At 49.1% G+C, this 279,946-nt stretch overlaps 10 protein-coding genes, 4 long non-coding RNA genes and 6 other non-coding genes across 30 annotated transcripts; 12 read left to right on the top strand and 8 right to left on the bottom strand.

The window, feature by feature from the left end:
• Positions 1 to 11,514: 11,514 nt before the first annotated feature.
• Positions 11,515 to 14,290, bottom strand: LOC109247493 (uncharacterized). The gene is made up of 3 exons (XR_002071758.2): positions 13,990 to 14,290; positions 13,023 to 13,184; positions 11,515 to 12,326 (listed from the first exon to the last, which is right to left on the bottom strand). It is a non-coding gene; the product is annotated as an uncharacterized LOC109247493 (long non-coding RNA).
• A 22,924-nt stretch (positions 14,291 to 37,214) lies between these two features.
• On the top strand, positions 37,215 to 63,354 carry FBXO47 (F-box protein 47). 2 transcript variants are annotated; one of them, XM_053892758.1, is made up of 11 exons: positions 37,215 to 37,398; positions 40,276 to 40,485; positions 40,840 to 41,010; positions 43,903 to 43,979; positions 45,512 to 45,589; positions 48,213 to 48,321; positions 53,346 to 53,522; positions 54,470 to 54,616; positions 55,283 to 55,425; positions 58,212 to 58,371; positions 59,025 to 63,354. In XM_053892758.1, exons 2-11 carry the CDS (start codon positions 40,302 to 40,304, stop codon positions 59,135 to 59,137), a joined length of 1,359 nt encoding a protein of 452 aa, XP_053748733.1. In that variant the 5' UTR covers positions 37,215 to 37,398; positions 40,276 to 40,301; the 3' UTR covers positions 59,138 to 63,354. The 2 variants fall into 2 exon arrangements, with proteins under 2 accessions (XP_053748733.1, XP_019271532.1); XM_019415987.2 differs by lacking the exon at positions 37,215 to 37,398 and having other exon boundaries at positions 39,472 to 40,485.
• LOC109247403 (uncharacterized) lies at positions 61,139 to 68,088 on the bottom strand. Its single transcript, XR_002071723.2, has 3 exons — positions 67,719 to 68,088; positions 61,784 to 67,130; positions 61,139 to 61,236 (listed from the first exon to the last, which is right to left on the bottom strand). It is a non-coding gene; the product is annotated as an uncharacterized LOC109247403 (long non-coding RNA).
• A 2,455-nt stretch (positions 68,089 to 70,543) lies between these two features.
• LASP1 (LIM and SH3 protein 1) lies at positions 70,544 to 109,600 on the bottom strand. The gene is made up of 7 exons (XM_053893466.1): positions 109,371 to 109,600; positions 102,581 to 102,675; positions 92,642 to 92,726; positions 85,239 to 85,346; positions 77,405 to 77,555; positions 76,912 to 77,023; positions 70,544 to 73,574 (listed from the first exon to the last, which is right to left on the bottom strand). Exons 1-7 carry the CDS (start codon positions 109,437 to 109,439, stop codon positions 73,409 to 73,411), a joined length of 786 nt encoding a protein of 261 aa, XP_053749441.1. The 5' UTR covers positions 109,440 to 109,600; the 3' UTR covers positions 70,544 to 73,408.
• A 713-nt stretch (positions 109,601 to 110,313) lies between these two features.
• Positions 110,314 to 110,385, top strand: TRNAC-GCA (transfer RNA cysteine (anticodon GCA)). The gene has a single exon. It is a non-coding gene; the product is annotated as a tRNA-Cys (tRNA).
• Positions 110,386 to 110,998: 613 nt separating this feature from the next.
• Positions 110,999 to 121,340, bottom strand: LOC109247404 (uncharacterized). The gene is made up of 3 exons (XR_002071724.2): positions 121,258 to 121,340; positions 115,021 to 115,149; positions 110,999 to 111,116 (listed from the first exon to the last, which is right to left on the bottom strand). It is a non-coding gene; the product is annotated as an uncharacterized LOC109247404 (long non-coding RNA).
• On the bottom strand, positions 111,991 to 112,062 carry TRNAC-GCA (transfer RNA cysteine (anticodon GCA)). The gene has a single exon. It is a non-coding gene; the product is annotated as a tRNA-Cys (tRNA).
• TRNAC-GCA (transfer RNA cysteine (anticodon GCA)) lies at positions 114,637 to 114,708 on the top strand. The gene has a single exon. It is a non-coding gene; the product is annotated as a tRNA-Cys (tRNA).
• Positions 121,341 to 121,437: 97 nt separating the features above from the next.
• On the top strand, positions 121,438 to 127,353 carry RPL23 (ribosomal protein L23). The gene is made up of 5 exons (XM_019415985.2): positions 121,438 to 121,549; positions 122,131 to 122,214; positions 122,551 to 122,679; positions 127,007 to 127,120; positions 127,221 to 127,353. Exons 1-5 carry the CDS (start codon positions 121,537 to 121,539, stop codon positions 127,301 to 127,303), a joined length of 423 nt encoding a protein of 140 aa, XP_019271530.1. The 5' UTR covers positions 121,438 to 121,536; the 3' UTR covers positions 127,304 to 127,353.
• Positions 122,250 to 122,384, top strand: LOC128774365 (small nucleolar RNA SNORA21). The gene has a single exon (XR_008418943.1). It is a non-coding gene; the product is annotated as a small nucleolar RNA SNORA21 (small nucleolar RNA).
• Positions 127,354 to 129,832: 2,479 nt separating the features above from the next.
• Positions 129,833 to 133,600, top strand: CUNH17orf98 (chromosome unknown C17orf98 homolog). The gene is made up of 3 exons (XM_019415984.2): positions 129,833 to 130,436; positions 132,349 to 132,448; positions 133,344 to 133,600. The coding sequence occupies exons 1-3, from the start codon at positions 130,230 to 130,232 to the stop codon at positions 133,499 to 133,501; spliced, it is 465 nt and encodes a 154-aa protein (XP_019271529.1). The 5' UTR covers positions 129,833 to 130,229; the 3' UTR covers positions 133,502 to 133,600.
• Positions 133,601 to 134,331: 731 nt separating this feature from the next.
• TRNAC-GCA (transfer RNA cysteine (anticodon GCA)) lies at positions 134,332 to 134,403 on the top strand. The gene has a single exon. It is a non-coding gene; the product is annotated as a tRNA-Cys (tRNA).
• An 8,607-nt stretch (positions 134,404 to 143,010) lies between these two features.
• CWC25 (CWC25 spliceosome associated protein homolog) lies at positions 143,011 to 165,202 on the top strand. The gene is made up of 10 exons (XM_019415979.2): positions 143,011 to 143,200; positions 145,566 to 145,738; positions 150,489 to 150,725; positions 153,518 to 153,587; positions 154,314 to 154,441; positions 155,102 to 155,165; positions 155,805 to 156,016; positions 156,384 to 156,482; positions 163,179 to 163,340; positions 164,057 to 165,202. The coding sequence occupies exons 1-10, from the start codon at positions 143,183 to 143,185 to the stop codon at positions 164,169 to 164,171; spliced, it is 1,278 nt and encodes a 425-aa protein (XP_019271524.1). The 5' UTR covers positions 143,011 to 143,182; the 3' UTR covers positions 164,172 to 165,202.
• A 1,268-nt stretch (positions 165,203 to 166,470) lies between these two features.
• Positions 166,471 to 188,633, top strand: PIP4K2B (phosphatidylinositol-5-phosphate 4-kinase type 2 beta). Of its 3 annotated transcripts, XM_019415982.2 has the most exons (11): positions 166,651 to 166,765; positions 167,314 to 167,413; positions 177,037 to 177,134; positions 179,943 to 180,039; positions 182,289 to 182,441; positions 183,339 to 183,485; positions 184,467 to 184,505; positions 185,019 to 185,132; positions 187,432 to 187,690; positions 187,787 to 187,890; positions 188,473 to 188,633. In XM_019415982.2, the coding sequence occupies exons 3-11, from the start codon at positions 177,070 to 177,072 to the stop codon at positions 188,551 to 188,553; spliced, it is 1,059 nt and encodes a 352-aa protein (XP_019271527.1). In that variant the 5' UTR covers positions 166,651 to 166,765; positions 167,314 to 167,413; positions 177,037 to 177,069; the 3' UTR covers positions 188,554 to 188,633. The 3 variants fall into 3 exon arrangements, with proteins under 3 accessions (XP_019271525.1, XP_019271527.1, XP_019271526.1); XM_019415980.2 differs by lacking the exon at positions 167,314 to 167,413 and having other exon boundaries at positions 166,471 to 166,765; XM_019415981.2 differs by lacking the exons at positions 166,651 to 166,765; positions 167,314 to 167,413 and adding an exon at positions 167,449 to 169,555.
• A 5,651-nt stretch (positions 188,634 to 194,284) lies between these two features.
• PSMB3 (proteasome 20S subunit beta 3) lies at positions 194,285 to 203,294 on the bottom strand. The gene is made up of 6 exons (XM_053893331.1): positions 203,151 to 203,294; positions 202,658 to 202,842; positions 200,792 to 200,899; positions 196,829 to 197,006; positions 195,290 to 195,384; positions 194,285 to 194,374 (listed from the first exon to the last, which is right to left on the bottom strand). The coding sequence occupies exons 1-6, from the start codon at positions 203,277 to 203,279 to the stop codon at positions 194,326 to 194,328; spliced, it is 744 nt and encodes a 247-aa protein (XP_053749306.1). The 5' UTR covers positions 203,280 to 203,294; the 3' UTR covers positions 194,285 to 194,325.
• Positions 203,295 to 204,106: 812 nt separating this feature from the next.
• Positions 204,107 to 204,180, top strand: TRNAN-GUU (transfer RNA asparagine (anticodon GUU)). Its single transcript has one exon. It is a non-coding gene; the product is annotated as a tRNA-Asn (tRNA).
• Positions 204,181 to 208,515: 4,335 nt separating this feature from the next.
• PCGF2 (polycomb group ring finger 2) lies at positions 208,516 to 219,496 on the top strand. Of its 3 annotated transcripts, XM_019415975.2 has the most exons (10): positions 208,516 to 213,950; positions 214,562 to 214,658; positions 214,978 to 215,033; positions 215,116 to 215,166; positions 215,355 to 215,463; positions 215,637 to 215,691; positions 215,781 to 215,879; positions 217,157 to 217,237; positions 217,781 to 217,889; positions 218,110 to 219,496. In XM_019415975.2, exons 1-10 carry the CDS (start codon positions 213,218 to 213,220, stop codon positions 218,121 to 218,123), a joined length of 1,404 nt encoding a protein of 467 aa, XP_019271520.2. In that variant the 5' UTR covers positions 208,516 to 213,217; the 3' UTR covers positions 218,124 to 219,496. The 3 variants fall into 3 exon arrangements, with proteins under 3 accessions (XP_019271520.2, XP_019271518.2, XP_019271519.2); XM_019415973.2 differs by having other exon boundaries at positions 212,746 to 213,950; positions 217,781 to 219,496; XM_019415974.2 differs by having other exon boundaries at positions 212,747 to 213,950; positions 215,784 to 215,879; positions 217,781 to 219,496.
• Positions 219,497 to 219,718: 222 nt separating this feature from the next.
• On the bottom strand, positions 219,719 to 246,298 carry MLLT6 (MLLT6, PHD finger containing). Of its 6 annotated transcripts, none has more exons than XM_053893290.1 (22): positions 245,754 to 246,294; positions 244,459 to 244,538; positions 243,937 to 243,991; positions 243,597 to 243,706; positions 242,508 to 242,611; positions 242,185 to 242,278; positions 239,712 to 239,867; positions 238,946 to 239,044; positions 236,283 to 236,508; positions 235,154 to 235,768; positions 234,523 to 234,710; positions 234,201 to 234,309; positions 232,933 to 232,999; positions 232,588 to 232,733; positions 231,872 to 232,069; positions 231,680 to 231,768; positions 230,215 to 230,564; positions 229,687 to 229,777; positions 228,322 to 228,672; positions 222,717 to 222,773; positions 222,032 to 222,151; positions 219,719 to 220,110 (listed from the first exon to the last, which is right to left on the bottom strand). In XM_053893290.1, the coding sequence occupies exons 1-22, from the start codon at positions 245,860 to 245,862 to the stop codon at positions 219,931 to 219,933; spliced, it is 3,594 nt and encodes a 1,197-aa protein (XP_053749265.1). In that variant the 5' UTR covers positions 245,863 to 246,294; the 3' UTR covers positions 219,719 to 219,930. The 6 variants fall into 6 exon arrangements, 5 of the variants coding, with proteins under 5 accessions (XP_053749265.1, XP_053749266.1, XP_053749264.1 ...); XM_053893291.1 differs by having other exon boundaries at positions 236,370 to 236,508; positions 239,712 to 239,870; positions 245,754 to 246,293; XM_053893289.1 differs by having other exon boundaries at positions 239,712 to 239,870; positions 245,754 to 246,292.
• Positions 246,299 to 255,898: 9,600 nt separating this feature from the next.
• On the bottom strand, positions 255,899 to 272,580 carry LOC109247391 (uncharacterized). Its single transcript, XR_002071719.2, has 3 exons — positions 272,292 to 272,580; positions 263,929 to 264,032; positions 255,899 to 258,040 (listed from the first exon to the last, which is right to left on the bottom strand). It is a non-coding gene; the product is annotated as an uncharacterized LOC109247391 (long non-coding RNA).
• EPOP (elongin BC and polycomb repressive complex 2 associated protein) lies at positions 267,083 to 269,586 on the top strand. Its single transcript, XM_019415963.2, is given in 2 exon segments — positions 267,083 to 268,409; positions 268,411 to 269,586. Coding segments are annotated over 2 exon segments (1,233 nt in total). The 5' UTR covers positions 267,083 to 267,431; the 3' UTR covers positions 268,666 to 269,586.
• Positions 272,581 to 279,946: the final 7,366 nt, after the last annotated feature.

Here is a 279,946-nt window from a genome sequence, read left to right on the forward strand (position 1 = left end):
CCAGCTTCAGTGTTTCCTTTTCAATTCAGAAATTGACTGTCACCACCATGGGATCAGATGGAGGGTCCAGAAGGTATAATCTAAGGCTCACCAGGTCCAGCTGAGGAAAGTCTGAAAATCCTCAAGAAATAACAAATCCCATCTCTCTCCCAAGGACCCACAGGTCTCAAGAAACTCAGATGTGGTGAATCAAGTGCCTAATGGTGAGCCTTTTGCCCGGACTCCTCTCTCCCAAGGAACAGTAACTGATTCAAAGAGCCTCTCCTCAAGGCCAAGAGGGCAGCCGGTCCCAGGGCCCACCCTGTCCCCTCTCTAGAGGGTCCACACTCCTCTCTGTTCCTTGGGACTCTTCTCCCCCAAGACCTCTATGGACTGAGCAAAATCTTCCCAGCTGCCTTTGCTCTTTCTTCTGCCTCCAGAGACAAGCACCCAGCCCTCTTCCTTGCAAGGGAGGAACCAAAACAAACAAAATTGGGCATTGGCAAAACTTACTTACAAAAGCCCTGATCCCATTTACTTTTGTCCTCTGAGATGATGGGGGCGGGTGGCAGACAGCTCACATTTACTAAGCGCTGACTATATTCCAGGCAATGTGGTATGAGATTTATTTGTATTATCACCTAGGAGGCAGGTGTTATTGTTAGCTCTACCTTACAAGGAGGCCACTGAGGTGCAAAGCACAGGAGGAAATTTGCTCCAGATCACCAGCTAGGTCGCTCAGGCAAAGTAACTAAACCTTGGCAAAGGTAACTAGAAGTCAGTTGGCCTATTGTTCGATGTCTCTGCTTTGGTTCCTGGGGTCAGGCCTGCCCTCCGTCAAAGGCCCTGTGAACTCTGTCCTCCATGGAAGCCAGGGAATGGAATTAGATCGAAAGAGGCAACATCGCCTCAGGTTTTAAATCTCTCAGGCCGCCCAGATGGGGCGCCCAGTTCACTAGGTGTTAAGCTCTCTAGAAATGAACCCCCTTGTGGTGCTCCTCCTATCCTTTGGGTCATACATCTTAAAGACTGTTACCTGATGTTTTTTTGTCCATAAGAGCCCAGATTACAAGAATGGCTTTGTCCAGTTCCCCAACCCCTTAGTTTTACAGAGGGAAAGCCCCGTGAAGGCCAAGAATGACTCTCCCACAGCCACAGAGAAAGCAGGAGGGCCCAGGCTTGCTGGTTCTCAGAGCTAGCATGTGCGGTGGGTAAAGCACAGGGGCTCTGGTGCCCCTGGGCCTCGGTTGAATGCTGGCGATGCCACATGCCCCCTCTGTCACCTCACACAATTGCTCCATATCCCTGCTCACTTACAGCATCAGCTAAACGGAAGCGATGAAAATAGGAGCACCTGCCTCATCAGGCTGTGTAAGGATTAAATATTCTAGCATTTGCAGAGCACTCAGAAAGTGCTCTCCAGGTCTCCATTTCTCCTTCTCCTCCTCCTCCTCCTTCTTTTTAACGTTTATTTATTTTGGAGAGACAGAGACAGAGCACAAGCAGGGGAGGGGCAGAGAGAGAGCGAGACACAGAATCCGAAGCAGGCTCCAGGCTCTGAGCTGTCAGCACAGAGCCCGAGGCGGGGCTTGAACCCACGAACCGTTGAGACCATGACCCGAGCCGAAGCTGGACGCTCAACCGACTGAGCCACCCAAGGGCCCCTCTTTGCCTCTTTTTCACTTGTTAATTACTAACTGCAGCATGATGTATTATCACTGGGGGCGAATGGATTTTCTAGCACCTTCTACTGCCTGTATGTTTGGGTGTCGTTTCCACCAGAAGATGGTGCTCTGCTGGGCGACCTGTTCAGCAGGCAGCATCTCTCTCTCAGAAAGCCTCCCACTTACCCCAGGGTGGGGACAGATGTCGTCGACAGACATCCTTGCAAAGGGGTGGCTCTTGTGACTCTAAAGGAAACAGGCACTGAAATGTCTCCTCACTCTTCACTCTTAGCTTTCTATATTTATCTTCAAAACACTAAGTTAGTTTCGTGTTCTTTAGAGGGAAAAAAAGAGGAATATGAGAAAGGGATATTGCAGAATTTCCGCAGAAATCAACCCCTGAAAACTGCTCTCAGCGATTAATTTTGAAGGAGGGTCTCAGTACCCAAGGCTGACTGTTTTGTAAGTAGTCTAGATGAGGCACTGGGTTTTCTTTTCTAGTTCCTTTTAAACCTAAATTAAGAACAGATTGAACTAAACAAAACTGGATGCATCACAATCCCAGATATCAAGATCTACTACAAGGCTGTAGTAATGAAAACAGTATGGCACTGGCACAAAAATAGAGACACAGATCAATGGGACAGAATAGAGAAGTCCAGAAATAAACCCACGATGATATGGTCAATTAATCTTTGACAAAGGAGGCAGGAATACGTAATGGGGAAAAGACAGTTTTTTCAACAAATGGTGCTGGGAAAACTGGACAGCCGCATGCAAAAGAATGAAACTGGACCACATTCTTACACCATACACAAAAATAAACTCAAAATGGATTAAAGACCTAAATGTGAGGCTTGAAACCATAAAAATCCTTGAAGAGGGCACAGGCAGTAATACCTCTGACATTGGCCAGAGCAACATTTTTCTAGATGGCTCCTAAGGCAAGAGAAACAAAAGCAAAAATAAACTGTTGGGACAACACCAAAATAAAAATCTTCTGCATAGCAAAGGAAACAACAAAACAAAAGACAACCTACTTAATGAGAGAAGATATTTACAAATGACATATCTGATAAAGGGGTTACTCTCCAAAATATAAACAGAACTTATGCAACTCATCACCAAAAAAACAAATAATCCAATTTCAAAATGGGCAGATGGGGCACCTGGGTGGCTCAGTCAGTTAAGCATCCGACTCGACTCTTGGTTTCAGCTCAGGTCCTTGATCTCACAGTTGGTGAATTTAAGGCCCGCTTAGGGCTCTGTGCTGACAGCTCAGAGCCTGCTTGGGATTCTCTCTCTCTCTCTCTCTCTCTCTGTCTCTCTCCTTCTCTCTCTGCCTCTCCCCTGTTTGTGCTCTCTCTCTCTCTCTCTCTCAAAAAATAAATAAATAAACTTTTTAAAAAATGGGCAGAAGACATGAAGAGACATTTCTCCAAAGAAGATATACAGAGAGCAAACAGACACACGAAAAAATGCTCAACATCACTCAGCATCCGAGAAATGCAAATCAAAATCACAATGAAGTATCCACTTCACACCCGTCAGAATGGCTAAAATCAGGGGCGCCTGGGTGGCGCAGTCGGTTAAGCGTCCGACTTCAGCCAGGTCACGATCTCGCGGTCCGTGAGTTCGAGCCCCGCGTCAGGCTCTGGGCTGATGGCTCGGAGCCTGGAGCCTGTTTCCGATTCTGTGTCTCCCTCTCTCTCTGCCCCTCCCCCGTTCATGCTCTGTCTCTCTCTGTCCCAAAAATAAATAAAAAACGTTGAAAAAAAAAAATTTAAAAAAAAAAAAAAGAATGGCTAAAATCAAAAACAAGAAACAACAAGTGTTGGCGAGGATGTAGAGGAAAAGGAACCCTCATGCACTGTTGGTGGGAGTGCAAACTGGTGCAGTCAGTATAGAAAACAGTATGGAGGTTCCCCCCAAAATTAAAAATAGAACTACCCTACGACCCAGCAATTGCACTACTGGCTATTTGCCTAAAGAGTATGAAAACACTAATCTGAAAAGATATATGTACCCCTATGTTTATTGCAGCATTATTTACAATAGCCCAAATATGGAAGCAGTCTAAGTATCCATCTATATACGAATGGATAAAGAAGATAGGATACACACACACACACACACACACACACACACAGTAGAATATTACTCAGCCATGAAAGAATGAAATCTGGGAGGGGCGCCTGGGTGGCTCAGTTGATTAAGCGTCTGACTTGATTTTGGCTCAGGTCATGATCTCATGGTCTGGGCATGGAGCCTGCTTAAGATTCTCTCTCTCCCTCTCCCTGTTTTTCCCCTGCTTGTGCACACATGCACACCGCACACTCTTTCAAAAAAAAAAAAAAAGATGAATGCAATCTTGCCATTTGCAATGACATGGATGGATCTAGAGGGTATAATGCTAAGTGAAATAAGTCAGAGAAAGACAAATACCGTGATTTCACTCACGTGTGGAATTTGAGAAACAAAATAAATGAATAAAGAAAAAAAGAGACAAACCAAAAAACAGACTCTTAACTATAGAGAACAAACTGATGGTTATTGGAAGGGAAATGGGTGAAATGAGTGCTGGGGATTAGAGTATGATGAGAAGCCATAAGGAAGCTGAGGGCCAAGCACCAGCTAGCACAACGCCCCCCCCCCCTCCCCCCACCAGGTGGGGTATGTGTGACATTACTCAGGCACTCCAGGCTGCCCAAGAACAAAGGGAAGGACAGAAAACAAATGGTTAAAGTGATAGAGTCTCCATCAGTTTACAAATATCTCATCAAAGGCCTAATCTCCAGGAACTCCCTACTATCTTAATAATGCTTCCCTAGAGGGAAAAACAACCTTAGCTTGGCAATACCTATGCCTCCAGTAATCTGTAAACCCTCTTTAGCATATGGAAATCCCTTTAAAAAACTTCCTCTTGACTTTACCTTCCCCAGCTCTACAGTAGATAAGCAGTCACTCTGCAGAGCCCCAGTGCAGCTCTTCCTGCCCACGGTCCTGTCTCTGTGCTTTAATAAAATCACCTTTTCACACCAAAGACGACTTCAAGAATTGTTTCTTAGCTGTCAGCTCAGAACCTCCACCAATACCCCCAAAACCCCATCAGAGTATACTTATCATGAGGAGTGCTGAGTAATGTATAGAATTGTGGAATCACTATATTGTATGCCTGAGACCAATATAACACTGTTAACTATATTGGAATGGAAAAAAAAAAACAGATTAAACTAATAAAGCACCTATAGGGTGCCTGGGTGGCTCAGTTGGTTAAGCGTCTGACTTTGGCTCAGGTCACGATGTCACGGTTTGTGAGTTTGAGCCCCGCGGTGGGCTCTGTTCTGACAGTTCAGAACAGAACCTCCCCTGCTCGCTCTCTCTCTCTCTCTTTCTCTCTCTCTCAAAAATAAACATTAAAAAAAGAAAGAAAGGTGAAAAGCCTTCATTTTCTTTCAAAGGCACATAAGGCCAAGACAAGTCCAGATGTGGCTCTCTTATAGGGTATGTGTTCAGGTGGGCTGCAGGCTCACAGGCCCCAGGGAGAGCAGGAGGAGGGGACCTCTAATCCCTAGGCCCACAGGATAACCAGAAAACCCAAATTTAGAACCCTCAATTCTCCCTTTGGAGGCTTCCCCTCCTTCAGGAGAGAAGGTCGCTGTCCCAACAGCTTCCAGAAACAGCACAGGCTGGGTCTGCTGGTTTCTGGTTATTTGGCAAAAAAGCATAAATTAACTCAGTCCTCAGCACCCAAATAGATGACTCATAGTCAGCCCTGCTGCATAAAGAAAGGACACAAAATGAAGAAATGCAGAGCAAGCTGCCAGAGGCACCGGGTGCCTTTCTGGAGCATTTCTGGAACGAATTCCTTCCTGGCCTGGTATTCGCAATTCAGATTCTCAGTTTCTGGGGAAAATCACTTACTGCTATATAAACACCCTGGGAGAGTGGGTGGTGTGGGATCATGGCCCAGGGCGGGTTAGAATCAAGCACCAAAAGGCTACAAAGGAATTTCTCTTTTCCTTTGTTAGTGAAGATTTACCAAAAAGGCCCTTTGAGGAAGTAACTGCCTTTGAGATCTCAGAGACGCAGAACAGACCCCACAGGGTCTCCTCCAGGCTTTCTCTCTGTTCCTTGACTTGGATCTGATGGTTAAAGAAATAATTCACCGCTGTGGCGGTTTCTGTTACTTCCGTCTGAGTTCCTTCCTTTCAGGCAACTGTACAGATTTGACAACTAGCAATTATAGGAGCCTAAATGAGCTCGAGTCTCCCGCACCACCTGTATTTCCTACACTCCGGAAAACAAAGCGCCTCAGCAGTTTGGCATATACAGGGCTCCTCTCCCACCTCCACACTCACTCAGAATAAAAGCATCCCTCCTAGGGGGCTTTACAGCTTTCAAAACACGTTCACACACTCAGGTCTCAAAGGCAGGGCAAGCAGAGCTCACACCATCCAGCCTTGGGGACACTCGACTGCCTGTCCCTTCTCCAGCCCCAGCCCCAGCCGAGCACGATGTCGAGTTCAGTATAAGCATAACTATACGTCTTAGCGATTAATCTTCTTAGTGGTCAAGAACATTTTCTCAATATCTCGGTTATGGTCTGAGCTCCCTAGTTCTTCCAGGTTGGCAGGGTAGAAACTAGATCTCATTGTAAGGATAAAGGAAACTGAAGCTCAGAGCATGAATGGTTTTCCCAGGCCCCACTACCTCGGACCGGAACACCGCATGGGAACTTCACCTTAGCCCACCACCAATAATATGGCAAGGACAGCTAAGGTTATGGAGTGTCTTTTGTGGTCCTGCAGTGCTAAGCATTTCGGTGGCATTTCAACAGAAGATAAGAAGGGAGGCCATGACCTTTACTCATGGGGGATTCCCACTGATGTCAATGAAAACATGCCTCTTGGGCACCTGACCTTGGACCCTGCAAAGCAAGAGATGTGGGCATATAGAAAAGAGGAGCTAGTCGCATAGTCACAGTTACGGTACTTAGGTAGAGTCTGCGAGAAAGATGAGGTCGCATGGAACAGAGAACCATAGAACCGAATCCACATTTATGGCCTAAACTGGTAACTCTCAGACGGAGGTACGGTAGCCCCAAGGAAAACCAAGATGGAAGATCTCCAGCCGCTCCTTTCAGTAGAGGAGCCACTAGCTACACATGACTACTTAGCACTTAAAAGACATGAGCTGCTGGGGTGGCTCGGTCAGTTAAGTGCCTGACTTCAGCTCAGGTCATGATCTTACAGTTTGTGGGTTCGAGCCCCGTGTCCTGGAGCCTGCTTCGGATTCTGTGTCTCCCTCTCTCTCTGCCCCTCCCCCACTTGTGTCCTGTCTCTCTGAGAAATAAGTAAACGTTAAAAAAAACTTCTTAATTAACAAACAAAAAAAGAAACACAGCTGGTCCCAGTTGAGATGTGCCATAAGTGTAACATACACTCTGGATTTAAAAAATTTAATACCAGAGAAAAGATTGTAAACATATGTCTTTAATAATTTTGATATTGATTACCTATTGAAATTATGTTTTGGCTATGTTGAGTTATATAAGTTATTAAAATTAATTTCACTTCCTTAATGTGTGATTAAAAAACTAAATAAAATTAAAATTTTGATTAAATCAAAATTTGATTAAAAAATAAAATAAGGGGGTAAATTAAAACTATGTGTATTGTGATGGAATCCATCTAAATTGTTTTTTTTTTTTTAATGTTCATTAATTTATCTTGAGAGAGAGGGAGAAAGAGAGGAAAAGAGAAAGAGGGAGAGAGAAAATCCCAAGCAGGCTCTGTGCTGTGCTGTGCTGTTCAGTGCAGGGCTTGAACTCATGAACCATGAGATCACGACCTGAGCCAAAATCAAGAGTTGAATACTTAACTGACTGAGCCACTCAGGTTTTTTAACCATTAAATTGGTTTTTTAACCATGATCATCCTTTATCAGAAAAATAAACTATGTGTAATTTACTTTAAATAAAGACATTAAGTGACTTGCCCGTATCCATTCAACAAGTGCAGAGCCAGGACTCGAACCTGGATCTATGACAACTCTTCATTCATGTTCTCATCCCCATGAGAAACTACAGAGGTAAGAAGGCTTTGGAGGTGTTAAAATCAAGGAGAGGGAGAGAGAGAGACCGGCCTTGAAAGGTTCCCTGAGGAGACAGAACCAGTTTAGTCATGCAGGCAAAGCTTAATTTAGCTTATTTTGCAAGGCTAACCTGACCTGGATTATTTCTTGCTTGTGCCTCTGCAAACGATAAGCAAAACTTGAACTGTTTCCCAGCTTGCTAGGAGGGAACCACTGAAAATTGTCACGTTGTAACCAATCACTGTGAAGAATAAACAATCACTGCTTTCTCATTATCTAAGCTGCTTGACAGCAATATACTCCTGAGCCTCATTCCATGTTCTGGTCTGAGTGCTCCCAGTTTGCAAACTGCCTTTTTGGTGTGTGCACAATAAATTTCTCCTATTTACTGCTTCAGTGATTCATTGGCTTTGCTTTGGCTATTTGGAACCTTTGACAGAGGGCAGAGGAGCTGAACTCCCACCCAAGTCAGGTCATCTCTCTGCAGCATTCCTGGAAGACAGACGGCTAGCATCTGCTTGAATACCTATGGTAATGGGGAGGTCATTACCTTTCCTGGCAGCATGCCCTATTGTTGGCCACCTGCTTATTAGATTTTCCTCCACTAAATGAGGAGACATCATCCTAAGTTCTGTCCTTGAGTTTCGTATACTCAGAGAGGAGGCAGCCAACTTGAGCTTAGGCCGAAAGGACAGGCTGGCTTGCACTGGCCTCTAAGGAGAGGTCTCAGATACAGGTCCGGCAGTTTCATCACTGCTTTGTGGGGAAGGGTGCCCTAATTTGCCCTACACCCGACTCGGGCCACCTCCCTGCCCAGCACGTCCTACAGACTTGACCTAGGTAAATCTCACTTGCTTCATGTGCACAGACGGCCTCCCTGATTGGCTGTGGGGCCACAGCTGCAGCAAACATCTGAATTTCCATTCATGCTAAGGCTTCCCAGCACTGAAAGGATAATTATCTGCCCGCTGTGCTGACAGGTTCCCATCTGGTGAGGGCTGAATGCTGTGTCTTTAGAAAAGGCAAGCTTCTGGCCTGGCTTTGACAGGTTCCCTCAGCTACTCTAAGGGGAAAAAAAGACATTGCTGGGGGTAGGGACTGGGACTCAGGGTTGGGAGAGGCATAGAGAGGAGAAGAGGAAGGATCTGGGATGCTAATGAATTCCTTGTGATCTCACTCTCCTTCCAGCACACCCTCCTCTGCAAAACTCAACAGGGCTGCTTGGCCAGCCGGAGCTTGCAATGTGCCCAGGTAGATGGAACCCCGAGTCCCAGCGCAGCCTGTGAATTGTTGGCTGCTTGCTAACGGATGAAAGTCGAGGACATGGGGTGCCTGGGTGGCTCAGTCGGTTGAGCATCTGACTCTTGATTTTGGCTCAGGTCATGATCCTAGGGTCCTGGGATCGAGCCCTGTGTTGGACTCTGAGCTAAGTGTAGACCCTGCTTAAGATTCTTTGCCCCGGGATGCCTGGGTGGGTCAGTCGGTTGAGCGTCCGACTTCGGCTTGGGTCATGATCCTGCAGTTCATGAGTTCAAGCCCTGCATCGGGCTCTGTGCTGACAGCTCAGAGCCTGGAGCCTGCTTCCGATTCTGTGTCTCCCTCTCTCTCTGCCCCTCCCCTGCTCATGTTCTGTCTCTCTCTGTCTCTGTCTCTCTCCCCAACATTAAAAAAAAAAAAAAAAAGATTCTTTGCCACCTCCCTCTCTCTTTCCAATTAAATAAATAAGTAAAGTCGAGGACAGAATACAAGAGGAGGGATCTGCAAAAGGGATTCCCCCCCACCCAGCTCCCGTGACATTATACTCCAGGGGTCTGCTTTCCTGGTCTGTCCCCCTCACAGTGACAACAGAGCTGTGAACCCAGAACACTCACAGCCATGAGAATTGGCATCACTAAACCTTACCACTGCCTCTTCCCTCCTTTCCCTGCCACTTTCTTTCTAAAAAATTTTTTTAACGTTTATTTATTTTTGAGACAGAGAGAGACAGAGCATGAATGGGGGAGGGTCAGAGAGAGAGAGGGAGACACAGAATCGGAAGCAGGCTCCAGGCTCTGAGCTGTCAGCCCAGAGCCCGACGCGGGGCTCGAACTCACGGACCGCGAGATCGTGACCTGAGCCGAAGTCGGACGCTCAACCGACTGAGCCACCCAGGCGCCCCTCCCTGCCACTTTCAAAATAAAAAATAATAATAATAAAAGAAATGCTCTTTACGGGTTTTAGTAAAGGGTCTGAAGCCTATAATTTGATCCCCAGTTGCAATTCATCTAGAGAAGCCGTGGCAGGCCCCGTGTGGTCAAGACCTCGGGTCTACCGTCTGCCAGCAGCCACGGTTTGTGGTTCTAACCACGACTGTTTCTAAGAGTTGGTGTAACTAGCATAGTTAGGCTCACGTAAACCCCCAGTAGCATTACTGATTCCAGCCATGTGCTTTGCCCTAAGTCTCTATCTACATAGTTGCCACAAATGTGTGAGCCAGGAATTATTCTTATTAACATTTTGGAAATGTGGAAACCGGACTCGGAAGAATTAAATGACAAGATCAACCAGACAAAAAGTAGCAGAGAAGGGATTTGAAGCCAGCTCTGCCAACGCTCTAAAATCTGTGCTTTAAAAAACAAAATAAGGGGCACCAGGGTGGCTCGGTCAATTAAGTGTCTCTCAGTTTTGGCTCAGGTCATGATCTCACGGTTCGTGAGTTTGAGCCCTGTGTTGAGCCCTGTGCTGACAGTGCGGAGCCTGCTTGGGATTCTCTCTCTCCCTCCTCTGCCCCTCCCCTGCTCATGCACACATACTCTCTTTCTCTCTCTCTCTCTCTCTAAAAAATAAACAAACTTAAAAAAAAATAAAGAGGTCTTTATAAAAAGTTTTTTAAATTTTATTATGGGAAATTTCTAACATACAGAAAAGCACCACAAATAGCCATATACCCAACACCAAGTTATAACAATCATCAACACAGAGCCTTTGTTGCCATTCTATGCTTGCCCATTCTTTTTTTAGGTTACTTCGAAGTAAACATTAGACATCATGCCATTTTATCCATTAACAATTCAGTTTGTATCTCTAAAAGAGAAAGATCCTCTAAATCTGTGCTCTTGACTCCCTCAAAATAATGACCCCGGGTGAGAGATTGCCACAGAATGTCCAGAAAAAGTGTAAGATTTACATCACCCCCAGGGGGGAATGAAGCATTCCCTGGCCACCTGTGGCATTTCAGCATAATGTGGGGAAGCTACAGTCATGATCTGCTAAGTCCAAAAATGCCCCTCTGGCAGCCCAACCCCATGAAGACCCGCCCACCTGGCCATATGGACAAACCTTCCTGCCTGTTACCCCCAGTAGCATCTCTCTAAAGAAAAAACATAGGGCAGCTCAGCCGGTTGAGCGTCCCACTTCAGCTCAGGTCATGATCTCATGGCTTGTGGGTTCAAGCCCCACGTGGGGCTCTGTGCCGACAGCTCAGAGCCTGGAGCCTGCTTCGGATTCTGTGTCTCCCCCTTTCTCTGCCCCTCCCCTGCTCATGCTCTGTCTCTCTCCGTCAAAAATAAATAAACATTAAAAAAATAAATAGGAAAGAAAATGTAAAAAAATAAAAATAAAAAAATAAAGAAAATGTTACCGAACCAGTTTCTTCCAGCTGTGCTATCTCAGGACACATTACTGAGTTGGCTGTCCAGTGCTCACGGAATAACATTAACATTTATTCAGCACATCCATACGTCAGACGCTGACCTAGGAATTTTTATGTGGCAGGAACCCAATGCTTGGGTTTTTTTAAACATTTAGATTTGATTTTTGTGGTTCGCATTTCCGTTTGGTTTGGGATTTCATCATAATGTTTCAACTGAAACACTATGGAAGGGACCCTTCAAGGGCTGGATCCATCAATCAAGCAGTATTTCTCGAGAACACGTGTGTGTGAGTCACCCTGGAAACACCAAGAATAGAATATAGCTCCTGCTTTATACTGCAGTGGAAGAAGTTTCTCTGTATTGAAATCCGCAAATACTTTGCGAGTCCCCGTCTCTCATGCCACGGGGCTCGTGGTCCCCATCCTAGGGAGCTTACGAGTCTAGCAGGGGGGATAAGACAAAGTACACAAATAAGCAGGACTCCAAGGCAGAACATCCCAACTGTCGCGGTTGCAACTGGGTAACTGGTGTAAAAAACAGCACGTCATGGGAGTTGAAAGGTGATAGCAGTAAAGCGTGACCTGGAGAACTCAGGAAAGCGTTGGTGGCACCTGAGCTGTAGCATGTCCCCCAGGACTCTGTGACATGCTCTACACCCCGTGTAAAACAGACTCAAGAGACCACCCGCTGGGTCTACTCTCAGCATCGCCTCACCATGACAGCGGTGCGGGGGCTCACCGAGTGTCGCTGGCTCTGGTCCCATCTGCGTTCTTCCTCCATGAGCCCGAGGTGCCCCCTAACAGCTCTGGGCTGTCTACACTTACTGTGGAAGCCTGGCTGCTGCTGGTGATGGCTCTCGGGGGGTTGCTTGCTGACCCCAGACAGTTGGGTGATGCTGCAGCTCTCTGTGTCTCCAGCAGCGGGTTTGCTCACCGAATCAGTGGTTTCCTGCACACTGGAGGGATGATGAAATGGTCTGAAGCACCAACGGAGGAAAGAGTTATACCTCCCGGAATCAGGGCTGGAAATAGACCCGTGGTTGGGATTTTTACAGGCAGGGGTGACGGGGGGATGGAACTATTAGCAGAAGGCACAGATGCATGGGGCACCTGGGTGGCTCAGTCTGTTAAGTGTCCGACTTGATTTCGGCTCAGGTCATGATCTCACTTGAACCCCACGTCTGTACTAACATCGCAGAGCCTGCTTAGGATTCTCTTTCTCCCTCTCTGTCTCTACACGACCCCCCCCCCCCACATCAAAATAAATAAACATTTACACACACACCAAAAAAAGGCACAGAAGCCGGAACAGAGCATGTTCAGGGAACCCCATCTAGAGGGTGGGCCATGGGGGAAGACAGAGAGGGAAAACCATGGAGGTGCATCTGAACAAGCAGGCTGGGCACTTGATGAAAACCCATTAAAATATGCTAAGGACATGGGGCGCCTGGGTGGCTCAGTTGGTTGAGCATCCGACTTCTGCTCAGGTCATGATCTTGTGGTTCGTGAGTTTGAGTCCGGTCCTGCACTGCATTAATTCGTTGTTTCCCCAGAGCTTGGCACATAGTAGGTGCTCATTAAATACTTATTGAAAGAAAGAAATAGAAAGGGAAGAAAGGTGGGAGGGAAGGAAGGAAAAAAAAAAGCCAAACCTGTGGTATGCTATGAAGATGGTTTGGGGAGAGGCACCAGAGACCTTTCTGCAGTGACGGAGGAGTTAGAAATGGTCAGGTGGGCGATCCACAGTACTTCAGTAAGAGCATCTCTGGCATGGCCAGTGGGGGAGGAAAGCAAAAACAAGGATCCTAGGATGGCTGGGAAAATGATGGGGCCATTAATAGAAATAAGACAACCAGGAGGAGAAGCACGTAGGTGGGGGAAGGCAGTCAAAGGATGATTTTCATTTTGGACACTTTGAGTTTCAGGTCGTGCCCAAAGTCAGCTAGCCAAGAGGCAATGCAGCGGGAGCTCTGGAGCCGGGGGGCATCCGCAGAGAGGTTCCAGTGGCAATCTTGGGAGCGGGTGAGGTCACGGGGCAGAGGAGAGAGAAGACCCAAGCCTCGAGCCTCGGAGGCAGAGCCTTGAGGAATGCCCACACCAAGGGAAGAGAATAAGCAGCAGCTGGAGAGACAAAAGGGAAACCAGGAAAGCGCAGCACGGCATCGCGGAGGGGGCTGGTTTCGAGGGGGAGGTGATCAGCAGGACCAGATGCTTCAGAGGTCCAGTGGGACGAGGTCTGAAAAAGCCCGCAGGATTTGGCAACAGGAGGTCACCAGAGCCCACAGAGGGCGCAGTGACTGTGACGCTGCTGAGGGATCCAGATGGTGTCTGGTAGGGAAGGAGCGGGCAGTGAAAGCCTGGGGGCGGCCAGCTAAAGCGCTCTTTGAAGGGCCCTGGCAGCCATGGGGAGAAGAAAGGAAGGACCAGGGCGGTGTGGTGGGAGGTAGGGTTGGAGGAAGATGGGATTTCTGGAATGGGTGAGATGATAACAGATTTGTAGGCAGACGAGAAAGAAGCAGAGAGGTGGAAAGGAAGGGGACAGAGGCCATTTGGGGGAGCAGAGCAAATCCCAGAGAAGGAAGGGAAAACCGAGACAGCATGTATTTTGAAAAAGCCTACCAATCAGAGCAGCACATAGTGATAACAATAAGTCCTTGTATCTGAAAAGCAATGATGGGGCCCCTGGGTGTCTCAGTCGATTGAGCATCTGACTTCGGCTCAGGTCATGATCTCACATTCACGGGCGTCGGGCTCTGTGCTGACCGCTCAGAGCCTGGAGACTGCTTCTGATTCTGTGTGTGCGTGTCTCTCTCTTGCCCCTCCCCTGCTTGTGCTCTGTCTCTCTCTGTCTCTCAAAAAATAAAATAAAAAACGTTGAAGAGCAGTGAAATGCAATCTACAGAGCACTTTAATGTGCTTTATCTCATTTGATCCTTGTGAGGGTCGTATTATTATCTCTACTAAAACATAAGGAGGTTAAATGATTCACCCAAGATCACACACCTAATAAACAGAAGAACTCAGGATCAAAAAGTCCCTCATGAGACGCTTATTGACCAAATGCCTGCTGTGCCAGCACTGTGTTAGGTGCCAAAGGTCCCAAAGAGAACAGAAATGGCTCCCGCGCTCAAGGAGCTCACAACCCCGGAGACTGACCTCCACGCTACTGACCAATCTGCTCCAAGACATAATTGTGCTCGGACCGAGGAAGGGAGAGCGTTAGGATCCAAGGGAGGCTTTCCAGAATTGGTGATATTGAGCTGAATCTGGAAGGATAAACAAGAATGAGCTGGCGACAAGCAGGCTGACAAGGGGAAAGGCATTTCCAGCAAAGGAGAGTGGTGCAAGAGCCTGGAGCCTTTGGAAGCCAAGAGCAATTCACTCTGCTGGAACAGAGGGTAGGTGTGGCAAGGTCCAGGAGAGGCATGTGCCAAGTCCGGGTGGGGGGGCGTGGCATGCGTCCCTGAGGACCTCTAATCAGGTCCTTAAGGTGAGAGCACCAGCAAAGGGTTTTAAGCGAGGGAAAGATATCAGATTTGCGTTCTGGAAAAATCACTCTGGACGACCCCTGGAGGAAGCATGGAGGATGGGTGAGAGCAAGATATTATGGGAAGCGGGGAGACCAGTTAAGATGCAAATTCAGTGGCCTAGGCAAGAAAGGATGAAGCCAGCCTTGATGGGACAGTGGCATTTGTAATGGAATAGAGAACAAATATTTACATGTAGGAAAAAACTGGCCAGCCTTAGAGGAAAAAGAAGAGGAGGAAATAAGGAAATGGAAGGGTCTAGGATGACTCCCAGCTTCTGGCTGGAAGCAGGAAGAGAGGCAGCTATTGGTAGAGGTGGGGCATTAGGTAGAAAAATGAGTTCAGAACATATTGGGTTGAGAAGCCCATGGACGTCCAGTTGGAGGTGCTCAGTGGGTAGTTAGATATGGGATCTGGGGCTCCTGGGGAAACTGACCTGAAGATATATCTTTGTGAGTCACAACATAAGGCAGTGGATGGAGCCTCAGATGGGGGTGCGTATTTGGCTGGGGAAGAGAAAATAGTCTCTCGCACAGCCTTACGGAGCACTGGCATTTAAGGAGTAGGTGGATGAGAAGGGGGTCTTGAGAAGGCGGTCAGGAGGAGAGGCCAGAGAGGTAAGAGAGGAAAAAAAAGGAGAAAAGGATGTTCCAGAAGACACTGAGATGTAGTGGGTCACCTGGGGAGACGGTACTGAGAACAAGAGTACCTTCCTCATTCCCTTTCAGGAGGAGAGGACTTCCCCCAGGCTGGTCAGAGAAGGTTTTAGAAAATAGAAGGAAAGTGAGAAAAAGAAAAGAGTTTCCCAGCTGAGAACAGGAAGGAGAGGGGGTTAAGTGCATCTCGTCTCGTCTTTGCCGTGTTTTCTTGACTCTGGCTGCAATAATCAGTGCATTCATAGAAAATAACGCATGTTATTTAATGAAATGAGGAGAATCAGATGTTCAAAATGTTTCAATGACGTGCTTCAAAACCAGACACGCTAAAAATGGAGACCATCCAATGTGATCATGCTGTCCTTAAAAATATTCCTTTGATAAACATCAAACTGTTCTGTTTACCAGAAATGTTAACAAGGAAAATAAACAATAGGGCTATTTAGGAGTATTTCAAAATTGAAGTTTAAACCATAAAAGAAAACAAGAGGCAAACAAAAAAAAAAATCCAAAACTGCATGAACACTGCAGACTTCAGCTGCCCTTGAAATCTTTTTCTCTGCCTAACATTACATAATTCTTCATTGGCCCAAGCTATCAGGTTCACATGCTAAAAATTTGGTCAGTATGTGTCATACTTAAAAGACAAGGTACTGAGAGAGAAGAATGGGATAAAGAGAAGGGAAAAGGCTTGACACATAAAAGCCTGAGGATTTTCTAGAGGAACTTTAAGAATATTAGTGAGGGGCGCCTGGGTGGCTCAGTAGGTTAAGTGGCCGACTTCGGCTCAGGTCATGATCTCTCGGTCCGTGAGTTTGAGCCCCGCGTCGGGCTCTGTGCTGACAGCTCAGAGCCTGGAGCCTGTTTCAGATTCTGTGTCTCCCTCTCTCTGACCCTCCCCTGTTCATGCTCTGTCTCTCCCTGTCTCAAAAATAAATAAAACGTTAAAAAAAATTCTAAAAAAAAGAATATTAATGAAAAGTGATGCAGTCTTCAATTTCACATGACATAATGAACCCAGGCACCCTGACTGTCCTGCTGTAAACAATTTAAAGTTCTAGGGGTGCCTGGGTGGCTTAGTCGGTTAAGCGGCCGACTTACGCTCAAGTCATGATCTCCCGGTCCCTGAGTTCGACCCTCGATCAGGCTCTGTGCTGACAGCTCGGAGCCTGGAGCCTGCTTCTGATTCTGTGTCTCTGTCTCTCTCTGCCCCTCCCCCACTTGCACACTCTCTCTCAAAAATAAATAAACACTAAAAAAAATTCTTTTAAGTTCTAGATAAAATACTAAAAGTATCTTCTTCTAATACATGAATAAAAGTAAGACATATTCAGCCCAAACCACGGGATGATAGGAGCCCAGAGGGATCACGGGAGCAATTGCCAAACCAGTTAACTCTCAGTCTTCAACACCTTAAGGAGCTCCAGGGTCAGAAGACAGAGCCTCAGGTCTGCCTGAAGTGGAGATTCAGATTGGATGCCCTCTCCTACAGGTGAGGCCTTACAGACTATATCTTCACTGTTAGACTAAGCTAGATAAACAGATGGTCCCCAACTTGCTATGGTTTGACTTACAATTTTTCGACTTTATGATGGTGCAAAAGTGATACATGTACAATAAAAACCATACTTCGAATTTTGAATTTTGGTCTTTTCTCCAGCCAGCAATATGCTGTCAGATACTTTCCCATGATGCTGGACAGGGCAATCATGCAGGTAAACAATCAATACACTTACAAGCACTCTGCACCCAGAAAACCAGTCTGTTTCACACTTTCAGTACAGTTTTCAGTAAATTACATGAGCTATTCAACACTTTATTATAAAACATAGGCCTTGTGTTTTGCCCAATTGCAGGCCCATGTAAGTGTTCCGAGTACATTTAAGGTAGGCTAGGCTAAGCTATGATGTTCCATAGGTTAGATGTATTAAATGCATTTTTGCCTTAAGATATTTCCAATTTACCATGGCTTTATCGAAGGTAACCCCACTGTAAATCAAGGAAGATCTGTAAATCTCATCTTTCCACCTGGAGGGTCTGCAACCAAAGTGGGCTATCTCCGTTCTTGGTACCGCATGAAAGTGAAACAAATTCCCAAGAATGTATACCCAGAGCTAGCTTGCACACATCCACGTTAGTGGTTTGGTCTGAAAAGCCTTCACCAGAGAATTCAATGCAAAGTGGTCCTAAGTGCCTGCAGTGCTAGAAGAAACAAGTGCAAATCGTCTCTAGATGAACCCACCTTTATCTCAGGGTCCCCCCAAATTCCCACAAAGTTTTTAAAATTTTTTTTAACATCTATTCATTTTTGAGAGAGACAGAGACAGAGCATGAGTGGGGGAGGGGCAGAGAGAGAGGGAGACACAGAATCCGAAGCAGGCTCCAGGCTCTGAGATGTCAGCACACAGCCCGACGCGGGGTTCGAACCAGTGAGATCATGACCTGAGCTGAAGTCGGACACTTAACCAACTGAACCACCCAGGCGCCCCTCCCACAGATAAAGTTTTAAGAAATGTAAGCCCGTAGTCAAAAATCATAAAACCCAAGGAAACGAGGCACCATGAACAAGAGAAGCTGAAACACAGACAGCAGAACCAGATTTACAGACTTTAGATAAAGGAATTATCAGAGACATGGCATAAAATAACTATTTTAGAGCTTTTAAGAAATAAAAAAGGCATTAATATGCTTTTTGTGTATTACTAATATAATACGAGTAAATAATAAGACTACAAAAATGATCAAGCAGTTTGTAAAAAGTAAATAAGATACTGGAAATGAAAAGTGTAATAAATAAAATGTAAAACTCAGTGGACAGATTTAATAGCAGACAGACACAGCAAAGAAAGAATTCATGAGCTAGAAGACATGTAAGGAAATGATTCATCTGAGCACAGCGGGACAAAAAATGGGAAACAAAAGCATACTCAGATTCAAGAATCCCAATGAATTCCTACTAGAGATAAAAGGAAATTTGCATTCCAACATATCATAATAAAATTGCAGAACACCAAAGACAGAATCTAGATCATAAAAGCAGAAAGAAAGGTCAGATAACATCAAAGCTGCAGCAATTAGACTGGTAGCTGATTTCTCAAGAACAACAGCAAAAGTAAAAAGATAATGGAATTCCCTGTGCTAAGAAGAAATTACAATCAACCTAGAATTCAATACCTACTGATATTTATGAAAAGCAAAGGTCAAGGGCACCTGGCTGGCTCACTAAGTAGAGTGTGGTACTTTTGATTTCAGAGTCATGAGTTCAAGCTCCACGTTGGGTATAGAGCCTACTTTATTTTTTTTGCAAGTTTTTATTTAAATTCCAGTTATCCAAATACAACATAATATTAGTTTCAGGTGTAGAACTTAGTGATTCGAACCTACTTTAAAAAAAGAAGAAGTACAGGGGCGCCTAGGTGGCTCAGTTGGTTAAGCATCCGACTTCGGCTCAGGTCATGATCTTGCAATTCGTGAGTTCAAGCCCCGCATCGGGCTCCGTGCTGATGGCTCAGGGCCTGGAACCTGCTTCAGATTCTGTGTCTCTCTCTGCCCCTCCCCACTCATTCTCTGTCTCTCTCTCGAAAATGGAGAAACACTAAAAAACTAAAAAAATATATTAAAAAAAAGAACAAAGGTGAAAAGAAGGAATGGCACACAAATAAACACTAAATGCATTTGCCACCAAAGGTCAACACCTGAGCAAATTTCAAAGTATATATTTCAAGCAGAAGAAATCTCAGATGGAAGGAATGAGATGGAGGAGTGAAGAGAGATAAAAGTGGTAAAATAATGAATCAAACATAAACAACCTATTTTACTGGCCTACTACTGACTATATAAAACTATGATAATGTCCTATAGCATTGAAAAACTAACAAGAGGCTATCTGCTGTCACCTAGCCCCCAGGGATGCAGTATAGGTCCAGACATGGTTCTGTACTGTCTCACAGCCATGGATCTCAACAAGGGGCCAAGGTAACCAAGAACATGAGCAGGCCAAGACATAGCTGTAGCCTTAGGTTCCTCATCAAGCACACCACGTTTCTGTGGAACATAATCCAAGAGGTATGCAATTGTGCTCTAAATGGTACATGAACTGCACCCCATGGAACTGCTCAAGGTCTCCAAGGGCAAGTAGGCCCTCAAGTTCATCAAGAAAACAGTTGAGACAGGGCACCTGGATGGGTCAGGTGGTTACATGTCTGACTTCGGTTCAGGTCATGATCTCACAGTTCGTGGGTTCGAGCCCCACTTTGGGCTCTGTGCTGACAGCTTAGAGCCTGGAGCCTGCTTTGGATTCTGTGTCTCCCTCTCTCTCTGCCCCTCTCCGGCTTGCACTCTGTCTCTGTCTGTCTGTCTGTCTGTCTCTCTCTCAAAAATAAATAAACATTTTAAAAATTAAAAGAAAAGAAAAGAAAACATTAGAGACACATATCTGCACCAAGAAGAAATAAGAGAACTGAGCGGCATCCTGGCCACCATGAGGAAAGCAGCTGCCAAGTGGCCCGAGCCCCCTCCCCCTTCTGTGCATAAGAAAAGCTTTACAGAAAAAAAATAAATAAACTGGCAAGAAAAAACTAAATACACACAACCCAGGGGCACTTGGGTGGCTCAGTTGGTTAAGCGTCAGACTTTGGCTCATGATCTTGAGGTTTGTGGGTTTGACCCCTGTATCAGGCTCTGTGCTGACAGTTTAGAGCCTGGAGCCTGCTTCAGATTCTGTGTCTCCCTCTCTCTCTGCCCCTCCCCTGCTTACACTTGGTCTCTTTCTCAAAATTAAATAAAAACATTAAATAAATAAATAACATAACATAACATAACATAACATAACATAACATAACATAACACACAACCCAGTAATACATAAGTCAGAAGATGGGTGATTGGAATTGTAGTGTTTTAAGGTCCTTACAGTGTTTGGAAAAAGGCAAAAGAATAACGGTTTACTTTAGACTTTAATGAGTTAAATCTACAAAATAAATTTTTAGATCAACTACTGGAAGTCTAAGAATAGAATATTTAGCTTCCACAGTAATAGAGGAGGAAAATTGAAGTGATAAAAAGTTAGAAAAGAAAAAATAAGCATAAAAAGGGAGAACCGGGGGCGACTGGGTGGCTCAGTTGGTTGAGCTGATTTCAACTCAGGTCATGATCCCAGGGTCGTGAAATCATCCCTTGCACTGGGCTCCATGCTGAATATGGAGCCTGCTTAAGATTCTCTCTCTCTCTCTCTCTCTCTCTCTCTCTCTCTCTCTCTCTCTCTCTCTCTTTACCCCTCTCTCTCACTCACTCACTCTCTCTCTCTCTCTCTCTCAAAAAAAAAAAAAGGGGGGGGGTGGGGGAGACCCAATACAGTTCACTCTTGAACAAAACGAAGCTTAGGGGCACTGACACCCACATAATAAAAAATCTACATATAATGTTTGATTCCCCCCAAAACTCAACTACTATTAGCCTACTGTTGACGGAAAGCCTTACCAATGATATAAACAGTCAATTAACACATATTTTGTATATTACATGTATTATATACTGTATTCTTATAATAAAGTAAACTAGAGAAAACAAAGGATTATCAAGAAAATAATAAGCAAGAGAAAATACATTTATAGGACTCTACTGTAAAAAAAAAAATGCCTACAAGTAGAATCACACAGTTCAAATCCATGTTCTTCAACGGTTAACCAAAGACAACAACAGTTTAAAAAAGAAAAATAAGGGCATGTGGCTGGCTCAGTCAGAAGAGCATGCAAGCCTTGTTGTTGGGGTTGTGAGTTCGAGCCCCACGTCGGGTGTAGAGATTAAATAAATAAATAAATAAATAAATAAATAAATAAATAAACTTTTCAAAATGATAAAATAAGAAAAAATAAAAATAATACATCAGCAATTGCAATGTGTAATGCAATAAATGCTGTAGTTAAGAGATTGTCAGAGTAGAGGAAAAACCCAGCTCTATACAGTTTATTAAAAAACCCACCTAGAACATAAAGATACAGAAAGATTGAAATCAAAAGAATGTAAAAGACACACTAGGCAAATGTTAAGTAAAAGAAAGCTGATATAACTCTGAAAGTATCAGACCAAATGTACTTGAAAGCAAAAAGATATATATTATTTGATAAGAGATCACTATATGTATAATGATAAAAAAATTGCAAAAACTGACAGACTCAAAGTGGAGACTGAAAATCTATCATGATAATGGGAGACACTAATACCACCCTCCAGTGATCAATAAACTAAACAGGCAAAAAAAATCAGTAAGGATTTATGAAATTTGAATAGCATAATTACCTAGATTAATTTAATGGACACACATAGAACAAAGCCAAAGTAACATTCTAAGTAACATCATACAAGGACAATATAGGGAAAGAATACTGTTTACCAAGTTCACTCATGAATATAGATGCAAATATCATGAGTAAACTATTGACAAACTGAATTCAGCAATGTTTAAAAAGATAATAGATTATTACCAAGTTGGATTTTCCCCAAGAATGCCTAATAGATTTATTATTAATAAATCAATTAACTATTTTTTTTTTAGGTGTGATGATATATTGTGTTTTGGGAGGAAAAATGTCCTTATACTTAGGATCTGCATGCTGAAGTATTTTATGGGTGCTGTGTAATGATATCTGCAGGTTAACTTCAAATGGTTAAGAAAAAATATATATATATATGATGTATACATGTTGTCTATATAGAGAGCTATATAAGCTACATAGATAAAGCAAAAATAATAAAATGTTAACAATGCTTGTACCTAAGCCATAGGTACATGTGTATTCATTGTACTGTTCTTTCAACTTTTACGTACACTGGAAATTTTTCATAATGAAAAATGATGAAAAAAATAAACCAGGTAATGAAATTTACCACATTAACTGAGTAAGGGAAAAGTCTTTGACAAAATTGAACATCCATTCATGATTTTAAAAGAAGAAAAACTATTAACAAACATAATGGTAGTATGTAAAAATTATTTTCTTAGGACTGAAAACAAGACAAAAATGACTGATTTTCTATATTGTACCAGAGACTACACAGAGCAAGTATAAAAATTGGAATGAAAGAAACAAAATTGTTCTAGGTAATAGGGTTACTTACTTGAAAATCTCAAAGAATCTACAGACATATTACAAGAATTAATAAGAAAATTTAGCAAGCGTGTTAGATACATTTAGCAAGCAAGTATTAGATAAATGAAAATCAAGTGCATTTCTATAACCATCTAATAGAAATTGTACTTTTAGAAGAGATATTATTTATAATAAAATAAATAATATGAAATTCCTAGGAATAAATCTAACAAAAGATGGGCCACACCTCTACGGAGGAATATTATAAAACTTTATTAAGAGATATTAAAGAATACTAAAATAAATACAGGGCTATACTATGTTCAGAGACTGCAAGACTCTCATGAATAAAAATATCACCTCTTCAAATTGATCTATAAATCCAATGCAATCCCACTCAACAGATTAATTATTAAGTCTTTAAAAGGAGGGGTGCCTAGGTGGCTCAGTTGGTTAAGCATTCCACTCTTGATTTCGGCTTAGGTCATGATCTCATGGTTGTGAGATGGAGCCCCGCTTGAGTTCTGCGCTGAGTGTGGAGCCTGTTTAAGATTCCCTCTCTCTCTCTCACTCTCTCTCTGCCCTCCCTCGCTCACACGCACTCTCTATCTCTCTCATACATACGTACATACATAAATACATGGAAAGAAGTTCTGACACATACATGGATGAACCTTGAAGACTTTCGAGATGAAAATGAAGACGAAACTTGAATGCTAAATTAAGTCAGTCGGTCACAAAAGGACAAATACCGTATGATTCCACTTACATGGGGAACCTACAGTAGTCAAATTCCTAGAGAAAGAATGATGGTTCCCAGGAGCTGAGGGGAGAGGGGACTGGGGAATGGATTTGTGTTTAATGGGTGCAGAGTTTCACCGGGAAGATGGAAAGTTCCGCAGATGGATGATGGTCAGTGATGGCTGCACAACAGTGTGAATGTACCTAATGCAACTGAAGTGTACACTTACAAATGGCCAAAATGGTAAGTGTTCTGTAGATTTTACCCCAATAAAACATGGTTAACACAAAATTCCAGAGAATACTCATCTCTGGGATGAAAATAGGAGATGCAATTGGAGAGGTACACACATGAGTCTTCTGGGACATGATAATGTGCTTCCTCAGCCTGGTAATAGATTCACAAGTGTTGATTTTATTGTTGTTGTTGTCTTTAAATTTTTTTTTTAATGTTTATTTCTGAGAGAGAGAGAGGGAGTGCAAGGGGCAGGAACAGAAAGAGAGGGAGACACAGAATCCGAAGCAGGTTCCAGGCTCCGAGCTGTCAGCACAGAGCCCAACATGGGACTCAAACTCACGAACAGCGAGATTATGACCTGAGCCGAACTTAGACACTCAACCGACTGAACCACCCAGGTGCCCCTTATTTTTTTTTAAGTAAACATAGATTTTCATGCATGATTTTGTATGCATGCCATATTTCTCTTAAAATTTTAAACACATATTGGGGCGCCTGAGTGGCTCAGTCGGTTAAGCATCTGACTTCGCCTCAGGTCATGATCTCGTGATTCGTGAGTTCGAGCCCCGTGTCAGGCTCTGGGCTGACAGCTCAGAGCCTGGAACTGCTTCAGATTCTGTGTCTCCCTCTCTCTGCCCCTCCGCTGCTTGCACTCTGTCTCTCGCATTGTCTCAAAAGTAAATAAAATTAAAAAAAGAAATTTAAACACCTATAAACACAGGTAGCAAAACAATAATGAAAAGCAAGGGAAGTTATAGACACAAATGCAGGATAATGGTTACCTCTGGGGGGAGAGGGAAGGAAGGCGATCTGGAAGGGGACCCCAGGGAACTTCAGAGGTCATGTTGATTTTTGTTTTCTACAACTGGGTAGTGGGATACACATGGGTGTCCCTCACATCATGATTATTTAGTCCTTACATATATTTTGCAAATATTCATTTTTATTTATTCAAATAGTTAATAAGTGTAATTTGTAAAGAAAACCCTAATACATGTGTATATTTTTTTAACTTGTGGCTTTATTTGTAAATCTGGCTTGTGTCAAACACTGAGGCCAGCTACTTGATCGAACTACTTGTCCCAGCTGCTTCTTTCCTAATACCTTAGCGGTGCCCCGGGATGACCACAGTGGTCTGAAAAAGTGCTTGTGATGTAATAAACAGACAACCTCAGTACATAATAAACTATCACTCTCCTGTATGCTGGTGGTTAAAAGGAGAGCGTGCCCTCCTTTGGGGCATATTAAAGGCTTACTGAAGATCCTCCAGTCCCTTACAGGGTAGAAATTGGGCCACCATGTCCCTTGGCTGCATTCAGCCCATTAGCTCTCCCTGCCTTTTTCCCCAACATCAACAACAACAAAAAAACAACACATAAAATACAACCACGTAAAAGATCTTGTCACAGTTGACAAAGGAAACAATTTTCTAGGATGAAGTACCAACAATCTCTATTATATCAGAAAGTGAGTAGGGTTGGGGTGCCTGGGTGGCTCAGTCAGTTGGGTGTCCGACTTCGGCTCAGGTCATGATCTCAAGGTTTGTGAGTTCGAGCCCCACGTCGGGCTCTGTGCTGACAGCTCAGAGCCTGGAGCCTGCTTCAGATTCTGTGTCTCCTCTCTCTGCCCCTCCCCTGCTCATGCTCTTTCCCTCTCTCTCTCTCTCTCTCTCTCTCTCTCTCGCTCAAAAATAAATATCAAAAATAAATAAGCATTAAAAAATTAAAAAAAAAAGTGAGTAGGGCTTATGGTTGGGGGGGGCGGGGCAGAGGGCCATCTTGGGCCCTCACAGTCACAAAAGACCTCAAACTTAGATCTTTGACCTCATCTATAATGAGATTGCAATACAATCACAAAGACACACACACACACACACACAAACTGAGGGTTGATGGAGTAAGGTGGGTGGGAGATGGGTTAGATGGGTGATGGGAATCAAGGAGGGCACTTGTGATGAGCACTGGGTGTTGTATGTAAGCGATGAGCCACTAAATTCTGCTCCTGAAACCAATATTGCTCTGTATGTCAACTAACTAGAATTTAAATTAAAAAATTTTTAAAAGACACACAAAAAAGATGAAAACATTTGTTATGCAGTTTTAAGTATATGTCTCAATAGCAGACCACACTTCCCTAAGAGTGAATGGTTGTTGTAAGTCTTATTGTTATCTTGTGGCCAGCAGTTATATTGCACGGGAGTTTGGGTGGTTTTTTTTTTTAATTTTTTTTAACATTTATTCCTTTTTTGAGACACAGAGAGAGACAGTGTGAGCGGGGGAAAGACAGAGAGAGAGGGAGACACAGAATCCAAAGCAGGCTCCAGGTTCTGAGCTGTCAGCACAGAGCACAACACGGGGCTTGAACTCACGAACTGTGAGATCATGACCTGAACCAAAGTCGGACGCTTAACCGACTGAGCCACCCAGGCGTCCCCTGCACTGTAGTTTTTGTTTGGAATTCTAATTTATTAAATGTAAATATTTAAAAATTTTAGCATAAATTTTATAACACTGCTTAGGCATTTCTTCATTTTGTAATAAACTAGCAGCCTTTAAAACTTAGGGTCGCCAAACTAAAAGGCAATCAACGGAACGGGAGAAGATATTTGCAAATGACATATCAGATAAAGGGTTAGTATCCAACATCTATAAAGAACTTATCAAACTCAACACCCAAAAAACAATCCAGTGAAGAAATGGGCAAAATACATAAATAGACATTTCTCTAAAGAAGACATCCAGATGTCCAACCAATACATGAAAAAATGCTCAACATCACTCATCATCAGGGAAATACAAATCAAAACCACAATGAGATATCACCTCACACCTGTCAAAATGGCTAATATTAACAACTCAGGCAACAACAGATGTTGGCAAGGATGTGGAGAAAGAGGATCTCTTTTGCACTGCTGCTGGGAATGCAAACTGGTGCAACCACTCTGAAAAACAGTATGGAGGTTCCTCAAAAAATTAAAAACTGGGTAAGGGGCACTAAGGAATCTACTCCTGAAATCATCGTTGCACTATATGCTAACTAACTTGGATGTAAATTTAAAAATAAATACATTATTAAAACAAATAAACAAAAGCCACCTTAGGGTTGCCAGATTTAGCAAGGAAAAATACAGAACACCCAGCTAAATTTTAACTTCAGATAAATAACAAGTAATTTTTTAGTATGTAGCATGCAAAATCAGGGACATATTTACACTAAAAGAGTGTTTATTATTTATCTGAAATTGAAATGTTACTGGGCGCCCTGTATTTTATCTGGCAGCTCTGGGAATGAAGCGCCCAGGCTTTCCATCTCTGTGTACCCTGGAGTGGATGGGAAAAGGAAGTAACATTCATTCATTGAGTGTCAGCTATGTATAAGCCAAGTGCATTATAAGTGTGATCTCATTTAAACCTTGCCACAGTCTATGGGGGTACATTTTACTCCATTTTACAAGTAAACACAGAGCTTGAGTAATTTTTTCCAGGTGAGACAGCAGACATGAGATGGGTGAAGAATGAAATTCAGGTTTGCTTCTCCAGTCTGTACCTTTTCCCTCTCGGTGCACTTTCTACCAGAAAGCTTTTAGCTGTCTTGCTGGCTCTGTCGGTTAAGCGTCCGACTCTTGATTTCCACTCAGATCATGATCTCACAGTTGGTGAATTTCAGCCCCACATCAGGCTCTGTACTGACAGTGTGGAACCTGCTTGGGATTCTCTCTCTCTCTCTCTCTCTCTCTCTCTCTCTCTGTCTCAAAAATAAATAAATAAACTTAAAAAAAGAGAGAGAGTTCTCTGGCCATTTGTAATGATATGGATGGAGCTAGACAATATAAGGCTAAATAAAGTAAGTCAGACAGAGAAAGACAAATACCATATGCTTTCACTCATATGTGGAATTTAAGAAACAAAACAAACAAGCAAAGGAACGAAATGAGAGAGTCAAAGCAAGAAACAGACTTTTAATTATAGAGAACAATCTAATGGTTACCAGAGGAGAAGTGGGTGATGGAAATTAAGCAGTGCACTTGTGATGAGCACAGGGTGATGTATGGAACTGTTGAATTACTATATTATACACCCAAAACTAAAATAACACTGTAGGTTAGCTGACTGCGATTAAAATAAAAACTAAAATAAAAACTAAAACACACACACACGAAAGAGAGAGAGAGAGAGAGTTCTGGAAATACCCCCAAAGCTTTTTAAATTATAACTTAAATTTCATGTGAAATATAATATTTTGCCATATCTAATTAAATTTGTTTGCATGGGCTGGAGTATAATTATAAATGAAATCTGCACAGCCTGACATGTTTCAAGGAAGTATAATGCAGAGTTTTGCCTTCAGAAGGTCAAATAATCTCTCTGGAGCTCAGTTTCCTCGTCTGTGAGAAGAAGGTGTTTTGTGACTAAAGTGTTTTCCAGTCCTCTACCTTTGGGATTTCCAGGCCTCGTTCCAGAAAACATATTAAAATCTTATACAGCTCTCTGCTGCCACCTGCCGGAAAAATTACAGCATCCATTTCGGCTTGAAATGAACTGTCTAGTATCCAGCCAGTACCCTTGATACTGAGGCTTGTTTACTTAGTAATTTCAGTCAATTAATGAGAATTATGGTTTTCTGAGTTTTCCCGGTTTCAGTGTTTTTAATTTGTAAAACATTCCAAATGAGTCAAGCCTGAACTTTGACCATCTGGAAATTAATTTTTTAGCAGGTTTTCCCACAGGAACGTTTTTTTTTTTTATACTTGTCCAGTGTTTTGCAATGACTGCCCTGCCAAATCTACTCATGGAATTTTTTTCTAATAATTGCTGTTAGTTACAAAAAAAATAGTGCCATTAGTCTTGCACTCATGAGGTCTGATAACAAGTATTTAATAGAACGGAAAAACTATTTTTCTTAAAATATCTTTTAATGATTTTTGAAAGATTTAAGAAGACAAAGATACAGTGTTCATCTACTTTCCCATAAGCACACACAGCCTGGAATACTGTACATATTTTTAAAAATCTGACTGCTTAACATCTATAGTCTAGTTTTTCTTTTAATTTTTTTTAATGGTTATTTATTTTTGAGAGAGAGAGAAAGAGAGACAGCACAAGTGGGGAAGGGGCAAAGAGAATCTGAAGCAGGCTCCAGGCTCCGAGCTGTCAGCACAGAGCCCGACATGGGGCTTGAACCCATGAACCATGAGATCATGACCTGAGCCGAAGTCAGATGTTTAACTGGCTGAGCCACCCAGGCGCCCCATATAGTCTAGTTTTTTTAACTAGAAAAAATTTTTCTAAATTAAAGGCTAAGTTGTATGTTAACTATCCTGGAATTAAAATTTAAAAACTTTAAAAAAAAATAAAGGTTCAGTGCCATCCTTAAAATCTTTTTACATATAGACGTGATTTTTTTAGAGCAGTTTAGGGTTCCCAGCAAAACTGAGAGAAGTTACAGAAGTTTTCCATATGGCCGTGCACACCCCCGACAACACATACAGCCTCCCCCCACATCAACATCCTGTACCAGAGTGGTACATTTGTTAAAACTGATGAAGCTGTATAGATATATCATTGTCACCCAAAGTCCACAGTTTACCTGAGGGTTTACTCTTGTTGTACATTCCATAGGTTTTAACAAATGCATAATGATATGTATCTACCATTATGGTATCATACGTACAAAATATTTTCAGTACCCTAAAAATCCTCCACATTATGGCTATTCAGTCCTCCCTCCTCTCCAGCCCCTGGCAATCCCTGGTCTTTTTACTGACTCCATAGTTTTGCCTTTTCCACATGTCATGTATTTGGAATCATACGCTATGCTGCTTTTCCAGACCAGCTTCTTTTATTTAGTAATATGCATTTAAGGTTCCTCCGTGTCTTTTCGTGGTTTGATAGCTCATTTCTTTTTAGCACTGAATAATATTCCATTGACTGGATGTACCACAGTTTGTTTTTCTGCTCACCTACTAAAAGACATCTGGATTGCTTGCAAGTTTTGGCAGCTATGAACAAAGCTGCTATAAACGTCCGTGTGCAGGTTTTTGTGTGACATAAGCTTTCAGCTCCTTTGGGTAAATACCAAGGAGCATGATTCCTGGATCATATGGTAAGAATATGTTCAGTTTTGTAAGAAATCACCAAACTGCTTTCCAAAGTGGCTATACCATTTTGCATTCCTACCAGCAATAAATCACAGTTCCCGTGGCTCCACGTACTCACCAGAGTTGGTGAGAATCTTGGTGTTGTCAGAATTTTGGATTTTGGCCATTCTAATAGGTGTGGACTGGGATTGTTGTTTAAATTTGCAATTCCTTGATGACAATATGATGATGTCGAGCTTCTTTTCATATGCTTATTTGTGACTTGTCTATCTTCTTTGGTGAGATATCTGTTCGGGTCTTTTGCCCATTGTTTAATTGGGTTGCTAATTTTCTTTTTTTTTTTTTTAATGTTTATTTATTTTTGAGACAGAGAGAGACAGAGCATGAACGGGGGAGGGGCAGAGAAACAGACACAGAATCTGAAACAGGCTCCAGGCTCCAGGCTCAGCTCAGAGCCCGACGTGGGGCTCGAACTCACGGACCACGAGATCATGACCGACTGAGCCACCCAGGCGCCCCGGGTTGCTAATTTTCTTACAATTGAGTTTTAAGACTTCTTTGTATATTTTGGATGATGGCCCTTTATAAGCTATGTCTTTCACGCCCAGTCTGTGGCTCATCGGGCTTCATTTTTAAGACAGTTAAAATCACTTTCCAGAGTTCCCATCATAACGCTACAAGTGCAATCCAAATAATTCAATCATAAAATATAAAATATAGGACTAAATTTATTGCCAGATGGGGTTGAGTCAGCTTCAGAGGGTGGGAGCCAACAGCCAGTCCCTTCATATCTGAATCCACATTATCACAGGATTTTGTTGTATAGCTGCCAGGAGCTTGATGTAATCTGAAGGGCAATAAAATCAGAGTCCCACTCCTTTCTAAAAACTAACCTTGGGGTAGGGCTTCTTTTGAAAGGAGAACAGGAAGAGATTTTGGGAAAAAGAGGTAATGCCCACTCACTTCTGCTTCCTGACAGAACTATCGACAGGCCTAGATATTTGAATACATTTATTTATCACCCATCTTTCACCTTGTGATGATACTCATTAAAACACATCCAAAATTACTTTCCAACCCACCTCCACCTCTTTTCATTTATGATACAGTAATATACAACAGTGTATCCTATTACTATTTTTTCTAATAATACAAATAATACAGGCTCGATACAGAAAGCTTGGAAAACCCAGAAATGCACAAAAGAAACAGAAGTTACTTAAATCTTCCTTAATATTGCCACGCAAACATAACTACTGCCAACATGTTAATGGTGCCATTCCTTCCAATATTTTATATACGTATATATATATATTTCCCTTCAAAACTACTATAACACTGTGTGTATTACTTCATAGTTGATTTGGTAACATACACTTTTCCAGGCAAAATGTGACATGGCCCAAATGTGATTACTCAAACTGGGTTCATGCCAGGATGCTGGAGTTGAAAACCTTGGGAAAGACGCTTACTTCCTTGGACCTTGGAGTCCTTGTCTGAAAAGTGAAGAATTTCTTGCCATTCGCCTGCCAAAGCCTATTTGGGGATGAAATTTTATCACTGTGCTACATCCTGAGGACTCTATGTAACAGCCCCTACTTCCACAAACCCTTAGTTTATACAGAGTTTTATTTTTTGTTAGTATATATTTTTAACTGCCTTATGCAAATCGTTTGAATCTGTCTTATTATTTCTGCTGGCAATTTTTGTGAGCCGGCTGACTAGTCTTTAAAGATAAAGAGTAAAAATAAAGTACCCATCTTTTTAATAAAAAAAGGAGAACAAAAGAGAAGCTAAAAAAAAATCCATCATTGGGCTTTACTCTTAGTATGTAAAGAAATAAATGCACAAAAGTACAGGATGAACATCACTATATTTCAATTCGATGCAATTCAGACAATTATGACTTAGTAAGAAAAAAAAGTAAGAAACTTAGGAACCAAAATAAAGGAACATCAGTAGAATGCAACAACTATCTCAGAAGGATGGAATAGGGTTTTGGAAACTCTAAGGAAATCCAACTAGAAAGGAAATTACTTTGTCTAAAGAAGGGAAGTTAGAGGTGGCTTTAATTACATTCAATTTCATAAAAGACATAAGCCAATTGTGTGTCTTCTTTATCAAGAACCAACAGGAAATTGGTTTAAGCTGTTGGTAGATTAATTAACACATTAAAAACTGTCGATAAAGGGCTGGAAAAGACGGTAAAATGTACCAAAAATGGAAAACGTGCTAACCTTTTGTACAGAGACTGCTGTTTACAACCTGATATCTATCCTTCCCTTCTTATATATTTTATTTTTCAGTGGGGCACAAGGCCCTATGAAATATTTTCTAGTTAAGAGTGACCATGTTACTAACTTCTGGTCAAATCCATGTCAAGGAAAGTGTCTTTAAAGGGCCAGAGAGAAGTCTCTTCTTCCTCCTCCTTTCTCCCTGCAGGCTGAAATGTGAATATGATGCTTTGAGTTCAAGCCACTATCTTGGGCCATGAGATGGAATCCACAGGGTGAGCATGTAAAGCAAGAAGATAGAAGGAGCCTGGATTCCAGATGATGGTGAAGCTGCCACATCAGCCCTGATTGCTTATCTCTAGACTTTATTTATGTGAGAAAAACAAATTCCTATCTTGTTTAAGCTGCAATGGTTGAGAGTTCTCTATCAGTTGCAGCCTCTCCTAATTTTAAGTGATACACTTTTTTTTTTTTTTAACTTTACTGTTAAGTAATCTCTAGTTGCACGCTCTACTGACTGAGCCAGCCAGGCACCCCTTAAATGATCTACTCTTAAAAGTAGAAGTTAACTTTAAAAAGTTTATCCTAAGATGAATATACAAAGTGCTCCTTGCAGCATTCAGTAGCAAAAAATTGAAAACAATTTAGTGACTCTAATTAAACAAATTTATACGATATATATCTTTATAGTGAAATACTATGTAACTAGTAAGAAGAAGAATATAGATTTATATTTTTGACCAGGAAAGATCCCATCAGGAAGGAAATGTACTGAAGTGTTATCAGTAGTAATCATCAAGTAGAAAGATGAGGTTGATTTTGGAGTGGGGGATGGGGTGGGGGAAGAGGTGGAACTTGTGTACATTTTTACATTTTTTTGCAGTGATCATTGATTTCTTGTAGGAATTTTGAGTTATTATTTCGTTTAGAGAGAGGGAGCGCAAGCAGGGTAGAGGGGCAGAGGGAGTGAGAATCTTTAGCATGGTCCACGCTCAGCATGGAGCCGGACACGGGGCTCGATCCCATGACCTTGGGATTGTGACCGGGGCCGAAATCAAGAGTTGGACACTAAACTGACTGAGCCACCCAGGCGCCCTGAATTCATATTTTTAAGAAGAAAACCTGTGTATTGCTTCAGCTTAAAATATCTGTGGAATTTCCTTCCCTAAAGTTTTTACAGAATGTTACAGATAACCAGCTTTTTTGGAATAATTTAGGCCAGCTCTCTCTCCTCTTACTCTGAAAGTCAGGAATGAAGATAGAATTTTATCACACGGCATCCCATAAAGGGAATGGGAGTGCCTGGGTGGCTCACTCTGTTGAGCGTCCGGCTTCGGCTCAGGTCATGATCTCAAGGTTGGTGAACTCGAGCCTCACATCAGGCTGTGTGCTATCAACACAGACCCCGCTTCAGATCCTCTGTCCCCTTTTCTCTCTGCCGATCCCCTGCTCATGCTCTCTCTCAAAAATGAAAGAAAAAAAAAACACTAAAAACGGTAAAGGGAATGATATTCAAGACTTTCATGACATACAATAACGGTTAGGTGCTCATTTTCTTAAATAAAAATAATTGCAATAGATCTCCCTGCCCACACGTGGCATATCTGGGAGTCAATGTATATTTGGATCCTTGCAAAATTCTGAGTATCGAGTAAAACAACACCAGCATCACCTAGGTTTGGGTGGGTGTATGTGTGTGTATGGGGATGTAGCAGGAGCACAGAGAGAAATACCACGGGAAGTGACTCATCTCTAAGTTGAGACCATTGTTAATGCTTTCAAAGAGCTCAAAGAATAACAGGATAACTTAGACCAATACATAATTAATTACGATTCAAGGCAGAATGAAGTGCCCATAGAACAGTACCAGAATGAAGAAGGTTCAAAAGAGGAAAAACATTTCTCATTATAGGGATTTTTAAAGGTTTAAGACTCTTAGAGGAAACAGCCTGTGAAATGGGCTAAGTCAGTATATGTTGAACTCGACTATGGATTTTGTTAAAATGCAGATTCTGATTCAGTAGGCTGGATGCAGGGTCTGAGATTCTGCATTTCTAACAAACTCCCAGGTCATGCATACTGTTGGTCCTGGGACTCCTCTTCCAGAAGCAATGGTCTAAAGTCTATCTTAGGATGTCCAAAGATAGAGCTGGAAGAGAGAGATTTCCAAGCAGAGAAATCAGCATGAACGACACTACCAGGGTGACAGCAATGGGGTCGGTGGTGGGGAGTTTGGGAAGTTTTCTGGAGACATAAAATTCAGCCACATTGAGGCAGGTCTTGAAGGCTAGCTTGAGAAGCTTGGACTGAATTAGAGGCAATAAGGATCCATTGAAGGCTTTGGGGCAAGGGAATGATATAATCAGTAATTAAAATACTCATATATATCCCAGTGAATAAAACAAGCTTAATAAATCTATAAATATTTGAAGTTAGTCAATTTGGAGTCCATGAGCAAACATGCATTCATGTTCCCCTGCTCTTTATGAATACAAAATTAAGTGCAGGACCTTGGAAGGAGTCTATGCAAGTAGGAAGTCCTGAAGTTTAAATTTCACTTGGCTCATGGTGGATCCATTTCTATATCTGTTGTTCTTCCATATGTGAAGGAAGAGGTATAAGGCATCTCAAAGAGTTTACAGTGTCATTTAGGAGGGAAAGCATACCTATTGAAGAAACAAGCTTCATGCAAGGAGGAAGATTTTTTTAAAGTTTGTTTCTTTATAAATAATTTCTACACCCAACATGGGGCTGAAACTCACAACACCTGAGATCAAAAGTTGCATGCTACCGACTGAGCCAGCGAGACACCCAGGGAAATCATTTTTGATGGACGTTTCAACACAAAAAATCTGCTGAAGGAGACACTTCCCCCATCCATTCTTCCCTCCCCCCTCATCCCCACAGGAGTAGCAGGTTTGTCTTCTTGGGAAGGAACAGAATACATGCTAGTCCAGGTCAGGTGCTTGTGACCTTGAGCCATGGAAGGCAGAAACTATACTTCCCTTGCAGTTAACATGGGGCTTGGCAGAAAAGTAGGCATGGATCAAATGTAACAAATGAACGAACAAGTTGAGGGAAATAGATTATAGAGGACACTGAAGAAATGGCAGAGATTTGAGTTTGATGTGGCTGGCAAGGCAAAGTCACTGTACATTCTTGAGATGGGAAATGACAAACGGACCCAAAGTTCTTCGACCTCAACTGGATTGCCAATCTAATGGACACTGGTAGTACTCATCTAACAGACACCCTGCAGCACTCAGCACTACTGACCGCTCCTCACTCTTGAAGCACTCTATTTCAAGCCTCCAAGACTCCATTCTCTCTCCTGGTTTTCTTCAGCTAACTCTACTGGATGCTCCTTCTCAAATTCCTCTAAGAACTTGTCCTACTTTCCCCAATCTCTGAATGTCCATCAACGTGTATCTCCAGCCCAGAGTTTTTCTTCCAACCTCCAGATTTGCAAATTCAACTACTTTCTTGATATCTCGACTTGGATGTCTCCTAGACACATCAAATTTACCATCTGCAAAATTAAACTCTTAATTTTCTGCTTGGAACGCTCCTCCTCACTTGCAGATCTCAGCAACTGGGATTAACATCCACCCACTCATTAAACACCAGAGGCCTGGGAATCATTCTGTATTGTCTTCCTTTCTCTCCCACCAATTTCTAATCCGTCAGCAAATTCAGTTACTTCTACCCCCAAAATATATCTCTAACCTATCTCTCCAGGCCACCCCTCTAGTCAGGCATCAACATCCCAACAGATCTCCTCTCTTCTGCTTCTACCAGCCTCATTCATTTTCCACAGAAAAGCCAGAGCAATTTTTCAATGATGTAAAGCAGATTATATCACTTTCTGCTTAAAACTCCTCCGTGACTTCCCATGACACTTTGAATAAAAGGTAAACTGCTATCACTCAGGATCTTTGTATCCATTAGACACTACTGGCCAACTGCCTAAGGGCTGAGATCTTCATGGACCTATAAAAACTGTTTGGGGGGTTGGAGGGGGGTGGTTAGCGGGGAAGAACTAACTCCAAAAAACTACAGTCAAAATTAATAAATGTTCGTGACTTCATAATATAACAATATGCCAACTAATGCTAAATATAAAGTCAATCTTTATGTAGTCATTTATGTATTTTATTTCAATGAAGGATGTGGGCTATAAGAGGAGTAGGTCCCCTACAGGGCTTCTAAAATAAGCTTCTTTTAAGGCCTTCATATAAGGTTCTACACACCCCCATCTGTGCTTACCTCTCCATGGTCTCCATGATGCTACTCTCCTATTTGCTCACTAAACTCAGCCAGGCAGCATGACAAATTCCTACAATGTACCAAAATCTTTCTTGCTTTTCCCTTTGCCCCCCATCCCTTTGCCTGACTGGCTCCCTCTCCTCCACTAGTTCTCAAAGTATAACCTCCTCAAAGGGACCTTCCTGACCAATCCATCTAAAGTAGGCAGCCCCCCCCCCCATACCACCTTGCCTTATTTCCTCCATAACACTGTTTATGTGATCTTTCCCATTAAACTAGTAAGTTCCAGTAAGGCAGGAAAACGTATGTGTCTTGTTCTCTGTTGTATCCCTACGGCCTACTCCAGTAACTGGCCCAGAGCAGGCTTTAATAAATAGCTATTGAATGAATGAATAAATGAATGTAAACTTCATTTTCAAGGGAAGAGGGGCAAGCTAGTAAGATCTGTCTTGTACTCCATCTTGGGAGGCTGGAGGCACAAATCCTCCTTTGATTCTAGGCACCCAGATAGATTTAAAAAGGAATGTTTGGAGGTTTCTTCCAACAGAAGTTTTGATCAAAGCTCTTGTAACTTACCCTACTGGGGTGGGGGCAATGGGAACAAAAATGGGCTCAGAACTAGGCTGAAGGGAAAGGAAGTGGTTTGGAGGAGATGCGTGGCGGGCCAGGTTGGGGCTCTTCGTTTGCACCCTCCCCTCCCCCAGATTCTAACGGCTCCACCCCTTCCTGTCTTCAGCTTGGAGCAAAGGGTGCCTTTGGCCTCCTTTCGGGCTCCGTGGACTACATCCTCGTCAATTATTCATGGCGTGGGAGGGCACTATGCCTGCCGGGGCTTTTACTATTCATGAGGAGGCGGAGTCTCCTTCCCGCGGGGGCTCCTGAGAGGGTTCTAAAATATTCATGAGGGAGGAGGGGCTTCTTGCTATTCGTGAGGGGGCGGGGCTTCCTTCCCGCTGGGGCTCCTGGGAGGATTCTAAAATATTCTTGAGGCGACAGGGGCGGCTGGGAGGCGGGAACGCAACTCCGGAGCCGACCGGAGCTGAACCCGCCGTCTACCCGGCGGGAAAATCTTGAGGAGATACTTTCTTTTTTAAACATTAAGAAATTTGAGGATGGTGGGGCAGACCAACTAAATCCCATTTGCCTGTGATTCCTTAGCCGGAAAACTGTCAAAATCTGTGGTAAAAAGAGATTTTTTTCCCCCCAGTACTTACTTGGGATGGTTTCATCTTCTCGTGGACTGAAGGGGGTAAAAAATGCATCGCCATGTGGTTTGACTCTTCTGTCGGCCAGTTTCTCCCTTATGGCCTCCCTGGTTTACCTCTCTGAGGTGTTTGGAGCCAATGCCCCTGCAGATGTGGCGGGTCTCTTCTAGGGTTTGTTAGGTTAAAACAAAACAGAAATCGCGGCGAATTGCTGTGGGACGGTTTTCTCCGAAAGCGGGGGGGAAAATTCAGCCAAGAAGGCGCTCAAAGCCTCTCGCAGTCCAAAACGAGCGGGCTGGAACAGAGGCGTCGAAACATTTTATTACTATTATTTCGGGCAGTGATTCTCATTCTCTTGAGGGATACGGGGGGTGGGGTTGGGGGGGGGAAACCGGAAGTAGTTTGGATTACACCTTTAGGATTTTCTGGAAAGCCCGCTTCCCCGCCCTCCCCCTGCCCCAGAAGCCTCCAGGTCTGAGTGAGGAGAAGCAAGGAATTGTAAGGGGAGACTTCGGTTTTGAAAGAATGGGCCCACTGCGTTTTAATCCTCAGAGGTTTAAGTACACACGCTCGGTGGTTGACGCAGAGTCAACCACTGGGTCTCAGGTGTTCGGCGAGGCCCTGAAGAGCCCGCGGGCCCCACCCAAGTCCCACTTGACACGTTCCTCAGGGGCAGGACAAGCCCTAGGCCAGGTTTAGAATTTTAGAAATCGCATACTGTGAAAAGTGAAAAACAGCCTCGCGGATTAAATAAATGAAGATTCTTCCATTTGGTGGATTTGCATGCAGCCTTTAAAATATCTATACTTGTAGAAGTATCTGTTGGTATGGAAGGAAATTAGTTTCACTTACAATTGCAACTGAAAAAAAAACCCAGATTACAAAATAATATGAACGGTGATCCCTGTTTTGTTAGGAACATACATATATATATATAATATGTATATATATATGTATGTATATATATAATATATATGTGTGTATATATATGTATATATATTATATATGTGTATATGTAATATATATGTGTGTATATATATGTATATATATTATATATATGTATTATATATGTGTGTATATTATATGTGTATATGTATTATATATGTATATATTATATATGTGTATATATAACACATATACATAATATATATAATGTATGTGTTATATGTGATACATATGTTATTAAATATATAATTCTGGGATGATATGAATTCTAGTTTATAAGTGAATTTAATGGTCTTTTTGTTTTGCTGTATCTTGTAAACTTTTGACAATACAGTATGTTACTTCTGTAATTTTAACGAGTATTTTGAAATCTCTTCTAATTTCAATGCTCGTGGAATGCTAAAGCAAGGTGCTATGATATGTTTTTAAAGGAGGGCCTCAGTATGCTTTTCACTAAGAACTACACTTATTGGCCATGTTTTCAAATGTAACTGATTTTAAGTTGCTATAAGTAACCTCTTAGAGGAATACGTAACAATGTGATTTTGGCAATTTTGTGACAAAAGGAGGAAATGCATTTGGTCAGATGTATTTGTAACTCTGATGAAATGTCTCAGTCGTTACTTCGGAGACAGAGAGCCTTAGATTGGAGTTGTAGTTATGCATCTGTACATATACCTGTGTGTGTATATACAAAAGACTGTGTTTTCTGAATGGGAGCAGTAGTGACACAAAGTCACTGCATGTTATGAATATTTTTTTTTTAAATAATGTTCTCGGTGTAAGTAAATTATAGAAGAAATGCTCATTTTTGAAATCAAGTTGTATAGGCCCTTCCTAAACCTTATAAGTAATTAATATTAACCAAAAGTGGAATTAAGAGGAAAATCATTGCTCATTTATTTTTTCTAGTCTTATTAATTTTACAAGACTTTAATTTTACTGCTTATTTGTGTTAAACAGTACCTAATTGGTAATAGTAATGCAATCTTCTTAATCTGTTAGAGCTGGTAACTTTTAAAAGCTCTAAACTTAGACTTTCTTTTTTTTTTTTTTAAGTTTATTTATTTTCAGAGAGAGAGAGCGAGTGGGGGGAGAGGTGGTGGGGGGGGGGAGAGAGACAGAATCCCAAGCAGACCCCACACTGTTAGCGTAGAGCCCAATGCAGGGCTTGAACTCACGAAGTGAGAGATTATAACCTGAGCTGAAACCAAGACTTCGTTGGACATTTAACCAACTAAGCCCCAGGTGCCCCTAAAATTTCTATTTCTTCTCTCTTTATTTTTACTATTTCCAACAAAAGAAAATGTTAGTACTCAGTTTTAAAAACATTGAAAGACTTTACTACAAAATTTTAAAGCTACATTGATATTTTGATTCTTTTTAGAATGTAAAGATTGTGAAAGCAACATACTAACGGACAGATATTGAATGTTTTGAATTTGTTATATTGGTTTTTTGTGTCAGATCTTTTACTTTTTCAAATTTTTGCATATTTCTTTTCTTAGACTATATCTTACCCAAATACGTGTTTCTTATTCTACTAAAATTCTTTATCTAGAATATTTGGCTAAGGGGGAAAAGATTTTTAAACATTTCATATCGTGTGAAATGAATAAATAGACTCTACCGGGGGGAACTCCATAAATTGGATATTATATTAAAACGTTTGTAAATAGAGGGGCGCCTGGCTGACTCACTTGGTAGAGCATGTAACTCTTGATCTCGTGGTCATGAGTTCAAGCCCCACAATGGGAGTAGAGATCACTTAAGGAAAAAAAAAAAAAGATTTGTAAATAAACAGACAGCTATTGCCCATCAAAGTGTCAAATTCATTTTAAAAGAACAGCTCTTCATTGCTATAATCTCCTTTCTTCTTTGTCTCTTATATTTTATTTTTCTAACCAGGATCAATTCATGAGATAAGAAAGAGGATGGCATCTAGAATAAATACCAGTTTCACTTTGATTCCCAACCAGAAATACAGACGTAGTAATCGTCGATCCAACAGCTATTTTTCCGATACCCTTGGCTCAGAATCTCAGCCCTTATCAACGCTTGGAAATTTTAAAGCCTTGCCATTGGAAATATTCCAAATAATCTTAAGATATTTGTCAGGTGAGGTCTGGGGACTATGAGTAGGTTATATAGACACTTGAATATTTTTTCCCAAGAACTAGTTTATCATCTTAGGCCCTGCTAGAATATTAATGGTATTTACATTATGTTTATTTTCTAAATTTTCATCATTGTTAGGCAAGGGGTACAATGAAGAAAGTACGACACTCAAACTCTTTAAAGCATGCCTCTAAGTATAATAACATGGTAACTTGACGGTTACATCCCTAAATATTTCCAATTCATTGAGCGGTAGATTTCAAACAATTTAAAGATTATAAGTTAAGATTGTATAATAGTGCTATCCTTATAATTAAGCCATTTATATGTATGTATATATATTTCTTTTGGTAGTGAAGGATATCAGCATGCTAAGCATGGTGTCCAAAACAGTCAGCCAGCACATTATTAATTATATCTCAACCTCATCAGGAAGCAAAAGACTTTTACTACAGGATTTTCATAACCTTGAGCTGCCTAGCAAGAGACAAGACTCTGCCATACTGGAACATTACAGATCTCTAGGTAATTTATGTAATGAGAATTGTAACAAGTAAAGAACTACACTTAATTAAGGGGATTTTATTAAACAATTCTGTAAGGCCTGTGGGAAATGGGGTATTTCTTAAGATGTGCCTATTGCTATGATGCTTTTACCCTTCAGTGTGAGGACTTTCCCATAATAGTCTCTTATACTTATCTTTGAAGATGAGAGAATGCACTTTAATGTAAAGTATCAGTCCTTGTGATTTCATGTCCATACAATGTCACCTTTGTGACTTATCAGTCACTGATAAGTGATAAGTAAACTGATAAGGTGGCTTATCAGTTTAGGAAACTGATGTATTTTCTATGCTTTACTTCCTGTGTATCTAATGAGTTTTATCTCGAAACCTCTTTTCTCTTTTAACCATAATCTATAGTCCTTAAAACAGAAATGTTGTGGAAGATCACTTATTCTCTTATCAGAAACAATGTGTTTTTTAAGGTACTCTACACATTTACTAATAAATCATTATGCTATAATAAATTAACCTTATCAAAGGAAATTATAATTTCTTCCCTTGATTTATAGTTGTTTATGTCTTTCATCCCATTCATCGATTTTATTCTCCCTCAGAGTGCTGAAATAAAATTCTAATTTTGACTTGACTAGTGACACCAGTTTAATTATGAAACTACCTTGTAATTAACCAAAGTATGGCAATAAAACCAAAAATTAATGAGATACCTGGATGGCTCAATTGGTTAAGTGTCCCACTTTGGCTCAGGTCATGATCTCATAGTTTGTGAGTTCGAGCCCCATGTCAGGCTCTGTGCTGACAGCTCAGAGCCTGGAGCCTGCTTTGGATTCTGTGTCTCCCTCTCTCTCTGTTCCTCTCCCATTCACACTCTGTCTCTCTTTCTTTTTCTAAAAAGTAAACATTAAAAAAATAAAAAAAAATTAAGATGATGTTTCAGGTTTTAAATTAAGGTATAATAGTTCAGTGATTATTATCTTTTAGTAGCCCAAGGATGCCTAGCTTTAAGATTATACACCTGTGTAAATACATAAAAGTGTATTTGATAAGTGTATTTAATAAGATTAAATGAAAGGTATGTAATCTGATTGCAGTGTTACTGGTTTCGGTATTTATGATTAGACTTAGTAAAGCCTGTAACAGAATATAGCAATGGCTTTTTGCTACTTGTCATTGTAAATATCCTTTTCCAAACATCCTTAGTTACAGAACAAGTGGTGTGGTGAAAGAGCTTATTTTTTTGGTTTTGATCTGAAAGAATTTTTTTCTCCATGACCAAGACTTAGTCACTCAAATAAGCAAAACGGCCTTAAGATAATTATATGGATAATTCAGTGGAAAAATACAAATATGTATTGATCTTAATAGCCAGCTTTTAAAAACAGTTTTATTCACGTAATGATTTCAACCTTCCATTTAATTTTGGTGCAGACACCTGGCTTATGACTTATTCTTTAGGTAAATTTGATGTACCTACCATTTTCTCATGTTGCCATTCCTATCTGATCTGTTCTTGTTTTCAGACATCAAAATAACATTTTCAGAATTCTGTGCTCTGAAAATCATAAATTTTAATTTGCTTCTTCATACAAAACAGAGCAGATGGCCAGTGTGAAAAGAACATTACATCTGATTCTACTTTAGTGGGAAGAAATTTTAAAAGTTGGCCTCTAAAGGGTATAGCAGAGCACCTGTGTTAAAAAAAAAAATAAATAAGCCAGCCAGTACTGGTTTTTATGGTAAATTGCAATCCTTAAAAATAGGAGTTTTACATTAGAAAAAGCAACCAACATACAATTATAGCTTACAATTCCCCAGCTATGCTATGCCATGGAACTGGATGCCAAAACATGAAAAGAAAAAGAACTCAGCTTAAAAACCAAGCACTGAAAATGTCTTTTTATGTACAAAAATAAGAAGGGTTTATATTTCAAACTCAATTCTGGTCATGTGTTATCCAAACATAGCAACTTCTAAAAATAAATTGGATTCCCATAGATTCTACAGAATTATATAAAGCAGTTATTACATGTGTTAAAAAGTAAATGCAGAGGAGATAAAAATGGAGAAATTCATGATATTCAGATATATATTTTCCTACCATGTATCTTATTTTTAGTGTAAGGACAACATTGCCCTTATAGGAATGTTAACAGTGTATTGCCATTTTAGGAAAACAGAACACATAAAGTTACAGAAAACAAATCATACACTGTCACTGTAGTTCAAGTTACATATCTCACTGGGAAATTGAAGAGGTTTTTTTTCTTTTTTAAAATATCTCAATACAAAATTCTATACATTCTTAACATATAAGCCCCATAAAAGGATATCTTTGAAGGAAGAAATGGATATTTCATCCAAACTGGATACTTTCTGTGAGGGAAAATAACTTCTAACCTCTGAAATTTTAAGTACTTAATGCTTTAAAAAATTTTTTATCTGGAGAAAGGAATACAAAATCCCTTTTTTCATTCTTTCCGTGTTTTACGTTAACGACTCTTAAAACATTTCCCTTCGTGAACATGATGTTAATTTCAAGAACTATTGGAATCTGTTCTTGAGAATAAAGATAATATAAAGTTCCACTAGTGTATCTTTGTGTCTGTTATTGTATCTTTTTAAGTCTAAATAGTTTCCGTATCTGTCTTATAATATAAATTTCATAATGTTTTGTAAGATTTTATGCCACTTAGTAGACATCAGAGTTACTTGGTAAATACCATATACTCTTGCTCCCAAACTTCCTCTTCAGAACCATGTCAGCTCACAGTCTACTGTGATATACCATACTTGACTTTCAGGAAATGTTATGCTGTGCTTTATAGGTACTCTTAAATTAATTGCATTGTTATCTTTTTTTTTTTTTTTTTCATGTGTCTCTTTACTTTCTCAGGTCTGCTGTTTAAAAGATGTACATTGCTGCTACCCACAAGGGAAAGACTAAAGTACATTCACAGGATACTGGCAGAAGTAAGATCACACTTCTTAATTAGTTCATAATCTTGGTTTCCAGTAAAGATATTTTAATGAATGTCTTACACTCATTTTAGATCCATCTTCAATTAGTAGAATTTCATAAGTTAGTACTAAAAACTGATTGATGATGATCTAATACCAAGTATCCAGAGATTATAAACCACCAAAATGCAGTAGTCTTTTATTTATCATATAAAAATGTTTTAAATATTTGTTTGTTTGTTTGTTTGTTTGTTTGTTTGTTTCGAGAGGGAGAGAGAGAGAATGAGCAGGGGAGAGAGGCAGAGGGAGAGAGAGGTCCCAAGCAGGCTCTGTACTGTCAGCGCAAAGCCTGATGTGGGGCTCAGTCCCACGAACCATGAGATCATGACCTGAGGCAAAATCAAGACTCAGATGCTTAATCAACTGAGCTACCCAGGCACCCCATAAAATAATATTTTTACATAACTAAGAACATCATTCAAGTTTGTTAAGCTTATCATAGTATAAAAGTATTTTTACCCTACATGAGAATCCTGAGGATGTTTTAAAGTGGTGATTTACGTATTTTATTAAAATGAAATCATTTCTTACTGTTTAAATTTTCAAAAAATAAGAAAGTGTTTTTAATATTAAAATAATAAAACTTTTATGATAATTTATGACTTGGAAATATGTATCAATGTGTTTAGGCATAATCTCTGTATAAGCTTTTGAATTTCACTATACAAACTCAAATATACATCCAATGCTGCGGTTCAGTTCTACACTCAATAGTATGCAAACTATTTCTGATGCATCAGCTTTTTTCATGTTGGCATTTGCATGAAGTTCAGATCTATATTATTGCAGCAGCTTCTCAGATGATCTTTCTGCCATCTATTTCTTCACTTCCTAGGACATTCTGTATGTTGAATCAAGATATTCTTCCTAAAGTATCCCTTTCATCAAGTTAATTTTCTTGCTTAAAAATCTTTTGGTGGTTACTCAATTTCAGCAAGATAAAGTCCAAAGCCCATATTTAGGGTTTTCCCTGACGATGCAACCTTACTTCTACTACATTGAGCCCAATTAAGCATGTCATATCTTTATTTCCATATAAACCTTTTTATCCTACCTCTATAAAATTTTGTCTTTATCATTTCCCTCACCTATCTTTTCCATTCATTATATTTGCATCTTACTCTAAGACAGTGCTTTTTTCACATCCTTCAGAAGCTGTTTTGATCAAATTTATCTTGTTTCTGCTTTCAAAATATCTGATACAGTGTTTATTTGGTCATTTTAACATTTATATGTATTCTAACCTGAATTATCAAAATAATTTCATGTGCATGTATTTTATTCTAAATAAATTATGAACTTGAAGATGGACTCTGTTTATACTTCTTTTGAGATCCCACCTATATAACACAATGCTAATTAGTTATTTAGTGTTTTAATTATTTTCAATACTGAAAAATTCCTGCATATTTCCATTAAATTTGAATGTCCAATCATTGTACAGTTCCATTGAAAAAGAGGAATTAATAGTTGTTTCTTTACAGGTTTCCTGTTTTAAATTCAATGGCTGTGCAGCCCCTATCCAATGTTTAGGATTACCATGTTATGGCATGTTTTTGCAGGTACATTTTTAAAATTTATTTTTTATAGGTACATTTCATGAAAGAAGAAGAAAAGGAATGCTTTTCGAAATGTTAACAAGTAGAGCATGTAATCTAGCTTTCTGTAGGTTAATAAAAATAATCTAGAAGAGAACAAAATATAAAGATCTGAGGATGTGTTAATCTAATAGTGTGCCACCTCAGATTTTTTTCTTGAATTTCTCAATGGTAAGAACATTTAATATTTATTTGCTCCATACCAATATCCTTGACATTTCCAGCCAATTGTAAAGACTAGTAATCTTGTGGGGTGGAGTGTGCGTGCGTGTGTGTGTGTGTATGTGTGTGTAATGAAGTTTTAGTCTTGAGCTAATTATTTAAAATGTGATTTTAGGGGTGCCTGGGTGGCTCAGTCGGTTAAGTGTCAGACTTCGGTTCAGATGATCTCGCAGTTCATGAATTTGAGCCCTGCATCAGCTCTGTGCTGACAGCTCAGAGCCTGGAGCCTGCTTTGGATTCTGTGTTTTCTTCTCTCTCTGCCCCTCCCCCACTTGCACTCTGTCTCTCTCTCTCTCTCTCTCTCAAAAATAAATAAACATTTTTAAAAATGTGATTTTAGAAGTGAAAAAAATTGTAACTTTGGGAGATGACAGATGTGTTAATTATTGTAATTATTTTGCAATATATACATATATAAAATCACTACACGGTACACCTTTGACCTACACAATGTTAATGTCAATTATATCTCAATTAAGTTGATAAAAAAAAGAAATAAAACTACATGATTTTAAAAGTTTTTGACAGGGGCGCCTGGGTGGCTCAGTCGGTTAAGCGGCCGACTTCGGCTCAGGTCATGATCTCGCGGTCCGTGAGTTTGAGCCCCGCGTAGGGCTCTGTGCTGACAGCTCAGAGCCTGGAGCCTGTTTCAGATTCTGTGTCTCCCTCTCTCTGACCCTCCCCCGTTCATGCTCTGTCTCTCCCTGTCTCAAAAATAAATAAAACGTTAAAAAAATTTAAAAAAAAAATAAAAGTTTTTGACTAATCTTTTATTATAAACAAAGAAGATAACAATACTATTATTTAACGTTATTCAATATTAATGATATATTATTAATCTATTACATCGTTTTAAGTAGTTTAAATGTACAGTTTACCCTTGAACAACACAGGTTTGAACTGTCCAGGTCTACTTATAGACAGATGTTTTTCAATAAATCAGTATAGTACATAAATGTATTACCTCTTTCTTATTTTCTTTTTCTTTTGAGAGAGAGAGAGAGAGAGATCAGAGGAGGGGCAGAGAGAGAGGGAAACAGGATCTGAAGCAGGCCTTGCACTGTCAGCAGAGAGCCTGTGTGGGGCTCAAACTCATGAACCCTGAGATCGTGACCTGAGCCAAAGTTGGATGCTTAACCGACTGAGCCACCCAGGCACCCCTTTATGATTTTCTGAATAACGTTTTTTTTCTCACTTTATTGTAAAAATACAGTATACAATACATATAACATACAAAATACATGTCAATTGACTATGTTATTGGTAAGGCTTGTGATCAACAGTAGACTATTAGTAGTTAAGTTTTGGGAGAACCAAAATCTATATGTGGATTTTCGACTGTGAGGGGGTGTCAGTGCCCCAACCCCTGCCTTGTTCAAGGATCAGCTGTAATAACTTATTTAAAACTTAAACGACCTTACAATGTTTATAACAATCTTGCTCTATATCCCAGCCTCCCAGCCACCATCTGCCTGCCCAGATTCCAGGGGCCTAGTTCCTCTTACTATCCCTCTTTTAAGATAGACTTTTGCTTTGGGAGAGGGGGTGGGGATAGGTAATATAAACACATATATGCATATAAAATTCAAAAGGTACAAAATTGTATAAAGTGAAAAGTAAATCTCCCAACAAGGCCTGTCCCTTATCTACCAAGTTCCCTTCAACAGAAGTAACTGTTGTTAGCAGTTTCTTCTATGTCCTTCCAGAGAAAATTAGATTAATTTTTAAACTACTAAAATCCAGTTCAACTATTTTAAGAAAAATTTGTATGAGTAGTCAACCTTTTGAGAATCTAACTGTAGTGGTATACCGTTTGAATTTCCTTTTCATATATGTATAACTTTACATTATGGTTTGTTCAATGATAATTATTGAACTCTGTCCTAATAAAAATGTTTGCTTGTTCACATCAAAATGTCATTAATAAATATTCATAACTGTCATATTAAAATGAAATCATTATCACTTGTATGTAATATCATAAATGATAACTAGAGGAGATTGAAGGGATTCTGTTGAAGTCTAAAACTAAACTACATACAGTATGTTGTGAGTCAGATAGCTAATGCTGTGTTCTAGGGTTTTGGCTTTGTTATTTTACTCATACTGTCAGAGTTCAGGATTCAGTACCATTTGAAAGTTCTCTGAAAGGATACTCCCTTTACAACTAAAAAGAAACTGGGTTTTGGAGCATTTCTAGGATTTGTTTATATAAATTTTCTTATTAAATATTCCATAGTGGATAAAAATTGCACATCACCTCAATCATGTGATACAGCTATTATGTTCATAAGGCAGTAGTGACTTACATTTTGATTTGATGGTCTGAACATCTACAATATTTCCTTTATTTTATTATTCTCAGACCTTAACAGCAGGTTGGGATGAACTCGAGTGCCATCGTGTGTATAACTTCTTATGTGAGCTGACTGATCTCTCCCGGAAGATGCAGACCGTTGTCTGCAGCAAACCAGGTAAAAAAACTACAATTAATTAGTATTATTACAGATATTAAAATAGGGGGAAAAAAGGAGGGCACCTTGCCTGAGAGGCTCAGTCAGCCTAGCGTCCAACATCGGCTCAGGTCATGATCTCATGGATCATGAGTTCAATCTCATGGATCATGTGCTGACAGCTCAGAGCCTGGAGCCAGATTCAGATTCTGTGTCTCCCTGCCCCTCCATGCCCCTCCACCGACCTCCCCCCACCCACTCGTGCCCTGTCTCTCAAAAATGAATAAACGTTAAATTTTTTTTTTAAATAGGAAAAAAAAAAGAGCAGAGTTCAAAAATGTATTTAAAAGTAAATCATGACAGGGGCACCTGGTTGGCTCAGTCGGTTAAGCCTCCAACTCTTGACTTCAGCTCAGGTCATGCTCTCAGGGTTCATGAGTTTGAGCCCCGTATCAGAGCAAAGCCTGACAGAGCAAAGCCTGTTTGGGATATTGTCTCCCTCTCTGCCCCTCCCCTACTTGCTCGCTATCTCTCTCTCCAAATAAATAAAAATAAACTTAAAAAAGTAAATCATGACATCCATATGTAGTAAAAGGACAAAGAAATGTAAGGGAATGATAAACACTGAATTAAACTGTGAAGCAAATATGGCATGTGATTAGAGAAAGAAGTACTCAGGGCTTAATTGTATTGATATTTTATTCCTTAGGTCTGGATGGAGGATACAAAGGTGTTTGTTATAGCATTACTTAAACCTTTGTGTATATATATGAAATATTTCATATTTTTAAAATTATGGAATCCTACAATCTAGCAATATCACTGGGAGACACTCCCACAGTGTGCATAAGGAGACATGTATAAGAATGAACATTCTTATACAGTATGGAACCATGAAAAACTGCAAACAATCTAAATGCCCATTGTCAGGTGAATGGATAAATAAAGTATTCATACAATGAAATCCATTAGTAGTTAAAATGTATTAATGAGTAGTTAAAATGTATGGATAAACCTTAAAATATAATTTGAGAAAAAGGTAACCAAAGGATATTTTCAATATAATACTATTTATACACAAATTAAAAACATGTAAAATAATTCTATATATTCTTTATGGTAACATACATGTATTAAAAAGTGTAAGAACAGGAGTGCCTGGTGGCTCAGTCAGTTAGGCCTCTGACTTTGGCTCAGGTCTTGATCTCACGGTTTGTGGGTTCAAGCCCCGTGTCAGGCTCTGTGCTAACAGCTCAGAGCCTGGATCCTGCTTCAGATTCTGTGTCTCCTTCTCTCTGTGCTCCTCCCCCATTCGCACTCTATCTCTGTCTCTCTCCCCCTCAAAAATAAATAAACGTTAAAAAAAAATTTTTTTTTTAAGTATAAGAACAGGGGCGCCTGGGTGGCTCAGTCAGTTAAGCATCCAACTTCAGCTTAGTTCATGATCTCACAGTTCGTGAGTTCGAGCCCGGCATCGGGCTCTGTGCTAACAGCTCAGAGCCTGGAGCCTGCTTCAGATTCTGTGTCTGCCTCTCTCTCTGCCTCTCCCCTGCTTTCATTCTGTCTCTCTATCAAAAATAAATAAACTTTTAAAAAATGTAAAAAAAGAAAAGTATAAGAACATAGTTGGGAAATGTGATAATTAAGTTTGAGTGCCCACGTGGCTAGGCCACAGTACCCAGATATTTGGTCAAACATTATTCTAGACATTTCTCTGAAATTATTTCTTAGATGAAATTAACATTTAAGCAGTAGACTTTGAATAAACAGATTACCCTCATCAATCACTTGAAGGCCTTAGTAGAAAAAGACTGACCTTCCCAAGCAAGATAAAATTCTGCCAGCAGACTGCCTTTGGACTTGAACTGCAACTATTCTCTGTTCTCTAGTCTGCCAGCATATCCTGCCGATTTTGGATTGCCAAACCTCAACAATCTCATGAGCCAGTTTCTCAGAATAAATTCTTCTCTGTGTATATATACACACCCTGTTTGTTTTATTTTTCCGGAGAATGTTGACTAGGTATGAGAGGGTCAAAACCCAAATTCAAGATGGTGATCACCTCTGAGGATAAAGGGCAAGGGGATTGGGAGTGATATACAAGGAGCTGTAACTGTACCTATAATGTTTTATTTATTTTAAAAATCTGAAGCAAATATAGCAAAAAGTAAAGCTTTAACAAAGCTACGTGATTGGTACACAGTATTTTTGTAGTATCTCTGCTTTTTCTGACAGTTTGAGATATTTCATTATGACACAAATTATGGATCAAAAAAGCAGATTAGAAGCCCAATGAAACAATAACAAAATTAATTTATCATGTCCCTTCCTTGATCAAAAACTTTCACTGGCTCCCTAATGTCTTCAAAATAAAGTCCAAACTTTTTATACTGGCCTTTACATTCTAATCCCACCCCACTTTTGCAAACTTATTCCCCACTATTCTCTGTATTTGTTTGACATAGAGTAGGCTTCTCACTCTACTCACTGTGTCTCACACATCTCTTAAACATTTCCACTTCATATCTTTTATTCATTCTCTATTTTTTTTTTCTGAAATACCATCTCTCCTCCTTTTTTTAAATGTTTTTATTTCTGAGACAGAGAGACAGAGCATGAGTGGAGGAGGGGCAGAGAAAGAGGGAGACACAGGATCTGAAGCAGACTCCAGGCTCTGAGCTGTCAGCACAGAGCCCAACGTGGGGCTCGAACCCATGGACTGTGAGATCATGACCTGAGCTGAAGTCAGACGCTCAGCCAACTGAGCCACCCAGGCGCCCCTCTCCTCATTTTTTAAGACCCAACTTACCTGACTTTCCTCTGTAAAGCCTTTCCTGATCCCCAGGCCTTCAGTGATCTCTGACACCTACACATCTATATTACATGGCTTAACACATTAGGAAGTACATACTTCATACAGCCTTAGATCGTTGGTAGACTTTCCACTTATACTTGTCTTATCTATAAGTAAATAGATCATAAATTGTATAAAAATGTAAAATGGTGCCACCACTATGGAAGACAAGCTTGACCATTCCTCAAAAAGCTAAACATAGATTTATCATATGACCAAGCAATTCCACTCCTAGGTATTGAAAGCTGGGACTTGGAAAGATACATGTATGCCAATGTTCACCACAGCATTATTCACAATATCCAAAAAGTGGGAACAACCCAAGTGTTGAACAGATGAATGGATAAACAAAATGTGGTATATTCATACAATGGAATATTTTTCAGCCATAAGAGGAAATGAAGTCTTGATCCATGCTAAAATGGATGAACTTAGAAAGCATGCTAAGTGAAATAAGTCAGACACAAAAGGACAGATTTTGTGATTCCACTTAAATGAGGTACCTTAAACAGGCAAATTCATAAAAACAGAAAGCAGATTAGAGGTTATTAGGAACTGGGGGCAGAGGGAAATTGGAGCTATTGCTTAAATGGTTATAGAGTTTGTTTGAGGTGATAAAGAGTTCTGGAAATAAACAGTTATGATGGTGGAACAATATTGTGAATGTAATTGAGGCCATTGTATTATACACTTTAAAATGGTTAAGATGGCAAACACTATGTTATATATATTTATATACATATAAATAAATATATATATTTACCACAATTTTTAAAAATTAATAACATAATAGATTTTTAAAGTTTATTTAAGTAACCTCTACACTCAACATAGGTTACAAACCCATGACCCCAAGATCAAGAGTCTCATGCTCTTCCGACTAGCCAGGCACCCCAATAATATGATAGATTATAAACTATTGAATTATATACTTTAAATGGATGAATTATATGGTATGTAAATTATATATATTTCAATAAGTCTGTTTAAAAAACAAACAGAAGATTCCACTTCATACCCACCAGAATGGCTAGAATCAAAAAGTCAAATAATAACAAATGTTGGCGAGAATGTGGAAAAATTGGAACCTCATACATTGCTGTTTGGGATGTAACATGGTACAGCCATTTTGGAAAAAGCAGTCTGGCAGTTCCTCAAATGATTAAACGTAGCGTTTCTAGATGACCCAGAAATTCCACTCCTAGGTATTTCCCAAGAGAAATGAAAACATATGTCCACACAGAAACTGGTACACAAATGTTATAATAGCCGAAAGGTAGAAACAACCCAAATGTCCATCAATGGGTGAATGGATAAACAAAATGAGGTATATCTATGCAATGGAATATTATTTGGCAAAAAAAAAAAAAAAAAAAAAAAAAAAATGAAGGAAGTACTGATAGATGCCATAACATGGATGAACCTTAAACACATGCCAGGTGTTGTAGTTATGAACACTTAAAGTTACTTGCTTTATATATTGCTGTAATAAAAATGTGCTTTTAAAAAAAAAACATGCTAAGTGAAAGAAGCCAGTTACAAAGACTATATGATTTCATTCATATGAAAGTCCAGAAAGAGGAAGGCTTTAGAGACAGAGGGTTGATTATTGTTGCTTAAGGCTAGGGGTGGTAAATAATGGGGGGAGGGGGGTGATAGCTAAAAGAACAGGATTTCTTTTTGAGGTGATGAAAGATTCTAAAATTGGCTTGGTGCTGGCTGTACATATCTGTGAATATCCTAAAAGCCACTCAATTGTATGGTGTGTAAAGTATATCTCAATAAAATTGTTTAAAAAATAGTCCCTTGGGGCACCTGGGTGGCTCATTCTGTTAGGCGTCCGACTTCAGCTCAGGTCATGATCTCACGGTCGATGAGTTCGAGCCCCGCGTCGGGCTCTGTGCCGACAGCTCGGAGCCTGGAGCCTGCTTCGGATTCTGTGTCTCCCTCTCTCTCTGCCCCTCCCGTGCTCATGCTCTGTCTCTTTCTGTCTCAAAAATAAATAAAAACATTAAAAAAATTTTTTAATAAATAAATAAATAATAGTCCCTTGATAATCTAAAATTTTTACAGAGGAAAATGAAATAGCACTTTCAGTACAAAGCATGTTACAAATGTCTATCACTGACCTGTCCAATATGCACATCAGCCTTTCTAGGAAGAATGGTTTACAATTCTTTTGTCTTCATAGGAAGTGCTCGAAAACTAGAGTTAAGGATCAGACTGTTCTGTAGGAGCGTCCTGCTTGATCACTGGATACATCAAAGTGATTCTGCTTTTTGGTTGACGCGTATATTAAAACCATGGCCAATGGTGAATCAGGCAAGATTATTATATATCATCTTTGGACCAATATCTCCTCAAGATGGTGAGCATCCATTTTTCAGGAATGTATGTTACAAAACTGGTTAATTACTTTTACTTTAGGAAGCATATCTTTTTGTACCTGCTCAGTTTCATCATTCCTATTGACTATACTGTGTTTCATGATTTCATAGATGTACACTACATTGGCTTATGCATAACTTAAGACTGCAGGCCATTACCAAATATATTCCAATCATCTTTGGTATACCTAAAAATCACTACTTTTTATTTCTAAACATTACCTTAACTCAAGATTATGTTTGCTGCTGGAGGGGACTCATAATGCCTGTAAAGCACAGTAGTCGTTGAAATTGATGTTTTGGGTGCATAATATGATTATTTGAAATTTTGCCTTTCTAGTTAAGTTTTGCTTAGGTTAACGTTAATATTAGCGTGCAGTTCTTTGTCTCACATTGTCTCTGTCAGGAAGTAACTAGTTTAAAGTACACTGAATAGGAACAGGAAGCCAATCTGGGATAAAATTTTGTTCTGTGTAATTCACAAAGCAAATTGGTCATAGATAAATAATCAAAAACTGACTGGATTACTGTGTTTTGGTATAAATGTTTGAAAGATACTCAGATACAGCATGCTCTCCTTTCAGAAGGACATCAATAGATTTGACATGATTTTACTAAGATTACATCATTTACTACAATTTCTGTTACAGGAATAGCATTATCTTTGAACTAGAAGCACTATTCTGCTTGGCGAAACTACCTTTACTTCATTTAGCTATTGTTCCTATGCTTCATCACGTCATCCAGAGACATTCAAACTTAGACTGTTATCAAAATTGACTTTCATTATGAAAGTTAAAATGAAAGTAGCATATATAAGCAATGGGATTCCATTATGCAATCCAATTTCCTTTCTAAACAATCCATGAAGTCTTTATCATAAATCCAACTATTCTGTCATAGCCTAGTTTTTGTTTCAATTATCTAGGACAGGTGGTTTGGCAGAAAATGATAGAAGAACCTACAGATGAATCCAGTCTGAAAGGTTTGGCTGATGCCATTAAATTACTATATGACACAGGCACGAAAGAATGGACAGCAGATGATGTTATCAGTCTTGTAGATGAACTATCAGGTAAAAATACATATTTACCACATAGAATAATAGAAATGTATTCTCAGAATATGGTTATAAAATTGTAAGGATAATTCTGTGGGTAATAAATGAATTACCTATTCGAGATCACTAAATGTTCTAAAATATTTAAAGAGTTTGACATTATGTTTGAAGAGAACGCATATCATCAATGTACTTTCCTCCACTTGCCAATACATATATACTTATTACCATTACTGTTTGAAAGTTTCACGAATTTAATTATAGCTCAATCATTCCCATTTTGTAAATTCTCACAAACACCCTCCTAGGCCGTGTAAGAAGAAAGCCCTCTCCTATTGGCAAGGAAAAGGAAAACAATTTTTCCCATTCTTGCAGAATTCTTCGGATTCTAAAGTTTATAAGATTTCTTTCCTTACACAGAATTAGACTATCATGCCTTTTGATCTATATGTAGGAGAAATGCTTTGACCATATTACTAGAACATTTGTAAAAGTCACCATAACTTGGCAATAATCTCTGTCTCTAGTTGAGTGCTATACAACTAAAGCATTTTTTCTGAGCTTTTCCCTTGCACTAGTTGTATTTCCAACAAGGTGATATAATATTGCATGTTCTTAATGGTGTTTACTAGAGCTATTATATAATTTTTCACTAAATAACTGTTCTCCCTCTAATAAAAGTGGTTCCCCGTGAATGGCTTCTAGAGAATAATGCACGTCTCCTAATCCTAAGTGGGAACAACATCTGTTTCACTTTCATGGCTAGTAAAGCTGTGAATGGACGGGCCATTGAATTGGCAAAGCTGATAGTCTTTTTGGCTTTGGTAAGTAAACAAGTTTTTCTCTAGCAAGTTAACATTACAGTTTACTTACTAGGGAGCTGGCCTGAAGGAACTGAAATATGTTCAAAACATTTTGAAAGAATAAGTATTTAAGCATATATTTTTATGATACTTAAAAAAATTTTAATAGAGTAATATAATATCATATTTGGAAACATTCCTTATAGTCACCTCTCCCCACTTCATGTCTATATTGTTATTATACAACTCTGCCAAATTATATTCTTTTTTTAAAGTCCCATTTTCAAAAAGCGCTTTTTATTTCTTTTTTTAAATTTTTACTGTTATTTATTTACTTTTGAGAGAGAGAGAGAGAGAGAGAGAGAGAGCATGATCAGGGGAGGGGCAGAGAGAAAGAGAGATACAGAATCCAAAGCAGGCTCCAGGCTCTGAGCTGTCAGCACAGAGCCCGATGCAGGGATTGAACTCGTGAACCGCGAGATCATGACCTGAGCTGAAGCTAGTCGCTCAACCGCCCGAGCCACTCAGGCACCCCTAAAAAAGCACTTTTTATGATTTGCTTCAAAATAATCAGTGGGCAGCAGGGAGAGGATGTAAAAGTAAATGATAGTAGAGAGGAGACAAGATTGGTGATTGTTGAAGCGAGGGAATGTATATTGGGGGTTCATTATACTATTATTTACACTTTGTATAGTTAAAATGTTTTTCAAAATAAAACATTAAAAAATATATTTAATATGCATTCATTTAACACAAATTGAGTGTTTTACTATGGGCCATACACTGTGTAATATTCTAAGACTGTGGAAATTGGGGAGCCTGGGTGGCTTAGTCAGTTGGGCATCTGACCCTTGGTTTCAGCTCAGGTCATGATCCTGTGGTTCCTGGGATCAAAACCTGTGTCAGGCTCCACGCTGGGATTTTCTCTCTCTCTTCTCTCTCTGCCCCTCCCCTGCTTGTGTGTGCTCTCTCTGTCTCTGTCTTTATCTCTCTCTCTGGAAATAAATAAACATTAAAAAAAATACCTATTAAAAACTATGGAGATTAACAGAACAAATCTCTGACAAAAAGCGGCTTAAGGTCTTTTAAGAGGTATCAGTTTATTTATTTATAAATAAATTCAGTGTGATAAGTACAAAAATAATGTACAAATAGAAACAGAGGTAACAGAGAGGAGCCAATATTGGGTGAATATAGAGCACAGGCAAGGCTTCCCCAATCCCAGTAGAAATATGTTTTTAAAAATGAATAGAAGTTTGCCAGAAGATTGAAGGGGGGGCGTTGCAAATTATTCAATCATGTACCTGCACGTATTACATAAAAATCTCATTGATTTAGCTACCATCACAGATGCCACCCCACCAGTGCTTCAAAAGCAGCAAGAATAGTCTTCCAGTTGACTATTATGAGGAGTAATTGAATGTAATCCATTTCTTATGAAATGGAGACCAGGATCTTTACCAACTCAACTGCTTAAAACATGAATGAAACCTCTGTGGCTCTTCTTAAAATGTGAAACTGTGAAGAAAGCTATAAATTAACTGAATTCGCAATGCAAATATTTATTTTAATAATTAAGCAGATTCCCTCAAAAGGAGAAAGAAATGGAACTGCCTGGCTATATTCAAAGGACTGTAAGCAGTTCAGTATTACTATTTCTGGAGTAAAATGTTCAGAGGAAGAGGAGGTGAGGTTAGATAGGAAGGGAGAGGCTAGGTAAGGAAGGGCTTTGTCAACCATCCTGTGGAGGTTGAACACATCCTCTAATAAGGAGCTGCTGAAAAGTTTTAGGAAGGTGAGTGACATGATCAGCTTTAAGTCTTTGGAAGTTTACTTTGGCAGCACTGTAGCAAGTGGAATGAAGAGGGAGTCACTAAGGATGACTTCCCTGCAAAACCTCTGATAAACATCTTAATTCTGATCCTTAATTTTCTCTAAATGGCGTCATATTTGTCTTCTCTTTCTCTTCATTTGCTAATAGTGGTCATAAGCCATTGCATGTGTGGGGTAAGTCATCTCCCAGAATTGATCGCAAGCTCTTTGACATCCAGGACTATGTTGCTTATTAATTTCATAGTGCCTGGAACAGTGCCTATTACACAGTGCACAGTCCACAAATCTTTCCTGTCAGATTTACATTATAACTAAATGTTACACTACTATATGGTTTATTTTCATGTTGTGTGTTATTTGACTATGTGATTTAAGTTGGCCATTTAGAATGTTAGTAAATAAACCTTTGTCCTTTCAGCTACTCTTAACTATTAACATGTAATCTTTACTTTAAATGTTTTATCTTTTAAATAATAGAGAGGTAAATACTCCCTACAACTCTTATGGTAGAGAGTTGATAATACCATAGTTCTCTTGCCTATTAAAATTTCCTGTTTGTCACCCTTATTGGATTCCCGGAAAATAGAAGCCCTGTCTTAATGGCTTAACCGTTGTGTCTCCAGCTCTTAGCATCTGCTCAGTAAATATTTGCTGATTGAATGAATGAGCATAAGTCTTATTTTTGATATGCTTAATAATTATTTGCAATGTTAGTTCTTACATTAATAAATAATACCCTATGATAATCTTGAGCAAAACTTTTATTTACCTCACACTTTTTTCCCACTAAAATTGTACCATTTGAAAGCAAAGGAGAATTAAATGTAAGAGCATTTCTCACTTATAAACTCAATATGATGTTATGTGGAATAAAATCATGTGAAGTCATAAACCATTATTATTAGTACCATTTTAAAATTCTACAGTTTCCTTTACATGAAGATTTACCATAATTCTTTTTATATCTAAATCAGGTGTGTGAGAAAGAACTATACTGCATGGATTGGGCGGTTAAAATGATGCAAAAAGTCTGTAAAGTCTTTAGCACTCCGGTGGAAAGAAATAACTTCCTGCAGAGTGTGGCAAATGCATTTGCTTGTGTTATAATGGAAATGCTGCAGTCAATTATGTCTGGTGAGTGTACATGTAGATGGTACACAGGTGTGAATAAAATGCATTCTAATCTCCACTTGAAACAGATAATTCTGTGTAGACTTTTACTTCTAAACTAAGAATAGAAGGAGCAGACATTTTTGGTTTGTTTTTCCATGAGATATATTTAGTCCCTGGTTTTGCTGCTTTTTAACTCTGGTATGGATTTTAATGGAAAACATCAGGTTGAAGAGTCTGCTCCAGAAGGAACTCGTTTCAATTTTGCACAGTAAAATGTTAACTTGCCAACTATCATAATCATCATAATAATATCCCATATTTTTTAGTTTCAACACATATTATTGTATAGTTTAATTAGCTAGTCAATATGATAATCAACCCTATTTTGCAGTTGAGAAAACTAAGTCTTAGCGAAATTACTTGACTTGCCCAAAGTCATATAGTTAGAGGCAGTAAAGCATGAACCAGCACCCTTTTCTTCTACTTCTTAGTCAGTACTCATATATAACTCCCTGATTTCAGTGGTTAGTGTATGACTTAGTAAAGATAACTAACTAGTCTTCTGTTACATATTATTAGGGAAAATTGGAACATCTTGTTCTGAATAAATCATATATTTAAAAATTTAACTGTGATTTTCTTTTCCCTGCTGTCCATTCCTGTGTGGCATACAGGAGACCGTGATGAAGATGACAGAAGCTTTTTGAATCTGTTCCATCTTGTGCATGCTCAGGCTAACTTCCATAAGGAGGTCTTGTATTTGACCATGAATACTCTTTCTACCTAACTACTCAAAAGCCTTGCATTTAGAGAATACCTCACTGAACTAACAATTAGAAGAGTGCTACTTTTCCACACTCAGAGAACAGCATCCACGGGACTTTTTATCACCTAAGTAACCTAAGAACTCAAAAACCATAGAATTTTAGAGGCAACTACTTACACCATTATTAATATAAAAATTACAGACAACCCCAAGAATGTATTGAGATTTCTCTGGAAAACAAGCTGTGCCTCCAATTTTGATAAACCTAACACCCAACTAAATAGAGCATTAGTATCCAAGAATCTGGGGCCAACCTGTATGTGTGGATGTTTGAAGCAAGGGAAAATTCTGTTTTATAGGTAGAGATGACTCAGATTCACTAAATGGCTTGTATCTGTTCACTTTGCTTAGACTGTGTAGACATAACCTAAAATGTTTTGTGAAGATTTGTAATATGATATTTTGGAATGTATAGATATAAATCACATGTTTTACTACCTTTTGGCATATGATTACAAAGAACATATATTTTGTTCATGTTTTGCATGAGCTAACAGATCAAAAACCAAAGGAAGTGTGTGTATACATACACATGCATATATATATGTATGTCTGTATATATATATATATATATATATATATATATATATATATATACTTCCTTCTTTAAGACAAAAATCTATAAATAGAGGAAAGTCTATAGTCTTTTTTTGAATAATTATTTATTTTTGAGAGAGAGACAGAGCACAAGTGGGGGAGGGGCAGAGAGAGAGGGAGACACAGAATCTGATTCAGACCTCAGGCTCTGAGCTGTCAGCACAGAGCCCAACATGGGGCTCCCATGAACCATGAGATCATGGCCTAAGTGGAAGTCAGACACTCAACCGACTGAGCCACCCAGGCACCCCAATTAAATCATCTTTTATTCCTTCCTAGAGATTAGAGTAAAATGTTGCAAGTAAGGGAGAATATAAAATGAAAGAAAGTATTTATTCTACTGCCAGAACAATCTTCACAAGTAATTTGCACTTCTTCCTAAAGCTTTCCTCCCAAAGAGTGGGACTTGAAGGAAAGTGCAAGCACACATGGGTAGAGCAACCCTGGAGAGAGTGAGGTTTTCGTTCAAGTAAATGGTTTCCAAGAGGCTCCAGGACTATTTCACTCTAACTGGCATCTACCACCACTCTTACTATTAAAATAGAAACTAATAGTGTCTCACGGGGCTGAAATCATGCTGGAGCCTTCCCGGACCTCCCATTTTCTTCTCTTTGGGTTTGATCATTTTATTTCTGCTAAAGATACACCCCGTCCCCCTGGAAAGGATGCTGGCTTAGTTTCTCTAAGCTCTTGACTTAACTCACCTCTGCAGCTGATGAAGGAAAGGAACACTAGAAAATATAGAAATTACCCATATAAGTGGGATGTAAATTGTGAGAAATTCTCAAGTGTTTGGCAAGAGGGACTCAGAGATTTAAAGGATTGAGGAAGAGTGAAATTTTTGGAGAAAGCGTAAATTGTGATAACAAGATTTTACTATAGTTCAGTAGCAAAAGCACTTTCCTTCATTTCTGGAATGTCAGAAATTAACTATCTTTCTCTGATGGATGGTCCAACTATACTTCCGTTGGTGGCCGGAATTTTTTCTCCAGAGTTTAGCATTTGCATATTCATGCAGAAACAAAGTTCTTGCTTTTATCCTGGTTTCAATTTCTTCCTCTCATTTTAAGAATTCACCCAGGGGCACCTGGGTGGCTCACTCATTTGAGTGTCTGACTTCAGATCAGGTCATGATCTCGCATTTCGTGGGTCTGAGCCCCACATCAGGTTCTCTGCTGTCAGTGCTGAGCATGCTTCGGATCCTCTGTCCCCATCACTCTCTGCCTCTCCCTCGCTCTCTCTCTCTCTCTCTCTCTTTCAAAAATAAATAAACATTAAATTAAAAACAGAATTCACCCACAATTAAATTAGAAAGATTAAAAGTTGGCAGATACCAGAGTACAAAATAATACCTTGATTTTAGCCTTTTCTTCTCCCTCTCTCACTCTTTTTCCTATACAAGCTTTGGAAAACCTAATCCATTTATTTGTGAAAACACTGGTGATTCCAAGTTGCCAATATACCTATTAGATTATTTGGGGAGAAAAAAGGAAAATGGGGGGAAAGTAAAATTTTAAAATAAACAGTGAATATCTTTAGTATTTTACTAAATAGATGTTAAGTTTCATTCTCTTACAGAAAGAAATTTGGCATTGTGAAGTTTTCTTGAATTCCTTGAATTATCCCAGTCTCCACACCAGTTATTTTCAGCACGTTTACCAAAGAAGCATGGTTTAACTTAAAACATTTTTAAAAATCTATTTAAGTATGCTCCACACCTAATGTGGGGCTTGAACTCACAACCCTGAGATCAAGAACCGCAGGCTCTACCGACTGAGCAGGTCAGGTGCCCCTTAACTTAAAACATTTTTGGAGCCAATTTTCAATCTCGTTATACACTTGAACGGACTTGACTGTTGCTATACAATGTTTTAAAAACATCATTGTATTATCCCGGATAATTGTGAGACTATTATCTCATCCACCCCCAAAATTTGGAACATAAAGAAGTCTGATTCATTCTTTAGGTACAGTAGATAAATGAAAAGAAAGTGAAAAGAAAACGCTTACCAATAAAAAGTAAACTGACAAGTTCTTCATTCAGTTATTAATAGACAAGAATAACATTGAAACTAAACTTGCAATTTCCTCAATTCAGCAGCCCAGTTTTTTGCCAAATACATCTGTCATCAGGAATGAAGTGTGATATCAGATGTTAAGGTGGGAGATTAACTTGCAAAAGCACATATTATTATCACTGGTATTGATGTTTAAGTGACGATGCAGACATTCATAGTGCTACCGAAAAAGGAGCATTTGCAAAATGAATGGCCTAACCATAACCAGGAGACTGGCCACCGCTAACTTGAGAACAGTTATAACAACGTGAGCTGCTAACAGGTCAGATCATTTATCCCACATCTTTTTCTAAATTAGAAGATTGACCTGGTCTTCTAACTCTTTTTTACCTTTTAATAGTAATTCCCTCAGTCTCCTTTGACTTTCATTTGATGCTGAGTTTTACTTCTACTAGAAGGCAAACCCAATGACACATCATTATATTTATCTTTACCATTGTTTCTAAACACACACACAACCCCATACTGACAAACTAAGGACACTTCTTTTCCTGGAAACTCATTCAAAGCTTTTATCTTGTGAGATAAATACACTGTACCTTAAGAGATCAGGGAACATCTATCTAACCTTAGCACTTTTTTTTTTTTTTTTAATAATTGTGTCTCATGCTCTTTGGACCCCTTAACTTCTTTATCATATTCACAAAGCAGGCAGTAAATTACTAAATTTGGGCAGCAGTTCAATCATTCAAGAAGTTCAGGTGGTTGCCTATCAAGCTGTTCTCCATAGCATGAACAATAGACACCTTATTTCACACTTTTCCCATCTTCTGACGACTTAGTTCTTGCTTCCAGTTCTTCTGTTATCACAAAGATTTTTATTGCCAGGATAATCATTCACCTCAAATGGAGATCAGAGCAAGCATGAGGTTTACAGGAAAAGATGCAACTGGAAGAACCATCTTATGTCAATAAAAAACAAACCTTAACCTCTTTGTGTGTTTGTCGCTCAAGAGTTAGCCTCTTTAAGTGAATAGTATCCAATTATACGATTACAGATTTCTTTGTCAGTAAGTATTGTGAAGGGTAAAAACATAAAACTGTTATGCTCTTTGGTTGCTGGACACCTTACTAGAGATGTCACTTCTTTCAATTCCACTAGCAGGTGGCAGTGAAACCTGTAAGAAATCAGGTTATGGACATATGTTTCTTCGTTGATTGAAACGTCGCTAAGATAGGAAAAATGACCTGAAAAACTATTGGATAGTCTTCTCTAGGTTAAAAAAAAAAAAAGTGCCGAAGTACTAAGGACACATTTGATTTTCATCAAGAAAGCAAATATAATTTCAGAAACTTCCTTAAGTAACCAGAGATGTAAAAAAAGGCTTAGTGTAGCCCTTGAAAGGCTTTCTTATAAATGTGTACAAAGCTGAAAAATATCAGTGTTATTTTTAAAGTATTATATTTATGATAAAATGTCTTTGATACCTAAATATTTAATATTTGCTAAATTTTATTTAATTTGTTATTTATTCATATTAATAAAATTAAAATTAAAAACATTCTAACTTGTTCAGAGTTTTGTCATTATGTAAGTCATTGAATGTAATTCCTTTAATTTTTTTTTAACATTTACTTATTATTGAGAGACAGAGAGAGACAGAGCATGAGCATGGGTGGGGCAGAGAGAGGGGGAGACACAGAATCCGAAGCAGGCTCCAGGCTCTGAGCTGTCAGCACAGAGCCCGATGCAGGGCTCGAACTCACAAACCACGAGATTATGGCCTGAGTTGAAGTCGGGCGCTTAACTGACTGAGCCACCCAGGCACCCCAAATGTAATTCCTTTAAATTATTTCTTGTGGAGGAACTGATTTTTATTTAAGCTGTTAATTATAGCTCTACCATGATCAAAACAAAACATCTTAGTATAATGTTGCAATAAGCTATATATCTATGTATACTTATGCTTAATACTATAGTATATAAATTAATTGGTTAAATACTTTCATTTGCTACCAAAAACTCATAAATTGAACAATAGCCTATAAGTAGATCAGTATTCTACACTATTCTGCTATTTAATTCAGAGACCAAATTCCAAGCAATTGATATTCCAAATACTACAAGTATAGTTTAACATCAGTTTCAAAAAACAAAATATGTAATTAAGTATTGTGGATTGATTACTTGCAGTTTCCCATGACAACAAGATCTGTTTTTCTAAGAACAAAAAAGTTCTTAAGTATTTCTAGATGTATCTGCATGTTTGAGTTTATAATGGAAGTCGTGTCAATGGCTTTTTCTGTTTCCTCTTTTATATATGACTGGTCTTATTTTTGTTTAAAATAGATGGGAGCAAAACTAACTTAGAAGAGGCCATTCTAGGCTTAGCAAATATTTGGAGTGTGATAAGCTAAAGCATGTAATTCAAAGACAATTTTCCACTTCAGCTATGCTTAAGTACTTTTTATTAAGGGAAAATCCCTTTTTTTGAGTAATTTAACATTAAAATGGTACTTTTAAGGGATCTGAAGTCTGAATAATGCTAATTTTATTAATTTTTTGGATAATGCTAATTTTAAGCCTCTTAAAAGCAAACAAATTTTCTGAAGTTTAGTAAATTATGTCATGCCAAGTTTCAAATTCAAAGTTTGGACATGATTCTGTACACCCAGAATAATGAGTCTTAGGTGGCTTAAAACTTAGTAATATTTATTATTATTTTCCATTATTTAACTGTTTCCCAAAATATATCCTCTTTCTCCTGAAATAAAATACATCACTTTCCCATACAAATTTCTATTTTTTATCAAGAAAGCAGGAATTAGTGTAATGCCACATTAACTATTTTCTAAGTAATCTACATTTAGATTTATTACTGCATTGATGTGGACCAAGTGTAATACCCACTTTATAGGACAGGATTGCCTATGACAGATTTATAAAATGTATACAAAACTTTATATTATACGGGCGCCTGGGTGGCTCAGTTAAACGTCTGACTCTTGATTTTGGCTCAGGTCATGATCTCACGGTTCATGGGTTTGAGCCCTGCATCGGGCGCTAGCACTGACAGCATGGAGCCTGCTTGGGATTCTCTCTCACCCTCTCTCTCTGTTCCTTCCCTGTGTATGCATGGGTGCTCTCTCTCTCAAAAATAAATAAACATTTTTTAAAAACCTTTATATTACAGAAGTAACTCTTTTCAGTGTTTTATTATGTATTAGGAGGCCAATATACAAATAGTTTAAATATGAAATTTAAAAAAGGTATTGAAATGATGCACCCAGTAAAATTCTATTATAAGCTGGCATTTTCTAGCATGGATAGAGGCACAAAGTCCTAAAATTTCTTCCAAAATATAATTACTTATTTTTTGAAACCTTAATATTTCACAAGCAATATGGACACTCTTTCTGTGCTTACACTGCACCCAATATCGGTGATATGTATCAGTGGGCTAGGACTGAAACTGGCTGATTGTTTTCACTGAGTTGTTTAGCCATTTCGACTATGCGTGAATACAGGCTAAAGAGCCTTGGCCTCATAAAAGACTTCAGAGTGAACCTGGCTAGAGACTAAAACTTGAAGATTCATACCACTATAATTAACTGTGTAACTTGGACCCCCTCCAAAATACTGACGCTTGCCTTACAGTAGAAAAAATTTTAGTGTGAGACACGAAGTTATGCCAAAGAGTCAGAGGAGTGTTTCAGTGGGAAATGTCATGTCACGGCCTCCCCGGATAAGTGAAGATCAGCCTCATCCCTGTATGTATGCTTCCTACACTAGCTTATCTGTCAGATCACCTCCTTGTGTCACATACCACCATAGAGTATATTGCACCTGTTAGCATTCCCTAAACAGCTTAGGCGAATTATCACTGATACAAGTTTGGAGTGAATAAATATCGTCATTCTCTTCTCACAATGTAGCTGGTAGTGCCCAAAAAAGAAAAAAGAGAGAGGGTTTTCCAGTTGGCTTTCATTAGCAAATGTCATTTAGAGAGAGCAGGAAAGCAAACTGCTGGTGAACTATTAAGAGTTTGTTCCATAGGAATTCTGCTCTCAAAGGTGTGGTTTCCAAAGCTAATGCATCCCAGGATTGAAGAAGTTTAAAACGGAAAGGGAAGATTTTAAATGAAAATTTAATAATAAAATAAAAAATAAATTTGAAATAAAAAATTTACCATTAACAATTTTCTAGTCTAACCCTTTCATTTGTCAGAATAAACAAAAGCCCTGAGCGTTAAATGACTTCTCGAAGGTCACATAATTTGTTGCCAAGACAATGCTCCTGGAGTAGTGTATTTTTCTTGGCCAGAATCTTAAAATGCAAGTTTTCCCTTTTTATTGGATCATATATTGTATTGCCTCAATTTTACTGCTTTTTTAAAACACGGAAATTGAACACAATATTATAAATAAAAACTATTAAGTTAATCTTTCTCCTTGTTTATTTTTAAGCCAGAAAGGAAAATCCAGTGTAGAACCATCATGATGGACTTTTCAAAGGAATGGGTACCGCAGATTTGGGGCCCAAGTCTACTCTGGGTTCCAAAATATATAGTTTCTTCAACCCTAACTGGACAAAGAAATATGTTGAAAGTCTTTTTTCCAGAAAAGGGACATTTGACAATATAAAAAAAAAAAAAACAACAAACATTTATTTTGGAGCAAGAGAGAGATTTTCCCCACATAACAAGTAAGATGAGTTATAGCTACCCTATTTCAATAATTTATAATTCAGACAGTCTCAAAGAATAATGACTATATAACCATTTCTCTCTTTAAATGAGAAGCTGGGGCTCACGTGGTATGGAGTGGAAAAAATATCATAAATCTTAAAAATTCAAATGACGAGTTCCTTCTGGCTAAAGAGTGAGACAAGGGATACTACACCACCTCAGGCTGTGCAGTCTGCAAAGACAGTGATAAACTGAATACTTCAGACATGAGGGTAGACAATGTGCTCTTGAACTATCCCCCCAGTGTGTGAGAGGGAAAGGGAAGAACATACTTTAGCATAATACGCAGTTGCATTTACACCTAGAGAGAGGCTATCAAAATGGATATGTGCGCAGTTCTCCGTGGTAACTTTCATGAGTCTGCATTTCAGCTCTGTGTCCTCAACACCTTCTATCCACAGCTCAAACGCACACAGCATCTGCCAGCCTTGCCCACGAATTCCTGACGTCCCGGCTGAGTGCCCCTCTGCCTCTGGGCTCAAAAAGCCCCTTGCTCCACAGTGGTTAGCCATATCCGGAAGGTTCTGGAAGAGGTCTGCTGGGCAGCAGGACTGCTGCTAAGAGGTCTCTGGTTGGAGTGGAGACCAGGAGCTGTGGGAAACCCAGAAACAAGGCTGAGATGGGAACAGCAAAGATACCAGCAGCCCAGTACTGGCTACGGACTAAGAAACAAATTAGGAATTCCTCCCTCCTGGCCACCAAACGCCAGAGTTGGAAAAGAATGGACATCTCCCCCAGACCCCGCTCCCAAGTACATTTCATTAGCTGCTTCACCTTCCAGGGAAAACGAGTCACTAATTAATTAATGCAATTGTGGAAGCATAATTGCAAACCGCTCTGCTGACATATAAAGATGTGTTTTACCTTTAATTACCAGGAGAAGAAAGGCAACTTGGACTAGGAACACCGAACTTGAAGAAAAAAACTAGGAAAATAATAGTCCCTCCCCCGCCAAGCACACCACTCCCAACCCATTCTATCTAAAAATCCTTTGTACTGCGGGGTTTATTTTTCATTTTAAAAATCGTTCGAATTAGGTCTCAGAGAAAGAAGTTGGCATTTCTTATTCTTTTCAGGGTGGTCTGAGAAATGCTCTATCAGTGCGTCTGAGGCAAAAAAAAAAAAAAAAAAAAAAAAAGGCTAACAAGATCTCTTTCAATTTGGTTTTTGAATCAATACCCGAAATAACGACCAGAAGCAAAAATCCACCGGTGCGTCAGCAAAGCAGGATGCTCGGCCAGTCAGCTCCATCCTTCCCCCCCGAGCTGTTCTGAGGGTTCCCCGCCGCAGCTAGAGCAGATAGATAATGTAGGACAGAATGACCAGGCCTATGATGGCAAAGAACATCAGGATGAAAATATCCAGCATGATGGAGTCCTCGGCCGAGGAGGCCTCTGGATTCCGGGCAAATGTGAGCTGTGAGCACGGAGGTCGCAGCCAGTGGAGAGAAATGGCTCCCTCTTCCCTCCGCTGCTCGGTCTTTTCCCTTCCCCCTCCCGGGGCCCCAGCCGAAGGGATGCGGCAGCTCCATCAGCAGCCTACTGCCCCCCTCCCCCCCACCCCCTCTCCCCCCACAGCCAACCAATCACAAAGCCCGGGAGCGGGTAACCAAGGCACTGCTCGATTTAGACCCAGCAGAAGCGAAGAGGCTCAATTTCTCCCCAGGAACCCAATCCCACCCCTTCATATCTAAATGGAGGCTGCGTGATATGGACGGAGGAGGAGATCTGATCTCTCTCCAGACGCCCTAGGAATGAATCCTCCTGACTGCCTCCCTTCTTCCTTTTTCCTCTAACACATCTGTGGCCAGTTACCTCAGAAAAATAATGGTGGGGAGCTGGGTGGGCCATGGGCAGGTGGTAAGGGTCACGTCGTGGAGGGACACGGACAGAGGGCTCGGGTGAGTCTCGGTTGGCATCTCTGGGGTTGGAGCTAACGCTTGGGGGATTCCCGAACTCTGCCAGATACTGCACACGCGCTGTAGGTCATTTCAACCTCCCCACAAGCCTTTTATAGATGAGGCTCAGAGATGGTCAGGAACTGGCCTGATGTCTCATTGGAAATGGGGGAGACCAAGATTTAAAACTAGGCTTGCACACTCGGGAGTCCGTGTTCTTCCCCCCCCCCCCCCCCCACCTGACGGGCCCACCCTGTTCATCTGAAATGCCCCTCAGCCCTACCTGCACGGCTCAGATCACTCCATGGACAGTGTGAGCGCCAGAGATCTCTCCTCCAGCGACTCCTTGTCTCTTCGTGGTCATTACCCGCATTCTTGTTCTCTTCAGAGAGCTCAGGGCAGTGTTTCATCAAAGAGCGTCCTGGGGCGCCTGGGTGACTCCATCAGTTAAGGGTCTGACTCTTGGTTTTGGCTCAGGTCGTGATCTCATGGTTCGTGGGTTCAAGCCCCACATCAGGCTTGGCACTGATGGCGTGGAGCCTGCTTGGAATTCTCTGTCTCCCTCTCTCTTTGCCCCTCCTCTGCTCACTCTCTCTCTCTCTCTCTCAAAATAAATAAATAAACTTAAAAAAAAAAAAAAAAGAGCACACTAATGAATTCCCAGGCCCCTCCCTGCAATGAGAGGGTCTAGATATACAAATTTAAGCGATGCCTTCTGAGGGGAAAGGAGAATTAATGATTTATCTTTTAAGCGGGGTGGCGGGTACTCAGTTACGTCTTGTGTTGTTTTTATTCCTTTTTATGTCTTAATGATTTCCTATTACATTAAAAAAAAAATTCCCTGTGACATCTCTGAGGCCTAGTGTCCTTGGCCCTACCCTACATAGTTCTTTTGAAGGCCCCAGGGGTGAGGGCATTAGTAACCCCCTTCCACATGTTAGGCCGCGGGAACTGAGGCCACTTCTAGAAGGGGGTCTGGAAACTGTGCCCATCGGCTCGTGCCCAAGAGGAAGAGCCCGGGGTCTCTGTGAGCGGGGAGCCTCTAGAGACGGCGGATTCCCTCCCAAGCCCACTGCCCCCTTGAATGAAGGTGAATGAAGCCTCCTGGGAGAGAGGGCAGCAGCTCTGCAGACAAGAGGGGGGAGGCCAACAGGAGGCGAGATCTGCCAACTCATTCCCTTCCGCCGGAAAACACATTAGGCGGCAGCTCCTTCCCAGAGGGAGCGGGTGGCGGTACTGTCTTTAATTATCCCGCCCAGCGCCTCCGACGCTCCCTGCACCCTCCAGCCCTGCCTCTCTCTTACTCTCCATCCCCAAGGCTCGGGGAGAGCCCTCTCCATCTCCGCTGCTGCTAACCTGAAGCCAGAGAATGCCTTTGTTCTGGGCCCCAAGCGGGAAAGGCCCCTTTCCACAAGGCAGCTGGCAAGGCGGCATGGCGTGAGGCTGCGAGGGTCACACGGTGGGTTCTGAGACCTCTGGCCCTGAGACCTCTGGCCCTGCCACTAGCTGTGCAACTTCTGCCAAACCACGGCCTCCCTGGGTTCCAGTGAACCCCCATCGGTGAGGTAGACATTGTCGTGGTGATTTGGCTTGTGAATACTGCTTTGGGTTGCCAGACCACCTGATCAGATGGCTTCATCCCCTGTCGTATCCCGCGGGCAGACCGCCCCTCTGCCAATCCCTCAAACAAGCGCCCAGCTCCTCCCATGTCCCAAAGCTGCCCCCGAGCTGAGCTCATGCATTAATGCAACAGGTTTATTTGTTGAACAGCTATGTGCCTGGCCCCGGGCAGGCCCTGGGGATTTAGAGAACTTAAGTCCTGCCCTCTGAGTGCACTGGCTGGTGAGGAGACAGGTGCATAACTAAGGAAGTCAGACAGGAAGAGGGAAATACAGGAGCTCAGGGAAGTTTCTGGAAATGTCACCAGGCTGGGCAGAGGAACTGGTCACTCTGTCCCTGAAGGGCAGCAGCGCTCTCAGGAGGGTGCCAGGCTAATGCCCCCAAACAGGACACAGACACACACGCACACACACGCGCACACACACACACACACACACACACACACACTCAGCAGCAGTACCTCAGAGCCAGAGAGAAAACCAAGTCCGCAGGTAAAAATTATACTTTTATTATTTGAGTCACCAGGAGAAAGATTCACTTGTGGTCCAAGTCAAACGTTGAGAATCGTAACAGGCCAGAAAGAGTTGATCCCAAGCACAAGCCCACAAGGGAGGGGACCAAAACAGACCAAGAAAAGACAACCACCCCATATAAAAAGATGAACGGACGGCTTCACACACACACACACGGATGAAATGTTTGGACAGAGGCAAATTTCACATGGTCATTTGTATCTTTTTAAATACAGGTTTGTGGGGTGGTATTTTTTTTTTTCCAGCTATTAAAAAAAAAAAAAAGGCCCAAAAGTGCATATGTGAGAGGAAAAAGGCAGAAATTAAGCAATAAAGTAGTTTTCCCTGGAGGGACATGAGGAAGAAAATAGGAAGCAGTGTTGACAGAATTCACTTTTCTCACCATTGGGCTTCTTACACTTTCTTATTGGTCCACTAAAGTTATATTCACATTCTAGCTTTAATGCATCTTCTTTCCTGGGATTAGATTGGCCAAAGACCTTTGTGAACTGTAAGAAAAGACCAGGGACTTGGCCCAGCCCTCGGTTCTGTGCTCTTTTAGGGATGGATGGTTCTGGAAAGGAGCAAGGACTCCCAGCAGCCCCTGGGTCCCTCAGCACCAGTGTGACAGTCCCTCTCCTCTCTGGGGGTGTGGAAAAGGTCCCCTATTTTTAGGACGGGAGGAGCAGAGGGGCCAGCAACAAGATTCCAGTGGCTGGCCTGCCTCGCTTTGGAAGGAAAATTAGGCTGAGGGAAAACAGGCCGCCTCCTGCTCCTCCAGGCCTTCCTCCTGCCTCTCACCACGCTGCCAGCCACAGGTGCCCCAACAGGATGCACCTCTGACCTTTGGTCCCAGAATCCGCGTTGTGCTTTGAGATCACGAAGAAAGGCAACAGAGCTCCCCCATAGCGCCCTCAGCTTCCACATGGTCCGACGTAAAGACCCTCCACCCGCCTTCACCTCGGCTGGGGCCAGAGGAAAAGAGACGAGTCAAGCAGGGCTCTCCCCCAACACCAATGGTCATTTCTTTTCCACCTTCTGATTTGGGGAAAATATTCCCACGTCCACCCCGCAAGCGGTGAGGACCGGATTGCTGAATTCGCCTGCAGGGTCCTCCTTCCCGAAGGAGGCAAAGATGTCAGCTGGGGAGCCTGAGTGGACTCAGGGCGAAGGCAGGAGGGGGAGGCCCAGAGGGGTGTTGAGAGAGCCCAGAGAGGAGTGAAGCCAAGCGAGGGTGGTCACAGCCACCGACAAGCGAGAGAAGGGACTTGGAAATAGCACCATTTTTCCCCTCCTCACCCCGGGGTCTGCGCTTCCAGTTTTGTAGCCCTGGGACTTTTTCCTTCTGCTTCCAGGGGGCCTTAGGTAAGCGAGGGAGAGGTCTGGTGGTGCGGGGGATGAGCCCCCAGAGCGAGACACCCACAGTGTGGGGGACATAGGGTCGTCTGATGTTCTACTCTGCAGCCAAGGACATGGACGTGAGGGGAGAGAATATGCCTGGAGCCATGAAACCTTGCCCCCCACCCTCACCCCAGCAAGCTGCAAGCCCCAACATCAGCCCCACCGACTCCATGACCACCCCCTTACCTCTGCCCAGCACGCTGAAAAGGAGGTGGGTGGGCTTGCGCCATTTGGGGATACAAGGAAAGGAGGGGCCTTCACTCCAGAGAAGACACGGGGAACTTCTCTCTCCCACGGCCCTCCCTTCTCACCGTGGGGTCTGAGGAAACTATTAGGCGGAGACGGCCCCACGCACCCTCGCGTAAGCCCAGAGACTCCCACCGGCCAGGACCCTGGCTGCTTCGGTCACACGAGCCTGTCATGGATATAGACGCGCTCCTTCCCCCACATGCTGAGTCCTGGAGACACAGAAGGTCCTGTGGCTGTGTGCAGCTCCAGCGTGCTTGGGGTTGGACCAAGGAGGGGAGGCCGTGGGAGGCCTGAGACATCCTCCCGTGGGGAGTAGGGAGGAATGGCCCACCTAACCCAGAGCCCGGGGGCCCGGCGTGGCAGGCCAAGAGGCCCGAGGCTTCCTTGCCTCATGGTTCAGGAGCTACCAGGGTGTCTGCAGACGAGGGGTGGGAGGAGGAAAAAGGGCTGTGGGAGAGAACACCCTGTTCCCTTCCCTCCTGCAACTGTCCCTAAAAGTAAGAAAGGCGAGCACTTGACCCAAGCCATGCTTCCTGGGGAGCTCCTTGCCCGCACCAGGGCTGCGTGGGCAGGAGAGCAAAATCACAGTGTGAGAAGGAACACGTGTGGGGAGGGATGAATGAATCCCAAAGCAGGAACTCGACCCTCCTTCGTGGTCCTTGAGAGTGGGAGAGGGTGCTGGGGGGCCCCTCCGAGGGCCAGTCGCCCCGTCTCGGAGAAGCAGAGGCTAAGCCCATCCCAGGGGCAAGGGGGTATGGAGCCCCGTCCCCTGGGAGTCCTGGAAAGTTTGGGTGTGTGCGGAGGAGGGCAGGAAGGTCTGAGGGGGCAGAAAAGAGTGAAGGCAGAGGCCTGGGAGCCAACGGGTCTCTCATTCCAGACCAGCTCCCCGGGCCTCGGCCTCCCCCCAAGAGGTCCACGCCTGTTCCATCCAGAGAGAAAACCAAGAAGTTGGTCAAGGGGAAAACCCGCCAGAGGAAGGAGCCCGCGAAAGTGGCAGAACAAGCTTCGGTTGGCAAAAGTAGCTGGAGGAGGGTGGGAATAAAACAAGCTGTCGCAGATTTAGAAAAAAAAAAAAAAAAACAAAACAAAACAGAGACACTGAAGGGTGGGCAGGTCACGCCCAGGACAGACGCGATGCCATGGAACGCACTGAAGACGGGTGGGGGCGGGGCAGCACCCAGGGGAGGGGCTCAGATGGCCTCCACATAGTTGGCCGGCAGCATCCCCGTGTCGCCGGTGCGCTCCACGGTCCCATACATCCAGCCATCGTCGATCTGCTGCACGTTGATGATGGTGTCCCCGTCCTGGAAGGAGACTTCGTCCTCGTCGGCGGCGCTGTAGTCATACACAGCGCTGGTACCGCTTCTGCGGGGGTGGGGACACAGTCAGGCCAGGGCCTGGCTCCCTTCTTTGTAAACCCTACAGGACCCAGCACAGAGTCCAGCCCAGCAGCGAACCAGGGGCTGGGAGACAGGGGAGGCCTGGGCTCTGCTACGCATTTTCTCACCCCTGTGTTTCCCTGTCTGAGACCCATCACCCTTCTCACAATCATCTGGCATCTACCAAGGGCTGGGTGCAGGAGAGGGACTGAAGTTGCCACAGCTCTACCCCACCTCTTGGAACAGGAATGCAATAGGTCCAATGAATACGATGCTCGGTAGAGTTTCAAAGACGTATTCTGGGGAAAAAAATCTGCACTTGACACAAGAATTTCCACCCTCCAACCTCAGCCAAAATGCTGTGCTTAAGCCCCTGAAAAATGCCCAGTGAATCTGCAATCCAACCACCGTGTGGGAAGCAGGCGAGACTCTAACGTCCTCTGATCCTCACTGCCCTTTACATCGACTGGTCTCCGGGGGTCACCTCAGCCTTCGTGGTCCCCCAGGCCAGGCCCTGGGATCCGTGGGCCGACCGGTCCGGGATGGAGGAGCCCCCTCAACCTCCCACATCTGCCCCCACGGGTCCACTCCACTAGGACCACGGCTCAGGCTTTCTATTTCTGGCCTCCAATCTGCCCCCTCCAATTGTTCACCCACTGTGATCTCAGGGGGAACTTTCCAAAGCGCAAACCTGATCATGTCATTCTCTGGCTTAAAATCCTTCAGAGGTGTCCCACTTTCTCTTTTTTCTTTTTAATGTTTATTTATTTTTGAGAGAGAGAGAGAGACAGAGTGCAAGCAGGGGAGGGGCAGAGAGAGGGAGACACAGAATCTGAAGCAGGCTCCAGGCTCCGGAGCTGTCAGCACAGAGCCCAACGTAGGGCTCGGGAACTCACAGACCGCAAGATCGTCACCTGAGCCAAAGTCGGATGTTTAACCGACTGAGCCACCCAGGTGCCCCTGTGTCCTACTTTCTTTAGACGAAATTTCTTTTTTTCTTTTTCTTTCTCTTTCTTTCTTTTTCTTTCTTTCTTTCTTTCTTTCTTTCTTTCTTTCTTTCTTTCTTTCTTTCTTTCTTTCTTTCTTTCTAATTTTAGAGACGGCGTGTGCTCACAATGGGGGGTGGGAGAGGGGCAGAAAGAGAGGGAGGGAAAGAATCCTAAGCAGGCTCCACGCTCAGCACAGAGCCTGACACGGGGCTCGATCTCATGACCCTGGGATGATGACCTGAGCCAAAATCAAGAGTTGTATGCTCAACTGACTGAGCTACCCAGGTGCCCCTCTCTTTGTTGTGTTTTTTTTTTTTTTTAAAGATTTTATTTTTAAGTAATCTCTACATCTAACGTGGGACTCGAACTTACAACCCCGAGATCAAGAGTTGCATGCTCTACCAACCGAGCCAGCCGGGTACCCCTAGCACCAAAGTTCAAACCGTCTTTCAAGCCACAGAAACCAGCTCCATCAGCCCCAAAGGCTGTGAGATAAGTGGTCACACCCCCCCCCCACCCCCAGAAGTGACCTTGGTCTCTTATCACCAAGTCTGTCTCTATCTCTTGGGTTGATGCCAGCTATGCCTGCTTCCCACAACAGCCTCCTCACCCACCTCCCTGCCTCCACCCTCAACCTCTTACTGCCTCTTCTCACACAGCTGCCGGAGCGATCCTTTAACAACATAAACCAAGGGGCGCCTGGGTGGCTCTGTCGGTTGAGCACCCGACTTCGGCTTAGGCCATGATCTCGCAGTTTGTGAGTTCGAGCCCCTCGCTGGGCTCTGTGATGACAGCTCAGAGCCTGGAGCCTGCTTCCGATTCTGTGTTTCCCCCTCTCTCTGGCCCTCCCCTGCTCATGCTCTGTCCTCTCTCTGTCTCTTGATAATAAACGTGAAAGAAAAAAAAAATTAAAAACATAAACCAAAACCTGTCACTCTGCGTAGCTCACTAATTGCAAAGGCCTTCCTGTGGCCTACAAGTCCCTGCATGATCTGACCTTATCTCCTACCCTCTTCTCCTCTAATCGCCTTGGCCTTCTTGCTGGCCCCGGGGCCTTTGCAGTGGCTAGTCTCCCTGAATCATTCACCCTTTCATCATCCTGAGGACTTTGCTGCTTTCCTTCCCATCACCCTGCTGTCTTTTTCTTCACAACATGTGCCACCATCCGACCTTATATATATACCCTCTTATTTTACTGCCTCGTTTGCCTTCCTGACTGGAATGTAAGCACCAAGACTGCAGGAACGTGGTCTTTTAGTCAGGGCCAAATCCCTCATGTCCAAGATAGGTTTCGCAAGTATTTGAAGGACCGGCTGGTCTATCTGGAATCTAATCCCACAGACGGCTTCTCGGTCCTGCCCAGTACCCTACGCAGCACGGACACTCCCTTGTTTACTTCCTCGTACCCAGGGCATAAGGCTCCAGGAGGACATGTATCTCAGGGCTATTTTACCTCTCTAGGTATTGTCTCTCTTGCTCCAACATGAGCAGCTTCGAGCTCCCAGGAACCCAGCACAGAGGGGCTGGGCTCAGCCAGGAGCTCAGTGGTATGAGTGGCTCAGCAGCCCCCTCGATGGGATAAGGATCAGGACTTACAGACGGGCCACTTCGACTCGAAGGACTGGGAAGCCTGATCCTGCCCTACTTCCTACTCTTTACTCGTCGTTTACTTGGCAGTATCGATGAGGGCCCGCTCTGTGCCTGGCTCACGGTAGCTGAACCCAAGGAACACTGCCCTGCCCCCACAGAACTTCACATTCAGCAGGGGAGGCACACAGAAGTTAACACACAGAACGGTTCTGAGTTGGGAAAAGTGTTCTGAAGGGCACCGGGGGGAGTGATAGAGATGTCAGGGGAGATCCAGCTGACATGGGGGGCTGGGGAGGGCCCCTCAGAGGCAGGGGCAAGCTGAGATCCGAAGGACATGGGGGTGGGTCATCCTCATGAAGGGTGGGGAGCATGGCCTAGGTCTGGAAGGCTCCAAACAGAAAGGTACTTTGTGTGCTCCTGGGCAGCCGGAGTTAGGAAACCAGGCAGGGAGAGGTAACTTGCGCAAGGTACACCCAGAGCTCGAACGCAGGGCCCCAATCCCAGCCCAGGGCTGAGTCCGCTAAGCACACTTCCTTGATCAGAGGCTGAGGTCCCTATCGCCTGCAGATGACGACAGGAGCTGGGATCAAAGGTCAGGGAAAGCCAGGCCTCCTGGGTGGGGTTTCTAAGGAGAATCGCTGAGCAATGTCCACCTGCCCATCCACCTCTGGCCTCCTCAGGCTTCCCGGGCCCCATCCAACCCCCCAGCTCCAGGACCTCTCCCTCTGGCCAGAGCTACTCACCCCGCCCCCGCCTGGGGCACAGCGCGGTACGGACACCGGGGCTGCAGGCTCCTTGTAGCCACCATAAGACTGTCCCACCTGCTGCTGCTGGGGCTGCTGGTAAACTGGAAGATGGGGGGGGGGGGGGGGTGGAGACGGGGCTCAGAAACTGTCTTGCCAAACGCAGTCCCTCCCGGATTCCCCTGCCTTCCCCCACAAAGCCCCTATCGTGCATTTCCACTCCCCCCCCCCAACCTGGCCCCCACTCCTCAAAGGCTTGTGTGTCAGTGTTGCATATTCTAGAGCAGGGGCTGTGTCTCTACCAACATGCTGGGGAGCCGGCATAGACCCTGACCCCGGTGCTCGATGCCCCTGGTGGGATGGATCTGAGGGTGTGCGTGAACAGGTGCCTGTGTGTGCACGGAGACCAGGCTTCTCTCCGACCTCCTCCCCATCCCACAGCCGGCCCGGTCACAGGTCCTCTGCCCCACAGGCCTCAGGCTCACCCGGGGCGCTGGTGGGGATGTGGTGGGGCGGCTGCTGCTGCTCCTGGGGCCGCCGGTAGCTGCTGTCCTGGGAATCTCGGCGCTCAGGCTCCAGGCCCTCGCCCCCGCTGGGGCCCATGCGGCTCTTCTCAAACTCCTCATGGTATTTTATCTGCAGCGGGAGAAAGTGCCGGGTGAAGGACTCACAGCAAACCAACCAAAGCTCCCTGCCACTTCAGATCTCCCAGGTGAGGAGAGACTCCCCGAGGGCTACAGGCAGAGAGAGTCAGGTCCTTGCGGGAGGCACGCCAGCTGTGTGCCCTTGGATAAGCTGCTTAACCTTGCTGGGCCTCAGGTTCCACCTCTGTAAGAGAGGGCATCGTTGTCTACCTCCGGTGTTGCTGCAGGGTGACAACTCCTGTTCCCTGACTACCTGCCGGGCGCCAGGCTCTGTGCTACGGGTGATGCACCATGGGCTCGTTTTAACTTGTCAGCACCTACGAGGGGGGATGTGACGGTCCCCAGTTAACGCACAAGAAGGAAACCAAGGCACTGACGAGCTGAGTGAGTTGTCCAAGATCACGCAGACTCCAGGGCCTATGCTCTTCAGCGTTAGGTAATTCTGCCTCTGTGGGTGTGACCTCACCGGGCTCTGTTGAGGATCCCAGGCTGCAGGACAAGAAATGCAGGGTCCTCCCTCCTCATCAAGGAAGGGAGGAGAGCAAAGCCTGCCCTGTTATCTGGGGCAGAAGGAACTAGTGATTCTGTGCCCCAAGGCCTGATAGGAGCTGTCCCAGCCCGGGGCAGTCCCTTCTGGCCGTCCTCTGGAAAGGCAGCAGGGCCTCACTTAGGGGTTTGGGTCAGGACCAGCCCTGCCCCTTCCCGTCATGCCCCGGGGGGGGGGGGGGGGGGGACTCACACCCAAATGGCAAAATGGGCTGAGCCCATTCCTCAGGGGGAGGCAGCCAGTCTTGGCCGGACTGAAAACCCCTGGGTTCCCTCAACTCCCACCCAGAAGGGCACCCAGGGGTGAAGTTCTCAGACACAGGGCCAGCGCCCTGCTCTTGGATTCCTAAGACAAGAGCAAAAGGCAAGTGTCCCCGAGCCCCACTCCCTCAGTGACCCCTGTCCACTGGTGGGGAGGGGGATAAGGAGAGGGGCCAGCCCTCCTGAGGCCTTTAGGCGCGCAAGGCAACTGCCCTTCCGACTTTTGTCCTGGGGGGTTAGAAAGGTCAGCTTCCTGTGTTTACTTTCTGTGAAGGAAAAGACGCCTGACCCCAGGAGCCAGTGACCAGGGAAGGGGAAGTGCATGTGTGGAAGAGGACAGAGGCCTGTGTTGGGGGCGTGTTTCCACAAGTAGCTGGTAGAATCGACCTTGCCCCTGACACAGCCACTACAGGAGTCAATACTGATAACATGAGGGCCAGCTGCCCCAGGTGGATGGAGGCGTGGCGAGCCCGAACACAAAGGAACCCTCCCCAGCACCCATGCACATATCACCTGCTACTGTTAATATTAATAACCTTCGCATCTGCTCAGCGATTCACACTGAGTGCATAAAGCCTCTCTGCACATGATCTCCCTTGGCCCTGGGGATAGTCCCCCTGAAAAAAGAAGCTGGGCAGGTACACTTTAATTCCCATTTTACAGAAGAGGAAAATGTGCTCAGAAGTTAAATGCCTTCCCAAGACAGAGCTTTCATTACTCAATAAGGGACAAAGGGACACAGGGACAAAGTCACAGCTACACGGGTCCTTTCCTGAGGGCAGGCATGGAGCAGGGTGACCACAGGCCCAAGTCTGCCCTTCTTCCCAGGCCATGTCTTCTTGTTCTGGAATAACTATGAGTAAGCCCGCCTTTCCCTTGCGACAGGGATGACGAGCATAAGGTCCCCCTAACTTTGAGGGAAGGAGAGGCAGCATGGCAGGGATAAGTGGCCTGAGAAAAGCAGGGTACAGTCCCTCTGTCTGGGCCACCTGGGCCACTACTCCCCACTTCCTCTCCCTCCGTTCCCCCAGCAAGTGAGAAACTTCTGTCATTGCTCTGCCAACCCACCGAATGATGGGAGAAGCAAATTGGCAGGTTAAAGGGTGTTCGCACATCCGAAAGGGAAAGAAACATTTTCCAGACTCTGGGGGTCTGGCTGGTCCCTGCTCCACATGCGGCAAAGTTCTGACCTTCTAAAAGCCCCGAAGGAAGGGCCACCACAAGCCCAGAGCTGTCAGCAGATCCCCGGCTTAAGAACTGTTGTGGGCCACCGTGGAAGGACACCCTGTTCTGTGCCCAGAAGATCCAAGTGCACGTGGGTTGAGGGGCCCAGGCCCCTGCTAGCCAGGACTCTGGGGTGACCAGCTGGGGGTCCCTTCCAAAGCTACAGAAACCCATTTTCTCTGCTAGCTGACGTTCTGTGTTCTGAGCCCCTGCTCTCCTCACGCTGGTGGAAAACCAAGGTCTGACTCCCCACGATGCTGCCACATGATTCTACGTCATGGTCAACAGGGGAACATAGGCTCTGAATGGAATCAGCAACTCAGCAGCCAGGGTGCATTTTTTATAACGTCTCCCACTTGCTGAGGGCCTGTTTTGTGCCCTTACATGGATTACTCATTTCCTTTTCTCAGCCAGCCCTACAACTATGTAGCACCCTCACCCCCATTTTATAGGTGGGGAAGCTGATGCTCCGAGGTGGGTAACTGGTGGGTTATCGGAATCCAGCTCTAACATCACACCCTTGCTTCTCAACTACCGTGCAATATTGTTGCCGATTACAGACTAATAACATTTTGTTTTTAAAACAAACGTAAATCTTTGGGATGCCTGGGTGGCTCAGTTGGTTGAGCGTCTGATTCTTGATTTCAGCTCAGGTCCTGATCCCAGGGTTGTGGGATCGAGCCCCGCATCGGGCTCTGTACTGAGCATAGAGCCTGCTTGAGATTCTCTCTCTCTCCCTCTCCCCAGCCTGTGCTCTCTCTCTCTGTCTCTCTCTAAGATAAGATAAGACAAGATAAGATAAGATAAGATAAAATAAAATAAAATAGGGGCACCTGGGTGGCTCAGTCAGTTAAGCATCTGACTTTGGCTCAGGTCATGACCCCATGGTTCATGGGTTCAAGCCCCACGTTGGGCTCTGCACTCACAGCTCAGAGCCTGGAGCCTGCTTCAGATTCTGTGTCCCCCCCTCTCTCTGCCCTTCCCTTGCTCGTGCTGTCTCTGTCTCTCAAAAATACATAGACATTAAAAAAAATTTTTTTAAATAAATAAGTAAAACAAATGTAAATCTGTTTACCTTCATTAGTTATCAGAGAAAGGCAAGTTAAAATCGCAGTGAAATACCATGATATACGATCAAAATGGCTAAAATAAGTCTAAGGACATAGAGCTGTGGAGACTCTCTCATCACTGCTGGCGGGAGGGCAAGTCAGTACAGCTACTTGAAAAATAGACGAGCATTACTTGGTAAGGTGAAGGGTCGTAAACTCTAAGACCCAGCAATTCCACTCCACACAAACACCAGCATCAATCAAATGCTGGTATAAGCATTAAACGGAACACTACCCAGCGATGAAAAAGAGTGAACTATAGCTACACGCAAATACGTAGCTGAATTTTTTTTTTTTTTTTAGTGTTTTGTTTATTTTTGAGAGACAGCGAGCAAGTGTGCACAAGTGGGAGAGGGGCAGAGAGAGGGAGACAGAGGATCTGAAGCAGGCTCCGCGCTGATAGCAGAGGGCCCGATGCGGGGCTCAAACTCACGAACCATGAGATCGTGACCTGAGCCAAAGTCAGACGCTCAACCGACTGAGCCACCCAGGCGCCCCGTGCCTGAATCTTTGAAATTTCGGGTCCTGTCGACCAATGGAAGAAAGACACAAAAAGAATACCTACTAGATGCTCAAAGTCAGGAAAACCAAAACTATAGTGTTTAGAAATGCATGGTTCCATATTAAACTTATAAAGAAAAGAACAGCACATGTTTTCAAAAATTACCCCAGAGGGTTGTCCCACAAGCCTGCCTCCAGGTCATTTGACCCTGGGGATGGAATTTTTGTTTGACTTCATCATTTACTACTGATTATACCCAGATTCTAAAGACTGAAGCTAACTTACAGAATACGCACTGCCAGCTATTATTTTTTTTAATGTTTATTTATTTTGAGAGAAAGAGCGAGCAGAGAAGGGGCAGAGAGAGAGGGAGAGAGAACCGCAAGCAGGCTCTCCCCACTGTCAGCTCAGAGCCCGACGTGGGGCTCGACCCCACAAACTGTGAGATCCTGACCTGAGCCGAAACCAAGAGCTGGATGCTTAACTGAGTGAGCCACCCAGGTGCCCAGCCCTGCTGATTATTTTTAACTAATAGAAAGGCAAAGCATTTCTGCCCCTGGCAAAGATATTCCCAGAGTTTATGGTTTTATGGTCCTGTAGAACATTAACCAGTTCTACAGATACTGGCAGGGCATGGACCAGCTCTGTATCTAACTGTATCCAGCACTTTCTTTCACCGAGGAGGCATCACCTCTGCCTTCCTGCCCTCCAGCATAATTAACTGAAATATATGATAGGTGCTCACTGCAGGAGAATTATGTTTTTAACACTTTGAAAACTTGTAAGAGGAGTTCAGTAATATTGTTTCTTGACTGATCAGTACACACAGAGGTTTGCTGCATGTGTTACCGGGTGTTACATTTCACAGAAAAAAGAAAAGAATTGTATACAGAAAATCAATATGTAAGTAGAGACATAGGCAAATACAAGCAGAGCTTCTCTACTAGGCAGGGGCTCCCAGAAAAAGGGTGTCCACGACGAAAATTCCCCAGTCCCTTACAGCCGTTAGAGCTCATGACCAAAGGCCAGGATTCCAGAAGGATACACTGCGTCCCAGAGGCCATCCCTGGCCTCTCAACGCTTTTGATGCCTTTCATGAAGACACAATCACCCCAGAAGTATAACTTACAAGCACTTTGCCTCAAAAGTTTTCACACATTCTCAGTACCCACAACGGCCCAATTTTTCAGCCAAGCTTTCCTCTTTGCCTCTTCTTTAGCCACAAGGTGGAAAGGAGCAGGTCTGCCTTTACAGAAATGAGAATAACATTGACAACACTGATCTGATGGATGACAGACCACACACGTCCAAAGTGTTGAAACACCACCGGGGGAGACCAGCCACTTTTTCAAAATGCTCTTGCTTGTAAATCCTCTAATCTGGAGCATATTCCTCCAGGGAGGCAAATCTCATCTCTTTGCAAGATGCTCTGACCTCCCTGGAAACAGCTAACCTGGGAAGTGAGTGACAAACTATACACAGGATGCTATTTTGGATACAAAACAAAAGGTGTGGCTCTAAACACTGTCTTTTCCCAAAACTCTTCTGGAGGTTGGGACAATTGAGCAATGGCTCTAAGCATAGCTTCAAGTTCCCTTAGAGTTCGGGAGGCGGCCAGGCCTGACACCCTCTGACGAGGGCTTGGTGAAGTTTTTTCAGTGTTTTTGTTTTTATGTTTATTCTTTAAGGGGAGAGAGACAGAATGCAAGCAGGGGCGGTGCAGAGACAGAGGGAGACAGAGGACCTGAAGCGGGATCTGCACTGACAGCAGAGAGCCCGATGCGGGGCTTGAACTCACCAACTGTGAGATCATGACCCGAGCCGAAGTCGGACACTTAACCGACTGGGCTACCCAGGCGCCCCGAGTCTGCATTTTTAATAAACCTTTCCACGTGATTGTAGCATAGGTGTTTGGAGGCCCACATTTGACAGACTCTAACTGCATTCACCAAAACCAAGCGTCTTCCAGGTTCGTGGTCACACCTCAGAGGTCCCAGCTAAAGCTGCAAAAGCAGAATCGGGTCAGGTTCAAGTCACCTCCCCCAACTCAGAGCAGAGGACAATTAGCTAATTGCAGCCCTGTGGTTAACGAAAAGATAGTTATCTCCTTAGGTGTAGGTGTCCTGGCCACAGTGAGTTCTGTTACCAGGGCTCCTCAGATATTAACACCTCCAATAACTGGGTAGGGAATACTCTGGAAGCCTTCCAGAGAGGGAGGCAGAGATGACTGGGCTTGCTCGTCTTCTGCCCTCTAAAAGCCACAGGCTGGAAGCAATGAGGGGATGTGCTGGGGAGCTGGGGTTGTGGAGGACAGCACGTGTCCTCGCAGTGGAAAGCCACAGAAGCTGGGGAGTCAGGATGCCAGCTTTGTGAGCCATTCCAGGTTTTCCCCATTGCCCAAGGCTTTGCCCCCTCCCTCCCACTTGCCATGTGGAGATGGAAGGCATAGACCTTCTTTAACCCTCTTTACCCTCCAGACGGTCTGGGCAGCACCAGCAGGGAAGCTCTAGGGTGTGCGGCCAGGCCCTGGCTTATAAAGAAGCAACTGAAACAGGCTTTATTTATGTGTGTATTCCAGGGGAGGGGTGGCGGCGGTGGTGGTGTGGATTAGAGCCCTCCCAGCCCAAAGGAAGCGCTCCATTTCCTCAAACCACAAATTTCAAACTGCAGGGCAACAGCCTCGTGGCAAAACCCGCTCTGTTACCCGTTCGTTTAAGTCTGCAACGAGCATCTTTACAAAATAAAATAAAACAGAAGATATCTGAACGCTCTCCAAGTAGTAAGGATTCTTTCACGTAAGTCTTGACTTGCTTTTCTCTCTAAATAAACAAGCGTGCCCGTTTGGGGCGTCGCTATGTGAAATGTATTTCGTAGCGTAGGTTGCAAAGTTTGAAAGCCATGGGCTTGGGCGTGATGGGTGCTCCCGGGGTAGGTTCTGGCTCTGAAATCCACCGGAGCCGCTGTGGAGCCCTTTCCCAGCACAGCCCCATCAAGAAGGCCGGGGGGAGGAAGGGGGAGGCCTGTGGAGGCCAGGGATGAGCGCCAGGTGGACCACCTGGCACCCAGGCCCTCAGCCCAGAGGGACACTGGACAACCTGTTGACCCCTCCCTGTTCTAGACATAAAGACAACTGTTTGCCGAGGCGTCCATTCGTAGGACCTCCCAGACGAGGCTGGCCCACACTGCAACTCTGTGCCCCAGGACCCTGTGCACGGGTCCGCAGCCCATGTTCTGTGCTTGTGGCTCAAAGCAGCGCTCCGCCCCCACATACCCAAAACCCCCCAGGCAGCCTCCCCACAAAGGCAGAGCTGCACTGGCTGCTGGCCGCTGGCTCTACCAAGCAGGAAACCAATGCCTATCCCCTGGCCACAGGTGTCATGGGCCCATCGATCTACCACCCACTCTCTATACCCAGTCCTGCCCTAGCCACACACGGCTGACCATCCCCAGCCCAGGAGGGCCAGGCCAGGGGGTACGGGGCCAGCCAGCAAAGCCAGCTGGGGTTTTTACACAGGAAGGAAGAGCAGGCCGAGGTGGGGGAGGAGGCCGAGGGAGGGCGGAAATGACTGCAATGTCAGCACCCAGAGACAGACGAGGGGGAGGCTGGCCCCTCCCCACCCCTGCCACCCAGTTATGACCTCTGTGCTTAGACAAAACAGTCAGTCTGGACCCTGACACCCACCATAGCCAGGAGGGGAAATGAAACAAAGGAAAAACTTCAGAGAGGGTGGGGAGTGATGTAGCACATAGGCCCATCCTGTCCACGTACCCCCAGAAGTATGGTGCTTTCAAGGCAGACATGCTCTGTGGGCAGAGGGCAGAACAGGGGAATACGGGTGCACAGAAAAAAAGGCCTCTGGGAACCTCACACCCCTTCTTCCCTCTGCTCAAGCGCCTGCCACCCAGGCACACCCAGAAGGGCCGGGGAACAGCGGCGAACTGGCCTCGTTCATGCCTGCCAGACCGGCAGGGAGGGGAGGAGCAGGGAGGGCAGCAGGTCAGTGCAGGTTCCACGGCGGGCAGGGGAGCATACGTTACTGATCTGGTCCTGGGTCTTCTTGATTCTCTGGAGTTCCGGTGTATCTGCCACCACACTGAAGCCTTTGCCCTTGTTCTTCTCAAACTCCTCCTTGTAGCGCACCTGGAGGACCAAGGAGGGGAAAGGGATTCGAGTGAAGGCAGGGGCAGCAGAGAGGGCCCCAGCCTGTGGCCACCTTTGAGGTGGCAACCGGCCAGGAGAGAGATCCCGACCAGAAATCCCCCTGCAGCGACATCTATCACCCACCCCCAAACGCAAAGCAGAAGCCTTAGCCAAGAAGTGTTAGGCCGCTAACAATAACCCGTTAACACGTATTCAGTGCATTCCGAGCACCAAGTGCTTTACGTGAATTCTCTCATGTGAGTCTTACCGTGTTCTATTATTGGCTCCATCTTACAGATAAAGAAACTGAGCCAGAGCTAGGCAAAGTCCCCTGCCAAGGTCACACAACTTGGCAATAAATGTCCAGAGCCACCATGGTGCAAACTCTCATCTGCCGGACTCCTGACCCTTCACCGCTAGCCTATCCCGCCTGCAAGCTATAGGAAGAAGGTTCTTTCCAGAGCTCCAAAGACAGCCCCAGCCAGGATGTGGCCCTACCCGCTGAGAGCCCGGAGGAGTGTTTAAGCGACCAGCTGAATGAAGGCTGTGCCAAGGGACAGAGTTAGCACCCAGAGAGAAGGGCAGTGAGACAGCCACTCGAAGACTCCATCAATGCGTCTTTGACAGGCCTGGCGGCTTCCTGGAGACTGCCAGGCCCGCTTCTAAGGTCAATGCCACATGAGGGGATGAAATTGGCGGGGGACAGACAGGACTTCACAACAGGCTTCCTACCACCCCACCACTGCCTTCTTCTTCTGAGAAATCCACAGAAATTCAAGTATAGAGGGGCTCAAGTCGGACGTACGAAAGGACTTCCTGAACACTAATAGAATTGAAATATGAAAAATATCTTGTTTTCTCCTGGGGGGTTTGAAGCACAGAATGGAGGCTGGGAATGCCCATGGGACAGAGAACCGTTCGGCTTCCAGAGGCTTCACTGTCCCCCTCAGAAGGCAGCTGTTCCAACCCCACCAGCTGCCTGGATTTCCTCCATGGGGGCTGCTCCACTGTCCTAGAAGCAGGTCAGCCCAGGACACGAGGCCCAGGACCTCGGGAGTTTCCAGGATGGGACGTCCGGGCAGCTCCCAGGCATGGAGACATCTGGCCACAGGGTTGAGCTGCACCCTGACCCGACCGACGACACACACGTATAAATCTGTGGCCACACCTGTCAGTTCCTCTGCACACCCCCCAGGGGTCAGAGGTCCTTGTCCACTGTCTGGAGCCCAGCTTACCCAGCCATGGGGTTCTTCATCCTAAAAAGGTTTCAGAAGCTCCTTCGTTCTGATGCAGACTGAAATCAAAGGCCTGGATGTGCTAGTTCCCATCAGACTGGAAGTTAATGCAGTAAATACAAGTACTGACCCACCCCAAGGGCCCAGAACTGCCTCCAGCATCACCTCTTCCAGGAAGACCTGGAGCAGCAGGGCAAGTTTTTGTGTTGGAGGTAGAGGGACCCTTTGGGAAAGGGGCATTAGGGAGGGGAAAGCATTAGAGCCAGAAAATTACAGCTCCAGATGCAGAAGCCCCAAATCCAAGGTCTCTGGCCTCGGTTTCCTCATCTGTGAAAGGGCTGTCACAGGAATCAGTTAAAATATGGAGAGGGGGGCTTCCCGTCACCGAGCATGGGCAAAGAGCCAGAGGGAGCTGGTTCTAACACGGGCGCAGTCTCCCACTTGCTAAGCGATCTCGGGCAAATGACTTAACCTCTTGAGCCTCCGTTTCCAATCTGTAAAATGGGGATAGTACCACTCATTCCAATCAATGGTACAGACTACAGACAGTGGCCCTCACACAGCAACTGCATCCTGAAGCATCCTGAAGCAAGGCAGGGCTCAATACCCACTGAGAGGGCAAGCGTGGAAGTGCTCTGTCAACGTTAAAAGTGCTGAACAAGTGCCAGACCTCCATTCTCTCCTCCACTTCCTGGCCTTGTAAGGGTCAGGCCCCTAATCCAGGGGAATAATTGCCATGGCGACACTACAATGACATCAGCTAGTTCCCAAGCTCAGGAACTGCCTCTCCCTCCCTGCCGGGGAAGGAGAATTCATTTCACTCCTGGCACAGGCAGCCAGATAGGGCGGGGCTGGGGTGGAATGGGGGCTGAGAAAGGATGGAGGGAGGTCTGGGCTCGGCACCTCTTTGCTGTATGTCACTAGGTAAGTCAGTCTCCCTCTCTGGAATCCCCTAAGCCGGGGGCCGGCCAGCTGATCTCTAAGAGCCCACCCAGCTTTGGAGTTTGTGACCGTTTTTATGTACCTGCAGGCCTTAATTATGAAGAATCAAGGTGAGAAACATTCTCTGAGAGGCCTTTTGGTGTGGAGTGGGTGCACAGGGAAAAGGTCGAGAGCCAGGAATTCGGGGAGGGCCCCGCTGCCTAGAGCCCCTCTGTCCGGGTTTCCTTGTCACCCAAGCAGGAGTGTTTGCCCTCATCTGGGATGGCTCGCCAGGACATGATGGGGGTCTCAGAGGGAAGGGACCTGCCCAAGGTCATTCAGCCTAGTTGTTGGTAGGGTCAGGGTACAACTCAGCACTGTGGGCGGATGACTCCATGCCTAGGAACTGCCTGGGCCTCCCATCCTGGAAATTCCCAAGGCGGGGCCAGATCTGATGCCCGAGCAAAGGAGGTACAAATATAAGTGTTTGTCACATGAGTGGTGAGTGAACTGAACAAACACAAAATCTCCCAACAGCATAATTTAGAACTTAACTGCGTTGCTGACGTAACATAAAAGATCGTGACTTAAAAAAAAAAAAATTGTTTTCTGGAAAAAAAAAATACAATACCGACAATTTCCACCGACTATGTGCCTACTATGTGCTGGGCGCCCATACGATGTAACCCACCCCCTTCTAACAGAAAAGAAATCAGTTTTAAAATTAGACAGACACAGATGGGGAGGAGAACTAATGGAAAAGTCAGTGCTGGAAGCAATCATGAAAAGGTCATTGTGTCTACTCCCCAGCTTCATTGTGCCCAGGCTCCATTTCCTCTCCTTTCCAGGAGAATAGTTAATAGTGAACATTTATTGAGTGCTGACTCTATGCCAGGAACTGTTCTAAATGCCTAATATATACTAATATCCTCACAATAACCTTTGGAGAAAGGTAAGCCCCATTTTACAGATGAAGACACTGAGGCTCAGGAAGGTGAAATAACTTGCCCAGGGTCACACAGCTAGTGGTGGCAGACCCAGGATCTGACCTTCAGCTGGTTTAGGTAAGAGTGACAGAAGTGGGGCGCCCGGGTGGCTCAGTCGGTTAAGCGTCCGACTTTGGCTCAGGTCACGATCTCAAGGTTTGTGAGTTCGAGCCCCACATCAGGCTCTGTGCTTCCAGCTTGGAATCTGGAGCCTGCTTCAGATTCTGTGTCTTTCTCTCTCTCTCTCTCTTTCTCTCTCTGCCCCCACTTGTGCTTGCTCTCTCTCTCTCTCTCTCTCAAAAATAAATCTCTAAACATTAGAGTGACACCAGTATGCTGCCTCCTGTGCTGGTCACAGACCACACTCTCCTGTGCCTCAGGGCATTTCTCACTCTGTGCTGGGACTGCCCAGCACCACGGGGGTGTGAGATGGGGGAAAAAATGAAAGAGGCATTCTCTTTGCACTTCTGCAGGGCCTCAGAGGGCCACACAGACACCCCCAGCTCAGCCCCACCCCAAAGATGTCGCCTCTCTGCTCAGCCTGGGGGCTGGAGGTGGGAGAGCTACCTCGGGTAGGGGATACAGCTGGGCCCCAGTCTCCCGTTCCCTGCTTCAGCCAGGCCCGGGCAGGACCACCCAGAAGGTCATTTCTGGTCAGTTCTGTGGTTACCTCCTCCGCAAGGGAGGCTCCAGGTGTCCCAGACACCCAAAGTACCACTTTGGGAACCAAACTAGAGACAGGAAAACAAATAAAGTTGAAATAGCACCAGCAGCTTCCAGAGGAGAGGGCTGAGACACACGCACCCAGACCAGGAAGGGGCCCTGGAAAGACACCAACTGACACCCTGGTGGGGTGGGGCAGGGTAGGCAGAGGAGGCTCCCACTTCCCTTCCTGCCAGCCACAGACTGCTCTAGCAGGCCCTGCCCCCATAGCAGCCACAGGAGCCAGAACCTGTCACCACCCCCAGTCAGGCCCACTCATCCCTTCCAAACCCAGTGCATCGGCCAGCCCCGGACCTCCAGGCGACTGGGCTTTGCTGTCCCCATTTTACCAGGGAGGGGAAAAAAAGCTATGAGAGAAAAGCGGCCAGGCTCAGACCACAGAGCTGGGGGCGAGGTAGAAGGAAGACAGAACCAGGCTTGCAAAGAAGGCAGGGGCCCTACCCCCACCCGCCACCTACCCCAGTCCAGAGCCCCGACTCTGTGACTCACACCCCACACGGCAGAAGCAAGGGGAGAGCTGGGGTCAGTTCCACCCACTCCCTGCCTGCCCCCAAGCCCAGCTCTAAGGCTCTGAGTATGTCCAAAAGGCTCACGAGAATCACCAGGGCAGTCAAAATGCAGATTCCTGGGCCCTGCCCAGAACTACCAACCAGAAACCTCTTGGGTAGGGCCTAGGAATCTGTATTCCAGTACGCACATGCGCGCACGTGTCTGTGTGTGTGTGTGCATGTGTGTCCACACACTGTCTCTCTCTCTCTCTCTCTCTCTCTCTCTCTCTCTCTCTCTCTCTCCCTCTGTCCCCCACCACTGGTAACGGCATCCTGTGGGTCAAGAGTACCAGGCTGGGCACCACGTCAGACTACAGAATTGCTAAGAGCAAAGGGTTTGAAATCTGCTTCTGTCACTGGGCTCTGGGCAAGGGGCCTAGCCTCTCTAAACCTGTGTCCCCATCTGTAGAATGGGGACAAAACAATCTCTCTTTCATCAGGTGGTCATAAGGATTAAATGAGGTCAGGGCCTGGCCCTCAGCGAGGACCGCATGGAGAATGACCGCCATTCTCACAAGGTCCTCAGCCTGCCCGAGAGACAGGAGGAGCCCGGGAGCCCAGGAGGTGAGCAGCAGGCCAGGCCCCTGGGGAGCAGGGAGCAAAGGCAGAGGAACCTTTGGAGCCTGAGCACCGGGCGCTTCCTCCTACAGACCCCCCCCCTCAGGGATCTGGTTCCAGGGGCAAAAAGAGCTACAGCCGTGCTTTTGTGGGACTGACAAAGGCTGAGAGAATTAATAGGGTTTGAATTTCTCCTCCTGAGAGTAGGGGTGTGTGTGTGTGTGTGTGTGTGTGTGTGTGTGTGTGTCTGCTGCCCTGGCCTCTGCCTGAGCGTGTGCACATACTCTCACACCTCTGGACCCACACCTTTCCAAAGACCTAATGTCCCCTCCCCATACCTCTTCTTCCAGGTTCCTCTGATGGGGCCCCCACCAATGGGGGATCTGACCGTCCCTCTCAAGCTGTGGGGGGAGTCCGGGTCTCCCTGGATGCTGTGGCCTACCCACCCCCCGAAGCCCCCTCCACCTCTGGCCCCAGGGGGCCTTCTACTGGATTGGGAGGCCAGGGAGGTAGCACACGGCTGACCAAGGAGGGTCTGGCCAAAAATCTTCCCTGTGTAGACTAGGCCCAGGCCCCAGAGCTGCCTCAGCCCCTCTCCCTGCCAGCTGGACCACCCTGACCTCCTCAGCTGGCCGGGGTCTGGTATCCATACCGGCTCTCCCTTAACTACAGGTTTCACACCAAGCAGGGTCCGCCTCTGGGCTGGCAGATGTCAGCTGCTGCTGAGGGAAAAACGAGCTTCCCCTACTTGCTCCCAGCTGCTGTGGGAAACAGGGGAGGCCTGAGCCTCAGGCCTCACCAGGGCTGTACATGGTCAAGGTCACTGTACTTGGGAGTGGAAAAACCAGAGGCCAGATCCTGCAACTTCATTTACTGGGCGTGTCAACAGGCAAAGCCTCAGTTCCCTCATCTGATATCCCCCAGAGTGGGGTCAAGGATCCATGAGGCAAAGTAACTAAAAGCACTTGCTGAACTATAAATGTTCCCAGCAGCACGAGGAACTATCGTGTTTAGTATCAAAGTGGAGACAGTGTTCCTTAGGGAGCTGGGTGGAAAACGGGAAAGAGCACAAGTCTCAGAATTAGATATACCGGCCTTCAAAGTCAGCAGCATCCCTTCCCTCTTCCCTAAAGTAGAAGTGACCTTAGAAGAGACCTTGCCAGACGCACAGGCTGAGAACTAAGGGAGCTTCGATGCCCAGGGCATCAGAGGCTCAACAAGTTAGTGGTTCACAGTGTTATTACCCCTACTACCACTGTCTGATCTTAGCAAGCCCCCTAATATCTCTGGGGCTCTGTTTCCTCATCTTGCACCACGGGAAAAACACAGCACCTTCCTCACAGCTGCCGGGAGGAGCCGGGGAGAGAGTGCGCCCACAGCCCCAGGCAGCACAGGGCTGGTCCTCCTTCACGCGACCTACTAGGAGATAGGGCCCCAGAGAGGTCATGTTAACATCAGACAGCAGGAGCCCCACTCCGGAGGGATCAGGAGAGATCCCCCTCTGTGGCTCAGGGGGACCTCCCAACATGTTCCTGGCCTTGGGCACCCTGCCCACTTGGCTAAGTCCCTCAGGGGGTCTCTGTAGAAGCCCCGCCCTGCCCTGCCCCCCCTTCACAGTCCAGCCCAGGCTTGTCCTAGGAGCCCTCCCAGACCACTAGGGAGAGTGACCTGTTCAGGTCTCAGGGCTCTGGATCCTTTGCTTATTCCTCAGTGTCCCCTAAAGACCGAGTTCTCCCTGGGGCACCAATCCATCTCCCCCCTTCCCCCCCCCCCCCACCAATGGCACGCACCACTCCCCACAAAGCAAGTGCTCAAGAAAATCAGGCCCAAGGAGACAAAGGTAGGACAGGCCCCCAGGGCAAGGTCCCTTTCCCAGCGGCCCTCTGAGGGGTGGAGGAGGTTCGGAGACATGGCCATAAAGAGCCGACTGACCTCAGGCTGGCACCAGCCTGGAGAAGTGAGTCCCTTCCTTTGGGGGGGGGGGGGTTGAGTGGAGAGGAGGGAGAAGGAAACAGCTTCCTGGAGGAAGTGGGCTTTAGAGACCACACCATAGTTCCTGGAGCAGAAAGAATCAGATACCGATACCTCCCCAGCCCACTTTAGGTAGAAAGAGGAGGGGGCATGCCTTCCTCCACTCCTTTGATAAAGGCAGGAAATAAGAAGCAACTGGTGCCCGGGTGGGGGCAGGGAGACAAGGCAAGTACCAGGATTTCAGCACCCTGGCCTTGCTTCGTAACCACAGGGGGAAGGAGCCCTTGCCAAATCCAAGGGTTACAACAGCCCTCCCTCCCTGTCAGGCCGCAGGGCCAGCCCCGCCCCCTCACCTGACTCTGGAGCTCGCTCTGTTGCTTGAGGCGGAGGTTTTCCGGGGTGTCAGCCACCATGGTGAAGGACTGCTTGGGGTAGTGTCTGCAGGACAGAGAGAAAACAGAGTAGAGGTCACTCTGGAGAAGGGGCAGGAGCCTCCTGGCTTCTCAGAGACATGACTCTCCTGGGAACTTCCTCTTCTCCGCCAGCAGCCCCTGTCCCTGCCCCAGCAGCACGAGCACGATGTGCATCACCCTTGGCTGAGGGGAGGCAAGCGCTTCTCAGATTTAGCCGGGGCGGAACTGGGAAGACAACATCAGGCCCGAGTGGCCGGCTGGCCATGGAGAACTGTCCTGAGCCAAAGGGAGGCCCTAGGGACAGTGTCTGAGGGTTTCGGATGACCCTTACTTGGGGATAATCCATGCCTTAGAATCTCGTGTGCAGGGAGGTTGAGTGGCCTGGGCCACCCAGGACGACCCAACTAGACTGGGGAGACAATAGAGCAGAGGTCAGGACAAAGCTTTCAGCTAAAACCAGAAATGGGGACCAAGCAGAGGAAGGGCAGGAGGGGTATGGAGACAGAAGTAAAAGGGAATGGAAACAAAACAAACGAGGAAAGAAGGAAAAGAGAGAGACAGAGAGAGAGAGAGAAACCAAGAAACAGACTCTTAACTATAGAGAATACTGATGGTTACCAGAGGGGAGGTGGGTGGGGGGATGGGTAAAATAGGTGATGGGGACCAAGGAGTGCACCTGTGATGAACACCAGATGATTAAAATAAGAACTTAAGAAAAAAAAAAGAAGAAGTAAAGGAGAATGGGACATACATATGGGGGGGAGGTGGTGAAAGAAAGAAAATGCACACATCCAGAGTGGTGTTTCAAAGGGCCAACAAGGGCTAACTTAACTGGAGATGAGAAATCAGCTGGACTCAGAAAGTCAGCTTGAGGCCCTCAAGCGCCAGATAACACCGTAACAAAGGCTGATGTTTTCCTCGTGCCTTACTTAGTTCACCAAATCCTCACAAATGCCCTATTTTCCCACTTTGACAGAAGGGAGAACTGAGGCTCAGAGAGGTCGAACGATGTGGCCAAGGCACACAGCCAGTAAGTGGTAGCATCTAAATTTGCACCCAGTCTCCCCAGGGCCCAGCATCCTGAGCCAAACCCTCCAACTGGCAGACACGGGACAGACCGGGAGCCTGTTCCCCAGAAAGAGGGCTGGCTTGGAGGTAGCTGGAACCCGGGCAGCCCTCAAAGCCAAGCCTGTAGTGACCTCCAGGATCATGCAGTCATACCTCCTCATATCCCAGAGGAGGAAATAGCGTGCTGGGACCACGCACTTAATACTTATCCGTTATCATAATTAACTTCTTTATCACATCGGTTTATTGTCCTCTCTCTACTTCTCCAGGAAACGAGGGGTTTTTGGTCTCTTTTGTCCACTGATTAACCTCAAACTCCTTAGAACAGTACCTGGTATTCAACGAACATTTGTTGGATACATGAAAGTCACACCAGGCACTGAAGCTGGACGAAGACTAGAACTTGGATCTCCTACATCCCACTGGGTCATCACGAAGTCCCCCAGCAAACCAGCTAGAGGAGACGTAGCGCTGAATCACTGTGGCTTGTGGGTATGTGCCGGTATGTGAAATGTCTAGGGGGCCACATGGGTCCCAACTATTTCAGGGACTAGTGAGTGGCTTCTCTGAAAAGGAGCTGAGGTCCGCTATTTTGCAGCCCTGGGTGACCACACCTCACCACGACTGTGACCACCTGCAGATCTCCGATTCACACGCTGTCCTCAGGTAAGAGACAGATTGCTTCCTTCCAGGCATGTTTCATCCCAGTGGGCTGACATGCGCCCTAGAGCCGGAAATGAGCGCCCCCCCCCCCACTCCTGTGTGCTCCCCAGAGCTGGGAGGTTCTTGCTGGCACCACCCTGAGCCAGTGCTACCTGTAAACACATAACTTCCCTGTGAGCCACCACTTGTGAAGGGTAGGACTTTGGATTTGTACAACTAAACCAAGGTGAGGAGGAGTGTGTGACCAGAATGGACACAGTGCTGGACTCTGGTCCTGCCACTGACTCTCTGGGTGACTTTGGCAAATCCTTTTTGCTTCTGGGCTGGTTTCACTGTCCTGGACCTAGGTGATTCCAGCTCTGTCCCCCCACCCCCATCCCAGCCTCCACTGCCACACCTGGGTCCTGGCTCCCAGGTCACTTCAGGCCCTCAGCTCCCCCCGCGGAGGGAGGGAGGGATGAGACTGAAAAGCAAACACAGGTGCCTGCAGCTGGCAACAGAAATGGCCCGTGGATGACTATGGGGCTAAGGCTACGGCCCGGTCCCCAGGCCTGGCCCAGCTGCAGGAAGCTAGGGCCACCCACAGCTGAGGAGCTCCATTCAAAATTGCTTAGCAGTTCCAGAAAAGGGGAGGATCAACCAGGAGTCTGTTCCTAGAGACTAGAAAGATAACAGCAGGAGGGATCCAAGTAAGATCTCCAGCGGAACTGGCTAACCCTGAGGTCCTGGCAAGGAAGGCTTCAGAGATGACCCTCCCACCAGATTAGAGCCCTTCTGAAGGTGTCACGGGGTGCGGGGTATGGTGAGGAGAGCATCTGCAGGTAGAGAATCCTGTGGCAGAGAGAGGTGAGGTCTTGAAGCAAGGGCACCACGAGGAAGACATCCCAGCAGCTGTGGCCCGGAACTTGAAAGGTCAATTCTGAGATAGCACTGCTTAGCATCTGGGGGGGAAGGCTGGCAGGCTCAGCAAACACATGTGCTCTGGAGCGAATCTGCAAACCTGGGGTTTCTAATTTGCCTACATGTACAAGGTTAATTTTAAAAAAAATTTTTTTTAAGTTTATTGATTTATTTTGAGACAGAGCAAGCGCCAGTGGGGGGAGGGAGAGAGAATCAGAAGCAGGTGCACTGTCAGCATGGAGCCCGACGTGGGGCTCAATCTCACAAACCACAAGATCGTGACCTGAACTGAAATCAAGAGTCCGCCGCTTGGGGCGCTGTGTGGGTGGCTCAGGTGGTTAAGCGTCTGACTTCAACTCAGATCAAGACCTCACAGTTCACGGGTTCAAGCCCCGCATCGGGCTCTATGCTGACCGCTCAGAGCCTGGAGCCTGCTTCAGATTCTGTGTCTGTCTCTCTCTGCCCCTCCCTCACTCATGCTGCATCTCTCTCTGTCTCTTAAACAATAATAAACGTTAAAAAAAAATTAAAAAGTGTCTCTCTCTGTCTCTTAAACAATAATAAACATTTAAAAAATTAAAAAAAAAAAAGCTGCTTAAGGGACAGAGCCACTCAGGCACCCCCTGAATGTACAAGGTTAAAATGGAGCTCCTGTTCCAGTGGCCCAAGGACAGCCAGACACGTGCACCTGACATGCACCGCCCACCCCCCCCACTGCAGTTCTGAGGCTCCTACAGCATACACGCTGTGTTGTTCCTCACACACGATGAATACATAGATGGGCCCCCTGCAGTGACGCACGTCCCGTAGCCACTGGAGCCAGAAGATCCACGCATAACAGCCCACATTCCAGGCCACATTCACACATCTCCAACAGGCCACCAGAAGGGCATCAGGAGACCCTCCCAACAGGCAGCGAGTGCCTCTGGAAGGGATTGTCGGGTATTCATCACCCTCTCTTTGGAGACATCATGACCCCCAGGTTTTAGCCCCCGACAGCCAGAGCACCAATCGCATCAGAAGGGAGGGGAGACCAGCCTAGATGTTCATGCAGCTTAATCTGGCAGGAAGGGGGGACGTGGGGGAGACTTTAATCCTGCATTAGATTAACTAGATTAAAGAGGAGCTCCAGAACCTCCAATCTCTTACCCTGCCCCCCGGAGCCCCAACCCTAAGCCAGAAGAAGGCAGGCAGACATCTATTCCTCCTACTGGGTCAACCCTGTCCCCTCCCCACAGCCCCCAGCCCTGGCGAGACAACCCTCTCTTTCCCTTCCCCTGCTCACTGCGCTTCAGGTTCCCATGGCAACCCCATCCTCAGCTCCAGGCAGGAGAGCGGCAGAGCAGGAAGACAGAGAGAGTCTGTGGGGGTGGGGGAAGAGGCGCAGACAGCAAGGGTGTCCTCAGCTGCGGAGTAGCTCATGAGGGCCAAAACCAGGAGGCCGTGAATGCAGGATCCTTATAGACAATGTCGGTGAGGAAGACAGGTGCCACGGGTGCGTTTCAGAAGGAAGGACGCACAAACATCGGTGCTGTGCCCTTCCCCCACCAATATGACTGCCTTCCAAGAGGGCTGCAACTGATTTGACCTCCTTCCAGAAACAATTGCTGGGAATTCTACCTTTTCCCTCCCTCTCTGTTCTCAGGTTGAAGCTACCCCCCCACCCCCACCCCGCCACCACCACCCGCTACCCTCAGATCCCAGTTGGGATGAATGGAGGTGTGTGTGTGCCAGTGTGGGTGCTGAGGCAGACAAGGGGCTACCACCCCAGCTAGTGACCCTGACGGAACCCCAGCCTCACCAACAGACTGCATCACGGTTGAGGGAATGAGGGAAGAGCTGGGTGTCCCAACCCTACCTGGAGCTTGGTGCAGAGCACAGCTGCTCTTTGTCCCGTCTGTGGGCCAGCCTGCACCCAGCCCCTTGTTAACTATTCCAGGCAGTGGGCCCTCTGCCGATGCCCGTCCCCACCCTTGACAGCAGCATCAGCTGCTCTGGGGAAGAGAGAGGCATGGACACAGTCCAAGTTCACTAGGACGGGAAGCCGGGGATGGGGGGGGGGGGTGGGTAGGCGCAGGGAAAGGGACCTAGCATCCATGAGGGCAAGAACAGGGACCAGGAGGGTAATCAGGCAGCAGTGGGCAGCAGCCTAGACCTCCGGGAGAACTTACAGGCATACCGAGTGACTTCTTGATAGACTGTATCCTGTGCACATCATCTCTTGAGATTTGCCACAAGGCTTTGGGTTAGAAAAGGCAGGCATTATCATTGTGCCCATTTTACAGAAAAAGAAACTGCTGCTCAGCGTCTAGGACAAAGACCTTGCCCAGTGCACTCCCCTCCACCACAGCTGCCCGGCTATCTAGGGGGAGGCTGCCCTGGGGAAATGAAAGATGTGCTTAGCGGGGTGGGTGAAGAACAAAGTACTTTATCTTTCAAACCCAACCAGTTGCCAAGTTGGGGCGTCAAGAGAGACCCTGTGGGGTCTCAGTCAGAAGCCACCTCCTCCTTTAATTAAAACTTTCCCAAAGCAGGTGTCTCAAGAGTGCAGACAGTGATGCGCAGGGATGCAGGAGAAGGGTCCTCTGACTAAGGACCCCTGAGTTACCTTCCTGCTCAGGACTCTGAGGACAGGGAGGATATCGAGGCTCCTGCTACTGGTGACAGGGACAGCATATAAGGCACAGCCCCACTCCTGCTCCTGCCATTAGCTGCATTCCAGAGGCTGAGCCAGAATAGACCAGAGATCCCGAAAGTTCAGCACCCCCTTTCTATAAGCAACCTTGCCCCTTCCAGCCTTGGACCCCTTCAAAAACCACAGCTTTTTGTTCAAGGAGGAACAAAAATACATCAACAAAAGCAACAAGGAGCCTTTGGTTTTACCAAAGGAAAAAAAAATAGCCCCTACATCCTGCCTCTGGAAGGAGCTGCTGATTCTCCCGCTGGGAACACTGCCCGTGGGCAGGCGGGGAGGGCTCCTTTCTAACCCAGTTTCTTACCAGTCCCCCAGGCCTGAGGGGCTGAAATGGTGGGGATAGGAAGCAACAAGGAAGCATTGTTTGACCAGAGGAAAAACACAAGCAGCCAGAAGGATCGAGGCCAGACTTGAAGAGGGACTTACCAGCCCTCAGGCTGCAAGATGCAAAATCAAAGCTGGTACCAGTCCCTGATGGCAATACATAAAGAGAAATAATTCTGCCAAGTTGGGTAAGGCATGGAAACACTGGGCCTCAGTTTCCTCATCTATAAAACGGGTTCGTTCAGAAACAAAGTGATCTCTGAGGTTCCTTGAGGCCCTGACATCTCTGGATTTAAGGCTTTGGGAATGAGTCGGGGTGGGGGCGGGGGAAGAGACTGCATTTGGCCACTGTGGCTGCCCCTTTGAACCTGCTGCCCCATCCCAAACACACATCACATACCCGCCTCTCACTCCCACTCCGGGTGCTACACCTACTTCCTGACACATCTGATCCCGTTTTTCCCAATCAGAGGCAGGAAAGAGGGAAGTGGGAAAGCCCCAGACCCCAGTCCTAGATTTGCCCACCAATACCCCATCCCCAAGAGCAGCTGGGATTCGACACAGTCTGGCAGAATCCAGAGACGTTTTGAGCACCCAGACCCCACACTCTGAGACCTGAGGGAAGGAGCAGGACCACAGTCAAGTTGTTCTCCAGTGCCGGGGCCATCTCCAGCCTCCTCAGCCCCGCATCACACAACTCAAGGAAACTGTGAAGGATGGACCCCGAAACCTGTAGTCAGTGAAGAGGGGGAGGGGGCATCTGAGCGCCTCCCCCTTTCTTCCCTGACCCATGTCCACCTCCACACTTGATATCCCCAAACCTGGTTCCCCTGGTCTGCAACTCTGCCTCGGGTGTGCAGCCTGCACTGATTCGTGGCCCCCAAGGAGGAGGGCGCAGGCACATTTCTTCCCACCCCCACCCCACCTCTGACCTCCACACTCCCACACTATTTGCATGGAGGAAAGGGGGCAGGTTCGTGCATGCGGACAGATGAGCCCCACTTTCGGAAAATGTGGTTTACAAAACAAATAATCGAGGGTGTAAATATTCCTCTAACCCAAGGGAGCAGGCTCACTCCACCCACCTAGACGTTTCACGAAAGAATCTGAGGAACAGTGGTTCTGGTACCACAAGCCATTGTGCAAAAGCGGAAAGGCGCACCTCCCCCTTGCCATGGCAATGCCTGGGCGGCTGTGCCTGGAAGTATGACACAGATGCAACCTATTCAGTCTGACTCCCTGGCATCTCTCCCCGGCCCCACACCAGGAGAAAGCGTATGTGTCTGGATCCGCAGCAGGCACGTGTTTAAGGGTACGTTTGCGGGGGGTCCATCACGGCCCAGCAGGCTGGCTGTGATCTAGCGTGGGTTCTCTCTGCTGCCTAACCCCAAAACAAGCCTAGTGCAATGAGAGAAACAGAAGAGGCCCTTTGGCTGCTTACAGTCCCTTTCCGGAACATTTTAAAATCTTGGTCTTGAGAAGCCAACCGGGGAATGACTGACAGCCCTCTGCTCTCTCTTGACCACCCCCTGCAAGATCCTGACTCAGGGACTGGCCAGAAAGAGGCAGAACACAGAAGCCTCCCTGCACAACAAACTCATACACTCTCGCTCACTGAGGCGGGGAGGGGTCCAACTCCCTGGCAAAGGGCGGGGAGAGATCACCTGCCCCCGTGGGTCTTGAGCAGACGCGACTTCTGAGAAGGAGGGAAGCCAGGCCTGAGGTCCACAAAGCAAGGCCAAGATGGGGGTGGGGGCAAAGCTACACCCTGGCAAACCCCAAGATTCAGGAACCTGAATGTCACTGGAGGATGGGACCAGAGGCAGAAAGCAAACAGGAAGGAATGAGAGGGGACGCGGGCACAGTGCCTGGCACGTGGCAGGTGCTCAGTACTCTTTGGTCTAGGGGCCCAGCATCCCTGGGTGGGAATGTGTAACCATGGAGAAACTGAAGCTCAGACAGGCCCTGAGGGTGCTCCCTGCAGGCCGAGCCTACTACATCTGGCTTATCCTGGAATTACCTCGTCAGGCTTGCTGGGTCCGGACCAACTGCTAGCAGACGCTGGCTGAGGGAGTGTGAGCGCCTCGGGCAGGGTGTTACTCTGCCCACTCCCAGCAGAGGTGAGACACAGCCTGAGACACAGCCGGGCCACACATCCCCCCAGAGCTTCAGCTCTCATTCAGAGTCCTCTGAGTCCTCCGAGGTAACATCCCAGCTGGGCCAAAGGTCAACTGGGCAGGGCAGAGGCTGGGGCGGTAAAGCCTGGGGAAACAGAGAGAGGCCAGTCTGCTTCTCTGGCTGGGGGCCAGGGCAGAGACAGGAGCCTCTGCCTGGGCACTGTGGAAGCAGCATCCGGGGAGAGGTGCTTCATCTTCTACCGCCCCCAGAGACCCCAACACCTCCAGGAGTCCCCACCCCCACTTACCGCAGCCTCCCCAGAAGAGGGTGAGAACAGTTAGCCTAGGACTCGGGCATCAGGCTGAGAAAACGCCGAGAAACAAGGACAAGGCTGGCTGCTGTCACCAACTCCCAATGCTCACTGAATGCTAGGCTACTAGAGTCTTAGGAAGAGACGTGGCTCAGCCAGACTTCTGCCGGGTGGGGCCGAGGCTCAGAAACTGCCCCCAAAGGAGTCTCAGGGCCCAGAATCCAGCTCCAAGTGGTCCAGCCATGAAGGGGTTACACTGCCCGGGCCTCTGGCTTTATTGAACCCCACCCCGCTCCCCAACAGAGGGAGGAAGTGGCAGAGAATCAGGGCTTGTGTGAGCCTGTAAGAATTCTAAGAATGTCCCATTTCCCTTGGGGGGTGGGAGGGGTTGGTAGGGGGGGAGAGGACCAGTGGAAGCTAATAGAAGAGAGGAGGCAGCTGAAGCAAAAGCCAGGAGAGAGCTGGGATCTTCCTTCTACCCCAGGCAGCCTTCCCAGTGCCCAATCCCTCCCAGAAAGGACAATATCCAGGTTGCTTCTTGGGCTTGAGATTTTTGTCATTTAGAAATCTCTTTTCCCAGGGGCCCCTGGGTGGCTCAGTCGGTTGAGCATCCGACTTCGGCTCAGGTCGTGATCTTGTGGTTCGTGAGTCTGAGCCCCACACTGGGCTCTGTGCTGACAGCTCAGAGCCTGGAGCCTGAATCAGATTCTGTGTCTCCGTCTCTCTATGCAGCCCCCCTCCAACTCACGCTCTCTCTCAAAAATGAATAAACATTAGAAAAAAAATTTTTTTAAGAAATCTCCTTTCCCAGTCCCTGACACAGGTTGGCATATAGCAGTTGGCAGGCACCCGTGCCTGATGAATGTTCAAACCCCCAGGGATGATGAGGTTGGGGTATCAGGAGGGGACTGGGGGTGCTGTGAGGGAGAGGCAGCCTTTCAAGGGTGTTTAAGCCCCCCACCCCTTTCGACAAGTCCCAGTGTTCCCCTCCTCAGCGATTCTGCCGCGAAGAGCCTCCTGACCAAAGAAATTCCTAGACGCAAGTCAGATCCTGAATTTCTTTGAATATGGATTTTGCCGTGACTCAGTGACTTGACCTTCTGAAGCCCTCACTAGCAGGGTGGCTGGGAGGTCCTGCATATACCGTGGACCCGCACTGAGTTTACACTTGCTACATATGACGTCAAGTTGAAGGTAGAAGGCGGTGCACTGTCCAGAACTGCAAGGGATGGGAGAGGGGTGTCCTTCTGGATGGAGGACCCCACCTCTACCCACCTCCCCGCATCAGGACAGGCTGCGGGTCCCAGTGTGAAAGGAACAGAGCCCCAGCCAACTCCACTGGAAAAGACATGAAGGTCTCCACGGCCTCCCTCACCGGCAGGGAGAGGCCTGCCCCAGGCCCAGCCACCCCTTCACGTTGCCCTCAGTTCTCAAGAGATGAACGCCAGGAAGGGCTGCTGCCAGAAGCCCCCCCAAGCCCCTCCGGCGGGGGGTAAGTAAGAGAGAGCACTGTTTCCTGAAGGAGCGCGTTGGGCCCTCTCTCGCAGCAGGATGCACTGGGAAGAACACGCTTGCCTGGCTGGGTTTCAACCAGCCTCTCGCTAGCCGTGTGATCTGGGGGAAGAATATTCCTTTCCCGAGCCTCAGTTTCCCTCCCTGTAAAATGGGCACACCAGCAGCCCTTACTTCATCCAGCCGGGGTGAGGACTAAACGCGCTGAACGCTTCTCAGGTAGAGCGTGCAAGTGCTGGGCAACATCGTGAGAACACAAGGAAGAGCTAGGGAGGGAGGCAGGACTCACGCGTTGCAGTAGGGCGTCTTCTCGTAGCCCTTGTAGTTCTTCATGTTGAGTGTCATCTTGCAGGTCTCACAGTGGAAGCATGCTTTATGCCAGAACTGGGGACAGAGGCACAGAGGGGGGGACAGCCATCAGACACCAGGACTTCGGGAAGGGGCACTCGGGCCCTAGGAAGGAGCCCTCCCTCCCAGGGACTGGAACACAGAATCACCCCGGGGGTGAGCCGGGGACATCTCAAGTCACAGGCTCTGGCAGCCGTTGACATTCTCCTCCCTTCCGCACTCCCCACCCGTCAGCCATTTGAGCTGTCAGGAGCAGGAGAAGGGTGAGCGTGGAAGGGGCCGGTTCTAACAGTGGCAAGCTGTCCCCAGAAGGATGGCCCCACCTCCCCGACCACTCCTGCTGCCCCCCCCCCCGCCCCCACCACCACCACCACCAGAAGCCTCATTGCTTATGCAAAGCTGCCCCAGGGTTGCTAAGAAGCCACAGCTGCTGAACTCAGAGGGGCAGCCCCGCAGCCTGACAGGGTCTGGAGAAGGGGAGGAGGGCCGGCCACCAGGCCCCTGGGCCGAAACCCTGGCACTCCTCACTCTCGCTCCAGGACCGCCACACATGGGCCCCTGGCGCTGCTCCAGCTCTCATACCTCCCACTTCGAAGGACCCGTGACCAGGTGGGGGGTGGATGCCCCAAGCTCTAGCCACCACACTCATACCCTTTCTCCTTCCCTTCCCCTTCTCCCAGCCCCAGTCAGATAACTGGGACGAGAGGACCCCCACAGCCGCTCTCCCTCTGAGGCATTACAGAGCTCTGCTTGGAGGTACATCCCCCACAGTGGGCATCAAAGCTCCACCCTGACTAGCTGTGTGAACTTGGTCAGGGCGTATGCCTCCCAGCCATCTTCATGTCTGAAAAGAGTATCAGCAATAATGAGGAGCAAATGAGAAACCACCTGTAAGACACTCAGCACAGCGCTTGCCCCCTCTAAGTACTCGAATGTTAGGTGCTGGGCCCCATGACAGGTACAAACCCAGCAGAGGGGGCTCAGCAGCTCCGGGTGGAGGCTTGTGTGTGCTGGGAAGCAGGTGGGGCTTCCCTGTGCCCAACCACAGCTACAATGCGGGTAAGACTCCAGCAAAACCCAGGGACCAATCCAGGGGGGCCGGTCAAGGGGAACAGAGCCAAAGACCAGGAGGGAAGGGGGACCGATGCAACAGAAATGCTCCCATCCTGAGAAATGCTGATTCTCGGGCAAACCCACACAAAGGATATAGAAATCGCCCCCCACCCCCCCCCCCCCCCCGGCAGCCCAGGATCAACACCAACCTGGAGTCCAGCTTCCAGGACCCCAGAATCCGGGCTGTCTGGTGACCTGGCTGGCCCGTCTCAGCCCCATTTCCCAGCAGTCAGAGGAAGACACTCCTGACCCCTCAAAGAAGGAGGCCGGAAGCCAGGGAAGAGCCCAGGGAGACTTGCGAAGGTGCCCAGCACAGGGCTGGTTCGTAGCCATCTGTTAAGGAATCCCTCCAAGACAGGGCTTTTCAAAATGTGTTGCCCAGCCAAGGGATGTTTCTGGGACACTTTGGAAGAGGGGACAGAAAAAAGGAAGCTGAGAAGCTGGGATACCACCTCCTCGACCCTGGCCCACTTCAACCAGGGACCAGGGGATAACTTGGGGGTAATCACCTTCTAACAGGGTACTTTCCCTATCGAGGAGACTCTCCAAAGCTGGAATAGTAAATGAAGTGATAGGAGAACCACTTTTTTGGGAAGATGGCCAGCTGGAAGTCTGGAAGCAAAGGCACGGCTGGCGTAAGCTTGGCCCTCACCCCAACCTGGGCCCATCCCAGAGCCCAGCCCAGACTCCTCTCCATACAAAAACCCAGCACATGCAACCTGGCTGGCAGACCAGAACAGGGTAGTCCCGGCCCCCACCAGCCCCCAAAGTCACAGCCCCTCTCTCTCCCCCAATGCCTGGGAGGTGCTGGCAGAGTGCCCCAGCCCTGTCACCACCCAGTCTGCTGGCCGCTGCCTGCCTAGCTGCACAGGCCCCTGCCTGGGCCTCCGCCTCCCCCCCACCCCCTCAGGGGCCTGCCAGGAAAAACATTCTCTGGAATCCGGACCATGACCCACTTTCACACACACATATGCAGGAATATGCACTGTCCTAGGACTGGGGACCTCCAACGCTGCCTCCTGATCGACTTGGGGGAGACACAGGGAAAGAAAGAGACAGCCCTACCCTAGCAGATGGCCAGGTCCCCACCCTGGAGCTGAGCCCCTGGGGAAGGGGGGCAGAGCAGACTGGCCAGGCTGGGGGTGCAGGAGGTTCCACAAGAAACCTCCTAGCTGCCTTTTGGAGGAAGGGGGCCCCCATGAGGGGATGGGGCCCATTTCCATCATTAGCTCTTCCCCCCTCACCCCAAGACCCCTTGCTCTCAGCTAACACATTAAAGGCTGGGGCAGTAGTCACCTGTTCCCTTACATGGGGCTCAGGAGCAGAATAATGAAAACAAGAGGGGACCGAGTGCCTTCAGGGTCACTACTGAACTCAGTCTCTGAGTCTGGAAAGTGGTCTCACAGAGGGGCGGGGTGGGGGTGGTGGGAGGAATGAGATGACCCAGTTCCAGGCTCCAAGCCCAGCACTGATAGCGGCTTCCTGTCACTTCCCTCCTCTCTCTAGAGGAGGGCTCCAAGGTTAAAGAAAATCCGGCAGCTCCCGCTACTGTGTCCTCTTTGGAGCGGGGCGAGGGAGGAGTGGAAGGGGGAACAGAAGATGACAAGTCACCCAACAGTCCCTGTGGGCCAAGCCTGGGCTGGGGACCCCAAGGGGACCCCAAGAGGAAAGAAACCCCCTCCCTGTTTCAGTCGGGTCCAGTGAATGACACAGGGAAATAAGTCAGTACGGCCCCACCAGGACCTGTCTGCCTCCCTCCCTTGCCCCACTGGCCTTGTCCCAGAGCAAGAGCACCCCCTTTTCCCGAAGGCCCCAGATAAGAAGTTTTCAGAGATGCATTCCTGAGCCTGTAGTCTCGGGGTGGCGGGGGGCAAAGTACACCTTTGGGCGTGCAACTCTAATCCTTCCTGTTGCCCTGGGAGTCCACGGTTTCCCTAGTCACAAAACCCAGATGTCCAGTGCCAATAAGAACCCTCTCAGCCCATCTCCAGGCACCGGCAGTGCCCTCCACGCTCTCACCCACAGCTCCAAAACTACAACCCGTTCCACTGAAACCCCACTCCACAGAAAGGCAAATGGAGGCTGATGGGGGCAGAAGCAAGGTCCTCCATACTTGGTCGAGGCTTGGGCCAGCCACTCTCCCTCTGGAATCACGGTGCAGGTAGGGGAAGCGGCTGCTCACAGCTCTGGGTGAGCGGGGAGTGAGCCGCATGACCTATCTGAGCCTCCGTTTAGGGGGTTCATAATTCAGAGGAGCAATCGCATCGGTTTTGTGAAGACTGAAGCTGACACGTCGCAATAAGGAGTAGCTCCTGTGAACGGATGATCACAAAGTGATCGTGGGGTTCAGCTGGGAAAATGGGGCACCACGGCTTCATGGACCTGCCTCCTCTTCTGTGTCTAGCCCAGCCGCCTTCTGCCTTGCTGCCCCCTGGGGATGTGGAGGGGTGGCTCAGACCGCCAGAGGAGGAGAGCCCTCCCAAAGAAGCAGTCCAGGAAAAAAAAAAAAAAAAAAAAAAAAAGCATTCCAGGGGAACTAGCAGCCTACCAGTCCTCTAGCCTTCCTGAATATCTCCACCTGTTTTCAGGAGCCTGGGAAAGCAAGCCAGGGGAGATTCTAGACAGTGCACAGGTCCCCGGATACAAATGCTTCCCAACAGGGTTGGGGACAAAACTCCACCCTTCTCAAAATGTAGAGGACGTGTCAAGACACAGACTCTCTTCCTCCCCAAACGTTCCTGCAGCAGTCATTCAGAGAGCCTGGCACAAAGCAGGTGCTCAATAAATATTTGTCGAATGAATGAGTGAATGAGGTCACCCCATTTCTCCCCCCAACTCTAAGCCCAGAAGTCCTCTGGGGAAGCACATTTCGACCTCCTTCCTCAAACATCGTCATCAGCAATACATATTTATTCAGCGTGCACAGCATACTGGGTACTGCAGGTTGGGGGCAGGGTGGCCATCAGAGGTGACATGGCCTTTACCCACTTAAGCCTTCGGGAGATAAGGCTCAGGGAGGAGAAAAGACTAACACCAAGGACGTGGCCTGTGCTCTGGGTCACATCGTGAGCTATGTGCCATAGGGAAATCATAGTGAAATGAGTCTAATTTGACTCTCTCCTATAAAATGGCAGGCCTTGGGAAGTTGGTTAGCAACCACACCTATGGGACTGAATGTTCCCCCCTCCCAGGTCTCGGTCCTCTGGGCACCAGGTCCCTAGTCCAAGTGTCTGTCCTTACTGCCTGAGGAGGGTTACATGGAACAGGTCTGATACCTAAATATTCTAGGCCTCCTGCTCAGTGCAGGGGGTGAGGTCTCCCCAGGGCCACCTCCTGTAAGGAGAGCTCAAAAAAAGAGGAGGAAGGGCACCTGGGTGGCTCAGACAGTCAAGCGTCAGACTCTTGATCTCAGCTCAGGTCTTTACCCTAGAATCGTGAGTTTGAGCCCCTCACGGGGCTTTTTAAAAAAACCTCCTTCCCAGGGCAACCCCACCTGCCCCCACCTGCCTGAATGTCCTCTTCCAGCTAGGACAAGAGAACCCCCAGGGGAAGGCACTTTGTGGGATCACTACCCTCTCCCCTCTGGCACACAGCACTCTCAAAGACTTTACGAGGGAGCTGAATGTGGGGCTGGACCGACTATCCCAGAAAGATAGGGAGGGCACAGCCTATACCACATCCCCTTCTGGGCACTTTAGTACATTGTCCCACCTCCAAGGAAATGACATCATTCATACCCATCTGACAGATGGTGAATACTGAGGCCTAGAGCCATTCATAAAGCTGGTGGGAGCAGACCTGGAACTAGGATCAAGTCTCCCAACTCCTGGCCCAATAATCCCTCCACCATACGTTGCTTCTGCCTTATACAGGTGAAAGAGCCCACAGCCTCTTCCCAGTCCATGACTATGGAGAATAAGAGAGGCACATGAAATGCAGAGGCCAAAATCCCTCCCCACCAGGGGAAGGTAAAAATCCCAGATGCAAGGACAGTCTGTTCTTTAGCTAGTGCCTCCTAGCTCAAGTCCTGCCCTCCGGAGGCTGGCATGGTCTTTGGGAAGGTCAGCACCCACATCGCTTGTGTTCATGATATAAGCCCTCCTCTCCTCCTGCCCAGCCAAGACCAGGAGAGACAGAGAAACAGCAGCAGCCCTATATACTCGATTCCCCCAAGAGCAAGTTCAAATGTATTTCAGGACCTGGGAACACAATCCCATCTCCCTGATTCAGAGGCTAAAGATCACTGAGAAAGGGTCAATCCCAAAGGGGAGGGAAGAGACCAAAAGTATCCAATGAACTATCCTTTCCCAAATAAACCCTGGCTCCAGGTGTGCAATGAAGAAGTTGGCCCCAGACTTCTGTACCCCTCTTCCATCCCATGCCCCCCAACCCCTGCCAGTTCAGACAGTTAGGAGGGAACATTTGGACTTGGAGCCAGCTTTGGGAGGTGGGCAAAAGGCATGATGAGGAGGGAGACAAAACCACAGAGGCTTCTCCTCCAGAGTGGGGAGAAGATGCAGAGGGGAGGCATCGCCTTAGTATCTTAGGGAGCTTAAAAGACCGGAACCTACCCCAAACTGCTGGAAACACCCAGTTCTACTCTCCGCCCCCCTCCAAAAGTGTAATAGCAACCAGATGAACAAGTCCAGCATGGATGGGGGAGACGACGCATAAGGGCCCCCAGGGGACCGTGAATTTCCAGAAGGCCACCTTCCCCTCTTCCTAACACCTCCCCCTTTTCTTGGCTTCCCCTGAACTCAGCCAACCTCACCCTCCGTTGGGGAAACCTGCTTTGAAAAGTTAGCTCTTTGTTCTACAAGCCAGTCTCAGGCTCTGAGCACAATTTCAGGAGATCTCTGCAAAGCACCCCCACCCACCCTACTCCAGCACCCGACCCCGCCCCGCTCTGGCTGGGCAGCCCAGCCCCGGGAGTTGGCTTCTAATTTGAGGTGGGGGCTGGGAAGCTACAGAGGAGGTCTGCTGCTAGTCCATTAAGCGTTGAACCACCGAGGGGGGTGCAGGTCGTCCAAAAAAAGGGGTCTCACAGAGGGGCTCGGATCCTTATCCGAAGCCCAGTTCACCAGATGCAACATTCGCCGGCTGATAGCCCCCGCCCCCCAGTCTCCAGGCCATGAAGTCCGGCCATTTGCGGCCAGAGCTGAAGGTTTCACTGGGCCCCCCAGCCTCTGCCCCGCCCCCCCCCCGCCGCCCCCTCCCTCCCCCCCCTCCCCCAGCGCCCCGCGCTTCCGCCTACTTGGCGCTCAGCGCGCCGGGGAGAGGGAGCGGCCGTCTCCTCTCACTCTCCCGGCCCTAGGGGGCGGGACTGCACCCCTAACCTTCCCCCACCCCGGGGCCTGGCCTCCCTACTCCTCTTCCGTCCTCCCAGCCCCAGGGCACAGAGCCCACTCTTCTCCGGTAGTGGCCCTCCGCCACGCGCGGACTCCTCGCCTTGCCGCAGATCTCCCGGTTTCCAGACCGGGGTCTGTCCCCATACCCTGTGACACCGCCCTCCTTCCCTCCTCCCGGGATCGCTGGGATGACCCGGCCCTTCTCTCCTCCCCTAATCTGGAGCATTGCTCGGGGATCGCAACGACGCGTCTCCGGATCTCGGGGCTCACCTTATCCAGACAGTTCACCTTCTCCGTGGGGTACACAATCTTGCCGCACCGGGCGCAGTTGGGATTCATGGCTCCGGGAAGGGCTGGGGCGGGGACGCCCGAGCTCGCGCGCGTTCTCTTTTCCCCGGAGCGAGCTGGCGGGAGGCGGCCGCGGCTGCAACTACACAAGCAGCGACGACGGCGGCTGGAGCTAGGGAACTGGCCTCCGCCTCCGCCCTCCTTCCCCTAATAAACACAGCGGGGAGGAGGGGCTGCACCGGGGCGGGGACGCGCCGCGGGCGCGGACAGGGGCGCGCGCGGGCGGCGCGCTCCCCGGGCGACGTGGGGCTGCGCGGGGGCGGATTCCGGGGAGGGCTGCGGGGCCGGGGGCGCGCGTCTAGGTGCGTCGGGAGGGTCCCGCGTGCCCGGGCGCTCTCCAGCAAAAGGTGCCCGGGAGAGGCGCGCCCCGAGGCCAGGGGCCCTTTGGCACTGGAGACGGCGCGGAGCCGGTCTGGCTGCACATCTGGGGAGCCCGGGCAGAGAGAGGCGCGCAAATCCCTCGCACCCGTCTAGGGTGGGGCTGGAACGCTCCGGAACGCCCGACTGGATTCACCAGATTCGGGGACTTTCCTTTGTGCCCGTAGGTACCTGGTGTGAACCTGCGGACGGAACGGGAAGCCCCTGCCCCGCCCCTCAGCCTCCCTTCCCCCCACATCCTTTTCCACATTCGTAGGGCGGAACCCGTCCCTACCGCCGGGACACTGCGCCTCGCAGCCCGAGCTAGTTCTACCCTTCCCGCGCTCTGCCCTGCAGCTTTCCCGGGGTTCTCCGGGTCCGGACACCTCTGCTTTCCCCTTTGGCCCCCTTTCTTCCTTCATTCCTTTCCCCTTACTCTTTCTCCCTACCCTCAGTGTAGCAGTGTCTTAGCATCCAAAAGAGCCATCTCCAAGCGCAGCAGCGGCGCGGGGGTATAGCTCAGTGGTAGAGCATTTGACTGCAGATCAAGAGGTCCCTGGTTCAAATCCGGGTGCCCCCTTCGTGGCTTTTCCTTCACTCTGTGGTAAAGTAGTTAACAAACTACTGGATCTACTCTTAACATTGGATCCTAGAGTAAAAGAAAACAGAAAGTCGAGTTTTGTAAAATGCCTTCCTCATTTTCCAACCGTTAGCAGAAAGCTTTCGCTTTTGCTTTGTACCCAGCAGAAGGAGGAGTGGATGTTCGCACAAATCAAGTACAAGAAGCTGCGCCTAAAGTGTCGGGATTTCTGGGGCGGCCGCCAGCCAGCCGCCTCACATGTGTCAGGAAGTTGGAGGCGCCAGGGTCAGGGGACAAGATTACTCCCCGATTTTGGCTTTCCGTTTCCAATGGGGGAGTTGGTCAAGAGAGGGAAACCCACAAATTAAGCCTTTCTCCAGCTTTCTTTATTAACGGTGTCATAGACCTGTTGTGTTTGCCCTTCCCAAAAGCGCTTCAAATATGTCAAAATGGCGAAGGCACACCCATAGGCTCATTTTAATTTACAAAAATAAAGTTACAACCGGATGCAAACTGATATACTATTGCAGTGACTCTCAGACTTGAGTGTGCATCAGAATTACCAGAAGAGCTTGTTAAGACACCTCCAGTTTCTGATTCTGTAGGCCTGGGGTGGGACCTCAAGAATTTGCATTTGTAACCAGTTCCTGGGTGATGATGCTGCTGGTGGTGGGGGGACTACATTTTGAGAACCACTGAACTAGTAATAGGAGGCCATCGAGTTTCACAACCTGAAGGCGGGACAGATATCTGTTATCAGATCACTGTTGGGCCACAGGGAAATAATAAGAATTAAAGCAGCAATGGCATCCCCCTTGACTAGATTTTGCCCAAAAAAAGGAAAAATAAAGGAGAAAGGGAGAGGCATGCTGCCTGGGTCAGGGGGCAGCTGTGATATTTTAAACCCGGAATCTGGTTGTGTCATCCTTTGGAGCCCCGGGGGAATGCTGGAGTGCATTTTTCCTAATGGCTCCCATAACTGAGAAGCGTCAAGAGCCTGGACATGGAGACTGTTGTCCTGGTGCAAAGCCCAGTCCCAAGAAATACCCAGCTTTTCACCCTTTTCCTGGACACCGGGCCTCAAACTTACCACCTGTACATTGATCAGACCAAAGCTCTGCCTTTGAGCTAATGTAAAGAAAGAGAACGCCGTCTACTTTTGACCTATCTTCTCTATGCCCTGGGTCTTAAACTTCGTGACCACATAGATAAACCTTCCAAACTTGGACTCTCTTCCCCTAGTCCTCTCAATTCAGAGTATGAACTAAGCAAAATAATATTGCCCTGGCCGGGCACTCCATTGTTACCCAAAAAGAAACTATAACATTAAACCAATAGATCTTGAACAGAACAGTCTCAGGAAAGTAGTTCTGCGTCTTCTTTCTACCCACAGGGATTCCACGAGTTTGGGGTATGTAGTAAGGCTTGGCAAAGTAATCCCTATTCAACTTCCGGGGTGTTGCTCTTTGTTTCTCAGGTACAAGGGACAAGTACTTGCTGGGGGAAATCAGCCAAGTAGAAGAGACAAGGATTCCAGAGTTTCAGATTCAGAGAACCCTTAGATGTCTGGGTTATACCTGACTGTGAAAAACTTAAAGGTAGCCAAGGGGGCACCCGGATTTGAACCGGGGACCTCTTGATCTGCAGTCAAATGCTCTACCACTGAGCTATACCCCCTCTGCTGGTAAGAGCTTGGTAAATTCTTTTTACTGCAATCCTAAAATTTTCATCCTGAATATTATTTGTTCAAAGTTGGTTTCTTCTTACTAGATAATACTGAAATTTTTAAGAAGGAGGAGCAAAACTAAAACACCAATAGAAGACACGGCATTTTGAAAGGACGTGAACTCAGGTACCATTCTGCCTTTTCAAAATAGGCTCAATTCTGTATCCACAATCCCACCCATCTCTTTACCCAAAGAAGTCAGAAAACAACCTTTTGCAAAACCAGATAGGGAATCCTTTTCCCTGGTCTCTCTAAAAAGAATACAAACATCAGCTACCAAGACACCACTGAGAAACCTTCGCTGGCTGCACTCTCTAGTGGTCCCTCCCTCTTTTAGTGGACCCAACTACCCCACTTTAGGTGCAGAACACGCTGTCTGTTCTCACGCCGAGTTTATAATTTAATGAAGGCAAACTGGACACTAGAAAGTTAAGATCTGGAAGAGGTGAAAGAGACATTTGGGCACCTGACAGTTGGCGGGCATTCTAGGCAGTGGGAATGATTACCGCAAAGGCGCCAGGACCAGAGAGGTTGGAGAGGTGGACAAGGAGAGAGCAATTCAACATAGCTGGACAGTTAGCCAGGGCCATAGAGGGCCTTATAGTCCAAGGTAAGGAGTCTGGATTTTATCCCAAATGGATGAAAAGCCAGCCTTTGGCCACTTTTTAGCGGGGATTTGAAATCATCACCCACACTGCTGTGGGGAAGATGTCTAGGGACTCAAGAACTGCATAGAGAATACGTACAATGGGATATTATTCAGCCTTTAAAAAAGAAGAAAATTTTGCAATATTTTACAACATGGGATATCATGCTAAGTGAAATAAGCCTATCATAGAAGGACAAACACTGAGTTATATGAGGTACCTAAAACAGTCAAACTCATGGAAGCAGAGAGTGGGATGGTGGTTGCCAGGGATGAGGAAAGAGACACGGGGAGTTGCTAACCAATGGGTGTTAAAGTTTCAATTACACAAAATGGGTAAGTTCTAGAGACCTGCTATACAACATTGTGCCTATAGTTAACAATATTGTCTTGCACACTTAAAAATCTGTGAAGAGGGTAGATCTCATGTTAAGTGTTCTTACCACAATAAAGGAAAGGAAAAAGATGGACACAGAGAGACAGGTTAGGATTCTATTTCAGTAGTGCAGGTGAGAGATGGTGGAAGTATCTTAGATTACAACAGTGTATTTGTTTCCTATTGCTGCCATAAACAAATCACCACAAACTTATTTCCTTAAAACAACACAAATCTACTATCTTATACTTCAGGAGGTCAGAATTCCAAAATCAAATTCACAGGGCTAACCTCAGGTTGACATGCCTGTATTCTTTTGGGAGGCTTTAGGAGAGAATCCGTTTCCTTGGCTTCGGTTGCTTCCAGAGGCCACCTGCATTTCTTGGCTCATGGCCCCTCCCTCCATCTTCAAAGCCAAGGTAGAACCTCTCACCCTCTGATCTCTGCTTCCATCCTTACTTCATGTTGGTAGCTTGAAATGGGCAGGTGGGAGTATTTGCGCCATGGGAATTGGCAAATGCTGTAAATCGGGTCCTTTGAAGCCAGTTGTCAGCCATTTACCAGCACAGCACTACTTCTGATTCTGATTTTCTCGAAGAAGGAAGAGGCCAGCTCTTCAGCTAAAAGGGTGAGGAGAGAGACGATATGGAAGGTCTGAGACAGGAGAAAGTGTGTGAAATAGTCACTTTGGTGAGAAAGTGAACCTAGTCAGCCAGTAGTGTAGGAATACCAGAGAGGGTATTTTGAGATTGATGAGTTGACACAGGACTCGTGAGCTCTCCTCCAACAAAATTCAGCTGCTTGGGTGCCAGTTTGGTGTAATCAATGTGAGAGTTGAGTTTAATTAGGATTGTGGTTTGGCTGGCAACTACAAACTAGGCTTACAGTGAACCAGGCGCTGTGCCAACTACTGTGGGGGAATACAAGGACGAATGTAAAGTGATCCCTGCCCTCGAGGAACTTACAGTCTAGTTGGAGAAACAAGATCCGTACTCCAAGGGGAAAACATTACTGGCAGTCGAGAAAGCAGATGCAGAGTAGCGGAACTGCAGACACAGGTGCTGGATAAAGAAATGAAGTCCCCGACTCTCTGGTAGTGAGAAAGAAGAAATGGACGGGCAATCACAGCTAAAGGAAGAGCTTTCCAACCTAGGGGAAACCTGTTGATGTTTGAAGAAGCAGGGGGAGAGGAAATGACTGAAGATGCTGAGAACTGAGACAATAGAAGCTCATCTGGTACAGGAGCAGAGAGGGTCAAAAAGGGCAAGGGAAGCACTTCCTCTCCTGCACACAGCACTGGACTGGGGGATTCAGTGCAGCTCAGGTTGCACGCAGGGAGGATGGCACTGCTAGGAAGAATCTTCCCTTGGTTCTTTGTATCACCCTGGGAAACTTGAAATCATCGGTTTAGTCAATCATAGGTACTAAACCGCTATTAATCACCAGAGAAGTCTGGTCAGTGAACACTACAATTAAGGTATAATCCCTTCATCTTTGGCAGAGGGGGGTATAGCTCAGGGGTAGAGCATTTGACTGCAGATCAAGAGGTCCCCGGTTCAAATCCGGGTGCCCCCTGCCATGTTTACTTTTAAGCCTTACTACCATCAAAATAGTAGGAAAAGGACAATGACTAACCACACAGGTATCTTGTCCATTCTGCAGAATGTCCTGGGAATACAGCAAATATAAACTACAGTGGATTTCAGGTTCTATGATACCTGAGTCAACATGCAGACAAAGGAATTATCATACAAGCTGGTACTGTCTGCAACCGTTCCAGGATCAGTGGATAGCAAATGGTGGCCTGGGGACTTTTTTGGGGAGTGGGGGGAGTCTCTGAGGCCCTTTCTAGCAAGAGAAAAGGTAATCGTATAATACGTTATTTACCTGTTTCTTGTTCTTTCATGAGGTTACAGTAGAGTTTTCCAGAAGTTACATGATGTGCTATCATAACAGAATAAGTGCGGGAACATAAAAATCCAAGCTGCCTTTCATTAAGCCAGGCATTAAAGGGATCTCCAGAAGAAGGTAAAGCAAAGTCACTCTTACTGTTTGGAAAAAAGTAGCTATTTTTCATTTTAAGACGTTAAGTATTTTTAAAAGGCAATGGACTTATTATTATCATAAGTGCATTAAAAAATACATACATTTCACAGTTTAAATGTCTGGTAAATATCGATAGATATAACCTATATAAACAAAAACTCTTTGGGCCCTCAATAACTTAAGAATGTTAACGGGTCTTCAGATGAAAATTTGAGAACCACTGCTCTGAGTAAAGAGGTGGCTCAGGGGCGAGCGTGCTGGGGTTTTGAGATGGCACAGGGAAGAGATGACATTTGAGCACAATTTTGAAGAATACGAGGATAAGGCAAGAATCCCGAAATCCTAAGCCATATGGTGTTGCTGGAGAGTGAAGTCTAAAAGGCAAGGTGATAGGAAATGAGCCCAGAGAGGAGGAAAGCCATTTCAGGAAAAGACTCCAATACTGTGCTTAAGGAGCTTGGACTTTATTGTATAAGCACTAGTGGGCCAGCAGAGGGTTTTAAGCAATGGAATCTTATGGTCAGACACTGGTGGTAGCACCTATTTAGAAGGCTAACACAGGGGAGCCTGGCTGGCTTCGTTGGTAGAGCATGTGACTCTTGATCTTGGGGTTGTGAGTTTGAGCCCCATGTTGGATGTAGACTTTACTTAAAAAAATAAAAAGGAAAGAAAACTAATACAGGCAGAAGAGCAGATTTCCTGGGGAAATGATGGTTTCTGTTTTGGACCTGGCAGGTTTGAAGAGCCTGTGGGGTAAAAGTATCCCAATCACCAATTCCATATATTGGCTAGAGCTAAGCAGAAATGTCTGGGCTGGAGATATAGATGGGGGAAGTGATCAGCATAGAGATGACAATTGAAGCTCTCAGGATGGGCGTGATCACCCAGGGAAGTACAGGAGGAGAGAGCATAGTGACTTTGAGCCTGTGCTTTGGAATCAGCCAGGTTTGGGGTGGTATTTCAGCTCTGCTTTTCACAAGCTATGTGGTCTCGGACACATGGCTTAACCTTTTTATTTCTCAGTTTTCTCATCTGTAAAGTGAGAATAATAATACGAGGGTTATTGGGAGGATCCAAGAAGTCACATTCTAGTAAAATGCTTAACTCAATGACTAGTACTCAGTAACATTCCATAAATAGTAACTTCTATTGTTAGTAGCATCATGGAAACCATGGGTGAAGAGTGTTAAGAAGGTGGGAATGGTCACAATGTGAAATGCTGTGGAGGTCAAGTAGGATAAAGACTGAGGAGTGTCCTTGGATTTTGAAAACAAGTAGGTCATGGTGACATTTCTAGTATAATTTTTCAACATATATAATTTCTAGTATAATTTTAGTCATGTAGTGAGGACATAAGCTAGATTACAGGAGTTCAAGGAATGAGTGCATGCAAGAAATAAGGAAGTAGAGATTAATCATTCCCAGGCCTTTGGTTTTCATGGACCATTGAAATTACACACACACACACACACACACACACACACACACACACACACAAAACAGTGGCATTGGGAGGGTGGAAAGCTGATATAGGGTTGTAAGAAATATTTTTAACACCAAAAAAGATGAAAAGAAGATAATTCCAGAATAATAGGCAGTCCTTTAAATTGAGTAAATGTAACTTTATAAGAAACACTATATATTCCAAATATTTCTAATTTTGCCGTAAGTGAATGAAAGCTCCTTTATGCAAGGATGCTGACATATGGAGATGATTGAGATCAACTTCTTCATTTGTTCAGCAACCAATCAACGTGTATTTACTGAGTGAGGCCCTATCCTAAGTGCTCAGGATGTACTGTTGAACAAAAAAAGAACATGAACCCAGGCTTTGTGCAACTTATAGACTAGTTATAGACTAGTTGGGAGGAGGGGCCATTCAACAAAAAATCTTCAAATGTATATTTATGAATTGTAATAAATAGTATAAAAGACATTTTAAAAATTAAAAAAAAGAGGGGGATGCCTGGGTGGCTCAGTTGGTTAAGCATCTGACTTCAGCTCAGATCGTGATCTCACGGTTTGTGAGTTTGAGCCCCACATCCAGCTCTGTGCTGACAACTCAGAGCCTGGAGCCTGCTTCGGATTCTGTGTCTCCCTCTCTCTCTCTCTCTGCCCCTCCCCCATTCACACAGTCTCTCTCTCTTAAAAATTAACATTAAAAAAAATAAAAATAGGGGCGCCTGGGGGGCTCAGTCGGTTAAGCATCCGACTTCGGCCTCAGGTCAGGTCACGATCTCATGGTTCGTGGGTGTGAGGCCTGCATCGGGCTCTGTGCTGACAGCTCAGAGCCTGGAGCCTGTTTCAGATTCTGTGTCTCCCTCGCTCTCTGCCCCTCCCCGACTTGCGCTCTATCTCAAAAATAAACATTAAAAAAATTAAATAATAAAAAAATAGTATGAAAGAAAAAGGCAGCATGTCAAAATAGCTTACAACAGGGGGACCTGACCTAGGATGGGGGTCAGGGCAGATTTCCCTAAGAGACATTTAAACTGAAATCTGAACTTTAGTAGACATGATGTACATGATGAGGGTAGGCAGGGTAGAGTGTTCCAAGCATGTGTGAGACTTGTGGGTATTCAGGAGCATGGACAGTATCTGGGACTAAAATGTCAACTCTTTGGAACAAAAGCAAGCATGGTGCAAGATAAGGTTGACAAGGTAGGATGAGGCCAGGTCAGGGCCTAGTAGACCACCATATGGATTTTAACTTTGATCTAAGAGCACTAGAAACCACTGGAGGATTTTCAGGAGAGTGACATTGTAATATTTGTATTTCTGAAAAATGATTCTTGGCCATGAGTGAGTGGGTGGAAGAGGGAGAAATAGAGGTCAGGAGGTATGCTAGGAGGCTTCAAAAGTAGTTTAAGTAAGAGATGGACCGTAGCAGGACTAGAGGAGATGGAAAGACGTGGATAGACATGACAGACACTGTTTTTTAAATGTTTATTTATTTTTGAGAGAGACAGAACGCGAGTGGTGGAGGAGCAGGGAGACACAGAATCCGAAGTAGGCTCCAGGCTCTGAGCTGTCAGCACAGAGCCCGAAGCAGGAATCGAACCCACGAACCTCGAGATCATGACCTGAGCCAAAGTCAGAGGCTTAACTGACTGACTGAGCCACCCAGGCACCCCAACAGACACTTTTTTTAAAAAAAATTTATTTATTTTGAGAGAGAAGAAGAGCATGAACCTGGGAAGGGAAGAGAGAGAATCCTAAGCAAGCTCCACGGAACCCGATGGGGGGCTCAAACCCACAACTCTGAAATCAAGACCTGAGCTGAGCTCAAGACTTGGACGCTTAACCGACTGAGCCACCCAGGTGCCCCTCAGAGGCACCTGGATGCCTGGTGGACACCTGGATGGACACCTGGATGGATGGTGGTTCCATTTATCAAGAGAGACACATTTGCTAAGGAAATCATATATTCAGAAACCCATGGAATTTGGTTGAGAAGTGAAAGAGAGTGAAAAATTGGTAGCTAGAGAAGTTGGTGGAATCAACTGAAGGCATTTTAAGAGTGATAAGAGAGATTTATAAATGTACAGATTTATAGACTTCTTAATGTTGAAGTGCCCCAGAGCTTAGCTCATGGTCTTTATTTATCCTTACTTTTTTTTTTTTTTAGATTTTTAAATTTATTTATTTTGAGAGCAAGATTGTGTATGTGAGTAGGGGAGGGGCAGAGAGAGAGAGAGAGAGAGAGAGAGAGAGAGAGAGAGAGAGAGAAAATCCCAAGTAGGCTCCACACTATCAGCACAGAGCCTGATGCAGGGCTTGAACTCACGAACCATGAGATCATGACCTGAGCTGAAATCAAGAGTCAGATGCTTAACCGACTGAGCCACCAAGGCACCCCTAGATTTTTTTTATTTTGAATTAATCTCTACATCCAACATGGGGCTCGAACCTGCAACCCCAAGATCAAGAGTCGTTTGCTCCAGGTACCCCTATCCTTACTTCTTTATGATCTCATCCACTGTCATGGCTTTAGACACGGTTGACCCTTCAACAACATGGGTTTGAACTGCACTGGTCCACTTATATACGCATTTTAAAATATATATATATTGTAGTATTGTAAATGTATTTTTTCTTCCCTATGATTTTCTTAAATTATTATTTTTTAAGTTTATTTATTTGAGGGGGAGGGGCAGAGAGAGTGGGAGAGAGAGTGAATCCCAAGCAGGCTTCACAACAGCAGCACAGAGCACAAGGTGGGGCTCGAACTCACAAACCCATGAGATCATGACCTGAACCAAAACCAAGAGTCGGCTGCTTAACTGACTGAGCCACCCAGGCACCCCTATTCCTTACTATTTCCTTAATAACATTTTATTTTCTGTCTTATATTCTAAGAACCCAGTATTCTGAATCCAGTACATACAACATACAAAATATGTGATCAATTGTTTATGCTATTGGTAAGGCTTCTGGTCAAGTAGGCTAGTAGTAGTTAAGTTTTAGGGGAGTCAAAAGTTAAACATGAATTTTTGAGTGCATGGAGGGGTCAGAGCCTCTAATCCCTGAATTGTTCAAGGGTCAACTGTATACCTATATGCTAACAACTCCCGAATTTATAGATCTTTCTCTCCAGAACTCCAGGCTAATGTGTCCAACTTGTTATTTGAATTTTGTTTGGTCGTTTAATAGGCATCTAACTTAACATGTCCAAAATTGAAGTCCAGTTCTTAACCCCCAAATCTGTTCCCCCATAGTTTTCCCCAAGCCAGTTAATGGCAAGGCCATTTTCAGCTTGCTCAGACGTTGAAGGCCTTGGAGACATTTTGATTCCTTCCTTTCTTTCATGCCCCACATTTTGTTGGCTGTACCTCCAAAACACATCCAGGACCTGACCACATTACATTACCTCTACTGCTACCACTCTAGTCCAAATCACCATCATTCTTTCCTGAGTATTGCAAGAGCTTCCTAGCACATCTCCTTACTTGTAACTTTGTGTCCTTTCCCACAGTCTAGCTTCAATTAGAGTGATCTCAGGCACACTCATGCCTTAGGAAGCCTTCACTGGCTCATGACTATCTGTACTGCCCTTCCCTGCGAACTCCCTCACCTAAAATCTAATATCAAATAATCTTATTTGCTTTAATATCAGCTTCTCCCATGGAGCCCACACTGACCACATTGTTTCAAATTACAGGGGCGCCTGGGTGGCGCAGTCGGTTAAGCGTCCGACTTCAGCCAGGTCACGATCTCGCGGTCCGTGAGTTCGAGCCCCGCGTCAGGCTCTGGGCTGATGGCTTGGAGCCTGTTTCTGATTCTGTCTCCCTCTCTCTCTGCCCCTCCCCTGTTCATGCTCTGTCTCTCTCTGTCCCAAAAATAAATAAAAAACGTTGAAAAAAAAATTCAAATTACAATTTGCCCCTCCACCCACTTCCTGATCCCTCTTACCTTGCTCTTTTACTTTTCCATGGTATGCACCATCTAACACACTATACACTGCAGTTATTGTATCTATTGTTTACTAATACCCACTGTCATTGCCACCCTAGCAGAATCGTTTATCTGTTTTTCCCCCTGATGTAGTCTAATGTATGCCCATGACAGTACCTGGCATAAAGTAGGTGCTCAATTAATATTTGAATATATCAACAGAAGGAAAGAGGCCAGAATGGGGAGGTTGAAGCTATAAAAGGGGTAACTGACATACCAGGATCCCTAAAATACAAATGGGTATGGAACCAAACACACACACACACACACACACACACACACACACACACACACACACACACACACACACACACACACCCGCACACGGGATTATCTGCAGCGCTAGAATGGCTCTTCCCAATACCACATCCTTTTGGGGGAGGGGGGAGGGAACTTTCACATTTGTTTATTTTTACTCGCCATCTCTTTTTCAGCAGTTTTTTTTCAATACCACATCCTAAGGGTACCGTTTAGAGCTTTCTCGCTCGGTCCCCCACGCCCTGTGTTCTTCGGGGGCCCCTACACAGCACAGAACCTTTTAATCAATCATTTCTGAACTTCTAAGGTCCAGCGAAGCTCCCGACGCATATTACGTGCTCAAAAGAGGTTGTTGGGTAAATTTACCAATGTTTCTGTGCTCCCGACTACATTAGACTTCTTAAAAAGGAGACTCCGGACGTCACTCGCGCCAGCAGCCCTCAGCGCCGACACCGCCCACTTCGCCGCGAGAACTTAACCCTACGTCCAGCATTTATTACGTAATAAAACTGCGCCCTGAAGCGGTGGAGGGAAGAGGCGGATTGAGCAGGCTCCGGGACACGTGACGGGATTGGGCGGGGCATCAAAGTTCATCTCCCAGCGTCCTTTGCACTCACTCCTTTTCCGACTCCTTGTTGAGCAAAGATGTCGAAGCGAGGTGAGTATCTGGGAGATCCTTCGCCATCTGTCGCGAGGTGGCTGCTGGTCGCGCCCGGAGCGGTGCCCACGGGCAGCTGTGGCGCTTTGCGCTCCTCCCGGGCGGAGAGGGAGAGGAGGGCCGCGAGAGAGCGCTGGAAGGGCTGCCGAAAGCGGCTGGGGGGGCCTGGCGGGTTGAGTTGGCCGGATCCGGACGGGACCCCAGACCGAACCTCGCGGGGTCGCTCTGCGCCTAGAGCTCCAGTAATGGAATTGAAGTGGGGCTGGCTTAGGCCCCATGCTGGGCGACTTGTGCGGGCTCCCGCCTTGCGAGAAGAGCTACGTGGTGCAAAAGCTGGAGCGAAGGTTGGGTGGTTCAGGCCCCTTACTCTCCACGTAAAGGCGGTAATAGTGTGGAATTGGCTGTTCGCCATGAGAACGGGGTGGCACATGGGGAGGGGTAGGTGGAATCCCAGAGAGAGGGAATTTAGTCTGCCGTTTCCCAAAGCACGTGCGAATGAATTTATACCTTACGAGTGTGAGGGCAACTCCGAACCATGACTTAGACAGCGACCCCATTCCTGTGTTCCTTCCTACCCGCAGGACGTGGTGGGTCCTCCGGTGCGAAATTCCGGATTTCCCTGGGTCTTCCGGTCGGAGCCGTGATCAACTGTGCTGACAACACGGGTGAGACCTTCAGCTGCACCCTGCCAACCCCCCCCCCCCTTTTAAAAGCACTCGTTGGGCCTTGACTAATGACCCACTGAGCCGTCAAGAAAGGGCAGAGGAAAAACACTGCTTTTGGGTGAAGCAGCAGCATGCTGTGTTGTTTTGCTTCAATCGGTGGTGTGACAAGGTATTCCACCTTGGTCAGGTGGGGGGGGGGGGCGACTAACTCTTTGGGAGTAAGAGGGGAGGGAGAGGCTCTGGAAGTGGTGGGGTGGGGTGGGGGGAAATGTTACACTGGGAGAACTGCTTAATAAGCTCTCCAAAAAAGTCAGGTTTGTTTACATTCTTTTATAGGAGCCAAAAATCTGTATATCATCTCTGTGAAGGGGATCAAAGGAAGATTGAATAGACTTCCTGCTGCTGGCGTGGGTGACATGGTGATGGCCACAGTGAAGAAAGGCAAACCAGAGCTCAGAAAGAAGGGTGAGTGGAGGTCCTGAATCCTGCTGTTGCTTGGTGGACAGGTGCCCTTTACTAGAAAATGGAACAGTTACTCTGCCATTTTCAAGGCTTCTTAAAAGCTTGATTTTTTTTGAGAGGAAGTCTGAGCTATTTATCTGCAATTGAAGGTCTTCTCTTGGCTGTGTTAGAGACTATTCTCTTCCCTATCTGGTTTTGTTGTATCTGTTGCTTTTTTTTTTTTTTTAATTGTTTTAAATAATCTCTGCCCAGCCTGGGGCTTGAAGTCATTACCCTGAGATCAAGAGTGACATGCGCTAGTTGACTGAGCCAGCCGTGCACCCCATTGTTACATTTGTCCTTGTCCCCTTACGCCCTAAGTGTATTTGCCACACTGAAGTCAGGGCCCATCTTTTAAAAATGTAAGTCTGGGGTGCCTGGGTGGCTCAGTCAGTTAAGTGGCAGACTTCAGCTCAGGTCATGATCTCACGGTCTCTGGGTTGAGCCCAGCGTCGGGCTCTGTGTTGAGAGCCTGGAGCCTGCTTCAGATTTTGTGTCTCCCTCTCTCTCTGCCGCTCCCCTGCTTTCTCTCTCCCTGCCAGGAACTGCATAAATATTTGAAAAAACAAAAAAAGATTAAAGTGTAAGTCTTGGGGCACCTGGCTGGCTTAAATGTAAACCTTGGCTTGTCATTTCCCTACTTAAGTTCTTTCTTGGTTCCCAATACAAGCTGCGAGGAAGTACATACTTACCCTGCCATTTCCCCGCGTTCAGTGGATAGTTATAAACCACATCAGGTACCTATACCTGTAGAAACAAAAGCACTGTCCTTGTAGAACTTATTCCTTCTTCATGGTGCCTTCTCCAGCTCTATTGCTTTCAGGTCTTGATTTCTCCCTCCACCTTCCTTGGTGCTTCAGATCCTTTGTACTTTGTGCCTCCTGCCTGGAATACTCAAATGCAGTCATCTTTAGCTCACTTCCTTGTTAACACATCTCCCCATCCACCCCCCATCCTCCAGTAACCTAAATCCAAGTGGTATTTTTTGTGTAGCATTAGAGTTGTTTCTTCTACTTAAGTTCAGAAGAGCAGGCAACTGTCTGGTTCATTGCTGGTTTCTCAGCTGCAAATGAATATGGTGGTGTTTATATATGTGTGTGTGTGTGTGTGTGTGTGTATAATTTAAAAACTTTCTTTTAGTATTTATTTATTTTGGGGAGACACAGTGCAAGCAGGGGAGGGAGGGGCAGAGAGAGAGACAGAATCTGAAGCAGGCTCCAGGCTCTGAGCTGTCAGCACAGAGCCCAACGCGGGGCTCGAACCCACGAAGTAGGGGATCATGACTTGGGCTGAAGTCAGACGCTTAACTGACTGAGCCACCTAGGCGCCCCAGTTTTTAAGTAATCTCTGCACCCAGCATGGGGCTTGAAGTCAGGATCCCAAGATCAAGAGTCACATGCCCTACCAACTGAGCCAGCCAGATGCCCCAGTAAATGTGGGCGTTGTTTGTTTTTTTGTTTTTTGATAGGCATTTAGAGTTGACCAGGTGTCAGGCAAGTTTCCTTTCCTGGAACTACTGATTTGAAAGGGAAGAATGAAAACTTGCATAAAGTGGTTGTGAGATTCAGGTAAAGCGTGTAGAGCATTTGGCCTGGGACACCTAGCACTTTGTAAGTACAGAATAACATAGTCTTCGTGTTTTAAGGCAGGTTCTTTTTATAGAGGAGATTAACTCGGCATTGTGACTTGTCAAAAGTTTGTCATGGTTGCTTCTAAATCTCTTCTGGTAGACACTAAAACGGGGAGCTGGTCATTGCTTAATCCCCACTAGGTGTAGGAGTTGGTCGAGGGGAGAAGGTTTTGGAGCATTTCTGACTTGTAATGTCTTGTCTGGTTTTATAGCTTCTGATACTCAGTGAACTTCAGCTCTTGGAACTTTCCTCCTGTACCTGTTGAGTCTGTCTGCCCTGGAATGTTTTCCTCTTCCTGAGGAGTCTGAGCTATCACTTGAATATACAGTACAAATATGATGGGTCTTGGCCACATACTGCAGTTACTCCTGGTAAACCTGCATAAACACACATCTCTACCGCTTGGTTTTTTTAGCCTCTGGGTAAAAAATCTTGATTCTCCTTTAATACCACTTGAGGGTTTGGTAGGCAAGGAGTACCAAGCATTGTGGTTAAACATCGATTAATCAGTGTGTAAACTGAGATCTACATGTGACTGGACAGGCTTTCCTCTTAGAACACTTGCTGGGTCTGATCTGTGGCCTGGAAAGCTGTCAGAGAAGGGCAGAGCAACCCGCTTGTCACCGTTGGTGAGATGGCAGCAGTACATGTTGTTGGTCTCCATCTGATTATTGTGGGACAGACCAGAGAACGCTTCATGGTTTTAAAAACAGTTGTGAAAAAAAAAAAAAAAAACAAAAAATTAAAAAAAAAAAAAAGAAAAAACAGTTGTGAATTTCCAACTCTATCAATGTCTTACTTTGTTCTGGTTTCTGCTAAATGAATACATCCCCTCACGTTAGGCTTCCATATAGCAGAAACTTGAAATGCAGGCAGTGGAAAGGGGCAGTTTTGGAAGTCCAAAGTCTTGGATTTGTGTGGCCTTGTTCATCTGCTAGATTGGTCATTTGTGAGAATTTAAATGGTTATGAGTAGGGGTGCCTGACTGGCTCTGGGTAGAGCATACAACTCTTGATCTTGGGGTCATGAGTTCAAGCCCCATGTTGGGCATAGAGTTTACTTTTAAAAAAATGGTTTTGAGTAGATAAGGGCTCAGCAGGAGGCTCTTAGTAAATACTAGTTAACCCTCAACGTGTATTTCATTGTTAAAAACTTGGTCAGAGTCTATGTATAGAGAGAGTATTTGCCTCAAGGATAGCCAGGATCCCTGTCCTATAAAAAATCCTGTATTTGCAGTGTCTGACCTTGAATATGGCAATGTAACTCTTATCTCTATTTTCCAAGAGGAAAACTTGAACGTCAGATTATTAAGTAACTTGTTCAGTGACTGTCAAGGTTTGCATGCAGGTTGTGTCTGACTTTAGTTCTTTCAAGTGCAGTAGATGAAGATCTGGGAAAGTGTTCACTTTATGTGCAGGTAAGTTTTTAGAAGTTACTTAAGACCCTGGAAAACAGTTCCTCAAAAAGTTAGACCCAGTTAATTACATAGGCAATAGAAGTTAAATTAAAATTGCCCAACTTTAGACTTCCAAGAGATGATCACTGTTAATATTTTGCCGTATATCCTTTTTTCTTGACTTCCGTGCAAAAAATTTCTTGTTTAAATGGGACCATGACCTTCCCATTAACCCATTCTTCTTGCTTCACAGATGATTGTACTACATATGAAAAATTACAGATAGACCTAATCATTTTTAAATGATTGTGTTTTTGCCATGAGATAGATGGGTTAATTCCAAGTTTTTGCTCTATTAACATACGTATGTGCCCAGCAGTTAGGCATTTGAGATAAAGTAGAGTGTGTGGTCACGATCCGGACGTACTCAGGGAGTTCAAGGAGTGTGTGTACACGTATGCACGCTAGAAGTTGCAGGGATTCTTTGGCTAAATTCATGTGTAAATGAACTGATATTTACATAATCTAACATGGTACATATTCAGTTCCAACATAATCTTGGGGGGCAGTAATTTTTACATCTAGGTGTGTATTTTCTTAGAAGTTTTGATCTATACTGGGGTGGAACATTGCCTAATGAGTTAATAGCTTGGCCTCTCTACTTTTTCAGGGTTTTTTTTGTTTGTTTTTTAACATTTATTCATTTTTGAGAGACAGAGCATGAGCAGGGAAGGGGCAGAGAGAGAGGGAGATACAGAATCTGAAGCAGGTTCCAGGCTCTGAGCTGTCAGCACAGAGCCCGACGCGGGGCTCGAACTCACGAACTGCGAGATCATGCCTGATTCGAAGTCGGGCACTCAACCGACTGAGCCACCCAGGCACCCCTCTACTTTTTCAGTTCTAAAGGGGGTCCCATTTTGTGATACTAGGATCTTAACAGTCCCCACCTGTTGGGTGAAAGCATAGAAGGTGCTTAGCAAGTTTCCTGCTGGTATGTTGCTAATTGTTCTCCTGAAAGAAGGTCCAAATTTACACTTGAAGGAAATGTAGGCAGTTTTGACTTGGAGTAAGGTCTTTCCGTAAGGGGCGATTGGTGTTTGATAAGGGGTTTGTCTCTCAGACTTGCTTTTAGGGAATGAAAAGCTAATGGCGAGTATGCATTCTGTCCAAATGGAAATGTTGGAGAACTGGGTGGGATGTAAACTGCTTTCTTGTGGTGGCACTGGGACAGGTTAAATGACTGCTACCCTTTTTTCCCTTTTAGTACATCCAGCAGTGGTAATTCGACAACGAAAGTCATACCGGAGAAAAGATGGAGTGTTCCTCTATTTTGAAGATAATGCGGGGGTCATAGTAAATAATAAAGGTGAAATGAAAGGTAAGAAAGTATCCACGTTGTTCCCTAGGTCTTTGAGATGGGATGATTTAACCTTGGGTCTGTCTAATCTTACCTGTCACCACATTCTTTTTTTATGCAGGTTCTGCTATCACTGGACCTGTTGCAAAGGAGTGTGCAGACTTGTGGCCCAGGATTGCATCCAATGCTGGCAGCATCGCATGATTATTTGCTTTATCTGTTTTAAAAAAGAAGTAAAAGTTATGTGCTCCCAGTGTTTGCCTTCTTGTTCTCTTGTACCACGTTACTCTTCTTGACACCATCTAGCCCTTGCCTCCTTTTGTAAAATGAAATTACTTAGTGCAAACTTTCTGGGGATGTGTGTGAAACAAAGATAAACAGTGCTTGCACTTTTCAACTCTATAGACACTTACGGACTTTCCAATTTCTTCTGTAAAAACTTAGTTATTTGGGTTTGGAGTCCTTGAATCGCAGATAGTAGGTACTGTTTGATAGGAGGTTACCCCAGGTAACTGCCTTGCAATTCATTTGAGATAATGTAGAGTGAATGGTCAGATCCTAGACACACATGGAGGTCCAGGAGCGACGTGAGGAAGGACCAGATACAGGTGTATAGATGCATATTTGTGCAGTTCTGGGTTTTGGGTAAACTGGCACATAAATGACTTTATTTGTAAAATCTAACATGTATGTAACTGCCATTGGGTTTGCTTTTATGAACGGTGATTAAATCATTTTAAATTACCAGGTTTTTTGCTATCAAAACATTTTGACAGGATGGCTGTATAATGTACCTGCTAAACCTTAGTTCGAGGATAAAAGGTGATGGGGGCACCTGGGTGGCACAGCCAGGTCACAAGCTCACACAGTGCCTGAGTTGGAGGCCCAGATTGCAGAGCCTGCTTGGGATTCTCTCTGTCCCTTCCCCACTCTAAACTTAAAAAAAAAAAACTTCAAAACCTTAAAAGAAAAAATAAAGGTGATGGGATGATACCAGCATAGTGGGTGTAAACCTTGGCAAATTCTACTTGAAGGAACTGGACATTGGCTTTTGTTTTTGTTTTTAAGAGAGAATCTAAAGCAGGCTCCACGTTGAGTGTGGAGCCCTACACTGGACTCAATCTCACAACCATGGCATCATGACCTGAGCTAAAACAGAGTTGGATATTCAACCAACTGAGCCACCCATGTGCCCCTGTAAGTTTTCTTTCTAAACCATGAGAAGATTTATGTGATGTTTCAAGGACTGAGGAAAAATGACCTTTTGGCAGGTTTGGGTCAATAGTGTGGCCTAAAGATGTTGGAATAGGCTTTTTAGATTGAGCTTTGTGTTCATGCATCTTCAGATTAACAGTATTCTGGAAATACCCAGCCTTAAGTGTTCTCTTGTAAGGCTAGAGATGAGAGGATGTAAGGACCCCAGCACATACTCAGTAAGATTACCCTTTTGTCCTTCAAGATTCTGCATGGAATGTATTAAAGTAGTGGTCCTCAACCTGAGGAGTTAAAAAGACATGTACAGGCAATATCACAGGCCAGTTAAGTCAGATTATGGAGGTAGGACCCAGACCTCAGTACCTTTTAAAGATTCCCCAGGAGATTCCAAGGTGCAGTAGCCAAGATTGAGATCTGGTGCTGTCTAGACTGAGCCTATCTTGTTTGAGAAATATGTTCAGAAGTCTAAAACAGACCTGTCTTCCTCCTGCCCCCTATCCTCCAGCCTGGTGAGATTGAAGTCTTTGATGTGACATGAGATGTAAAATTAATCCTTTTCATCCTGTTGTGTGAACTCTACATGTGAAATTTCTCACCTTCAAATAGGAGTGAGGCCTGGGTCTCTTCCCTTCCTTGTCTTAGGTCTTACATGTTCTGCCTGGGTCCATTTCAAGTTGTAACAGAGTAGACTCAAACTATAGACCTTAACCTATAGTTTCAGGTTTCTAGGAACTTGCCTTTCATGGTATAGAAACCTTAGGTATGCTGAGTATTGCCAGAATTAGTGGTTTTCTGCGTATAGATAACAAGCAACCTTTTCTAATACACATGCCTTCATATAGTGACTATAAAAGACTTCTGATCCTGTTGTCTCGTGTAGGATAATAGCATCTCAGAGTTGGGTGTGAGGAGTAGTTTGATGGTTAAACCATCTGTGCAAGGGCTTCTTCAAGGGGAATAGTTGAAGAAGGAAGTAAAAATCACCTGTAGTCACAACAACTAGAGGAAATCATTGTTTATGGTTTGCTATATCCTGTCACATATACAAAAAAAATTAGCCAGGGGATAATGTGTCAACCTGCTGGTTTCTTGTGGTTTTGTTTGTTTGTTTGTTTTGTTTTGTTTTGTTTAAGCTGGAGGAGGAATACTAGCTGATGGAAATAATTGGGTTGGGTGGGGAGAAGTGCTTTAAGAGGACTTCCTGGAAGTCAGGAGACTTGAATTCTGGCTCTGGATCCACCACTAAGTGGGTTTAGGGAATATCCCAATGTTTCTTTTTTTTTTTCTTTTTTTTTTTTTCTTTTTTTTTATTTAACGTTTATTTATTTTTGAGACAGAGAGACAGAGCATGAATGGGGGAGGGTCAGAGAGAGGGAGACACAGAATCTGAAACAGGCTCCGGGCTCTGAGCTGTCAGCACAGGGGCCCGATGCGGGGCTCGAACTCACGGACCGCGAGATCGTGACCTGAGCCGAAGTCGGCGCTCAACCGACTGAGCCACCCAGGCGCCCCTATCCCAATGTTTCTTGAGCTTCAATTCCCACTTGTGTAAAATGAGAGTCGGAAGTAGATGCTATCTGGACTTTCTGATCATTCTGGGTACAAACAAGTTTCCCAAGGAGACGGAGTTTGGGAAATGTATATAGGGGGGCAGGGCCCAGTTGCGTTCACACTGCCCACGTTCTGTAATCCCCCTCTTCAATCTCCAACTCCTCTTGCGTGGTCTCCTGTTGGTCATCCTGCACCTCACGGCCACGCAAGCAACTTCCCTCACAGCCCTAGGAGCCTACCCTATTAGATGGGGCCATAGGGTTTGTGTCGCAGGAGTCTTTGACACGTCACAATGCGCAGGGGAGCCCCTACCTAGGGCCCTCGATTCCCACCAGAAAGGCCCTCGGAGGCTGTAGTGGTTGGGATGTCGCGCGTGTGCGAGTGTCCTCTGCGGCTGGAAAAGGGCTTCATCTTGGATGGTGTGGCCGTGAGCACCATGGCCCGCACCTATGAGCGCCTGAGGCCCAAGGTCTGGTCGGCGATTCCGCCCTACAACGCTCAGCAGGACTACCACGCCCGCCGATACTTCCGGAGCCGCGTGGTTCCGCCAGTGCTGCGCCGGACTGAACAGGTTATTTATAAGAGTGCCCCGGACGATCCCACTGTCTGCCCCCACAGAGCTCGACCCTGTGGCGGGGCGTTTTACCCCTCGGGCGGGCCCTCCCACCCCCTCGGTTTTCTTACTGAACCCCCGGAACTGGCGCAGGCGAATGACAGGTATTGAGTTCACTGGGCTCACAAAATCACTTTCCATCCCTGAATTTGAGAATGTTCCCATTTTGGGTTTCTGCAAGCCTTAGCGAACGGGCCTGGAACCTGGCCTCTCCCAAACAGATGGGTGTCATTGTCCCTTTTGACGTCATGGACCCGACCTTGGGGTGATCTCGCACCACAGATTCTCTAAGCGCGCGAAAATCCTTGTGACCTCAGCGAACACCTGCCAGGCGGGGCGCCTTCCATCGGTGACGTCATAGTTGCCGAGGAGCCCCCTCGATGGGACTTTCTGTGAGCAGGCAGGAAGGAAGCTTCCCGAACCTCTGCTACCTCACTCTCCCCAGCCCTTTCCCCTCGTGGATGTTGCCCCTTCTCAGCAGAGTCCTACCCGGGATCAAAGATCCTGACGCTATTTGCTGATGGCTTCAACACCTTTGCCTCCAATATTTCTGTCTCCATATTTCACAGTGGTATGGGTAGGGGAGAGGAGGGCTTAGCGGGGGTTATTCTGGGAACAAATCTTGGGTTTTTTGTGTGTGATCTCAGTGTTTGTGTCTGCGTGTATATCGCATGCATATGGACACATCTGTATGTGGCATGCTTGAGGGTGTACGTGTAATTACTCATGTAATTTTTATGACAGAACCAGAGTCTAGGAGGAAAAAGGAGAAAAACTTGAGTATTTAAAAGCTTGAAAATAATATGGTGTGCACACTTTTTAAATTTTCCATTTGTAAGTATTTAACCATCACAACTATTTGTAGTAGGTATTACTTCATTTGCATAGAGATAATGGGGGTTTGGGGCTCCTGGGTGGCTCAGTGGGTTAAGCCTCTGACTTTGGCTCAGGCTCAGGTCATGATCTCACAGTTCGTGGGTTCAAGCCCCACTTTGGGCTTTGTGCTGACAGCTTAGAGCCTGGAGCCTGCTTCAGATTCTGTTTACCTCTCTCTCTGCCCCTCCCCTGCTCGCATGTGCTCTCTCTCTCCCTCTCCCTCTCTCTCAGAAATAAACATTTAAAAAAAAAGATAATGGGGATTTTTGTTTATTTTTTTGTTTTGTTTTTAAGTAAACCCTGCCCCCAATGTGGGGCTTGAACTTACACACCCAACATCAAGAATGGCATGCTCTACAGACTGAGCCAGCCAGGCTTCCCCAAATAATGTATGTTTGTTTGTTTGTTTGTTTATATTTTGAGAGAGAAGTGTGCAAGTGAGCGAGGGGCAGAGAGAGAGAGGGAGTGGGGCTCACAGAAGTGGGGCTCACCCGAAGCAGAGCTCGAGCTCACCCAATGTGGGACTTGAACTCACAAACCGTGAGATCATGACCTGAGCCAAAATCAGATGCTTAATGACTAAGCCACCAAGTTGCCCCAATAATGCATATTTTTAAAGTAAATTAAGTAACTTTTACTATGCCAGGCCCTTTGTTGGAACTATCTCACTTAAATCTCTCAGCAACCCTCCTTAAAGCCAAGAGGAAATTGAAGTCCAGAAAAGCTGTGTCATTGGCCCAGGGTCACACAGCTTGTTAGTGGCAGAGCTGGACTGGAACCAGTCTGTCTGGCAACAGACAGCCCTTAACTGCCCAGCTATGCTGCCTCTCCCTGAGAGATAATAGGTCAATACGTATATTTATATTTAATCTGTCTGGCCCAGTTACCCCTGGCTGTGACCTCTTCTCTCTCCCCGAAATAAGCCCAAAGGGAGTTTGCGTGTGCACCTCTCAGCATGGTGGCTGACAGTCTTTGTTTTCTCCCTCACTTTCAGGATCTCGGGGGCACAGGCAGGGATGGCTGGATAGTGGATTATTTCCACATCTTCGGGCAAGGACAGAGATACCTGAACCGGAGAAACTGGGCAGGGGCAGGCAAGTGCCACCTGGCTTTCCAGCCTCACCATGGACCCACTTGGAAGAGTGATGTGCATTCCCCCAGTTCAGAGAGAGAAACCGGGCCACAGAGAGCCCTGTTTTCAGGGGAAGAGGCCCAAGGACTGCATCCTCCGGCTTTTCTTCTCATGCATGAGCAGATGGTGTCACTGTGCTCCTTATATTTAGTGATTGAGTGCCTACTGTATGTCAGATGCTTTCTGCCCTCACGCTATCCCTGTGCTACAGCCGGGGAAACGGAAGTTTAGGGTGGTAAAGTGATTGGCCAAGAAGGGCTTAGCTGGGATCAGAGTTCCACTCTTTCCAACTCTAAAACCCATGTTCCCCTCACTGCTCCCGGCCTGAGCAGGCTGTGTCCTGCTCCTTTTCCGAGCCCAACTTAGCAACAAGAAAGGAAGGGTTGAGAGCTGTTTTTCTGACAGTGTGAACCCTCCTCCCACCCAACCCCATCGCCCTTTCACCACACTCTAGTCACATGATCCTATGCACCATTTGGCCAAAGTGAGCTCATCCATTTTCTCCAGATGGGTCAGAAGCAAGGGTGAAATGTTTTCAGTCTTCCTGGGAGCAAGGCAAGTTCAGCCAAGCCCAGAATCTTCTGGCCCCTCCTGTGCTAGCACATACCATTCACGCTCCTCCTGTATACTACTCGTGGTATGTGGTTTGGTTTCTAGAAAGCTGTCTCCTTGACTTCATCAACCCTTGGCTTTTAATCAAGACCCTTGAGACACTCCAGGATTGAGGTTTTAGCTGGGACATGGGGAGCATGTTCTATACCAGCCTTGGGACGGCGGGGGCGGGGGGGGAAGCAAGCGGGGGGGTGGGGGCGGGGGATGGCTGAATGCAGGCTCAGGCTTCTCTCTGTGCCCCCAAGGGCATTCCCTCCAGCAGGTGACAGGGCATGATAACTACAATGCTGATCTGAAAATGATCAACGGGTTCAATGGTCGGTATGGCTATCGCAGGAACACCCCAGACCTCCGCCAGCGCCCATCGGTCTTTGGAGAGGTCACCCGATTCCCTCTCTTCTGACAGCATCTCTTCCCTTCCCACCCCTTGACCTGAATAGAAGACAGATGTTTAGACGATCTCTCAATTCTATTTTTATATAAACAGTGATGTTATTGTGCCTCCAAGTGTGCTGTTTCTTTCCCAAGTTTGGGACCGGGGCCAGCTAGTTTCTTCACCTTCTGCTTCTCTAGCCTTTGGAGAGGAAGTGGGAGGAGAGAGGCCATCCTCAGGCCTGTGCCCTTACGCTCCATGCCCACGAGTGCCAGGCTTGAAAGGAGGCCTCAGTTCTCCCCCGCCCATGTAAGAAGAAACTGCACTGCTCACCGAGCCCTCCACAAAGCTCTGCCCCAGGCAGCAGCAGGGCCCTGGGTTAGACACTGGCTACCGATTTTCCATCAAGAACTGAGCCAAAAGGGATTCGGCCAAAGGGATTGTCATTGGTTGCCCTGAGAAGGGTTTCCTGATTTTCCTGAGAGTCATCCCATCCAAAATAACTGACATCTTCCTTCTCCTTTCTACCCTCAGTCCATCAAGAGTCAGGGCATGAACAAGGGGATATCTGGGGGTGTTTTTTAGCCTCTGGATTCTGATCTAGTAATTCTGACACAGTGCTTGTGGGCACTTTCTCTGCTGGTGCTCTATCAGTTTCCTTTTCAGCTAGTTTCCAGGATGTCATTTTTCAAGTGTCCCCACCCAGTTTACTGGTGACCAAGAGAAAAGCCACAGCAGATGATGGATACAAAAGAAGGTGGAGCTTTAGAACACAAAGCCTGCCAGAGCTCTGGTGTGGGTGGAACCTGGTGGTATTGAGTCACCTTAAGTGGACAAGGAAGAGAAGAATAATAGGTCATGGGGGTATAGCTCAGGGGTAGAGCATTTGACTGCAGATCAAGAGGTCCCCGGTTCAAATCCGGGTGCCCCCTTCCTCCTCCCTTTTGTAATTCCATTAAATGGAAGTCAGTAAGGGCACCATACCTCTTAACTCCCAGCCAGAGTGTCTAGAGAGGACAAAGAATTGTCAATGCATTCTTTAATTGGAACACTACTAATCTCCCCAGATTCCAAAGGATACTTAGCTGAGACCCCTGGATGACCTTGTTGGGCTTCAATTAAGACAAAGTCCCCTGGGGCGCCTGGGTGGCTCAGTCGGTTAAGCGTCCACCTTCAGCTCAGGTCATGATCTCACACTCTGTGAGTTCGAGCCCTGCGTCAGGCTCTGAGCTGAGCCTGGAGCCTGCTTTGGCTCTCTATCCCTCCCCTGCTCATGCTCTCTCTCTATCTCAAAAGTAAATAAAAACATTAAAAAATAAAATAAAGACAAAGTCCCCTGAGGAAACTCTGAACCTAAAATTAGGTATGAGAGCTGTGAACACAAATGTAGCAATCTGAGGGATGAGAGTACAGGTAAAGAGGATCATACAACATGTGTTTTTGAGAGCTTAAGCCAGTGCATGTAAGGCAGCTGTGAATTAAAAGATGAAACAGGGCCCCTGCCATCAGGGAGTTTTATGTCTGCTGGAAGTTGACATATTTATACACAGCTGTCAGAGGAAGACATCAGGTTGTATCTCAAGGAAGAAACATCTTTTAAAAATACCTACCCACCTTTTCTAGACATAACTTCCAAGTGAAGCTTTCCTACAATTTGAGGGGATATTTCTGCCTAATCCGAAGAGTTTATTATGGACATGTTTCTGACACCACAATCCCTTCTAGATAGTTCAGGGCACCTTCCTCTTAGTAGTTTATTGTGCCAGTCAGAGTTCTTGGCATGGAATAGATACCCACTCTGGTCACTGAAAGGAGAAAAGGAGTCTACTAGAGGCAGGGGGGACTCATGGTGTTGATGGAAGTTTGGAGAACCTAACTCACAAAGCATTAACTATGAAGGGCAGCAGAGGAGGGAAATCCAGCTCTGGTCTCCTCTCTCAGGAAGTGTCCACTGCTGATGTCACCAATTCAGGGCACTTATCACCAAGTCATGGTATGGTTCCAGCTGGACCTGCATCTCCAGGAAACTTCCTCAAGCTTCAAGATGCCAAGTGCAGGGCGCCTGGGTGGCTCAGTCGGTTAGTCATCTGACTTTGGCTCAGGTCATGGTCCCAAGGTTTGTGGGTTTGAGCCCCGCGTCGGGCTCTGTGCTGACAGCTCAGAGCCTGGAGCCTGTTACGGATTCTGTGTCTCCCTCTCTCTCTTTCTGCCCCTCCCCTACTCACACTCTATCTATCAAAAGATTTGATTGGTTGAGTCATGTCTGACATGTGTGCAGTTTTCTGCCAGGAAGGGAAGGAGGTAGTGTTGCCTCATCAAGTTTGACAGTGCGAGATAGTCCCCCTGAATTGGAGCGGTGTTTGGTGCAAAAATGGATGTATCGCCACTTTCCCTTCCTTGAAGAAACAATTGTAAGGAAAGAGCGTGAAAATTCACTGGTTTATAGTTCTAGTGGTCAAGAATTTGCTCTCTCACACCCCTTGATTTCCCATTTGCTAAAGTTAGGTCAAAAACATTTTTTTTAATGTTTATTTTGAGAGAGAGAGCAAGAGCAGGGAGGGGGAGAGAGAGAGGGAGAGAGAAAATCCCAAGCAGGCTCTGCACTGTTAGTGATCTCAAGAACCGTGAAATCATGACCTGAGCTGAAATCAAGAGTCAGATGCTTATCCAACTGAGCCACTCAGGCGCCCCTGAAGAGGCATTTCATAAAGGAAGAGATGCAAATGGTGGATAAACCCATGAAAACGTATGCAACATCACGAGTCATCAGATAAATGCAAATCAAAATCATATTGTGACACCATACATGCATCAGAATGACTAAAATGAAAAAGGCTGGTAACATCAGACGCCAACTCTTACTTGGTGGGAATGTCAAATAGTATGCCATTTTGGGGAAAGATCTGGCAGTTGGTACAAAACTGAAATGTACTGACCTTCTGGCCCAGCAATTCCATTCCTAGAATTTTACTCGGGATAAATGAAAACACACTTACAAAAAGACCTATATAGGAATGTTCATAGAGACATTTTTCATAATAGGCAGAACTAAAAACAGACTAGGGTCCACCAATAGGAAGGTGATTTTTTTTAAATCTGTGGTTTATTCATACAAGGAAATACTACTCAACCATAACAAGGAATGAATTACTGATTCAAGATGGATGAATCTCACCAACATAATGCTGATAAAAAACCTTACAGAAAAGATTGTATGTTGTATTATTCCAGTTATATGAAATTCTAGAACAGACACAACTAATCTATGGTGAAAACAAATCAAAAGAGTGGTTGCCTCTTGGGTGGGGGTGGGAAAGAGATTAGCCAGGAAGGGGAATGAGGGGAATTTTACGGGGATGATGTTAATGTTCCATTTGTTTCTTTCTTTCTTTTTTTAAGTACACTCCATTCCCATCATGGGGCTTGAACTCATGACCCTGAGATTCTGAGTCACATGTTCTACCAAATGAGCCAGCCAGGCACCCCACTGTTCCATTTCTTGATTGGGGTTTGGGTTACACTGGTGTATGTACCTGTCAGACTTAGTGAATGGACACTTAAGATTTATACATTTCATTTTATGTCACTTTAACATGAAATGAAAAACACTGTAAACAAATATGAACTCTAGTTAATTATATGCATGCTGAAGTATTTAGGAGGAAGTGTATTTTCTGCAATTTATTTTGATTTTTTAATTATTTTGATATATATAAGTATATAAGTTATGTATATGTAATAATTAAATTAATATAATTATATTTTTATATTATTTGTATCTATAGGTTATGTATGTTTATATCATATATATAATTTTTGTATATAATATATTTATCATATATAATTATATATTTATATATTTTATTTAAATTTATATTTATACATTTATATTTTATTTAATATATCTTTATATAATATATTTATATATTTATATTTTATATTTTTAGTTTTTACACATTATATTTATACATTTATATTTTATTTAATATATTTTTATATAATATATATTTATATATTTATTTATATATTTATATTTTGTATTTTTATTTTTTACATATTAATTTATATTTATACATTTATATTTTATTTAATATATTTTTATATAATATATATTTATATATTTATTTATATATTTATATTTTTATTTTTTACACATTAATTCTAATTTATATTAACTATATAAATCAACACAATAAATTATATATATTAAAATATAAATATGTATTATATAGAGAGAGAAAGAAATGTGATCAATCCAGTATAGTAATATAGTAAAGTGTTCACTGTGTTCACTGTAGAACGTAGGTGGTGAGTTTATAGATGTTCCGTGTAAAAGTCGTTCACCTGTGTTGAATGTTTGAAATTTTTCATAATGAAATGTTGGGGACTGTTTTTAAAAAGGTGAACCAATATAAGTAAAAGTATTAAATAAATGTCATTGTTATATGAACATGACAAAAATCATGACCGTGGTACTTTTGAATGACTGAAGTAGGTGAGCAGAGCATTACTTCATTTAATACACACAGCAACCTTATGAGGTAGGTTAGGTACTAATAAAATCATTGTTTTGGTTATGGGGAAACTGAGGCTCAGAAAAGTTTCCCGACTTGCAATGTGGCATGCCAGCATCCCAGCCCAAGTGTGTTTTGACTCCAGAGCTCATTATGTTTTGCTGCTTGTGCAAAAATTTATTTCTCTGTGTTAATACATTACTTTGTACATTTCTCAATTGTAGCCTTTGTTATACTATAGTGATGTCAGGTGTTTCGATGTCTGTCACCTCCTCCACACCATGAGCCCCTTCAGGGCAGAAACAGTTTCCATCTTTGTAGCTTCCATACAAAAGTATAGTGCTAACTAGCCTATCATCATCTCTCCCTTAAGGTGCTGATGGATGAAGGAAGGAAGAAAAGAAAGAAATGCTTCCTAACTTCGATGATGTTTTGGCTAACTTACCCCCAAAGTTCCCTCTCCCACCACTTTCTGCAAAGATCTATGCTTAACCAGACCACTTGATCAGAGCCTATCTGTGTTCACCTTGGTCAACAGCTGTGGGGCTATTTATGATTACTTGACAGGGCTGGTTGCCACAAGCCCCAAAGAAGCAAAAGTTGGAGCATCTGTCTCTGGAATAGCTGAGGAGTAGCAAAGACCTGACTTTACCTCAGGAAGAGAATTTGTCAGTTTGCAGACTATGGCTATAATACAATTTGTCCAGTGTCTGACATCTATTGAATGGAGGGATGGATGGAAGGATGGATGGATGGATGGATGGATGGATGAATGATGAGTAGCTGGATGAAAAGGCAACACAAGTCAGCCACGGTGATTAATTTCTTGATCAGTGATGTCTTGCCTTTCCTTATTGGGGAAGCATCTCTGTATCACGATGTTTGTAAACAACCTTCACATTTCCTGGTTTCAGACAAGACTATATTTTTCCTTGAAAACTAACTTTATTCTAAAAACATTTTCAAATTTTAGTGTGCATCTGAATCACACGAAGAACCTGTTAGAATCCGGGGATTCGACCCTTTGGGAAGTCTGATTCAGTGATTCAGGGGTAGGGCCCAGGGTTCTGTAGGGTTGAATAAGACCTTCAGGGCAATCCATTATGGGTAGTCCCCAGGTCACAATTTGGAAAACACTGGTGAAAAGAAATTATTTCCTGCAATTTCAGTTCTCTCTCCCTCAGATATAGGGAGTCTTGTATTAAAATATTCTCCACCACAAAACTATGGCACCATTGGCTTTTAGAAGCATCCTTGTCCTAATCTCTCATGTCAATCAGATAGAGTCCTTGAAAAGAAGTTCTACAGATGTTAGTAACATGGTAGAATTGTTATCATCCACTGAGCATCTGCTATCTGCCAGACACTTTGTGAAATGCTTTACAAATGCTGTTTCATGTAATACAACAACTTTCACGGTAGGTGGTAGTATATTTATTATACAGATGGGGAAAAACCCTCAGAGAGGTTATATAACTTGTCCAAAGTCACAGTAACCTACATGGCATACAAAGTCATTGCTTTTTCAAATATACAGCCCCTTTTATTAGTGTGTAATTATTTAATTTCTTAATGTTCATTTATTCTTGAGGGAGAGAGAGCCAGAGTGAGAATGGGGTAGAGAGAGGGGGAGGGCAGAGAGAGAGGGAGACACAGAATTCGAAACAGGTTCCAGGCTCTGAGCTGTCAGCACAGAGCCCGACGCGGGGCTCAAACTCAGGAGCCATGAGATCATGACCTGAGCTGAAGTCAGACGCTTAACCGACTGAGCCACCCAGGCGCCCCTATTATTGTGTAATTATTAATAACATTAATGATTACTGTTATTTCTATGAGATCATACCCTAAAAAAATACGTTGGTCAACTTTGACTCCAGACATGAGCCTTTAAGGATTCAGCAATCCATTCACTCATTCATTTAACGACACTTAATTGAGCAACTATTGTGTGCCAGAATCTGTCCCAGGCATAAAGCACACAAAGATGACCTAAAGTCTCTAGTATTATGGAACTCACATGGATACAGACAAGTATACAGGCAATTTATAAAACAGTGTGATAAGTGCTATAATTCTAATTAATCTAAACATTGATATATCCTTCAATAAAAACAAAACAGCACTGTTTCTGGAACTGGACAAGCTGACTTTAAAAGTTCACTTGGAAGAATAAAAGTGTAAGAAGAGCCAGGACATTCCAGAGAAAGAGTATTGAGGGAGAAGTAGGCATACCAGTCATTAAAAAAAAGTTACAATAATGAGGACAGTTTGGTAATAGTATATGAATGGAGGGATTAACGAAATGGAATAGAGAATCCAGAAACAAACTCAGATACAAATGGGAATACACTATATAATAAAGGGATATTTCACACCAGTGGGGAAAATACAAGATTATTCTGTAAAGCGTTGAGGCAAATGTGTAGCCAACTGGAAAGACAATACACAAAAATAAATTCCAAAGGGATCCGAGACATAAATATTTAATATAAAATTATAAAGTTACTTGGAGGAGGGGCGCTTGGGTGGCTCAGCTGATTAAGCGTTGAACTCTTGATTTCAGCTCAGTTCATGATCTCACAGTTCATGATTTTTTTTTTAATTTTTTTTTTAACGTTTATTTATTTTGGGGACAGAGAGAGACAGAGCACGAACAGGGGAGGGGCAGAGAGAGAGGGAGACACAGAATCAGAAGCAGGCTCCAGGCTCTGAGCCATCAGCCCAGAGCCCAATGCGGGGCTCGAACTCACGAACCGCGAGATGGTGACCTGAGCTGAAGTTGGACGCTTAACCAACTGAGCCACCCAGGTGCCCCTCACAGTTCATGATTTTGAGCTCCACGTTGGGCTCTGCGCTGACAGTGAGCAACCTGCTTAGGATTCTCTCTCTGCCCCTCTCCTGCTTGCTCCTCTCTCTCTCAAAATAAATAAACTTAAAAAAGAAGGTACTTGAAGGAAACATGAGATAAAATAACTCTGATCGAGGAGGGTATAAGGATGGTGGGTGACTTTTTTATTGTATTGCCTTTTGCATCTTTTAAAATGTATTTATAATGCATTAGCTATTTAAAATATGTTAAGAGTGTTTGGCCAGAGAGATAAAAGTTTTCCTGCCAGAAAACAGTGAATAAGGGGTAGGAAGTCTTATGAGGCTGGAGAGGTTAAGAAGGGACAGATCATGAAGGGCCTAGATATGTTAAAAACATGGACTTTAGGGGCACCTGGAGGTCTCAGTCGGTTGAGTGTTCTGACTCTTGATTTCTGCTCAGGTCATGATCCCAGGGTCATGGAATTGAGCCCTGGCTGGACTCCACACTGAATGTGGAAACTGCTTAAGATTCTCTCTCCCTCTCTCTCTTCCATTTGCTTTCTCCCTCTAAAAACAAACAAACAAATATATGGACATTATAGTATGAAAAATGCCGAATTATAAAAGTTTTTTTTTTAATTTTTTTTTTAAATTTTTTTTTTCAACGTTTTTATTTATTTTTGGGACAGAGAGAGACAGAGCATGAACGGGGGAGGGGCAGAGAGAGAGGGAGACACAGAATCGGAAACAGGCTCCAGGCTCCGAGCCATCAGCCCAGAGCCTGACGCGGGGCTCGAACTCACGGACCGCGAGATCGTGACCTGGCTGAAGTCGGACGCTTAACCGACTGCGCCACCCAGGTGCCCCTAAAAGGTTTTAAAGCACGGGGATTGATACAGCGTTTTGCATTTTAGAGAGATCACTCAGTATAAAGTCATGCGTAGATCCGTAAGGGATAAAACTGAAAGAAGGGACATAAGAATTCTCCCAGAGGAAGGATGATGGTAGTCTGAACCAAGCTGGCGGTGAATGGTGATAGAGAGGTGGATAGATGTGAGAGATGTTTAGCAGTGAGGATCTTGTTGACTGATTGGATGCTGGAGGGGAGGGAGAGGTCTTGAATGATGCCAAGATAGAAGTGGTAATAATAAGTAATAATAAGGTAATAATAAGGGATAAAAGAGGTGGGTTGGGGAAATACGGATAGGTTAGATAATAAGTTCAGTTTATGTGCCTCCCAGATGTCCAACTGGAAATATCTAATAGCCAGGCTTAAAAACCTGGAGCTTGAAAGATAAATATGACTGGAGGTAATGAATTTGGGATCCATCAGTTTATAGATGGTAACTGAAGCCCTGTGAGTAGATGAGATAGATCACCCAGTGAGAGCATTTAGTGTGAAAAGACCCAAGACAGAACCTAAGAGGCAAGATGAAGTAGGAACAAAATGCTCCCTGAGAAGGGATTACAGAAGAAAACAACACTCTAGAGAGTGGTGCGGAGAAGTCAAGTGAAAAGTATTTTGATGAGAGTGTGATGAACCGCCCCGCCTTAGGAACGACGCCCCTTCCAACGTAAACCAAGGGAAAGGAAATGGGGAAGCTGGCATTTTAAAGGTTTGATGCAGGGAGGGGCGCCTGGCTGTCTCAGTGGGTAGAGCACGAAGCTTTTGATCTCTCAGAGTCGTGAGTTCGAGCCCAGGTTGGGGGTAAAGATTATTTGATAAACAAAAAATATATTTTTTTTAATAAAGGTTTGGTGCAGGGAAGCCGATGGAAGTTCGGTTCGATGCTTTCTCCTTCTTTCAGTAAACTCGGCCTGGAGTAAGGGAGTTGACCCTGCGTGGAGGTTGGAGGGGAGTGCGGGCTATTTTTTTGGAAAAGGCCGCTGCGGGGAGGTGTGCCCGGGCGAGGAGACAGACGTAGGCTGGGCGGCGCTGGGGCCCTGCGGGCAGAAGCCCGGTGCGGCCTGCGGTAGAGCCGGGAGGAGAGTCGTGGCGCGCTGCCATGGCAACAGGACCGCGGGGCGCAGCCCGCGGCCGACTGGTAACTGGACCGAGCGGCGGCGTTTCAACACAGCGCTCGCGAAACCGGGTGAGGTGCCAACCAAAACGCCCAAAACGCGACCGCAGGCGCCGCCAATCTGGGCGTCACTGGCCGTGACGCTCGCGCTGCTGCGCGTCAGAGTGCGCAACGTCATCATCCCGAGACGCCGACGCTGTAATAGGACGCCCTCCCGGAAGTGGGCTCTAGATCTGGCAGTCGAAGTGGCAGCCGGTGGCCTCCGAGACCAGATCCGGGGAGGTCGCAGCTGAACTGTTTGTCTGCGTTTCCTCCGGATCCCTCCTGAATCCTCCAGGTCCGCGCAGAGAGGAAACTTCTCCGTCGTCATGGGGGGAGGAGATCTGGTAAGTGGGGGAAGCCTGGGCGGGAGAGGACTGAGCGGGAGACCGACCGGGTCTGGGGACGGAAATTGGAGGGTGTGGGAGTGGGTGACCATGGCTACACAGCCGTGCTTTCGCGAGAAGGGAGCCGTAGCCTTGGAGAGGGGACCGATCTCTGGGGCCACGGAGGGACAGGGCGGAGACTTGGAAAGGTGTGCGAAGCGTGTCGCCAACGGTGGCGGCAGGTGTTTGTGTTGTTTGTTGGCGGGGACTCTCCCGACTGGAAATTCTGGGAGGGGGTGGTGGTGGTGGTGGTGGTGGTGGTGGTGGTGGTGGAGGTGGAGGAGGAGGAGGAGGAGGAGGAGGAGGAGGAGGAGGAGGAGGAGGAGGAGGAGGAGGAACCATGCTTACGAAAGGAGGCAGATATCGAGTCACGCAAGCTTTACTTTGTATGTCTTGTCTTGGGACACTTCTCTCTTCCTCAGCTGGGAGTTCAGTCATATTTTGGACTATAGTAGGAGTGGTTTGTGCCCCATTCTCTTTGCCCTTGAGCCGTATCCAGGGGTCTGTTTTAAACCTGAAGAGATCTTCTTCATATCCACCTTTCTGACTTCCACTCCTCGTCAGTGCTTCATTCTGATCTGTAGTGACAGAACTTTCTTCTGGATTTATGGCACTTAAATATAAGTGATGTGGCAATTTCTCTTGAACTGCATAGTTCATTTGTAGGGTGCTGAAGCCCCCGACGGGGCAAAAGACCCACAACGGCATGGTGCAAGGTCAGAAAGATGCTAATCTCTTTAAAGTGTAGCTGATTGAATCAGCAAATAGATCAATTCTACCTATCCAGTATCTGCATTAGAGTTTGTTAGGTGTCACTGATTAGAATGACACCTAATTCTAACGCTGAGTGTGGCTCGATCCCATGACCCTGGGATCATGACCTGAGCTGAAATCAAGAGTCATATGCTCAAGTGACTGAGCCACCCAGGCACCACTTTTTGTTTTGCTTGTGTGTGTGTGTGTGTGTGTGTGTGTGTGTGTCGGGGGTGGGGGGGTGATAGCCCTATGCATTGTAGGATGTTTAGCAGCATTCTTGGTCCCTAGCCACTGGATACCAGTAGCACTCTTCTCTGGATGGGACGACCAAAAATGTGTCTGGACATTGCCAAATGTGGAGTGCATGGGGGGGGGGGCAAGATCACCCATGTTAAAGGAGAGAGAGGAAGACCAGTAGGATAAGGCCAGGGATGGGGAGGGGACAGGGGATTGAGTGACCTGATGAAGGGAAAGGAAGGACAAGGAGGAAGAGAGAAAAGAAAAAAAAGAGAGCCCTCATTGACTGAATACCTTCTCCATGCCAGATACCTTGTGTTGGTTTTCTCATTTAGGCCTCTTAACTGGTCTCCTGGTCTCCAGTCTCTGCCCTCTCCAATCCATTCTTCACATGATAGCTAGTCATGCCTGCACTGTTTAGTGTTTCCTACAAGCCCACTCCATTAACATGGTTTATAAGGCCCTTATTCTATTGCTTTCTTAGTTGGTTTTGTTGATTTCATCTTGGACCCCCCCGCCCCTGCCCCTCGGCCCCGTCCCCCTTCATCAGCTTGCATGCCACCTTTAGCCACACGAAATCATCTGTGCTGTGTTCTTGGTTGCCGCTGGGCCTGCGGTTGTGTGTGCTGTTCCCTCTGGAAATCTGCCCCCACTCTACCCTGCTTCCTACATCACTGGGCTAAATTATAGTTGTCCTTAGATGATCACTGCTTCCAGGAAACCTTCCCTGGTTGGGAAGCTGAACCAAAGTAGTGGTTTATGGGGAAGCGGGAGAGGAGAAGCATTCTTGAAGTCCGTCCAGGTGTAGTGCGAAGGGGAGCTCAGAACCAAGGGGAGAGTCCCAGGAAGGAAGGGTGAAAGAGGTACTCGGTGGGGTTGTAAACCACGAAAGGTTGGGGTTGTAAACCAAGGTGAAGGCAGGTTAAGTGGACTCGAGAGAAGGAAGATTGTGTTCGTGAAAATGAAAGGTCCCCTGCCAAAGGCACTTGAGTTCTGTTGCCTTTTAGAGTTTACCTTCCCACCTCTCTGCCCATTCCTCCTTTACTGTCATCACTAACCCTTAGTTCAGGAATGGCCCGTGGAAGTCCAAGTCGTGTGCATTCCGAGTGAAAAGTGTTCAAAGGGAACCCGGACAAGGCCTGACGCCTTACATACTTGAACAGAACCCCTGGATGTGTGGGAGATTGGTGGGGGCCAACCTCGCCGTTGTGAACGATGCCTTGCCCCTAGATGTCTGCCCTGGCACGAACAGGGAGCAGAGGGGTCGGTGGTGGTGGGGCCCACGCACCCACCGGCTCCCCTCATCGTCTTCTCCCTCCTTTCGCCACCACAGAATCTGAAGAAGAGCTGGCACCCCCAGACCCTCCGCAATGTGGAGAAGGTGTGGAAGGCCGAGCAGAAGCATGAGGCTGAGCGGAAGAAGATCGAAGAGCTGCAGCGGGAGCTGCGGGAGGAGCGGGCCCGGGAAGAGATGCAGCGCTATGCCGAGGACGTCGGGGCCGTCAAGTGAGGGGGCAGCCGGGGCTGCGGGGAGGCGGCGGGGCTGTGGGTGTCCCAGGGTTCAGGACCGGCCCCCAGCGGCATCATCCTCTGGCTGCAGACCTGCTGGTTAAGAGCATGGGTTTGGGAGTCGGCCCGGCCTGAGCGCTGAGGCTGGCTTGGGGTGTCCTGACCTCACTGTGGCACCGAGAGCAAGTTCGGGGCCTCGGTGACCTCGGTAGGACCAAGGAAGGGAGAGTGTCCAGTTCCCAAGGTTTGTGGGGGATCAAATGAGATGACACCCAAAGGGCCTAGCGCAGGCCTGGCTTGTGGCAGGCGATCGACCAATAACCAGGCCTGAGGATGATTGCCCCCCACCCCGCCCCTCGGGACGTGTCCAGGTCTCAGACCTGCTTTTGTTTGTTTACGTACCGTGGACTCATTTCAGGGGCGCAGTGAGGCCTCGTGGAGGGAGGCAGATGGTGCGTCTGTCAGTAAAAGCTACGTGAGCGTGGACAGTCCCACCACTCGGTTTTACCTTATTTCAGTTTCCTCTTGTATAATATGGGATAGGAATAGCAGATAATTATCAGGCTACCCATCTCATAAACTGAGGTGGGAGGACATGTGTTCTGAGAAAAATGCAAAGCATAAAGCGTACAGCGCATTCTTGAGTTTTGCGAGAACAACACAGAGCCAGAAATGGGGTAATCGGCCCCGTCTCCTTGTTCATTCTCCTCGTACGTTTGCCTTGCTCGCGTCCTTGTGGGCAAGTCCCCGGGGTGCCCTGTGGCATACTCTCCCCACTGGGTATCTAGGGCTCTTCCTTAATACTTCATGACAGGGTCTGTGACATTCAGGGTTGTGTGTGTACGTGAAACTTAGTTTCACTTCATGGAAATGGCATGAGGGACATGGTGCCCTGGGGACGTTCAGGATAATGGATTGGGGAGAAGGCCCTTCTGACTCAAGTATGAAACTTGGAATGTTTTAAAATAAATAAGAGTTTTTAGGGGCACCTGGGTGGCTCAGTCCCTCGAGCACCCAACTCTTGGTATCGGCTCAGGTCATGATCTCACGGCTTTGTGGGTTCGAGCCCTGCCTTGGGCCCTGCACTGACAGTGCGGAGCCTGCTTGAGATTCTCTCTCTCCCTCGCTCTCTGCCCCTCCCCCACTTGCGCTGTCTCTGTCTCTTTCAAAATAGATTTTTTAAAATTTGGAAAAAAAAAAAGAATTTTAGAATTTTTAAATACAACAAAATATGACATTAATATATCCAGTGAGATAAGGGAATGAAGTTTTATGGTTTTTGGTACTGTAGACACGCCTTAAATTATTTTACTTTATAGGCTTTATGTAAATTAAAGCCTATAAAGCAAAAAAAAAAATTTACTCTTTTTTTTTATAGAGTGAGCGAGAGTGTGTGGGGGAGGGAGCCGAGGGAGGGAGAGAGCGAGAATCTTAAGCAGGCTCCACCCTCCGCACGGAGCCCAAAGTGGAGCTAGATCCCACAACCCCAGGATCATGACACTGAACTGACTAAGCCACCCAGGTGCCCCTAAATTTTTTTTTTTTTTAGGTAAATTCTGCCCCCCATGTGGGGGCTCAGACTCACAGCTCTGAGATCAAGAGTTGCATGCTCTACTGACTGAGCCAACCAGACACCTACGTTATAATTTAATGCAAATAGGGGCACCTGGATGGCTCAGTTGGTTAAGCAGCCAACTCAGCTCAGGTCATGATCTCGTGGTTCATGAGTTCAAACCTCGCGTTGGGCTCGTTGCTGTCAGCGCAGAGCCTGTTTTGGACTCTCTGTCCCCCCCTCTCTTTCTGCCCCGCTGACTCTTGCATGCTCCATCTCTCTCTCAAAAATAAGTAAAAATTTAAAAAAATGTTTAATAAAAACGAATAATTGAATGTAAATAAATTTCACACATTCAAATTAATTCCTGGGCAGCTTACAAAGTGAACACACATTGTTCTATGTGAAATTTTAGACTTTGTGAACCTTTGATTTTCGAACAGATACCAATTTTAGATTCAATACTCACTAGTCATAAGAGTTTGCTTTCCCACTAACCAAAAGTAAAAAAAAAAAAAAAATTGTGAAATTCTCTCTCTCTCTCTCTTTTTTTTTTTTATTTTAAAGTAATCTCTACACCCAGCATGGGGCTCAAACTCACAATCCCAAGATCAAGCATTGCATGCTCTTATGACAGAGCCAGCCAGGTGCCCCTTGAAATTTTTATTCAGCAAAGCATTACACATCATATGCCTGATGTGTCTTATTTAATCCCCAACAAACCTGTGAGGTAGGTACAGTTTTATCCTCATTTTACAGGTGAGGACACCAGGGCTCGGAGAAGGTGCGTGGCTTTAGACCTGGGGTTCAAATCCCTGTTGCCTGACTCCAGAGCTAGTGCTCTTAACTATCATGTTGATTATACGGCCTTTCAGGAAAGTGAGCTTCCTAGAATGTTCTAGGCAACACTGATCTTCCTACTCAGACTTCCTTAAGATCTGAAGTGGTCTGCCTTTCACAATCAATTCTTTTTTTCTTTTTTTTTTTTCCGCCCCAGGCACAGAAGTCCCAAAGGAAATGGTGGCCATGTTTCACGGTTATTTGCCCTTTGTCCTTGACCTTCTAAGCACTTATTATATATTTTATTTTAATGCTATTGGACATTTACTATAGTCACAAATACAGTCCAAGGGTGGATAAAGAAATGTATTCTCTTTTTACACACCTCATCCCCTCCCCCCCCCCCCCCCCCCCCCCCCCCCCGCCGTGTGCTAAATGTCTCTTCATAGCCTGTTTGGCCATAGTTATCCTATGGTTTAAAAACAGACTGTACCTTGGTCTTCCCAAATCCTTCTTGAACTGCAACTTATTCTGTTAAAGAAGTCCTGGGAAAGAAGTCCTATTGGCATTGTCCATATAGTCTCCAATGGGGAGAGTGGTCACTGGGTTGAAGGCAACTGGGAGGAGTCTTCAACAAACTAAGGACCATTGAGAAACCACACAAAAGCGAAATAAGTCAGAGAAAGACAGATATATCCTATGTTTTCACTCATATGTGGATCTTGAGAAACTTAACAGAAGACCATGGGGGAAGGGAAAGGGGGGAAAAGTTACAAACAGAGAGGGAGGGAGGCAAACCATAAGAAACTCTTAAATACAGAGAACAAACTGAGGGTTGATGGGGGATGGGGGAGAGGGGAACGTGGGTGATGGGCATTGAGGAGGGCACTTGTTGGGATGAGCACTGGGTGTTGTATGGAAGCCAATTTGACAATAAATCATATTAAAAAAAAAAGAAACTGCACAAAAGCAAATCTTGTCAACCAGATGCCAGCTCGTCCAGTTAATCCTTGGATCACCCATCACAGCTGACCCAACAACCATGGCCACTGGTCCATTTCTTGCTGCCAGTGTGGCTCCTATCAAGGCAGCACACGTGATGGAGTTTCAGAGGCCTTCGTTCCCTCTATCTTGAACCACACAACAATCGATCGTGGAAAACAGACCTCTCCAAACTACAAAGCTACCTCCCAACTGCGGAGGCCTGATTTTAATAGCTGTCAAAGTCTCCTGTAGCCGCTGGTTTATTCCAGCTGGAGAATGGCAAGAACCTTTAATTGCTTGAAAGACTCCACTACCTGCGGTACTCATTGTAAAGGCCCCACCACAGTCTCCCACAGTTCGCCAGGGCGCGGCCCTGTCTATACTCCTCCTTCTTGACTCCAGTGGGGTGAGTGAGGCTGGGCAAGCTGGGTGGAGCCCGACCCCAGTGGCCCACAATCAGTTTTTAATTATAGACTAGAGGGTTTCTCAAACCGCTCCTTTTAATGGGGAAAAAAACAAAAACAAATCTAAAACGAAAGCATTATGACCCTCCATTATTAGGTTAAAATATTCTTATTAAAAATATCCAAAGACTTAACTAAGAAGACTTTCCTTATGCTCATAGTTGTTACATAATCGTAAACAAAAATAGATACGCCAGTTTTGAAAAGCCATATTCAAAAACATTGAATTTAATGTTACAGGTAATACTGCTTTTGATGAAGCTACTTAGCCGCTCGCAGTGTAAACGTGCTATCGGCTGCTGCGGCGCATGCACTTAATTTGGCGTGCCTTTGCCGTCTGTTGTGGGAAGGTTCAGTTTTCCCACCATTTTTTCCCCCTCAGAAGCACAGGGCAATGTTTGTTTGGCAAATATCAGACATGACTGACATTACTGATATTGATAACTCTCTTTTGGCTTGAAAGCATAATTTCCTTCTTCACTTATCTCTGGTCTTTTCTCATCATCTTGAGTTATCTCACATGTGGAATTCCTGCTTGTGTCCATGCTCCAAAAGACACCTCGAACAACCGCACACGTGCTCCCTGAAACTGTTCTCGGTCATGAGGTGATGCAGAATCTCTTTATTGTTTCAGATCATCCTCAAAATGAAAGCATAACATAAGGACTTTGTAAAGGAGGCTTGAGAAGCCCTGAACAAACGTCCATGTCTGGGAGGATACTTTCTTCACAGAAATTGCTTTAAGTGTGGAGGAACGATCTCTCCACGGAATGGCGAGCTCCATGCCGGCAAGCACCATTTCTTCTCATGTGCCACGAGGAGCACAGCGTTTAGTCCCTACTAGGTGCTTGGAGAATGAGTCGTGCTCTTGCCAGCTGCCATCTCTCCCTCGTGTTGGGGTTGTGTGTGTAGGTCTGCAAGAGCCCTACGCTTCCTTTGATTGTATTTTTTTTTGGTCTTGACCTAGGAAAAAAGAAGAAAAATTGGACTGGATGTATCAGGGTCCTGGTGGGATGGTGAACCGTGATGAGTACTTGCTGGGGCGCCCCATTGACAAGTACGTTTTTGAGAAGATGGAGGAGAAGGAGGCAGGCTGTTCTTCGGAGACAGGACTGCTCCCAGGTTCCATTTTTGCCCCATCCGGTGCCAATTCCCTCCTCGACATGGCCAGCAAAATCCGGGAGGACCCGCTCTTCATCATCAGGTACTGGCGACGGGCCGGGGAGGGTTTTTTCATAGCTGCTCAGCTTTCCAGTCGGTTTCCTCTTGACTTTGGTCTGCTCTGTAAAAGGATTTGTCTCCATTTGGGCTCCCTGATGTTGGGAAGGAGGCTCCATCTAGTGTGTCTTATCTAGGCCACGTGATAAGAGATGGCAAGTAGACCAGGGCAGACCAGATTTATTCATTTACCTTTGGCCCTTGAACAAAAAATGGGATAGAAGCAAGGTAAGGGGTACGTGGGTAGCTCAGTTGGTTAGGGGTGGTTTCGGCTCAAGTCATGATCTCGTGGTTCGTGAGATTGAGCCCCACACCAGGCTCTGTGCCGATAGTGCGGAGCTTGCTTGGGATTCGCACTCTCTCTCTCTCTGTCTCTCAAAAAATTAAAAAAAAAAAAAAAAAAAAAGATGAGAAAGCCTGGCAGCTTCTTGGAAATTTGGGGATATGTATATCGTGGGATAGGTGGGTGAACAGGCCTTCTACCTACCCCCCGGCCCTCCTTTTTTGTGCAGCCAAACCCTTTAAAAAGAATCTGCCTCGAAACCCTAATGTGTAATGTATCAAAGTGGAGTTGCATTTTGCCATATGTATAAATTTGTTTGGTTTAATTTGCAGGATTTTATTTCAAGTGGATAGGTTGAACATTGAAAAACCTTTGTCATTTATATTTCTTCTTTTGAAAACATTTTAAAGTTATTTACATATTGGGGCACCTGGATGGCACAGTCGGTTGAGTGTCCAACTTCAGCTCAGGTCATGATCTCACGGTTCGTGGGTTCGAGCCCCGCGTCAGGCTCTTGCTGACAGCTCGGAGCCTGGAACCTGCTTCAGATTCTGTGCCTGTCTCTCTCTCTGCCCCTCCCCAACTCACACTCTGTCTCTCTCTCTCAAAAATAAATAAACATTAGGGGCGCCTGGGTGGCGCAGTCGGTTAAGCGTCCGACTTCAGCCAGGTCACGATCTCGCGGTCCGTGAGTTCGAGCCCCGCGTCAGGCTCTGGGCTGATGGCTCGGAGCCTGGAGCCTGTTTCCGATTCTGTGTCTCCCTCTCTCTCTGCCCCTCCCCCGTTCATGCTCTGTCTCTCTCTGTCCCAAAAATAAATAAAAAACGTTGAAAAAAAAATTAAAAAAAAAAAAATAAATAAAAAATAAACATTAAAAAATTTTTTTTAAATAAAAAAATAAAGTTATTTACATGTTAAAGGTATTGCATAGATATATATATAAAGGTATTGTATAAAAATTTATTTATTTTGAGAGAGAGAGAGTGTGAGCAGGAGAGGTGCAGAGAGAGAGAGAGAGAGAGAGAAAGAGAGAGAGAGAGAGAGAGAATCCCAAGCAGGTTCCGTGCTAACAGCTCAGAGCCCGACTTGGGGGCTTGCACTCAAGAACTGCGAGATCACGACCTGAGCTGAAATCAAGAGTCAGACGCTTAACTGACTGAGCCACCCAGGCGCCCCACCATTTTGTTAGCCTCATAATTAATTAAATTGTGGTAATTGTGTTAGCTGTGCTGACAGGTTCAGAGCCTGGATCCTGCTTCTGATTCTGTGTGTCCCTCTCTCTCCGTTGCTTCTCCACTCGCACTCTCTCTCTCCCAAAATAAATATGTTAAAAAAAAAAAAAAAAAAAGGTTTTCACCTTACAAAGCTGAAACTCTTTACTCATGAAACAAGAACTCCACATTTCCCCTTGCCCCAGCCCCTGCAAACCACCATTCTCTTTTCTTTGAGTTCTACTATAAGCATATAGGTGAAATCATACAGTAGTTATCTTTTTGTGGGATTGGGTTATTTCGCTCAGTATAATGTCTTCCAGGTTCGTCCATGTTATACCATGTATAACATGTCCTTCCTTTTTAAGGCCGAATAATATTCCGTTGTATACATTTTGTTTGTCTCTTCGTCTGTCGATGGACATTTGGGTTATTTCCACTTTTTGGCTATTGTGAATAATGCTACTGTGAACATTGATGTACAGATATTGTGCCCATTATTTTATAAGCTTTTTTTCACCTAATTATATATAGCAAGCATCTTTCTACGTCCCTATGTTTCTGTAATACCATTTTTTATGTCGATATTGTGTGGTATACCATAATTTTTTAATACTCTCTTATTAGGTCCGTAACCTGTTTCTGAATTTTCATTGTTATAATATGGACGACTCTGTAGGGACCTCTTGATTATATCCATACAGTAACAAATTCTTGGGAAAGAATTGGTTAAAGAGTGTGCAGGCAGTGATAAGTATTGCCAAATTGTCTTCCATGAAGGCTGACCAGTTTACCCTCATGAATAATGAGAGTAAGACTCCTTTTTGTTTTTTTAATTTTTTTTTAATGTTTATTTATTTTTGAGAGAGAGAGAGCAAGTGGGGGAGGAGCAGAGAGAGAGGGAGACACGGAATCCGAAGCAGGCTCCAGGCTCTGAGTTGTCAGCACAGAGCCTGACGCGGGCTTGAACTCACAAGCTATGAGATCATGACTTGAGCCCAAGTCAGATACTCAACTGACTGAGCCACTCAGGCATTCCCCATACTCATTCTTGTACAACAGGGAGCCAGTGTGGACTTGCCCCACACCATTCAGTCCCTTCTGCAGATTTGAGGAAGAGTCCTGACTTCCACACCATCATGTAGCTTTTAACACAGGGCCTGTCTGCGTGTATTTGGAAAAACGATTGCTGTATAGATGGTCTTGTGGAGAGTACAATGAATGACTTAATCCCCTTCCCCAAAGAGATAGTCATGATTTTTATAATGTTCTCTTTCTCTTTAGGAAGAAGGAGGAAGAGAAAAAAAGAGAGGTGTTGAATAATCCCGTGAAAATGAAGAAAATCAAAGAATTGGTAAGCAGTGCATCAAATTAGGCACCAAGAGTGCCTTTTAGCTACTTTTCGTGAGAACTACTCACCATTCACTCTTACCTTGTGAGAGGGCAGACAGAATGGCTTTTACATTCTCGCTTTTAGAGACCTTCCCTTGGTGATTTTATGCAGTCTTCATTATCAAGCTCAATTAAGCTTATCTTCTCTTTTATTTTTTTGATTGGAAGAGCACCATGTGATGTCTTTTTTGTTTTGTTTTGTTTAGAAAAAGGGGAGTATGGGATAGGCCTGTGCAAGTCCTCATCACACAGTGTGTTCAGGGGATCAGGTGATATCAAGCCTCGAGGGCCCATTTGTCATTCACGTGACATATTCCGCGATTGTGTTTTGGATTAGTTGGCAAGGAGAATGGAAAGCTGGATCCTGCGGTCCCCGATTGCTTTCGGTGTTGCTGGGAGTTCCTCTGACAGATTGGAAATTCCCAGGCACCGGTTCTGGGGATGGTTTAAAAATACAGATTCCTAGCCCCACTCGCCCGAGATTCTGTTCAGTAGTCTAGGGGCTGTTTATGCACCCCTCAAGGTAAGACTTGCCCCCTCTTGTTGATGGGGAAACTCCGCTGGTGTCTTGGGCCTCTGTAGTCCCAGAGGACGAAGTCAGGTAGTTTTCGGGCGTGAACCAGGCCCCTCGGAGGGACCGACAGGGGCCTTCGTGATCTTGCATGGTTATGTTCTGGGTGTTTTGTAGTTGCAAATGAGTCTGGAAAAAAAGGAGAAGAAGAAAAAGAAGGAGAAGAAAAAGAAGCACAAGAAACATAAGCACAGAAGCTCAAGTAGCGATGGCGGCAGCAGCCAGGATGAGCGCAGCCGGGGGAGGTGAGCACGTGGGGGCGGGCCTCCCTCATTGACTCATTCACTCATTCATTCCCCACGTAGTCACGGCTGCTCTAGGCTGGGAACTGCCAGGCACTGGGGTTTCAGTGGTGAACGCTCGTACGTGGGCCCCGTGCCCACAGAACTTTGCCATCTAGCACCAGAGTTCCTTGGAGGTCTTGGCATGGCCCCTAAAGGGCTGCCCGTAGCCTTGTAGGTCTTAGCTCAGACATCCTGGCTGTGACTTTCGTCTCAGCTTATGACTCCTCCAAGACCGAAGTGGGTTTTATGTAGGCCTTTTTTTTTTTTTTAAATGCATTAATGGGCCCATCTGGGCGCATTCTGTGTGCCTTCTCTGTGGGAACAGTGAGCACTGTCACCGCTGACTCACTCTTAGTCGCTGGAATAGCAAGCAGCACGAGGTGAGAGGAGAATGTGTTCAGGCGGTGGGGCTGAAGAGCCAGGCCCACGTGTTTTCACAGGAAAAACATGACTGTGCTGATGCATCTTCCAAAGACAGTCCAAAGCGAGAGCCACGCTCCCAAGTAATAGAAGTGGGGAAGGTCACGTCTGAAGCAGGAGGAGGCATGTTTTAGCACGAGACATTTAAACTGGACCTTCATACATTTTCTTTTTCAATGAATGTGTGTTTTAATCTCTTAGAGCTCAAAAGAAGACGGCAGATTCTTCCCCTGTTTTGTCCAAAGCCCCTGGATATGGCTTACAGGTAAGGGTGTGGGCGTCTCAGAGGGAGTGACCGTGGACCAGGGAATGTGTTAACTTGAGAGCCTTTTTGGACAGAGAGCATTTCGAGCAGCCAGTCAGACATCACATGGGAAAAAGGGAGTTTGGGCAGCCAAAGCGGGCACCGCTGGGGAACTGGCCCATTCCTTGTCCTTGAGCCTCCGACCGGGGCTGGGGGCCCTCTGAGTGGAGAGTCTAAACCACCAGTGGGGCCTGCAGGCGTTCTGCCCGTCTCTCTGCAGATAACTTACGTGAAATGCAGGCATTTTAAGCTTCAAGGTTGATGACTTTTGACAGATGGACATCCCTCTGGATCCCTTTTTCCCATAGTAGGTTTAACCTTAGGGCCTGTTCTCCATGCTCTGTCTCTTGCTCCTGCTCAGGCTTTGGTGAAGCGCCAAGCCAGTGGAGGTGACTGGGTGGGTACATTCTCTTAGGGGACTCTGCAGATAACTTTGCTAAGTTTGAGTGGTTCTCTGAGGCAACTGTGCGATGGGATCGGTACGCCCACTTAGGTTCGTACAGACCCTCGTTGCTCATTCATTTCCTTGTTTCACTGCATTTCCTCCTGAGCTGCACATTTTCCTCTGAATACCTTTTCTTCCTTTCCTTGGTGCTACAGATCAGGGACTCCTACCACAGCCAGGGACTGCAGAGTCCTCTGACAGCCAAGCAAAAGGGAATGCACGGGTTGAAGAATTATTCCAGGTCCAGAAGCTCCTCCCACTCACCTCCCAGACATGCCAGCAAGAAGAGCACCAGAGAAGCAGGGTCCCGGGACAGGAGTTCTCGATCCCCAGGCAGAAGGTCACGGTCCCCAAGGCCAAGCAAACCGTGAGTGTAGGAATTCACTGGGAAATGGCCTGTAAGGGTGGGGGTTGCTCACCGCAGGTGTTTCTGTTCATTCATTTTTCCAAACGCCTTTGGTTTATTTCCTTTACATCATTTTCCCCCACCGCTATGTAAAGCTCAGTCCCCCAGAACTACATATTTATATATGTAGGCTCTTTGGAGTGAGTTTAGTACCAAATCTTCTGTTTCTTTAGGTATTTGCTTTTCTTCCACCTCTGCCCTCTGTTCCCTTCAATTTGGATTGTAATTCTAAGACTGTTAGCTTTTCTCCCATCATTTGAGGGACACGATAAAAGCCCCTACCTTGAAAAGGCTTTTCTCCTTTCTGCCCTCTGTGTGTCTGTCCCAGGCACAACTCTAAGGTCAACAGGAGAGAGAGAGGCCGCACTAAGAGCCCATCGCCTAAAAAAGAGGTCTATCAAAGGCGCCATGCTCCTGGATACACCAGGTGAGTCAAGAGCCTCGTAGGTGAACTTCAGACTCTGCGGGCCTGAGTCTCAGAGTGGCTCAAACCAGGGCAGGTGGATAATCTAAATCACCTTTTCTCTTTCTTTTTTTAATTAAAAAAATTTTTTTAATTAAAAAAATTTTAACCCAAACCTCTCTCTTTGAGAGAGAACGAGACAGTGCGTGAGCAGAGGAGGGGCAGAGAGAGAGGGAGACACAGAATCCAAAGCAGGCTCCAGGTTCCCAGGTGTCAGCATAGAGCCCGACGCGGGGCTTGATCTCACAAGCCATCAGTCAGATCATGACCCGAGCCAAAGTTGGACGCTTAACCGACTAAGCCACCCAGGCACCCCTACATCACCTTTTTGCCAAACCTGCTTTTATTCTTCATGTCAGCTTTTTTTTTTAATATTTTATTTTTTTATTTTTGAGAGAGAGAGAGAGAGAGAGAGAGAGAGCGTGAGCAAGGGAGGGGCAGAGAGAGAGAGGAAGACACAGAACTTGAAGCAGGCTTCAGGCTCTGCACTGTCAGTACAGGGCCCAACGTGGGGCTTGAACTCACAAACTGTGAGATCCTGACCTCATGAGCTGAAGTCAGATGCCATCCAGGGGCCCCTCTTCCTGTCAGCTTTTAACAGTCTGTCCCGCCTCCCTACACTGCGCACACTGAAAGGACAAAGTAAGAGTTTTAACTTGATGAACAATCGATTAAGCGACTGTCTCTGGACATCTAAGCATGTTAATTCTCTCAAGAGATTTCCACCGAGAAGCTTTTCTTGAGAGAGTGCTCCTTTCTTGAGCCACCAGCTGAAGGAGAAGCAGGGTGCTCTCCTTGAGGGCCGACACCCTAAGATGGACTCTGTGTTCACGTTGGGTGTGTAGTGGGTCAGACAGAACAGGGACATAAAGCCCTGGGACCTGAGGGGAGTTGGTTGTGCCCATGAAAGGCTGTCCCTAGGGGTCCGTCTTGCTCTTAGAATTTAGAGGAGCCAGGCAACTCTTGCGAACTTCCTTTTACTGCCCAAATTGGCTGCACGTTCGAATCACCTGGGAAGCATAAAAAAGAAAAAATCCCGTTACCCAGCTACACCCCAGCCCTACTACATCAAAACCTCTGGGGGTGGGCAGCCAACGTTGAGAACCGCCGAGAGTCTATACCCACCTCTTTTATTCACTGTGTTAAAACAGAGGCAGACCCTACATGTCCCTTGCAACTCTTAATTGCCTGACTCCCTGAGTCTCCAAGGAACAGAAACTTTTTTTTTAAATTTATTTATTTATTTTTAACATTTTATTTATTTTTGAGACAGGGAGAGACAGAACATGAACAGGGGAGGGTCAGAGAGAGGGAGACACAGAATCCGAAACAGGCTCCAGGCTCTGAGCTGTCAGCACAGAGCCCGACGCGGGGCTCGAACTCACGGACCGTGAGATCGTGACCTGAGCCAAAGTCAGCCGCTTAACCGACTGAGCCACCCAGGCACCCCGAAACAGAAACTTTTAAAAGGTTTAGTCTTGACTGACAACCTTTAAAAGTACGTTATATACTTCCCTGCCTTCCCAGACAGAGTATGTTACATAGAATTTGACCTATTATTAGTTGGCAGTTTTTCAGCTGTGCTGTAATTCATGCTGCTCTTAGGGTAGATGCTCGTGAGTGTAAGTATTTGTTTCTGTGTTTTAAGGCTTGTGGGCAGCAGGCTTTTTTCAGATCCTGCTTTGTTTTTCTCTCTTTTGCCATCTACCATCACTTTAAGTTTATGTATTTATTTTGAGAGAGAGACAGCATGAGCAGGGGAGAGGTAGAGAGAGAGGGAGAGAGAGAATCCCAAGCAGACTCCACACTGTCAGCACAGAGCCTGATGCGGGGCTTGAACTCAGGAACCGTGAGATCATGACTTGAGCCAAAACCAAGAGTTGGATACTTAACCGACTGAGCCACCCAGGTGCCCCTCACTTTAGTTTGTTTTATTTTATCAGCCTTCCTTACCTCCCTTTCAATTTGTGTTGAATTTTGTGACATAAATGGTTTAGAGCCCTCAAGACCTCTCTTCCCCAGGAGTAAAAGCACAGAAACTTTAACGCATAGACTTTATGATTTCATTGTCTGTTTTGGTTTGGTGTTCCAAGTGGTCAAGGTTGTTTTATTTTATGTACTTAAGATGATGCTGAATTAAGAAAAAGAAAAATTAGGGCCATAATTGAGAATTCTGTGAGAACTCTTTCTTTTGTGTATTTTAGCTGGTGATCTAAAATGACTTTCTTAATGGCTGAAAAGATGAAGGTTCTCTTTTATAGTGAGATGCTTAATTTAAAGTGATTTTTAGGGGCGCCTGGGTGGCTCAGTCGGTTAAGCGTCCGACTTCAGCTCAGGTCACGATTTCGCGGTCCGTGAGTTCGAGCCCCGCGTCGGGCTCTGGGCTGACAGCTCAGAGCCTGGAGCCTGTTTCCGATTCTGTGTCTCCCTCTCTCTCTGCCCCTCCCCCGTTCATGCTCTGTCTCTCTCTGTCTCAAAAATAAATAAACGTTAAAAAAATTATAAAATAAAGTAATTTTTATGGGCCAAGACTGTATTTTTTCTTGTAAAAAATTTTTGGGGTCTTTTGGGATTCCCATTTAATTAATATTAGTTTTGATTGCTTTTGAAATTTCTTACAGGCAACACAGCCCTTTTATAAGTTAAAAATATATGTGCTCAAGACAGACCAAAAAACCACTACCGTGATGTCACACCCCAGAAATGCCTAAAATTCCTTCTATTGGGCTTATAAATTGCCCAGAGTAAAAGTGGCTGCAGGCAATAAAAAATAAAGCTATTACTCTTATATTAATTACTATTATTTTAGAGGCACAATTACTGTTATTATCGAGGCTTAAATTATTTTGATCAGATAATACCCCTTAGAGATACATTTTATTTTATTTTATTTTATTTTATTTTATTTTATTTTATTTTATTTTATTTTATTTTATTTTATTTTATTCTATTTTATTCTATTTTATTTTATTTATTTTTTTTAACATTTTATTTATTTTTAAAGAGAGAGTGAGCACAACCGGGAAAGGGGCAGAGAGAGATGGGGACACAGGATCCGAAGCGGGTTCTGCGCTCTCAGCACAAGCCTGATGCGGGGCTCAAACTCACATACCGTGAGATCATGACCTGAGCTGAAGTTGGACACTCAACTGACTGTGCCACCCAGGCTCCTAATTGTTATTATTTTTTTTTATTTTCGAGAGAGAGACTGCAAGTGGGGGAGAGGGGCAGAGGGAGAGGGAGATCGAGAGAGAATCCCAAGCAGGGGTTTGAACTCACAAACTGTGAGATGATGACCTGGGCTAAAATGAAGAGTCAGAGGCTTAACCGACTGAGTCACCCAGGCACCCCCAATAATACACATTTTTAAAAGTTAAAAACGATTAAAAATCTCCTCACAAGAGGTGCCTTGTGAGACCCAGAGCCTGCTTCAGATTGTGTCTCCCTTGCTCTCTCTGCCCCTCCCCCCTCACACTCTGTCTTTCTCTCAAAAATAAAATAAACATGAAAAAAAAAAATCTTACAGAAACTACCAGTTCCTTGCTCTGCCTGACCTCACTTCCAGTCATGCTGCCTAGTGGCAAACACTTTCAGCTTTTTGAGCGGTTTCTTTTGGCAGCTACCTGTCTCTAAAAATATGCACATGTTGCTGTCTCTTAAGTCATGAATTTTATGTATGTATGTATGTATGTATGATTTATTTATTTATTTTAAGATTTGATTTTTTAAAGTAATCTCTACCCCTAATATGGGGCTTGAACTCACAATCCCAAGATCAAGAGTCTCATGTTCTACCAACTGAGCCAGCCAGGCACCCCTTAAGTCATCATCATTTATTTATTTATTTATTTATTCATTCATTCATTCATTCATTTATATTTACTTATCTATTTATTCCTATTTATCTATTTATTTTTAAGTTTACTTATTTTGAGAGAAAAAGAGCACAAGCAGGGGAGGGGAAGAAAGAAGGGGAGAGAGAGAGAGAGAGAGAGAGAGAGAGAGAGAGAGAGAGAGAGAAAGAGAAAGAAACCCAAGCAGGCTCTGCACTGTTAGCACAGTGCCCGACACAGGACTCGAACCCACAAACCGTGAGATCATGACCTGAGCCAGAGTCCAGAGCTGGGCGCTTAACCGATTGAGCCACCCAGCTGCCCCTTAAGTCATCAATTTTAGACATTAGGTATTTTCTTACTATTGGAATAAATGAGCTCATATACACTCCCAGTCCCATATTTCTTCTCCCTCCATTTATTCCATTAGGTAAATATCACAGTTTTTGGTTTTGTCAATAAGTGAATTCATGTTCTTCCATTATGTAAATATTGTTCATTGATACTTTTCATTGCCAAGCAGAATATTGAGGTTATATCTCTTGTATGAGTTTCATATTTTTTCTAGGGTCAATATTTGCCTCTTTCAGTTTTGACTTAACGGATTTTATTTCTGGGAAATGTTCTTGTATCATTTCTTTGATAACTTCTTTGTTCTCTCTGATTTTTCAGAGCTCTTGTATGTTCTGATTGTTCCTTCTTAAAAGCCTTTCTCGGGGTGCCTGGGTGGCTCAGTCTCTTGAGCATCCAACTCTTGGTTTCGACTTTGGTCATGATCCCAGGGTTGTGGGATTGAGCCCTGCGTTGGGCTCCGAGCTGAGCCCGGAGCCTGCTTAGAAGTCTCTCTCTCTCTCTGCTGCCCCTTTCCCCTGCTTGCAGTCTCTCTCTCTCTCAAATAAAAAATTAAAAGAAAGTAAAACAAATAAAAGCCTTTCCCATTTCAATGATGTAATATCTTTGATTTATCATCTCTGAGTGAGATTTTTTTTTAATTTTTTCTTTAACGTTTATTTATTTTTGAGACAGAGAGAGACAGAGCATGAACGGGGGAGGGTCAGAGAGAGGGAGACACAGAATCTGAAACAGGCTCCAGGCTCTGAGCTGTCAGCACAGAGCCCAACGCGGGGCTCGAACTCACAAACCACGAGATCATGACCTGAGCCGAAGTCGGCCGCTTAACCAACTGAGCCACCCAGGCGCCCCTCTGAGTGAGATTTTTAATTGTTCACTTTTTGTTGCCAATTTTAAATAGTTTTATTTAAGATGAATTGTACATTTTTTAAAAGTTTCGTGGTTTATCTTTGTTAAGTTCTCTTTTCCTTTTCCTTTGGTTGCTTTCATGTGAGAGGCTTTCCTGAAATGTTTGGTGATATTTCACTGTGTCTTCCTAGGCATTAAAAAGCTGAGATCTGGGGCGCCTGGGTGGCTTAGTCGGTTGAGCGTCCGACTTTGGCTCAGGTCATGATCTCAAGGTCTGTGAGTTCGAGCCCCATGTCGGGCTCTGTGCTGACAGCTCAGAGCCTGGAGCTTGCTTCAGATTCGGTGTCTCTCTCTCTTTCGCTGTCCCTCCCCCGCTCATTCTCTCTCCCTCTCTCTCTCTCTGTCAAAAATAAATAAACATTTAAAAAAAAAAAAAAAAGCTGAGATCACTGTATTGTGTATGGGCAGGGCTTGTCTACTGGTGGAGATTGGTTTTTTGTACTGGTTTTTAGCTGGGGACATTCTTATACCCTCTGGTTACCTTTGGTTCTCCTGTCAGGAACCATTAAATTTTTGTAGGAGGAAAAAAAAAAACCAACCCTCTGGTTGCCTGACCAATGGCTCTAACTCTGGCTGCTGGCATTTTGGGATGTTATTTCCACTCATGACCCTGAGATCAAGAGTCACATGCTCTTCCGACTATGCCAGCCAGGCACCCCTTATTTTTTCTTTTAAAGGGGGATCTTTCATGGGGTACCTGTCTGGCTCAATCTGAAGAGCTGCGACTCATGATCTTGGGGTTGTTAAGTTTGAGCCCCACGTTGGGTGTAGAGATTACTACAAAAAAATAAATTTAGAGAGGGATCTTTTTTTTTTTTTCTCTAAAGACTTTAAGTAATCTCTACACCCAACATGGGGCTTAAACTTACAACCCCAAGATCAGGAGTCGCATGCTCTACCAACTGAGTTAGCCAGGCACCTCTAAAGGGGAATCTTCCAAATGGGTACATCACACCCATTTGAGAAGCAATGGATTCGGGTTTCTCATATTGTTAAATAGTGATTGAGCTCCTTCATCACCTCCTCTTCTTGCTCTGACTTCATTTTCAATGAGTGCCAGGAAAGACTTACCCATTACTTTCTGAGGTTAAGTTGAATTGACTTGAATTCTTCAGGCATCTGGCTTCTGGCTTAGTCCCAAAGTGGTATACTCATGGGCTGCGTCCATGAATTTCTAAGCATTTCCAGTGGGTAAATGGTAGATGTGAACAGTCACATGGCTAACTTAGTCCCCCATACTCCAATAAGTTGTTGAGCAAACAGTGGAATATTTTGTTTTTTGGGGGGGAATATTTTGTTTTTAATGTTTCAGAATAATCACTCCAGGGATTATTGAGAGAGTATGGAATCCTTCATTACAAGTCTTTGAAATTTGGATGAAACCACCTGACCCAAGATGTTAGGAAGGAAGGAAACTCATGCTGAGTTTGGCCCTGGGTTGGGCATTTCCATGGAGAGAGCGGTGCGATGGAGAACCTGGGGTCCTACCTGATATCTGTTCTCCCTGAAGTGTTTGGGTTTTTTTTGCTGGGAGAGAAGTAGACCTGATGGTTTTTGTGTTCAACAGAAAGCTCTCATCAGAGGAACTAGAGCGAAAACGGCAAGAGATGATGGAAAATGCCAAGTGGCGGGAGGAAGAGAGGCTAAACATCCTCAAGAGGCACGCTAAGGATGACGAACGGGAGCAGAAGCTGGAGAAGCTGGGCTCCCGAGATGGAAGGTTTATCCAGTGAGTGCATCTTCCTGCTGCCTAAAGGCTTTCATGGCTATGGTTCCAAGGAGGCAGTTGGGCAGCTGACTCACTCATCGTGTTCCTGGTGTTTCTGTGACTATGCAGAGAGAACGGGGAGGTCAGCCTCCAAGCCACCTTTGTTACTACTCCCAGCATCTAGCCAGACAGTGGGATGGTTTTGATTTGAGGAGAGGAGAAGTGAATTAGTATTTTCATTGAATCTCCTTGCCTTCCATTTAAATAAGAGTTCATGGCTCAGGAGGCCTTTTTCCTTTTTTTTTTTTTTCTTTTTTTGCATGAACAGGGGAAGGGTGGGGGGGGGGGGCGGGGGAGAGAATCCCAAGCAGGCTCCACGCTGTCAGCACAGAGCCTGACGTGGGGCTTGATCTCACGAACTGTGAGATCATGACCTGAGCTGAAATCAAGAGTCGGATGCTTAACTGACTGAGCCACCCAGGCGCCTCTCAGGAGGCCTTTTTCCAATGAGGCTTTACTTACTTTCCAAAACAGATAAATTTGCCCTTAGGGATATTGGTTTAAAGAATGGAGTTCCAAATGGACTCACTCCAAAGTTATCTACATGGGCTTTTAAAAGAGCTTGTATTTCTACATGGGCTATATGACTGGCAACCCGTTTCTTCTAATTCTGCCAGAGAGTTGACCAGCTGACAAATATTTGTAACTCACATTATTCTCCTCTCTTCTGTTCCTAGTCGCATGAAGCTGGAGAGTGCATCTACCTCCTCCCTGGAGGACCGGGTAAAACGGAATATCTACTCTCTGCAGAGAACCTCAATAGCTCTGGAGAAGAACTTTATGAAAAGATGAAAACCATCCCCTCTTTTGTTGGTTTTCCTGAATTTTCCAGGGAGGCTGCTGATCCCTTAAAAATTCTCTTTATAAGAGTTCAAGTGACTTCTTCCACAGTTGTCAAACCACCACTGTTCAAAGTGACTCTCCTCCAGCGATTCCCGAAACAGCTCACTTCCTTTAAGAACCAGTGTGACTCGCTTTATGGGACCCTCAGTAACTTTTGCTGGGTGCTGAGTGGGTTTTGACTGTGTTTTTAATGAGTGGGCACTGGACCATGTAGGTGTGAGCACTTGTCCTGCCGTGGAAGGGCTGCTCCCTGTGGTCGTGATACTGATTATGCCACTTCTTTCCCACCCGTGTAAACTGTGTGCCTCGGTATAGACCGGACCTTTCAGAAACCTCCCTCCAGAGTCACCCAGGTAGATGGCGCCTAGTGGGGTAAATGAATTTACTGGGTTTAGTAGATAATGGGACAGAATGATGTCTGCTTAGGGCAGAGCAAAGGGGGGTGACAAAGAATCTGGAAGGGAAAACAATACAAAAAAGCACTAAATGAGCTGTTGAACTATTTGGACTATCTTTTCAACTGTAAAAGTGTAGTGTGTATGTGTATAAATGTATAATTTTTACAAGCTTTTTAAAAAGTTAGCTTTGTGAGAATATCTTGTTCGGTAAGTGACTTTACTATGTCATGGAAATGTATCTTGTTATCGAGTAATACGGTAAGGCAGGTCAGCTTTTTTTTCCCCTCTGAATCCAGCTAGTTTAGGAGAAGCCTGGGTTTGTAGATCGGATCTAGTGTATCTATCCTTTTACACTGCTTATAGTCTCCCATGTGGGCAGTGCAGTGGTGAAGTCAAATGATTTTAGGAGTCAGGACCAAATTACCAGTGTGCTCCCACCCTGGCTCTTAAAATAAAATAAAATGGAAGCTGTTCCTTTCATGGCTTCCTTTTTATCATGTAGTAATCTTATTACAATGCTAAAATTTCAGGAGGTGTTTGCTACTAATTTTTAGTCAGGTATTAAAAAAACCCCAAAACTCATGGGACCGGTCTCCTGTCTTTACTCCTTCCCCTTTTCTATTCTTTTACCAGAAGCCCTCATTTGACCCATGCAGTCCTAGGCCCTGTTGACCCACACATTAAGCTGGGCCAGTTCCTTGTTCTGCCAATCCCTAATTCTGCTTAAAACGACGTTGGATTTGTATTTTTGAGCACTTACGATGCCAGGCACTGCGATACTTAAAACCCAGTCTTTCCCCAGAAAGAAAGTAACGTACACTTGTTACTCATTTAATCACCTCATCGTGCTTCTCTATGCTAGAGTTAATTATGTCTTTTATTTTATTGCTTGGTAATAAAGGCTACATTTATTTTTTGTAACTGTTTAAAGAGCAACCACGCGCGGAGTACCGAATTTACGAATTCCCCCACAGAACGATATTGACCTGTTAATTTGTGTCGAATGTATGGAGATCCTTCGTCCAAGAGGAATTATGTAACAAAGCGTGGGCAGTTTACCGAAAGATTTCATGAAGTGAGCCAGAGAATAAGACGATTATGTTTCTCGGCTGTAGGATAGAAGTCTTAAGGTGCCGCCGGTCTTTTAACGACCCTTTGGAGGGAGGAGGCCAAGCGGCAGGTGGGTGGACGCGCGACCCATTCATAAAACCCAGGGCTCTCGGCTTGCTTCTCTCATTGGCCCCGGGGGGAAGGGGCGTGACCCGCGGGTGGAGCGCGCTCCGGGCCCCAGGGAGTGGGAAGATCCACGCTTGGGTGGAGCGAGGGGGCGTTCCTTAGTTTTCCCGGCAGGACTGCCTTTTCCCCTCGCCGTGTTCCTCCTCTCTCCCCTGGGGTGGGATGGTACGTCCCACCCTCCTCGCATTCCCGCTCCCTCCTCCCCTCCGGAGCTGTGGTGCTGCCGCCATCTTGGCACGTCAGGTTGAGGGAAAGAGCCAAACCCTGGCTTCAGGGGGCCCGGACAGGAGGGACCCTCCGGCGGTAGACAGCGAGCCCTACCCCCAGCCCTCCTCCCGTTTTTGCTCCGGCGCGGGGCTCTGAGGCGTCCCAAGGCCGGCCGGTTCCTGTCAGGCCCGGGGAGGAGGGGCGGGCGGGGCGGCCTCTGCCTCCCCGGGACGGGCGCTACCACCCGGGCGGGGAGGAGAGCGCCTGGTGACGGTGGGGCGGCGGCGGCGCCCGGGGGCGGGGTGCGGAGCGAGCCGGCCGACTCCCTGGAGCGGAGCGGGGCGGGGCGGGGCGGGCCGTGGGGGCGGGCCGTGGGGCGGACGGAACCACCGGGGCGGGGTGGGGAGGTAACGGGACGGGCGCTACCATGGCGCGGTGAGGGAGCGGGGGTGGGGATCGGTCCCGGGGAGGCCTGGGGCCGCTGGCTTGTGCGCCGTCTCGGCCGCCCCCCCTTTTGCCGCCGCCGCCGCCGCCGCCCCGGGCATGTCGTCCAACTGCACCAGCACCACGGCGGTGGCGGTGGCGCCGCTCAGCGCCAGCAAGACCAAGACCAAAAAGAAGCATTTCGTGTGCCAGAAAGTGAAGCTATTCCGGGCCAGCGAGCCGATCCTCAGCGTCCTGATGTGGGGGGTGAACCACACGGTAACCAGCTCCCCCGCGCGCGCCCCTCCGAGCGCGGCGCCGCGCGCTCCCACGCCCCCCGCAGGCCCGGCCCTCGCCCCGCGGGCCCTGCCGGTGACGCCTGCAGCCCCTCGCCAAGCCACTTGCACGCCCACCCCACCCTTGCACGCCGTCCCGGCCGGGTGTGCACTCCCCGAGCGCCACGCGAGGCCTGGTGTCTCCGACGGTGGTATGCCGTCGCCCCCTCCCTTCCCTCCAGCCCCTCTAGCTTCCTGCGTCTGGCTTGCTCGCTTCGGGCAGTCCCTGGAGCGCTGGGGGAAGGCCTGGGTGCGGCGGAATCGCTTTCATCCCTTCACCCTGTTTGTTGCATGTGTTTCCCCCCTTGTTCCTTTAACCGGCTGCCAGCTCACTGTCCAGTTGACGGAGCAAGTGGCATTGGCCTGCCTGAATATTCCTCTATTTCTGGTTATTTGGTCGGTGTGGCTGCTTAAAGTTTCCCACCCTCCAGATCTCCCTACCCCTGACTGTGGAAATCCTTCCTGGGTTTCCTTTTTTTCTTCTTGAACAAGATGTATCAACTGGAGAAGCACAGGCTTCCTTGAACCACAGACACTTTACCAGGGTCTTCCTTGGTTAGGGAGAAGAGAGAATGTAACCATTTGAGAGAAGGTGAGGCCTGATTATAAGGAGGGCTATTCATAGTAGAAATAATGTGTCTTCTTGCATTCGCCTATGGTGTTCATGTCAAAGACACTGACTTCTCTTTTTATTGAGCTTTCTGTTGTATGGTCATGAAGGGTGTGATAGTGGATGGTGGTTAGGGTGAGAGGGCGGTCCCCTGGACCTTTGGGGTCCTTTGAGATTGTCCTAGGAAGTTGGAGCCCAGCATTAGTGCTTGAGCTGGAAGACTTTGTGCCCTGATTGTTTAGGGTCTTTCTTTTCTTTTCCATCCACTTGCTCCTTGCCTTCTGACCACTTGCACTGTGAGTCCCTACACCAGGAATGAGCAGAGGAAGTTAAAGGACCCGAAACACCAACTTCACCAGCTGGAAGTTTGGAATGAGGAAGATGAAGCTGATGGCTTGGGTTTCCTGTGAATTTCAGTTTAGGCACCTGACTTTTCAGAGCACTTGCAATTATCCTCAAGATCAAATGATGACAAAGGGGCCTGGGGCCAGCAAGACTTTGTGCTTTGCTTTGGTAGAGGAGCCTTCAGCTGGAGATCGATGAACCTTAGTCTGAGCCAGGGTTTTAGATCTTTACATCTAGTACAGAAAAGTATAGGCATATGATGAGGTCTTTGTTGGTGTTTTGGTCTTGGACAGGTTACGGTTTTCAGTAACCTCACTCAGGCGAGGGTCCTCCTGGCCAGGGGTAGGGACTAGCATTGCCTGGAAGCTGCTCTGGGCGAGTAGTCCAGCAGACTTTGTTTCTCCTGCTTCCTGCTGCTTCAGGGGTCATCTGACAACATTGCAAGGGAAACTGGGTCATCAAAATGTGAACCTTGTGTCCCTGCCTGGAAGTCAATCCTTAATTTTGTTCTACAGCCTGCTTCTCACTAGAAAGCATCCTGTCTATATAGAGAACTGGTGGAGGTCTGAGAGTCAGGAATATTGCAGCTAACTACCTTGGGTCCTTATTTTATACACGAAGAAATGGAGGCCTCAGGTGGGGGATTAGCTCACCCATGGCCACGGCAAAAGATGCAGCTCATTGTCCGACACCATGGGCTGTGTTGGCCACTGGTGCTGCTTGAATGGCAGGTCTCACTTTCTGTGCTTCCTGTTGTTCATTCCATCTCTCAACCGGGTGCCAGGATAGGTGGGGATTATCGTCTTGTTGGAGAACCTGAATGCACCCTCAGGTATGTGTGCTTGTGCACGCCGTTTCTCGGGAGTGTGTGTGACGTTTGGCAATGAGTCTGCCCAGATGTGGGCCTCTGAATAGCAGATGGATAGGCATCTGTGATTCTTACTTTCTTGGACTAGGGGGTCACCCTCCTTCATTGCTAACTTGAAGAAAGTTCGTTTGAGGGCTAGTTGGGAAGGCATTGACTTTAAGTAAGGCCCACGGTTCTGGGTGTAATGAGTGAGCACCTCAGGGGAAAGGCACTGGGCACCACTCCCTGGACAGGCCAAGCAGCGCAGGGCCGTTAGTTCCAAGCTTTATTGCATTCATCTTGGCCTGCCATAAGGTCTGATACTTTAGGGTCCCCATCGGGGAGACGGAGGTGTCTCTGCAGAAGAAGAGTGGTATAAAATCTTGCAGTTCTCTAGGGGGTCAGGACTGCATTGTTCTTGGCAGATTGCTAGCCCTTCTGGGAGGTTACCTTCCTTCAGAAGCCCACTGTTGCCACTCTTTGCAATCTGAGGTTTCAGATACCACGTTTCTTTGATTCTTTAGTCTCTCACCCACTTAGGCGTTTAGAGCATGATGGTCTGTGACTGATGGTGCATGAGATGCTATGTCTTTATCAAGAGCAAAAGTCAGTTACTCTGTCCTGAAGTGGTTGATTGACTTCTAGATGGAAAAAGACAGGTTTTTGAGCTTGGTGTTGTTACAGGAGCTCCTCTCCTGGACAAGAGATGCGGCCCATGGACTTTGTGGAGGGAGACTGAAGGAAAAGGAGAAGAGTCAGAAGACTTTGGATCTGTCAGGGAAGAACTAGTAAAGAGAGAAAACCAGGGGTTTTGTGGATGAAAAACAGTTTAGAGGCTCTTGAGTTAGGGAAGAGATTGTCTTGGAGAGGGGCGTGGAAACCAGAGATCTCCAGACCTGGGTCGATAACCTGTTGGCCATTTCAGGAATCAGGTATGTGTGAAGATTCACCCAGGTTATCAGAAAGAATGGGAGCAATCGATGATAGCGATATTTAACCATACAGGAAACTGATAGACTGTTCTACACCATTTTACATTTCCCCCAGCAGGGTTGTGGGGTTTCCAATTTCCCCTCATCCTTGGCAACACTTGTTATCGTCTGTCTTTTTTATTATAGCCCCCCTGGTGGATTTGAAGTGTTACCTCCTTGTAATTATGATTTGTGTTTCCTTGATAACTAATGGTGTCGAGTGTCTTTTCATGTGCTAATTAGCCTTTTTTATGTTTTCATTGGAGAAACATCTAAGACCCTTTGCCCATTCTTTTAAAAACACTCTTGTCCATTTTTTAATTGGGTTGCCTTTTTATTACTGAGTTGTAAGAGTTCTTTATATATTTTCGATACAAGTCACTTATCAGATATATGATTTGCAAATATTTTCTCACATTCTTTGGATTATCTTTTCTAGTTTCTTGATGGTATCTTTTGAAGCTCAGGTTTTTAATTTTGATAAAGTCCAATTTATGTATTTTTGTTTGTTTGTTTGCTTGTACTTTTGGTGTCATATCTAAGAAGCCTTCCCCTTATCCAAGGTCAATGAAAATTTACCCCTATATTTTCTTCTAAGAAAAAGTCTGATAGTTTTAGCTCTTACATTTAGGTCTGTAATCCATTTTGCATTAATTTTTGTGTACGGTGGAAGGGACAGATTCATTCTTAAGTCTGCTCAGTTCTCCCCCACACTTCACCCCTGTTCTGCCCATGTATTTTCTTTGCCTAATGCAGACCCAGAACCTCTTTTACCTGCCTTTTTGTCTTGCTCTGCCACTTTTAAAACCTTCAGTAAATATTCCCATTCTAGTGAGGCCTTTGGATAACTTTGCCCTTTGCCAGGGCTTTCCACCTCACCGAGAAGAAAAGGAGAAGAAAACCCACGGTGTGCAGAAGGATGAATAAACGTAGGGGTGAATTTGTTGGCACGTGTGGCTCTGTTCGTGCTTTTTTCCTCTCTGGTTTGAGGTCTTGCTTGGACTTCCTTGGTCTTGGGAGTGTGTTTTTCAACACAACATGTTTTCTGATGGAGGCAGGTGACACATGATTGTCAGTGGTAGCCAGCCCATTGCTGAGCCAACCACAGAATTGCAGGACAGGTCAGGAAAGCAGCACGTCCCGCCCACGCCTTCTGTGTAACAATTCCTATGAAGGTCACACAGGGAAGTAGAGGCTTCTGGAGTCAGAAGTTCACCAGACTAGAACTAGCGACTGAATTTTCATCTCCAGTAGGATCAGCCGAGGGTGAATTCTCTGCTCCTAAATTTCTCACTCAGCTTGTTTAGCCTCCTTATTATTCATGCTGATGGCTCATGGAGTTAATCATGTGGATAATCCAAAAACCACTTACGTGATGTGAGATACAACAGATTTACCATCCTAACACGTTGTATTTAGCGTGATACTTGAATGAATATGCATTCCGCAAGTGCACTTCTGCTGAAGGGCAGAGGGGTTGCTTGGCCCAGAAATGTGCTGGATAATAAAGGAAAGGCACATCTTCCTGAAACGTTGCTTTAAGTCATGACCTTTCAGGTTTCGAAACTTTTAGTTACTCCCCTTTACCTACCAAATAAAGTTTCTTCTTCTCTCCCTGGTATTTAAGACTTTTTAAGGTCTAGTCATAGCCTTCTCCATAGCTGACTTAATCTTCGTTCCCATTCTCCAGACCATGAGTCTTTGGCAAAGTCACAACAGCTTTGCTGTCTCTATTCTCTTTGTCCTGGTGTTGCCATCCTTCAGTCCCCTTTTTCTAGCCATGAATTCCTCTGGCCAGCATTTATTGTGCAATTACTATGTGCTAGTCATTGTGCTAGGGGCATAAACATGGGTAAGGTGGTCTCTTCCTTCTAGGGGCTCACAGCCTAGTGGAAAAATCAAGCATGTAAGCAAACAGTTACCCAAATGAGTGTGATATTTAGGTTATAAAGATGCACAGAGGAATGAATAATTAATTCAGCCTGGGAAAGACAGAGTGGGTCTCACAGAGGAAGTGTCATTTAGCCAGATCTTTTTTTTTTTTTAATTTTTTTTTTAACGTTTTATTTATTTTTGAGACAGGGAGAGACAGAGCATGAACAGGGGAGGGTCAGAGAGAGGGAGACACAGAATCTGAAACAGGCTCCAGGCTCTGAGTTGTTAGCACAGTGCCCGACGCGGCGCTCAAACTCTCAGACCAAGAGATCATGACCTGAACCGAAGTCGGCCGCTTAACTGACTGAGCCACCCAGGCGCCCCGCATTTAGCCAGATCTTGTATGATTCTCTTAGCTTTATCCTTTCCTCAATTCCTGCTGCCAGAGTCTGTCACCTGAACTATTGTAATGGCCCCATAAATGGTCTTACTGCTGCTTATTTTTGCCTTTTCCAGTCCTTACTTGATTTTGATTACAGGATACCTTTCTGTTCCATTTGAACATGTGAATTCCCAGACTTAAACCCAAGAGGACTTCCCATTTCCTGACTAGTTAAGTCCAGATTTATATAGTGGACAAGTCTAAGTTCAAATCCAGGCTCTGCCCTTTATTATAGCTTTGGAGCTTCATTTTCCTTTTCTATAAAATAAGCAAAAACACTTGCCTTGCAGATTATTAGAATAGAGGCAAGGGATGGAAAATGCTTCCTTAGTCAAGGTAGCTATCCATAAGAAGGATCACACAGCACAGTATAGGGGCACCAGACCGACCTGGGAGCAAATCCTGACTCTGCACATCCTGTCTATGTGACCTTGAGCAAGGTACTCTGAACTTCTTTTGCAAAATCAGATTAATAGCAGTTCATGTGACCAACCAGGTATTAGAAATAATAGCACAGAGGGGCGCCTGGGTGGCTTGGTCGGTTAGGCATCTGACTTTGGCTCAGGTCATGATCTCACAGTCCGTGAGTTTGAGCCCCGCGTCGGGCTCTGGGCTGACAGCTCAGAGCCTGGAGCCTGTTTCAGATTCTGTGTCTCCCTTTCTCTCTGCCCCTCCCCTGTTCATGCTCTGTCTCTCTCTGTCTCAAAAATAAATAAACGTTAAAAAAAAATAATAATAGCACAGAGCAGAAAATATGTGATACATGTGATATCTATGTATTTGTATATACAATATATGATAATATAAAGCACCAGCCACTTTTAGGTATTTGGTAAAAAGAAGCGGCTGTTCTTTATTAATACTGATAATATGAACATGTTAGACCAGTCACCAATCTTCCTATGTTGTCTCCCTCCACTCCTTAGTGCTGCTGACCTACCCTCTCACCCTCCAGACTTCTCCTCACCCCCCAGCTCTGTACTTAGGCTGGGCAATAGACGTTTACAACTCTGAGGCTTGGTTCTGACTGTTCCCACCACCTGGGATTCCCTTCCTCTTATTTATTTATTTATTTTTTTTTTGGAGAACTACCATCCTAGGCCTTTCTCACACATTCTCCACAGCTTCCTCTAGCCAGCAACTCTGACTCCCACTCCCAGGCAGCACCAGTTTCTTAATCTGTTTTGCCACCTCCCTTTATTCATAACTCCATAGCACTCATCACATTGTATTCTTTGTTGTCTGTCTTCTCAGCTAGACAGAGATCATGTCTTTTTATTTTTGTATCCCCAGCTCTGGCACAGCCCTGGCACAGCCCTGGCACATATAGTAAGGCCCTCGGTACACTGAGTAGAAATTAGCTGAAGAGGAGTTTGGCAGAGTCTGAGCCAGGTCAGGAAAGGCCTTAAATGTCAGGCTAAGGAGGTTTGCCCTGCGGTTGATGAAGAGCCATGGAAGATCTTAAGTAGGGGTGTAACATGATCTTGTACATTCTTCCAGTGTCAAGTGCCCTTGGCAATACCAGGAGAGGCATTAGGTGCCCTGTTTCAAGCCTGATGTGTGAGAGCCAGGAGTCTTTGTGACCACATTAACCTCACCTTCTGAGCCTCTCCTGTTCTTGATGTCTCTGTGCTGTGTTCACACTTACTTGTGTACTACTTGACTTTGAATTTCTCTTATGTCACGGGTTTGTCTCATCTCCCTGATTAGAGGAGAAGCCTCCTACTTCTTTTGGGTACATAGTGTGCATGTTTCCCCTGCTGTGCGCCCCCTCCTCCCTAACATGAAGTGAGGCATGTAGTAGGTATTTTAGTAAGTGCTTGTTCAATTGAAATTGAATAGAACTCTCCGGGGATGTAAAATTTAGCACAACTAAAAAAAAAAAAAAAATAGTACAGCTAATCCCCAGAGTGAATCATCTACATGGGGCCCAGTGGAAATGAGAGGTGAGTCTACATAGTGCAGATGTATGGATCGTTCGCCAAAAAGTATCTCAGAAATTTCCTCCCGTTGGGTTGTGTAGTCAAGAATAGAGATGAAGGGAGAGCTGAAAACCAACCAACTGGACAACCACTCGAACTAGGCTGAACTAAAAGTTAACAGAGAATTAATGAGTGTTCCTGAATAGCTGCTGTTAGAATAATTCCCCCCGGCTTGCCGCAGCTGACCCTCGCAGGCAAGGGCTTCAGTCTTTTCTAATCCTCGCAGCATCAAGCCCTGCCCTGGCACCAAATCTGGATTTGAGACGATCCCAGAATCTATGGATAGCAAATACTAGAACATTTTGGTATAAAACCATACTCTTGGAGCCAGTGGTATGTCCTTTCTAGTGTGGAGGTGTGAACTAGAAAATCCGGAAGCTGCACATGCTCTATGAACTTCTTAACTTGTTCAGCTGTCAGAGCCGGGCAGTATATGCTGGGGCGGGGGCGAGGGGAGCGGGGGGAGGAGGTGGGCCAGCTACCATGAATTGTTTGTGTTGGCAAGAAAACGAGGAAGTAGAATGGTTTCCTCCGAAGGCACAAACTTAACAATCGGGCTCCCTTGTGAGCAGCCCCTGGAATGGGAAGTGTGTGTGTGTGTGTGTGTGTGTGTGTGTGTGTGTGTGTGTGTGGCTGGTAAGCCAATGGCAGGCATCACAGACCTGAATGCTGGGAATTTTCAGGTCCAGTCTGATGAGTTTCGGCAAATGTATATAGCCATGTAATTATCAACCCAAACAACATATAGAACACTTCTGTCACCCCAGAATCACACCTGTCATGTCCCTTTACAGTCAACCACCTCCAGCCCAAACCCAGGCAGCCTCTTTTTGGATTTCTCTCACTGTAGATTTCTGCTCTAGAATGTCATGTAAATGGACCCATACAGGATATACTCTCGTGTGTATGCCTGTCCGTTTTTGCTAGCAGTTTATTGAGTCTCTGCCCCACTGCCAACTTCTGCCAGTACCCTGCTTACCCCCCGCCCCTCCGCCACATATATATGCCTGTGCCTTCCTTCATTTCCCCAGAAGCAAATTAGGTTTTTCACTAACTCTAGGAAAATATGGTTCCCCAGCCTGGTTACTGCATTAACTTGAACTTCTATCCTCTGACATTTCTAAATAAAAAAGGTTTGCAGCATGAAAGGGGCAGCAAATTAAATGCTGTTTCCCCCATTCATGCTCCTAATGACTCTAGGTTATTCCCTCACTGCCACATGGGCCTCATTGAGATAATAGGATTTGCAAGGAAAGTCTCTGGGAGACATAAGGCTGTGCGTCCCCTCCCCCCCAGCCATTAAGGCAGACCTAAGGTTTCCTCTGTAAATCCTGAATGCATTAGTGGCCACTGGGTAGAGGGTCAAGTGTCAAATACTCTGCTGTGAAGGGAGAGGACATCTGTGGCTAATTAGACCACTAATTGGCTAAGCTGGGGACAGGGAAGGGCAGGATGAGCTCTCTCAGCTCTGCACCAATGGGAAGCCTGCTCTCCGGCAGCCTCCTGCTCCCTGAAGGGAGAAGAAAGCCCATGGGAAGGTTTGTAAGGCACCCCACCCCATCTCCCCCAGTTTAGCAGAAGGCAGGACCTGGCTCTTTTAAATTTTAATTATTTAAAATTTATTTTTATTTTTATTTTTTATTTTTGAGAGAGAGAGCATGAACATCCATGAAGATGGAGTGGGGGGGGGGGGAGTGGGGGACAGAGGATCCAAAGCGGGCTCTGCGCTGACAGCCCAGAGCCCAGTGTGGGGCTCGAACTTCACGAACTGTGAGATCGTGACCTGAGCTGAAGTCAGACACTCACCCAGGCGCCCCTATTTTTAATTAAAAAAAAAAAAGTTTATTTATTATGAGAGAGCACAAGTGGGGGAGGGGCAGAGAGGGAGAGAGAATCCCAAGCAGGCTCCCTGCTGTCAGCTCAGAGCCTGACACGGAGCTCAATCTGAAGAACCTTGAGCTGAAATCAAGAGTTGGCTGCTTACCCAGGCACCCCAAGAACTGGCCCTTTTTTAATCAGGAGAGTGAGAGTGAGCCAGTGGCCAGATGTCTACCTCATCTTTTCACTTAGTCCTTTATTTTAGGGGCACCTGGGTGGCTGAGTCGGTTAAGCATCTGATTCTTGATTTTGGCTCAGGGCATGATCTCACAGTTCATGAGTTCAAGTCCTGCATCTGGCTGTGTGCAGGCAGCAGGGAGACTACTTGGGACTCTCTCTCCCTGTCTCTCTGTTCCTCTCTCTCTCTCTCTCTCTCTCTCTCTCAAATAAGTAAACTTAGGGGCGCCTGGGTGGCTCAGTCGGTTAAGCGGCCAACTTTGGCTCAGGTCATGATCTCGCGGTGAGTTTGAGCCCCACGTCAGGCTCTGTACTGACAGCTCGGAGCCTGGAGCCTGCTTCGGATTCTGTGTCTCCCTCTCTTTCTAGCCCTCCCCCGTTCGCGCTCTGTCTCTTTCAAAAATGAATAAATGTTAAAAAAAATTTTTTTTAAATAAATAAGTGAACTTATAAAAATAAATTTAATCCTTCACTTCGGAGATGAGTTATCCACCCACACAAACTCATCCAGCTGCTTTCGTACCACAACCTGGTTTCTTGAGTGACCTCAATTTGTATGAAGATGTTAAAGGCCACCATACCCACATAGGTTGTGTGATGTTTCTTCATTGATCTACTTATTACTACATTTGACCAATATTTATACAGTATCTGCCAGATGCAAATCATGTTGCCAAGCACCATGGAGCCTCTGGAGATCAGTTAGATGACCTTTGCTTACAAGGATCAGTAATAGGGTCTTGCCTCGCTTAGAGTCTAGCAAGCTTGTGAGGTTGATAAGCACTAACCACAATATGAGGGAGGCTGTGTGATGGCCAAAGGACAGATGCAGACACTGCTTCAGGAATTCCAAAATCAGAAAGAATATTTATGGTCTAAAGAATCACGGGAAGCTTCCTGGAGGGAGGTGCCTTTTGAGCTGGACCTTATCAGATGGGGAGAATTTCAGTAGGTAGAGATGAAGTTGGGAACTTAACTTGAAGACAAGAGCAGAAATATAAAGACCAGGAGGGACTCCATAGACACGTTTTTGGTGAGATGGCGGCATTCACGTTTGTTTGTAGCATATTGAGTCTCTTGCTTTGCAGATCAATGAGCTGAGCAATGTCCCCGTCCCTGTCATGCTAATGCCAGATGACTTCAAAGCATACAGCAAGATCAAGGTGGACAATCATCTCTTCAATAAGTAAGTTACCTACTGAGTGGGCTCAGGTTTTGTGGGCAGTCCTTTCCCTCAAGGCAGAGAGCTTCCGAAAACTGGCGCACGATAGTGCCAAGCCAGCTCCTGGCAGGGTGTGACAGGGACACCTGGATCTCAGAGCTGACAGACTGGCAGGGAAAATCCATTCATTATGGGCCTCTCCCCTTTGCGGTGTTTCGTCATCGCCTTTGTCTACCTGCCTCCGGTGTCCCTCGGGGCATGTGGCCAGGCCCAGGGTGATTCATCTGGGGCCAGGTTAGGTAGCAGTGAGCTGCTCACGAGCTGTGGTGTCTAGTGTGAGGCTGACAGCAGTGGCCCTATCTTGATCTCCGTCTGAGGCAAGAAGCTGCCAGACATGTTCCTGGCCCGGAATGCAGCCAAGCTCTTCCCTCTCCAACGGGTGTGTGAAAGACAGGCCGAGCATGGGGCCCAGGGGCGCCATCCAAAGCAATTCTTCCCACTTTCGTTCACTGTGGCTTCTGGGATCGACACTGGGGTCGGAAGCTTGTCTCAGGTTGTTGGAGCAGCCATCTCACCTGGTCCAGTGTGGGGCCGGCTCTGAGCCCTCTGGAAGCCTCACGTTTTCATCCTACTGAGGGTCACCCCGGGAACCATTCGCTGTTCACACTCCCCTCCGTTCTGCATTTGCATCCTGGCTCCACTTTCCATTGCCCCACCGTCCCCGCACCTCACCAGCTGGGCTCTGTCACCCCACCATTGCCAGACTGCTAGCCTGGAGGGAAGCTTGATTTGAAAATATCCCTTAGTGGCCTCTCTGCCACAGTAAGTAATAACGACATCTTATTCTAGAAGACATCTGTCTTCGGCTAAGCGGCCACCTGTATGGACGGAAAACTCCTGTGTTTCTCACACCGCTACCACACGTCACTTCACTGGGTTTTCCACACGTCAAGCGATTCTGTAGGACACTAGGCGGGTGCCCTGCCGATTCAATTCAGCTCTGACACTGTCCACCTGCAGTTAGCATCAGGCCCCACAGGTGAAGAGCTTAGTCCCACAGAACTGCCCCCCACCTTCAGACGCCAATCGCAAATCTAGGTCGTCACCTGTGCTTCTGACCAGCCTGCTGTGGGGCCCATGTTCCCCCGACCCTCCCCCTTGGGTTCGGTTAATTTGCTGGAGGGGCTCACAGAACTCAGGAAAACAGTTTATTTACTTGATTACTAGTTTATCATCAAGGGTACAGCTCAGGAACAACCAGTTAGAAGAGACACATGGGGGAAGGTATGCGGGAAGGGGTGCGGAGCTCCCATGCCCTCTCCAGGTACACCACCCTCCCCACACCTGCGTGCATGCAACACCTGCGAACTCCGGAGCCCTGTTTTCATTAAGAAGGCATGATTGGTGAAATCGACTGGTGATTGGTTCAGCCTCTAGCCCCTCTCCCCTCCCCGCCATCCAGGGAGTGGGACTGAAAGTTCCAGCCCTCTCATCCTGGTTGGTTCCCCTGGCAACCAGCACCTATCCTTTGAGGCTTTCCAAAAATCACCCTATTCACATAAGCTCAGATGTGGTTGAAAGGGGATTGTTATGAATTAAAAAAAAGACCTCTTTATTGCTCTTATGACTTAGGAAATTCCAAGGTTTTTAGCTGCTCTGTGTCCGAAACAGGAATGAAGACCAAATGTATATATTTCTTATTATATCACAGTATCACACCCGGTAAGGAAGAAGAGGCAGCCCTTGGCTCTGAGGCAGGAAAGGAGGTTGTTCTCTCCCAGGGGTCAGGGCTCTGGAAGTGGGCATCGAACCACTGCCCATTTCAGGGTCTGTGGCCTCTGGTGAAGTTCCGGGACCTTGACATCTTGGCCGAAAGGAGAGCATCAATTTCTTCTTTTCTTTCTTTGTTCCTTTTGGCCTTTCAACGACCGTTTATGTGCTAGTTATTAGCCTGCAGTGCTCCTTACTAGAAGATGGGTACATGAGGCAGACCAGGCCCCTGCCCTCATGAGAAGCCACTGCTTTTTTATTTCCTCGAAGTATATCATCCTGGAGTAGTCAGAGGGATGTATTTCTCAAAGGGACTCCCCAAGGAAGGTGGCCATTGTAAAGACGGAGGATTTGGAGGAGGCATCCCTTCAAGGCGATTCTCTACCCTCCCGGGAGTCTGAGTTTTTGACCAAGGAGTGGGAAGGGTTGAGGTTGGTGCCAGCAGCCCACAGACAAGGCTTCCTGAAAAGACAGCATTCCAGTCATTTGAGATCTCTTTAATCCGAAGCACCCTTGTCCTCCGTCCCGGGGGAAGCCCAAGGCAGGGCCTCAGGACGTGTTGATAGCAGCGTCCCCGAGGAGAGGGTCCCTTGGTGGAGAAAGTCCGCTCCCTTTAGCAGTCAGACTGCTGTCCGCCTCACAACTGCTGTTCCCATGCAGCCAGTGACAGGTAGCAAGTACAGCTCTCGTGCAGGAAGCGCCTGCACTCCGTCTCACTTCTTGGCAGGTAAGGTTTTTTCCCTTTAATGTCGATTTCATCTAAAGATAACACGCGGGAAAAGTACACAGATTGTAAGTATACAGCTCGACTAATTTTTACAAAGTCAACACAAGGGATGTAAAGTTTTAAAACTCTTACATGCGCAGAATCACCAGGAGTATTGGTTAAAAATGCAGTTTCCAGACTCCTCTCCAGAATTTCTGGGGCCTAGAAACCTCCATTCTAAGCGCCACAAATTGTTCCGATTCTGATGACCTGTGGACCAAGCCCGTAGAAGTTCTGATGTAAGGATTAGATGGGCAAGGAGAGGCTCACAAAGACGTTTCTCTGCTTTGCCCTAGGGAGAACCTTCCCAGCCGTTTTAAGTTTAAGGAGTACTGCCCCATGGTGTTCCGGAATCTCCGGGAGAGGTTTGGGATTGATGATCAGGATTACCAGGTACCGGGTGTCTTTGCAAAGTCGGAGGGGTCAGGGAGTGAAGTGGGGCCAGGAAGCCACAGGACGAGGAGAGGCAAGACTGGTCCACCGTTCTTATGCTACATCTTCCTGTCCTGTCCTGCTCCCGCCCGCCCGGCGGTCTTTCCCCCGGTGTCGGCAGGCTTCTGGAGGGGTGAGGGCCCTGGAAGTGGTTCTGAAACTGCCTCGAAGGCTCAGGCTGTCTCCCTGGGAGGGAGAGGCGCGGGAGGGAGAGGGCTGCGGAAGCTGCTTCATCTCAGTCTGACATTCCCAGTCTAGGCCGAAGAACCCTTCTCCTTCGTAGTTTGACTTAAAAGAGAATTGTTGCCAGCGGGAGATGAGGCCTCTTAAAGCAGATAAGACAGAGTAGAAAAGGAAGACTTCAAGGGTAGTGTAACCTTGCCAGGTATGAGTGCCACCTCCTAAACTTGTCCCCTGTCCTCTGTTGGGAGGGGGGATTGGCGAGACTGGTGACTGCCCCCTTCAGGGGCTGATAATGCCATAGGGGCCTTTGGCCTGCTGGAAGGAATCAGTCCCAGTATCAGGGACGTTACAGTCTGACTCCTAGTGTGTGGTTTCTGTTGCTGCTCTGCCTAGCACCTTCCTTGGACCTTCTCCCCCTGGCAGATAGCCTGCTGGTGATGGCGGGAGAATTTTCCACTTCACTTTGGTAGCAGTAAGAAATACAACTGACTTTCAGTTGTCTGTTGGGGTGGGGGGGTAGAAAAAAAAAGAGTGTACAGCCTACTGAAATCGAAAATGGACGCCCGAATCTTTTTAGAGACCATAACACCTCCCGGCCTGGTCCTAGTAAGCCCTTCATAGCATAGTTCCTGAGGAGCAGAACGCGCCTCGGTGAGTCCCCCTGCCCTCCCCCTCCGCTCTGGAGGGCCTCCTGCAAAGACGCCATCCCCAAGAGGAGGGCACGGGGATGTGGGAGGAGGAGATGCCAGGCCCGGAACGGTCAAGAATGGCTGTGTCTAGGAGGTACTGGGAGGTCCCTCCAGCCCCGTCTGTTCGGACTGAGCCCTGAGCTGAATCACGACCTGATTGGAGCTGGAGGTTTTCTGAAAACTCTTGCCACTACTGCAACCCCACGTTGCTCGGACGTCTTCCTTCCGCTGTGGCCCCTTCCCTTCCCCTCGGTATTCTAACCACATCCTCTCGGTGTCTGCATTTTTCCTCTAATAACCTTGTGGGCGAATGATTGTGCTCACAACTGACATAGAGGCAGGGCGGGCGTAGTTCAGAGAGGGGACTCGAAGGATTTGGAGTCAGAAAGCGCTGCCTGCAGACAAGGCAGCAGTGGAACCTTCCTTCACACCTGGGCTGGAGGCCTGCATGTCTGACTGGGAGAAGGACCAGGCTGGGAGGGTGAGGCCCTCAGCTGTGTAGCCTACTCAACATTTCTGGGTCGGGGACACCCTGCTTTGGGGATGCCCTTTTAATTCAGGGAGCATCTCACCATGTCACATTTCAGTCTCCCCATGACAGTGGTGCTCCCTCCTTCCCCCGGGGTCCCGTGAGGAGGCATTCAGTGAGGGGAAAGCGTCGAATCCTAGGTAAGAGCTGAGGAAAGGGCTTGGAGAAGAGGCGTTTCTGTGAGCAGATCCCCACATGTGTGCTTGGGAATGGGGACATCTGGGACCTCCCTCTCTGCCTCGCCTTGCAAAGGTCTGCTTGGTGAACACATCCCTTCGGTTGACTCACGTGTCCCCCGCCACCCCCTCTAGAGGCTTCTGCTCTCTGATCCTGATGGGAGTAGGGCCTCAAGGAGGAGCGGTAGCACTAAGCTTTGTCTTTGTCGCCCCAGGAAACTGGGAAAATCATCTCCGTCTGCCTCATGTTCTAGGTCAGGGAATTCAGGAGTGGACAAGTTAAATGGCTCACCCAAGGTCATGTTACCTGTGAGCGTCAGGATTCAAGCTCAGCCCCAACGTCTGAGGCAGAGATTTAGTTTACAGGGCAGTTCTAGGGGGTCAGAATGAGAGGAAGTGTCTCATAGTCAGCCCTCTTCCCATCCAGTCAGGGATTAGGAGCTGGTGGAAAGGAACAGCTCTTGTCACTCTGCAGGAGGACTTTCGGGAGAGAGGTGAACTTCCGGTGAGGGAAGGGGTGGGTAAGGCCCTGCCTGTCTCGGCGTGGCTGGCTTCAGAGCAGTCTGGCCCAAGTAAAGGTCAGAGTCTTTGTTCCCCTCCCAAGACCAGCCCGCTTTTGTCTTGGTCCGTCAGAATTCGGTGACGCGCAGCGCCCCTATCAACAGTGACAGCCAGGGCCGATGTGGCACACGTTTCCTCACCACCTACGACCGGCGCTTTGTCATCAAGACCGTGTCAAGTGAGGATGTGGCTGAGATGCACAACATCTTAAAGAAATACCACCAGGTATGGTGAGTCCCGAGCCTGGGCGGTAGAGGAAGGATGGCAAGAGGGAGAAGAGAGCCCCTGGGGAGGGACTGGTCCTCTCACAGCGGCCCACACCTCCTGAGAACCAAGCACTTGGCCCTTCCCGGTGCCATGTGTCTGTGAGCTGAAATGCCTACTGGAAAAAAGGGAAAAAGGAGACATGAAGGCGTGCTACCGATTCAGTCCCATCGAACAGCTGGTTCTTGTCAGAGTCGGGAAGTTTCACACTCGGGCACCTGCCGCGTGTCTTCTAAAAGAGGCCCTGTGGGCTCGGCAGGCTCGCTGCTTTTCCCCTTCTGACTCCCCGCTCATCAGGAACCGGTCCCGGAGAAAAGCAGGGGGCGGTGCGGCGGCCTGCTTGCGTCTTCAGGGAAAGCTGGCTTGTCTCTGGGGCCCCTGAGAAGTGGTGAAAGGGACTCCTGGTCTTTGGGGGGACAACGAAAACCCTGCCCGTGGCACGGCTAAGGCCTCCCGGTGCAGGGCCGTTCATTTTTCCCGGACAGCCGGACGGCAGCCCCGCCTCTGCACGCCCCGTGCCCTCCGGCTTGCCCGTTCAGGCCGGCGGAGGAGAGGCCAGACCCGTCTGAGGTGCTGACACACCTCTGAAATGGCAGACACGTTCGGTGGCGTCCCAGTAGTGTGAAACCACAAGGGCTCTGCAACTGCCTCAGCCTCTCCCTCTGCCATGCCCGCTGGGGGCGGGGGTGGCCGTGGCCCGCTGTATGTCCAGGAAACCCCTGTGACTTCACAGGACCCCTTTGAAACCGACCGGTCTGGGAGCCAGACTCCCCGGGAGCGTCTGAGCCTGGGGCGAGCCCCGTCCGTCCTGGCACCTTCACACGTTCCTCAGCATCCGCCTTCCTCCCTTCGCTCTAGTTCATCGTGGAGTGTCACGGCAACACCCTTTTGCCGCAGTTCCTGGGCATGTACCGCTTGACCGTGGATGGCGTGGAGACCTACATGGTGGTCACCAGGAACGTGTTCAGCCATCGGCTCACTGTGCACCGCAAGTATGACCTCAAGGTAAAGGGCTCTGTGGCCGCCCTCCCACGTGTCGGGAGAGCCGGGGCACGTGTTTTGGCGTGGACGGGAGACTCGGGAGTTGATGTGCCTAATTCTTACGGGTCAAAGGCTGTTTGAGGTCCAGATGACAGTGACAAGGGGTTATTTATCGTGCCATATTTATGGCACGGTCGATGTGCTTCAACTCCTGTCAGTGGGGCGTGCACGCCGAGGGCAGCACTTTAGGGACAGGCTGTGCTGACACACGCACTCAGGCGTGTGTCCGGGCCCCGCGGACTGACAGCATAAGCACGGTTCTGGACACGGAGAGGAACACGCTTGTGACTGTGAGCCACCGTGCTCCACTGTTCTCGAAGCTGGCTTCCTGACGTGTCCCCTCACACCTCTCTCTCCCTGCTGCAGCCACGAGGGTTTCTTTCCATTCCAGTGCCCGTGCTCTCCTCCTCCAGCAGCTCGCGCGGGCTGCCTGGCCTGCGTTCCCTCCCTGCCCTTTTCTCCACCTCCACCAACTCCCACCTCATTGCTTCCTGCTTTCCCTTCTGGGCTCAGCTCACATATCACTTCTTGCAGGAAGCCGGCCTTGGCCTCCACAGCTGCCCCTCCCCAGTCTGGACCCGCCCTGTGCTAGTGCTCTTGGTGTCCTCCTCCCTCGTACCACCTAGTACTGTTGTAACTAACGGATTAATTAATCGCATAACTGCTTCTTACTGCCTGTCTCCCCTGTTAGAAGGAGAGTCCCCTAAGGGCGGGGCCTGGGTCTTGGTTCGGGGCTGTTGGCCGAGCACGTGCCTAGTGTCCGATCAGAGCTCGGTCAGTGGTCCGTGACACGGGAAGTGAACAAGTTGCTGCCTCCTGGCCTCTAGGACTCTAACCAGCCTCCTTCAGTTCACCTGCTGCCTCTCCCCAAAGACTGGTGCATGTTTTCTCGCTCAAAGGACTTTGCCTCAGCTGGACCTCTCCTGACGGCTCTTATCCTTTCAGGGCTCCACTGTTGCCAGAGAAGCGAGCGACAAGGAGAAGGTATGCCGGGACCTGTACTGAGCGAGTGTGGAATGGGCTGCTTGGAATCAGAAACACCTTCTGTCGGTCACCCTGTCCCTTCCTCCACCACAGCCCCCAGCCCAGTTCCCAGACGTGTGGCCTGTCGGTGCTGTGTCACCAAGCTCCCGCCCGTCCTCATCCTCGGCCCCGGCCTCTCTCCAGCCTTTAATCTGTACCCTTGCTGGGTTGGTCTTCGTCCTACAGGGCTGGCGATCTCTGTCTCATAGTCCAGCCTGAATTGGGGAGTGGCTGCCTGAGCCCCGAGGTAGTTCCGGCTCAGCAGGAAGACGTGCTTTGGTCAGTCCTCAGTGTCTGACGTATGTCAGATATTTGCCATCCCTGCCTGCCCGAGGCCTGGGACTGTAGCCTCGTGCGCTGAACCTATTGATTGGGCAGGCGACCATCTGTGCTCTAAGGACCCTTCCCTTTTCTGTACCATCACCTCTGGGGGTGAATGGTACCCAGCCTAATACACTGCTGTTGCTCTCCCAGGCCAAGGACTTGCCGACATTCAAAGACAATGACTTCCTCAATGAGGGGCAGAAGCTGCATGTGGGAGAGGAGAGTAAAAAGAACTTCCTGGAAAAACTGAAACGGGACGTGGAGGTACTTACTAACCCTCGTTTTCACCTTGGTTGAGGAGGCCCCCTCTTGTCCTCAGAGCAGGAGCCTGTTCAGCCTTAAGAAAAATTGAATTCACTACTTTCCAGGAGTGTGGACAAAAGGAAGGCTGGTGATTTGAACAGTGTGGGTGCGAATGCGTATTCCATTGCGGGGGAGACATTTGTGCCGGTAGAAGCTTTGTAACTCAAGTTGGAATGCTTTCCTTCACCTCTTCGCTAATCTATTCCAGCACCTTTTTCAAACGCCCCGAAACTTTCTTTCTGGAGGTGTCCCTGTAGTGGAGAGGGTGGCAACGAGAAGCCAGTTGCTGACATCCACCAAGCAGGCCCTTCTTTGGCTCCCATTCTCCACTTACCCAGCAGCCTTCTGGTGGAATGGGGCTTCCTGTGGAGAAGTTCTTCCAGGGCGGGCAGGTGCTAAATAGTGAATGCGTTACTGGACCGCTTGATAACTCAGTGTTTCCTATTTTAACAAATTGGGAGCCTGCTCATTAAAACCAAACCCTACAAACTTTTAAAATGTTTTTTTTTTTTTTATTATTGTGGCAAAATACACATAAGATAAAATTTGCTGTCTTAACCATTTGTGAGTATATCGTTGAGTGACATTAAGTACATTCACGCTGTTGTGGAGCCGTCATCACCATCCATCTCCAGAACTTTTCATCTTCCCAAACCGAAACTCTGTACTCATTAAACACTAATTCCCCGTTTCTCCTTCTGCCTAGCCCCTGGCAGCCGTCACGCTGCTTTCTGTCTCTGTGAATCAGACTTTTTTTTTAATGTTTATTTATTTTTGGGGGGGGGGCAGGAAATGTGATTGGGGGAGGGACAGAGGGAGAATCTCAAGCAGGCTCCATGCTGTCAGCGCAGAGCCCAACATGGGGTTGATCCCATGAACCACAAGGTCATGACTTGAGCCAAAATCAAGGGTCATATGCTCAACTGACTGAGCCACCCCGGCACCCCGTGAATCGGGCTATTTTAAGTGCTTTATATATAAATGGATTCATACAGTTTTTGTCTTTTGCGTCAGGCTTATTTCACTTACCATCATGTCTTCAAGGTTCATGCATGTTATATATAACACATGTCAAAGTGGCCTTCCTTTTTAGGGCCGAAAATATTCCACTGTATGTTTGTACCACATTTTGTTTACCTGTTCATCCATCAGAGGGCAATTGGTTAAGGTTCTCCAGAGAAATAGACTAGGGTGCTGACAGATAGATACACAGACAGACAGACAGACAGATGTTTATTGTAAGGAATCAGCCCACAGCTGTAGCTGGCACGTTAGAGACCCAGGAGAGTGGGTGGTTGAGAGTGTCGCCTGGCTGTGGCTTTCTTTCTTTCTTTCTTTTTTTTTTTTTTTGTTAATTTTTTTAATTTGAGACAGAGAAAGAGAGAGAGAGAATGAGCGGGGCAGGGGCAGAGAGAGACGGAGACAGAATCTGAAGCAGGCTCTAGGCTCTGAGCTGACAGCTCAGAGCCGGATGCGGGGCTCGAACTCATCAGCTGTGAGATAGTGACCTGAGCCAAAGTCCGACACTTAACCAATAGAGCCACCCAGGCAGGCGCCCCGACTCTGGCTTTCTTATGGGGTGTTTGTTCCCTTTTCTTTTCCTCCTCATTTTCATCCTGACTGTTAAAGAAGCTGAATTACATAGTTTTTCAAGCTTCGCCTGTGCCCCTCAATTAGAAGTACATTTTACCTCACAGCCCAACACGCACAACTGAAACACTGCCTGCCTACGTCGTGTTACATATGTTTTCTATCCTGTTCCATAGTATTTAATAATAAAAACTGCCTAGTCCCAGCCAACTAAATTAGATTTCCGGCTCGCAGTGGGTTGAGACCTGTGGCTTGAAAGCCACTGCCCCGTCACACCCACCTCTCCAGCCTCCGTGCAGTGTGGGACTCCTTTCTTCGCTGGGACTACCACAGCGTCTCTCGGGCGGTTTCCTCTTCCCTCAGTGTTCTACGTCCTCCCGCAGCTTCTGCCTGCCTGTCTGCTCCTCCTCCGTCAGGCCGCCTGGGCTCCTCTCCCCAGAGAGGCCCCTCTCCCCGCTGCCCTGGCTCCCGCAGCTACTTCCCTCGAGGGACGGCCGTCTTCCCCGCTGGGCACTGAGCTCACTGAAGGCAGAGACTGATGTTTTTTTCTCGCCCGGGGCTCAGAATCGGAGGATGGACTTGAAGGGAGTGCCTTTTCTCCTCTTTCCAGATGCCACTGGGGTGTCCCTGTAACCTCTCCCTCCCATCTCTCCCTCCTCACCCTCCCTAGTTCCTGGCCCAGCTGAAGATCATGGACTACAGCCTGCTGGTGGGCATCCACGACGTGGACCGGGCGGAGCAGGAGGAGATGGAGGTGGAGGAGCGGGCAGAGGACGAGGAGTGCGAGAATGACGGGCTGGGTGGCAACCTGCTGTGCTCCTACGGCACGCCTCCGGACAGCCCCGGCAACCTCCTCAGCTTCCCCCGCTTCTTTGGTCCTGGGGAGTTCGACCCCTCTGTTGACGTCTATGCCATGAAAAGCCATGAAAGTAAGTGGGAGCCGCGTCTGTCTGGCCACGGGGCCAGCTGCTTACTGCCCTCCTCCCTGCCGCCTCTTCTTTCTTTCCTGCTTCCCTCCCCTGCAGGTGCCCCCAAGAAAGAGGTCTATTTCATGGCCATCATCGACATCCTCACGCCATATGATGCTAAGAAGAAAGCCGCGCACGCTGCCAAAACAGTGAAGCACGGGGTGAGTCCTCCCTGCCACGTCGAGGCCCGGGGCGGGCAGCCTTGGGCCTCCTGCTCTGAGCCGCTCCCCACCCCGCCCCCACAGGGAGCAGGCCCCCTCCCAGCCTCCCGGTTCTCCCTGCCGCCCACCCCTGTGCTCTCCCCACCAGCTGATCTGCCCAGCCTAGTGGCCCCTATTTCTCAGCTTATTGGTTCCCTTCCCAGAGCTGCTGGGCAAGTTGTGCGTCCTGTTGCCTGCAGGGAATAGCTCTGTGTACACGCCCACGCTGCTCCCCAGAGGCCCTTTTCCCCATGGACTTGAAGTTACTGTCTCCAAACACGGACCCCGCCCAGAGATACAGTCTCTCCACCACCTCCCCACCGCCTTGCCGCTACTCAGTGGGTTCAGGCGGGGGCTTGTGAGTCAAAGGAGCAAGGCCGCGGTGGTTCTGAGACGGGAACTGCTCCTCGAGGGCCTGCCCAGGCGGGGGTGCAGCATTCAGTTCAAATGCTGGGCCAGAGACTTCCAGATACCCAGGCTCCTCCCGGCTGTAGGCTCTCAGGGCCAGGGAGCTCGACCTGAGTCAGCCTCTGTGTGTTACAGGCGGGGGCCGAGATCTCGACTGTGAACCCTGAGCAGTACTCCAAACGCTTCAACGAGTTCATGTCCAACATCCTGACGTAGTTACCTTCTACCTTCAGCCAGAGCCGGAGAGCCGGATGTGGGGTCGGACCAGAAAAGGGAGAGGGTGTATTTGGGCTAGATGGGAGGGTGGGGAGCGTGGGGAGCAGCGTAGGGGGAGGGGAGGGCTTCAGTGATGAGACTGCAGCCTGTGACATTGAAAGACTCTAGCTGGGGAGGAGGGGATGTGCTGTGTGAGCACGTACCCACAGGGTGTAGCCTTGATCTTTCCCCCATTTGACCCAGGTTGAAAAGGGGTTTCCTTTTTGTTCCCTTGTAACCTTTTTAACAATACGTTGGGGCTAGAGATGAGTTTGTGGGTTTATGTGGGTTTTGTTTCTGAAATCTCATTGCTCCAGGTTTGCTATTTATAATGATGTGTGTCATCACCCCATCACCCTCCCCATCCCTGCCCTGCTCTCGGTTCCCTTCAGTGAAAGAGGCACCCCCATGGACCCGGCCAAGGGGCCTCTCAGGGCCAAGTGCTCTGATGGCAGAGGAGAGGTCAGACACTTCAGTCCTGCTGCATTTGATCTTGTCTGGATTAACTTTTTCATTTTATGGAGCATTGTGCACAAACTTCCTCCACCTTTTCACCTTGGATCCAAGTGAAATGTTACCTGATTCCTCCATCTAAATGCTGTCCTCCAAATCAACAGCAGGCATCTTGGATCAGAATCAGAGATCTCACAGGGGCGTGAGTTCATCCTCATGGGATGGTGAGGGGTGGGGGTAGCGGCTGGGCTCTTGGACAGCTGGTTCTCACAGAACCCTGCGATCATCACCCACGCCTCTGAGCTCCTTTGGCTGCTGGAGTTCAGATGTCCTCTGTCTAAAGCCTGCCTCCCGTTGGTCAAGAGGAACTAGAAAGCATCTTTAGGTACAGCAGGAGCCTTCATGCTTCGATGGTTATTTCCCCTTGGGAAACCCCCCAGAACCTGATGAGTAGCCAGTGAGGCCTTGTGCCCTCCATCCATTGACTTCCTCCTGACCTTCTCCCACGCACCCTCCCTTGTAGTTGAGCTTTTAGCTGGGGGAGACCTCCACGTGCCTGGGATGCTCCTTGCAGAGAGGCCTCCTCAAGCCCCAGGGCCACCATGTAGATAATCTGATGCCCTGTGCCTGTGGTCTGTCCCCCTGGACAGTTTTGGCCATCAGGGAGTGCTGCCCCCCACCGTGGAGTGTGGCACCCAAGCCTGAGCTGGCCGCGGAGTCACTTGAAGATGTGACCCAGGAAATCCAATGTGGAAGCCTGAAACGGGATTCGACCTGGCCCAGCTTTGGGGCTGTTTTCCTTGATGCCCCCGTCTTAACTTTGAGCAGATCTGCCACCCCAGGGGTGCTTCGGGAGTGGCTTCCTGCAGCTTCGTGCAGGGTCCCCACCCACCTGCTGAGCTACCCAGGCCTCAGAACTGAGCCGGGTGTCATTCTGTGATGCCATCAGAGCAGTCTGGTCTGGCTCAGAGAGAACAGCCCTGTGTTGGGGGAGGTACATTCCTGCACCTTCTCACCCCCTCACCCGGAACTGGGGATTTGGGATGATCTATGGTAAAACTTTTGTAGATAACCCCACAGGTGCGATGCAAGTTTATGGAAACATTTCAAATGGGTGGACTGGTTTCCTGCGGCTCCCTCCAAACCTGGCCAAGTTCAGCTTCTGGAGCAGGAACCACCGCCTCCGTGCCCTACCTGCAGCGTTTAGGTGAGGGGGGAATGGAGGCAGCATTCTTGGACTCCAGTGAGGCTGCTGGAACTGTTCTGGAAGAGGCAAATAGGTCAGACAACCGCCCCCCAGCCCAGGAAGGGGCCATAGGCAGCTCTGAATGATCAGCGGCAGCAAGACCATGAAGTGACTTGGGGAAGAACTTGGAACCAAGTGGCTCACGGAGAAAACAGATCTGACTTAGGACGGGATTACGTAGGAACGATGTTTGGACTTGATTTCCCCACCTCCTAATCAAGAATGGAAATTTGGATCTGTCCCTCGGGAGGCCCGCATCTTCCGAGCTTAGTGGGCTGTCCTCCAGCAGAGGCCACAGCCTTGGGCTCCCACCGGCTTCCTGCGTTTGGTCTGCTGATTATGTTGCATCATGTGTGTGAAAAGTGTAACACAATCCATCGGTTAAAAATGAGCTACCAGGTATCTAACTTCTTTAACATTGAGTTTTGTGTTTTTTGTGGGGTTTTTGGTTGTTTTTTTTTTTTTTTTTTTGTATATTGTTTACATTTTGAGAGTAGCATTCGGTTTCAAATGCTTTTTTTTTTTTTTTTTTTTTTTTGACAGTATTGTTGTTTGGGTCAAAACATTTGAGCTGTGGTCGGGTGGACTTTAGATTTTTTTAAAAGGTCATTCTCTGTGCTATCTTCAAAACCTTGGGTTTGGCCCTCTAATTCCTTTGGCATTCAAATGTTTAAAAGCTATTTATCTTGGTTTATGCCAGTTTTCTTTCTCTTCTTTCTGTAATGATGCCGATGTGTTTGGTTTGTGGTCTGAATGTGGAGAAAGTGAACTGATGGCCAAGCCTTTGTCTGCCCCCACTCCTTTCTCAGAGCCCCACCTTCCCGCTCTCCCTACAGAAGGCATCCAAGAGCAAAGGACTACCCTCAGCCTTCCTCTCTGGAGCCCTGAAGAAAAGCTCAGCTGTCCCACGGCACCCTAGAATAATTTGGGGGTCTCCTAAGAACCAGGTGTAAGGATAGGACGTGACGGACTGGGTGAAGCCCGGGATGGGGGTCAGGGCAGGATTCCTCTCCATTCCCCCCACCTTGACCACCTAGCCAGTCGCAGCTTCACCCGTCCTGAGAGTCTGGGGCTGAGAAACCCAGGCTGGTCCTCTGAAAACTCCGCGTAGACCACTAGATGAAGGCCTCTGGCCCTTGTTCCTATTAGTGAACCACTGAGTCTTTGTCCCTCCCACCCCCACCCCCCAGTGCAAGCTCCTTCCCTGTGCCCTGCGGTTTGGGGGTACAGGGCGGGCTGGGAAGCCAGCAGTTCCGGGAGCAGACTGCAGCAGCGCTCCATCTCTCCTTATCTAGCTCAGGGGTTACTGGTCTGTGGCGGGTGCCACGAGTCGCCCCTGTGGCTGTTCTCAGTGGCACCTTCTAAGTTCCCACCACAGGCAGCTCTCCCTCCCCTCTCCCAACTCCTACTGTTTCTCTCGCCTGTGCTTTAGGCCTCAAACAGGTCCCCTGGTAGCGCTCAGGGCTTGGGACTAGACTCCTGCCCTAGTTGACTTTCCCTCTTCGGTCTGCCAGGGTCTGCCCTGGGGAGGTGGACCAAAGACACAGGACTTCTCTCAGTAGCCAATCCTCACCCCTCAATTGTCTTTTTCCCAATTCAAGTTGGGAGGGAAAAAAACTTCAGCACTCCCTAGCATCTGAGCTACTCGAGTGTTAGGGGCCAGAAGGGACAGTGTGTTTAAATGGCCCTTACAGCTCTGGCCTTATATGGCTCCCCCGAGTCTAGGGACCTCACTTCTTTCTGGCAGAAATGGGGGGCGGGGGTCCAGCCTGAGCACAGAAATCAAAGGGAAAACACATCCGAACAACTGCCCCCAAACCTACCAGCCACCTGCAGGGGCAGTGACTGCCTAGCTTTCCTCTGAGATGTGCCGCGTACGAAGAGTGCCTCCAGAGGGAAGGGGAGACTCAGCTGTCCCCAGCGAGTTGTGCCGAGATCCTTCAGAGGCTGGGGAGGAAACTTCCAGAGGAGTTCCTTCCCCCTCGCTCAGAGCTATTTTGTGAGTTGTGAACCAACAAACAGCCTTTAGGGGGAGGCCGGTGCCGCTCAGCACACCTCAACATCAGGTCAAATCATTGTAATCAAAAAATGTGAATGAAGCTGAGATTCAGCTTTTGGGGGAGCAGGATAAATACGACCCCTTCACGTGTGTGTCACTTCTCGGTTCTCACCGCACTCTCCATTTTTTAAATAGGAATTTTCAACCCCTTGTGCTTGTCTAATGTCTGCTCGGAACAGTTCGAGACACTGTTACTGTTTAAAAATGCATGCATGTGAAGATGAATCTCCAACCCAAGGAACAAATAAAACTCAAAAAACTTTGTGTACACATCTGTCATGTGTCAGTCCTTTGGAAACGAGCCTTTATTTTTCTCCGAATTAAAAGGTTTTGGCCTCAGTTTCAAAGGCTGCTTGGGTGAAATCAGTGTCTGGCTTGAGTTTGGAGAAAGAGTATATACAGGCCGTGACTTTGGCCGCCTGCTTTCAGATGTGGCTAACAGAGCAGCGGTTAAGAGCACAGGCACCAGAACTGGGCAGCCGTCATGACCTTACTGCGCACATTGAGAAATGGACAAACCACCCGCTTCTCGCCTCTCTAACTACGTAAAACCAGCACTGGCTAAGAGCCACACACAACTACCACCCCTGTCCCAGCTCTCCCTTGACTGGCTATGTGGCTGACTTTGAACAGGTGACCTCTGTGTACCTCATGTTCTCCATTTAGATTGAGCTTAAAAATCTAGTGATCCTCCCGGTGTGGTTCTGGGCGAGCAGGATCAGCAGCGCCTGGGAATCAGAAATTCCGGGTCCCTCTGCAGATCTGAATCAGAAACAGGTTTTTTTTTTCAATTTAATTCTATTTAAATCCAAACATGAGGTGTAATAATGGTTTCGGGTGAATCAGAGTTTTAACAGGTCCTCCAGGAGATTCTGATGGAGGCTCAAGTTTGGGAGCCGCCACCACAGGTTGGAAGCTGGAATAATTTGGGGAACTTTTTGGAAAGACAGGCACCCAGGCCTTTAAAAGCCAGTTAAATCAGAATCTTGAAGGACGGTATCAAAGTATCTTTGTGGCTAATGTGCACCCAAGGTTAAAAGACACCTGGGTGGCTCAGTCGGTTAAGCGTCCGACTTCGGCTCAGGTCATGATCTCCTAGTTCGTGGGTTCGAGCCCCATGTCGGGCTCTTTGTGGACATCTCGGAGCCTGGAGCCTGCTTCGGATTCTGTCTCCCTCTCTCTTTCCCTTTTCCCTGCTTGTATTCTCGCTCTCTCTTTCAAAAATAAGCAAACATTTTAATAAAAAACAACAAAACACTGATCCATAAGCCTATTACTTGTAGTTACATAGCCAAATTTCTACCTGAAACTATGAAAGATTTAAGAGTTTTCCTATAGGGGTGCCTGGGTGGCTCAGTTGGTTAAGGGTCTGACTCTTGATTTCAGCTCAGGTCACGTTCTCATGGTTTGTGTGTTGGAGCCCTGGGTCAGGCTTGTTACTGACAGTGCAGAGCCTTCTTGGGATTCTCTCTGCCCCTCCCCTGCTCATGTGCTCACTTTCTCTCTCTCTCTCAAGGAAAAAAAAAAAAATGTTTTCCTGTAGAATTGAGTGCAAAGCATTCTAGACTTTGGGGTCAAATAGAATATGGGTTTACATCTTTGCTTTACTATTTATTAAAGTCACCCTGAATAAGTTAACTGCCCATAAAAGAAGATTACGTCAGCTGACTTAAGTCACCATGATGATTAAATTCTAGAATGTGTAAAGCACTTTGTGCCGGGCCTACCACACAGCAGACACTCAGCAGGTGATGCGCCGATGTTCTCCCCGCTGGTGTACCGGTAGAGTTGGCTGCCAAGTCCAGAAGAAAACCCAAGGGCTGAGCTACACCCTGAGGAGCTATCTGTAAGTGCCTAGCGGGGATCAAAGACCTCGGGTAAAAGTCCCAAAGACAGAGAAGCAGAAGTGAAAGAAAAAAACTATTTTATTTAAAAAAAAAAAAAAAAAAAAAAAGTAGGCTCTGAGAACAGAGGGTTAGTCCATGCGGGCCTTCAGTGTCCTGGTGGTAATCCTGTCCTTCTCACTGCAGAGGGAGAAAAGTCACAAAACATCTACGCCATTCTAGACTGCAGAACGGAGCTGTCCAGCCAATTCTAGGTTTGACTGTCTTGCTCATGTTCCACTAACCTTAGCCTGTCTGCTCAGCCTGGGATGAGGAAAGGGGGGAAAGACAGGAGACTAGTGACAGCTCTCCAGGGCTGGGACCACCAAGAGTAAGAGGACGGCCTGACTGCACAGCTGGCCGAAGAAGGGCAGGAGCTCCCCCAGGCCCAGAGGACCAGTCATTTAGGAAGGACGTTTCATCCCAAGGAACATACAAGGGCCCGAGGGTGAATTGTTTGCTATCAGCCCCAGTCTGTTTTTCGTGATAATTGAGCAAGCTACCCCATAACTAAAGGGTCCAAATGCTTATTTGGGGATGTGCCCAAGGAAAGCTGTCGGGAGGACATCTACTTCATCCGTTCGGGTTCCTGGTGACAGCTCCAGACGAGAGGAAAGGGGATGGCAGTTAGGGAGCTGGCTGGGGCTGGAAAATCATTCCCAGCGCCCGGAGCACCAGCCAGTCGTGGCTCAGAATGTCACCCAGAGGCGGGAGTTGGGAGAGGAGGGAGTCACCTAGAGTCCTGACCAGTCTGCAGTAGCGCTGCTGTGGCTCATCCCCACACAGGTCCCTGAGACTTTGGGGACACTTCCTACTGTGAGCAAGTAGGGAGGAAACTCAGGGTCACGGAGCCTCACCTGACAGAGGCCAGGGGAACCGCAAGACGCTCCTTGCCGCCACCCTTGGAGAAGCATGGATTTCTGCTATCCCAAGCCTGCCACAAGCACCTTTCCTCCCTCACTCCTGATCAGGGGGATGGGAAGATGGGGTGTTTGTGGGGGAGGGGGAGAGGCAGGTGTACGCAAAGCTTCTAGACTTTTTCCAGCTCGTACTCACATGACGTGGACAATGACTCCCATGCCTGACACTGCATCCCGATCCACGGCATTCAGCATGGCTTGTGAGATGGTTTCAAACAGGTGTTCTGGATCCTGCCAACAAGCAGAAGCCTCAGACCCTAACTTGGTTGAACCCTTTAACTCTCTCTTTTCTAGGCTCAAGATCCCCAACTCTGGCCACCCTCACGCCTGAAGTGAGGGACGGTTCCCGGGATGTGGGAAGCCCCCTCGGCTGCTCAGAAGGAAGCAGATTACGTAAGGGAAAGCGAAGCCCTGAACTGCCTCTACTAACCAGCAGTGTGACCTTGGACAAGTCACACGTTCCTTCGCTAAGTTCAATCCCCCTTCTGTAAAATGGGGAGAATCCCTATTTGATTTCCACGTGCTTTAGGAGTTGTCTACGGGCTCTCCTCCTGGGTGTCACACAGGTACCTCAAAACTCGATCTGTCCAACCGTCAACCCACTCGCCAGCCCCCCAAACCTTCTCCTTCTCCTACGTCCTCCATCTTGGTTGGCTTAGTGAGAAAACTCATGACACCCTCATTGTCTCCACCTCCCTCACTTCTGGTTGAAATGACCAAATGCTCTAGACGCCAGAGGCACCCCTGCCCCTCCCCTGACGATCTTTGCTCAGGCCTCGCCCAGCGCCGCCTGCAGGCGAGCACGAGAGCCTACGGCATCTACCTGCGGGTTCCGGTTCCTACCTACCTTTGACATCAGGTACCGGGGAAAAGTTCAGACCCTGGAACGGCATTCAAGGCCTTTTGAAGTCGCAGCCATCATCTCCCCCCACAGAGCAGCCACAGCAAGTTCTCTCATCACCGAACATACTCGCCCCTCTGGTACCTTGGCACAGGCTGTTTCTTCCGCCAATCAGACCTTTTGTTTCCTCTCATCCTGGCAAACTGCATTTTAACACGCGTTTGGGGGTCTGTCTTGCTTCACCAGACTGCACTGAGCCCTTGAAGACAGGCCAGAGGGGCCCGGCAGAGCTGGCACAACAGCCAACCCTTCCCGTCAGGGACCGTTCCAGTCTTCATGTGTTTTCCTCACACTGCCCCTCCTAAGGTAGACTACGCTGTTATCCCCATTCGACAGCCAAGGTAACGGAGGCACAAAGAGACAAAGTGACATACCTGAGAACATAACTAAGTGACGGGTGGATCCAGGTTTCCGACCCAGACAACCCGGCTCCAGAGCCCATTCCGCTGACCCGCCTCGGCTGTGACCCTACACCTTGTTAAATGTTTGTTCAACGAACGGGTGTGGAAAGCCCGTAAGGAGTTACTCCAAGGTAAGGAACCATCCGCTGTTGCGGCAAATATCTGACCGGGGTCTCCTGACAGATGCTGTTCTCCCTGGAGCCAGCCCGCACCAAGGCCCGGCCGTTTCTGGACACCGTCCCGAGGCCAAGCAGCTGTGGCTCTCTCCTACCTGCGTCACGCTCTTCATCGTGTGCCACATAAACACATTTTTCCCCGATGGCCAAGGGGTGGACACCTCAGAGCCCGGCCCCACTCCATGCCACCAACTCACCATGTTGGGCTCCCAGAGGGACTCGCACATCCCATACATTTGTTCGGAGCAGGTGCCGCTGACCACAAAGTCGTCAGTCACCATGGGGCAGCCGATGAGGTCCAGGGAGCAGATGAAGGGCTTGAAGGTCTTCGGGTCCAACCCGGCGATGACTGGCTCTGTGTAGTAGGGGCCAAACCTGTGCAGGCCAGGAGCAGAGAGAAACCAGGACTCAAGAACAATCGCCTTCTTGTTCAGACCTACCCAGAAGACCTTTTTTTTTTTTAATGTTTATTTATTTTTGAGAGAGCAAGTGAGCATGAGTGGGAGAGGGGCAGAGAGAGAGAGAGAGAGAGAGAGAGAGAAGGAGGGAGGGAGACACAGAACCCGAAGCAGGCTCCAGGCTCCAAGCTGCCAGCACAGAGCCCGACGCGGGGCTCGAACTCACAAACTGTGAGATCACGACCCGAGCCAAAGTCGGTCGCTTAACCGACGGAGCCACCCAGGCGCCCCTCAAGACTCTAAGAGTCACATGCTCTACTGACTCAGCCAGCCAGGTGCCTCCCATAGGGACAGCTTTGATTCACCCTTCCCCACCTCCTGGCATCTGACAGTGCTTTAAGACTTCTTTTCCCTGACACCTGCCTTCATAGCCTCCGCCCCCCCGACCCTCTCTTCCACTTCCTAGTTCTGGGAATTCTGATTTCTTCTACTCTTCCCTATCCTCACCAAAGTCCTACCACCATTCAATTCTCTATTCGTGTATCTACCTATACCTCCACTCCTTTTGAAAACGGACTTGAAGCAGTTTATAGGAAACACACTAAAAAATAAAAATCCTTAAAACAATAACAAGACACCCAGACTGAACACAAAGTTTTGTTCTGAGTCTCTTGGCAGACAAGGCAAAGAAGGATACTCAGGAAGCTGTGTTATTTTCGTTGTCTGCCTATAGGAAATAGGAGATTATCAGACACTTGTCCTAGACCCTGAGCTCTGAGTAGAATTAATCTCAGAAATCTATCATAAAATACTCAAAAGCTGGGACACCTGGGGGGCTCAGTCAGTTAAGCATCCGACTTCGGGTCAGGTCATGATCTTGCAGTTTGTGAGTTTCAGCCCAGAGCCTAGAGCCTGCTTCAGGTTCTGTGTCTCACTCTCTCTCTGCCCCTCCCCCACTCATACTGTGTGTCTCTCTCTCTCTCAAAAATAAACATTGAACCAAAAAAAAAAAAAAAAAACCCGCAAAAGCTAATGGCCGTTATTCTCAATAAAAATAGTAAGTAAAGATGTCTTATGTTTATTTTTAAAAAATGTTTGGGGCACCTGGGTGGCTCAGTCGGTTGGGCATCCGACTTCAGCTCAGGTCATAATCTCACGGTCTGTGAGTTCGAGACCCGCGTCGGGCTCTGTGCTGACAGCTCGGAGCCTGGAGCCCATTTCGGATTCTGTGTCTCCCTCTCTCTCTGCCCCTCCCCTGTTCATGCTCTGTCTCTCTCTGTCTCAAAAATAAATAAACATTAAAAAAAAAAAATGTTTATGTATTTGTTTTGAGAGAGAGAGAGAGAGAGAGAGAGAGCAAGCACGAGGAGGGGTGGGGCAGAGAGAGAGGGAAAGAGAGAGAATCCCGAGCAGACTCCCCGCTGACAGTGCAGAGACCAACATCGAGCTAGATCTCACGAACTGAGATGATGATCTGAGCCGAAATCAAGAGTCGGACACTTAACTGACTGAACCACCCACTCGCCCCATCTTGTCTTTATTTACCCATGGCTTATATTGGCTCTCAGTAATACCTGAGAGCATGACCTTAAATTATAGCTCCGTAAGAAATAATTCTAAAAAAAAAAAAAAAAAAAGGTTCTGTCCACTCCTCAAGTTTGCAAATCACAGAATGAGTCTATCCTGCTAGAAAATCCCTGACTTCAGGTGGGCTTGTACAGAACGCTCCCGGTTAGCTGAGAAGCTAGGACTTACCAGGTCAGCCTCAAAAATCCTGTAGTTTTCTTTTTCTTGTTAAAAGATTGTTTTAAGTTACCTCTACGCCCAGCATGGGACGCGGACTCATGACCCTGAGACCAAGAGCCACGTGCTCTACCGCCTGAGCCAGCCAGGTGCCCCCGTATTTTTATTTCCAGTAAACACGATGGGGCACTGGCTCAGTCAGTAGAGCATGTGACTCTTTTCTTTCTTAAGTTTACTTACTGATTTTAAGTAATCTCTGTACCCAGCACGGGGCTTGAACTCACTACCTTGGTTGTGAGTTCAAGCCCCGTGCTGGGTGTAAAGTTTGCTTGTTCTACGCTGACGGTATGGAGTCTACTTGGGATTCTTTCTCTCTCTCTCTCTCTCTCTCTCTGCCCCTCCCCTACTCTCTCTCTCAAAACAAATACATAAACATTCTAAAAAACAAAAACAAAAACATGAGCCATTATTCATCTACTTAAATGTGAGGTAATTTTCACAGGTGTGAAAGACATTTCCCCCATCTACAATCAGTTTAAAAAATTGTTTAGGGGCACCTGAGTGGTGCAGTCTGTTGAACATCCAACTCTCGAATCTGGCTCAGGTCATGATCCCGGGGTCATGGGATCGAGCCCTTCATTGGGCTCTGCGCTGAGTATGGAGCCTGCTTAAGAGTCTCCCTCTCCCCCTCTGCCCCTTCTCCCTGCTCTCTGTAAAATAAAGTTTAATTTTTTTTTTTTTAACATTTATTCACTTTGGAGAGACAGAGCGTGAGCGGGGGAGGGGCAGAGAGAAAGGGAGACACAGAATCCCAAGCAGGCTCCAGGCTCCGAGCCGTCAGCACAGAGCCTGATGTGGGGCTCAAACCCACAAAATGTGAGATCATGACCTGAGCCGAAGTCGAACACTTAAACAACTGGGCTCACCCAGGCACCACACTCTAAAAAGTCATCTAAGGAGCACCTAGCTGCCTCAATCAGAGTGGCGTGCTACTCTTGATCTTGGGGTTGTGAGTTTGAGCCCCACGTTAGGTGTAGAGATTACTTAAATAAAAACTTAAGACAAAAATCATTTAAACCTTTTTCAATTCGGGATTTTGATAAACACGGTTACACGCGGCAGACAATTCACAGCTGAGGATATTAAAATACACCTAAAAAAAGGTAACCCTTCTTACAGTTTTTAGCTTTTTAATACTACAAAGGCAACAGTATTGATCCAGGTATGAACATGGCAACGACTCAGCTTTGAAAGCTAAAGAGTACTTCTGTGACTTTTCCATAAAGTTCAAAATTATTTCAAACTAAATGATTTAAAAAGAAATAAAAGGGGAAAAAAAAAGAACTCCACTTGTCATTTTGCTACCCAGTTGTGCCCAGAGATGAGTAGAAAAGTCCCTGTGGGGGGTGCCTGGGTGGCTCAGTGGGTTAAGCGTCCGACTTCGGCTCAGGTCATGATCTCACGGTTTGTGGGTTCGAGCCCCATGTTGGGCTCTGTGCTGACAGCTCAGAGCCTGGAGCCTGCTTTGGATTCTGTGTCTCCCTCTCTCTCTGCCGCTCCCCTGCTCGCACTCTGTCTCTCTCTCTCTCTCAAAAATAAATAAACAGTAAAAAAATTTAACAGAAAAAAAGAGAAAAGGAAAGTCCCTGGGGGGCTCTCCTTTGCTTCCATCCCAGCTTCTGCACTGGATTCTAGAGCTAGGCCTCTGCTTTCCTCATCACAAAGTCTTCAAAGAAAATGGACAAAAATTCAGGTACCCAATTCCTAGGTCCCGAGACTCTAGGGCACACTTTGGTGGGGTCAATTCTGCTGCCTGGAAGCAAGTTTGTCTGCTGTGTGCGATCCCTGCCTTCTTCTGAAGTAGCCCTTTCTTTCCTGGTTGGTCGTCAGGCCCACAGAAAACAGACCCATAAAACAGGGTTTTCACCCTGCAAATAAGAAATAGGAGAGGGAGGAGGAGGAATCATCCTCCAGCCACGACCGCGTGGCCACAAAGTCCCGGGCTATACTTCCACTCACCGTTTCTCATACAAGAGGTTGGCCACCATGCTCATGAGGGTGTAAGGCTTGATCTGCCGACCTTCCTTCAGCTCATACAGGTTCAGCCGGAACTTGAGGCGCTGGGCACTGTGACAGGAGGAGAAAGGAGTTAGGATGTCACTCCTGAAGGTGCCCGAGTGTCCACTCTGCGGAGGGCAGGAGGTACGTAGGGAAACACACAATCGCCACCCTTGCCAAGCAAGACTCCTCTCTTCCTCTCCCGGTGATTTTCTCACCAGAAGTCCGGCCTCATGTCCACGTTTCAGACTTGCCCAACAAAGGCCACACGGCCTCCAGCGCCACAGCTCTGAGCCCAGGACAGGCCCCGGCAGGGAGGAGGAGCAGACCAATGCCAGAAGCAAAGCTGCTGAGTGGGTCAAAGGACGCCAGAACAAAGAGCCTTAGACACAACCTGAGCTTCTCTTATAGGTGAGGAAACTGAGGCCTTGCAAAATTAGCAGTTACCTCCCACAAGCCTACAAAGGCGGTGAGAAAGCCTCCAGAAGAAAAGGAAACGGTTGTGAGGGGCGGAGAGGAAGGCTGATGGAGGCCTTTACAGTGACAGCAACTTGAAGCTGTTGCCCTGATGCCAGAAGGAAGCATTTCCAAGTCACGTGTTCTTGAGACTTAGGGAGCTTCGACGGAAACGAGAGAAAACGTTCTGACCAACTTCCACCCACATTAGTGAAGTAGTCTCTTGATCTTCTAAGAACTAAGTCCAGGAACTGCTGTTCTTTGGGCCACCAGCTTCCTGCAGGACCTGCCACTTGTGACATCTTCCCTCTTGAAACCCTAGCCTGATCCTTTTCCTCCGGCCTCTCGTCTTCCCCCACCACTAAATGTACAGTTCAGCTCTCGAACGGCAGCTAATTTTTCTCCTCTATATATTCTGTCCAAAATCTGTTCCCAGAGGTTTAAAAGATCACCGATGCCTCTCTAGCCCCGAGATACGATTTCAAGTTCCCAACTGCCCGAAAGATGTTCCTTAGGTCGCCTCGTCCCTTCAAAATTGGTGTCAAAAATCAGTCATCACCTTCCCCTAAAACTAGCCCGCCCGAATTTCTGGATTTCGGTCAACACGCTCAAATCAAAAATCATCTTTAAGACATTTCTGGATCACCTATATGCCAAGTAGTAATCTAGACACTAGTAACAGATGAAAAAGACACAGAGCCCACCCTCAGTGAATGACTCTTTGGCCTCACAATATCCAAGCAGCCACTAAGGCTGCTACACTCTCAGAAATGCCTTCCTTTCCTTTCCCATCACTACCATCCCATTAGGACAATAACCCTCATACCTTTTTTTTTTTTTCCTTTTGGACCAACACAATAGCTACCTCTTTCATCTCCCAGACTCCTCTTCCTCTTAAATCACAGGGCTTCTATCCACTAGATGAGGAATCTAGCAGTTAATATGCACTCATCTTGGATCAGGTATCTTTCTGTATCCCTTTCCCAACTAGACCTGAAGTTATTTAGGGATTGAGCACAAGCCCCAGGAAGACCTGCATTGAGATCCTGAGTGACATGCATCAACTTGCACCTTGGGCAAGAAACTCTAAGACCTTCAGTTTTTTCATCTGCAAAACGGGACGGCAGCATGGTAATGTACTTAAGCGGTTTAAATGAGTCCCTGCATGTAAGGTGCTCCGTGCAGAGAAAATGAGTGAATGCTGGTGAAAGCTGGCTAGGATACAATTCTTTATGGCTTACGGTGTGTCCGGCAAAGTCTCTGATTCACTGGTGCTGTTTGGTAGATGACTGATACCTGGGCCACTCAAGACACCAGGCAAGGCTAGTCCAAGAAGAGGCCTGCGTGTGGGCGGGGACCCCCGACACTTACACAGTCTGGACATCGGTGGCCAGTCCGGCCAGGCCTATGTACAGCCGATCGCCCATGGGAAAGATCTTCTGGAAGTCCGTGGTCACCATCTGGGCCTGGATCCCGAAGCGCCTGTCGGCAGCGATGGCCACACAGTTCTTCCCCTTCATGGCCATGACGGCCCCTCCGTTATAGGACATAATAGACTGCGGCAGACAGAGCGGAGGAACTCAGCGTGACGGGCCAAATGCGGCCAGAGCCCCCGGCGCAGCCCCTGATCCGAAGGCTCCTATGTGCGCCGTCCTCCCCTCTGGAGGCGCCTGGACACCCCGAAGCCCAGCTGTGACATTAGCGCTGTGCAGCTGCGGGGAGCCGCCTTCGAACCCCTGGTCCTCACCGCGGTCGGCTTCCCTTCAAACGACCACCAGGCCCTCTCCGCCTCCCAAAGCTCCCGTGCCCCCTCCCCGTTCTTCAATCCCTACCCCGCGTCCCTTCTCCTCGCTCCCCATCTCACCATGACTGCGGCGTACTGGGACCTGCCTGCAATCGCCACAATTCCACTCAACCGGCTGAGGCCCCCCACTGCACAACCACTCTTGCTGCCTTTTCTCTCTCCGCCCAAAGGCCGACCCTTCCGGGACATTTTGACTTCCTACTGGCTGTGCCTATCTGTCAGTCATCAGAACCGGAGTTTGGTTGAGAAGCCAAAACCGAGAATGGGAAGGCGGAAAGTGAAAAGTCACTGTTGAGTGCGGAAGAGCCTGGCGCCGCGGTGCAAGCTGGGATCGCGGTGGACCGGGACTCCCGGCTCGGAGGACCTGGGCTGGGACCTGTGTGCACGTGGGCTGGTGAAGCCCAGCATAGGGGCTGCGGTCCCAGCTGAAGGACCACGGTGTTGCGATCGCGCCGTGTGGCTCGGGTGTATTACGCTAGCTTGTTTCATTTATTCTTTCCAGAAATCCTTCCGTCTCTTATGTGCCAGGTACTATGCTAGGCTCTGCACATTCGCTGGCCTAGAACGGTGCCTGGTCTTTAGGAGGCGCCGATTCAGTACATAGTTAATGTTTCGAGGGGGAGGGACAAAGGGAGGGCGTCGCGGATGGGCTGCGGCTGCAGGGGTTCAGGTTCAAAGGGGAGATTTGGAGACCAAAGGTGGTTATGCTTTTTGAGACCCCCCTCCCCACGTATCCCCCAAGACCCAGGTCACCCTAAAAAAAGGACGTTTCGGGCTTTTCCATCTTCTTATCTTCCCCTAAGAGCGATCCAGAGGAAGCCAGCGACTACCCCTCCCAGAACCAATAAAGGAGGGACGTAAAGGTCCCTCCTCCTCCCTTTCCTTGATTGGGACCTTTCCCTTTCTCCCCAGGGCCTGACTGCTTTCGCCCGATTGCAGGGTTTCCGTTGGATTCCTGCGCCGTCATAGGCTCACTCCCATTGACTCGGCTCACCGCCACGCTGGCAGTTGTCGCAGTCTCTGTGGCGCAATCGGTTAGCGCGTTCGGCTGTTAACCGAAAGGTTGGTGGTTCGAGCCCACCCAGGGACGCTGCCTTTTTTTCTCCCCCCTCCACTAAAAGAAAAACCTAAGCGGTATCCTCCCAACATCTAAGATGCCAAATTCCGTTTTGAAACGGCAGATGTTTTTATCTATAGCAAGTCAGAGGGTCATTGTGATTGAAAATTCCTTGATGTTCAGTCAATGATGGGATTATTTCTCCAGCACTTTCCTCCACCGCCTACCTCCCACCCCGCCCCCAGGCTGGATTGCAGGAAAGGCAAAGAGAGGTTTTTGTCTCGCTGTGCAATACGTTTCAGGTTGCATTTTTCGTAGGATTAAGAATGAATTTACAGTGGAGGTGGGACAGTTTTCCATTGTCTGCCTCAATCGATGTTACCCTCTCGAAATATTATGTTTGGAAGGGAAGAAAGGGGCGCCAGAGACAAAGGCAGGGAGAAATTGTGGGGTGAAGCAACAGAGGTGAGATACAGAGCTGTGAGAGACAACAGAGTGGTGATACAGAGAGACAGAAAAGGGAGATGACAGGGAAATAGGTGCGGTGAGTGGAAGGAAGACACCAAGAAAATGGAGGGAAAAGAGAAGCAGTTCATATGCGAAGCCTCCAAAAAAGGAAAACAACAACAAAACTGTTTTTTCTAGAAATACAGAGCAGTGGGGCAGAGAAGGAGAAATAGAAGCAGAAACTGACAAACGACATTGTCTTGGGGAGAGAGAAGGAGCGAAGGACACAGAGGCAAAGACAGTCATAAAGTCACTAGAGGAGCCACCCTCTCCTGCCTTTGTCATCATCTTCTAGGGGATCTTAATTTCACAGTAGCTCTTGGCATGTGCCAGAAATAATTAATTAGATTTCCCAGGGTTCCTGCCCTCTGGAGGCTTCTAGTCTGTGCCAGACACAGTGATTCTTCTGATGAGAAGTTGTCAGCTAGAGACCCCTGTGAGGTCGTACAGCTAGCACAGAACGCAGGGGAAGCATTGGCACCTAATGGCAGCCGGAGGCACGTTCCAGGATGAAGAGCTAAGCAAAGGACTCGGGCAGTTCTCTTGGATATCTGGCTTCTCCTCAAGATTGGGCCCAAAGGACACCTCTTGTGAAAACCTTCCCCAGTGCTTACCCACCCTTACCAGGTGCTCACAGGGCTGGTGCGGGCAACCTGGAGGGATACCCAGTGCCATGGAAGCTAACGGGACAGGCTATGTAAACCCACTGGGCCGTGAGCTCCTTGCAGGCTAAAGCCTGGCTCATCAGTTTTAGGTCTCCAGTACCTAGTACAGTATTTCACATTGGTACATGACAGGTGTTTCCTTGTCAAGAGACCAGAGAGCTTCACATGTGAGAAAGATTGGCTCTCAGAAAGTTCTCCTGATAAGTCAGAAAGGCCAGGGAGGTGGGGACTGGTTGCCCAGGATGGAAACGATTAAAACGAAGTTTTAGTGAGTAGTGGGGTGTTCATCCCTCTGTCTTGTGGTTTGCTAGTGACTGACGCTTAATAACTCTCTGAGGAAGGAGTGGATGGACCCGCGTGAGTGTGATGGGCCCCCTAGCTGCAACACTCCGGGATGAAAGGACCAAAGTGTGGATTTACCAGCCCTCCTCCTCCTGGCTGATACCTGTCCCCCACCACCACCACCCTCCGGTACACACACTTGGAAGGCAGCCCAAGTGCCCCTGTGGATCGTGTGTAGGATGGAGGTCTTCGGGAAGCCCCTACAGGTTTCTCTTGCCCCATGAATCTTTTAGCAGGAAAGGAGTGACACTCCCTGCTCCACTCCCCTCCCCACAAGGCAACTGGGGGACAGTAGAGGATGCGCGAGTCTTCCCTGGCAGAATTCAGGTTGCTGTCGACCCACTTGCCCTGGGGACAGTGGGTGTGTCCATGCCAAAAGCCCCCTTTCCAAGAGGGGCGGCAAACTCCTGGTATTCCCGCGTAAGGACAGGGGAGTAGGTGACCGGGCTCTCTAACCCCTCCCCGCATCTTCTCCCGCGGGTTCTCAGAGCATCCCCTCCAAGAGGAAATCTCTCCCGCCCATCCTCTTCCTCTCCGCCCCCATTTGGCTGCTGTGGGCTGAAGGCTGAAGCTTCTGAGGTCACTTGGCGGCCAATGTCCGCAGGTCTCCTTGTCGCCGGCCAAAGGGTGAAGGCATTCAGTCCAGGGGGCCCGGCTTCGGGGCGGCCTGAGCTGCGAGCGCTTAAGGAAGCAGGAGGCAGGCGCTACGAAGCTTGCGGAATATTTGTCTCCTAATTTCCTAACTCGAGCCACCCACCGCCAGTGCGCTTAATGGCCCTTCTGGCCGGATAATCAAGCTCTCTGGAGGGACAGACCCGGTGACCATCTCTAATAAATCTTGAATAACGAATAAGCGAATCGACCGTCCTAATGAGGCAGGGCCCGGGTCGTCGCCGTAACGGAGTATCGATTGGCTTTCCCGGCGCCAGCTTCAGCCGCTCCTCCCTGCCTTTCCAAGCCTCCCTCTTCGTTTTCCCCTCCCAGCGGGAGCCACTGGGGACGGGAGCCCGAGCGCTGGGAGGAGCCGGGAGCGACGGTCGGAGGCGGACTGGCACCAGCCGCCTTTGCGCTCGCCCGGCTCCTCCCGCCGCCGGGGCGAGGGAGGCGCACCAACCGCGCAGAGCTCGGAGCGCCCCGGCGAAAAATGCGGGAAGCAGCGCAGGGGAGGAGAAAAAGCGCGGGCCCGCTTTCGGGCCCCGGCGCCTGGTTTTCTAGTCCGGTCGGGCCTCTTGCATTCGAGCGGGTTATTGTGTCCCGGACCGGGAGTGAGTCCCGGTCTTCTGATGGTCTCCCAGCCCAGGTTACGTTCCATTCTTCTCCGCTCGAGCACGCGGGAGGCGCCAGCCTCCACCCCAGCAAACCGCCCCCCCCCCACACACACACTCAGACTACCCCCTCGGCCTCTCCCTCCGTCCCCCGGCAGTTCGCTTCCCCGGGGCGCCCTGGCTGGGTCCCGGGCGGTGGCGTTTTAGAGCCAGTGATCCCGCCGCCGAGAGGGGCCAGGGGGGTGGGGAGGACACGCTCTCTTCCCACCGTTGCAGTTGTTAATTTTAAGGGAGTGTCACTTAGAGTGAATGAAAATACCCTGGACGCGTGGCCGGAGGTGTCGAGTCCCCCCGCCGGAACCCAGCGCCCTTTGGTCTAGGCCGTGTAGGACTGCAGAACGAACCACATCTCAGCCCGGTCCCCCTCATTTCACCATTTTCCAGGCGCCCCAGCTTAGGGGCGGGGATCGCAGGGTCAGGGGGTTGGGGGGCACACACACAACTTGGGGGGGGGGAGGGTTAACTGCAGAGGTTAACAGAGAGGAGGATACATCCTCCAGGGTCAGGGTCTGTTTGGGAAGAGCGAGGTCGCGTCCTAGTTTAGGGGGCCCGGCACCCGGTGTGGGGGCAGCCGCGTTAGCCTCTCCCCCTCCTCCTCTTCCCCTCTCCGCAAACACCCTGAAGGAATGAGGTCACGTGGGTGAGTAGTGGGCGGGACCTACTCTTGTCTGGAGGAAAAAAAGCCATTTTGTACCCCCCCAGCCCCGGTCCCTCCCCTCCCCCCCTCCGTCCCCTCCCCTCCCCTCTCTCCCTCCCACCCCAAGCCGCTTTCACAAACTCCTTTCTTACCGTAGGTTTCTCCCCTCCCGCCGCCAGAGCGAGCGACACGGCTGCGGCCCCCCTCCCCCCCCTTCCCTCCCTCCCTCCCATCCCCCCCTCCCCGAGACCCACCGGACCCCGAACCCAGGTAAGTGGAGGCAGACTCCCTGTCCTTTCCTTCTCCGCAACTGGAACGGGGCTGGGGGGCCGGTGCATCCCTCCTTACACACCCCTGCGGGAGGGGGAGACTCCGAACCGGGCCTGCTTCTCGCGTCCCCGCCCCACCCCGCCAGCCCCTATCCTAGCTCGCCCCGTCCGCCTTTCTTTCTCCCTTTTCTCTCCCCTTTTCCCTTTCCTCCCTTCCAAGATGGCCGAAATGGATTCCCCCTTTTAGCGATTTGGCGTCTCCCTCGACCACCACCTCTTTGTGCCGCAGCCCCCTCGCAGACCTGCTCCTGAGGTAGCGAGGGGGAGGGTCCGAGGCAGCCACCAGGGCTGTGGGCTGCGCGCGGGGCCGGATCTCTGCCCCCCTCGCCCGCCCCACGAGCCAGAGCGGCCTCTGGCCCTGCCCCACTACCCCTTTCGGTCTGGGGAGGGGTCGCTCTCTGCTTCTTCCGTGGGCACTGGGGCGTCGTGGACGCGCAGGGACTTGAGACCGGGAGGAAAGCGACATGCCTTTTTGATCGCTGCGGGGCCGGGGGAGGGCGCTCCTCCATGCCCGGGTCCCCGGCCTCTCGGGCACCTCCCCCAGCGGGTCCCTTTCCCCCCAGCCCCGGACTGGGCGCCCCGCCCCCTCCCCGAACCACCCGGGCAGAGCCTCTTTCTCCGGAACACCCCTCCTTGGGCTCCGCCGAAAGTTTGACTCTAGGGAAGGTAGGAACGGCCACCCGGTAACTGAGGTCCCTGATCCTCTGACCCAGGCTCCGGGGGAAGCCCGGGAGGAGGGAGTAGAAGGGAGAAGGGGGGAGAGTTATCGCGATATTTCCCATCGCCAGCGGAGGCAGGAGGGGTCTGACCGACTGGCCCCTCTTCCACCGAGGAGCCGGGCTGCCCCCTCCCTCCCCCGGCCCTCCTTCCTCTAGCTCTGAGGGGGTGGGACCTCTTGGCCAGCAGACACCCCTGCCCCTCCTGTCTCCACAGTGGGCCTAGGCATGCCTCTCCCCCTCCCCCACTGCCCCCATCTGCCCAGAATTGCTTCGGATGGCTTGAGGTGGGGAAGGAAGAGGCCTGGGGGTGGTGGATTTGCCTGTAAATACCGTGGAAGTGTTACCCCGCGCTTCTTCCTGGTCTTTGTCTCTTAGAAGAACCCCCACCATACGTATATATGCCTCAGTCTCTCCTGAGCTCCCTGTTGCTTGGGGGGGCGAGAGGGGGGGAAGTAGGGGGTCTGTCTCCTGGTTGTCTCCCGCTGTCTTCTGATGCCTCCTTCTCTGGGCCTCTCGCAGTTTGTATCTGTTCCTGAAACTCTCATTTCTCTTCTTCTCCCCGTCTCCACTCTGTTCCAAGGTGTTAGTACTTGGAGAAGGAGCATAAAGCCAGCTCTGTTGCAGCTTTTGGGTAGGGAGGTTTTCCCAGGGGCTCCCTGGTTTGGAGTTGGAGGTTGTGGCCTTAGAGCTGTCTTTGGAATGAGGCCGGAAACAGACCCCAGGTGAGACCTGGGACTCAGTATCCACCCTGTGTGGCTTGAGTGGAGTTCAAGTTGGAGTCTTTGGGGGTGGGCAGGAGGGCGGGGGGGGGGGGGCTCTCTGCTGCCCCTGGCCTTGCCTGAGAGGTCTAGGTTGATGGAGCTGTTGCCATGGAAATGGAGACAGCCTGAACAGGAAGAGGCTACATCTTTGTGCAGGTCAGATGCCCACCCTACTCCTCCAGCCTCTGGCCCCCCGAGTGGAGGTTGGGAGCTGCACTGCCTTTGTTGCTGGAAGACTTATGTTATAATTTATCCTGGGTGGACCGGGGATGCACAAAAGGTTAGTGTATATTTCCAGCTCTGGTTTCAGGCAGGGATGTCAGACGGTGTGCTGCTGGGGTGGGTGGGGGTGGCTTATACATCTGGCAAGTGTGGGCCTGGCTCTGGTCTGGCTGTATGTGTGATGGGGTGTGTCTGGCCTGGTGTGTGTGTGTGTGTGTGTGTGTGTGTGTGTGTGTGTGTGTGTGTGTGTAGTGTCTGTCTGGCCTTGTGTGTTGTGTGAGAGAGATGGAGGGGGTGTGTCTGGCTTTGTGTGCCTCTGTGTATATTCGGCAATGTGTAGCTCTGGGTGTATATTTTGGGTTTTGTCTTTGTTTGATCTTAGGAAGCTGAGGGGGGAGAGCAGAGAGGGGACAATGAGCCCGGCTTCAGGAGACTAGAGGATGTTTTTGACGCCGCTGGCAAGGAGGGGCAGGTCCCAGGGTCAAGGATCAGGGAACATTGAGAGGTCGACATTGTCCCCAGGCGGACCCCTGTGCTCCCCCTCCATACACAAATACACAGAGCTTGTGCAGTTGGACCCACACAGCTACCAGAGGAATGCACCTAGTACATTCTGGCTCACTGTGCTCCCGTGGAGCCTCAGTTTCTCTAACTGTTCCGTGGAAGTGGGGTGAGGCAATTAGTCTCTGTCCCTCTTCCTGCTTCAAGGTGAGAATGTGTGCTGATGGTCATGTTTGGGCCAGACTCTGACCTCCCCCAGAAGGCTCACTGAGCAGTCTTCTAAGGAACCTGGAGTCCTTCTGCCTTCCACCTGCCTGGACAGAGTCAGGCCAGGCTTATTGGTTTCTTAGATGAGAGGGGAGCCTGGCCTGGGTGCCAGTGTGTAGAGAGCACTGGAACAGGAGCCAGGCGGTTTCTACTCCTAGGACTGCCACTGCATTACTGCATGACCTTAGCTAAGTCACTTCTTTCCGAATTTCTTCATCTGGAAAATGAAAGGATTGGACAAGACGCCTTCTAAGATCCCTTCTACTTCCGCAGTTCTAGGTGTCTGCATGTGACCTTGAGTGACTTTTCCTAAGACCTGGTGATTTTCTAGTGGGGAGTGGGGCTAATTTCATGTGCAGGAAAGGCAGAGCAGAGAATGCTGTCGTGGGGCATCTGAAGGAGCAGAGACCTCTGGGTTATCAAAGACAGCCTGTTTTGCAGAAGAAAATCAAAACAACGCAAAACAAAAACAAGAGAGCCCTATAGTGCAGAGAGCTTCCAGAAAAAGACTGGCTAGAATGGAGAGATGGGGGTGGTCTCTAATTAGTAGGGGCTTTGAAGAAGAGGAAAGACAAAGGTCAGGCTTGAATGGCAAGGAGGAGCTGGCGCTGGGTGCTGACCCAGGCTCCTTTCTTTCCACTGTGGCCAAGACCCGGATCCCCAGGGGCCAGGATGGGCTGCCCAGCCATCATGCCCTTGCAAAGAACAGTGGTTTGGGGACAAAAGGTGTTGAATGACTTGGCTGCAGTTGGGCATGGGGGACAGGGCACAGGTCCGCTGTGGTGGTGTCGGTGGGACTGACCTGTTAAGGTCCCCAGAGCTCCACAGAGGCCACTTCCAAATGGCCCTTGGCTCCCTTTTCTGCTTCACGGAACTTCTCTGTCTTTCTCCCTCACGCTGTTTCCCATCTCCCAACCTCTTCCCTAACGTGATGACAGCCAGAAGTCCAGCCACCGTCACCCCTCTTCCCTCTCCTTCCCACGATACACCCGCCAGTTGCAGCTGGGAAGGAATTGGGTGTCAGGTGTGGGGGGCGCACAGTGGGGGAACCAAGCTCCTGTTTACAGTTGTTCTTGGCACCTGCTGGCAGGGCCCTGCAGGTAACCATGGCAATCAGGTGAGGAGCCAATCAGTGCTTCTCCCCACCCCCAGCCCCAGAGGTGGCAGTCTGAGGCCCCTGGGGATAGGGTGGGGGGAGCTGGGAGTGCGGGGCGAGGGGGCCTGCTCTTACACCAGACAAGGAGGAATATTTCTATACAGTCAGCTCCACAGCTCCTTCCTTCTCCCGCGCATCTAGAAAGGAGCTTGAGAGATGATCTTGGTCCGAATTCTCACAAATGCTCGCGGAAGTGAGAGGGTAAAGGTCACGGCCCCTTGCCTAGGAACTCCTGCGTGTTGAGGCCACAGTCTACCTGGCAGGAACTGCATGGAAGTTCTTAAGAGCCAGTGTGTGTTGTGAAAATGCAGCCAGTGTGTGAATGAGGTGACTGAGGCAGTGGGAAGCGCCTGTGTGTTTGTGTGTACGTACGTGTGCGTACGTGAGAGGGAGAGACACAGCCGGGTGTGAGATGCGCTGATAGCAACCAGCATCGACCAGAATGTGTTGTTTCTGTCTGTGCATGCACACAAAGGTTCATTTGGATACACACACACACACACACACACGCACGCACGCACGCATGCACAGGTCAAGCAGTCGTACAAAGTAGTTTTGGAAGCCCAGACATCACGTACACATCCAATGGATATTACACACACTCAGCGACACAGCCACTTGGAGTTTGTTCTCTCCTCTGGATGGTTGTAATAATATTTGGGCATCTTGCCAGGGACAGGGTTACTATGGAAACGACCAAACAGTGGAGTAGCCAGCAAGCCTTCTGCGTAATTGTTAAGGGGGGAACCCTTGCAGGGAGGCTGGCCTAGGCCGCCCTCCTTGGGACAGGAGCCCCTTTCCTTCCTTAGGCCGCTGTGTCTCCGCTGGCTCTCTGGGCTTGCTTGGTCCCCTGTCTGCCCTGCAGACTTGGTGTCTCTCCCGCGTGTGGCCTTTGTGTCTGTCTCTCCATCTCTTTGGGTCTCTGGCCAGCCTCTGTTGGCTGTTTGGGTCCTGGCCAAACTCATCCTGGGGTCTCTATAGAAACTGTTGATCCTGGCTGTGAATTTCTGGTCCTAGAAAACCCAATATGGTGGCTTTAGAAATCTTTCTGGAAAGGAGAGAAGGGTGTATGTTGTGAAGGAGTCATTGGGGCTTGGCCACTCTCCCAAGCCCCACGCCTTGGGCTTTTACTCTGGGAAAGAGGAGGGAGGGAGGGAGGGGCCTTCCCTTCTAGGTGCAGGTTTGGTTTTTATACCAAGAAGTTAGGCATATCAGCCAATTCAGAGTTGGGCTCTGACTGACCTCCCAGGTCCCTGCCAAGGCCTGGCTGGGTGCTCGGGGCTGCTGCAGAGAGAACTTTCTGCCCAGCTTTGGCGGGCATATCTCTGAGAGCCTGTGGTGTGTCACTGGACAGCCTGGGGACAGGCAGCCGGCGTGGCAGCAGTGTCCACGTGGAGAAATTGCTGTGCGTGCCTGGGAGGGAGGTCTCGGACTGCGTGTGGGACCGGGGGACTTGCACGGTGGGCCGTCCAGTGGGGAGAAGGCGCAGAAGGGGCAAGAGCAGTCTTTTTTGCCCAGGCTCTTTGCCACTACCTGCAGGGTCGGGGCTGGGGTCAGGCTGGAGCTGCGTGCTCCCAACTTCGGGCGCGTAAGGACCATCCTCCGTGTTTCCTGCCTGAGCGCCAGGCCTGGAACCTGCATGGCCAGCATATGGTGGACCTCCAGGGAGCACTCCGGGCCCAGTCTGGATGTAGAGCTAGGAGGACGAGATGGTGGGGTGCTCCCTCTAAACCTAGGGTATCCCGTGGCCACAGTGTTTCCGGGACTGCCTTCCTGGGGGAAGGGTGATGGGGTGGAAGGAGGGGAGGATGGAGTAGAAAGACTGAGGCAGGGGCCTTGCACCTGGGTAGAGGGGGGGTCTAAGTGTCCTCAGCTCCTAGCATTCACTTCAGTGAATGTGGATTGGGATCAGGGACATTTTGAAAAACTCTGTTCTCTTCAATTTTCCTGCCTCCTCTGGAGAGTTGGTCTAACTTCATCTTTCCTCCTGCTCTTGAGATGGAGCCCGATGGTGTCGCTCAAGGTGGCACGCATCTCCAGAGCCCCCTTACCTGGTGAATACTCAAGAGGGGCCAGGAGGAGCCAACCCCATGCACGTAGCCAGTCTGGCCTCGGAGGCAGAGAGCAAAAGCCTTGGGCTTCGGGACAGACGTTGGGTGGTGTGGACTGTGGGAGGGGCTCTTGGGCCTCTGGGTTTCTGATCCCACTTTCATTTCTCAGGGTGACGCTCCCCAGGCCCCCTGCCCCCCACCCCGGCATCATGCATCGGACCACACGGATCAAAATCACAGAGCTGAACCCTCACCTCATGTGTGCCCTCTGCGGGGGGTACTTCATCGACGCCACCACCATCGTGGAGTGCTTGCATTCCTGTGAGTTGGGCAGAGGGGCCGCTGCTCAGGACGGGCAGTCTTTGGCCAGGTCGGAGGGGCACTGCCTGGGGAGGGCAAGCACTGCCCTGGAGAGCACGCGCGTCCGTGCACCCCGTGGCGGTCCCTGGCCGCAGAGAGACTCCTGAGGGGCAGGGGGGAGACTGGAGGGGTCAGCCCGGAGGTTTATTTCGGGAGCTTTCACCTACCTGACCCCTCGGTTCCCTCCTCCATCCTCTGGCTGGAGCTGCAGCCCCCGAAGATGCACGTGCCCCCTCACGTGCCCACTGGGCTCGGTGGCAGAGGTCCAGGACCCTGGGAGGTGTCCAGCAGGCGGGCTGTTGTTTTGTACTCCATCGGACTTGGGGCGCCCCTTCTGCTTGGTACATGACACTGGCCTGACACCCGCACGCACGCACTCCCACGGCCCCTCCTCCCCCAAGGACGGAGGAGGGGTGAGACCAGGACCACGTTGAGCCTTTGAATGGGCTGAGCTGCGGGCACAAGGTGGAGAGGAAGGGATACCTGAATCTGAGCAGAGGCCGTCGGGGGCTGGTCCTGGATCACGAAGGGGGCTCTGACTGTCCTTTCTTTCTCCACCCCCCACCCCCAAGTCTGCAAAACCTGCATCGTGCGCTACCTGGAGACCAACAAGTACTGCCCCATGTGCGATGTGCAGGTCCACAAAACCAGGCCGCTGCTGAGCATCAGGTGGGCCCGGCGCTGTCCCTCCCTCCCGCCCGCGCCGACTCTCTGGGTCATCTGCCCTCTGTCCCTCAGCCCTCTTTGCATCCTGTAGCCAAGGTGGCAGGTGGGGGAGAAGCACAGGGCGTCGACGCAAGGCCCCTCCCCCTCCCTCTGTGTCGTATCCGGCTTGTCTAGGCTGAGAAGTACTGGAGGGGTAAAGACCGGGCCTCTGGGGACCCTGGTGCCTGTGCCCCGGATCTAAGGAGGGGAGGTGGGAATAAGGGTTCCTGGCTGGGGAGAGCAGGGTGAGGTGGTTGCTGACGGGACTCCGTGCTTTTTCCAGATCGGACAAAACCCTGCAAGACATCGTCTATAAACTGGTCCCTGGGCTTTTTAAAGGTATCTCCCCCCGCTTCATCCTGCCCACAGCCCCATGCTTCCCTGCCTGGTGCTCCATCCTCACCCTGCTTTCCTCTTCCAGATGAGATGAAACGACGGCGGGATTTCTATGCAGCGTACCCCCTGACCGAAGGTGAGCGTGTTCGCTTGCCTGTTCCCCTGAGCGGGCGGTGCCGCCCCGGGCTGTCCGCCCTGCACGGGCCGCCGCGTCACCGGGCGGATGGTTGCGCTCCCCACTCCCCGAGCTGTGAGATCCAGGGTCCTTGGTGGGGCTCCTGTCCCCGTCCTAGGCCAGCCCCTCAGCTCTCTCTCCTTCTGCAGTCCCCAACGGCTCCAACGAGGACCGCGGCGAGGTCCTGGAGCAGGAGAAGGGAGCTCTGAGCGACAACGAGATTGTCAGCCTCTCCATCGAGTTCTATGAAGGTGTCAGGCAAGTCTGAGCCACGCCTGGTTTTGGGGGTCCTAGGTTGGGCCCCTCTCTCCCACCCTGGCCCCCTTCCCCTAGCAGGAGAAGGTGTCTCCAGGAAGGTCTTCTGGCTGTGTGTGTTGGGGGATCCTGCCTGCTTCAGGGTTTCCCTAGCTTCATTGTTTCTCCTCCCCCAGGGACCGGGAGGAAAAGAAAGGTCCTCTGGAGAATGGGGATGGGGACAAGGAGAAGGTGAGTGCTGGGGACCTGCCTAGGGGTAGGATGCGGACTGGGAGAGCGTGCCTGGGGTGGACCCCAGCCCTTGGGTGCTTCTCCCTCAGCAGACAGGGGTGCGGTTCCTGCAATGCCCAGCAGCCATGACCGTCATGCATCTCGCCAAGTTTCTTCGTAACAAGATGGATGTGCCCAGCAAATACAAGGTGAGTCCCTGGGCCCTCTCAGAAACTGAGTGCCTGTTGTGTGGCTGCATCTGGCAATCTGTGCATCCCAGCCACTGTTCTGAGCAGGCTGGGTGACACGAGGACCTGCGTGGTTGTGTAATTGAGCTGAGTAGAAGGGTAATTGAAACCAAGATTAGGGTGGAGTAGTCTTTGTCCGTTGAAGCCAGTGTGCAGAGATGCATGGGAACCAAGACGGAGTGTACGTGTGTGTGTGTGTGTGCGCGCGCGCACATATGTGTGCACATGTGCATGCTTGCATGTTCAGAACTGTGCCAGAGGTATGTGTGCAGAAATATAGGGGGTTGTCTGGGGCCACCTGGCTGAAGGAAGGCCAGTCTGAAATTCCACTGGAGGTCTTGGACAGCACTTCTCGAATTCGAATACGTCACTGGTTCTCTAAAGATCTTGTTAAAGCATAGATAGGTTCTGCATTTCTAGCAGGTTCCCAGGTGTTGCCAATACTACTGGTCTGTGTACCACACTTTGGGTATCAAGGCTCTAGGACAACGGATCCCAAACTTTGCTGCAGATCAGAATCGTGTGGGAGGCTTTAAAACTTGACTCATGTCATACCAATTAAATCAGAATCTCTGGTGAGATCCAAGCATGTGTTGTTGTTTTTTTTTAAATTTTTTGTTAATGTTTATTTTTGAGAGGGAGAGACACAGAGCGTGCGTGGGGCGAGGGACAGAGAGAGAGGGATGCAGAATCTGAAGCAGGCTCCAGGCTCTGAGTTGTCCTCACAGAGCCTGATAGGGGGCTTGAACTCATGAGCGGTGAGATCATGACTTGAGTTGAAGTCGGACGCTCAACCGACTGAGCCACCCAGCTGCCCCAAGCATGTGTTTTTTTAACGCATCCAGGGTCATTCCACTGCAGCCTGGGCAAGAGCCAGTGCTCTGCGAGATCTTTCTCACCTGGGCTTTTTCTTTGCCCCCCCCCCCCCTTTATCTCTGGAGGACCTGCCAGAGATTGAGGGATTCAGACAGCTGTGTGGATGGCGGGAGGCAGGGGTTGTTAATGATGTGGGTATCTTCTCTGGATCCTTCCTTCTCCGTCTGGTGGTCTGGAGTTCGGTTGGGACAAGCATGACCGGGAAGTCAAACCCACCACAAAACCCCAAAGTAGTACGGGAACACCTGCAAGTCCCTCCTCCCCATTGCCCCACTTCCCACCCCTAGCTAGGAGCCTCTCTGCCAAATGGCTGGAGCCTTGAACCTGAACCGGGTAATGGTGTTCTCCATCTCCTCCTCCAGGTGGAGGTTCTATACGAGGATGAGCCACTGAAGGAGTACTACACTCTCATGGATATAGCCTACATCTATCCCTGGCGGCGGGTGAGCTGGGCGGGAGGGTGCAGGGCGGGGACAGGGCTGGGAGGGGAGCCCTGAAGGGTCTGGCATTGGTCTGTGGCCACAGTGACCACATAGTGACCAGTAATCACGGTTCATGCCTTGTCCCATGAGCTGGGCATGTCCAGGGTGGTCTGCCACAGCAGGCCGGCCGCTTCCGGCCATCTTCTGATGATGGCCTCCCACACTCTAAAGGGAAAAAGGACCCTTTGGCAGATGACATGCCCTGATTTGGGGCAGAAAGCAGGGTCGGGTGGCCGTGGAGGAGCGGATGCTGCTTCCTGCCTTCCAGCCTCTCTCCTCTCCGGTCTCTGGCCTTGGACGTTCTGTCTGCCTCTCTGGGTCTTTGTGTGCCCCTGTATCTCTGGCCTTGCTTGGTCAGTCTTGTTTGCCTATCTGTTCCTCTCCAAGGCCTGGGCCCCTTTCCTCTATCTGGGCCCTGTGGGGTGAGGGTTGGGTAGCTTCCTGGGTGGCCTCTTTCTCCCGACACCCTCCCCTTCACTGCCTCTCTGCCCCCTCTCCCTGCAGAATGGCCCTCTCCCCCTCAAGTATCGGGTCCAGCCGGCCTGCAAGCGGCTCACCTTGCCCACGGCACCCACCCCCTCGGAGGGCACCAACACCAGCGGGGCATCTGAGTGTGAGTCAGTCAGCGACAAGGCTCCCAGCCCTGCCACCCTGCCAGCCACCTCCTCCTCCCTTCCCAGCCCAGCCACCCCCTGCCATGGCTCTCCCAGCTCCCACGGGCCCCCGGCTACCCACCCTACCTCCCCTACTCCCCCTGCGACAGCCAGTGGGGCCACCACAGCTGCCAACGGGGGTACCTCGAACTGCCTGCAGACACCATCTTCCACCAGCAGGGGGCGCAAGATGACTGTCAACGGAGCTCCTGTGCCCCCCTTAACTTGAGGAAAGGGACCCTCTCCCTCCTTTTCCAGCCATGCCTCTCCACCCCTCCACTTTTTCTGGGCCCCTTTTCCACCTCTTCTACTTGCCCCAGCTCCTCCCGCCTTAGGGGTGGGGGGCGGGTTTTATAAATAAATCTATATATATATGTACATAGGAAAAACCAAATATACATACTTATTTTCTATGGACCAACCAGATTAATTTAAATGCCACAGGAAACAAACTTTATGTGTGTGTGTATGTGTGGGGGGGTGGAGTGTTCAGTTTTAGGGGGTCTTGTGTAATTTGCCCTGCTCTTATTTTGGGGGCGTCTGGCGGTGGACTCGAAGGGCCACTTGAGGCTCAGTAAAGCTCTACTCCATCATCCTGTTTCCCAAGGCAGATGGGGTGTTGGGGGAGCCCCACCAGCCCCCAAAGCTTTAGGCACAACTCCAGCCGGCTGTGAACGGGGTCTACCCTCTCTCTTTCCCCATTTTGGCTGCTGTCCGGCCCCACCAGCACCGCCCCCCCCCCCCCCCCCCATTGTTGAATGTCCAGAGACTTGCTAAGACAGTGCCTTTTACAAATGCAGTCTATCCCCTGGTTCTGAGGAGTGAGTGGGTTGTGAAGATGGCATCTCCCTTACCTCCTCCTCTTGCAGTGGAAACTTTGTGCAAAGAATAGATAGTTCTGCCATTTTCTTTTTTTCCCTGTGTGTGTGGCCTTTGCATCATTATCTTGTGGAAGAGAAGATTCGGGCCACGGGAGGCCTCAGCCTCAGCCCTTGAAATTCCACCGTGGCTTTAGCAATGTGAACTGCTTCACCCCGTTCTGCCCCTGCCCCCCACCCCACCCCGAAACTCTGACTAGCAAGGCTGGGAGGAAAGTCCCATCTGGGGGCCTGGAGTGCCGTGGAGAGGCGGAGTGGGGCTAACCTCAGACAAGCACAGACCCCAGATTGTGCCAAAGGCCAGCAGCCCTCCAGTCCCCTCCCCACCCCCAGCTGAGGCAGAGTCAAGAAAGAGCGACAGAGGCATCTAAAAGCACAAGAAGACAGAAGCCTGTAGGCTCTGACCTCTGCTCCGTCCCGCGAGGGCAGTGGACTGCCCCCTGAAGGGCAGACCCCACCAGATTCCTGCCCACCTGTTTCCCCTCCAGTGTACATAGATCAGATCGGGGAGGAGGTGAGGAGGCTAGACTCCCTTGCAACCTAGGTGTTTGGGGTTGGGAGCCCCCCCCCCCCCCCCATCAGGTTTGTCTGTGTTTGCACCTTGTCCTGTGTCTGAGGTGCTGTGACTGTACCCTCCTGCCCTGGGACATTTGTATCTCCTGGCTTTGTAATAAATGCTGCATACTCTCTGGACCTGTAGTTCTTTGGGGGACAGGGAAAGTGGGGGGGGGGGGGGTTCTTTGCCCTCCTCCTCGTGTCTCTCATCTCTGGGCTCAGCCTGCCTTGGGAGACCCCGTATGGAATGAAGGTGAGCTGCTCCCTCCCTATGGCCAGTGGGATGCCCCATCTCAGGTTAAGCTCCCGAGCTGGGGTAGGCCATGCGCCTCACGCCAGTGACCACAGGAGCACCATTCTGGGTGGGTATTCTGTTTAATGTCCTCTTCACCAGCAGGCGTTGAACTAGGGGCATGTTCCCCGGCTGCCCAAGAGACCTCAGGTATTGGGAGCAAGCCCTTCACAAGCCAGCAGTGGGGACTGGGGTCCCTGGGTGGTCCCTTCTTGGGTTCAGCAGTTTCCTTCCCCACAAATGGGGTACCTGTCATGAGGCCTGGGAGCCACCCCCTCAGAGCGGGGAGCCCACATCTGCCTTCTGCACCCGCTCACTCCTGTGAGTGCCATCGCAGTATGGGGGTTTCTGGGTGGCCTTGCAGGTACAGAGGGCCACTACACGGGTCTCCTGGGCCTTGAACTTGAGTGGGGATAGGCCAGTGCGTTGGAAGAAGTGGGAGCCATCACAGAAGGGCTGGGAAGGGAAAGAGAGAAGTTAGAGATGCAACCCCACCTGCTGGGCTGAATAGCGCACAGTGTTTAGGGCTCAGGCTCCTGAATGAGACTGCCTGGGCCCCCTAGTTTTACCTCCCTCATCTGCAGTGTGAAGGTAATAGGAGAACAGTCCCTAGGCAGTAAAACAAATAATGGTTTCTTTTGCATTTTGCCTGTAGGAAGCGTTAGGTAAGTATGAGTCTTTAATGCATTAGTCTCTGGGGGATCCAGAGGGCCAGGATAAAAGGGCAGAATTTTCAAGGTGAAACAGCACTGATAAGTTTTTTGATTTTTGAAGGTTTATTTATTTATTTAATTTTTGAGAGAGAGATGGGGCACAAGTGAGGGGGGGGCAGAAAGGGGGAGACAGAGAGAAGCCGGGGTCACCCGAAGCGGGGCTCAAACTTACCCAATTCGGAGCTCAAATTCCCCCGATGCAGGGCTCGAACTCACAAACTGAGATGATGACCTGAACTGAAGTCCGATGCTTAACTGACTGAGCAGTTAAAACCCCACTGATAGGTTTTTCTAAAACATCTCTGATGGGGAGTTTGCGTGGCTCAGTCGCATAAGTGTCCCAACTCTTGGTTTCGGCTCAGGTCACGATCTCAAGGTTCGAGAGTTCGAGCCCCACACAGCATGGAGCTTGCTTGGGATTCTCCATCTCTCCCTCGCTCTCTGCCCCTCCCCAGCTTGTGTGCTCACTCACTCAACTCTCTCTCAAAATAAGTAAACTTAAAAAAATAATAAAGTAAAATGTCTCGGGGTCTCCACCGGCTCGTGAAATTCATTTCCATCCACAATATTCTATGGGTAAAAACTTCTCCGTGTGGGAGACAGCCTGCCATGTACAATGCTTTAAGACTGGGGTATCAGTTTTGTTCGGCTCCAGGAAACATGGGCGCATGTTACAGGGAGTGGATGTTACAGGGAGGAAGGGGATGTCCCACGGGGAACTGGCTGCCTGTTGCAGGAATATATTTCCCATCCTTCCGAAAGCTGCTCAAGCAGAGACTGGGTAATGGAAACTGAGGCCTGCCTTGACTTGCTAGTTAGTTAGGCAGGCCTCCTGACCTTGAGGTCAAGGTAGGGTAGCAGACGAGATGAGAGAAGTATACAAATAAAACCCAGCAACCTGTCCCAGAGGGCAAAAGCCAAGAAGGCAGAGTGCCAGATTGTGCTAGGCCACACTATGGCTGGCATTCCCTAGAGCTGCTCCACCCTCAAGAGGACCCGCTCAGGGTCAAGAGAGTAGCAAAGTAGGACTTGGGACCCTGGGCTGGGGCACCACATGACACCGCTTGGAGGCGCACATTTCAGAGCTCAGTTTAGGAAGGAAAGGGGCTAAGAGGCTAAGAATGTGGGTCAGGTTCCTGCTGGAAGGAAGGCTCCTGGGGCGGAAGGGAGAGGAAGGTGAGAGCAGGCAAGGCGACCAAGGAAGCCCCATCACTAGAGGCTTTGCAGAAGACACTGGCAAGGGGCACCTGGGGGTCTTCCCAATGTTGGGGTCCAAAGCCTGGGAGCCTTTGGCTCAGATGCTTCCTGGAAGGGGGAAGAGAGGGGGAGAAAGACAACCCAGCCTCTCTCCTTTGAGCGGGGAGTCCAGACCACGCCTCCGAGGGGTCGCACCAGAAGAGGAGGGCAGAGCCCTCTCAGAACTCAGAGAGACTGAGTTTCCCTCTGGCCTTGTGTCAAACAGTGGATACAGAGAACAGGGAGCTCAGGGCTGTGGGTGGTGGTGCTGGCCAGACAGCATTCTTTCACCCCCAGCCTCCCTTTTTGTGTGTGTGGGGGGGCAGGGGGGAAGGAAGAGGAAGGTCTTGGGCAGGAGCTCCCAGGAGATACCTGCTGTCCCAACCAGGGGTGTCATATGTTAATGACAGGGGGTAGGGGTCTCTCACCTGCTGCTTGCTGCGGCCACACACACACCACCTGTAGGTTTTCCCAGCCACCAGCTCCACCTTAATGGGTGTCTTCAAGGCCACCACGGACTTGGCTGGCGTTTTAGGGAACCATCGGGCCTGCGGCAAGGGAAGATGAAGGGCTTGGGGTCAGCCCCATGCCCAGCAAGCACTTTCCTGCCTTTGGACTTGTCCAGTTTCCCAGTGGCTTAGGGCAGGCTTCCTCTGCAAGAGGCTGATCTGATGCCACCCCACAAGGACATTCCCCCAGGTTCCCACAGGACACCATAAGGACCCTGAGCTCCAGACAGGGAAGAGATTTCAAGCCCATGTAGGCGCTCCAGCTGGCTTCTGGGCCCAGCTACCTTCCTTTCAACTCCAGGCTCCCACTTGGGGACTAGGAAGGGAAGGGCCAGGATCCTGCCAGCCTAAGCAGGGTCACCTGCACCTGGGGCTGTGTTTATCAGGCACTGCTGTTCCCAGCGTGGAAGCCTGGCTCCCTGCCCTGTGCCCTCTGGTCACCCTACCTCCCCGGAGCCAGTGGGAAGGTGGCTACAGTCAGGGCTTTCTGAGGCTGGAGTCTGGGAAACAGGGCTGACTCTCTCGTTCCTTCTCTGATCTCTAGTTTTAGGGTCTCTGGGACTGGGGGGACTTGGGCGGAGGCAAGGGGAAACTGGGTACTTACCAGCCAGGAGGAGATGCCCCGCCTCTGATTCAGCGTCTGCAAGGTATGCAGGCATGACTAGACGGTGGTTTGGAAACACACAAAAAGAAAAGAAAGAAAAAGTCAGTGGAAAGCGTTGGACTTCCAAAAGGGTCATCTGGGAGGGACGACAGGACCTGGCGGGGGAAGGGGGAGGTAGCAGAAATAAGAGGGTAAGAAAAAGGGGTCACAAGACAGGAAGTGGAATTGCTGGAAGGTGCGGGGGGCACCCAGCCTGCGCTCAGCGAGGGAGGGCCGCAAGGCGCCCGGCGAAGCGGGACTTGGGGACGCGCAGCCGCGGGACAGCGGGGCGGGGCCCTGGAGTGGCGAAGGGGCGGGGGTGGGCAGGCGGCCGGCGGCGCGGGCTCGGGGTGCTCACCCGGGCCGCGGGCCGCAGGGGCGCCCCCACGCCACCCATGCCGGTCCCCGCCGCTGCGCCGCGCCGGCTCCGCCCCGCGCCCGGGTCACCTCCCGCTCCCGCCCTCCCGGCCGGCCCAGCCCGCCGCGGCCCGGAAGACGCCGCGGGGCTCCGGCCGGGGCCTGCGCGGTCCGGTGCCTGCCGCCGCCGGAAGCCCGGCCGCCCTCCCCCACCCCGCCCCGCAGCCTCCCCGGCCCCCCCGGGGGCGTGCGGCGGGGGCCGTCCCGGCGTCCGCTCCGGTTGCTGCGTGCGCGCGGAGCGACCGGCGGGGAGCTTCGCCTCCGCCTTCCTGGCGTCCCCGTGTGGGCGGGGACCTCCCGGGAGCCGGCCTCTCTGGCGGAGGCCGAGGCGGCGGCTCCGTCTCCTCACCCAGGGAACCTGCTTTTTCAACAGATTCCCGCCTGGCCCGGGCGTACACATCACGTCCCTGTGGGTGGGCACAGGTATTTGGGTCTTTGGAGCATACCGGTGCGCGAACTACTCACTCTAAGTGCTTAGAGAAATGGAACCGACCCCCCCCCCCCGCCCCCGCCCCCCTCCCGAGGCTCCCACAGTTGGCACGCCCCTCCCTTTCCCTTCAATAAAGCCAGACAATGCAGGGGTCTTTGGATTTTTTTTTTTTTTTTTTTTTTTGTAAAACATTCTTTTATTAAAAGAACAAGTGCTGTTTACGAACTGCCCTTCGTACAAATAACATCCGTTATACAAAGATACAAGATCCGGGTTATGCACAATTCCAGGCTCGGAAGTGAAAGGAGGGGGCATTGCCTTTTGGGCTGAGGATATAAAGGAGGTTCTAGAAAGAATGTAAAAGGAGCCCCTGGGTTTGCAAACTCTGGCTTCCCCTCCCTGCTCCCCTAGGAAGGGTCTGCTACATTGAGACAGGCTGGGATGGACAGAGGGAAATGGGGCTGGGAGTCAGGGTTTGGGTCTCCAGTCCTGCCACCTGAGTCCCAAGTTGGGCTGGAGGAAGTGAACAAAGGACAATGAAGGCACCCCTCAGTCCCCAACTTTTCAGTAGATCAAGTCAAAGTGGTCGGGAGCTGGACACACTTTGAATCCAGATTGATGTGACTGGAGGGAGCCAGGGTACTGTGCCCTGCCCCCTCCACATTCCCCACTGAAGGGACCTTAATCCCTCTGGGCACCTCTCCCCAGGAAAAATACATCGAGACAGAGGAAAATTGGGAGCAAGCTGCCTACCCCTAACTTTGGCCCACCGCTCACCAGGGAAGATGCTCAAAGTTGGCCAAGGGGAGCCCGTGCCTCTGAAAAGTTGTCTGCATTTCCAGCTCAGGGGGAAAAGGGAAGTGTGGAGGTTACCCTTTCTCAGAGCTGGCCCCTGGCTCTGGCTCCCCTCACTTGTCTAGGCCTTCCCCAGGAGTACTTCCCTAGCCCTCAGTACAGGAATGGGTGGGGTGCTCTCGGCCTCAAGGTTAGGGCACCAGGAGGCAGCAGCAGACCCAGGAGCCTGAGGGGAAGACACACACAAATAGGAAAAACTTAAAAAAAAAAAAAAAAAAAAAGCAATCTTTAAAGTGTCATTGTCTATGGAAAGGATCCATCAGCTCTGAGCTAAGACAATCAGTGCTACATAGATACCCTCCCACCCGGGCACAGCCCTGCACTCACACACACAGGGACAGACAGACAGCCACATGGAGGTGGTGCAGTGGGGGGCAAGAGAGCCCAGGACCAGGAGGCCTGGGTCCTGAGGGCTGGTCCTGGCTCTGCCCCGAGCCCCTGCCCCTCCTAGGCTTGGAGCTATCACCTGTGAAGCAAGGAACTGGCTCAAACCACCCCTAAAGACAGGTCCCTTCCAGCTGTGACATTCATGCACCAGTCGTGACTTCAGAGCTGGACAGGGGTTCTGCATGCACAGCCCTCACACCTCCACACTGAGCGTGATTACACACGAAGCTCTGCTCATGCATTTTCAGACTTCATTTCCGCCCTGCAAACCACATCCTTTCGCTCTGCTAGGTAGAGATATACAAATCTGTGTCTTTTCCCACTCCCCATCCAAACTCGTCCTGGAAAAAGGGACCAAGGCTGGGAAAGGAGGGTGAGGTCAGTATAGCCATTCCCCCTGCATTGGGACCCTGAAGATCTCCAGAACTTTCTTACAAAGCTCCCTCCGAAGAAGGAAATGTACTCTCTCTCTCATGCCCCTCTGTCCCAAACTGAGGGACAACAGCAATCCATACCCAGCCTGGGTCCCTTCTTCAAATCTAACCTACCTGGTGCTGCACCCCAGCCTGGGGAAAGCTGGAAAACAAAAGACTCTTGGAGATGAGAACCCCAGACTCTCGGGTGCTGGGAGGGAGGGGGGAGGTCTTGGTTCCAGTGCACTAAATCATAGGGACCTCTCACTCTCTGCCCCAGCAGCCTTGGAGCGGGTTTACTTTCCTCAGCATCCAGAACAGAAGTTGACTTCAGTTCTTAGTGGGCCGGCCTTGGGCAAGGGTGTGAGTGTGAGTGGGCAACTCTTCTAAGAACCTCTGAAGGTTATTTTTCTTTTCAGTGGTTCGGGGGCAGGGAATTAGAGAGCTTAATAGATGAAGATGAATAAAATGCTGAATTCTATTGTTTCTTCCTAATTGACATTTAGCATTAATAAAAAGTGAGTATTTCTGAGGTCATCACAACTGCCTTCCCCCCTCCCCCCAAGCCCTTGCAAGTGCCTAAGAAATTGCCTCCGAAGGATTCCCACCCACCCCCTCCTTTATCAGCTCCCTAACATCTTACAAAGTCTTATCAACAGGAATATTAATATTATTTTCAGTATCAGAAAAAAACCAGTTGAGCAGCACAGGCAAAAATATATCTGCACTACGTTTCTGTCGTTGCCAAAAATATACACATCTTCTTTTCTTTATTAAAAAAAAAAAAAAAAAAACCAACAACAACAAAAACCCAAACGGAAACACACACAAAAAAATCCACACATGCAAACACTGACGAGACATGAGCTTCAGGGAAAGCTGGAAAAGCCTTCTCCTGGCTCCAACCCCAGTGCAACTGAAACACAGACACAGGCTTCACCCTTGCCCTTCTCTCCTGGCTGCCCTACTGGCCCCTCACTCAGCCTTTGCCACCAAAGGCTCTGAGCAGGTGGGGGCTCTTTAAGGTGAGAATTGCCCCCACACCCTGAGGGGGGGGAATAGCTGGTGGGTGAAGGGACAGTTGTCAGGTCAGCTCAAGCTGAAGGCTCCCCTGGTTGGTGGGGGCAGGGGTGGGGGTAGGGTGCAGGGGAGCAAGCTGGCTAATTCAGGGAGGGAGGTTTTCACTAAAGGAAGTGGCACTTTACCCCCCTCCCCTTTGCCCCATCCCCCCATCCCTGGGACTCCCTTCGTGCCAGGGAAGCAGGACAGACCATCAGCGGCTGGGGGGGGGGCGGGGAGGGGAGGTTCGAGGGGGCACTGAGACCATGTGGGGTCTGGGGGAGGGAAGGCAGGATATTACCCTGATTCAAAGCCCCCAGCCCCCGGTTACTCTCCAATATTGGAGTACTGTTCTGGTTTTGTTAACCATTCACGCCCCAGAAAGGGACCAAAGTTGGTGAGGTGGGGAGGGTGCAAACAGAAGCTGGGAGCCCCCTTCTGGTGCCGCCTCATCTGAGCACTGCTCCTATCCCTGCCCTCGGCTGCCCCAGGTCCAGGGGGAGTCAGACAGACAGACGCGAGCACACACACACACACACACACACACATACACACACGCACGCAGACACACATGCACAGGCTCACAGGCACACGCTCTCTGAGTCAGGCAGCTCCATCTTCCCACCCTCCGCACTCCTAAATCCAATAGTGCAAACAAGGGACAGGGCACTAAAGGGGGCTGGGCCTCCTCCCCTGCCCTTCCCCAGCCCGTCACTGGGGGCTCCAGAGAGGTGGGGAGGCCTGGGCTGAGTTTGATGCCATCCTGCCCCTTCCTCAGCTCCCTAGTCTGTGGGCTTTTACAAGCTCAGCTTGTAACCCTTGTTGGGGCGCAGGGGCAAGGGACCGGTGAGACACAGTCCAAGGGATCTCTTCTGCCACCTGCCCAAGTTGGGAAGAAACTGCAGGTAAAGCAGGACTACTCCTTTCATAAGAGATTTCCGCGCAGGGGCAGGCCCAGGGCCTATCCCTCCCCGCCTCTCCCCACTCAAGTGCTGATCCATTTTATGTGGAGGGTCCAACCAACCCCCCACTTATGCCATGGCCCACTTTGCTCTTGGAGGACCTCAAAACATTTGCTGAGAGTGGGGGCTCCTAGGTGGGCTTGGAGCCTGTCCTCCCTCTGAGCCCCTCACAAAGGGGTCAGTGCAGAGGGAGAGGGGGCCAATGGAAGGGGCATCCCTCTCCGTCTCAGTCCTCGGCACCAGGAGCACCCCACACTCCCCAGGCCTCGGCACATGATCTGGGCTAGGCTCTCCAGTGTCTGGGTGCAGGTGCCTGCTCCAGGCTAGGACCCCTCAGGCCAAGATCTGCCCCCTCCATCTGGGGGTCAGGAGGGGCTGGGTGGATTTAGCCTTTTTCCTGGTTGGCTGAGGTTCCTTTGTCAGCGGTCTGGAAAGAGAGGAAGGGAGGCTGGGGGTTTAGGAGGTGTCTGGTCCTAACACCCAGCTGAGAACAGCTGCCTGGGTCAAGGAAGCTGTCGTAGGGTACGGTGAGGGAGCCCCGCTGAAGCCCCTGCCCTGGGCTCTTGGGCTAACGTGTTCTTTATTTCGTGGGTGTTCGTGTGTGTGGGAGGGGGGGAAGCGGGGACGGGGGGCAAGTTGCCCTGCACAAGGGCACCCAGCTAAGCAGGTACGTTCCAGCCAATACCAGCACCCTGGGCTCTGCCTGTATACCTTAAGAGGACAAAGAGAGGACCTTTCTCCAAATGGGCCACCCAGAGCATCATCTTTTTCTAGCTGGTCCACTCAGAGAGGAAACAGACTTTTCTAACTGGTCTTCCCAGAGGAACACTATTTTCTAATTGGTCCTTTTTCTATTAGCCCATGCTCAGAGTTTATCGTGGATCTAGCCCAGGCCCTGGGGTCTGGAGCAGGGCACTTTGCTGGCCTAGGGGTAGTTTCCTTCCTCCTTCCGATGACACATCTGATGATGTACCTTCTGATGTTCCACCTCTGCCCATCCCGGAGAAGGGAGACAGGAGGACGGCCTTGGGCCCCCTACTCACCCCTCCTTTGGGACCACTGCCGTCCGCCCCCGACAGGCCGAGGAAGGGGTTGGTCTGGGCAGTGAGGACTGGAGGTCCGCCCGCTGCTGCTACTGCTGCGGCCGCAGCTGCTGCAGCCATGAGACTCGTGTTGTTGCCAAGCGAGGGAGCCACCAGGGCTCCGGCGGGCAGCAGAGGTGGGGCAGACGCCGCGGGCAGCAGGCCAGGGGCGCCCGCGGACAGCAACGGGGTGGAGCTTCCTGCCAGCAGGCTGGCCACGGGCAGCTGGGAGCCCCCGGCCATCTGCAGCCGCTGCAGCTCCCGCTTCTGCTGGATCTGCTGGATCATCTGGTAGACAACAGTCTGGTGTTCCTGCAAGGGGGCCACACCACTCATGGGCCAGTGGCCCCCAGAGCTAGCCTGCCCTGCTTGGTCCAGGCCCCATCCCATCACCCTGGAACTATGAGGAAGGAGACCTGGGGGACCGTCAAGTTTCTGTTTCCATCTCCCTACCTGGGGACTCAAATCTTCCCATCTGGATCAGAAAGCAGTCACTGCCACCAGTGTTTGGCAACTGGGGCACTACCGGCCAAGTGCCGGAGGCTGTGTAACATCCTTGGCCCCACCCCCTCACTGAATCAGTTCCTGTTGTTACGACAACCACAAATGCCCTGGGGGTGGCACGACCCCAAGTTGAGATATAACTAAGCTAGGTCAATAGTAATCCAGCCCCCCCACCTTTTGTTTTGTTTTGTTTTGTTTCATTTAAGACTCATTTATTTTTGCTTTAAATAGGCAAGGCATTTTCAGTGTTCCAAAAACCAAAACAAAATATCAAGGTTTACCTTAAGAGATCTTGCCCCCACCCCTGTTCCCATCGGGCCCCTATAGGTAACCAGCTGAACTGGTTTCCTGTGTATCTTTCTAATGTTTCTTTAGGGGACAATGATTATGTTTTCTATTTTTTCAACTCTCTCCTTTTTAAAAGGAAGAACTCCTTTTCTCCAAAGGAAATCTTAGCGGAACCCAGCATGTAAGACAGACCCAAAAGGGGCTGCTCTGGTTGAGAGGGTGTCACCTGCTCAGCCACAGACCCTGAAGATCCCCCTGAAGATCCTTGGGGCTGGGATTGGAAATGCTCAGTAACTGAGGACCCACCACCCTCCAGACCTTCTCACTAGGATGTTATCTGGGGCCACTGGAGCACCCCTTCCGCAATGCCCAGGGGCCTGAGAGCAACCCTCATCCCCTTTGCCCCCGCATGCCCCACAGGGGCCCAGCCTGGGGCTGCCCTCCCTCCTTCTATGCCAGCCTGGCCCAGGCTGGCCCAGCCCGACATGGGCCCTCCCCACGGAGCTGGAGCAGGCTGGGAGGGGCGGGCATTACCGGGGTCAGCTGTGGGGAGGCCAGGAGCTGTTGGAGCTGCTGAAGCTGCTGCTCTTGCTGCTGCAGGAGATGTCTCTGCTGCTCGGTTAGGCTGAGACAGGGGGACAAAACACACACTATGGACAGGGGCAGGGACATACGCCTCCCCCCTCCCCGCCAAGTTCCCGGACTCCCTCAGACCCAGGTGGAGAAAGGCAGGGATGTGCGGTTTTGGAGGGCTACAGAGAAACAGAGCGAGCTCAGATACTGCCCTGGGAGGGATACAAGTCAGATGGAAGAGCTTTCCCAAAAGGGAAATCAAGATTGGGGGTGCAAGAAAGAAACCGGCGACTTTGTCCCTGGAGAGCTACCATCCAGAGGGCACTCACATCTAACATCTGGGGAGTACCTGGGACCAAGAAGTGACTAGATTCTATACCTTGTGAGACTGGAGAACATTTTTCCTTTAAGGGGGACTGTGGGTGTTTGGGGGAGTCCCTCCCAGAGCCAGCCTCCCCGTTCCCTTCCCCAGGCTGAGCTCTCCCTCACCTGTTAAGACAACCTGGCAGCTGCAGCGTGGGGGCCCCGCCAGCCTGGCTCAAGCCCGCAGGGTTGGGGGCGGCAGCCCCATTCAACCCCCCCAGGAGCCCATTGAGGGGCAGGGCCCCGCTGCCCGCCAGCCCCCCCAACAGCCCCTCAGCCATGGGCATGGCCCCCAGTCCCGCTGCCCCCGGTGCCCGACCCAGCCCGTTCTGCGGCTGGGGCGGGAGCGGGGCAGGGGCCCCGGGCAGGGCCAGGGGCAGAGTAGCAGGGCTCTGCTGGAGCAGGGGCAGCGGTGGGGGCGTGCTGTGGAAGGACAGCGACGAGCTGCTGCGGCTGGGGCAGCCTGAGTGTGGGTCCTGGGGAGGGAGGGGGAAGGGAGGGGTCAGAGGGGCAGGGGGCCAGCATGACCTCTCTGGCCCCCGGCCCAGCACCCACCAGCATTCTCACGGAGCACAGCCCCCCTCCACCTCACCCAGCAGAGCCACCCAGGAGAGAGAAGCAAGGCCCAGGCATAAAGGCTACGAATCCAAAGAGTCCTTCACAAATCACGTTTACAAATCACTTCCTGGGGGCCCAGCACCCCTTGCAATCCTGGTTTAATCGTGAACAGTGACGATGGTGGTGGCCATCTAGCGAACCAGAGCCAGGGTTCAATGTGTGACCTGTACCCATCTCGTTATTCCCACACATGGGTGAAGCCATTGATTCGTAGACAGGCTCTGTTAACTCTGCAGGCAGGAGAGCAGTGGCTGGAGTGAAAGGCTCAGGTTCAAACTCTATGGTCCACAATTCAATGGCTTCACTGGCTTCTGTGTTAGTTTACTCACAATGTGGGGATGATGGCAGTCCCTACTCCACAAGGTTATTGTGAGGGCTAAACAAGCCAATGCTTTGAAAGCCTCAGCACAGGACGTGATTTCAGAGGGCGAGTCTGCCATTAATATTTGCTATGATGATGACGGTGATTGCGCAAGTATGTTAAGAAGCCAGTTCGATTCCGGTAGCAACCACCACATAACAATAGCGACCGGTACCCCAACCCCCACCAATTACACAGGGGATTATTTTGTGTGAGGCACTGTAATAAGCCCTTTGCAAATACTTCTCAGGAGCCTTCCCTAACCACCTCTTAACTCCAGAAGAACCCCACCCCCACTCTTCCTCACCACCCTCAAATTATTTCCATTTTAGCCCCTTTCCTGGTTCGTGATTATCATTTTCTTGGATTTACAGTCTACCTTCAGGAGCAGGACTGCGTCCGTTTTGCTCACTGATTGCGTAGCCAGTGCCTGGCATCAAAAGTAGGCACCTCGTAATCATTATTTATTGAAGGAATGAACGGATCAGTCAACCAATTGCTCAGCCAATCACTTCACTGCCCAGCCTCCAATAGCTGTAGGGTGGAGATGAGACCAGAAGGCCCTGGCGCTTCCCCTCCTGCCCCCCCCTTGCCTCTCCCCGCGGCGCCCACCTCGGAAGACGTGGACAGAGAGTTGTCCAGGCCAAGGCTGTTCTTCCCCGGGGGGCTCTTGCTGGTGCTTAAGGAATCGCTGCTGCCGGCTGAGGGAGGGGAGCAGGGAAGGAGGTCAAGGGCTGGAATCAGGGCCACGTCGCATCGCCCGGCAGAGGCCCCTACTCCCAGACTGGGTGGGAGTCCCCTTACCTTGGGGAGGCAGGCCATAGGGCCCAGGGACTGGGCCGTTGGCGGCAGGCAGGGCGGCAGGCAGGGCGGGGAAGGGCACAGAGAGCTGCACGTTGAGAATCTGCAGCCGCTCCTTCTTGGCCGTCAGGCTCAGAATCTGTTCCTGAAGCCGCTGGTTTTCCTTCTGCAGCGCGTGCAGTGCCTTCAGCATCTCCACGACTGCGGAGAGAGGGTGAGAGCGCCTGAGCCCGCAGGCCTGGAAACGGGAGGCCAGGCCTGGGGGCGGGGCGAGAGAACCGGAGGCGGGGCCTGGAGGGCGGGGCCTGGAGGAGGAAATCGGTCTGAGACCTAAAAAGAGAAGGCTAGGCGCCTGCTGGCGAGACTTGGGTGAGCTCGGAGAGGCGGGACCTCGGGAGCCGGAGGTGTGAGGACTGGGGGCGGGGCCTGAGGTTCGCGGGTAGAAGCTTGTGATAAGGGTTGTGGAGGCCGGAGGAAGTTGGAGCATAGGAAGGTAAGGGCCAGGAGGCCGCGGGGGCCGAAGGCGGGGTGCACAGGTGGCGGGTCCAGGTGCGGGGCCTAGCAAAGGTTAAATACAGATCAGGCCCGGGTAGCCAAGAGTTAAGGCCGAGGCGGGGCCAAACGCGGAATCTTAAAAGGTCTGGGGACCTCGGACAAAAAGGTGACCGAGTCTGGGGGTCCTAGGGCAGGTCTCCCAGCCCGACTGCACCCCTCCTCACTGTTGACACCGGCCTCGCCGTCGCCCTGCTTCTCCAACAGCTGCTCCATGTTAGTTGTTCCGGGGGCTGCTGGGTCTAATTGGCTGCCCCCGCAGGATGCAGACGCTGTCTGGTCAAAGAGTGCGGGGAGACTGCTGATGGGGGACCTGGGGTCAGAAGAGAAAACCAGGGTCAGGCTTACCTCACGTCCCCACTCCTGTCTCCCTCCTCCTCCCTCAGGGGTTCCAGTCGTCCCCTTTTGGACCCCACCCTCTCCTGGCGCCCTTCTCTCCGCCCTCTCCTCCCCTCAGTGTCCCTCCAGCCCCGCTCCCAGCCCCTCCCCCAAGCCGCCGCCCCCTCCCTCACATGGAAGACAGACTCTCCTGGGGGGAGGTCCCCCGACACCGGAAGCTGCAGTCCTCCAGGTCTGGCTCTTGGAAGGAGAAGGGGAGCAGGGATCAGCGGGGAAGGGGTGCCGTCGGCCTCACGGTCCCCGCCTGGGAAGTGGTGCGGGATCTGGGACTTTACCGCACACCCCTTTCCCCCAGCATCTCCCCCAACCCCAGACTGGCAGTTCTAGCTCTTAAGACGCTGGTAGCCCTGGCTTAGAAACCTGGCCCCTTGGGAGGCACAGCCAAGGGATCTGGTCTCTTCCCCTTTCTCTAGGCACAAAGGCGGCCGCTGCCTGGCTTCTTTTGGAATCCCCTCCCAATTTCTTTCCTGGTGTCTTCAGGGTTATAGAAATTCGGGGTCTACGCAGTCTTGGATTGAACTTGGGCCCGATACTTGCTATGTGACCTTGGGCTTGAAACTAATATCTCTGAATTGGTTGTGATGAAGATTAAAAATAAGGTAATAAATGTGAAGTGTTAGCTGTCCTGCAGCAAGCCCGTAATAACTGTAGCTATTATAGTTTTGTGCGACTTTTCATATTCATAAACTCACAAGTTAGGTTGCCAAACCTTTTTGTTGGGCCACAGAATTCCAATGTGGGGTTTGGAAAATGTAGTCACCCTGCGCTGTCGGGTCATTAATTCTGGAGTCGGATTCGGCCCCTTTTAGAAAGTTTACCTGAACTGGCGGCCGGGAGGTAGGCTCCGCCCCCTAACCGGCCAGGTGGTGTCTCTGTGCCAATCAGCTCTCTGGGGCTGGGACAACTCTCCCGGGAGAGGGAGGGGCGCTTGTGAGCCTCCCCCTTAACTCCTAAATACCCGGAGAGCAGGTTGCCCAGCTAGTGGACTCCCTAGACGCCCAGCCCAAGGACTTACTAAGAGGCCAGCGGGGAACTACGCTGCAGTGACCAGAGAACGGGGCTTGAAGTCAGGACCAGAACTGAGCTCCAGCTCTGCCCTTCTCTACTTGAACTGCCTTGAGCAAGTCATTAAGCCTTTTTCTTCTGTGAGATGGAGCAGTAGTAATTAATTCTGCCAGGTCCTACCCGTCCCATCAGGGGATTTTAACGTGAAAGTATACCCTGGTTTGCTGTGTGTGGCTTTTTTTTTTTTTCAGGGTGGGCAACGGCCAGAGGGAGGGGGCAGCCGGAAAGCCCTCCCATCCTTTCTGGGGTGACATGCAGGTGACGGGTGCCCCTTTGGTCTTTGGGAAGAAAGGGGAATGGGATCAGAGACACGTACCTGTGTGGCTGCTCTCGGCCTGGGTGAGGAGGGGGTTAACGGCACCCATGGGGGTTCCAAAGATGTGGGTAGAAGGAAGGCTAAAGGTAGAGCCAGCCAGAGAAAACACCTGAGGGAAAGGAGGTATAGTCCAGCCTGGTGGTTATTCTTGGATCTAGGGCACAACTGTGTCGGGGGAGGAGGGGATCAGGTAGGTGTACTGGGGAGGAGAGAGGGCCAGTGAGAGGAAGACATTCTCAATCTCTCCCATGGAGACCTGGGGTCCTAGGCAGCCTGTCCCCCACATGTCTAGGGATGGAGGAGCCCAGGAGTAAGGCCTCACCTGAGTGGTGGAGATAGAAGCAGAGGAGGAGGGGAGGGTGCTGGTGAATGGGGAGCGGCTGAGGCGGGGCAGGGCCGAGGTCCCTGGGGGCCCCAGCAGGCTGGAGGAGAGGGGGGTGCTGCAGACAGCTCGCAGCATTCCGCCACTGCCGCCGTGGGAGATGGGGTCCTTATTACTGGTGTAGATGCCTACAGGCAGAAGGAGGACACAGAGGGAAGCTTAGTCACCATTCCCCCTCGCCCTTCCTCCACCAGGTGGTTGGGGCAGCCCCTCCCCAGAGAGAACACTCCCCTGGGTCTGGCCACACACAGCAGTCTAATGCTCTCGCTACAAAGATGTCACATCTGCCTGTGACGTCTGCTTGATATACCTGCTTATTAGACTGCCCTGCCCAGACCTGGGGGAGTCCTGGCTTTTCTATAAGGTAGGTCCTGTTGGCAGTCTACCCCAAACTCTCTCACTACAAGCCTGCAGATGATGGGTATGGGGGAGTGTCTTAGAGGTGACTATCTCTTCCCTCCTTTATCTCTGTCTTTTGGAGCAGTTTCTATCATTTCCCTCTCACTGCATGTTTATGCCTCTGTTCCCTCACTAGACTGGCTGGGCCCTGAGATGTCCAAGGGTCACTAACCTGCCCCTAGCAGGGGAGACTCCAGGCTCAGGCTGGGAAGGCTCCCTGAAGGCCCAAAGGTGCGGGAAGCCAGACCACCCAGGCCAGAGCTGACCAGGGAACCTCCGGAGAAGGGTGAAGCAGCAGTGGCAGTAAAGCCAGCCAGCTGGGCACTGGGCAGCGAGGGAGCAGCTGGACCCCCAGCCCCCTCCTTGTTCCGGCTGCCCTTGGGACGTCCTGGTCCATGTCGGCTCCTCTTGCTAGCTTTGTGCTTCTTCTCCTTCAGGCCCGTCTCGGGGGTCTCCTCAGCAGGCGCAGGGGCAGCACTCAGTGTGGGCATCCGCTTGTGGGTGCCTGCTGAGGCCCCGGACCCCGACACGTGGGGAGACTTATAGTCTCCAGGGGACGGGGCCCGGGCCCGGCCCGAGCTGGAGGTGGTGGTGGAGAAGCGCATGATGGGCCCAAAGCCAGAGAAGACCACCTTCTGCTCAAAGAGATCAGCCTTGGGGGGCTCGGGGGCTGAGGGAGAGGGGGGAGCTGAAGGGGTGGGGGCTGCGGGCTTGGAGTACTTGTCCTCCTCTGGCTGCTCCAACTTGGGGAATGCCGAAAAGTCGGGAGAGCTCTGCAGGGACGAGACTGCACAGAGGGAAAACTGAGTTACAGCTGGGCCCCATGTCCCTCCCACCCCACTCCCAAGGGCACTAGCTGGAGAGAGCTCTGGGCAGGGATTGGGGAAGCCACCGTTCCTGTCCCAGCTCTGCCGCTGTCTCTATGTCTTGGGATGAGTGTCCCCAGCTCCGGCTTTCCCACATGTGATAAAAGAGAAGGAGAAGAACTCCTGCCTAACTGATCTCACTGTACTGTAGAGATTATAGGAGATTATTAGTGTTGACACTTTAAAAATGGCACCTTATGGCACAAGTGCAGGGGATAACAAGTGCATACTGTTAGGGCAGCAGAGGAGTGGGACCTGAGAGGGACCGGCTGGGGGAGGGTTTGGAGAGGAGTCATTTGGTGGGGATCTCCCATCTTTAACCAATTTAAGAAGCAAATGAGATGCAAACCAGTATGCAGAGGCCCTTGCTAGAGAAGCTCTGGGCTGGCTGAAGGCTGTCCCACCCCCAGCTTCCTCCAGGATGCCCACACTCACCTGCAGGCTGGAAGGGCCCCCCAGAGGAGGAGGAAGAGGAGGAGGAAGAGGAGGAGGAGGAAGAGGCGGAGGTGAAACTGCTCACACCTTTCCCACTGCTCAGTTTCTTCCCCTTGTGACTCAGGCTATGGCTGGAAGACTTTTTCCCCTTCGAGTCCCTGCTGCTCTCAGAGGTCTCCTGAGTGCTGGCCTCATGGTGGGAGGAGGAGGAGGCTGAGGAGGGGACCTGAGAAAGGAGGAGAGGGAAAGCTCAAGGCCCGCTGTCCCCTGCTCCCCCAAACCCGGAAGCGGGGCAGGAGAACACAGGGCTCAGGCTGTACAGGGAGAGCCCAAGTTTGCTTTGGAAAGGACTTGTGGGTGGGGAGCCCAGAACAGGGAAGCGGGTGTGAGGAGAGAGGAGTTGGTCTATCCTTCACCTGAGGCAGAGGAGAGTGAAAATAGTCCCCAAGCCTGTACCGATGTGCCCATCTGATCATTCATCCTTTAAAGAAACGCTTAGTGGTGCCAAGAGGGCTGGACTTGGATGGGCCTGTGCTGGGGAGAGGGACCACTGCCCCGGCCCCATCCTTGAGGCCTCCAGTCACCACCCTGCCCTCCCCGCACACCCTGAGCTGCAGCCCAGCAGATACCCCATTTCCTGGCCACGCTTGTGCCCCTCCTAAACCACCTGAGCTTGCAGTGCCCAGCCCTCTGCCAGGACAGCCTGGCTTCGCTCTCCCCGGGAAACTTCTCATCCTTCCCAATTCAACCTGGAAGTTCATGAAATTCTTCCATGGGGCCACCTGGATCCCTGGGGTGGACCCAGTCACTCTTGTCCCTTAGTTCCAGAGCTCTGTGCACTCACATCAGCCACGTCAACAGTTGCCACACTGTTCTGAAATACACGGTCCCCATGTCTGAGGCTTCCAGCAACCCCTCCGAGGGCAGCAGGGTAGTGGCTGGAGGAGCATGGGCTCTGGGGTCAGGCAGAGCTGGCTATGAGCCTCGTGGGCTCTACCATCTACTGCTGTTACGTTATTCGGTCTCTCAACCTCGCTGAGCTTGTGTCCTTACAAGACCAACTATGCCTCTTTGGAGAGTCACGAGGAGCACAGAGCCAGATACGTAGTATGGGGTCAATAACGATGATGGCTCTGATGCCAGTGGCTGCTATTATTATACCGCAGAGACAGTGTCCTGTGGTAGGTTAAGAGTACAGGCCCTCAAGACTGCCACTCCACTACTTACTAGCTGTGTGCTTTTAGGTAAATTACTTAACTTCTCTGTGCCTCAGCTTCTTCATTTATTGGGCAAGGTTAAAAAAAACAACACCACCTAATTCATTGGATTACTTTAAGGATTAAATGAGCTAATAATCCCCACCTACTCCTTCCATCCCCCTGTTCTAGAAGTGACATAGGCATGTGGTGAGTGAGTAAGGCTTCATATTACTGCCAGGGATGGTGTGTTTCCTCCTGGTAGAGACCAGGTATTTAGTACATGAACAAATGCTAGAGGAAGGATGGACAGGGCGATGAGAGCCACCCTTCCCTGGGTGGAGGCCTGGTCTCTGTCTTCCTCTTTGTTCTTTTCAACAGCTGGAGTTCTGAAGGGAGCCAGATGTGGTTCTGAGAGCAAGGGAGGAGAGGGGCTAGGGGGAGGGGTAGCTGAAATGCTGGGGTGGGTGGAGGGGGATGGGCAGAATGCTCCTACATGTCCAAGGGGACAGCTGGCCACTGGGAACTCCCATATCTCTGGCCATATTTCCACCTGCGTAAAGGCCCCAGGGAAAGGTCAGAGGGCAGGAATGACAAGCTTTTCCAGGTGAGCCCTGGAAAGCAGGCTGGGAGGGGGTTACCGGGAGGGACAGTTGCCACAACATCACCCTGGAAACCTGACACCTGAGCCTCCTGCTAAGACGCCCAGAGCTCCGCCAACCTCCTCAGGCAGGTGGAGGTGAGTGGGTCGTAGTGGTGACAGGAAGAAGCAGCTTTTCTCCAGGCCCCTGTGCTCCTTCTGTGGGTGGGTGGGTTGTGGGGGGCGGTGGCTGGAAGGAGGGGAAGGAAGGGCTGCTCTGGCTTGGATTAGCGACTCCCTAGCCTCGGGTAGGGCCTGCCGGCTGCTCCTCCAGATGTTGCCCATTTCTGGAGACAGGCCTGACATACCAAGCCCTGGGAAGGGTGGGAAGAGTGGGGGTTTTGGGGTGCTGTCCATGGGCCTGGCCCATGCCACCATGGATTTTGGTTGGGAGCCAGGCTCTGGGCAGGGTCCTGATGTGGGGCAGGGGGGAAAGCGAAGGGGTCCTCTCTGCCTATCTCTGGGGAAACGGGCCCCAGAGCTTGGAGAACCAGCTTGAGTACGGTGCCCGCAGACAACAGCCCAGGGCTGAGACTCTGTCTGGACAGAGGCAGATGTAAACATCTGGCAGCCAGCAGGCAGGGCAGCACCCCCCACCCCACCCCACCCCTACCCTCCTGGTTGGTCAGTGGTTGGTGGGGCTGAGGAGCACAGGCCCCCGCTGGGCTAGAATAGGGCAATGGAGAGGGGTGGGGTGGGGTGGGCAGCAGAGGCACATTAACCAGAAGCTGCTGAGGCAGTGCCCACAGTCCCTGGCTCACTCTGACCCTCGCGGCGTGCCTCCCTCCCCTACCGTGGCCGTTCCTCCTGGGTGTGGGCAGCAGTACCTTGTCAGCAGTGGGGACCACAGGCGGGGTGAGGATGCTGGGGGGTGACTCAGGCCGCTTCTTGTGCTTCTGTTTAAGGCGTTCTTTGTCCTTTCGACTCTGGGGAGGGAGAAGTGACCAGATACAGGTTGTGGGGGACAGTCTGGGGGAGGATAAACATGACATGTGCATGAGGAGAGGGGTCGCCTCTCAGGGATGGGCTTTGTGGGCATCATCTCCCCTTGTGGAGGGACTGGGGGACTTAGGCTGGAGGAGATCGGCTCAGGCAGGTCGCTCTGAGAGCCAACAGCCCCTCCCCCTCATCCTCACTGCTTGCTAAAAATAGCCTGTCCCATTATCACGCCTGGGACACAGAGCACCACACACATGAGCGTGTACCTGTGAGGGTGTCCACCTGGGGCGTGGAGCCGTGCAGAGGGTTGGGGACCGGGTGCACCGTGATGTATGGCGCGAGGGGACATACAAAACTGGGCTGACACACGGCTAGACTGTGGAGGTGTCTGCAAACGTGTAGGGCCATGTGTTGAGGGCTTGGGAGACACTGTCACGTCACGAGGAGGACATGGAGATACAGAGAGCCCCAGAGAAGCCACGCCCTCATCTTACCCTCCATGCCCCTCCTGTGTCACTTTCTCAGCCTCCTGCTGGCCCTCAGTGGCCTCAGAGGAAGGAAGGGGGCACAGGGGCACCTTGTGGTGGCTTCTTAAAAAAGTTATGTGTTTGCAAGTGTGGGCAGGAGGGGGAGAGGAAGAAGACATTTATTTACCTTCTTCTGGCCCCTTTCATGGTGGGAAGGGTGCTTCTCCTGCTGGGTGGACGGAGAGGCTGACCGGCTTCTCCGGCCAGCAATAAAGCCGCTGCCCCCTGCCCCTGTACCACCGCCTCCTGTTCCTCCGCCACCCCCGCTGGCATGCCGGGATGTCTTCTGGGGAAAGAATAGAGAGGAAATGCCAGACCCTCCTTTCGATAGCTTAGGAGAAGATTCCTGAAAGTCAAATGATCCCGGGGGCCAGTTCTTCCCACCCGCCTTGTCACTAAAAGGACCTTGTATCTTCAGTGATGCTCTGCTCAGCAAAAGGCATTCTCTAGCCTTAAATGCCAGCGCTTCCCAAGCTGGCTTATCCAATGCAGATTCAGCAGCCGAGGCCCAGAAGAGCTAGAGGCGTCTTGGCCCCAGCAAGGTACTACTGGAGGTAGGACGAGAAACTGGGGCTCTTATTTTCCACCCTCCTCTTTCCAGGGTGCCTCTCGACCCATCTTAGGCAGCCTGAGCCATGGCCCAGCTCTGCCTCTTTCCCTGGGGTAGAGGACAGAGGGGGGCCCTCATGGGGAGTCCTGCTCCCCTGAACCCCATACCCCTCCTCCCCACCAGCCCAGACACTTCCCTCCAGCCATCAGCTCTTTCTCTCTTGATCCTGGCCCTCCCCCTCCACCAAACACAGTGGTTCCTTCCGTCCCAAAGGACCTGACGCCCCTAAGAAGGGGGAAGTAAACATACGCAACAGCAAAAACCCAGATACGTGATCCTCTGATCCTCGTGCTGCCTCTCCCCCCAGCCAGGGCCTGCCGCCTCCTTCCCTTCACTGCTGATGACTGCCCCCTGCCTGACAGCTTCACCTGTGCCAGACTTGCAGGTGTTTCCTCTAAGGTCACCCACTACCTCCCAACTGCCAAATCCAAGGACTAATTGCAGGCTCCGTCCCACCCAGTTGCTCCCCCGTGGTGGGTACTGCGCCTACCTCGCCAAGCACTAGACTCTCCCCTTCACGGACCCCATCACACCTTGCCCCACCACGTCCTGCTGGGCACTTGAGGATTCCAGCCCAGCCTTCTATACTTGGGCCTGCCACCACTACCCTGCCTGGGGGACAGACAGCCACCAACGCCGAACATCCCCATTTGGCACCTCCTATTAGCCACACTGAGCTCCCTACCCTGTCCTAAGTCCTCATCGAACCCTGAAACCAAGGTGACCGTGTGATTTATGATCCAAACCAGGACACTTTTGAAAACAAAAGGGGAAACTATTAATAATTACACCGGGGTGATGGGCATGAAATGGAACCATCGAGGCCAGAACAGGACGTATGCCAACCCTACAGAAGGCCACCGCACCCCCTGTTCATGGCATTCCCAGGTGTCCAAGCACTGAGAGCCAGGATCCTATGTAGTACCCTGAAATCCTCCTTCTCAGCCACCCCCACATGTGAGCCTGTCTACCTAGAAATCATTCTAGAGTCCAGCCTCACCCCTCCAGCCCTGTCCCTCCCCCCACCCTTCTCACAGCTGTCTCCCAGCCGCCAGCCTCAGCCCTTCGGATCCAGCTTCACAGTGGCTTGCCAGGGCAATCTTCCTAAAAAACAAACCTGATCATGTTACCCTCCTGCTTACGAGCCTGTGGCCTGGGGGTGAGGTCCAAGCTGCATTCCCAGTCCGGCTGCAGCCTCCCCTTGCCAGGACACCCCCTAGTTTCTGGAACATACAGGTCTCTCCACAAACATGGAATAGAACCCCTCCTCCAGCCTCTCCTTGGGCCCCTGAAGCCTAGGGCAGAAGCAAGCCCCGCCCCGGCCCTGCCTGAGCGTCCGGTCATCTCCTGCCTCATCCTCACCAAGCACCGTGTTCTGTTCACAAGTTCTCTTTTCCATCTCAGGACTTTGCCCATGCCAGTCCCTCCCCCTAGGACTCATTTCTTTCTGTCTTCGCTTGGCAGGTCCCCAAGGAGCTTGCAAGTCAAACTGTGTGTTCTGATTCCCACACACTAGCTGTGGGATGTTGCACAACCTAAGTGTGGGTCTTAGTTTACTCATCCGTAAATTGGAACGATACGGTACACCTAGTTCTCAGGGTTGTGGGGAGGACCACATAAAATGACACATGGAGAGAGCTGAGACAGAGGCTGGGGCACAGTAACCCCCTCGGATGTCGGCTCTTACCGCTTCCACCTCCACTCAGCTCAAATGCTGCCTCTTCCTTAAAACCTCCCAGGCTCTGACAGGCAGAGTCTGAGCCTTGCCTTCTGGAATGGACTGCCTGGTTCAGCCCTCTTTCGCCCACCTCGGGCTGGGCTTCAATCTGTTCCTTATCCAGTGGCATGCTCCTCGGGGCAGACACTGGGTTCCTTCCACCTTTGTCCTACCAGTGCCAGGCACCAGCCTGGCCCAGAGCCCACACCCTCTAAAGCTGACTTAGAGGGTACGGCTGACTGACCCACTCGTGCCCTGGCCGAGGAGACTCACCATTTTGCTGAAGTGGTATTTGCAGTAGCCGCAGTACTTGACGTTGTCTACCTCCAGCACTTCCTCCTCGCACAGCAGGCCTGCCATTTGGGCACTAACCGGAAAAAGGTCAGCCTGAGAAGGGTGTGGCCACAGACCAGACCAGCCGCCTTCTCCCCACCCTCCGGGACCACCGCTAGGGTGAGGCCCAGACCATCGGGCGAAATCACCGCCATCACCACCAAAGAGTCAGTTGTCCATGGCAAACCTCGGAGCGGGTCGGTGCGGCCGGCCAGGGATCCCGGAGAACCCTGGAGGGGGTGCGGGACGGGCAGGGGTCTCACCAGGTGACGTGGAAAGCTTGCCGACATCCATGGCGGTTACAGGTCATACAGGCTCCTGAGGCTGCCTTGCTCTCCCGGCCCTGCTCCTCGCAGATGTAGCAGGTCTGCAGGACACAGTGCAATTGTCCCCTCCTCCCTTCTACCCGAGGGATCCCTTGGCCTTCTCCTCCACTCTATTCTCTCCCCGTGATCCTAGGTCGGTGCCATCCAGTGGAAGATTTTGCGACGATGGAAATTTTCCCTACCTTGCTGTCCAAATACAGTAGCCACGAACCACACAGACTACTGAACACCTGACAGGTGGCTCGTGTGACTGAGGAGTTGAATTTTAAATTGTGTTTAATTTCAATTCGTTTACATCACCACGTGTAGCCGGTGGAGACTAGACTGGATGGCACCGTCCTTGGGCGGGGAGCCCTGTAAGGCCGGGGACTATGTCTGCCTTGCTCACAGGGAGCTTATGCCCACCTCTGGGACTCTGCACGTTGTTCCTTCTGCCTGGACCTGGAACCCCATCCTCCTCAAGGCTGGCCTCAGCCTAAATGTCGCTTTCCCTGACCGATTTATCTGATGTAAGTGCCGATGATTTATCTGATGTAAGTGCCCCCGCCCCACCCCACAAGGTATTTATTTCAGTACCTTGTTTGTTTTCTTCACAGCACTTACCACAAACTGCGTTTTTGTTTTTGTTTTTTTATTTGCCTGTTTATTGATATTTACAGCCTTCCCACACAGAAGTGCGGGTTCCATGGGGCAGGGACCACATCTGTTTTGAGTACCTCAGCCCAGGTTCGGCACATAGTAGGCATTGAGTAAAACGTGTCCAGCCAATGAGCAAGTGAACTGCTTGCTAAGGTCCACCCACTGGACCTTGCAGTATTACCGCAAGGGAGCCTACTGCTTCACTTTGAGCCCCAGAGCATAAGCACGTGCCAGTCAGTGGCAGGTGCCTACCCACCTCCTGAGTCCCCCCTTCGGCTGGACAGAATCAAAGGACACTGGATGGAGAGAGAGAAATGGAGGGACCCAAGGACGGCGGGCCGGGGCGCGGAGCGGGGGCTGGTACAGGGCATGGCACGGGCGGCTGACCTTGTTGAAGCGATCGTGAGGCACGTACTGCAGCACGATGGGCTCCATGGTGAGCACGTTGGCAAACTGCACCTCCGGGATGTAGAGGGCACATACCACGTGGGCCCAGCCTGGGGTGGCGGGGGGCTGGCCTCAGCTGCCATGGCAAGCCTCAGACCCCGGCCCCTCACAACCCCACACTGCGGACAGTCCCCTCCTCCACAGCCTTCCCATCAGACTCCGACCTCCATCCCCACCCTGCCCCCCTCCCCCCTGCAGTCCACTCCTGACTTCCCAGACCCTGCTCAGGGGGCCTTGCTGACCTCAACCGATGAACTCTGGGGCTCAGGGACCCCCTCACCTCCATTATCAGTCCTCTTCAATGCCCCGTCTTTGTGTGGGCACAGCTCACACCTCTGCCAATGCAAGGGGGCACAGGGATTTGGAGGGGGGTTCCAAAAAGGAGTGGGGGAATCTGCTGAGCTGGGCCCTTCCTCAACACACTCAGAGGGCCCCAGGACGAAATAAGCTGTCTACGGGGGATGTGTAGGGATCTGGAAGAAACGGGGTTGCCCATGAGTGGTAACTGTCGGAGATGAGTGATGGGGACAGGAGGTTCATTGTAGTATTCCCTCCACTTTTGTACATGTTGGAAACTTTCCATAATAAAAAGTTCAAACAAACTAACAAAAATAAAAAGCTCAGTGCAGGAGGTGGCGCAGAGTGAAGGATGAGCTGCGGGAGAGCTGGGTTGGTGATAGATGTGCAGGAAACAGGAAGTCCTGTGTGACAGTCCCACCCCAGCCTCAGCCTCAGCGTCCCCTAGTTTAACTGCGAGGAGACGCTCAGGTGTACAGAAGTGGGGAGGGAGTCTCAAACTCACCACCCTGGCTGCTCGCTCCTGAGATTCACATTTCCGGCAGAACCAGGGTCCCGTTGGCACCTGGACGATGCCATAGCAAGCTGGGGGTTGCGGAGAAGAATTGCCAAGTCAGCCCTGGTTTTTCCCAGAGCAACTGGGGGAAGAGGGTAACTCTAAGGGTTGCGGCGGGTGGGGGGGGGGTTGTTGTTCCCCTGTCTGGAGTCACTCACTAGACAGCAGGACCACAAGGAATGCCCCACAGCACATGGCCAGTCTTCAACCACACAACCAAACACTCCTGGCAGGGGTGAGAAGTCTGAGCCCTTGACCTTAAACTTCTAGAAGACTCCCTACCCCATGCTCTTTCTGGACCTGTTTCCCAACTTCTGCCTGGGAAGAGTCCTCATCATCAGGAATAGAGGAAACCAGAGGGACAACATTTACAACAGTCAAACACGTTTTGTTGTTATGGGGAGGGGGGGGGGGGCATTTCTTAAAGGGCCAGTAAGAGAAGAGGTGGGGAAGTAGGGGGTCCAGGGACCTCATCTTAAGCCTGTAACTGTAATAGGTACAGGTCAAAAGGCAAGGCCAAGGGCAGGTGCAAGTGCAGGTAACCAATAGGAGAGTGGCGGGAAGAGCGGGCAGCGATAGCATTAAGGGTTGTCCCGGGAAGGGGGGGGGGGGCAGCTGGCTGTGCCAGACAAGCCGGAGATGCCAGCCTGCGCCCTCGGCAAGACTCCTCAAGGAGTTAACTCCCGAACCATGTGCTGTTGGGGTAAACTCCAAACCTCCCTCTTCTCTTCCCGGCCCCCTGCACAACCTCGCTCCTATCCGCAGCTCTTCCCGGAGGATTTTAGGAGTCCCTTCTCCCCTGGGACCCTTCTCCTCCCTTCCCAATTCCGCTCCTCCCAGTATCCGGAAGCGGGAGGGGGGGATGACCCCCCCTTGACCTCTCCCTCCGGGAGCCGGGACCAAAATAACCGGGCGGGAGGGGACACCTCGCAGGTAAACATTCCCCCAGCAGCCCCGACACTGGCGGTGTGGGGCGCCGAGAGTGCACTCACTGCCCCCTAGTCTGTCCCCAAACTCCCTCAACTTGGGGTGGGGGGCGCGGGACTGGAACAATAGGCAAGAAAACAATGCCTGACCCGGTCCTCCAGGACCGGGCGGGGGGAGCCCCCTGACGCCTCCCTTCCCTTCAGGTGGGGTGGGGGAGGGGCGCCCGAGCCCCTGGAGGTCCCCGGAGGGCGCGGCCGGGGGCTCCCTGCTCGCGCCGCCCCCGGGGTCCCGCCGCCCCCCGCGGGCCACCCCCGTACCTTGGTGGACAGCCACGCTGCACGCGTGCCCATCACAGTAGACCAGCGGGTTCTCGGCCCAGCCCCTCTCGTCCGAACATACGCAGCAGCCTCCTACCATCTCCTTCATACTCCCATGAGCTCCCTCCGGGGCTGGGGCGGGGGGCCGGCCGGCGGGGGTCGGGGGTCAGGGGGGGAGGGAGGGAGCGGGGGGGCCGCGCGCCTCCTCGCTCCCTCCTCCTCCTCCTCCGCCGCCGCCGCTTCTTTTCTTTGCCTCCTCCTTCCTCCTCCTCGGCGTCCTCCTCCTCCTCCTCCTCGCTCGCTCTGTCTGGCCGCCCCCCCCGCCGTGCTCTCGCCCTCATGCCCCGACGGGCCCCCCCCCCCCGCAACAATGAGACCCGCGCGCCGGGTTCGCCCCCTCCGCGCCGCGCGCCCGGCTACCAGGGCCGCCCGGCCGCCGCACAGCCCGGGCCCGGCGGGGGAGGCGCCGAGTGGCACATCGCGGGCGCCCGCCCGCCCCGCGCCCGCCCCGCGCCGCCCGCTCACGCGCCGCCCCCCCGGCCCCCCTGCCCGGCCGCGGCAGCCATGGCCGCGCGCCTCCGCTCGCTCGCTCCCGGCCCGCCCGCCGCCCGCCGCCGGGTAAAGTCTTAGGTTCAGGGAACAAAGCCTGGCTTGGTAGGGAGCTTTTCGCTCGCTCACTCGCTCGCTCGCGCCGCGCGTATTTTCCCTCTTTCTTTTTCTTTCGGTGGCTGTCGGTTGTTGCGCCTGAGCTCTCCCTGTGCCTGCCCTTGCGTCTCGGGCCGGGGTCCCCGATTCTCCATACCCCTCCGCCCCGGTCTTCGTCTCTTCTCTTGAACCCCGAGGAAACTCAGAGGTGGAGATCGGAGGAAGGGGCGCTAGAAGGAACAGGAGCTACGTGGGCCGCTTGCCCTTCCGTGTCGGGGGTGCTCTTTGGGTGGCCGTTCGTGGGCTCTTTCCTCGGAGGCCCCTCTGGAGGGTGGACACTTTCACACGCAGACGTTTGTTCATTACACAAATATTTATTGAATGCTTACTGTGTGCAGCCGCTGGGATAGAGCAGTGAAACAAAATACAAAACAGGTATAGATTCCTGCCCTCAGGGAGCTTCCGATCCAGCTTATAGACTCAGGCGCGCGCGCACAGGGACTCAGACCCCTTAGAGGCACACCGAGGCACCCACAGACACACAAACTCACCCCCAGCCTCATCCAGCCACACCACCGGACTCTCCCAGAGACACAAGCCTCAGGTCCGACCCCGCAGGCACGCTTATAGACCCACGCCAGTTAAAGACCCACGACTACGGAAGTGCCTGCAAACAGCACAGTTACACTTGACCTCTAGGCACACACACCAGCACACAACATAAACTCACACACAGCACCCCCAAAGGATCAAAGCCCCTGAAATTGGGTCTGGGAAGAAGTGAGGGGCGTCAGCCCGATGGCTTTATCCCAACACCGGAGTGGACCAGGGGGACGCAATCTGATCCCCCTTCCCACTTCCTAAAGGGGGGGGGGACGGACGCCCTCAGGGACCAAAGGTCACGCTCCCTCCGCGGGAGGTGGGGTGGCGGAGGGGAGAAGGCAGTCCGGAGGGCTTCAGCGACACTTCAAAGACCTTGCGCCCGGGAACGCTTCCTGCGGGGGAGGGGCAGAAGGAGAGGAGAGGGGAAGAGCGGCGGGGGTACTTGAGGGTGGAGGAGGTTGCCCCCCTCTTCCGCGCACTGCCCCCCTGGCCGACTCTTCCGCCGGGACCGCCTCCTTTTCACCCGCACCTGTTCAACCGGAACATCAAGGGGCCAGGACCCGCCGCCACCCCTCCCCTCGCGTCTATTTAGTACCTTTCATCCGGGAAGCGGGGGGGGGGGGGGGGGGGGGGAGGGGGGGTGAATCCCCGCCCAGGAGGGGGGGGGGGAGTAGGACGGGGGAGAACTTGTCCTTGACCTGGTCTTTGGCGTCAGGGATTTACTCCCTAATCCCAGCGACACTGGCGTTTGGGGAGGTCGGGGAAGCTGAGCCCTGGGCTGCAGCCCTCCACCTCCCTCACTCCGGCGAGGACCCAAGAATCCCGGAGGGCTGCCAGGACGTAGAAGCTCTAAACGGGCGCGGCGGGGAGGAGGCCCGTCTCTGCTGCTTCCGTGCCTGGGGGAGGGGGCCGAGAGCTAGGGGTTGTCGGGGCCGGCCGGAGGACCCGGATTCCTGCGAGGACCGGGATCCCTGCGAGGAGTGCCAAAAGCCGGTATCCTGGTCCGCTTTGTGAACTTCGCTCATACGAAAAGTTAAGAAAAAGACGAGAAGTCTCACTTAGGAGTTTCTAACGAATTACTTTTACTGACAAGAATAAAACTTGAAGAAAATTAAACGCAAAAATGTCAGCCCTAGCCATGCACCATTTTCGGAATATTTGAATATTTGCTTTCGGGACCGACCGCGGCCGAAGTTTCGGGTTTCGCCGGACGAGGGTCACTCGAAGGCCCATCGGTCCCTGCATCCAGGGGCGGGCGACGTGGGGACTGGGGCGGAGGAGGTTTGTCTTTGGGTCTCATCCCGTGCGGGTGCAGCGCCGGGAGAATGTGTGGTGAACGCGAGATACTTGGGCATTTAGTAAGTGTATTAGGAACACTGTTTCGTTTAATCCTCCCCACAACCCTTTTGGGTGGGTGTTAATATCTTATTTTATAAATAGATTAGTTTTGGTTCCGGCGGATAAGTGACTTGCCCAAAGTCACACAGCCTGAAAGCGGCAGAGCGGGGACTTGAACCCGATCTGTCCTCCGGTAGGGCTGGGGGTCCGCCACCACGTGTGGGTCGAATGCCTGTGTTTAACTGAGACGTCCGCCCAGCGCAAGTGTTCCCTTCCGAGGTCACTGGGGAAACCCGGTGCCCCGAGGGTTGGGCTGGATTAGTGGCGGGTGTTCCCATGGGTGAGCTGTAAAGCACATTACCGGTCTTCCAATATTTTCCTGAGAACCTACTGTGTGCTTACACACACCTCAAGCAAGAACAAGACTCAGCCAACAAGTGGTTCAAGTTCGTCGTGCTCTCTTCGGTGTAACTGAGCACTGATTTGGGATGTCACGCTGATCCTGGCTGTGCAGTTTTTCGCGAGTGACTTGACCTCTCAGGCTCAGCTTGTTCCTCTTGAAATGGGACGTTAACTCCCTCTGGCAAGCGCTGTAGTGAAGATCTAACGAAAATCCTTTTGGAAAGCGCTGAGGCACACAGTAGGCGCTCAATCCCTGCTCCGCCCGCCCCTCTAAGCTTGCCAGGGCAGCAGCGTGTTCCCGCTCCCGCTTCCCGCCTCCGGCATCCTCGCCCGACTCGCGCGTCCCGCGGCTGAGGGACTGGGGCAGAGAGGACCAAACAGAAAATTATTTCCGCCCGCTCGGCCCGCCCCGCCCCGCCCCGCCCCGCCCGTCCCCGGAGCCAGAAGGGGATTGTGGGGCCGCCGCGGCCGCCGCCGGAGCCGAGCGGGGCGGAAGCGCGCGTAGCGCTGCTGCTCGGGCCCGACCGCGCCGGCCCCCGCACCTCCCAGCCCGGGACTTCGGGCTGTGGTCGGGGCGGTCCCGGGGTCCGAGGCGGCTGCCGCCGCGCGCGTTTCCACGAAGCCTGTCTCTCTGGTTCCCAGAACCGAGCGGGGGAGGCTGAAGAGTGTCGAGGTTTCGCTTCTGCCTAGCCGGCCGGGCGCTTGGTTTCGCGCGTCCCGGGGACTGGGGGCGCGCCCTCCCCGTTAGAAAGCCCCGGGCTCCGGGAAAGAACTGCGCCGGCGCCCGCGGGTTTGCGTTTCGTTTGCGTCTCGCTTTTCCCTCCCGAAAGCAAAGCTTCTGACCTTGGGGCGTTCAGAGAGGTTAAGTTACTTTCTCGAGGTAACCCAGTAAGAGGCTTCAGGTGGTTTCCTGCTGGGTGGGAAAGCCTGTACGTGGCCGAACGGAAAGAGGAGCGCTAGCGTCAGAAAGACGTGGGTTCAAGACCCAGCCTAGCCACTTACTGGCTTTGACCATCGGCTAGTATTGCGTTATCTGCGACCCTCAGTTGCCCCATCTCAGAGTGTGGACGGTAGTACCAGCCCCAGGGTTGATGTGAATAGTGACATTGTCAAGTCCCCGGCACAGGGAAGGGTGATTTCCCAGTCAAAGGTTATGACTCTGCGGTGGTCTCTCCAGTAGGCCTGGCTGGGGTGCGAGGGCGGGTGTACAGGTTCTTTCCTAAGTCAGACCTCCTGTGCAAGAGGGAAAGAGGATTGATTTAAAGAGGAACTGGTGGGAGCGAGGGGATTCCCCAGGCATTAGGCGGCCAGTCGTCATGATTATTGTAAATAGTGACTCTGCATGGGTGGGATTTTTGACTTTTCAGATCTTTCTACGGGAACAGCACGGTACTTAGTGTCAAATCCTGCCTCTGGCATTAGCTAGCAGGGTGACACAGAGTCTCAGAACCAAAGTTTGCCAATCTGGAAGATGGGGATAATTGGATGCCCTCTTCCAATCCTCGGGGCTTTGGCAACTCCAGCCTGCCCAGGTCCCAGCAGGTGCTTTAAGAGCTTCCAGTAGCCCAGGTAGTCCCTCGGATTACATTAGAGCATGGGGGACTTCCTCTAGGGATGGAAGATGGATAGGAAAGGAAGAGGTTCGTGGAGTGAAGTAGCCATCTGCCCCAATTTTCCCCAGAGCTACCTGGAATCTAGTTCCAGCCCTGCCCCTAGCCGGCTGTGACCTTGGCCAAAGCCCTTGCCCTCTCTGGCATTTGGTTGGGTGACCAGATCTTGAAAATCTCCTTGGAGTTAACATTTTGTGGTTGATGACTTTGCTCTTGGGAAGTTTCCAGACTGAGAGATGCCAGATGAATAGCGTATTTGCCCTGCTGTGTTCCCCTTTTCCACCAGTTCCTCCTGAAGTCTCATCTCCATTCTTCCTGTTCTAGTTGCTGTCACGACAGAAGTTGAACAAGTTGTATTATTCAGCCTTTTAGCAAATACTTCATTGAATCATCATGGATGGGCCCTAGGAGAGACACAGCACCCAGGATGGTGGGACTGACAGACATATAGAGAAATAACTTCAAGGATATAAGAGCCATGCTAGTGCTCAGAACAGTGCTGACACGGGCAGAAAGAAAGTAACTGTGTTCATGGAGTCAGAGAAAGTCTCAGCTGGGACCAAGTGTGTACAGGCAGATAAGAGGCAGAGCATTCCAAGCAAGTGGGGGGGGGTGGGGTGGGGTGGGGTGGGGCGGGGACAGCACGTTCAAAGGCACAGAGGTAGGAACCAGCAAAGTGTATACTGAAGGTGTGCCTTGTGGCAGCCACCAGGTTTGTGTGGTTTGTGTGGCCAGAGAGCAGGAGGGAAGGTTAGAGGGATAGCCTTAAGGCGGACGCTAGATTAAGGAGATCTTGGATGTTTTGGTGAGGAGTTTGGGTTTAATCCTGAGGGCAGTGGGGAGTCTCACTGAGGGCTTTTAAGAGGTGCAAACCATATTTGCACATCGGTTGTCAAGTCTGGGGTTGGTTAGAGTTGGGGGGAGGCTAGAGGTTGGGAGATTGGTTAGGATAGCAATTCTCAACCTTTAAAATGCATGGGAATCCCTGGGGGGTCTTGTTAAAATGCAGATTCTGATTCAGTAGGTCCGAGGTGGGGGTCTGAGATGCATCATTTTTAACAAGTTCCCAGGTGATACTGTGTTGTTGATCCGGAGAGCACATTTGAATAGCAGGTGGTAGGAGACTTATAAGGGCCCTGCTGAGAGAAGATGGTTTGACTCCAGCAGAGCGGAGGGGGATGAGTGGAGGGCTGGGTATGAAGATGTCAAGAAGGTGGGATGTTAAGAGTAGGACTGGGGCTGCTTGGGGGGCGGGCAAGACCGAGGGGATGACTCCCAGAGGTGTAGCCTGGGGGTTTGGTGAATGGGGCTTGTCTGTCCTCTCACCGGTAGACCCCAGGAGTGAGGGGAGGGGCGGGGGTGGAGCTGGTAAGGAACCGCTTGAGACATGCTGGCATCGGGTGTGGCACACGGGGCGGTGATGCTCGGTAGGCAGTTGATTGTTTGTGTCTGGATCGGCAGAGTCTGGGCTGGAGAGACCCAGAGGGAGAGGGCCAGAAGGCTCCCCTGAGAAGTTGGAGGGTTCGCGTCATGGAAGTCAGAGAGGGACTTTGAAGAAGGAGGAAGTGATGCCAGGGTCACATGCCATTGGGAGGTCAAGAGAGGAAAGGGTTCTGCAAGGAGGAGGTCCCTGGTGATCTCAGCCCGGAAAATTCCAGGCGCTGGCGGTTGTGGGTCAAGCGTGGATTGGGAGGCGAGAAGGGAGGGGGTAGTGGAGTACGCGCTAGGGGGATGGGAGGGTCAGGAGACAAGGATGGACACCTGGGAGGATTATGGTGCCAGCGGCAACAGCTCACTTTTGATGGAGCTGGTGTGCCAGGCACGGTGCCAGACATCTAATGTGACAGGTTCTCTTCTTGTCCCCATTTTACGGGGAAGGGGACGAGCTTGGGGGCACAAAGAGCATACAGCCAGTAGGTACAGAAGCAGGATTTGAACCCTGCTTTTAACCATGGGATCCAAATTGTCCGTAAGAGGGCTGTTCTGGAGCCAGTTCAGAACTCACTGTCCCCTTCTCCCCAAGCCTCTCCCTGTCTGTGACACCAGTACTAATTCACTGCCGGTTATTTAGCCCACTACCATTTCCTGACCCCTACTATGTGTATGCCAGATAAGGGGGCAGACGGTGGTGATGCAGAGAGGATCGAAGCAGGTTGCAGCCCTGCAGACATTCAGGGTGGAGAGGAAGAGCCAGCTGGTGGGCAGGCGAATGGCGCCACACAGTATGATGTGTTATGATGGGGGCTGGGCCACCCTACGGGGAGAGCCCCTTCCCCGGCATCTGCCTGGGGAAGTCGAGCAAGGCTCCTTGGAAGGGACAGGGTCAGAGCTGTGACTTGAAGGTGACCAGGAGTTTGCCGGGTAGTCAGGTGAGGGAAGCCCTGAAGGCAGAGGACCGGGAAGTGTAAGTGTTAGCGCGAGAGCACCGCTGTGTTCCGGGGGGGAGGAGGGTTCGGCGAAGGAGTAAAAGGAGAGGGCAGGGGAGGAAAGCGGACATGAGAGCAGATGGGAGGGAAGGGATCAGGGCACCTCACATGTGGACCAGACTTGACCCCAGGAGCATGAGATCCCATGGAAGATGCTGAGCAGATGCACATGATGACAAGTCCACTGTGGCCGCAGCAGAGTTGGAGGTCAGAGGGTTCACGCGGATGATGGAATGACCTCGGAAATTATTGCAGTGCCAGGATGTAAGTTCCATTGAGCAATGATTTTTTTTTTAATGTTTATTTTTGAGAGAGAGAGAGACAGCGTGTGAGCGAGGGAGGGGCAGAGAGAGAGGGAGACCCAGAATCGGAAGCAGGCTCCAGGCTCTGAGCTGTCAGCACAGAGGCCGACTTGGGGCTCGAACCCACGAACCGTGAGATCATGACCTGAGCCGAAGTCGGACGCTTAGCCGACTGAGCTACCCAGGCGCCCCTTCACTGATGTATCCTAAACATCTGGGTCAGCATCTGGCACGTAATGGGTGTTCAGTTAATACTTGCCGAATGAATGAATGAAGCAGCCGATGAGTCAATGGATGAATGACCATTGCTGGGAGTAAGGAGTCAGGCCTGTACTGGAGTGTGGTACTGGTGTGTAGGGATGGAGAGACAGGAGGTGTAGAGGGTGAAGTAGAGAGAAGGGAGTAATGGACAGTAGGTAGTCATGGAGTGTGAAGGTGACTCCCAGGTTTCTTCTTCTTTTTTTTTTTTAAGTTTATTTATTTATTTTGAGAGAGAGGGAAAGAGAGAGAGTAGGGGAGGAGCAGAGAGAGAGAGAGAGAGAGAGGGAGAGAGAGAATCCTAAGCAGGCTCTGCACTATTAGCACAGAGCCCAATGTAGGGCTCGAACTCACGAGCCATGAGATCATGACCTGGGCTGAAACCGAGAGTTGGATGCTTAACCGACTGAGCCACCTAGGCGCCCCTAGTTTTCTGTCTTAAACAGCAGGGCTCCTGAAGAAGTGAGGAGGAGGGGGAGGAGGGGGAACAGGATTGGGAGAGTTGATGAATTCGCATTGGGGCTTGCCGATTTTGAGGTCGAGCGGACTGTCCCTGAAGAGGGTTGGATGTGCGTGTCACTTTAAAAGTTGTAAAATGCTTTTGAAGCACACGTGATATTCTTCCCACCTCCTCTGCCATATCCTTGATACTCTGAAAAAATATCAGAGATATCTTTGAGCATTGTCAGCAATAGATGGTAACTGAAGCCCTGGTGTGGGTGAGATCACGCTGGGAGGCTGTGCAGGTGCAGAGAGCAGAAGGCCAAGGCCGGACGCATTTAAGAAGGGGCAGAGGGAGAGAAGCCGGGGAAAGAGCATGAGAAGTGTCCAGCAATGGAGGAGGACCACAGAGAAAATGGTGTCATAGAAACCAGGGAGGAGAGAGGAAGGAGAGAGGGAATGGCTTGCAGGGCAGGTGTCTCAGAGTGGGGCAGCTGGTCCACGTGGCGGAGGGGACGGCAGTGGATTGCATGAGGAGGGGGAGACAGTGTGAGTCCAGACGACCTCCCGAGGGGCTGGGCTGAGAGCTAGACGGAGACACGGCAAGGGGAGAGGCGGGGAGGTCAGGGAGGGCCGGCTGGCCGTTTTCCAGGTCAGTCTCCCGCACGAGGCTTGGGTGGACCAGAGCAGGTGCTCTACTTCCCCCAGAGAGAAGGGAGGAAGTGAAGGATGTCACTGGTGAATGTCTGAGTGTAGGACTTTTCTGCTTGTTAGCATGCATTTTCTCTTTTTGCAACACTTTTTAGTCCTCTGGGTTTTTTTTCCCCCAGTTCTATTGAGATACAATTCATAACTTTGTATTAGTTTCAGGTGCACAACATCATGATTTGATATATGTATATATTGTGCAATGATTACTGCAAGGAGTTTAGTTAACATCCATGGTTCTCTGTTTTTTTTAATCAACTTTGTATGGAATAATTGACATATAATCAAATGCACGCATCTTAACCGTACAAGTGATGACTTTTGACAAATCTATACAGCCACGTAGCCGCCTCCCCAGTAAAGATGTAGAGCATTTCCATCTCCCCAGAACGTTCCTTCATATCCCATTACATTCCTCCAGACGCAGGCAAACACCGATGTGATTTCTATCACTGTAGATCAGGAGAGATTCATTTTGCTGGTTCTAGAGCTTCATAAAAGTGGAATCTTACAATGTGTACTCTTCTGAATTTGATTTCTCTTACTCTGCACTGTAATTTTTTTTTTCTGAAACAGGAAGCACAGCCATTGCTGGGTGGGGGGCTCAGGCGGAGAGCAGGAGAGGGAGCCCCTTGGGGCTGGGGGACATCAGCTGGGCAGTATTCCCCAACGGTGGCTCGCAGCAGAAGCAGAGAAAGCAGCTGCGTGGCTTTGGGTTCAGGTAGGAGTTGGTGCTCAGGGCGTTGAGCCTTCTGGGTGCAGTTTACCTTGGCCATGGCAGGGTGCAGGGTGAGGCCCCGCGGCTGGCTGGTGTGAAGATGAGGAAGTCTGGACTCAGAAGGGGACACGGAAGGCCTTCAGGATGGATGGCGGAGTTGGGCTTGAAAATCCCGGAGTCGTGCCTGACTTCCCACTCTCCACCGTTGGCCTGGCCACTTCTGTCGAAATGTCCCTGGGACATTTGTCTTTGTTCCCCGACCCAAGCGCCTTGAGCTCGAACCTCTGCTTGTCTAGGCTAAGCCTCTGCTGGGACCCATCCCTCCTCCCTATTGTGGGGTCTCTGTATCCTGATCTGCAACCCCTCTCGCATCTACCTCTGTCCTCTCACCCTCCAAATGGGCTCAGTCCACCTCCGTCCAAAAGGCCACTTGTCTCCTGGTCTCTCTGTCTCCCACCCCTGCTCTGCTTTGTAAATCAGGAGACCTGATTTACACCACTCGAGTTGACTCTCCGGCCCTCCTCACCCCTGCCGAAATTGCTCTGCCAGGGGTCAGTCACCAGTCACCACCTGTCGCCAGTGTTTTCTGGAGGTCATCGCCTGGCCAGTGCCCCGCTTTCTGTTTCAGAGGAATGCCCCACTGGGTGATCTGCCCTAGAACTCTCCATCTCCCCTTCGCTCCCCACCTCCCCCTGCACCAACTGCTTCCCCCACAGCCTCCTCCATCTCCACTGACGGCAACTCAATCTTTCTAGCTCTTCGGGCCCCAAACCTGAATTTCTGATTTTGCTCACGCTCTGCTCGGTCCGCAGATCCTGCCAGCCTCACCTTCACGATGCACACACGAGCCCAACTCCTTATAGGGAGGGGCCCGTAAGGTCTCACAGAGCCTGCTGCCCCAACCCCTCTGGCCCCGTCTCCACCCTTCCCCTCGTTCCTGTGCTGTGGCCACACCAGCTTCCTTGTTGTTTCCCCGTGCACAGCTGGCATGCCCCTGCCTTCTGGTGGGCCACCTTAAAACTGCAACCTGTACCCTTTCTGCCCCACCCCTCATCTTCCTTATACTTTTCCTTTGTCCTTCACCGGCTCATTATCCCTGTGTTTCTGTGTGCGGTTTGTGGCCCCCTCCGATGTAAGTGCCACGAAGACGAGGATCTTTTTGGATTTGGTTGCTGTATTCAAGGGCCTAGAACTGTGCCTGACACATACTCGGTGCTCAGTAAATATTTACTAAAAGAACTGAAGGAATTCTGAGCATCTGTCTTCGTGCCCTGGACACGGAGCTGTGGGCCCAGGATCCAAGTGTCGCCAGTCTGAGGCCCTCATGCTGTGTTCTGGAGGAACCAAGTGGCCAGGACAGAGGCTGGTGGGGGGCCCTCTTGGTGGCTGTGCCCGCGGTGCCCAGGGGGTGCCGTGTCCGATGCCAGTTCCTGCTGAGAGACAGCTGTGCTCTTTGCCTCTTGGCCCCAGGGCTCCAACGCTAGGTGATCCTTTCCATTTCTCTACTTTTCCTAAGAAGCCAGAGTCGGTTTCCCAGACCCCTGGCTGGTTCATCTCAGAATCGCTAAGGCCAGCAGCTCCTTGGTCACGGTCCTGCTTAACCTCTCCACAGCACTGAATCCTCACGACCGCGCTGCACGCCTCACTCTCTCACGTTTCCCAGCCACCTTTGCGGAGGTCCTTTGCCTCTGCCCATCCCACAGGGGTCCTCTTCCCCATGCACATGACTTTCCCTGGCAGAGCGTGTTCACACCTATGGTTTCTACCCTGACCCATGTCCCCGTGAGTGAGGTAGTCCTGACTGTTCTCTAATCCAAGACCTCCCCCCACCCCCAACCCCGGGCTCCTCAGACCACATCCACTTCCACTTATATTCGGTCCCTGGGAACTGCGACCAAAACTGAAATGACATCTCCTCATCCCTGGGCCCATCCCTCCTCTTGTCCTACTTCAGTTAATAGCCTCCTCTCTCTCCTGAGAAAGAAACGTGAGGGTCCTTCTCGAATCTTTATCTCTCTCCCTCCTCCTGTGAATCAGCCCCCAAGTCTCATAAAACCTGCCTTGTAAATACCTCTTAAATCAAAGTTTCCCTAAACGCAGCCCCCTTTCAGCCCTAAGCATCCCTGTGGCAACCTCAGCAGGTGCCTCCCAGTGGACTTCTGTTAACCATCTTTCTCCTCGCTGTACCTCCCAGTGGCTCTTGGAACCGATCTCTGGACTGCACTTCTGCTGGGCACAGAATGTTCAGGTTCCAGGACCCCACCCTCAGGCGGCTCCCTATCAGAGGGGGCATCCACACTTCTAAGCCCCAGAGGCAGACAGATGCTAGCTGAGAGGACAGACAGCCCATCCACTGGCTTCAGTCTCTGACCCACTCGAGCCAGGAGACAGACTGTAGGGCTCTAGGCTCACTGTCATCCTGTACCTCGAACAGAAAACAGGTCTCATCAGAATGAATGTAAGAGTGTCCTTGCTTTGAATGAAATGCCAAAGAAGGATAACTTAAGCTAATTATCGAGTCATGCCGGAAGCCAAATTATAGACATTGTCATGTAATAAACACCATTTCTCAAGAGAGTGGCTTGGAGACATCTGGGCAGCTGGAAGCCTGAGCTCATTATCTTCCCCTCCAACCTGCTCTGTCTCCTCCTACATCCCACCCATGATGTGCGGGAAGCCTCAGCTTCCCCTCCTCCCCACAGCCAGCTGCCTCCAAGTGCTGCCGATTCTCCCTCAAATATCTGTCCATGCTTGTGGTCACTGCCTTCCATCAGACCTTCACCATCTCTTGCTGCAACCTTGGGCGAGTGATGGGTGACGCCTCCATTTCCCTCATCTGCAAAATAGGATTTTTGTTTTAAACAGAGCGGAAGGTTTCACTTTGATCAAGTATGCCAAACCCCGAGCACACAGTTGAGTTCAGGCTGAGCATTCAGGAAATGCTAGTTCTCTTTCCCTTCGTGCTTCCTCACCCCTTTCCCTTGCCAAGTCTGACCACATGATTTCCTTGGCTTAAAAGTGGTCCTTAATTCCCAATCCTACAGGATAAAATCCAAATTTCTTATCAAGGCAGTCACCCCTTTGAGTTCCTGCCCACAGTCCTCATCACCGTTCAGCCACACTGACCTACTTCATTCGTTTATTAAAAACGTGGTCATCCATGGGGCGCGTGGCCGACTCAGTTGTTAGAGCATGTTGACTCTTGACCTTGGGGTCCTGAGTTCGAGGCCTCTGTTGGGCATAGAGCTTACTTTAAAAAAGTAGATAAAAAAAAAACCAAAACAAAACAGTCACTCCAAAGTATTATCCCACAGATTATTTGCTGGCCCTAAAGGAAGAACATGCAACTTCTCAATAAATAAATCGGCTCTCACCAATGGCACCTACCAGTCAGTGTTCCGTTACTAAGGCTGGAACTCAGGCATTGAGGACACAAGACGTCGTGCAATATGAGGGAAGCATTACCCACGAGGTGTTTTTGCTAGTCTAGTCAACCTGAATCTAATCAAGCCTGTAGATCTAATTTCCAGTTTTCAGGAAATACAGGATAAACAACACCACAAGGAAGCAATCAGAGAAATCTAGAAGGTGGGACATGATGTCTGTAATTTACTTAAAATACTTCAGCAATTCAACAACTCAATGGCATGGGGGAAAACGTTATTCTAGATTTAAATGAGACTTAAGAGACATAACCAATTGCAATGTGTGGACCTTATTTAGATCCTGGTTGGAACAAACCAAATGCAGAAACATTCTGGGAGGACGCTTAGGGAAATTTGAATATGGGCTGGATGTTAGATGTTATAAAGGAATTATGGTTAATTTTGTAAGGTGTGAGCATAATATTGTATTAAGAGAACTTCCTATTTAGGGATGAACAGTCATGCAAACCCTAAATCACTTGAAAATATTTCAGCAAAAATGATAAACATGCAAAAATGTTAATAATTCTTTAATTTTTTTTTAATATTTATTTTTGAGAGAGAGAGAGACAGAGACAGAGACAGAGCTTGAGCGGAGGAGAAGCAGAGAGAGAGAAGGAGACACAGAATCCAAAGCAGGCTCCAGACTCTGAGTTGTCAGCACAGAGCCCAACATGGGGCTCGAACCCACAAACTGTGAGATCATGACCTGAGCCGAAGTCGGATGCTTAACCGACTGAGCCACCCAGGCGCCCCCGCAAAATGTTAATAATTCTTTATATAACTACCCATCTAGGTAATGGGTACATAGGGGTTTATTTAACTATTCTCTCCTTCTTTCTAGGTTTTCAGATGTGCATAATAAAAAAGATTTTTAGAACGTATTTGAGTGCCAACCACATGCCAATCACTGGGCTGAGGAAAAAATCTAATGTGCTTCTTGTCTACGTGAAACAGAGTGTGGTAGGAGAGAGGTGAATAATCAGTTAATCATACTAATAAACGGTGACAACGGATGAAAATGCCTTGAAGGAAGGTGCACAGGTTTCGAGGGGGGATAAAGTTGGAAGCTGACCTGGCCACCGTCCGGAGGAGTGGGGGGAGAAGTTTTCTCCAAGGAAGGAATGCTTCATCGAAGCTCTGAATAGGAGCAGGTGTTGGCCAGGTACAGGTGAAGGGAGGTGGGGGGAAAGTTTGCAGTTGGAAGGAACAGTATGTGCTAAGGGAGGGAGCGGAGGGAGCTCGTTGTTTAGGCACTAGAGGAGACCTGGGTGGCTGAAGGGAGAGAGGATGGCACAGGGGAAGTGGGAGGGGGAAGGGGAGGGAACCCATCCCCTCTGCCCAGGAGGACCTGTGGGTAGAGTTGTCAGTCTTAGGTAACCCTGCCTGTGAGCCGAATTAATGATTTCACTCTGCATCCGGAAAGCAATGGGAAGCCATTAAAAGGTTTTGGCGGGGGGGTGGAGGGGGAGACACAACCCGACTTGTGGCTTAGAAAGATGACTGGTAGCTATGTAGAGGGCATGGCAGGATGTGGGGGTACTGCCGGGGCGGGGGGAGTGAGAGGTGGGCAGAAACAGACACGGCCACATGATTTGCAGGAGGTGTTAGCTTGGAGGGCACTTGGGTTTCTGGCTATGGAAACCTTCCGGGACAGGTTTCCCTGGAAGTGGCACACGGGGCAGAGGAGGCGGGTTGGTGCTGGTCTGGGACAGGCTGATTTTGCTGGGCTACCGAAATGCGTGAGGTAGAGGCTGGGCGGGCAGTGGCGTGTCTCGGTCAGAGCTGAGCGGAGAGGTGTCCGCGAAGCGCTCCCAGCTGGACGGATGCTAACTGTGCAGTGCGCACAGAAGGTCCAGAGAAAGAAGAGAGAAACTCCGGACAGAGCCTCGAGGACCCCCGACCCTTGGGCTGAGGAGGGGAGAATGAGCCTGCGCTCGCACCACAGCGGGGAGCAGCCAGCAAGGCAGGTGGACGCCCAGGAAAGCGGTGCCCAGGAGGTGAAGGACTCGACGGTTCCTAGAAAGAGGAAGTGGCCAGTCATGTGGGATGCTGTTGAGAGGTCAAGACAAGAGGGCTGACAAGAGCCTGCCAGTTTTGATGAGAAGGAGGCCACCGGGACCTCAGCAAGAGCTATTTCGGTGGCGGGTGGGGGTGGCAGCAGATGGAAGTGGGTTGAGGAGTAAGTGGGAAGTGAGAAAAGGAAGACAGTGTGTAGACAGCTCTTCGGGGAATTTGACTGTGAAGGGGAGGAGAGAGGGATGGAGACTAGAGCCTATGGGGTCAAGGGAAGATCTGGCTTTTTAATGGGAGGGACAGGCTGATGGAGTTGGCTGTGTGAGAGAGATGAGGGATGGCCCGGAGGGCGGATGTGGCGGGACCAACGCCAGGGCGCCCCCTCTACTTAACGGGAGGGAGATGCTGATGGCAAGCGCCTGTCTCTGTTCCTTGCTCGTACTGCTTCCTCAGTTGGAATTCTTCTCTCGTGCTTCCTTTGGTATTCCCATTCATCCTTTAGAACCTACGTGGGAGGTCCCCTTCTCTGAAAAGACTTCCCTTCTGTAGGGTTGCCCTGACTTTACTGTTCCAAGGACCATGGTCACCCCTCCATCGCACCTTCTCAAAGTAGCCCATAATGTCCACCTCGTCTGCCAGCTGCATCCCCATCACCTCTGAGTACCCAGAGCCTGGTCTGGGGCTTGCCGCAAGGAGGGGAGAGCGCTCAGTGGCTGTGGGGTGAATGGATGAATGAACTCACTACAGACCTGCGGAGGAAATACAGCAGGAGGAGGGCAAGCCTGGAATAATTCCTAGGGAGATGTGGAGCAGGGGTGGGAAAAGGGAAGACACAGAAGGGGGAAAGGCTAGACTGTTGCTGAGAACATTGCCATTCATCAAGGGCTTCAATGGACCAGGCGTTAAACTTATGGGTTTCTTCTTTACTCCTCACAGTGTCCCCAGGAAGAGTATTGTCTGCTGGTATATTCCTTGGCTTCCCCCAGTTTCCTAGACTGTAAGCTCTATGGGGTGGTGGCGGGGGGGGGGGGGAGTGGTCTGTCTTGCTCGCCACTGCGCCTCCAACGCTAGACGGGCACGCAGATAGGGTTGCCAGGTGAAACACAGGATGTTCAGTTAAGTCTGAATTACAGAGAAGCAAGCATTTTTCTAGTCTAAGTATGTTCCGCAATTTGTGCTACATTTGACAATCCTGTACACAGTAAATATTGGTGAGTAAACCTTGCTTGATTGAATGACACAATGGGGATGCAATCAGTAAATTCCAGACCGTGGGAACTATAATTTAAAAAAAAAATTTTTTTTTTTAATTTTTGAGAGAGAGCACCAGCGGGGGAGGGGCAGAGAAAGAGGGGCACAGAAGATCCAAATTGGGCTCTGCTCTGACAGCAGTGAGTCTGATGTGGGGCTTGAACTCATGACCCTGAGATCAAGAGGCACAGGCTTTACCTACTGAGCCAGCCCTGCACCTCCAGACTATGGTGATTCTAGTATCAATAAATTGCAAGGAGAAAATAAAAAAGAGTTAAAGGAGGAATTTATGAATTAAAAGAGAGTTAAGAGACGTATCATCTACTTGAAATCCTTCTTTGGATCCTAATTCAAGCAAACCAAAGTGTAAAGAAAAAAATATTATAAGATAATGAGAAATTTGAACATTGGCTGGCTATGTGATGTTAAAGGATGACCATTAACTCTTCTTAGGCTTGATAAGAGTGTTGGGGTTATGTTTGTTTCGAATGAATCGTTATGTTGTGGAAATATGTATTGAAATATTTGGGAATGACATTGTATGATGTCTGGGATTTGCTCTCAGATAACATGGAATATGTTCTATACCTTAATTGTGGTGGTTACATTCATTCATGAAAACTATTTGAACTGTACATTTAACATGTACATTTATCGTATATGAGTCGTACCTCAGTAAAGTTGGTTTTATTAAAAATTGGAGTAGGGGAGGAAGTGGGTGGGGGTAAGACTGAAACAAGATTGGCTATTGGCTGATAAGTGTTAAGGCTGGATGTGGGGTACACAGAGGTTTGTTATACTTTTCTGTTTACTTTTGTACGGGTTTGAAAATTTCCATAATAAAGCACTTTTTCAATGGCATGAAAGGAGATGCTATTTCTATTTTACAGATGAAGACACTAAAGCAGAGGTTAAGTAACTTGGTCCCGAATGACACAGCTGGTAAAATGATGAGTCGGGGATATGAACAGACCATCTGAGTCCAGAACTTAAGCTATTAATCATGGGTACAGATTTCCAGAGAGGGGAGATCAAAGTGTGCTTTTGGCTAGGGGGACGCAGCCCTGCTGGGTGGGAACAGAGTCTGACTTAGGGAATTCTGGAAGTAAGAAGGGCAAAAATGGTGGTGGCTACATTGCAGTGGGTCAAGAAATAGTTTCCCTCTTAGATTCATTGTCATGGGGGTAGACTTATGGTTAGGAGTGTGGTCTTGGGACCCAGCTGCCTGGGTTTGGGTCCTGGCTCTCACACCTGATAGCAGTGTAACCTTGGGAAAGTCACTTAAAATCTCCATCCCTGGGACCCTGGGTGGCTCAGTCGGTTAAGCGTCTGACTCTTGATTTTGGCTCAGGTCATGACCTCATGGTTTGTGAGTTTGAACCCTGCTTCAGGCTCTGCGCTGACAGCATGGAGCTTGCTTGGGACCCTCTTTCACCCTCTCTCTCTGCCCCTCTCCTGCTTGCTCTCTCTCTCTCTCAAAATAAATAAATAAACTTAAAAAAAAACTTCTTTCCTTACTTACAACATGAATATTAACAGCAATATAAAATGGTGTAGCCAGTTTGGAAAACAGTTTGGCAGTTTCTTAAAAAGTTAATATAATTTGGGGCACCTGGGTGGCTCAGTCGGTTGAGCGACCGACTTCGGCTCAGGTCATGACCTCATGGTTTGTGGGTTTGAGCCCTGCGTCGGGCTCTGTGCTGACAGCTCAGAGCCTGGAGCCTGCTTCGGATTCTGTGTCTCCCTCTCTCTCTGCCCCTCCCCCACTCATGCTCTGTCTCTCTCTGTCTCAGAAATAAATAAACATTAAGAAAAAAACATTTTTTTAAGTTAATATAATTTACCATATATTGTGGCAATCCCACTCTTAACACAAAAACATATGTCCACACGAAGACTTGTATGCCAATGTTCACAACAGTGTTATTCATAATAACCGAGAAGTGGAAACAAACCAAATGTGATTGGTAAACAAAATGTGGTATGTCCTTACCATGGGATACTACTCAGCGATACAAAGGAACATACGTACTATGGGACGGATAAACCTCCAAAACATTACACTTTTGTGAAGAAGTCGGATGCAAAGACCGCATAGGGTGTGATTCCATCTCTATGAAATGTCCAGGAAAGGATCTATAGAGACAGAAAGTAGATTAGTCACTCAGGGCTGGGGGTGGGAATGGGGAGTTACTGCAAGTGGAGATGAGGGATTTCTTAGGAAATGTTCTAAAATTGGATTGTGGTGGTGGTTGTGTAACTCTATAAATTTAATAACAATCGCGGACTTGGATGCTTAAAATGGGTTATGTATGGTACGTAAAAATAAAAAATAGTGCCTATCTCATAAAATTGTTATGGGGATTACATAACCTAAAGTTCCTAGACAGAGAATGGAATGCAGTCAGTGCTGTAGAAGTTATTATTATTGGGCTGGACCTCTGGGGCCAGTTCTCTGCTGTGCCTCCTTCCAGGGAAAGGGCCATTGGGCAGGTATTACTCCCAAATCCTTGAACAAAGGCCTTGGGTGAAATCCAGATGGGTCACGGAAGGGGAAGGGTCTCCCCAGCTCTCTTCCAGGTCTCCCCAGGCCCTTCCTATCTCTCGTTCTGGAGGTGTCAGGTGGAACCCAGCATCCAGCCCTTTCCCTCTTTTTCTGCCATGGGAAGGAGGGGCTCCTGAGAAGAGTGTTGCCTCCTTCTCTGGCCGGCTGAGGATGGGGTCAAGTGCCCTCTACCGTCGGCAATGGGAATTGCAACAGCTGGGCCAGCCCGCTCACATCGTGTTTCCACTCTCCTGACGGTTGTGAAGAAGCTACTGTTGTCCCCTTTTCACTGACAGGGACACCGGTACTCAGAGTTTCTAGGTGACCTGCCCAGGTGGCACAGCAGGCACCTCCCCCCCCCCTCCCAGAAGTCCAAACCTTCTGAAAATGGACGCTTGATGACTCCAGGTCCTTTCAGCTGGAGAGTTAACTCACACTAACCCCTACTGTTTGTAAAGTTCTTCCATGCCCACAATGAGCTTTCCCATCCGGGCTGTATTCTGGGGTGCCTGATTCAAGGAAGGGGAAGAAGGAAAAGTGGAGGTGGAGGGAATTCCTTCTCTAGGGAAGTACTCCCAACAGTAATGATCCCCAATAAAGCCCCTAAACCCAGATCTGGAGCACCGAAGGCTTTTGGAGTGGGAGAAAGAGGAGGCCATTGTTCTGCATTGTTATGTAAGATGCATTCATTTATTCATACAGAAAAGTCTCTTGAGTCAACACTGCACTAGGCACAGGAATGCAAATACCAATGAGACTGTAGGGGATAAAAGGAGTTTCCCAGTTCAGTTTCCTGCAGGGGGGGCCCAAGCTCCCTTCCCAGGCATCTCAGTGGCAAAGAGGTTGGCGTACAGTCAGGTTGAAGCAGATGCCCTCTGCCCCACAAGCAAAATAAATATGTTACTGCTGTTTCAGGGTAAGAGTTCTCAACATTGTCCCCTGGAAGAGACAGCTGCGAAGATAATCATTCTTCCAGGAGTTTCCTCCTGTGTGTGTGTGTGTGTGTGTGTGTGTGTGTGTGTGTGTGTGGTGCCCGGCGGGGGGGGGGGGATGAATGGCCGAGGGTGGGGAGGGGAGCTAAGGCTTTTGGAGCACTCAGGAACCCTGGAGTCTAGACCTGGAGGGACCCCAGGATCTCCCCTCACGACAACTGCCCTGAAGACTTCTTCAGAAGATGCTGGGGGGTGAGTGTTTGTAGCAATAGAACACCATACCCCCTAGTTCCTCAAACCCTGGCTCCTCAAGGCCTTTATCTGTGGTCTCTGCAGAAGGGAGATGGGGAAGGCAGACCTTCCTGATCTCTTTCCACTCAAATGTTATTTGATGACATGTAGAAAACCAATTCTTCTGTTGTCACTGCCAGAGGGGCCAGGATGCATCATTTGCAACCCTCCGAAACCCTCTCTTACCCTGGCTCCAGGATGAGATATTCTCTCTGTGACACCCTCCCCCACTTCCACATTGTTACTCTAAGCTATCATACCATTCTCTCTTTATGTTTCTGAGGATGGGAAGCAGCCATATTCTGATAACCTGATTTTTATCAAGAAATATTCCAGGGATTCATTCATTCACTTACAAATATTTATTGAGCACCTATCATGTCTGGGCACTGTTTTAAGCAGTGGGGATGCAGTGGTGATTAAGACAAACTTCTCACCAGCTCATTTCCAGACTAATGAGAAATAGACAATGAAGAATAAATACATTCACAGACTTTCATATAATAGTAAGCTGTACAGAAACTAAAGAAAGTTAAGGGGATGGAATGTGCTGTGGGGAGGTGGTCCTACATTTTCAGAGCGGGGGGAGGAATTCACTTTTTTTTTGCTTCACTCTTCTTGGGAGTGATAATGAAGGTCTGGGTGTCCCCTCCTCTGGACTCCTCAGCCCGTTTTGACAGCTCAAGCTTCAGAGGGCAGAGTCTTGGTATTGGAGGGGGCCGCAGAGCCAGCCCCTCAGCGTTCAGTCAAGGGATCATTAGGAACGGCATCAGAGAAAGGGAAACAAATCTTTTTATCTTCTTCCGTGGGTATAGTAATATCTACCCCCCGCCCCTCTCTGAATTTACCTTTTCCTTTCCTCATCTTGCACATACCGAATTCCTAACTAGTTTTCAACACTTTCTGAGCCCAGCGTGTGCCAGGCACTGTCCTAGGGGACCAGAACAGAGGTAGGAAACATAGTCCTGCTGTCCAAAGCTTGTAAACAGCCATTGTCTAATTTCACCTTTTCCCTCAACACTGTTTTTGTGATTCATCTATGTTGATTCACGGAGCCCCAAGCGGGTAGATACGAATATTCCCATTTCGCAGATGCGAAAACCGTGACCGCTAAGGGAAAAACGAATAGCTTTGCGACGGCTAAATAGCGGGACGCCACCGGGCCACGTGCAGCGGCGCGTTTAGCCCCTCGCGATCCCACCCGCACACGCTCCTTCCTTCCCTCCCTCCCAGCCGCCGCCGCGCCGGGTCCACGTGTGTGTGTCTGTGCGCGGAATGGGGACGGGGGCGGTGCCGCCGGAGGGGTGGGGTCCGGGCTCACGTCACAGGCGGTGCCGTCCAATCAGCGGCGGGCTCGCGGCCCCGGCGCTGGTATTGGGGCAGCGAGGGGGCAGTTCTCTATAACGCGGTCTCCGGGAGCCAGCGGGGAAGAAAGAAGCCGAGCGGGCGGAAGGCGCCCTCCCCGCCGCCTGGGCCCGGGCACCGGGTGCCGGGCCCGGGGTCCTTCCCGCCTCCCGCGGCCGCCGGCCGCTTTGTTTCCCCAGCCTCTGCGCTCTGGGCTACTCAAGAGGGGCTCCCGCCGGGGCTGCGCGGGGAACGCGGCGGCGGCAGGAAGGGCGGCCGACCGGGCCGGGACTCGCAGGGACCCAGGAGTCCGGCCGCCGGGAGGGCCGCGTGACGAGATCGAGGAGGGAGCCAGAGCCCCGCGGCCCAGGGTTGCGGGCCGGGGGCGCCCGTGAGCAGAGACCTCCCCGTCGAGGGGGGGCGATGTTCCCCTCGCCCGTGGGCTCTTCGGGCAGCCAGGGCACACCGCCGCTGGGACCAGGGCCCCCGCAGTGGGCACCCCCCCCGGGCGGTTCCATGGAGACTCTGTGCCCCGCTCCCCGCCTCGCAGTGCCGGCGTCCCCGCGAGGGTCGCCTTGCTCCCCGACACCCCGGAAGCCGCGTCGGGGGACACAGGAGTTCTCTCCACTGTGCCTGCGTGCCCTTGCCTTCTGCGCCCTTGCCAAACCTCGAGCGTCCTCTCTGGGCCTGGGGCCTGGGGAGTTGGCGCCGCGGGCCCCGGTGCTGGTGGGCCCTCGCGCCCCGCTGTGCACCGGCGGCTGGGCCCCGGATGGCCTGAAGCACCTCGCGGGACAAGCCGGCCGGTCCGGTGATCCGAACTCCCCGGCCGGTCAGGATGCAGAAGCCGCAGTGTGCTGGAGCCGTGGCGAGGAGGAAGAGGGCGGAGGCAGTTTCCCGCACTTCAGCTCCCGCTCCGGCGTACCTCCCGGCCGCTGCCCGGCGCCTCGGCGCCCTCGGGAATCTCCGACCAGCTCCGCCTCGGCTCCGCCTCGGCCAGCCTCGGGTCTCGACTCCCAGCCTGGCCCCGCCGCCAGCCCCCATCAGGAGCCCAGTTCCCGGCCTCCGCCGCCACCTGCGGGCCTTTCTACCGAGTCCGCGGGTCCCGGGGCTGCGCCGGAGCCGCCCGCACCGGGACAGACGGCCGCAGGCGATGGAAACCCCCCGCAGGCCGCCCCCGAGGCACCAGCCGCTAGCCCCTCGACGGCCAGCGGAGCTTCGGCCGCGCCCGGCGATCTCCGCCAGGAACATTTCGATCGTCTGATCCGCCGGTCGAAACTTTGGTGTTACGCGAAGGGCTTCGCCCTCGACACTCCGAGTTTGCGCCGGGGGCCCGAGCGGCCGCCAGCAAAAGGGGCCGCCCGGGGAGCCGCCAAGAAACGCCGGCGACCGCCACCCCCCCCATCGCAGCACGCAGCCCCGCCGCCCTGCACCGACGCTCCCCACGACGAGCACCTTCAGCCTCCTCGACTCCTTCCCCTGCCCCCCGGCCCTGGTGGTAGGGGAGGACGGAGACTTAGGGCCGGCATCCTCGCTTCGCCTCCAGGGAGACTCTAAGCCCCCGCCTGCCCACCCACTGTGGAGGTGGCAGATAGGGGGTCCTGCTGTCCCTGAGCCCCCAGGCCTTAAATTCTGGGGGATCAACTTGGAGGAACTCTGAGCAGAGACCTCTCCTACCAATGGGGAAAAGTTGGGGCCACGGCCAAACTTTGGGCTCGAGGACGGGGCCTCGTGTCTCGCATTTGCCTGTTCCCTTTACGTTTTAAGGGCTGCGGTCAGAGGGACCTCAAATGACAGTGATCTTCAAGCACCTAGCTGTTTGGGGTGACACCCCCTCCCCCTCATCCTTTGGAGTCGAACCAAGGGCTGGAGTCAGGAGAAGGCTTAACGGAAAAAGGCTTAATGACATAGATTCCAATCCCTCCCCTCTTCCATCTCGGATCTCTAGGGGCAGGGCCTTCACCCCAGGGGGAGCAAAGGAGGCTACCGCTCAAAGACAAGGAAAAAAAAAAAGAGGGAGAGAGACCTTGGTGATGGACAAACCGGTTGTTTCTGTGGGCGAGCCTGGGGATGAGGGGGCTGTGGTGGGGGTGGGGAGGTGATTGGCAGCTCCCTGGGGGCATCCCCCACCCCCACCATCCAGGCCTTTAACCCTTCACTCCCCTCAGGCATTCCCCCCGCGCTCCCAGCATCACTGGAACCTTCCTAGAGGGGGCAGCTCCGGCAAGGGGAAGATCACCCCCTCCCTGTTCTTTTCCTAAGCCCTCTCCCCGCCCTCCCTCCCCCCAAGGCAGGTGACTTCTAATTGGCGAGATCTTCAGTCTCAGCCACCAACCTTTCCCTTTTGTCCAGTTTTGGAGTTTCTTCAATTTTTCCTGTTTGTTTTCAGTTTGTAAGGTCTGATGGGTGAAAGAGGACCTTCTCCCTGGATCCATCCACCCCCTCCCCCCGTTTGCTTCTCCAATTAGGAGGGGACCTCCTCCCCCTCCAAAAGCACAGACTTTGCCTGGGGAAAGGGCCAGAGACTGTCCCAGGGAAGGTAATGGAAGGTGGAAGAAATCAATAAAATCAGACCAAACCAGTTGCCTTTCGAGGTCCTCTCCACCGATTTATGGATGGGAGGGGATGGAGGTAGAGGGCAGGCCTGGGTCCATTTTGGGACACCCAAACTCAGCCCCCTCAAAGGCTAGAGATGAGAGAGCAGCTCTTTGTAGAAGGGTAAGTTAAAGCGCTCTTGACCTAACCTCAAGGGTCTGGCCAGGCTTGAAGGGGCAAAGTTTGGGTTTGAATGGGAACTGGGCTGAGCCATCATCAGCTTCCTCCCCTAACTTCAGGCATTTCAGGAGTTGTCAGGGACCTGATGGATCCGATGGGGGCAGGGCCAGGGGATTAGTTTTGAGGTCAGAGGTTCTGTTTTCCAGGGGGGAGGGGAGAGGTAGGCCTGGACCACGCCCCGCCCCGGTGGCTGGGACGACCCCCTAGAGCCAGAGAGGGGGGTGAAATCGCTTTCTCCTCTGCCCAGGTGAGGTCGGGGAGGCGAGCTCTTAGGGAGACTCCCCAAGTTTGGGTGTGATGGGAACCTGGGGGTGGTGGATCTGCCCGACAAGTGAGTAACCCAGTGACCCTTCTGCCCACACCAGTGAAGAGCCACCCCTTTCCCCCCAAAACGGGGGCGAGGGAGGAACAGTTCCCACATACGATACTGGGGAAGGACTTGTCTCCTTTTCTGTGAAAATGCTTTGTAAAAAGTTGTTATTGTTTGCATAGAGCAGATTCTTGAGAAAAACTGTTTTGGGCCACAAAAGTTTTGTTTGTTTTAAAAGCTGTCTCTTAATTTTTTCTTCCCCCCCCCCCCTCCGATGGGGGTGAGGGTGGGGGTGGGGTGGGTGGGCGTGGGTTGGGCTTTGCTCTCTTTCTCCTCAACATCTGGCCTTTATGAACCCTGCTGACCTCCCCTCCCCCCTCCAGCTGTGTTGTGGGGAGGTGGGGGGAGGGCGGGGAGAGTGCCTTCCACTCCTGGGCTACAGGGGTATCCGTCTTATTTTGCCCCCCCCCTCGAGAATGGGGAGGGAAGCCGTGAGGAGTGGGGAAAGAGTCGCTGTGAAGAGGGGGTCATGTGTGCAAAGAGAAATCCAGAAAGGCAGACCCCCCCCTGTTTTAAAAAAGCTCTCTGCTTTTAGTAATTGTGGTCCTGGTCAGCTTTGACCCTTTTCAACCAGCCTGGGCAGGAGGGTGTGAGCTCTGGGCCAAGAGTCCTTTTCGGACTCCACTTCCCTGAGCAGTGGCATGTGATGCAGTTAATTTGTCTTCCCTCCTCCCTCCTCAAATGAAAGCATCAAACATTAAACGTTAGCCTGGAAGGAGTCCGGGGCGGTGAGTTGAAAAACACACCTTTTGGCCAGACCTGGAACTCCCCTCGCTTGCCGAATGGTTTAATTTGGAGAAACTCAGGGCTAGAAGCCTCTCTAGAAGCTTTCTAGTCATTTTGCAGAATAGAGAACTGCATTCGTTTCCTGTGGCTGCTGTAACAAATTACCACAAACGTGGTGCCTTCAAACAACAGAAATCTTTTTCCCTTCTAGTTCTGGAGGCCAGAAGTCCGAAATTAAGGTGTTGGTAGGGCCGCGCGCTCTCCGAAGGCTCTAGGGAAGAACCCCTTCCCTGCCTCTTCCAGCTCCTGGAGGCCCTACTGTGTTCGCCACGGGACCGTCTGCACGTGGCCCTCCCCTCTTCTGTCTCTTATAAGGACACTTACTGGGTCCCGGGCCCACCCGGATAATCCGGCATGACTTCATCTTGACAATGTTCATTTAGCTACATCTGCAAAGACCCTGGTTCCAAATAAGGCCGCATTCACAGGTTCCAGAGGGAGGGGAGTTAGGACACAGACCTTTTTGGGTGCCACCATTCAGCCCACTGCAGAAACCGAGTCCCTGTAAGGAGAAACTTGCCCAGACTTTCTGGGGGAAGGAAGCCTGTGCTGCAGTTTGTGTGTGTGTGTGTGTGTGTGGGGGGGTGGTGGTTCTGGGGTACTGCCCCTCTGGATGGGGGGAGGGGGCTGCACATCTCCCTGAATTGGAGCAGCTTGGGGAAAGGGTAAAGTTGGACTCCTTACTTTTTCCAGACTGCTCTCATGGATGCTAGGACTCCCCCTCCCCCAACACTCATTGAGCCGGGAGGGGAGCTCAGTCTCCCCAAGAGGGTCCCGGGAGGCTCCCCCTTCCGTGTTTCCTCAGTCTCCGGAGCCTCCGCCGCCCCAGCCCCTGCTCCCAGGTTGTCGGTGTGGGTGTGCGTCCTTTCTTCTACCTCTCCCCATCCAGGCTTCGCATCCTCTGTGGCTCAGCCAGTGATCACGGCGTGTTTGGCGGGATCAAGGGTCTTAGCTTCTGCCTGGATCTCTCTTACTGGGTTTTCTCTTTTCCTTTAGTTTCAGAGGGTCTCTCTCCGTGGGTCCCTATCTCTCCACAGCTCTGGGGCCAGTTGTCTGCCCCATCGTCAGGACCAACTGCACGCCCCCGAGAGAAAGTGAGTACCTCCTTAAATCTTATTCCCAAGGCGCCTCGCCTGCCTCACCCTAGTCCAGCCTGTTCACCAACACCTCCCTCCTCCTGGGAGCCGCCCACGCACCCTCTGCTTCTTGCCTCTTAAATCTTTGCGACTTGACTCCTCCCTGAAATGGCTTTTTCCAGGGTCACTCATGACATCCCACCCCCAAACACAAGTCCAGTGGTCGCCTCCCGGCCATCCTGACCCCTGTATCTCTCCGTGACCCCGCTGGATGCTCACCGGTATTCTGGTTCTCTCCTGTAAGAAGTCCCTCCTCCATTTTCTGTGCTTCCTCTTCCTCTGACCTCAGGAAGCTTTAACACACAGGGAGCCCAGTGATGTCCAGGTGGCGTCTACTCTCCGCCCCCAAGGCTCCCCACGATTCCCTTTGTGTCTCTCTCTGAAGTCTTCATCCTGCACTTGCATGGGTAAGTGAGTCAAAATTACTGTCCCCGCCTCCTCTCCCTCCAGCTCTACCCCTCTCCTGAGCTTTGGTCTCCTATCTCTGAGTGGCTACTGTCAACTCATACTTTCCCTATTGAGAACCAAGCTTCTTGTCATCGTCCCCTGCCCACCTTAGTCCCCGCCCCCTCCCCCATCAAGCCCACGTTCTGGTTAGAGCTCTGCCTTTCTTCCCTAGACTCAGCCCCTTGAATTCTCACCCGCCGCCTCTCATTTGACTCACTGCTGTCTATTTCCAAACCTCTGTCTCCTTCTGGCCTCTCGAGTAGCTCTTTGTATCCTCTCCAGGAGGGTGCAGCGCCCACAATGTCTAGCCTGGACCATTGCAGTAGCCACCTAACTAGTTTCTGTATCTCTGGTTTTCCTCTGATCCCCTCTGGTCCCATTACTTTCGAACTCAGCAGGTCCCCTGATTTTATTAAATGCAACCCCCTCGGCCTATCATTTGGGGCCTTCTATGATTCGACCCTAACTCGCGTGGCTCTGTTTCCCTCACTTTATACACCACGTGGTCCATCACATTGGATCGCCTTTCCTTCCCCAGCCACCCTCCCTTTTCTCTACCTTCATTCTCCAAGGCCCATGTGAAATGCCATCTCTCCCCCCAAAGTCTTCTCTGATTCCCCCAGTTGAATGTCATCCGGTGGCACTTTCAGACCCTCTTCACTCTTTTCTGTCTGGGGCAGGAACGGTGGAGTGGGGTGGGAGGATGTGGGCTTTTGGAGCCAAGCACTCCCGGTCCCCCCTTTCCAAGGAGAACCTGGGGAAGCTAAGTCAGGCCCCCGGGAGGAATCCCCCTTTCTGACCTAAGCTTTCATTTCATTGCTTTGGCCTTAACTGAGTGTTATGAACGCTAAGTGGGCCCCTTCAAAGTCACTCCTGTAATTGTAGAAAACTTCCCAGGAAGGACACGAGTGTGCCAACGCCCCTTACCCTAGTGTGTTTATATTTTTTTTAATTAAAGGTAAAAAAAATTGAGGTTATTGATGACAAGGTTATGATTGTGATTTTTTTTTCTTCATCTTTCTACAGTCATCTTGTTTCTCTGGCTTCATCTGTGTCCTGTACACAGCAGGCACTTAATCAATACTTGTCCAATGTAGAGTGTACATTTTTAAAAAGGCTTATTTATATTTAAAGGGCTGGGACTGCAGCTTGGGGAGTGGCACTTGGCCAGGATGCAGTTCCAGAGGCTTCCACTAGATGCTGCTGTCTGCTAGCACCAGAGGCTGGAGAGGGGTGGGTGGGGAAGGCGGTGAGTCTTCTAAGCTACTGAACACCTCCGGGGGCTGGGGCTTGGTGAAAGGGGATGTGTAGGACAAGATCTCTGCATTCGAGGAACTTCGGTGCTTTTGCAGGTGTCCCTTGCTTTCATAAACAATCGATGGGTATTCTTATCTCTGTTAAATAGATGAGGAAATGGGAGACTCAGAGAGGTTAATCGATTTGCCTGAGGTCACACAGCCAGTGGAAGAGCAGTTTAATTCTGGGCCCTCTGACTGGGTTTTTCCCCCTAATAGCGGGCGTCATAGCAAACACTTACATGGCACTTGCTTGGAGGGCAGGTGCTGTTCTCAGTGCTTTTATGCTTGGTTACTCATCTAATCCTCAAGACGGTAGGAGGTAGGGTACTATCAGTATCCCCATTTGGCAGTTGAGGAAACTGAGCTACAGAGAGGTCAGGCCTCTCTGAATTGTGCTGATGGAGTTTGTGCCCGTAATGACCACACTGCTGCCATGTTTTTTACTACCCCCAGCAGCGACCAGTTACAGACCAGAGGTAGCCTCCCCGCCAATATCTGGGGGTCACAGAACTCTGTGCCAGAGACACAAAGACACAGAAGCTGACCCTGAGGGGCCTTAAGCTGCATGGAAAAAGCAGGACATGCAGCCTCCTCCTTAGGGTGTGGGGCTCTCCACAGATATGCTGGGCTACTCTAGCTGAGTGGTTTACCCTTTCTGGGCATGGGGAGAGGGATGTGTGATATCACCACCTAAAACCAGAGGACTCTGTAGCAAGAAGTGACTCTCAGACACCAGAGGGTTTTTGTTATCCGTGATAATCAATTGCAAAAATTATAGCACTTAAAAAAAAAAGAGAGATGGGGGTGCGTTAGCATCCGACTCTTGATTTCAGCGCAGGTCATGATCTCCCGGTTCATGGGTGTTCGAACCCCCGCGTCAGGCTCTGTGCTGACAGCTCGGAGCTTGGAGCCTGCTTTGGATTCTGTGTCTCCCTCTCTCTCTCCACCCCTCCCCTCATTGCGCTCTGTCTCACTCTAAGAAAAATAAATATTAAAAAAATTTTTTTTAAATAAACACAAAAAAAAGAGTCCTTTATCTTTTAAAAAACACAGGTAAAGTTATCTACTTTAAAATGCGCAAAAGGCCTGTTTGATTAACATTTACACATGCACGTACCTGTGTGATCACTACCCGTTTCTAGTCTAGCCCTCTGAGTAGCTCCCTCAGACTTAGTCCCAGTCAGTACCCTGACCTGGACATAGCCACCTTGCTGGCCTCTGTCTCTGCAGATTCACTTTAACTGTTTTTAACCTTCATAGAATTGAAAGGTACTTTTTTGGTCCTGGCTTCTGTTCAGCCTTATACAATGGTATTCATCTTATTGTTTCATGTGGTAGTTGTTTATTCTTTTCATTGCCATGTAGATTTCTATGGGATGAATATTCCACAATTTGTATATTCTGCTCATGGATGTTTGGGTCATTTCCAGTTTTTAGCTTTGTATATAAAGCTGTGTGGCCCGATTTTAAAGACACTGGGAGAGGCAGCGAAGAAGTGAAGGGCGCTAACATTTACTCAAGCATTAATTGGACAATGGGTTATGGGCTGGAGAGGAGAAATGGCTAAAACCTTGTATTTCACTCCCAGCTTAGTAAGGGAGAGAGACGAATGAGCAAACAGCCCCAGTACTACATGACAAGATCGAGATCAGTGAGGCCGGGGGCACAATGGAACATGTAGGAGGCCTGGGGGATCAGGGAGGACTTCCCAGGGGAGGAGATATCTGAGTTGTGTCTCAAACATACATAGGAATTCATGAAGTGAAGAGGTCCAGGGAGGCGCTGAAGTCAGAGCACGAAGTGAATGGGAGCTTGAGTGAATGGGACTCTTTTTTAAAAAATATTTATTTATTCATTGAGAGAAAGAGAAAAATATTCATTCATTTATTTATTCATTGAAAAAATATTTATTCATTCAAAGAGAGAGAGAGAGAGAGACTGCATATGCATGCATGAGCGGTGGAGGGGCAGAGAGAGAGAGGGAGAGAGAGAGACTTCCAAGCAGGCTCCACGCTGTCAGCGCAGAGCCAGACACAGGGCTCGAACCCATGAACCGAGAGATCATGATCTGAGCCGAAATCAAGAGCGGGACACAACTGACCGAGCCACCTAGGCCCCCTTGAATGGGACTCAGGCAGATCCTACTGCCCAGAACACAGGGTACATGTGACAAGAGATGAGGTAGACAGAGGTCAGATCACAAAAGATCTTGTGTATCAGGGTAAGGAGTTTATTCTGAAGGCAACAAGGAGCCTCTGAAGAGTAGTCCAATCAGATTGTGGCGATCATAAATTTTCCTTTACTTATTTTTTGTTCGACAAATATTAACCGAGCCCCTACTATGCGCAGGGCATTGAACCAAGCATTGAGTGACACCATGAGCAAAATAGGCAGGGTCCTGGCTTTCTGGAGCTTGCGGGCTGGGGGGCAGACAGATCGTAGTCAATAATCACACAGCTGAGACAAGCACTGTGAAAGAGGTGTGCCAGGGGCCAGAGGCTATGCCCGGGGTGGGGGGGGTTGCCCTCATCAGGGAGAGCAGAGGTGCCTTTGGGGAAGCAATCTTCGTGATTAGCTCAGAAAGATGACTAGGAGTTCATGACAGAGAGAGGGGTGGTGGGGAGAGTGTTCCAGGCAGGAGGGACAGCTGGATAATGGTCCTGGGGCTGGGGGCATTAGGTGCATCAAAGAACTGAGTGTGGCCGGAGCCTAGAGTAGGGGGAGAGGCTGCACCGGGGCAGGGCCAGGTCTTGCAGGGCCCTGTGGGCTGAGGTAAGGATTTTGGCTTACCAGAATTGGTTCTCAGAGCACTGGGGAGCCAGAGATGGCCAAGCGGGGCTGTGACAATCAGATTTGCTTCGGGGCTCAGGGAAAGACCGAAAAGGGAGAAGAGAAGAGGGCTAGGGCCTTGACGCATGCCCACGTTTCGCCGGAGGATGGTGCGAAGTATTGGGGGGCGGGGTGGAGGCAGGGAGACCAGCTTGGAAGCTGTGAGAAAGGGTGGAGGAGTCAGCAGGGAGAAGGAGAACAGAGTCCTCATCGGAGAGGCCTTTATACAATAGAAATACCAGCATTGGTGACGGATGGAGAAGAGGAGTCTGGGAGTCTGGCTGCGATCCCAGATTTGGGCCCATGGTGCCCTGGTGGGCCTGCTGCTCAAGAGGGAAATCTGGACTAGAGATAGAAATGTTTGGAGTCGTTTGCATATGACTGGGCAAGAATGACCAGGTAATGTGTGTCAACTGAAGAGAGATCCAAGAAGTGAACGGTGTGGGACATTAATGAAGGTGAGAAGGACAGCTAGGAGGTAGGACGGAGGACAAGGAGGCTGTGGTGACCACTGTTGGTTGGCCACCAGAATCTGTGCTCCCATGGCTGCCCAGCTGACTCGCCTCCCAGCCTCCCTCGCGGTCAGGTGTGGCCATGTGATTTCGCTCCCGCCAATGGGGTGCCAGGGGGAGGTAGTGTGGGCGCTTTAAGACCCTAGATATACCTTTTCTTTCTTTTTTTTTAATGTTTACTTATTTTGAAAGAGAGAGATAGAGAGTGAGTAGGGGAGGGGTGGGGGCAGGGGGGAGACAGAGAATCTCAAGCAGTCTCTGCCCTGCCAGCGCAGAGCCCAACGCGGGGCTCGAACTCACAAACTGTGAGTTCGTGACCTGAGCCGAAATCAAGAGCCACCCAGGCGCCCCTAGATATCCCTTTTCTACACTCTTTTTCCCTTTCCTGCGCTGGAGCCCAGCATGGTGGCCACCCAGCTCCAGTCTTGAGTCACCAGTAATGCCCTAGGGGGCAGTGCAGCAACACCACCGAAAGAACCTGGGTCTCCGAATGCCTGCCCAGTGGGTCCCCACTGCCCTGGAATGTTCGCTCTGAATGTGTGAAGAAAGCTTTACATTTTTAAGCCACTGTCTTTTTTGGATTCTTTGTTATAGGAGTTTAGCTTGACTAATACAACTCAGCCTAACTCAGCTAATACAATTTAGCATAACCCAACTAATGCCATTGATTAGCCTAATAAAAAATTAGTAGCCTAGCACCATATAAAATTAAAATGCAATATAATAACACACTAGCCCACATAATTCACTATAACTTATCCTAACTAATACGAGAGCCAAGGGAGGACAGTATATCAAGAAAGAGAAAGAGGGGGACAGTGTCGAATGTTGCACAAAGATCAGATAAAATAAGGAATGAAGACCGTCTACTGGCCTTGGCAACAAGGAGGTAGGTCGCTGGTGACTCTAGCGAGCCCTTCCAGGGGGTGCGCTGGGTGAAATGGGAGGTAAGGAAGTAGAGACAGCAGGTGCCGCCATCTCTTTGAGGAACGTAGATGTGAAGGAAAGAGATAGAGAAGGATCTGGAAGGAGACCCAGAGAAGGCAGGTTATGGTGGAGCTGGGGGACATTGGGAGGTTGGAGACACTGGGAAAAGGATGAGTGAGGGAGGCCTCCGTGGAGGGGCAGGGGCTGAGACCATGAGCTCAGGTGGACAGGGAGGGAAATGTGTGTTCCCAGACATGCTCTGACTCACGTGCGCATGCACACAGACACGCACGCACACAAGACACACACACACACACACACACACGCACACACACAAGAGACAAAGAGCAGACAAGCGTGAAGACGGGCAAGTTGGCAGCTGTGGGAGCAGGGAGGCAAAAGGACTTTCCAGAGAGCTTCCATTTGCTCTGAGAAGTAGGAGACTAGGTTGAGGGGTGTCATGGGGGAGGGGAGACGCTTGGGTAGAGCTCAGCTGAGAGAAGGAATCTGCTGACAATTCAGAGACAGTTGGAACCCCGGAGCTGGTGGAGGCACCAGACTTCCTGGGGGTGGGAGCTTTTCCCAGCTGAACGGAGCCTCTGGGGTCTAGGAGTGCAGCAGGCAGGTGGGCAGGGGCAGGGTGGGATTTTTTCCCATTATAAGCAGAGGAGGTCAGAGATCATGAGAATGAGGGTCTGAAAGGATGGAGCCAGAGGTTGGACAGGGAAGGCCGTTGAGCCAGGGGTGGGGGGCAAGAATTCAGTAGGAAACTGAGAAGCATGGAGGACGTTGGGGAGGGCACAGAGCGGCTGCATGGAAGGAGGGAGGACTGGAAGTGGGGGAGGTTGGCTAGTGGAGGCTGCTTACCTTTCCAGCTTTGCAGGGACCCCAAGGCCACCCAGGATGACAGCCCGACTTGGGGTGGAGAGGCATTCTGGGAGTGAAGAGCCAGCGTCTTAGAAATATGGGGGTGTGGGCAAGGCAGATAGTGGCATGAGCCTTCCCTCTGCCCCTAGCCTGTCCTCCCTGGGCCTCAGTCCCTGTGTCCTCCTGGGCCCAGTGACTTCCTGCAGCCCAAGATAGGGCTGTTGGGAGGCAGATGTGGGAGATCCCCTCTACCCCCACACAGACATCGACAGGCAGACTGAATATGACCTCTTTCATTTATGTGGCAGAGCTTAGCCATTTACAAAGGCGCGATCAAGTCTTTGTTTTCACAGAGGAACATCTGAGGGATTAAGATGCCCAAGGACCTATAGTAGGGGGTGTTTTCTCCCACCTCCTGTGATGTCAACAGACCACGGCCTCACGACCTTAACTTTATTGCCAGGAAAACGGAAGAGAAGTAGCCGCCACCCTTGATCCCTCTCGTGGAGGTACAGGGTCCTGTCACTTGGAAATAAGGTATCTCGGGTCCATCGGGTGGGCACAGTGGAGGGAAGAGGGGGCCCTGGGGATCCATTCTTGGGTTTGGGGTGATTCCCGACCCCATGGCGGTGGCAGCATGGCAGCAGGGGAGCCATGTGCCTCCTTCGGTGTTTTCCTCGCCTGGAAGATGGGGACCTGCAAGCACGAGCTGGAGAGGGAGCGGGAAGCCTCGTGGGGAATTGTATCTGTGGCTTATGAGGGCCTGTATGTCTGTCCATGTGGGTCCATTGGTCCTGCGAACAAGGGAGCCTGTGTGTGTGTGCCCATGAGGCGGTCCCTGACGTGTTCCTGAGTAGGGGAGGCATCTCTGGACATGCAGACATGCACACATGTGTGATAAGTCTGAGTGTGTTGGTGACGCACGCCTGTGTCTGGCGATCGCAAGCGCACTGAGCGTGTGTCTGACTCTTGGCTACGCGGGGCTCTGTGTCCA

This window comes from Panthera pardus, unplaced genomic scaffold (assembly GCF_024362965.1).
Source record: "Panthera pardus isolate Hobbes unplaced genomic scaffold, ASM2436296v1 HiC_scaffold_3, whole genome shotgun sequence".
Classification (NCBI taxonomy): Eukaryota; Metazoa; Chordata; class Mammalia; order Carnivora; family Felidae; genus Panthera; species Panthera pardus.

Coding starts and splice junctions, on each gene's coding strand:
- FBXO47 (XM_053892758.1), top strand. CDS start 40,302: ATGGCATCTAGAATAAATACCAGTTTCACTTTGATTCCCAACCAGAAA. Junction 53,523..54,469: donor ACCAATATCTCCTCAAGATG/GTGAGCATCCAT, acceptor TCAATTATCTAG/GACAGGTGGTTTGGCAGAAA. Junction 55,426..58,211: donor TGATAGTCTTTTTGGCTTTG/GTAAGTAAACAA, acceptor TATCTAAATCAG/GTGTGTGAGAAAGAACTATA.
- LASP1 (XM_053893466.1), bottom strand. CDS start 109,439: ATGAATCCCAACTGCGCCCGGTGCGGCAAGATTGTGTACCCCACGGAG. Junction 85,347..92,641: donor AGAGCGAGCTCCAGAGTCAG/GTGAGGGGGCGG, acceptor TTGGTCCTCCAG/GTGCGCTACAAGGAGGAGTT. Junction 77,556..85,238: donor CCCAGGACCAGATCAGTAAC/GTATGCTCCCCT, acceptor CTCCCGCTGCAG/ATAAAATACCATGAGGAGTT.
- RPL23 (XM_019415985.2), top strand. Junction 122,215..122,550: donor CAACTGTGCTGACAACACGG/GTGAGACCTTCA, acceptor ATTCTTTTATAG/GAGCCAAAAATCTGTATATC. Junction 127,121..127,220: donor TAATAAAGGTGAAATGAAAG/GTAAGAAAGTAT, acceptor TTTTTTATGCAG/GTTCTGCTATCACTGGACCT.
- CUNH17orf98 (XM_019415984.2), top strand. CDS start 130,230: ATGTCGCGCGTGTGCGAGTGTCCTCTGCGGCTGGAAAAGGGCTTCATC. Junction 130,437..132,348: donor TGCTGCGCCGGACTGAACAG/GTTATTTATAAG, acceptor CCTCACTTTCAG/GATCTCGGGGGCACAGGCAG. Junction 132,449..133,343: donor GAGAAACTGGGCAGGGGCAG/GCAAGTGCCACC, acceptor TGTGCCCCCAAG/GGCATTCCCTCCAGCAGGTG.
- CWC25 (XM_019415979.2), top strand. Junction 153,588..154,313: donor TGAAGAAAATCAAAGAATTG/GTAAGCAGTGCA, acceptor GGTGTTTTGTAG/TTGCAAATGAGTCTGGAAAA. Junction 155,166..155,804: donor CCCCTGGATATGGCTTACAG/GTAAGGGTGTGG, acceptor TTGGTGCTACAG/ATCAGGGACTCCTACCACAG.
- PIP4K2B (XM_019415980.2), top strand. CDS start 166,607: ATGTCGTCCAACTGCACCAGCACCACGGCGGTGGCGGTGGCGCCGCTC. Junction 185,133..187,431: donor AACTGAAACGGGACGTGGAG/GTACTTACTAAC, acceptor CACCCTCCCTAG/TTCCTGGCCCAGCTGAAGAT. Junction 187,891..188,472: donor CCAAAACAGTGAAGCACGGG/GTGAGTCCTCCC, acceptor TGTGTGTTACAG/GCGGGGGCCGAGATCTCGAC.
- PSMB3 (XM_053893331.1), bottom strand. CDS start 203,279: ATGTCCCGGAAGGGTCGGCCTTTGGGCGGAGAGAGAAAAGGCAGCAAG. Junction 197,007..200,791: donor AACCTCTTGTATGAGAAACG/GTGAGTGGAAGT, acceptor TGGCCTGCACAG/GTTTGGCCCCTACTACACAG. Junction 194,375..195,289: donor GGAGTCATTGTCCACGTCAT/GTGAGTACGAGC, acceptor CTCCCTCTGCAG/TGAGAAGGACAGGATTACCA.
- PCGF2 (XM_019415973.2), top strand. CDS start 213,218: ATGGCCAGCATATGGTGGACCTCCAGGGAGCACTCCGGGCCCAGTCTG. Junction 215,880..217,156: donor ATGTGCCCAGCAAATACAAG/GTGAGTCCCTGG, acceptor CTCCTCCTCCAG/GTGGAGGTTCTATACGAGGA. Junction 217,238..217,780: donor ACATCTATCCCTGGCGGCGG/GTGAGCTGGGCG, acceptor CTCTCCCTGCAG/AATGGCCCTCTCCCCCTCAA.
- MLLT6 (XM_053893289.1), bottom strand. CDS start 245,862: ATGAAGGAGATGGTAGGAGGCTGCTGCGTATGTTCGGACGAGAGGGGC. Junction 242,279..242,507: donor CAAGCTTTCCACGTCACCTG/GTGAGACCCCTG, acceptor TTTTCCGGTTAG/TGCCCAAATGGCAGGCCTGC. Junction 236,509..238,945: donor TGGTCCCCACTGCTGACAAG/GTACTGCTGCCC, acceptor CTCCTTTCTCAG/GTCCCCTCCTCAGCCTCCTC.